Below are 252,446 nucleotides of genomic sequence, written 5' to 3'. Positions count from 1 at the left end.
TATGTGACTGTATAGTATGAATTATATGTAATAAAATATGCATATAAATACTACTTATTGACATAACATGATAGTGTCAATATGTAAATAATTTACCTCTGTATGTGATAAATGTCTTATATACATTGTGTGTATTCTATATTCATATGCGAATATATAATTAAGTACACATGTAAATACGTGTTGTATATATGTATGTGACAACTGCCAAGTGCTATGGAGAGAAATAGAACAAGATCAGGGGAAATCTGGGGGTTGTCTGTATTTTTAGTGTGGTCAAAGAAAGCCTTGCTGAGGTGGTGATGTTTGAGCAAAGGTGTTTAACAGAAAATATCTTTATCACCCTATCCCAAATTCTGCATCTCATATCCTGTCAATAACCACCAAATTTATTCATTTGAAAAAGATTTCTTGCATGCCTACTAAGTGCAGAACACTGGGAATGTAGCAAAAAACATGAAGGAGGGGATCCCTGGGTGGCTCAGCGGTTTTGCGCCTGCCTTAGGCCCAGGGCGTGATCCTGGAGTCCTGGGATCGAGTCCCACATCAGGCTCCCTGCATGGAGCCTGCTTCTCCCTCTGCCTGTGGCTCTCTGCCTGTGGCACTCTCATGCGCGTGCTCTCTCTCTGGTGTCTCTCATGAATAAATAAATAAAAATCTTAAAAAAAAAACATATGAAGGAGATTGCCCTTGCAACAGTCGAGAACACTCTTCAATCAGATCTTTTCCTTCCTATTTATCTTCTGCCACCCCTCAGAGAGACCTCCCCTGAAACTCCATGTAAAGTGGTCAGGGACCGCCTCTCTGAGGAAGTGGCATGTGAAAAGTGAGGAACCAGGCCATGTGTCACATGGGGGAAAACATTCCAGACCAAGGGATCATCAGGTGCAAAGCCCGAGGCTGTAGTTTTCTTGTCTGAGTAAGAGTGCAGAAGTCTGTGTAGTCAGAGAAGAGTGAGGAGCAAGGAAGGGAAAACACTGGTCATGAGATCTGAGGCCATGTGTGTCAAGGAGGGTATTATAAGCCTTAGAATAAACAGGCTGGCTGCTCTGTGTGGAGAGAGAACAAACTAAGGGGAAAGATGGGAGCAGAAAAACCAGCGGAAAGGCCACTGCAAGAGCCCAGAAGTGCAGAGAAAGGATCAGACCAAGATGGTAAAAGGTGAAAGTGGAAGTGGTGAGGAGGGATTTGATTTTGGATTGATTTTGAAAGCAGAGATGCCAGGACTTGCCAAGATATCAGAGGACATGAAAAGTAGAGAGGAATCCTGGCTGACCCCCAGAGTAATTAGCCAGAGCATCTGGGAGGATGGAGTTGTCTTCAACTGACATGGGAAATACTGTTACGATCAGGTGTGGGGTAAGATGAGGAGTTTGGTTTTGGATGTGACATTTGAGATGAATATTGGACATCCAAGTTGTGGTATGTGTTGGTCAAGTGAACAATTGGGGACCAGGTGTGAAATTCAGGGGATGGAGGGAGGTCTGGGGCTGGAGATACAGATTTGGGGACCATCAGAGGTGACAGCTGAAGCAATGAGTGTGGCCGAGTTCTTTGAAGAATTAATTGCCTTCAAATAAATCAGTGGGAGGAACTGAGGCAGGATTTGGACTTTCCTAAGTGAGAGGGAAGAGCATTCCAGCTGGAGGGAACAGCTTGAGCAGAAGCCCATGGAGGTAAGAAAACAGGAAAAGGAGAGAGAGGGGGAGATGGAGGTGAGAAAGAATTGTACCATTTCGCTTTGCCTCCAGCCACATATGAGAATGTCTGCTTGTTCACAGCCTGAGTGGATTGCCAAGTCTTTGGATGTTTGCCAATCTGTTGTAATTACAATTTGAATTTCTCATAGTAGGAGTGAGCTTGGGCATCTTTTCATAGATTTAAAAGTATTTGTGGTTCTTGTTTGGGGAAATTTTGTTTGTGTCCTTTGTTTATTTCTCTTGGGCTGCTGTACATCTTCATGGATTTTTAGGGACTCTATTAACCTTTTTTGTTTTTTTTAAAAGATCTTATTTAATGGGTGATGGGCACTGAGGGTGGCACTTGACAGGATGAGCACTGGTTATACTATATGTTGGCTAATTGAACTCCAATAAAAAATATAAGTAGGGCAGCCCCGGTGGCGCAGTGGTTTAGCGCCGCCTGCAGCCCGGGGTGTGATCCTGGAAACCCAGGATCGAGTCCCACATCGGGCTCCCTGCATGGAGCCTGCTTCTCCCTCTGCCTGTGTCTCTGCCTCTCTCTTCGCTCTCTCTGAATGAATAAATAAACAAATCTTTTTAAAAAATAAATAAATATTTAATTTATTTATTCATGAGGGACACACAGAGAGAAGCAGAGACACAGGCAGAGGGAGAAGCAGGCTCCATGCAGGGAGCCTGATGCGGGACTTGATCCTGGAACCCTGGGATCACGCCCTGAACCAAAGACAGACACTCAACCGCTGAGCCACCCACCCAGGCTTCCCATTAACCTTTTTTGGTTTTGTTTTTTTTTCTCCTAGCCTTTTTTTTAAAGTGAGAGTGATTTGAACAGTTGTGTGTGTCTTTATTCATGCTTTTGAGTCCTGGTATATGTCAAACCCTGTTTTAGGCATTAGGGACATGGTGGTGAGCAACACAAGACCAAAGTCTCTTCCCTCATGGAGCTTTTGTTCTGATGAAGGAGACAATATAGAAAAGGGGGAAAAATATATGGAGAGGATGTTAGAAGTTGAGAAGTGTTATGGAGAAAAGTAATGCAAGGAGCAGAGCCTAGGGATCCCTGGGTGGCACAGCGGTTTGGCGCCTGCCTTTGGCCCAGGGCGCGATCCTGGAGACCTGGGATCGAATACCACATCGGGCTCCCGGTGCATGGAGCCTGCTTCTCCCTCTGCCTGTGTCTCTGCTTCTCTCTCTCTCTCTGTGTGTGACTATCATAAATTAAAAAAAAAAAAAAAAGGGGAGCAGAGCCTAGGGAGTATGGTGGGGGAGGGTTTGGAATTTTAAATAGGGTAGCCAAGGCAGGCCTCATTAAGGAGGTGACATTTGAACTTTCAAATGGCATGTCTCCTTCAGTCTGAAACAGTTCTTCAGTCTTCCCTTGACCTTCATGACCTTGACATTTTTGAAGATGACAAGCCAGGAATTTTGTAGCATGTCCCTCAGTTTTTCTGTCGGATGCTTCCTTGTGGTTAGATTCAGGTTCTGCATTTGGGGTGGGAATATCACAGAAGTATCGCTGACTCCTCATTTCATTCTATCAGATGGCTCATTATTTTAGTACTGGTAAGGTTTGCATGTTCCCTTCATTAAGCTGCTATCTGCCAGGTTTCTCTACTGTAAAGATATTCTTGTTCCCTTTGGAATTAACTAATATATATTTCATAGGGAGATACTTTGAAATTGCAAACATCCTGTTCCTGATCAAAATGTGACCCACTGACTGCTACTATAACCACTAGCTTTAGCATCTATACATTTTTAAAAAAGATTTTTATTTATATATTTGTGAGAGTGAGAGAGCATGAACAGGGGGAGGGACAGAGGGAGAGGGAGAAGCAGACTCCCCACTGAGCAGGGAACCCAAGACCTGAGTCAAAGGCAGATGCTTAACTGAGCCACCCAGGCGCCCCACACCCATAAATTTTCTACCTCTATCATTGTTGACAATTATTAGTATTATTAGTTGACATTCTACTGTAAAGAATAATATTTCCCTTCCTTTCCAAGTATTTACTCTTTCACCCATTAATTTATGTAAGTATGGAAGTGCTTTTTCTGTGTTTCAGATGCTTATGTTTTGTTTACTTTGGGTCTGTTAACATAGAGAACTACATTCATAGCCTTTTCTGATGTTGACCCAATTTTGCATCCCTGGGATAAATCCTATTTGATCAAAACACGTTTGCTGGGACACCTGGGTGGCTCAGCAGTTGAGTGCCTCCCTTCGGCCCAGGGCATGATCCTGGAGTCCCCAGGATCGAATCCCACATCGGGCTCCCTGCATGGAGCCTGCTTCTCTCTCTGCCTGTGTCTCTGCCTCTCTCTCTGTGTCTCTCATGAATAAATAACATCTTTTAAAAAACAAAACATGTTTGCTAAATATACTACTGGATTCATTTAGCGAAGATTTTGTTAAAGATTTTTACATCTATAGATATAAGTGAAATGGGCTTGAAATTTTCTTGTATTATCTCACCTGCCTCAGGAATAGAGATTACACTAGCTTCATAAAATAGACATCTTTTCTTCTTTTTCTAATACCTGGAACAACTTTTATAAGGTAGCAGTTAACTAACTATTCCTTGGGAGTTGGGTAAATCACACCTATAAAAACCATTTGTCCCCCCCTTTTTTTTTGGTGGGAAGAGGAAAGCTTTTGACTACTGTTTCAATTTATTACTTTTTGCTCCATTCAACTAATCTGTTTCTTCATGGACCAGTTTTGGCATTTTATATTTTTCTAGAAACGTATTCATTCCACCTAGATTTTCAGATATGTTCCTTCTTTTTATTTATTTATAAAAGATTTCATTTATTTATGACAGAGAGAGAGAGAGAGAGGCAGAGCCACAAGCAGAGGGAGAAGCAGGCTCCATGCACTGGGAGCCCGATGTGGGACTCGATCCCAGGTCCCCAGAATCATGTCCTGGGCCGAAGGCAGGCGCTAAACCGCTGAGCCACCCGGGCATCCCCTGTTCATTCTTTTTAAATGCTCTGTTGCATTTGTAGTATGTTCTCCTTCTTAATTTTGTATTCGGTGCTTGCTTGCATTTTTGATCTTTAATTGATCAGTCTTGCCAGAGGTCTGTCTTTCCTCTTATTTTTGTTTCAAAGATTTTACCTTTGATTTTACTAATCTGTTGTTTCCCTATTTCATCTATTTCTACTCTTATTTCCTTGCTTCGTATTGGTTTGCTCTGGTGGTCTTTTTCCAATTTCATGTACATATGATAAAATGCTCAGATTTTAATTGTACAGCTTGAATTGTACATACACACCCATGTGACGAGTACCCTAGTCAATCAAGGTCTAGAACCTTCTCATTATTCCAGAAAGCTACCTTATGACCCTTTCTAGTGAAAGACACCCTCCCCACCTCCACTCGGCTCTATCACCAAGAAAATCTTTAAGATTTTATTTTTAAATAATCTCTACACCCAACTCGGGGTTCAAACTTACAACCTTGAGATCAGTCACATGCTCTGCTGACTGAGCCAGCCAGGCACCCCACCAAAATGTGTTTTGATGGAGACCTTCACATAAATGGAATTCTACAGTGTGTACCCTTTTCTGTCTTTTTTCACTCATGTTTGTTGAGATCCATTTATGTTGATATTTGTATTAGTATTTTGTTCTTTTTATTGCTGAGTTGTAGTCCATTGTATGAATGGACAATTTATCAATTCTCCCCCTCTTTTTAAAAATATTTATTCATGGGCAGCCCCGGTGGCACAGTGGTTTAGCGCCGCCTGCAGCCCGGGGTTTGATCCTGGGGACCCTGGATCGAGTCCCACGTCGGGCTCCCTGCATAGAGCCTGCTTCTCCCTGTGCCTCTGCCCCTCTCTCTCTGTGTCTCTATGAATAAATAAAATCTTTAAAAAATTTATTCATGACACACACACAGAGGCAGAGACACAGGCAGAGGAAGAAGCAGGCTCCATGCAGGGAGCCTGATGTAGGACTCCATCCCGGGTCTCTAGGATCATGCCCTGGGCTGAAGGTGGCACTAAACCGCTGAGCCACCCAGGCTACCCAATCCATTCCCCTCCTCTTGTTGGATGTTTGGGTTCCCAGTTTTTGGCTACTGTGAACACAGCTGCTACTTTCCATGTACATATAGCAAGTCTTTTTGGTGACATATGTTTACATTATTTGGGGTAAATAAGAATGAAATTGCTGGGTCATAGGGTAAGCATATATTTACTTTTATATGAAAGTTTTCCACAGTGGCCTCACCATTTACTACTTCCAAACACACAGAAGGGTTCCTTGTTGTGGGATTCTGAGAGCCCTGGGGTGTGGGAAGAGGGAACATGTGGGCATCTCCAGGCTAAAAGCCACCCATCCTGAGACAGGTGGCTTCCATTTCCTGTCCCTCTCCCCTCCCGGTGTCGGGAAATCACATCACCTCCAGGGGGCACCCTCTTTCTAACCTTGCCTCCTTCTGCTGGTGCAGGGAGGTGTCCCAATGCAGACCAGTTAATGGGGGGGAGGGGCTTTGTGCTGACTGCCTTTTCCCTTGGCACCTCCCCTTCCACTTTCTCGCCTCACAAGCGTTTGGAGGAGGGGCGGTTCCTGGCCCCATTTCCGGCCCAGCCATTCTCCGCCGGTAGAGGGCAGCCCAGCTTCAAGTTCCACTGCACCCAGACCCGTGCTGAGCATACACATAGTTAGGAATCACAGGGTACAGACTGGCCTGTTGTGACCGGAGGGCTGGGTCCTGTGCTAACAGTTGTGGAGAGGACAGGAATGAGTGTGGGCCCAATTGGTCCCGATGAAGCATCTCTGGGATGTGGGATTGGCAGGCTGAGCTGCTCTATCCCTACCCTTCTGGGGTCATCTGTCCACTGAGGAGGGCACAGGGGTGACTGGTGCCAGAGTGGCCACTGCTGTCCCTTTGGAGATGCCCGTAGGCAGTCCCCAGATTCAGGGAGGGCCAAGTGTGGTTCGGGGTTAGCCCTTCGATTGTACAGCTGGTACAGCTGCTGGGTGGAAAGGCCAGGGGGTGGGAGGTTCTCAGTGCTGACTGACTCAGGGGGACTTCAAGCCCTGGTGGTGTGGGATTTCCTGGTAGGTCAAGACCTGCTGGACTTGACAATGGTAAGATGGCTATGACTAGGATCTTGTGGGTTGGGGCACAGACCAGAACTTCCTGTTATATTTATCCCAAGTGGGTAGCCCCTATGCACCAGCCACTGTGAATGCTACCACTGCCACTCACCTTATCCACTCATGTTTATGTCCCTGTGTGTGAGCCACAAACCATGCTGGTGCATGAGAAAGAGACATGCAAGCTATTGACTTTTCAGCTTTTATTACAAAAAGAAGAGCATGATCCCAGCCCAGTTCTCCAACAAAAGTCACCAACTCAAAGTCTGACTTGGTCAGGGCCTCTCTGGCTGGGGAATAGGCTGGTAGACAGGTGCAGGGCCCCACTCAGACCACCCACCACTTCACCCTCCCCTGTCCCGGGCTGGACACCCGACATAAGTAGAAGCAGCTCCTGCAGCTGCTCACTGAGCCTCGTTGAAGCGGGTCACCATTGTCTTGTGCAGTGTCTCCTTGTAGGACTCAGTCGAAGTAACCCCATAGGAGCTGCCTCGGGCACCTAAGCCGGAACCCCGCACCCGTGTCTGGGCCTATGTGAGGGAGGCAGGCTGTTAGGTCGGCTGCAGGATGGGGGTGCAACAGAGAATGCTGGAGGATGGGGATGGGATCACAGGAGACTTACCTCAATAGGCGTCACAATGCCCTGCTTCTTGCGGCCCAGGCCACTACCCTCTTTCCAGCCCATGGCCTGAAGCATGCGACTGCCAATGTTGTCACTGCCCAGCCCATCCCTTGTGGGCTGCTCAAAGTCCCTGGAGGGGCCAGTGGTACAGTGTGAGTGACTGGCCCACTGACCCTAAGCCCCTCACCTTGACCCTGGGCACTTACACAGAAGCTGCAGACATGCCACCATACTTCCTCCTCTTGGGCTCTGGTGGCTCAGGGATGCCGTACTTCTCTCTGCGTTCAGCTGCACGGTCCCGGTACTTCATTTGCTGAAAACGTGTGTGTGAGAATAGGGTAGCTGGTCACTCTTTGCAGGAAACACCAGGGGCCCTGTGGGGACTGGATCTGGCTAACAGATGGATGTGAGCAGCCAGGCTACCTCCAGCTGAGGGACCTGAGCACCAGCTGCTTGAGGGGAGAGAGTCCAGGAATGGATCACCCCTCACCTCCATGTCGTTCTTCTCCAGTGCTTCCAGCTCGTTCTCTGATAGATGGGCTCGCCGGTGAATCTCAAGGTTTTGCTGCAAGGGGACAGACAAGAGGAGGTGTGATGCCGCCAGGCCACACAGGGCCGAGCTAAGGTTCCCTGCCAATCCTCTCTGTTACCTTGTGTAGCCCAGAAAGCTGCTGGTGGCGGATGAGCGCCTCCTTGCTGGGGAACTGGCGCCGACAGAGCAGACAGGCCAGCTTCTGCCAGTCAGTGAGCTTCTCCTCTCGCTCTGGACCCCCGCGTTCCTGCTCCTCCTCACTGTCGCTCTCCCCACTATAGGCTGCCACCAGGCCCCGAGGTGGGCTCTAGAGAATGTGAGAGTCGGGGAGAGAGGTCAGGCCTGGCTACACTGGAGCACCGCCCCCTCCTGCCCTGGCCACTCACTGGGCGGTCGTCGCTGGCCAGTTTCGGGAGGTCCATGCTGGTGTGCTGTCTCTCAGCTAATGCTCCCTGGGGTAGACGGACACACAAATTCAGGGACTTCACAGAGGGACCACTGCGATGACAAGACTAGGGGGGATAATGGAGGGGTGGCCACAACACACCTTCTTCTCAAGGATGGCATAGCCGGCATCCGCAGTGGCTGACTCCCGCCTCTCGTCATCTCGCAGAGAGCTGATGGGCTGGAAGCTGTTTTTGAAGTTTTCTTTTTGCTTGTTGAGGCTGCGGGCCCAGCGTTCCATGTCCTTGGCAATCTAGGGGTAAAGGTGGGAGTGAGGCTCTCAGGGACCCTCCAATGGCTGGGACGGCCAACTCCATCCATTGCACCTTCCTGCCCTGCAGTCTCAAGCAGGTGAGGAGGTGGTGATGAAAGTCATGGTTTCTCGCCATTCTGTCGTTGGTGCCTCTTGCCAAGCCCTCTGGGGCTGTGCCTGCTCTCCTCACAAGCACTCACACCACAATTATGCTTTCATCTTATCATTTTACAGTGCAGATGATGGCTTCCTCTAGGTAGGATTTTAATACGTGTGATTCCATGTATCCCATATTCCATCTGCTCCCCCCGCCCCTCCACTTTTAGAATTTACCAGGTTGCCAAGGGAACACTTAGTTCTTGCTTCTAAGTGCTACACTCAGACCGTCATACTCTTCCTCCACAGGAGGACACCGAAGTTCCTTCCAATTGCCCACTCCCATCAGACATGGCAGTGGCCATTTTCCACAGCCTGATGGGCCCATGAGAAGTTCTCTGGGTAGACAGACCCGGACACCTACCCAAGAGTCGGGTTCTGAGCCCAAAGGAGGTCTGCATGCCCATTTGCTTCCACAGGCAGGGTTAGCCTGGCTTCAGGCATGCAAGCAACGTGAAGGTTCCCACTGGGGGACAGAAAAGCTGACTGGTCTCACTCGGATGGATGGTACTGGCCACTCAGGAGGTGGGCAGCCCTACCGTGTACAGAGGCAACTGCCTTGGCTCAAGGTCATGCATCAAAGAGCAGAGCTGGGTCAGGAGCCTGGTCTCTCTTGAGCATGGTCACTCCCATGCTCACATCCACCCCTGTCCCTCAGCAGCAAAGGCTTAAAGATGATAGAAATGCATTCATCAGAAGACATTAAATAGCTAGCCAGTGACTGCTGGACCCCCAGTGTTCACCTGTTGGGCTGTCTTGGTCTTGTGCTTCTCCTTCTTCTCTTTACCCTCCTTTGAGGGGGCCCCCGTCTCCTTATGCCCGTCGGCCGACTGCTCCAGGGCAGGGACGTAGGTCCGCCTTTCCCCGTCCCAGTACAGGTACTGCTGGCTTTGAGCGTTGTAATAATACTGGGGGAGGGGTGAGGGAGGGGGGTGTGAGGGAAGACCTCCGAAGGGGAACTGCAGACCCCACCCACTCCCTGGGCTACCCTATCACCTGGGAGTTGGGGTCATAGTAGAGACCAGTCTGGGGGTCATAGTAGTAGCCAGATGTCTCATCATACTGGTAGGTAGAGACGTCAGGAACAGCTGGGGGGGGGTAGTGAGAAAGGAGGGGGGGGTCACACTCCTCTCTGCTTTGTTAAGGAACTCCCCGCCTCCCTACCACCCACAGGCCATGGCTACTCACGGTACTGGCTGTAGGACTCCTGGGCAGTGGGGCTGGTGGCCGGTGGCAAGGCAGAACTGGGATGAGTAGGGCTCTGGAGCTCAGATTTGAGCACAGCAGGTGACATGATGGTATATGACTGGTCATGGGGCCAGACAGGGTAACAGGACTCAATGTCTGCCAAAGCCTCCTGTACCCACGCCCCGCAACAACCCAAGATCCCCTGCCTGACACCCAGGAACCCCTCAAGCTCCCTCACCTGGCTGTTGGCAGCAGCGCCCTGGCTGCCACTCGCTTCAGCTGCTGATTGCTGATAGATGCCAGGGGCAGCACCAGGCTGGGCTCGAGAGAAAGCCTGCAGTGACACGGGGTCTGCCCCAGGCTCCAGGGAGGCCTCTGAACCTGTAATGAAGAACAGGGAAGGAAGGAGAATGCCTGTGAACAGGCAGGACCCAGGGCCTGCCACCCTCCCTAACCCCACAAAATGCTCAGAGACAGATGTTGGGCCTCACCTGCTCCAGATGGGTCCCCTTTAGTTCCAGTGATGCCGGGGCCCTTGGTGCCCTTGAGGTAGCCATGGGCATAGAGGGATGACTCTGTGCCCTGGCTGCCGCCATAGCCCTCATCCTGTTGGTAGTAGCTGTAGTCGACCGGTGGCTCCTCGGGGGTGGCCCAGGCACCCTCCCCACCCTGGGAGGCCTGAGGGGCAGTGGGAGGGGCTCATTAGCAGAGGAAGGGGCGCAGGGGGAGGGGAACCTGCTAAGAAGCATTTGCCCACAGGTGAGGCTAGTGTCTGTCTGCTGACAGAAAGCATGCAGGCCTCAGACAAGTGAAGTGTGAGGGCCACCCAGCCACAGCAAGGCAGGGCAGCGGCAAAAACAAGAATCCACCGAAGACATGTGCCAAAACACCCCCAGGGCTGACACTGGTATGTGTGTGGCATAGTTCAAGAGCTGGGTTGTCAGGTCAAGAAGACACTGTCCTCCCCTTCTTTATTCTCCTCTCCCAATTTTCTTTCAGCCATTTATAAATTCCATTTTATTAACAAAGTTGTAACAATGCAGGTCGATAAAATAACCACCAAATACAAGCGAAAAGCAGTCACGATGGTGTTGAAGTTGAAAGCCCGGGAGGAGGTGACTGGGAAGGGAGCTGCAGCAAGGCCCCCAAAGCCAATAGCAGCCACTGTGAAAGGGTTTGGGGTCCAGGGAAAGCCAGACAGCAAGCCAGCCCTCTTGGTTGCAGAGAGGGCACGAGAGGGTCGAGACCGTGGCCCCAGTATGGGGATGCTAGGGCAGAGGGGAGTCTTTGAGTACCTGTGAGATGGCCCACTGGGCCGCGGCAATGGCAGTACTGGCCACAGAGGCAGCATTGATGCGACTGCCTTCGTTGGAGGCCATGTCCCTGGGGAGGATGTCAGAGACTGGGAGTGAGATGGGAAGCCCCAGGCTGGGGGGCCAGCTAGGAAGGGGCATAGGTGGGGTCCTGACCTCTTAGAACCCTTGGCAAACTCAACGTTGATGGTCTTGCCGTCAATGGTGAGTGGTGGGTGCAGGGCCTGCAGGATCTGCAGGAGCTGGGCTGCCTCCTGGGGGAGTAAGGGAGGCAGGGGCAGAAGGGTCAGGCCCGGGGAGGCCCCCGGCTCCATTGCCCTGTCGCCAGGCTTGGAGCCGCGGTGGCGCGGGGTGAAATGGGGGGGTGTGGGTCAGGGTCCCTCCTCCCCACCCCGGGGGCCGGGACCCTGGCTGCCCGGCCCCCCCCTGTGCCGCCCTCACCACGATGGTGGAGAGCTGGATGAAGGCGAAGCCACGGTTCAGTTGGGTCTGCTTGTCCTTGATGACACGGACATTGGAGGAGGACAGCACCGCGTAGGGTGCCAGGGCCCCCAGGATGGAGTCCATGGTGCTGTGTGGGTTCAGGTTGCGCAAAATGATGGCTGTGGGAAGCGGCCCAGCATTAGGGGGCACCCCTGACACTCTGCTCCAGCCCTACCCCTCTGATGGCTCCCCACTGCCCCTCTCCTCTGGCCTCTGTGTCTTTGCCCTTGCTGCTTCCTCTCACCTCTTCCTCCTGGATAAACTCTGCTTGTTAGTCCAAGTCCCAGCTCAGTCGCTCACCTGCTGAGACCCTTCCCAACACACCCCCAAAGTCGAGTCGGGCAATGCTCCTCCTCTGCTCTCCCTACATCACTTCTGTCCCCCTGCCAGGCAGAGACCCTGGGAGGATTAAGTCCTGGTCACCACCATCTCTCTGGTCTTGGAGAGCCCGGCCCAGACACCCTAGGGCAGGGAGAAAGGAAGGAACAACTGACTCACTGTCATTGGCGTTCTCTGAGCTTGGCTCTGAGCCCTGTGACAGGGCTTGGGAGGCCAGCACTCCCTGGGCCTGGTAGGGCTGTGGCAGGGGGAGCAGGCCCTGGCTTAGCTCCCGTCCACCCAGTGGCAGCGTCTGCTGATCCAGCCTTGCGCCCAGGGGCAGCTTCTGCTCTGCCTCTGTCAGGGGTCGCAGAAGATAGGCCGATGACAAAGGGGGAGGCTCCAAGGCTGGTCACCCTCTTCCTCCCCTCTTCCACCAACACCCTGGGTGGGGGGGGAGGGAGGAGGCAGGAGGGCCTCACCTGACTTGGGCACACCACATTTGAAGCACTTCTCACGGCGTTTGAAGTTCTGGACACCACACTGTGAGGCACAGGCCAGGCTGTCAGAGTGGGTGGGGCTTTCCACCACACCCTGCAAACTTGGGTCCAGAGATCACCCAGGGAACCCCGCAACGCCCCCGGGAAGGAAGGTCCCAGGGTTGGGGTGGCGGGGAGCTCTGGCTGTCACTCTCAGTCAGAAATCTTCCCTTCACAGGGTCTCAAGTTTGTCCTCAGTGCCACCTCCTCAACTCAGGAATCAACAACTAACTCCCCTACCTCTGCCATAAGCGCCACCTCCTCCGAGGTTCCAACTCCCAGGATTGCCCCCCTGTTGTCCCTTTAGCAAGTTCTTCCTAAAACTTGCTTCCCTGTTCAGAAACCTGCAGTGTTTCTACCCCTAAAAGCCAGCAGCTCTTCTCTTGCTAGACTCCTATCCTTCCTTCATCTTGAAGACTAGGTTGGTATTCTTGAGAAACTAGCCTTGGGCATGACAACCTCCAGGAACCCCCAGCTTTCACCCCATTTTTATCTCTGTTCCACGTCGGGGACCGTGCACCGTTCCTGCACCAGGCTCTGCCCCATATGCCCAGGATGTGGCCTCTGCCACTCTTGTGTCCCCCTAACAGGGGGCAGGTTAGTCTGGGGACTCAGGAAGGGGAACAGTCCCAGAGGGGCCTGGCTCACTCAGCTGGGGACAGTTGGTGCAACATTGGATCTAGGAGGCCTAGAAGTTTGCTTTGGTTTGGTTTTGTTGGGAAGCTACTGCTGGTAAAGGGAACAAGAGATTTTCTGCAGCTGGTGTAGGAGGGTGAATGGAGAGGCAAAAGTGGAAGCTGGAGAAGGCAGGTGGTACCAGATTATGGAGGGTGGTCACACGTAGCTCAGAGTTGGGGAGGTGGTCTTCAGCAGAGGAGTGACTTGGCTAGAGGTAGTTTTGAGGAGTATTATAGGTGAGAAGGTGGGAGAAAGAGGCAAGGGGCCAGCACAGCGGAAGAGGGGCCCACTGTAACAGAGGGAGTGGGTGACGACTGGCCTAGCCAGTGGGAATTGCAAGGGAAGGAATTCTTGTGATGGAAGGGACAGGACCTGGTGATCAATGGGATGTGGGGAATAAAGGAGAGTAAAGGAGAGAATTCCCTAGTTTTGAAAAGTAGCTGAAAATACAAGGAGGGACAGAGTGCCACTGTCACTTCACAGTCTCTACCCCTACAGAGACAATGGACACCGGTGCTACTCCCCTTAGTAGACAGTTCTTCATGGGGAGAGGGTTGGGGGCTCCTCCCCTTAGGTCTCAACACTGCCAGCTGGCTGCAGGAGGAGGGGCTATGGAGCTGCAAGGCTGCTTCAGGGCTGCTTGGGAGGCTGGCCCCAAGAGAGACCTGAACCCAGGGTGGGGATCCATGGCCCCCGTGATCATGATGGTGAGCATATCGCTCAAGGCTAACTCAGGTTAGCACCTCTCTGAGCTTGCCTTCCTCGTAGGGAATATAACTGGAAATACCACAGCTTGAAGCCTTGACCTCAGATGGACATGGCTTTGTCAGAGTGACAGTCAAGGTTACTGACATAGGGTCCTAGAACAACCTGTGCTTTTCTTTGGGGGAATAGGCGGACATTCGAGGGTGCTAACTGTGGACCAGCTGTTGTTCCAACTGCTACACTGGAATCCTCCCAACCACATGGGAGAGAGGGGGTCATTACTATTCCTGTTTTGGAGATGAGGAACGTGAGGCAGAGACCAAGGAGGATGTAGGAGGCTCTAATTCCAGCCAGCCTGCTCAGAAGTCCACCTTTGACACACCACACGTTGTGCCTCCACTGTCATTAGGTAGTCACTTATGTTAAGTACTTGTGTAAAGTATACTGGGGCTTCAAGAAGGACTGTGCCTCCTGAGGGCAGAGCCTGGTGCTGAGTGAAAGCCCAGTATACATGGGTGGGTGGACAGGCGGCAAGGGACGGTGGCTACTTGAGCTGAGCCAGTCCTCAACACCTATGCCATTTCAGGCCCCAGGGAGATAGATGTTGCCGCTGCCGCCGCCGCCTCTGTCTCTATCCATGGCAACTGCTGCCCACCGCCCCTGTACCTTATTACACAGCCAGTCCTCATTGATCTTGGGCTTGGGGTCGCTGTAGTGCATGGACACCTTCTGGCCCAGGATGTTGAGGGAGTGCTGCGGGAAAAAGCAGAGCACAGTGAGGCCCAGGCAGCAGTGCCCCACGCACCGTTTCAGCACAGGAGAAGAGAGTGAGCGAGCCCTTCAGCTGGATGGATGAGGGACAGGGAACGGAGGGAGGTCGGAGAACGGACGAGGGAAGAAGGAAGGGAAGGAGGGAGGGAAAGCGCCACAGCCCTTGGGCGCAGCTCTTTGCTGCCTTCCGGGCACGCGCACGCACACGTGAACACACGCCACCAGGCACACAGTGCTCGGCTGACCGACGCTTGCCGGACAGTGGGGAAAACCCCCCACTCGGCCCTGACACTGCCAGGCCACACCCAGGGCCAGCACTACACAGGCTACACTCGGGATGAGGGGGACAGGGAGGGAAGGGAGAGGAGGGGAGAGAGAGAGAGAGAGAGCGCACGCGCGCTATTGCTGGAGAAGGGGAAAAAGAAAGAGCCATGTTTAAAAGATGGAAGTTCCTGCTGTGAGGCTGTCTTCCTGGGGCTGGCTGGGTCCTGGGCCCCGAGGCATTAGGGCAGAGATGGCCCCAGGGCTGCCCTGCTGAGCCCCACTTCCACCACACCTGCCCCTTCCTCCCCTGAGGCTTTTCTTCTGTGCCCAACACCAGTAAGCCGGGCTCTGGGTAGGTGAGCAGAGCAGGTCCTTGGGTCTCTGAAGGTCCCAAAGCTGCTGGGTGGGGAGACCGTGCCAGGTGGGGGAGCAGGCTCCCTTCCCTTCCTGACAGCAGGACTCCTTGCTGAAAAGGCAGGCCTGCCCCCAGTGGAGTGGGCATGTGGTGACTCCCGTAGTGGGTAGGTGCAGGGGGAGGGCTGGGGCACCCGAAGTGAGTTCTATCGCATTTGACTGGTGCTTTAGGTCAACAGAGCGGTGCTGGCCTCTCACATGGAAATCAAAAGGCCAAACTCACATGCAGGAAGAGAGCTGGCAAAACGGGACTTGCTAGTTAGTGTGCCAACAGCTAAGTTCCCCAGTGGCTAGACTTCCAGTGATGCCTGAAAGTGGAGAGAAATCCTGTCTCTGCCTAACCCCCAGAGCAGGGTGGTCCCCGAGGAGTGGGAGCCTCAGTGGAAGAAAACTTCCCCCTTGCAGCCCTTTCTCCAAAGGCTCAGCTGGGAGGTGGAGGGGCAGAGCTAGTGCCTGGTGGTGGGAATGGGCCAGTGTTGAGTGTGGGTTCTTGATGGGAAGCCCAGTGGGTAGCAAGAGATGGGAAGAGGAGATAGTGAGGGTCAGGAAGGGGGAGAGAGAGGGGGCGGGGGGGATGGGACACAGGGCCACAGGGCGGGGAACTGTGTCCATAAGAATCAGGCGATGGGGAGCGCTCGATTACAAAGTAGTATTTGTTTGGGGGGGGGTTCAAGTGCGGCAAAGCAACCTGATTGGCTTCCATCCATCGTGTAGCGTCCTGCAAGTGACTAAACTCGACGAAGGCGAAGCCCCGGCTCTGACCTGGAGACAGCATTCAGATACAGACGCAGTGGGTTAGTCAACAGCTTTGGACACACGGCGTTCCCGGGGGTGGGACCCGAGGGGAGAGGACCAGGGGGCAGAGAGGGAAGGGGGGAGAGGAGAGAAGAAGAAAGGGAGAAAGAGAAGTAATCAGAGAGAGAAAGACCAAGGGGTGGGAGGCAAGGTAGATGGCCAGGAGGGGCAGGAAAGAGGGATGAGGGAAGAAGGATAACTGAATGGGAGTGGGGGTTGGGGGGAGAGGGAGATACACACACGCCAGCTGGGAAAAAAGAGAGAGGGGCTCAGGCAGACCTGCCTGGGGTGATGGAGATGGAGAGGAGGAGGTGGGAGGGAAAGGGTACAAGTAGGGATCTCAGAGGAAGGAAGGAGGGCAGATGGGCAAACTATTGGCTCCACATGGGCCAGAATAAATAACTGAAGGGTTGGGCCCAGCATAAGGCTGGGGTGCCCAGGAAGGGTCTTGTGACAGGTGTTTCATCAAAAAAGCAAAAGAGAACCTGGGCCAGGCTGCTCAGTGAGGCTAGGAAGGCTCTAGGCCCATCAAGAACCAGGGGGACTTAGGGACACAATGTCACCTCAGCCTTAGCACAGTGCAGGGGAGGTGGGCCTTAGCAGGGAGCCACCTCAGGGCCAAGCCAGGAAGATTACGTCCACCCACAATGCAAGTCCTCCTAGACAGCAGGAGAATGGGGGCCAGATTGGCTAGGTAGACGTTAAAGAATCAGTGGGTACCTGGGAGAAGTGCTGGCGGGGGGGGGGCACACCTAGGACACTACCTTATGGAGAGAGAGAAAACAGAACCCTGTCAGTGTGTGGTTTGGCTGGGGTCAAACAGCAAGACCTACATGCAACCAAGAGAGACTCCAGGCCTGGCCAGGGCTGGGACAGGGATCCAGGGCTTGAAGCTGCAGGAAAGCAGCTCCTCTTCTGGAGGTACACACACAGGATGGGCTTAGACATGGCAGGGCTTTTCAGGGGGGCATGATTGATCTCCATAAGAATAATGGTTAGGATGCACAGGAAGATGAAATGGTATGATCTGGGGCGGGGGAGGGAAGGAGAGACAGAGGGGAAAAGAGAGAGGGGAGAGAAGGGAAGGAAAGGGAGAGGGGGAGGGAGAGGTAGAGAGAGATATAGAGAGAGATAGAGAGAGATATGGAGGTGTGGGGAGGAGAGAGACTGAGAGATGGAGAGAGAAGCCCAGGCAGTGAAGCCCCACTGTGCCTGCCTTGGGGAGCCTGGGCCAGAGGTCCTGCAGAGACAACTCCCCCCCACCACCCTGCTAACCTCAGGCCAGCTCCAAGCAGCCTGCAAGAGGGAGGGAGGGAACAAGCAGAGGCCAGAAATCCTGGCTGCTCCTTGGGATGCACCCTTGGATAAGAGCCATCCTCTGCCTCCCCTCTTGGGACACGTGGGTGCGACCATGTCAGACCTACTTTCTGGTCACAGGCTGTTACCAGAAAATGTGGGGGAGATTGAGGGGCAGGGGAAGGAGAAGAAGGGAGAGGGAAGGGAGTATATGGGGGGAGGGGTTACCACCTCAGATACTCAGAGTCCCAAAGAGGAGGTTCCCCGGAGCCTGGCCCTGGCCCTGCCCCCGGGGAGCACTCAGCTCAGTGCTGCACCCCCTCCCCGACAGCCCCAGAGCTGTGAGGAGGATGGGTCGAGGGGAAGAGAAGAAGAGAGGGTACCCCAAGCTGCCCATTCCCAGCTGTGGCAGGAAGGCAGGGCAGGGAGGGTGAGGGAAAAGGCAGAAGCAGGAGGGAGACTGGAGGCTGAGGCTGGCCAGCGGAAGGGGAGGCACTGGGAACAAAAGCTCACCTGAGGATTTGTTCCGCATCAGCCGGACCTCCCGAGCTTGCACTCCATGGGACTGCAGCTGGCCCCGGATCTGTACGGGGAGATACGGATTGGGGCAGGCTCAGCACATGAGGGTGGGTGGGGGGCACTGGAGGCCTCCAGGACCCTGAGCAGCTGCCGGGGATGTGCATGCACTGCCTTCTCTAGCTTTCTTGGGGCTTTTCCCCAAGTGGCTGTGGCCCCGGGCCCACACCAGCACCTGGTCTTGGCGCTCAGCCCCAGACGTGCAGAGAGTGAGTGAGATGAAAGGGGCATGGTGCGAGGGTGGGGGGCATGGCAGCGTGATGATCCTCAGAGGCGGAGAGCAATGAGAGAGCGAGCCAAGCCAGAGCTCAAGAATGGCCTGCCTGCTGGGGTGATCTGACAACAGGCTTGGTGTAGTTGTGGTGAGGAGAGCTGGGGCTTGCCTCAAGAGAACCGTGATGCAAATATCAAAATGGGAAGGACTGGGGTCTCAGCAGAGCCCAGCTGCATGTGGAGCAGTATCTTGGGGTGGAGACCAAAAGGTGTGGTCAGAAGGTTGGGAAAGCTTCCTGGATGAAGCCAGAGGGAAGCTGCAGAGGCAATTTGGGGTTTGGACCAGGTTAAGCAAGGTCTCTAGGCCAGTGGTGCCTCTTGCAGAAGCCCAGAAGCACATACTGGGCATTCTCAGGCGGCAATCTTATTGCCTCTGGGCTTAATTTTCCTCATCAGGTGAAAAAGAAAGGAGATCTCTATTTCTCACACGCACATGTGCACTCAAGGATAAAAAGAAACATACACAGAAGAGCTTGTTACTTGTTAGGACTACAAATATTCAGGGAGGGCTCAGGAAATGGCAAGAATGTGGGCTCTGGAATCCAGCTGCCTAGGGCCAGACCCCAACTCCACTGCCACTCACTGGCTGTGGGAGTGGGACCTGGGGCAAGCTGCTTCACTGCTGGGGGTCTGGCTTCCTGATCCGTAAGATGGAAACACGCAGAATACCTTCCCCACAGGGTGGCTGTGAGGATTAAATGAGACCTGGCCTGTGGCCCACCCTGTGATCAATCCTTAACACATGTCAGCATAGAGCTACTGTCTGACCCTGAACACAGCAGCTGGGCCAAACCTGAGAAGCTCCCAAATACACAGGTGGGATTCTCTCTGCAACAAAACGGGCAGCTGGTGGGTTTCAGAGGAGAGCTGGGCAGAGAATTCAGGGGAGGTAGAGAGGAGACTCAGGGAGGCTGGGGAGGAGGCTATTCTAGTGGCTCCCTGGGGTTTTACTGCGACTCATTAGGGGAAGCCTGTATGAGAAGAAAACAGAAGAAAAGGGAGGAATACGGAAGGAAATGTCACAGAGCATGGGGTGGGTGGGGAGGCTGTCAGTAGCAGCAAAGGAAGTCAAAGAATGTAGGACTCTGTGGCCAGGCCACTGAGATTTGATGCTGCTACCAAAATAGGGAGGGGGTGAGGCTATGGGGAGAGAATGTGAATAAAATCTCAGAAAATCTCATGGGGACCCTCCCTATCCCCAGGGCTGCAGGGCCCTACATCATCTCTGCCACCAGGAATACCCAGCTCTGGGCCTGGTGAGCATCTGGCCTTCAATCAACATATGCCGAATGGATGGATGACCAGTGGAATGTTTGGGAGGAATGCTCTGTTCCCTCCCACACCCACCACCGCAGCCCCTTGGCCAAGCCAGCCTATCCGACACTCCTCCCTTCCGGACCAGGAGAGTACAAGGGCCTGCCCAGAGGACGGATCAGTGCTGGGGGAGAGAAGGGATAAAAGGTGCTGAAGTCGGGGTGAGGGAGAAGCTGGGGGCCCTGGAGGAGACCCAGCCTGGCCTCCTGCTCTGTCGCCTGCCCGGAGCCATGGGGGGGGGGGGGCACGTACGTCATCCTCAGTGGCTGCCTGTGGCAGCATCCTCAGCATGACGATGTTACTGGCCTTCTCCTCCTCCTCCTCCTCCTCATCCTCCTCCTCCTCCTCCCCTTGCTCGGTCCGATAGTCCTGGTCCCGATAGTCGCCGTCTCGGGGGAAGCCTGGCGGGCCAGTGGGGCTGTGCCTGTGCCGCCGCCGCCGCCTACGCTGAGTCTCGGAGCCCGGGGAGGCCTCGTAGGAATCCTGGCCAACAGAATGAGACGAGAGACACCAGACGGGCAGTCAGTCTGGGGTGGGCCTAGGGGCTGGCCGCTGGCTCTCTGAGGCAGGCGGGCTCTGAAAGCCAGGGGTGGGCGGGCTCCGGCTAAAGACTCAGGGCAGGCAAAATGGGTCAGCCCTGGACTGCAACCCTTCTGGGGTGGGAAACTGTCCCCGGATGCCTTTTGGGGGCTGCCTTGGTGGGGAGTGGGGAGAGGCTGGTGGCAGTAGTATTACTGTAGGGGAGAAACTCCCACAGACAGGTGACCAGACTGCTTAAACTTCCTTGGGTCTGGGGTCAGCACCCTAAATCCTGCCCCCTGTTTCTCCCTCGTCCTCCCTTGCCAGCTCGGCTAGAATGTGCACGACTGTTCTTTATGCCTTATGATTTCTGGCATGGGCCAGGGTTCTAGGAGCCAGTCAGCAGGGACTAGCAAAGGTGTGAGGGCCACAGCACTGCCCCCAGCCCCTGATCCTCCTCTGCCTGGCCGGTGCTCTATCATCACTAGGCTCCCTCCTAACAGGGTGTGGTCACGGAGTTCTTGGATGTTGCCCAAGCCATCCTGCCAGGACTAAGCAGGCCAGGCCAGGGTCCACACCCCTTCTGCCCTCAGGGGGACGAGATAACTCAGGTCTCCACTCCCACTCTTCCCAGTGGGTCCACCCAGGGCCTCCTGGTGCCCTGGAGACATCCAGGCACAGATCACAGCTGCCACTGTGAAGCTTGGCTGCCCACTCTATACCCCGGGGCTGGGTTGCAAAAGTACCCTTCCCACCCTGCTGGATAGGAGAGCTGCTTGCTTGCTTGGACCCAGGGTCCTCTCAAACTGGGGTTCCCTTAAGGCAAGTCTGCTGCTTCTCCTCAGATGGTGAACGCCTCCCCTCCTCAGGCTAAGGCTAACTACCCAACGTGGAACTGGCTACCCTCTGAGCTCAAAGGGAGAGGCCCTAGAGGGTCTTTCCCTTTTGTATAGGGGCTCTGTTGCCCCTGTAAACGCCCATGGTTGGCCTCCCAGAGCTACTCTGCTTGGTGATATCCAGTGTCCCCACTGCCCTCCCAAGCCCCACATGCTGGGTCTCATGCAAAAGGCTCTTCAAGGACCCCAAACTGGCTGGGAGCAGGCAGTAAAATAAAGGGCTTGCAGTGAACCATGAGCCCAAATTAAAAAACAAGGAAGAAGGGAAAGAGGTGATGGCCAAGGGCCCTCAGAAGTACAGAGCCAAGCAGGTGGAAGTCAGGGAGACCCAGTTTGGGAGAGGAGCCCTCAGAGAGGAGCAGGGACAGACCCTCCAGGTGAGGCAAAGCCACTGAGCACAGTCTGAAGGCATGGGAACTGAGAGCTACCTGCACATGGTGCTACAACCAGAGGCCCTGCAGGAATTCTGTCCTCCTCGGCCCTCACCTCTGCACTCTGCTCCTCAGATGAGTCGTCGTAGTCATGCTTGCCCTCCTGGCTACCATACTCTCGGGGATATGAGCGGTAGTCCATGTCCCGGTAGTCGTGGTCTCTGCTGCGATTCTCCCCACCATCATCCTGCGAACGGTCAGTGGCCCCATAGCGGCCAGTCCTGTCCCCACGACCACCTCTGACGGAAGAAGAATGGGGAGGGATTAGAGGGCAGTCCTTTCTGAAAGGTGTAAGAGGTGGGGGGCTCCCACTCATTCCCTCTAGACCCTAGATCCCACTCCTGACAGGGGTCCCAAGATCCTGACTCCATGAGGCGAGCTGGTCCTTACCTCTCAAATCCAATCCATTTCTCTTTCCCCCTGCCACCTCTCTAGTCCATGTCTGTCTTCCTTCACAGGGCCATCGGGTGTGGCATCAGGGCCTGGCTCACCTCCACCAGGCCTCTCCTAGATCATTCTTTATGCCCCAAATGTGAGCCAGTGTTCGATCAGGCAAAGCCAATCAAGCCCAATCACTGCACTCTCTTCAACGGCTCCCTCTCATTCTCAAGATAAAATACCAAAATGCTCACCAAGGTCCTGCAATGTCTGCAGGGTATGTGTGGTGATGTCCAACCGACCTCTCCCTCTGCCTCACTGTGTGCTATGCTACCCTGCCCCTCTGTTTCACAGTTGCCCTGCTAAGCACTGGTAGTGTTTTGTTAAAATTTTTCCTATTGTGATTACTGTAAGATAATTATCTCTAACTTGACTTCATGGGCATTTCTTTTTTTTTTTAATTTTTTTTTATTATTTATTTTTATGATAGGCACACAGTGAGAGAGAGAGGCAGAGACACAGGCAGAGGGAGAAGCAGGCTCCATGCACCGGGAGCCCGACGTGGGATTCGATCCTGGGTCTCCAGGATCGCGCCCTGGGCCAAAGGCAGGCGCTAAACCGCTGCGCCACCCAGGGATCCCGCATTTCTTTTTTAAAAAAAAGATTTTATTTTTAAGTAATCTCTACACACAACATGGGGCTTGAAATTACAACCCTAATATCAAGAGTGGTGTGCTCTACTGAGCCACTAAGGCACCCCTCACTTAGATTTCTTTGATGATTTAAAAAAAGTACTTGACTGTGAGTTCTGGGAAAGAGGGGACCACACCCAGAGGGTCCATTGCCCTACTCCTCAAAGCTTAGCTTAGTACCTGGTACTTCAGTAGGTGCCCAATAATTTTTTTTTGGTGAAATAATGATTTAAAAAGTATTCTAAAATACATGTTAACTTCAAACAAGAAAAAAACAGACACCATAGTAGACTAGCAGGGTCCCATTCCTAGTCAGGAATGACACTTTTAGAGTATTTAGCATCAATACCACTATGAATGCTATTCTAAGATACTAGATGAAACAAATAAGAGAATAAAGAAAAGAAGATTAAAGGCTGGAAAGGAGAAGGCAAAATTACCATTATTTGTAAATGATATGAGAATATGCCTGCAAAGTCGAAGAGAATCAAATGAAAAATGGTTATAAACAATAAGAGTAAAGATGCTGAGTACAAAAGTAATAGGCAGAAATAAATACATTGCCTCTGTTCAGAGAGGCACCATTTAGAAATGGGAAGATCCCAATTATAACTGAACCAAAAAGGTTAAATACCTAGACAAGCGCAAGATCTCATGACTATGCTTCACACATGTAAACCAGGATATGGTTAAAATGGGTCAAAGATTTGCAATGACATGGATGGAGCTAGAGAGTACAATGCTAAGTGAAATAAATCAGTCAGGGAAAGGCAAATACCAGATGATTTCACTCCTATGTGGAATTTAAACAGAACAAATGAGCAAAGGGAAAAAAAGGGAGGCAAACCAAGAAACAGACTCTTAACTATAGAGAACAAACTGAAGGTCACCAGAGGGGGTTAGGTGGGGGTTAATGGGGGAGATAGGGGACAGGGGTTGAAGCATACACTTCTCATGAAAACAAACTTTAAAAATAAAACAAGAAAATGTGAAAAAAATAAAATGCATTGTTCAACAGTAAATAATAATAATAATAAAGCAGGTCAAAGATTTATTTAAATGACGAACTGAAACCATAAAAGTAGAATATATGAGATGATTTGAGAATCTTCAAATGGGGAAAACTATGACACAAATCCAGAAGCCACAGAAAAGATTATTAAAGTTGACTATATAAAAATAAAACACTTCTGCTTAGAAAAGAAAAAAACCATCACGAGCCCAGTCAGGACAAATCAACTGTGAAAAAGTATGGGAAGAGGAAGAGGAAGGGAATTCACAGAAAAGAAATACAAGCAATTTGTATTTTTAAAAAGATGCTTAGTCTCACAATGAAGGATGAAAATGAAAACTACCCTGGACAGGCCATTTAAAAATAAATGTCTAAAATGTATTTTTGTAAAGTTTTAAGTCGTTTTTATTGTGGTAAAACATATATCTCACAAAATTTACCACAAAGTATACTCCCAATGTTGAGCAACCATCAGCATCTATTTCCAGAAACTTTTTTCATCATCCCCAACAGAAACCCTATACTCACTGAACATTAACTTCACACCCCACCCCACTCCCTCTATTCTACCTTCTGTCTCTATGAATTTGCCTATTCTAGGGGCCTCATATAAATGGAATCATATGTTTGTCCCTTTGTGTCTGGCTTCTTTCACTTAGCATCATGTTTTGATGGTCCATCTATGGTGTAGCATGCATCAGGACTTCTTTCCTTTTTATGGCTGCACATGTATATAGGTATGGCATAGACTACACTTTATTTGGCCATGCATCTGTCAACGGACACCTAGGCTGTTTCCAGCACCGGTTGTTTGGGTGTTGTGACTAATGCTGCGATGAACACTGGTGTACAAATATCTGTTTGACTCCCTGCTTTCAATTCCTTTGGACAAATACCCAGGAGTAGAACTGCTGGACCATATGGCAGTTCTGGATTTAATTTTTGGAGGAGCCTCTGTGCGGTGTTCCACAGCAGCTGCACCATTTACACTCCCATAGGCAAAGCAGCAAGGTACTAATCTCTCCACATCCTCACTGACACTTGTTATTTTCTAGCTCTTCATGTGCTTAGTGGCCACTGTGTATCTTTTCCAGAGACACATCTATTCAAGTCTTTTGTCCATTTCTGAATTGTGTTTTTCTGTGCTGCTGGAGTTCTTTTTTCCATTCTGGGTGTTAATCCCTTATCAGATATATGATTTGCAAATACATTTTCGCATTCTGTGGGATGTCTTTATACTCTCTCGAACCATGTCCTTTGATATATTTAAGTTTCTAAATTTTTTTTAACATTTTATTTATTTGACAGAGAGACCATGAACAGGGGGGAAGGCCAGGGCAGAGGCAGAAGCAGACTCCCTGCTGAGCAGGAGCTGACTCAGGACTCGATCCCAGGACCCCAAGATCATGACCCGAGCTGAGGGCAGATGCTTAACTGACTGAGCCACCCAGGGGCCCCTTAAGTTTCTAATCTTGATGAAGTCAAACTTATTTTGAAATAATTTTAGATTTACAGAAAAGTTCAGAGATAACAGAATTCTTGTATACTCTTTACTCAGCTTCCCCTAATATTAACAAGGGACAAATATAACCACAGTACATTTGTCAAAACTAAGAAGTTAATTAAACGATAGACTTTAAGTAAGATTTCAACCATTTTTCTACCACTATCCACTTTCTGTTCCAGGACTGAATCCAGGATACCACACGGCTTTGAGTCATCACGCACCCTTAGTCTCCTCTGGCTCTGGAAGGTTTCTTAGTCTTGCCTTGCTTTTTTTTTATGACCTTGACAGTTTTGAAGAGCACTGGCCAGCTATTTTGTAGAATGTACCTCAACTTGAGTTTGTCCGTTGTGTTCTTGTGATTAGATTTGAGGTTATGGTTTTTTGGGGGGAGAATACAAGAGAGGTGATATGCCCCACCAATTGCATTGTATAAAGGGGCCCATGATATCAACATGACTTATCACTGGCGCTGCTGACCTTGACCGTATGGTTGTGGTGGGGTCTGCCAGGTTTCTCCACTGTAGTTTCTCTTTTTCCCTTTCTATACTCTGTTCTTTAGAAGTGAGTCACTAAGACTAGCCCGTATTCAAGAGGAAGAGAATTAAGCTCTACCTCCTGGAATGGAGAGTACCTACGTATATTATTTGGAATTCTTCTATAAGATTTGTGATAGAACATTTCTAATACAAGTATCTGTTTAAAAGCCAAATGTTTGGGGGCACCTGGGTGTCTCAGTGGTTGAGTGTCTGCCTTTGGCTCAGGTTGTGATCCCTGGGTCCTGGGATCGAGTCCCTCAACAGGCTCCTCACGGGAAGCCTGTTTCTCCCTCTGCCTGTGTCTCTGCCTCTCTCTCTCTCTCTCTCTCTGTGACTATCATAAATAAATAAAAATAAAAAAAAAGATTAACAAGGGGGAGAAGAGCTCCACCAAATATTAAAACATATAATATATAAAGGTGGAACAATTGAAACACAAATAGATCAGTGAAATTGAACAGAGTCCCTACTACACAAAAACACATGGAAATTTAGAGTAACCCAAAGGTTGTATCTCAAATGAACAGGGTGAAAATGGATTAGTCAATAAACACCAGCTGCAGTAATGGTCTGACCCAGAGATCAGCAACTACAGCCAGTGGATCCAATCCAGCCACCTGAATAAAGTTTTCTTGAACATGGCTATACCCATTCATTTATATACTGTTGTGGCTACTTTCAGACAAGTAGTTGTAACAGAGACTATGCCAAAAATATTTACTATCTGGTCCTTTACAGAAAAAGTTTAAGAAAATAAAGTTGTTTATCTACATTACTTCTTATACCACGTAAATTCTAGATAAATAAAAAATTTAAATCCCTGAATAGAAACCATAAAGACATTATAAAGAAAATATAAGAAAAAAATGAATCACCTCAAGAATGGGGAAGGCCTTTCTGAGGAAGATAAAACTCTGAAGTCATTAAAAAAACCCTGATAAATCTGACTTTGTAAAAACTTAAAAAAATGTATTAAAAATAACATAAACAAATACACGTCATAAAGCAAGCATGGTAAAATGTTAATGGTAGAATCCAGTAATGGGCATAGAAGTATTCACTGTAAAATTCTTTTTCTTAAAGATTTATTTATTTATTTATTCATGAGAGACACACAGAGAGAGGCAGAGACATAGGCAGAGGGAGAAGTGGGCTTCCTGCAGGGAGCCTGATACATAACTTGATCCTGGGACCTTGGAATCACAACCTGAGCCGAAGGCAGACGCTCAACCACTGAGCCACCCAGACATCCTTCACTGTAAAATTCTTTCAACTTTTCTGTGTTTTTGAAATTTCATAATAAAATATTGGAAAGGGACACCTGGGTGGCTCAGCAGTTGAGCATCTGCCTTTGGCTCAGGATGTGATCCCGGAGTTCTGGGATTGAGTCCCACATCGGACTTCTGCATGAAGCCTGCTTCTCCTCCCTCTGCCTGTGTCTCTGCCTTTGTGTCTCTCATGAATAAATAAAATCTTTTAAAAAATACTGAAAAAACACCATAAAGCTCAAAGTTAATTAACAAATAGGGAAAATAAAATGTTTTCAGACATCTGGTTGGTTTCCAATTTTTCATAATTGTTCTTTCATTTATTCATTCAACAAATATTACTAAAACATTTGCTAAGTGTCAAGCACTGTTCTAGGTGTGAGGGCTACTGCTGTGAATAAAATGAAGTCCCTGTCCTTGTAAGCTTGGCTTGAAACCCAAATTGTTTCTTTATGATAAATACCCAGACAAGAAGTGGCTGGTATGAGTGACACCACTCATTTTTAGGGGTTTTGTTTTGTTTTAGAGGAGGAGAGGGTGGGAAGGGGGAGATGGAGAGAATCTTTTTTTTTTTTTTTAAGATTTTATTTATTTATTCATGAAAGACACAGTGAGAGAAAGGCAGAGACGTAGGCAAAGGGAGAAGCAGGCTCCATGCAGGGAGCCAAAGCGGGACTCGATCCTGAGACCGCGGATCAATCACGCCCTGAGCCAGGGGCAGGTGCACAACCACTGAGCCTCTCGGGCGTCCCAGAGAGAGAGAGAGAATCTTTTTTTTTTTTTTTGGAGTTCAATTTGCCAACATATAGCATAACACCCAGTGCTCATCCCGCCAAGTGCCCTCCCCTCAGTGCCCATCACCCAGTCACCCCAACTACCTGCCTACCTCCCTTTCCACTACCCCTTGTTCGTTTCCCAGAGTTAGGTGTCTCTCATGTTTTGTCACCCTTATGGATATTTTCACTCATTTGAGAGAGAGAATCTTTAACAGGTTCCATGCCTAGCGCAGAGACAGACTTGGAGCTTGATCTCACAACTGAGATTATGACCTGAGCCAAAATCAGGAGTTGGATACTTAACCGCCACCCAGGCACCCCTAAACCAAATAAAAAATTTTTTAAAGATTTTATTTATTCATGGGAGACACACACAGAGAGAGGCAGGGACATAGGCAAAGGGAGAAGCAGGCTCCATGCAGGAAGTCTGATGTGGAACTCGATCCCAGGACTCCAGGACCACGCCCTGAACCAAAGACAGAAGCTCAACCACTGAGCCATCCAGGTGTCCCCCAAATAAATTTTAATATTGAACTCTTGCTATCTAAACTCGAGAAGAGAACAGATTTTGACAGTAAAGCATGCTGTCCAAATCTGTTCTCTTCCCAGTTCATATAATACATTTCCACAAAGCTGGACTGAATCCTACTATGTGAGGACCTCCACAAAATGAATATATTTCTGAAAAACATAAACTGCCAAACTTGGCAGAAGCAGTAGGCAGAATGATCATTAAAAACTCAGGCCCTTCTAAAGCTCAGTTTTACCAAGCTTTCAAGGGACAGATAATTCTTACATAAGTTTCTCCAATAAAGAGAGAAATGGCAAAAGCTGCCCAAATCACACCAAGGGGCTACAGTGACTGTCAGATGGATACTAGAAAAGGAAATCTCCTAGACTACTTTACTGAGGGACACAGACACACAGATACAACTGTCTGTTACAGTATCTAATCAAATATAACAGTGTTTTAAAAATATATGAATTAAGGGGCACCTGGGTGGCTTAGGGGTTGAGCATCTGCCTCTGGCTTAGGTCATGATCCCTGGAGTCCTGGGACTGAATCCTGCATCGGGCTCCCCACGACGAGCCTGCTTCTTCCTCTATGTCTCTGCCTCTCTCTCTGTGTCTCTCATAAATATACGTCTTTCGTAAATATATATACGTATTAAGTAATTTTTCTGCCAACAGTTCATGAATAAACATTAGGAAAACTCAATTTCAGAAGCATCTACAAAGCAAATGACCTGTGCTCTTAAAACATATCAAGGCCATGGAAGAAAAAGAAAAACTCAGTAATTGTTCCAGAGTAAAGGGAACCAAATATATAAAGTAGCTCCATGTAGTATATGATCTTAGACTGGATCCTAGATTAGGGAACTAATGCCATAAAGGACAAGGGATGACAATTGTATACACTTTTTAAGAGGACAAAAGTATTGTAATAATGTTAAATTTCCTGATATTCAGAAGTGTACTATGGTTAAGGAAGAGAAAGTCCTTGGTCTTAGGATATACATGCTATTGTACTTAGGTCACCTCCTTCACTAACTGAAATGATATAGAAAGAAAAGTTGCCTATATATAGATACATGGATATATATCTGTATCTCTACGTATACATAGAGAGAGATGGGGGAAAGAGAGAGATGGTGAGGCATGTAGGTAGGTAAAATAAATGTGGCAAATGTTTACAGTTAGTGGTTCCAGGGAGAAGATACATGGGAGTTTACTGTACTTGCAACTTTTCTGAAAACTGAAGTTTTTTCAAAATAAGAAGTTATAAACATACATATCTGTTCAAGGAAGGTGTATCTCAACAATGGCAATGATATAATTTACTGTAATTTGTGAAACTGATGGACAAAAGGAGAAAAATAATGTAATTATAAAGTTTGATTCTCATTTTTTTTAATGTTCTTTGAACCCAACATTGATTATTTTTTAAGATTTATTTATTTGAGAGAGCGTGCACATGTGCACTAGTAGGGGGGAGAGGGAGAGAGAATCTCAAGCAGACTCTGTGCTCAGTGTAGATCTGGTATGGGACTCAATCCTAGGACCCTGAGATCATGACCTGAGCTGAAATCAAGAGTCTGGTGCTTCACTGACCGAGCCACCCAGGTGCCTCCGATTCTCATTTCTTTTTTTTTTTTTTTTTTTAAGATTTTATTTATTTATTCATGAGAGAGAGAGAGAGAGAGAGAGAGAGAGAGAGGCAGAGACACAGGCAGAGGGAAAGGGAGAAGCAGGCTCCATGCAGGGACCCCGACATGGGATTCGATCCCAGGTCTCCAGGATCAGGCCCTGGGCTGAAGGCAGCGCTAAACCACTGAGCCACCCAGGCTGCCCTGATTCTCATTTCTGATCAATCTTGGCAAACTAAGATTAGAGAGCTTTCTTGGTTTATGAAAGGCTACATTCTAACAGCCTATAGCACACATTGAATTTGATGGCTAAGCAGAAGGGGCTGCCCATCAGGCCAGGACTGACTGCCTATCTGCAGATGTCCTTTATGAGAAAGAGAATAAACTACATTGTTAAGCCATTATTCTTCAGGTTTTCGGTTACAATCTACCAAAATGAATCTTAATTTGTACACCAAGCATCACTGACACCATTTAATATGGTACTAAAGTCTAGGACAACATTGTATGTGAGGAAAAAGTGACAGGACTGATTTGCATACAGCACGACCAACTACTGAGACTATTAGAACCAACAATGAATGATCAGAAATAACAAGAGAGTACAGCAGGGATAAGATAACTTACAAAAAAACCAACAGCTTTTCTCTACCCCAACAAACACAAGCTTGGAAAATATAAAAGAAATAAGATGTCAATGAAAACTACTGAAGCGTCTAGCAATGACAAAAGACTTGTATTTTCTGGGATCCCTGGGTGGCGCAGCGGTTTGGCGCCTGCCTTTGGCCCAGGGCGCGATCCTGGAGACCCGGGATCGAGTCCCACATTGGGCTCCCGGTGCATGGAGCCTGCTTCTCCCTCTGCCTGTGTCTCTGCCTCTTTCTCTCTCTCTCTGTGACTATCATAAATAAATAAAAATTAAAAAAAAAGACTTGTATTTTCATTTATTCAGGTTTGAATATTATTCATTCATTCATTCATCCATCCATTCATTTTTAAGTAGGCTCCATGCGCAGTGTGGAGCCTAATATGGGTCCTGAACTCACCACCCTGAGATCAAGACCTGACTGGAGATCAAGAGTCAGACACTTAACCGACTAAGCCACCCAGGCACCCCATGGATTTGTATGTCTTTTAAACGAATTTTAAAATATTTTCCATACAGGTCTTGGATGAGATCACTACTTAACAAAGATAATTCTCCCCAAATTACTATACAAATTTGATGGAGTCTCAATTAAAATTCTTGAATGTTTTTGAGGGACTTGATATATATATACATATATATATGTATATATATATATATTTAAAGATTGTATTTATTTATTCATGAGAGACACAGGCAGAGGGAAAAGTAGGCTCCTCTCAGGGAGCCTGATGTGGGACTCGATCCCCAGACCTCGTGATCACACTCTGAGCCGAAGGCAGACACTCAACCACTGAGCCACCCAGGCAACCCGATATATCTTCTATATAAGTCCTACACATGGCTAAAGTCAACTTTGATAAATAAGAGAGCAAAGTGGGAGCTAAGTTAAGAAATTCTACAAAGCCACAGTAACAAAAACAATAAGGTTCTGGTATGAGAATTAAGCAAATAGACCAACAAAACAAATCAGATTACTCAAGACAGATCCACATACATGAGGAGACTTGAAATGAGATGACATAGTACCAATCAATAAAGAAAGAAAGGACTATTTAAAAGGTGGTACTGGGAAAACTGTCCACTATATGGAGGAACACAAAACCAGAACCTAATTTATAACCATATTCAAAAGTGTACTCTACATGTTATTAAAGATCTGAATGTGAAAGGGAAAACTTCAGAGTGTAAAAATCTTTGTAATCCATAGGTAGGAACAGAGAAGGTTCTGAAAGCACAGATTATAAGAGAAAAAAGTGATGAATTTTACAGATATCCATCCTTCAGGGAATCATTAAGTAAAAGGCAACAGGCACACACCATGGTGTCCTTGGGACCAATTAGAAGCAAAGCACTCATATACACATGGCAAGGGAGACAGATCTTAAAAATGCAGTGCTGAGTAATACAAAGTTCAGGAAACAATGAAAACTGTAGCACTCTGCCATTTGTATAAATAGAAAACACAGACGCTCAAAGCAGGGCTACATATTTTAGAAGAGATAAATTTCAAACAGGAGAGAGCAGCTGCCTACAGCCATGGGCATTGGAAATAAAAAGGACTGGAGGGTATTATGCTGAGTGAAGTAAGTCAGTCGGAGAAGGACAAACATTATATGTTCTCATTCATTTGGGGAATATAAATAATAGTGAAAGGGAAAATAAGGGAAGGGAGAAGAAATGTGTGGGAAATATCAGAAAGGGAGACAGAACATAAAGACTGCTAACTCTGGGAAACGAACTAGGGGTGGTAGAAGGGGAGGAGGGCGGGGGGTGGGAGTGAATGGGTGACGGGCACTGGGTGTTATTCTGTATGTTAGTAAATTGAACACCAATAAAAAAAATAATAATAATAAAAAATAAAAAAAAAAAGAAGAAGATAAAAAAAAAAAAAAAAAAAAAAAAGGAAATAAAAAGGAAAAAAACAAATATGGCAAGAGAAGGCCCTATAGTGACCCATGATAGAAATCAACCTTGAACTGAAAAGGTAGGATTTAACTCAAACCTCTGCACTTGAGGTCCTCTGAAAGCCAAAAGAAAGTGGCTTTATTTGGTTATAAAGTCTGAAGCAAGTATGTCACCTACTCAAACTCAGAAACTGCCACAGAGCATTTCCAGAGAATACTACCCAAAATTGAATGCTTTCAAAAGATTTTTTTTTTTTTTTGAGAAGACTGATTAACACTAGATGATGACCACATCTCAAACTTAGGTTCGCTTTTCAGAAAACATTTTTAAAAAGGGTAGTAGAAGAAGAAACCTTTTGTAAGACATTTAAAAAAATTATTTCCTCCCTGACTTTTTATAAATCTACTGACTTGATAGAGGCTTTCTGGAAGATTAGGTCTACTTTCCTATGCACTTTTAAAATGTCAGGAATAGATCATCTGCATGATAATCAACTGGGGAGATCCACCAGGATGGTAAGGGTTGGCCCAAGATCTCTGTATTTTACCAAGTGTCCCGACTGTTTCCTGTTTGTACCAGTTTAAAAATAACCACATGGAAAAAAAATAAAAGTAACCATGAGAGTATCCCATTCGAAGACAAGTATCCCATCAGCTTTAGCCCACTTTGTCCCTGAAGTCTTCCACTATCTGACATGGTCTGCCCCATACTTGTCCTGTACAAATGCCTGACTGAAGGCACCACTCCCATCCATCCCTCCAACCCAAAGCCACAGTTCACACCTCTCCCGTTAGAATCCACAGGCGTTTACAACCCGCCACCCACCTGTCACCCACTTCTGCCTCTCCTCCTGCAGTGGCTGTACACACCTTGGTGAATGGCACCATAAGCCTATCTGAGTCACCCAAACTGGAAACTTGGGCCTCAGCTTCCATTCCTTCCTTTCTCTTGATTCTTTCCCAACTTCACAACCAACCATGTCACCTATCAAGTTGTTTCTTAATCACCTGTTTACTGTGTGGTCTCCCTTGTGAGACCCTGAGGGAAAAAGGTGAAGTCTCATCTGTCTCGCTCACCACTGCACTGCCAGAGCCTAGCACAGGTCCTGGCTCACAACAGGTGCCAAGTAAATGTCTGCTGAAAAGAAACCAATCATCTGCTGCACTGTTTCCTCCGCCCAGAAGTCCCCTCCTAGCACCTAACTGGATCAATTTTTACATGAGGATTAGCCTAGGATGCTTGGTAGGGGTGGGAGTGGGAAACTTACCGTCTTTCATACTCCATGTCCTGATAGGGCCTGCGGGGGCTGCTGGGGCCCCTCCTCAGCCGCTGGCTCCGTTTCACTTCCCAGCTACCCCCGCTGCTGCCACCATGATCTGCCAGCCTGGGTGATGCCTCCTGCAGGGACTCTGGGAAAGTAGAAGGAAGGGAGGTGTCAAGGCAGTTGGGGCCTCCTGGAGAATCCCTTGTCAAGGCTATCTGCTGTCCCTCAGCCCAGGGACGTTATTTCCCAACTTCCTGGTGCTCCTGGGGACTACAGTGGGAAGGCAGCCTCTACTGGGCCTGCTCCTTCCTTTCCTCACAAACGGGAGGCTATAGCCCATACCACTAAAACAGCAAGGACAGGGACACCTGGCTGGCTCAGTCAGTAAAATGTGCAGCTCTGGATCTTGGGGTCATGAGTTTAAGCCCCACACTAGGCATAGAGCTTACTTAAATAAAATAGAAACAGCAAGGCCTTCAGCAGAGAGGGATCATCCTGCAGAGAGACCTGGTAGTGCCACTTATTCTGTGATCAGGGCTCTGCCATCTGAGATCGGTAGACAAGTCCAAGCCTGGAGCTATCTGCCTAGGGGGCTCTTGGTGCTGGATGACTTGTCTACAATCAGGCATATCAGGCATGGAGGCAAGACTTTACAACAGGAGTTGTAGGCACCCACCAGGCTCCTTCCATGGGCCCCCAGGTGCTATTTCATCATTCTCCCAATAAGATGTTGGCTGTCTTCAGTGAGACAGTTGACGCCTCCCTGGGCTCCTGGCCAACACAGCTTTGGCCCTCACTCTGCAACTAGCTCAGCCTCCAGCCCTGTCTCTTATGTGAAGCCAGGTCCCAAGGTGGTTCTCTCCCTGGGGCTCTGGGCCCAACTTATTCAGAGGCAAAAGGAGCCCTTCTGAGGCTGCTCCCAACCATTGTGCTGTTCTGCTGGGATGGAAGGGCAGTCACTTCACCCAATCCGCAGGGCAGCCAGGAGAACTAAGTCCCAAAAGCCACGTGACCTGGCTGGGGGTCACCAAGAAGTATCCCAGAATCTTCAGGCCCCACCCTCTGAGCAGGAATCAGGCAAAGCAGGGCAGTAACACTTGCCCAACACTAGGTTGCCACCACACCTTTCCTCCATGTATACACACAACCAATTTTCTCTTCTTCCTTAAGCCACTGGGAACCAGAGCTCCTTGCTCCCAGATGGATAAGAGTTAGAATCACAACCAAGGGCCCCAGTGGATGAGAGCCAGATACAAAACCCTCAGTAGACTCTGGCAAAGAGGTCAGAGTCACACACTGGTATCCACAACAGATAGGGACCAAAGTCACAGACACGCACCCCGAATTAAAATGGACCAAAATCACAAGACAGGAACCCACAATAAATACGGGCCATAATCACACACTGAGGTCCTTTCAAAGGATGAGCGTCAGAGTCACAGATACGAACCCCTCCCCAAAGAAGGGGCAGTAAGTCATACACACATTCCTTGTGCTCCCTCCCCACCTAGCAAGTGGATTAGGGCCAGTTCCAAGAAGACTCCCTATGGATAAGGACCCTTCCCCATGGATAAGGACCTGAGTTACAGCAGAGACTGCAAGAATAAAGACCAGAGTCATACAGACGTTTTCCCTCCTCCTCCTCCTCCACCCAAGAATAAGAACCAGAGCCACGGAATACTTTCCCATGGACAGGTAAGTGCCCAAGTCACACAGAGAAGACAGCACACCCTCTCCCCTATGGATAAAGACCTCGACCTCTCCACGGATAAAGTTCCGTGTCGCAGACACAGTAAGCCACATTAGCCCACTCTCATCGGTCCCTCCCTTCCCCCAACCCGCGTGCACCCATCCTGTGCTCCAATCGCGCACGCGCCTCCGCTCTCTAAACCGAGGGGGGGGGGAAGACACCCCCCTCCCGGGCTCAGGCCATGCACCCATCTCCTGGTTCCGTGCGTAGCCCAGGCCCACATCCCGCAGTCCGCCCTCGAGCCTCCTCTCCGCCCCCGCCCGCCCCCGGCCCCTTACCTCCGCCCCCACGACCAGCGACGACGCTCACCTTCTCGGCCCGGGCTGTCAAGGGAGGGCTCCCGGACATCACCTCGGCGCGCCGCCACCTCCTCCAACTCTCCCAGCTCAGCCGGAGCCGGCCCGCACCACCGCCAAGTCCGAGGCTGGAGGCAGAAGGGTGGAGGAGCGGGGAGGGGAGAAGCGCCAAGCGCGCTACCCTCCCCAGGAAACCCACTGCCGCCTACTCCCAGCCGGCTGCAATCACCAGCACAAAATGGCGACGACGAGCAGAGAGCCGGCGCTTCGACCACCATCCACCTACTAAGGGAGCGCGCTCTGGCCGGCCTCGTCTATTGGTCGCTGGCCGCCGACGGCCAGCCCTGGCCAGCTCTGATTGGCAAGCGTATGCCACCTCCCCACTCTCCTTGCGAACGCTCGCAAGTCTGGAAAAGGAGTAGCTATTGGCTAATCCCGCGAGGCCCGCTTTTTAGAAGCTTGGCTTCCTTCGAAGATGAAAGACAAACGGAAACTCCGCCCCTTCCCCCAGAGGGCGAGGGAAATCTCCGTGCCATTGGCTGGGACTTGCACCCACCCAAATGTCAACGCTTTCTTATCAAGGAAAGGGGCAGAGTTATCCGCCAGAAACTCCTTAGCCTGACGGGGGGAGGGGGAGGTTAAGAAAATGGTCGCCCCCATGAGGTCATGACAGAGGGCTACTCAGCGCCTCATCTCATTTGAGAAGCAAATCCAATCTCGGGACCTATTTAGTGCGGCGGGGCGGAGCGACAATTGTCGCGCTCGGGTCAACTGCAGCTGCGCACAATCGCATTTCCGTCCCCGCCCCTGAGAGCCTGCAGAACCATTGTCATGGCGGCGGGGCTGTTAGGTCTGGGCGCTCGCCGCCTTTTGGCAGTAGCGGCGACGCGAGGGCTCCCGGTCGCCCATGTTCGCTGGGAATCCAGCTCGTCCAGGGCCGTGATCGCCCCGTCGGCTGTGGCAGGAAAGCGGACGCCGGAACCGACTGTACGCTGGCAGGAGGACCCAGATCCGGAGGACGAAAACCTCTATGAGAAGGTGAGAGGGAGGGGAAACGGGTCGCCAGAAGGGTCAATCGGGGGCCGGTGGACGGGGCGCTGTAGAGGACGTTCTTAGGCGGCTGTGGATTGCGCTGCTGGTGAAATCCTCGAAGACTTGGGAACTTTCCCTAGCTTGATTTCCTTCTTTGTCCTCTGGTAATCTCAGGTCAGGGCCAGAGGCGAGACTGCCTTTATTTTGCAGACATATATCAAACCTGAAGTGAGCAATGCTCAAAACACATTAGAAACAGTACAGTATGACAATGATACTCACATGGTGCTTGCTCAGTGCCCGTGCTCTAAACGCTTGACTTACGTTATCTAATCCTCAAAACAACCCTGTTTAGAAGTAGGTACTATTAGCATACCCATTCTACAGCTGAGGAAACTGAAAAATAAAGATGTTAAGTGACTTGCCCAGACTCGCACAACTGAACGTGTGATCCAACCAGGTCTGCTGGGCTGTGGTGATAGCAGAGACTCAAATCAGAATGCCGGAGTTGGAATACAGGCATTGACAGTTACTCATCTTGGTGACCTTGGGCAAGTAGCTTATCTCCTTGGTGCCTCTTTGTAAAATGGGGAAAGTATTAGGACACCTTCTAGAAAATAAAATACTACATCTGCCTGATGTAATCAAATGGATCAAAATGCTCAGAACAGCAGTTGGTATTTAGTATCCAGCATTAGAAGGTGTTAATTATTGTTGCTACTTTCTGCCTTACTGGGATATTGTGATGTTTGTGTGTGGCACACAGTAGGTTATTCATCAGTACTGTCCTCTGGCTTGGGTATATAGAATGTTTATTCACTTATTCATTCATTTTTGTGAATAAGGAGCCAGGGCCTGTTGTATGCCAGGGGCAGTTCAGGGCTCTAGAGGTTCAGCAATGTGGAAATCAAATAAAGCTCATGCTTTTGTAGAGCTCATATGATAATGGAGAACACAGAAGATAAACATGTAAAATATTTGGAAACAGTAACATTGAGTATGTAATATATAAGACAATGTGTTAGGATCTAGGGAGATGCTACCTTGGTAAACTAGTAACTGCTAGAAAGGAAGTTCAGTAAGATAAATAGATGGAGAGTGACTTAGGGGTAGAGGGTAATTTTATTAGATGAAACTATAGGAAATTGGCTATATTCAACCATTTTTAACCTATAAAAGTGGCAATTTCCTGTAGTTTGGATAAAGTGACTAGGGAATGCTCTCTAAGGGAAGTGATTATGAAGCCAACACTTTGAATGAGGAGACAGATCTAGCTATGACGAGATCTGGAGGAAAGGCTTTCCAGGCAGAGGGAATAGCAAAGGCCCTGTGGTAGAAAGGAGTTTACAACTCCTAAGACTAGAAGGAGGAATTAAATGAGAGAGAGGAGATTGGTCTGAGGTGAAATCGGAGACCAACTGATGTAGGGCCAGCATAAGGCTTTTTGTGGAGCCACAGGAAGCCCTCATTGTCCTCTTCTTCTTGCCATAGAACCCAGACTCCCATGGTTACGACAAGGATCCTGTTGTGGACCTCTGGAACATGCGGGTCGTCTTTTTCTTTGGCTTCTCCATTGTCTTGGTCTTTGGCAGCACCTTTGTAGCTTATCTGCCTGATTACAGGTGCATGGGAATGTCCAAGAGAGTGGAATGGGTGGGGGTGGGGGCGGAGGTTGAAGGGGACTGTGCCAGGAATCCCATTCTTTGTGCCAGTGGGGAAGGGGGAGCTAAGATGGGGATTGGTGTCCAGTGAAGCTCCCTCACATCTTCCCCCATTCCACTGCCTCCAGAATGCAGGAGTGGGCCCGCCGGGAAGCTGAGAGGCTTGTGAAATACCGAGAGGCCAATGGCCTCCCCATCATGGAATCCAACTGCTTTGACCCCAGCAAGATCCAGCTGCCAGAGGATGAGGACTGATCTGTTACCAAGCGGGGCTCAAGAAGCATCACCTTCTCCACTGCCTGCCTGTCGTTCTGCCGTTTCTTTAGAGCACCTAATTAAAGGGACTGAAAGTCTGGCTGGCTGGTGTTGGTTTTGTTGTGTGTGGGGAGGGGGATGTGGGAACAGGGTGTCGGGTCTTAAAAGACCACTGCAGCCTTTTCCGGGTGTTCTGGTTATCTGTTGCTGGGTAACGAACACCATAAGACTCGATGGGTTAAGATGACAATTTAGTATTATCTTCCATGGTCCTGTGGTTGACTGGGCTTTAGCTAGGTGGCTCTTCCTGGGGCCTTAGGTGGTTGTAGTCAGATGGTGGCTGGGGGGCCCAGGGGTATCTGAAGGTTTAACTGGGATGGACGTCCAAGGTGGCTTCTTCACTCACATATCTGGCACTTTGGTGTCCTTCCATGTGGCATCTCTCTCCAGCAGAATAGTCTGAGCTTCTTATATGGTAGCTCAGGGCTCCTCTGGATGGAGGTGTAGCATATAGGAAGAAATCAGTGGCAACCATCCTAGAAGAAGGGCCTGGATGACTGGGGATTGAGGGTGGTGTGTCAGAGCAGGGCTTTTCTACTGCTGAGGATGAGTGTTTGTCTCCCTAGCTATCTTCTCAGTTTCTCTCTGTGCTTTGGAGTTTCTGCCTATCTTGCGTTTTGGTGAGTCTGGATGGGTCTCTACCTCAAGACGCACATCTCTGTATGCATGTGTGTCTTTGCCTGCTCCCCTTCTCTGTCTCTCTCTCTTTCTCTCACAGGAATTCTCCCCCTGCACATTCTTTCTCTGGGAATAGGCTGTCTCCTTGCATCAAGGGCTCATTCTGTCTCTCTGGTTTCTGGAAGATGGAGTAGGAGACTTGCTCTGGCTGTTTATTTCCAGGGAGTTTCTCCTAAATCCCTGTTAAGTCTGGACATCTAAGCTCCCTGTCATGCCCCTAGCATCTCTGCCCTCTCCCCGGTGGCCCCATTCCACAACTCATACCTCAAAACTCCACACCACATGCTCATTGCTACCATCTCCGTGCATTCTCTGCTTGGGACTTCAGAGAATGCAGGAACCCCCATTTACTGGCTACCAGAAGAAAATCTGGCCTGCTGGACCCACTGCTAGAAGGTGATGTCTCTACCCCTAGCTACTGAGTCTCAAGAGGAGCCCTAGTCCACTGGTACGTGGCCAAGGTGGGAGCACTGTCCATGTGAACAGTGACCACGTGAGCAGTTTCACTCCCTGAGTGCTTCCTTGTGAGCCTGTCTCCCAACCTGAGGATAGGCCCCAAAGCAGAGTATCCTAACATGTAAAGGGTACACTCTCCACCCTCCAGCCTGTAGTTACTGGGACTGGAAGTGAAAGGGACATGTCCCAGCCACCGAGTACCTGAGTACTCTGGGGTAATACTCCCTATAATAAACCTCAGCCTGTTGCCGTCATACCCTGCTGTTGGTCTGGAGAACCTATCCCCCCATGACCCCATCCAGGAGGTAAGCTCCATGAAGGCAAATTCTCAGGCATGCCTGTTCACTTACAGCAGGAGTTGGTACAGTGCTTGAGAAACATGGTATTGTTACCTCGGGTATAGGTGCCATCCCTTACCATCAATGCCCTTCAGGCTCACTGCCGCTGGGGATGAGCACTCCAATGCACCCCCCCGCCCCCTACCCCCGTTCTGCCTCCTCATCAAGCTCTCGGGATCTCAAGAAACTTCCATTCTGGGGCAGCCTGGGTGGCTCAGCGGTTTAGCTCTGCCTACAGCCCAGGGTGTAATCCTGGAGACCCGGGATTGAGTCAGGTTCGCTGCATGGAGCCTGTTTCTCCCTCTGCCTGTGTCTCTGCCTCTCTCTGTGTATGTCTCTATGAATAAATAAATAAAACCTTAAAAAAAAAAGAAACCTCCATTCTGGCCAAACTGGAGCCTGCACTTAAGACTAAATCCTGAAATCCATGCCTTTGCTTCCTTTCTGATGGCAACAATACCACCTACCCCCAACCTCCTTCACTGGGGCCCAGCCCCACTGGCCACCTCAAAACTCTTTTATTCTGACCATTGAATTAAAATGTACATACAGCTTTCAAAGCTCATTTACTTTTTACAAGCTGGACACTCTCATATAACCAGCACCCAGGTCAAGAAACAACATGAACACACTAGAAGCTCCCTTCAGCTCCACTGCCACCCCCCCCCCCCTTGCTCCAAGGGTGACCACTCCTGACCTCGAACAACCTAAGTTACTTTTGTCTGCTTTGGGACTTCCATATAAGTGCAAGTATACATTTTTCTGTCCAGCTTCTTTCATTCAGCATGATGTTTGTGAGATGGATCCATGTTGTTATGTAATTGGTAGTTTGTCCATTCTTGTTGCTGTAATCTCTTCCATTGTGTGAATAAATCACACTCCATCCATTCCAGTGTTGATGGGCATTTGGGTAGTTTTCTGTGTGGGGCTATTAAGAATAATTCTGTGAACATTCTTGTACCTATCTTTTTGTTGCTCGGATAGATGCCCTCATTTCTCTCAGGCATATACCTAGAATACAAGTCATGGAGTAAAACGTGATCAGCTTGGATAGATGACACCAATTTTCCAATCTCCACGATCCCCAGTGGCGAACGCCACATCCCCACCATCACTCAGCGCCCTCCATCATTCTCACTGTAGCCATTCTGGGTGAGCCACTGACCTTTTAAGGACCACAGTGAGATGAAGAGGTGGAAGTTTGTTGCCTACTGTGTGCTAAGTCCTGACTGTATGCCAGGCCCTGATACATACCAGGATCCTTGTCCTCAGGAATTTCCCAGGCTGGGGGTGAGGGTGGGGGCCGGTGTGAGTGGTCAGAGCACCTATGCCCTGCCATTTGACCCCAGGGATATTTGAACCTTGATATGCAGGGCCCTGCTCTGCTCTAGCAACATAACAGATACCAACCTCCTTCACCCTTCAATCTAAAAGAGCATCTACTATGTGCAAGGCTGAGGGAACAAGACAGTCACAGACCCTGTAACAGATACTGTCAGTTCCCTGCCCGTATCCCTGTGTCCTTACAGCTCCAGTGTGCACTGGCCAACCGCCAACTGCTAGTGTCTGGATGTCTGTGCTGGAGGGCTTCTGCTCAAGCTGCTTGTTTGTTTGTTTGTCTGTTGGGAGAGGGTAAGCATGCATTAAATTTGAGGGGGATGGGGTGGGCAGGCTGGCTCAGTCCATGGAGCATCTGACTCTTGATCTCCAGGTAGTGAGTTTGAGCCCTACATTGAGTGCAGAGATCACTTAAAAACAAGCAAACAAAAAAACAAAAACAAAACAAAACAACAACAAAAAAAACAAGCAAACAAATTCAAGGGGGATCAGGAGTGCAAGGTGACAGAGGCTAGTATGTAAATAGGGTAGTCACTTGATTTTGGCTCAGGTCATGATCTCAGGGTGGTGAGATTGAACCCCATGTTGGGCTCTGTGCTCAGCAGGGAGTCTGCTTGAGAGTCTCTCTCTTTCCCTCTCCCTCTGCAACCCTCTACCCCTGCATACTCTCTCTAAAATAAATAAATAAATCTTTAAAATAATAGGTGATTAGCTTAGGCCTTGTTGAAAAAGGATTTAAAAAAAAGAAAAGAAAGATGAGGGCACCTGGGTGGCTCAGTCGGTTAAATGCCTTTGGCTTGGCTCATGGTCTCAGGGCCCTGAGATTGAGCCCTGCATCAGACTCCCTGTTCAGTGGGGAGCCTGCTCCTCCCTCTCCCTCTCCCCCTCCCCCTTGCTCATGCTTTCTCTCTTTCTCACACTCTCCCAAATAAATAAAATCTTTAAAAGTAAGTATATAAAAAAAGAAAGATGATTTTTTCTTGAGGGAAAAAATGAAGAAAACAAGAGACAAGCTATGCAGATGCAAAAACATTTCTGGCGAAGGGAACAACTAGTACTGTCCCTGAAGCAAGATGTGCCTGAGCTGTTCAAGGAGCAGCTTGAGGCTAAGGAGATATCTGGGGCAAACCTATTATTGCTGAAACATGACACAGATAAGAAAATTGATGCATGAATCAAATCGTTACTGTAAAAATTAACCCCCCTAAAAAATGAATCACTGTAAGTAATTTCAGAAAAATGAAAATCGCCAAAACCAGCTTTGGGTTAAGTGTGCCAGTGTATGGCATTGAACAAGGAACTAAACTGGCTTATAATTCACTCCAGGGAAAACTCTTAATAGAAATTGATCAGAGAGGTATGATTCCAATTTTTAAATGTTAATGTTTGTAAGCAGAGCCAATATATCAGAGGTTCAGTTGTGTATGAGACAGAGGAGTGAATCCAGGGCCAGCCAGGATTCCGACAAGGCACCTTGGAATCAACCATCATTGGAAGAGTTCCTTCCTTCCTTCCTTCCTTCCTTCCTTCCTTCCTTCCTTCCTTCCTTCCTTCCTTCCTTCCTTCCTTCCTTCCTTCCTTCCTTCATCCCACAAATATTTACTGGGTTCCTACTGTGTGACAGGGGAGAGAGACAGTAGTGAATAAAACAGGCAAAAATCTCTGCCTTCTTGGAGCTGACTTCTATAAAATACAGATAATAAATGGAAAAAACAAATACCAATTTTGTTTTTTTAAAGATTTACTTATTCATTTATGATAGGCATAGAGAGAGAGAGTCGCAGAGACACAGGAGGAGGGAGAAGCAGGCTCCATGCCGGAAGCCCGACGTGGGACTCGATTCCGGGACTCTAGGATCGTGCCCTGGGCCAAAGACAGGTGCCAAACTGCTGAGCCACCCAGGGAATCCCCCAAATACCAATTTTTAATAATGCTTATTGCTAGATCAATAAGTAAAATGTATAATATAGTGATAAATGTAAAGGAGAAAAATGAAGCAGGAAAGGGTAAAGCGAGTGAATGTGTGTGTGTGTGAATGTGTGAATGTGTGAATTTTAACTATTGTGGCCAGGAAAAAGGCCTCACTGAGATGAGACATTTGAGAAAGACCTAAAGGAAGTGTCTGAAGAGAGAGCTTTGAAACAAGAGCCATGATTGCAAGACAATCATGGTGGTTAAGGGCACAGATTCTTTTTTTTTTTTTTTGTATTTTTTTATTGGAGTTCGATTTGTCAAAATACAGCATATCACCCAGTGCTCATCGTCTCAAGAGCCCCCCTCAGTGCCCATCACCCAGTCACTCCAACCCCTGCCCACCTCCCCTTCCACCACCCCTTGTTTGTTTCCCAGAGTTAGGAGTCTCTCATGTTCTGTCTCCTTCTCTGATATTTCCCACTCATTTTCTCTCCTTTCCCCTTTATTCCCTTTCACTATTTTTTATATTCCCCGGATGAATGAGACCATATAATGTTTGTCCTTCTCTGATTGACTTATTTCACGCAGGATAATACCCTCCAGTTCCATCCACGTTGAAGCAAATGGTGGGTATTCATCGTTTCTAATGGCTGAGGAATATTCCATTGTATACATAGACCACATATTATTCATCCATTCATCTTTCGATGGACACCGAGGCTCCTTCCACAGTTTGGCTATTGTGGACATTGCTGCTATAAACATTGGGGTGCAGGTGTCCCGGCGTTTCACTGCATCTGTATTTTGGGGTAAATCCCCAGCAGTGCAATTGCTGGGTCATAGGGTAGCTCTATTTTTAACTCTTTGAGGAACCTCCACACAGTTTTCCAGAGTGGCTGTACCAGTTCACATTCCCACCAACAGTGCAAGAGGGTTTCCCTTTCCCACATCCTCTCCAAAATTTGTTGTTTCCTGTCTTGTTAATTTTCCCCATTCTCACTGGTGTGAGGTGGTATCTCATTGTCTTTTTGATTTGTATTTCCCTGATGGCCAGTGATGCAGAGCATTTTCTCATGCACTTGTTGGCTATGTCTATGTCTTCCTCTGTGAAATTTCTGTTCATGTCTTTTGCCCACTTCCTGATTGGATTTTTTGTTTCTTTGCTGTTGAGTTTAATAAGTTCTTTATAGATCTTGGACACTAGCCCTTTATCTGATAGGTCATTTGCAAATATCTTCTCCCATTCTGTAGGTTGTCTTTTAGTTTTGTTGACTGTTTCTTTTCTTTTCTTTTCCTTTTTTTTCAGTGTTCAGACTTCTATTTAAGATTCTGTCTCCCTTGGGTCAAATGTCCAACCTACATGCATCTTCTGGATCACTCTCCCGGTGGGGTGGGCTGTGTTCTGGTGGCTGAGCAGGGCACAGAGGAGGGGTATGGCATCCTTCCATCTGAGAAAGGACCTTGGTGAGGTTAGTGGCAGTGGCAGTGGCTGGGAAAGAGCTGTCATGCCCTGCATGGGGTGCATGCGAAGTTGCTTCCAACAGGACAGAGGGCCTGTCCTGCGGGGAGCAGCCCTGAGGCCCAGCTCCCTAGAAGACAGTTCTCTCTTGGGGTGGGGGAGGTCATGGTGGAACACCTGCTTCATGTTGGCTGTGGGCCCCTTGCCTGGCACTGTGTGTGCTCAGCCTGTTCCTCCACAAGGAGCTGGGCCCCTAGCCCCTCAGAGGGAGGATCCCCTGAGAGGGTCCTGTGGAATCACGGGCATGGAGCTGATACACAGTGAGAGGGGGGAACAGGAGTGGGACAGGGGCCTGGGCATGGGCATCCGGAGTGGCCTAGTCGTCCTTGTCCTTGGCACCATGCTTGAGAATGCAAGTGAACTCCACGTAGTTGAAGTTGCCTTTCTTATCAATGGGTGCCTCTCGGTACATCTCGTCCACTTCCTCGTCCGTGAAGTGGTCACCCATGGTGGTGAGCAGCTCCCGAAGGTGGTCCTCATGGATAAAACCTGAAGCCTCCTTATCGAAGCAGGCAAAGGCATTTCGGATCACATCTTTAGGGTCTGTGCCATTCAGCTTCTCCCCAAACATGGTGAGAAACATGGTGAAGTTGATGGGCCCTGGGGCCTCACTCATCATGCCCTCGAGGTACTCATTGGTGGGGTTCTTTCCCAGTGAGGCCAGCATGTCATGCAAGTCCTCCTTGTCAATGAAGCCATCTCGGTTCTGGTCAATCATGTTGAAGGCCTCCTTAAACTCCTGGATCTGGGACTGGTCAAACATCGTGAAGACATTGGAAGTGCCCGCTGTGGCTGCTTCCTGGTGGTTTTGGCCTTGGTCCACTTACTGGACATCTTGGCTTCAGGTGGGTGGGGCTTCCCTGGTGCGGAGAAGGTGCTCGCTCGCTGCGTGGGGCTGGTCTTGTTGACTGTTTCTTTTGCTGTGCAGAAGCTTCTTATCTTGATGAAGTCCCAATAATTCATTTTTGCTTTTTGTTTCCCTTGCCTTCATAGATATATCTTGCAAGAAGTTGCTGTGGCCAGGTTCAAAAAGGGTGTTGCCTGTGTTCTCCTCTAGGATTTTGATGGATTCTTGTCTCACATTTAGATCTTTCATCCATTTTGAGTTTATCTTTGTGTATGGTGCAAGAGAATGGTCTAGTTTCGTTCTTCTGCGCGTGGCTGTCCAATTTTCCCAGCACCATTTATTGAAGAGACTGTCTTTTTTCCAGGGGATAGTCTTTCCTGCTTTGTCGAATATTAGTTGACCATAGAGTTGAGGGCCCATTTCTGGATTCTCTATTCTGTTCCATTGATCTATGTATGTTTTTGTGCCCGTACCACACTGTCTGGATTTTCACAGCTTTGTAGTACAACTTGAAATCTGGCATTGTGATGCCCCCGGCTCTGGTTTTCTTTTTTTTTTTATTTTTATTTTTATTTTATTTATTTATTTTTTTTTTTAAGAGAGAGGGAGAGAGAGAGAGGCAGAGACACAGGCAGAGGGAGAAGTAGGCTCCATGCACCAGGAGCCCAACATGGGATTCGATCCCAGGTCTCCAGGATCGCGCCCTGGGCCAAAGGCAGGCGCTAAACCGCTGCGCCACCCAGGGATCCCTGGTTTTCTTTTTTAATATTCCCCTGGCTATTCGGGGTCTTTTCTGATTCCACACAAATCTTAAGATGATTTGTTCCCACTCTCTGAAGAAAGTCCATGGTATTTTGATAGGGATTGCCTTAAATGTGTAAATTGCCCTGGGTAGCATTGACATTTTCACAATGTTAATTCTTCCAATCCATGAGCATGGAATATTTCTCCATCTCTTTGTGTCTTCCTCAATTTCTTTCAGAAGTGTTGTGTAGTTTTTAGGGTATAGATCCTTTACCTCTTTGGTTAGGTTTATTCCTAGGTATCTTATGCTTTTGGGTGCAATTGTCAATGGGATTGACTCCTTAATTTCTCTTTCTTCAGTTTCATTGTTAGTGTATAGAAATGCCACTGATTTCTGGACATTGATTTTGTATCCTGCCACACTGCCGAGTTGCTGTATGAGTTCTAGCATTCTTGGGGTGGAGTCTTTTGGGTTTTTCTACTACAGGATCATGTCATCTGCAAAGAGGGAGAGTTTGACTTCCTCTTTGCCAATTTGAATGCCTTTTATCTCTTTTTGTTGCCTGATTGCTGAGGCTAGGACTTCTAGTACTATGTTGAATAGCAGTGATGAGAGTGGATATCCCTGTTGTGTTCCTGATCTTAGGGGGAAGACTCCCAGTGTTTCCCCATTGAGAATGATATTTGCTGTGGGCTTTTTGTAGATGGCTTTGAAGATGCTGAGGAATGTTCCCTCTGTCCCTACACTCTGAAGAGTTTTGATCAGGAATGGATGCTGTCTTTTGTCAAATGCTTTCTCTACATTTATTGAGAGGATCATATGGTTCTTCATATGTTCATATGTTTTTTCTCTTGTTGATGTGATGTATCACGTTGATTGCTTTACAAGTGTTGAACCAGCCTTGCATCCCAGGGATAAATCCCACTTGGTCATGGTGAATAATCTTCTTAATGTACTGTTGGATCTTATTGGCTAGTATCTTGTTGAGAGTTTTTGCATCTGTGTTCATCAAGGATATTGGTCTATAATTCTCCTTTTTGGTGGGGTCTTTGTCTGGTTTTGGAATTAAGGTGATGCTGGAAGGGCACAGATTCTTGAGCCAGACTGGCTGGGTTCAAATCACAGCCTCTTCCCCAGATTGTGACCTTATGTACCCATTTTACTCTTTTTTTTTTGAATGCTTTATTTATTTATTTGAGAGACAGGGAGGGAGCAAGAGAAGGAGTTAGCATGGGAGGGGGAGTGGCAGAGGGGGGAAGGATAAGCAGACTCCCCACTGAGCAGGGAGCTGACCCAGGGCTTGGCTCCATCCCAGGACCCTGGAATCATCATGACTTGAGCCAAGGCAGACACTCAAATGGCTAAGCTGCCCAGGTGCCCCTCCCCATTTTACTCTTCTATCAGCAGGGGCTAATGACAGTAAGAGAGGATTAATTTGTGGGTGCTTCTAACAATGCCCGACACAGATTAGCCACTTGTAAATATTGGGTGAATGGTTGAATCCTTATTAACATCAATCTAGTGACCATGGAAGTTTTTTTTTACTAAGTGCCTTAAAAAATGAAATTGTGGTAATTATGGTTTGGGGAATGTTTAGATTGTGGACTCAAAATAGAAGGTGGTTTGGGAATCCCTAGGGATCACTTATGGGAGATTTGGGGTCTGGTATGGAAAGTGGTGGTGGCTTCTGGAGACAAGGTTTGGAAAATGACTTAGGTCAGTCAGGGCCATTAGCAATAGCACTCAGAAGAGTGGCAGGATTCTTGGAGTTAGTCATCTCAAAGGTAGAGAGCATCAGGGGAACTCTGCCAGGGTCAGAATGAAGATCCAGGGTTTCAGCTGAAGTTTGGAAAAAGAGCAGCCATGGATGGAGGCCATGGGGTGTCAAGTACAGGTACCCTCTGGGGGCCTAGAAATGCTGTAGTCTTCTTTTTTGTTCTCTTTCCAACTCCCTCTCCTCATTCAAGACTTTGCTAAATATCAGCTTCTCAGAGATGACTCCCCTTATTTAAAATCTGCATCCCCCTTGCTGTTTATTCTCTACGTTTATTGTTGAGCACCCCCCCCAACCCGCCTCTACTGCACACACAAACTGCATTGGGTGTGTTGTCCTTTTAACCGTGGTCATGCTACCAAAAATTAAACAAAAATAAATGAGGTTATTTCAAAGAGAGAGAGAGAGAGAGAGAGAGAGAAGGAGAGGAGGAGGTAGAAAGAGGAGGGAGGGGGGATGGAAGGGAGGGGAGGAGGAAGGAAATCTTCAAAAACCCTAAACCCATCAAGAGGAGGCAGAACTGATGGTTTGGGTCTGGATCACACAGGGCTCTGAATGTCACACTGAGGCTTGGTGCACATGCGGGTGTGGATTTGAACGGATTCCATCCAAATGAAAAACACTCTGCACACACTTTTCAGCCTCTGCTTCTGCCAAGATTCTAAGTCATATTGACTTCTGGGCCATCATTCTTCTTATCTGGAATCTGCTTTCTCCCTTTTCCAGAAAAATTCCACTTGCCCACAGACATGGCCTCTCTGGGGGAAGCTTTAGGGTTTTAAAAAAACAAAAAACAAAACAACCAAACAAGTTCAGAGAGGTCAGTTTGGGATCTGAAAAAGACTTTTGATTAATAAAACTTACCATCTTTAAATTTAATTTTTAAAAAAGATTTTATTTATTTATTCGTAAGAGACACACGGAGAGAGGCAGAGACATAGGCACAGGGAGAAGCAGGCTCCCTGTGGGGAGCCTGGTGTGGGACTCCATCCCAGGACTCTGGGATCACAACGTAAGCCAAAGGCAGACACTTAACCGACTGAGCCTCCCAGGTGCCCCAAACTCAACATTTTTAGTTTAAAGTCTATTTTGTCTGATATAAATATAGCTACACCTGCTTTTTATGGGTCACTACTTGCTTGAAATACCTTTTAGCGTGTCTTCACCTTCAGTCTGTGTCCTTAAGGCAAAAATGAGTCTCTTATAGAGAGTGCATTTTTAGGTCTTGTTTGTTTTTTTTAAATCAATTCAGACATTTTATGTCTTTGGATTGGAGAATTTAATTTATTTATATTTAAGGTAATTATTGATAGGTAAGGATTTATAATTACCATTCTGTTCATTGTTTTCTGGCTCTTTTGTAGGTCTGTTATGCCTTGTTTCTTATCCTACAGTCTTTTTTGGTGCTTTGATGTCTTGGTATCAGTATGCTTTGACTTCTTTATCATGTTCTTTCATGTAAGATTTTTCCCTTGTGGTTACCACGAGGCTTACATAAAGTATCTTAAAATTATAACAATACCCTATTATAAGCTGGTAGAAAGCTAACTTCAATAGCAGTCCTAAACTTGACACTTTTTACTTCTCCCCAGCATAATTTAGGTTATCAATGTTACAGTTTATGTATTTTACATATTGTGTAATCAATAACAGATTGTGATAGTTGTGATTTCTCACGTTTGTTTTTTAACCTTTGTAAAAAAGATTTTACTTATTCATGAGAGACACAGAGAAAGGCAGAGACATAGGCAGGAGCAGGCTCCTCAGTGGGACTCAACCCCCAAACTAGGATCACGCCCTGAGCTGAAGGCAGATGCTCAACCGCTAAGCCACCAGGCATCCCTGTTTTTTAACTTTTAAATTTAGGAATATATTTTTTAAAGATTTGATTCATTCGTGAAAGACACAGAGAAAGAAAGAGAGAGAGGTAGGCAGAAGCAGGTTCCATGCCAGGAGCCTGACGTGGGACTCGGTCTCAGGTCTCCAGGATCACGCCCTCGGCCAACGGCAGGCCCTAAACCGCTGAGCCACCCAGGGATCCCCTGCTTCCTAACTTTTAAACTAGAGTTGTAAGCTAATTACAGTACCACCATTGCCATATTACACAACCATACAGAAAACACAATTACAAAGTGTAAACATATTTTTTAAAAAGTCACACATGTGCACACACGCCGGAAAAATTTCCCAGACTAGGATGAAGCTCCAGAGTTTTGAATACAAGTCAGTCCCTGTGCGCTAGATGAGAGACAAAATAGCAGCCGTCTGGAGTTACTCTTCAAAAGTGTTTAGGACCTGCCCCCAGGTCTCTGCGTTCCTTAGTGCCGCCGCTGCGCAGACTCCTCGCTCCACTGCGTGCGTACAACACTGGCTCCGTCTCTCTTCCCGAGCACCGAACCCGACACCTTAGGGGACCAGCTGAGAGCAGCTGGGCTGAGCTCACCACCTCTTTGCAGGCCCACCCGTCTCGGCGCCATTAGGTGTTCGGGAAGGGGCGGAGCCAGTTGTGACCGATCTGTGGGCCCCTAACCGCCCTAGGGTTAATCAGCTGTTCCTCAGAGCCGCTCTGACACCTTTAGATGGTGGGCTCCAGGCTGAAAGGGCTGAAAGGGCGGCGGGCAGCCAATCAAGAGTTCCGGTTCCTGAGTCGCTGGGTGTGCTGAGGCAGAGGGTAGAAAACTGACCAGTCCGCCTGTCCAGGAGCGCGGAAGCTCGATCCGCGGCTCTTTCGCGGCCAGGGGGCGGGAGTGGGGACTTGATTGATAGCCTTTTCAGTGAGAACGTCCGAGCCCGGCCTCCCTTAAGTAGCACGTGTCTTTTGGCCGTCAAGGGGCGGGTCTTACTTTGACTGACACTCTTATCACCCAATAGGTGTGCCTTATTGGGCTGGGGGCGGGGCGACTGCAGAAAAGGCGGAGTCTTGTTCTTGCGTGACCTGGTTTTGCTTAAAGAGGAAACCCCAATTCCACGTGGATCCTCCTCCCTTTGTCTGGTTTTGAAAAGACTTACGATACTTTTAAAAAATTTGAAAAGTTGGGATCCCTGGGTGGTGCAGCGGTTTAGCGCCTGCCTTTGGCCCAGGGCGCGATCCTGGAGACCCGGGATCGAGTCCCACGTCGGGCTCCCGGTGCATGGAGCCTGCTTCTCCCTCTGCCTGTGTCTCTGCCTCTCTCTCTCTCTCTGTGAGACTATCATAAATAAATAAAAATTTTTAAAAAAAATTTGAAAAGCACAGCTTTAGAGCAATTTGGTTTTCTCATGCTGGATAGAATCAGCGGTCTCACTGCACCTGTGAAAAAGAGCAGCTGTTAGGGAAGGTGGGCTTAGGGGTGGGGACAGGAAATAGAAGTGGTTCTCAGAAGCCACTTAACAGCAATTGGCATAAAATTGGAACTTGATTTGAGGTTTTAGGGCCTGAGAGACTGGGGGGGGGGCGGGTCTTGTCTGATAAAGGGTCTCCGTCTGGTGTGAGCAATGGGGGCTTGGGGGCAATGATGGGGGCCTGTGGGGATCAGTAATGGATGGTTAGTGGTTGAGGTCAGTCTGGATCACCCATGTAGACGCCCACAGTAAGGGCCTGTTCTCTGGTGAGACCAAATGGAATCAAGCGGCTTATGGGGCCGGCGCTGCCCAAAACGCTGCCGTTGCCCCCTGGACATGACAATGTACCCATTATTAGAGACTGGACACAAAGTATAAGACTATTTCTGATGCAGAACATTTGCAGTTTAAAAAATATATATTTTATTTATCTATTCATGAGAGACACAGAAAGAGAGAGAGGCAGAGACATAGGCAGAGGGAGAAGCAGGCTCCATGTAGGGAGCCCGATGGGGGACTCGATTCCAGGACCCCGGGATCATAACCTGAGCTGAAGGCAGACGCCTAACCACGGAGTCACTCAGGTGCTCCAGAACATTTGCAGTCTTGACAGTATTGTACCTTTTCTTGCAAAGGCCACCCAATAATGTGTCAGGAGTCAAGGTATTTGATAGACATCCCCTGCTCCTACCATTGGCAGATAGCTGATGAACATTGAGCAGCCTCCTTAAAAATGGACTCAGAAGAATCTCAGACTCTACCTCTGCCACGTTCTCCTGGCCCAGACACTTTAGTAAGGCACTTTGATCACTGAATGTGGCTGTCAGCAAAAAGGAATCATCTCCTAATGGATACCTCCTAGATAATGATCAGAACAAAAGGGGTGAGTCTTAGAGACCTAGTTTGAAAATCAGGGATTCTGCTCTGCCATTCCTGAGCACTAGGTAATCATCTGGGTGGCAGCTTAGCCTAAAAGAGGCCTAGGAGATTCAGATTTCTGTTTCAGTCACCTGGATTCTTTTGATGGATGAACTTGGTGCTACATCATAAGGATAGAACCACTTTATTGAGTAGTGCTTGCTGAATTCCCCCACAATGGCCCCCAGTGGCCAAGATGGAAGAAGTAAAAAAAAAAAAACCTGTAAATTTTACAAAAATGCCTTTGGTCTTTTTGCACCTGACCCTCCTGGATGAAAGATCTAGGTGCAAGTAGGAGATGATTGGATAAAAGTGAAGTGAAGTGAAGGCACTGGGATAGGACACACTGAATTCCTGGCTGTGGAAAGAGAGTATTTGGGGAGCACATGAGTTAGCCTCTTAGAGCTGTGAGGTGAGGAGACAATTCTTTTTTTTTTTTTGAGGAGACGATTAAATACTCTCTTTGTCCCCTAGATCAAGCATCGAAGTCTGGAAAAATAATCACACAGTCTCTTGGAGTCAAGCAGCAGATGCAGCCGGCAATCTGACCTCCTGCCAGGTTTGTCATCACTTCCTTGGGATGACAAAAAAAAAGGAAAGAAAGGAAGAGGAAAGAAGAAAGAAAGAAAGAAAGAAAGAAAGAAAGAAAGAAAGAAAGAAAGAAAGAAAGAAAGAAAGAAAGAAAGAAAGAAAAAGAAAGAAAGAAAGAAAGAAAGAAAGAAAGAAAGAAAGAAAGAAAAAGAAAAAGAAAAGAAAGACAGACTTATGTGAACATGGCCAGTCCTAAACTATTCTGCTGTGCCTGATACATCAATGTCAGCTCCTGAACCTCCCTCATACCTACACACACACACATACACACGGGCCAGCATGGCCTTGTTTAGATCTGACTGATACAAATTCATCTGCTTCTCCTGACACCTGAGTGGCCTCGGATGATCAGTGCTCAGCAAATTGGCAACAGGCCGTTGATGCCACCACCACCCGTGGGACTTAACCAAACCAACACAACAGTGTTTTCAATCAAGTTTAACAAAAAATTCTGAACTGGAATAAACCGTGCCCTTTTGGTTATGTATTTGTATATGGTGGGGCAGGGGAAGAATGGGGAACAGAATATCTTTTAGACCATTCAGTGCTCCCTCTAGTTAGTGACACCAAACACCAACAAATCAGTCTAAACACCTTTGCGTGGGTTGCAGTATAACAGCCTGGCCATAGACTACTTCCTGGCTGTCTAAGAATACAAGGCCCTGACCACTCATTACCTTGGCTATTTCTCAGGATTGTGTTGACAGCAAGCAACCCTGAGGGATGAGGTAATATCTCCCTCCAGTACACAGAGCAAGCTGGATTCTCCAAGCTCAGCATTTTTTTGGCTGTACTGGAAACCTGCTGCATGTGTAGCATCCACGAGGGCCCTCTGTGTCACCTTTTCGAGATTTGGAGGACACAGAGTGCCAACACCATATGTATGCTGCCTGCTGTGCCCTGAGCAGAAAATCCTCCATCAAATCCCCACGAGTCTCATGTCTTCTGTCAGCAGCCATACAACTTGTTAGCTTCCAAGAGGGTAAAAATCTCAGGCCCTGACAGTCAAGACTTGAGGGATCTTTTTTTCCCCCTGTGTGTCCTGACATTCCCTATAGTTTGGCCATTGGCAGTTTTCAAAGGTCAGTGATCAGCTAGCTGCCAGTGGTGCCAGGGATGTGGCTCGAAGGATCTGAGTCCTGAGGTGATTAGTGGCTGGAGGCCTGTGAGGCTGCTGTTGAGGATCTGTGGTTGTCAGTCACTGGGAGAAGGGATGTGGTGCCAGTGTTGATGGGGACCTGAGTTGGGGTTTGTTTTCTTAATTGGATTCTTTGAGGATTAGTGATTGGCACTTTATGTGATTAGTGGGGGTTTGGGAGGACCCTGTGGGAAGTAGGACTGCCCCATGCCCCAAGGGAGAATGGGTCGGGAAGATACGGAATTGGATTTTCCTTAGGTAATAGGCATCCTTTAGATTCAGACCTATCTGCATTTGGTGGTTAGCTCCACAACTTACAAACAGGTTTGAAAAAAAAAAAAGAAACCTCTCCCAGTCTTTCTTCTATATAGGGAAAAATACAGCCCACTTCTTCCTATGCTTCTCCTTTACTTTTACACAAAACACTTCACTTCTGACACTTCTGGTCACTAAATGTGTAGAGAATTTTCCCCACACCAAGCAATTCTCTGTGACACCAGGTAGATGGCCTACAACCTAACTTGATTCTGACACCATCTACCTTGAGACGGCGTCAGATCCCACAGGTTAAGGGCTCAGTCCCTCAAGACTGACCCCTTCCTCACCTTAGATGCCTACTACCTGCAAGTAGTAGGTCCCCAGGTTACCCACGGAAGTTGTGGCTACAAATTAAAGGTTTCTATGACCCCTTCCTTAGGTTCAAATAAGTTGTCAGAGCAGCTCATAGAACTCAGGGAAGCACTTGCTTGCATTTTTCAGTTTATTAAAGGACATGACAGGGATCCCTGGGTGGCGCAGCGGTTTGGCGCCTGCCTTTGGCCCAGGGCGCGATCCTGGAGACCCGGGATCGAATCCCACATCAGGCTCCCGGTGCATTGGAGCCTGCTTCTCCCTCTGCCTATGTCTCTGCCTCTCTCTCTCTCTCTCTGTGACTATCATAAATAAAAATAGAAAAAAAATTAAAAAAAAAATAAAGGACATGACAAAGGATACAGTTCAATAGTCAAAGAGATACATGGGGCAAGGTCTGGGAGGGTCTCGAGCACAGGAGTTTCTGTCTCTGTGGAGTTGGGTGCATCATTCTCCTAGTATGTGGATGTGTTCACCCACCTGCAAGCTCCCTGAACCCCATGCTACTGGGATTTTTATGGAGGCTTCCTCATGTAGGCATGATTGATCATTAAGTCTGTTTCTAGCCCTCTTCCTTCTCTGGAGAAATGGGAGAGGGCAAGGCTGAAAATCCCAGACTTCCAATCGTGCGTGGCTTGGTCTTTCTGATCACCAGCCCCCACCCAGGAGCTCACCTAGAGTCACCTCATTAGAACAAAAGATGGTTCTAGTGCTCTTTTTTTTAACATTTTATTTATTTAAGTAATCTCTACACCCAACGTTGAGCTCGAATTCACGACCCCAAGATCAAGAGTCACATGCTCTTCTGACTGAGCCAGCTAGTTGTGTTCTTATCACTTAGGAATTTGCAAGGATTTCAGGAGCCCTGTGTCAGGAACCAGGGTCAAAGGCAGATATTAGGATAAAAGATGCTCCTGGTGCTTTTATCGCTTAGGAAATTAAAGGGTTTTCAGAGCTCTGTGCCAGGAACCAGGGGACAGAGGCCAATCTGTAGATTTTCTGTTATCTCATGCCAGCATAGTTTGACTTTGGTCAAATTTCTTATTCCTTCTGAGGCTCAGTTTCCTTATATATAAAATGGAGGTAATATATCATATAATATATATAGTATATAATATGTATAATATCTTAATATTATTGTGAAAAATCCTCAGCATGTCCATAGCGTAAGATCATGCACAATTTTGGGGAAGAACGATGGCAATATACTGGGGTATGTGCCTCTGAATTCAGGACCTGGAGGATAGGGTAGGAGGAGGAACAATGTGGATAGGGAGTGGCTTTTGGTGAAGCCGGTCTGTAGCAAACTGCACACTCACTCACTCTCTGGTAAATCTGATCTCCACGCGTCTTAACAGGTTCTGCGGTATGGCTCAGAGAAAAGCCAGCATGGTCATAGTCTAGATACAGATCTTTGGTTGTTAGCCCAGGTAGGTATCTGGGAAGTTTTAAATTTTGTTAGCTTAGAAAGTAGGCTGTGTAGATTCCCTAGGGTGTACAGTGAACTATCCAGGAGCTCTGTTTTAAGTATCCCTAACATTGTCACCCTGCAGCCTGAGCTCTTGACCTGAGCCTCACAGGCCTGTTTTTCTACAATCACTGACTCAGAAGACCATGGGTCCTTATATTCTTTTTTCCCCGTTCTTACTAAATTGGCTAGAGTTTTCAGTACAATGATGGAGAGAAACATTGAGAGTAGAACCCTTGTGTTTTGTTTTTGTTTTTTAAAGGGAAATCTTTCAACACTTCCCATTGAGAATAATGTGTATTTGTTTTTTTGTAGAGATCCTTACCGGGTTATAGAAGTTACCATTTCTTCCTACTTTACTAAATTAAAAAAAAATTATAGGGCCCCCTGGGTGGCTCAGTCGGTTGCTCAGATGCTCAGGCTCAGGCTCACGGCTCAGGTCATGGTCCTGGAGTCCTGGGATTGAGCCCCCTGTCAGGCTCCCTGCTCAGCGGGGATTCTGCTTCTTCCTCTCCCTCCCTCCACTTGTGCTCTCTCTGGTCTTTCTCACTCATTATTTCTCCCTCTCAAATAAATAAAATCTTTTAAAAAAATCATAAATTATAAATGGCTGCTAAAATTTGGCAGATATTTTTTCTATGTCTTTCTTAGCAGTCACGAGGTTTCTCTCTCTTTTTTAAAAAATTTTATTTATTTATTCATGAGAGACAGAGAGAGAGAGAGAGAGAGAGGCAGAGAGACACAGGCAGAGGGAGAAGCAGGCTCCATGCAGGGAGCCTGATGTGGGACTGGATCCCGGGTCTCCGGGATCAGGCCCTGGGCTGAAGGCGGTGCTAAACCACTGAACCACAGGGCTGCCCATGAGGTTTCTCTTTTAACCTGTAAATATGGTAAGTTACATTATTCAATTTTCCAACAATAAACCAACATTGTATTCCAGGGATAAACCTGATTTTCATGATACCTTATCCTTTTTATATATTGCTAATATTTCATTTAGGATTTTTGCATCTATGTTCATGAATGAGACAAACCTGAAATTTTTGTTGTCGTTCATTATGCTGTTATGTGTTGAACTGTGCTTCTGCAAAAGAGATGTTGAAGTCCTAACCCCCAGGACCTCAGAATGTGACCTAATGTGGAAATAGGGTCATTGCACATGGGATTAGTTAGGATGAGGTCATCTTGCTCTAAGGTGGGTCCTTAATTCAATGTGACTTGTGTCCTTCTAAGAAGATGATCAGAGGTGCCTGGCTGGCTCACTTGGTAAAACTTACAACTCCTGATCTTGGGGGTGTGAGTCAAGCCCCACATTGAGTGAAGAATTTATATAATAAAAAAAAATTAAGGGGTGCCTGAATGACTCAGTTGGGTAAGCTGCCAACTCTTGATTTTGGCTCAGGTCATGATCTCGGGGTCCCTGGGATCGATCCCTATGGCAGGCTCTGTGCACAGTGGGAAGCTACTTGAGGATTCTCTCTCTCTTCCTCCCCTGCCCCTGCGCTCTCTCTCTCTCTCTCTAAAATAAATAAGTCTTTAAACAAATTTTTTAAAAATAAAGAAGGCACCCATGTGAAGACAGGGAGACACAGGGAAAATGCCATGTGGTAACAGGGCAGAGGGTGGAGTTATGCAGCTGCAAGCCAGGGAACACCAAAGATAGCTGGCAACTGCCAGAAACTAGGAAGAGACAAGGGAGGAGTCACTTTTAGGCTCCAGAGGGAATAGGGCCCTACACCTTGATTACAGACTTTTGGGCTTCAGAGCTGTGAACCCCCCCGCCCCCAAGTTTGTGGCACTCTGTTACAGCAGCCCTAGGAAACAAACACACTATCTTCATAAAATGAACTGAGGATTTTACCCTTTGTTTTTCTATTCTCTGTAAGAGTTTATATAGCCTCCAATGAACTGCTTCTTGAATGTATTGCACAGCTTGAACTTTAAGCCAGGTGGGCTTACTGTTTTCCTTGTGGGAAGATATTTGTTGAATATGAAATAAACTTCTAGTCACCTGCTATGTATCCTCAGCACTGAAGACAGGCAGAGCCCCTGCCCTTCCAGAGTTCCTAGAGAGAGAGAAAAATATTCCAGAGAAACATATTTGCATTTTTCATATTCCATTGAGAATAGCCACTAGGTAATTTGATATATGTAGTGAAATGACTACTATAGTCAAGCCAATTAACAGATCTATTTTCTCACATAGTTGTGCTTGTGTGTGTGTGTGTGTGTGTTAAGAACCTCTGAGACCTACTCTCAGCAAATTTCTAATATACAGTACAGTATTTTAACTATAATCACCACACTGTACATTAGATCTCTAGAACTTGTTCATCTTACATAACTGCAAATTTGGGAACATTGACCAACATCTTCCCATTACCCTACCTCCCCTACCTCCCCAGGCTCACCCCTGGTAACCACTGTTCAACTCTCTGTTTCTATGGATTCAATTTTTTGAGATTCTCATGACTCATTCTTCTTTCTGTCTTTGGCTTACTTTACCTACCATAATGTCCTCTAGGTTTATCCATATTGTCACAGATGACATGATCTTCTTTTTTAAGGCTGAATAATATTCCATTGTGTATATACCACATCTTTATCCATTTATCTATCAATGGACACTTGGGTTGCTTCCATATCTTGGCTATTGTAAATAATGCTACAATAAACATAGGGGTGAGGATATGTTTGAATTAGAGCTTTTGTCTTCTTTGCGTAAGTACTCAGTAGTGGAATTACTGGATCATATGGTAATTTTATTTTTAATTTTCTGAGTCACCTCCATACTGTTTTCCAGGGTTGCTGCTCCAATTTGCATTCCCACCAACAGTGCATGAGACTTCCTTTCCCTCCACATCCTTACCAACACTTGCTATTTCTTGTGCTTTTCACTTTAGCTATTCTGACAGGTGTAAAGTCTTGTGGTTTTAATTTGCATTTCTCTGATGATGAATGAGGTTGAGCATCTTTCCATGTACCTACATATAGGATCTCATCATCTGAAAACAGAGATAATTTTACTTCTTCCTTTCTGATTTGAGTGCCTTCTATTTCCTTTCCTTGTCTGATTGCTCTGGCTAGTGCTTCCAGTGGTATGTAGAATAGAAGTGGTGAGAGCATCCTTGTCTTGTACTGGATCTTAGAGGAAGATCTCTGAGATTTCCTCCCATTAATTATAATGTTAGTTGTGGGATTTTCATAAATGTGCTTTATTGTGTTGAGGCAAGTTTCTGCTATACCTATTTGGTTGAGAGTTGTTGTTGTTGTTTTAATCATAAGTGGATATGGATCTTTGTCAAATGCTTTTTCTGCATCTATTGGGAGGATCATGTGTTTTTTTATCTTTAATTCTGCTAAAGTGGTGTATCACATTGATTGGCATATTTTAATCATAAACTTGCGCCCCAGAGATAAATCCCACATGGTTGTATTGTATTATCTTCTTGAACTTTGTTTTGGGATCCAGTTAAGTTTCTTGGAAATCTTTTTATTCTTTCAGGTCTTGCCTTTATGATTTGTTAGATGGGGTCCTGGAGCAGTCCCAGTGTAGGGCTAATTATTCTCTGCAACCAGGACAAGACCTTCTTGAAGACTCTACTTACTGCCTCATGAATTATGTGATTTTTCCAGCCTGGTTGGTAGGAGGAGTTACTATTCTTCTGCCTGTACAAGTGCCAGCCACTGTTCCTTCTAATCCTTTCAGACGGTTCTCTCCTTGGCCTCAGGCATTTTCTTCAGATGCATGCACTAATCTGCATTCTTCTGCATAATACACCCTGTGTGGAGGCCCCTATAGGCTAAGCCAATCTGGCTTCCAGAGTCAAGCGGAGCAAGTCAATCAACCTTCCAGACCATGGCATCAGAGAATGACCAGGACAATGTCGGGTGGCTAAGTGGCTGTAAAGGGTGGAGCTTAGATTAGGTTTCAAACAGTCCCTGTTCCACAGAAGTTTCCTCTGGAAGATTTCTTTACCCTTCATATTGGTTTCTGGGGTCATCTCATGGGATTTCACTGTTCTTCAACCTCCCCCACATGATAAACTGGGCCATAAATCCCTGGTAGTTGCTGAAATACCAGCTGGATATGGAGCGTGGGGGGCAGTGTGCTGCTTGGGATTCCAGATCCCTCCAGTTTCTGTAGTGCCCCTCCTCAAAGGCCAGTGCACTCATCCTGGAGAACCCCAATGTTGACTTGTGCCATTCTCATCAACTATTTCCTGACCTGCACAAGAGATGGGGACCTTAAATACCCAGGTTCAGGTGCATATCCAGGCAACTCTGGTGGAGGAGCATGTGCTGGTATTTGGGTTTACCCCCTTTCCCCAGTGGACCCTTCCTAAAAGGCCTCTGCACCCTTGATATTGGGACCTGGGATTGTTCTATATTGGTCTTACTGCTATCCAACCTTCTCTACCCAAGAAATGGGACTTCCAGCTGCCTGGGTCATCATCTAAAGACCAACCATCCATAGAGGGCAGGAAGGCCCTGGGGTATCTTACTGTTCCTGGATTTCCTAAGGTCAGTTCTAAAAGGACTCTGCAGGGATCCCTGGGTGGCGCAGCGGTTTGGCGCCTGCCTTTGGCCCGGGGCGTGATCCTGGAGACCTGGGATCGAGTCCTGCGTCGGGCTCCCGGTGCATGGAGCCTGCTTCTCCCTCTGCCTGTGTCTCTGCCTCTCTGTCTCTCTCTGTGTGACTATCATGAATAAATAAATAAAATCTTTAAAAAAAAAAAGGACTCTGCACCCTCTGTGGAAGACTCCAACATCTATGTCTACCAGTCCTTTCCACTCCTTTCTCCTCTGCATGAGTAATGGTGTCATGAAATGCCCTCTTTAATGTCAGGCCTTTAGACAGCTTTAGTGACCCCTCGTGAAAGTTGAGACTTCACCTCTGCAGTGCAAATTGGAAATTTCATCGCAGGACTAAAAGTAGAGACGTTGATTCTGAACCTGACATAAAGACTTACCATTTGGAGGAGGAGTAGAGATTTGGTATCTGGAGGGAGAACTGGGGAACCTAGCTTCTGATGTCAGAGGTGGGGACTTATCCTCTGGAGGCAGAGTTTTGACTTGATTCCTGGCAGGAGAGGTCAGGACTCAGTCTCTGGAGAGGGAGGTTGGCACTCAGTATCTGAAGCAAAAAGTAGGAATTAAGTTCTGGTGCTATTAGTGTGGAGTTAGCCTTTGCAGGGGCAGTTGAGGAAGGAATTGTTGGCAGCATAGATTGGAAGTTGGTATCTGGCAGGAGGAAGACAGAATTTAGTGCCTCGTATGAGGAGTCTGGTGTGGGTGCCAGGCCTGAGGACCTTGAACTCAGTGTCTGATGGGTGCAGGTCAATGTCTAGCATTGTAAAAGGTCTGAGATTTTATTCTACTTGCAAGCTAACAAGCTATCCTGTTTCATGGATGCAAGTAGAAATCATGAGACTCCTGGGTCAGGGATAAAGAACTTTACTTTTCTTTTTTTTTTTTTAAGATTTTATTTATTTATGACACACACACACACACACACACACACAGGCAGAGACACAGGCAGAGGGAGAAGCCGGCTCCACACAGGGAGCCCAACGTGGGACCCGATCTCAGGTCTCCAGGATCACGCCTAGAGCTGAAGGCAGCACTAAACCGCTGAGCCACCCAGGCTGCCCAGAACTTTACTTTTCATACCAAAAGTAGTAGCCAGAGTGTCAGATGTTAGAGCTGATTACTCCAAGGGAGTAATACAGATGGGCCTAGATGCATGTCTGCATGCATTGTGAGTTGTATTATAGGAGGGGAATACTGAGTGTGGAAGATTAATCGCTCCTATGATGAGCAGCAACAAGCCTGCTTTTTGTCTGTAAGGAAATCTTATTTCACTTATCAAGGGAACTTGCTACAAACAGTTCTGAGAAAAGACTTGTGTTAAAGAGCGGTCACAACCTTGCATTTTTGGCATGCCCAGCAAGAAATGTGTGTGAATCCTCAGGGATGATGGCAGATTGCCTTTGGTAAGTCAGGATGGCCAGATATCACAATTCCCCGTCAAGCAGATGCCCTTTTTAGAAGTTTGGTTGACTAGATGGCTATTTGTGCAATTGGCCAGAAAAGACTCAGTGCAAGGGTTTAATGTTTGTCATAGGGGAGGCTTCCACCACCAGGGAAGGGAGCTAGAGTGGGGGTCCCACAAGGCTGAGTTTCCAGGTTCAGGGGTCTTGCAGAGAGGATAGCCACTCTGGGGGCTTGGGATCACCTGCAATTCTAGGGGTTTCCTTCTTCAAAGTCCTCAGAGCACTCTACCTTGGCCCCTGGAGCACCTCAGCAATTCCATTACTCTCTGACTTACCTTGAATGAGAAATGGACTGGAAGTGACTGAGTTAGGAGGCTAGCCAGCTGTAACATGGAAGGTGGGGAGGAAGGTCTCCAGTTTTGTGCTTCTGATCATCTCATTTTTATTAGATATTTTTAAAAAATATTTTATTTATTTATTCATGAGAGACACACAGAGAGAGGCAGAGACATAGGTGGAGGGAGAAGCAGGCTCCCCATGGGGAGCCTGATTCGGGACTCAATCTGGAACACGGGATCACATCTTAAGAAGAAGGCAGATGCTCAACTACTGAGCCACTCAGGCATCCCTTAAAAAATAAAATCTTTAAAAAAACTTGATGAGTTTTCAATGGATTTTCAAGGGATAAAGAGAGGATATTACATATTGAATTCAATTCATCGAAAAGAGATTCAGTTTTATTTTTTAAAAGATTTTATTTATTTATTTATTTATTCGAGAGAGAGAGAGAGAGAGAGAGAGAGAGAGAGAGAGAGAGAGAGAGACACAGGCAGAGGGAGAAACAGGCTCCATGCAGGGAGCCCAACGTGGGACTCAATCCCTGGTCTCCAGGATCACACCCTGGGCTGAAGGCAGCGCTAAACCGCTGAGCCACCCAGGCTGCCCCAAGACATTCAGTTTTAAATGCACCTAACAACAGAGTTCCAAAACTGTCAGAAATGAATAGAGAAACAGACAAATCCAAAATGATAGAAATTTCAACACTCCTTCCTCATTTATGGATAAAACTAGAAGACAGAAGCTCAGGAAAGATATAGAACTGAACACTACCACCACTCAACTGAATCTAACTGCCATTTATAAAACACTCCATTCATAATAGAAGAATGCACATTATTCTCAAATATAAATCTAACAAAACATTTACAATACCTATATGCTGCAAAATGCTGATGAAAAAAGTCATAGAAGACCATATAGTTGAAAGACGCACCATGCTCATGGGTTGGAAGACTCAAAATAGTAAAGATGCTGATTCTCTCCAAATTGTTCTGCTGATTTTTTAAAGATTTATTTATTTATTAGAGAGAGAGAGAGAGAGAGAGAGAGAGAGAAACCCTTGACTGAGAAATGAGAATGGGAAAGGACCAAGCAGAGATCAGACAACTAGTGGACTGTAGTGAGGGTTGGAGAAGAAGCTGTCCTGGGGCTTCAGATCCACCATGCTCCCTGGAGATCCTCAATGAAAAGGCCTTTGCATGTTGGGTTTGAGCCCAGGCATTCATAAACAACTTTACGGAGTTGCTTTTCCCAGCTCCCGACCTGCATGTACATGAATTGGATCTTGATTAACATATCAAAGACTCAGAGAAGTGAGCTAATGCTAGACCTTTTCCCAGGTCCCAGACTGACCACCAGGTAATACACATGTGGAACAGTCCCAAATAACACTGCAAAGCCTGTAAAAACAACTGACATTGGAACCACACCCGCAGAAGATAGGATGGAACTTTTTGACCAAACCTATCATCTGCTAAAACAAATATACCAACATTCTTCATAGGATTTATTTATTTTTTAAAGATTATTTATTTATTCGAGAGAGAGAGAGAGAGAGAGAGAGGCAGAGACACAGGTAGAGGGAGAAGCAGGCTCCATGCAGGGAACCCAGTGCAGGACTTGATCCCGGGTCTCCAGGATCATGCCCTGGGCTGAAGGCGGCGCTAAACCGCTGAGCCACGAGGGCTGCCCTCTTCATAGGATTTAAACAAGACCTAGAGTTCCATAATATAGTATTCAAAACATCCTGGATACAATCTAAAATTACTCATCATACAAAGAACAATGAAATGCTCAATTCGAATGGAAAAAGACAATAACAGGTGCCAGGAGTGAGATAATGCAGCTGTTGGAATTAGTCTGACAAGCACTTTGAAACGACCATCATATAAAAATGATTGAGCAATCATGAAAATTCTCCAAACAAATGTTAAAATGGAAAGTATTGGAATAGAAATGGAAATTTTAGAACTGGAAATGGACATTTTAGAACTGAAAAATAAAATAATAACAGTAAAAATAACCAGATGGACTCACTAGCAGAGAAAACAGAGAAAAGAGCCAGTGAACTTGAAGATCAATCGATAGAACAGAGAGAAAAAAACATTGAAACAATTTAACAGAAATTCAGGAACTTGTGGGACAAGAACAAAAAGTCTGATGTTCAAGTTTTTGGAGTCCCAGAAAGAGAAATATGAGGCAGACAAAATATTTGAAGAAATAATTTCCCAAACTTCCCAAGTTATGTGTGATATATATATGATGTATATATTCAAGAAGCAGAGCAAACCCTAAACAGGATAAACCCAAAGAAATACATATCCAGACACATCATAATCAAATTGCAGAAAACTAAAGACAAAAACAGTCTTGAAATCGCCCAGAAAAAAATTACTCATTACCTGTAGGGAAATAATGATTTTGAAGACTAGGTTTCTCATCAGAAACCATGAAGGCCAGAAGAAAATAGCACAAATTTAAAGTGCCAAGAGGCTGGAAGTACAGAACTATCAACCATGAATTCCATATCCAGTGAAAATAGCCTTCGGGGATGAAGGTGAAATAAAGACACTATCATATGAAGTAAAAATGAGAGAATTCATAGCAGCAGACCTACTCTAAAAGAACTGTTAATGGAAGTTCTTCAGACAATAAAATGGAGAGCAAAAGAAACTTAGAATATCAGAAATGAAGAAAGAACAACAGAAATGGTAAATATTTTGTTAAAGATAATAAACTATTATTTTCCTCGTGAATTCTTCAAAACACGCTTGATGGTTGAAAGCAAAAAAATTAACATTAATGAGGCACCTGGCTGGCTCAGTCAGTAGAACATGGGACTCTTGACCTCAGGGTTGTTAAGTTTGAGCCCCACGTTGGGTGTAGAGATTACTTCTTTAAAAAATCTTTTTTTAAAAGATTGTATTTATTCATAAGAGACACACAGAGAGAGGCAGAGACATAGGTGGAGGGAAAAGCAGGCTCCCCATGGGGAGCCTGATTCAGGACTCAATCCTGGAACACGGGATCACGTCCTGAGCAGAAGGCAGATGCTCAACCACTGAGCCACTCAGGTGTCCCTTAAAAAATAAAATCTTTGGGCAGCCCCGGTGGCGCAGCGGTTTGGCGCCGCCTGCAGCCTGGGGTGTGATCCTGGAGACCTGGGATCGAGTCCCACATCAGGCTCCCTGCATGGAGCCTGCTTCTCCCTCTCCCTCTGCCTGTGTCTCTGCCTCTCTCTGTGTCTATAAATAAATAAAATCTTAAAAAAGAGACCCATCTTAAAAAAAAAATCTTTAGGGATCCCTGGGTGGCGCAGCGGTTTGGCGCCTGCCTTTGGCCCAGGGCGCGATCCTGGAGACCCGGGATCGAATCCCACATCAGGCTCCCGGTGCATGGAGCCTGCTTCTCCCTCTGCCTATGTCTCTGCCTCTCTCTTTCTCTCTCTGTGACTATCATAAATAAATAAAAATTTAAAAAAATTAAAAAAAAATCTTTAAAAAACCTTGATGAATTTTCAATGGATTTCAATGGATTTTCAAGGGATAAAGAGAGGACATTACATATTGAAAAAAAGTGAATTCATTGAAAAGATATTCAGTTTTATTTTTATTTATTTATTTATTTTTAAAAAGATTTTATTTATTTATTCATGAGAGACCAGAGAGAGAGAGGCAGAGACACAGACAGAGGGAGAAGTAGGCTCCATGCAGGGACCCTGACGTGGGACTCAATCCCGGGTCTGAAGGCGACGCTAAACCACCGAGCCACCTGCGCTTCCCTGATACTCAGTTTTAAATGCACCTAACAACAGAGTTCCAAAACTGTCAGAACTGAATAGAGAACAGAAAAATCCAAAATGATAGAGATTTCAACACTCCTTCCTCATTTATGGATAAAACTAGAAGACAGAAGCTCAGGAAAGATATAGAAGAACTGAACACCACCACCACCCAACTGAATCTAACTGCCATTTATAAAACACTCCATTCATAATAGCAGAATGCACATTATTCTCAAATATAAATCTAACAAAACATGTACAAGACCTATATGCTGCAAAATGCTGATGAAAAAAGTCATAGAAAAAAAAGAAAAAAGTCATAGAAGACCTATATAGCTGAAAGATGCACCATGCTCATGGGTTGGAAAACTCAAAATAGTAAAGATGCTAATTCTCTCCAAATTGTTCTACTGATTTTTAAAAAAGATTTATTTATTTATTTATTTATTTATTTATTTATTTATTTATTTATGAGAGAGAGAGAGAACATGCATAAGCAGGGGGAGGGGAAAAGGAAGGGCTAGAGGGAAGCAGACTCCCCACTGAGCAGGAAGCCTGACATGGGGCTCAATCCCAGGACTCCTGAGATCATGACCTGAGCTGAAGGCAGATGCTCAACCAGAGCCACCCAGGTGCCCAGTTAAGCTGATTCTAAAATTTATATGGAAGGCCAAAGGAACTAGAAGAACTAAGACAATTTTGAAAAAGAACAAAGCTGGAGAAATAACACCATCCAATTTTAAAACTAATTAATAGTGACAGACATCAGATCAATGTTTTCCTGGGGATGAGGGCAGACATACAGAGGGACCAAAGCAAAGGATTACCAAAGAACACAGGCAAAGTCTTGGGGGTGGTAAATAGATTCATTACCTTGCTTGTGGTGTTGGTTTCATTAGTGAGTATATATGTAAAATTTATCAAATTGTAGACTTGAAATATGTATAGGTCAATTATAATTCAATAAAGCTATTTTTTTTAAAGTATTCTCTAAAGTGATATATTGCTTTTACATTTATTAGGTGGCAGTTGGAGCCATGGATTTTGCCAGAGTTTCATTCTCATCCTCCAGTTATATTTTAACTTGCAAAAAGTAATATGTAGGAAAAATAATATGAAGGCAGGTTAGCACTGCAGTATATTTTATAAGATTATGACGAAAATAAAAAGGAACATAATCATAAGTCATTATAAGGTAATTATTTATTAGTTTTTTTAAGCTTTAGGTATAATAAGTATGGAATGCATAAAAGATATAGTACCCCCAGTCCCCTTCTAGCAATTTGCAAAGAGTAGAGGCTGATTGACAGTTGAACAATTCTTTATATTTCTGTAATACCTTTGTAGAAGGCCTCTTAGTGTGTTATCAAAACTACCTGTCACCCCTTATTAAAATGCTCTACCTCTTAAAAATGAAAAAAAAAAAACGTTAATTTTGCCTGTTAATAGTACCATTTCTTTAATTTGTTTTGTAACTAGATTGAAATTTCAGCTCTAGAATTTTCTACGTGTCTTCAAATTTCTCCCAGTAGGAAAGAAGACCTGCCATTCATCCTGCATAGGGATAGGGAGGAATTCCTTTGACCCCAAGGCCAGTTATCTGTTAAAAAGAAAAACGAGAGAAATTTTGCTTAAAGGTAATTCTCAAGTATTCTTCAAAAGCATTTTTTATGATTCATATTAATATATTTAGCTACCAATTATACTTGTTTTATTTCCTATCATAAAAAGGAATTACTTGATTAAGTCGAGTTCACATTGATAATAGTCCAACTAGCAACCATCTGCAATTAACTTGGATTTAAAACTGAATTTATTTATACCATCTTCCTATTTCTTTTCAGTTTGAGAGGTCCATAATTTTTTTAAAGATTCATTTATTTATTCATGAGAGACACAGAGAGAGGCAGAGACACAGGCAGAGCGAGAAGCAGGCTCCATGCAGGGAGCCCGATGTGGGACTCGATCCCGGGACCATGGGATCACGCCCCAAGCCAAAGGCATATGCTCAACCACTGAGCCACCCAGCCTTCCTAGTCCATAATTTTTAAAAAATATTTTATTTATGTATTTGAGATATATATAGAGAGATAGCAAGAGCAAGGAGGAGGGGCAGAGGGAGAGGGAGAAGCAGACTCCCCGCTGAACAGGGAGCCTGACTTGGGGCTTGATCCCAGGACTCTGAGATCGTGATCTGAGCCGAAGGCAGATGCTTAACTGACTAAGCACCCAGGTGTCCCTAGAGGTCCATAGTTTTTATCAGTGTTTGTTTTGTTGCAAAAAGGAAGAAGCCCAAAGATATTCTTTTGACACCAAAACAATCAACTGATCTCATAAACATGTTTCAAACACTGATTTTTCAAGCTCGTTCTATTGATTTACAGAATTTTGGCAAACACTACTGAAGCACAACAATATTTTGAAATGCTGCACAAAGTGGGCTAAACACATGATCTTGTACTTACAGTCTATAAAGTCTAAATAAAATGTTTTAAAAAGTCTAGCATAAAAAAAAAGTCTAGCATGATGAGCTTAAAATTGCTAAATAGAGAAATGCCTGGGTGGCTCAGTTGGTTGGGCACCACACTCTTGATTTTGGCTCAGGTCATGATCTGAGGGTCGTAAGATCAAACCCCTGGTTGTGCTCTACACTGGGTGTGGAGCCTACTTAAGATTTTCTCTCCCTCTCCCATTGCCCTCCTTGTCCCAACTCGAGTGTGTGTGTGTGTGTGTGTGTGTGTGTGTGTGCGCGCGCACATATACCTGCTTTCTCTTGCTAAAAAAAATACTAAGTAGAATTATGTTTTGGAAGTATGGAAAAGCACTAATCAGAGCACATGGGTGGCTCAGTCAGTTGGGTGTCTGCCTTTGGCTCAGGCCATAATCTTGGGGTCCTGGGATCCAGCCCTGTGCCTGGCTCCCTGCTGAGCAGGGAGCCTGCTTCTCCCTCTCCCTCTGCCCCTCTCCCTGTTCGTGCTCTTTCTCTCTTGCTCTCTCTCTCTCTCTCAAATAAATAAAAATGAAATATAAATAAATAAATAATAAAAAGAAAAAGCACTAATCACTCAGTTACTTAGCCAAGGATCTCCCATCTCACCCTCAAATTAAAATAAATAGCTGGATCACCTTGAAAATCCCACCAGCTTCAGGCTGCTTCAGAAGACTCTCAGGGTCCATTCCATCCCGGGCACAGGTCACATACATTTCAGAGTAGTCCTTCCCTCCAAAGCAGCATGAAGTTGTTTTATCAACAGGTAACTTCACAGTTTGGAGTCTTTTCCCTAGATCACCAAATATTTTTTTGAGAGTCCAGCTCTAGCAAATTTTCAACCTGCACTACTGTTCGGGACCCCTTGTAGAGAATTAGGGATAATCAAAAAGGATTGTGGAGGTCAGACTTCAGCCATGTATTTAACCTACCTTCCCTGACAATTTGTTTTGGGCAAAAAGACTTAACCTCCTCAGGAAAAGAAGTTCTGCCTGTAAGTTTTGTGCTCTATCTTTGGCCTTTATTTCCAAGCCGTCCTACTGAGACCTCTGAATATAGCTCCATATAACTTAATTAGTAATGAAGTTTCTTTGGTTGCTAGTGTCGTGTTTTTTTCTAGACATGGCAGGGATTTTTTTCTTTTGCTGTGAGCCTACCTGTCTCAGGATCCAAACGAATCACTCTTCCTCCATTGTAACAGGCCACCCAGAGCTTCCCCTCAGTATCGATACACATTCCATCTGGAATTTGTTCTTCTTTCTCCAGCTTGTAAACACTTCTGCGGTTGGCTAGAGTTAAAACAAACAAACATACACACATGACAAAGCAATAGGCCACTCAATGCTGGGCATCAGACAAGGAACTCGCAAGTTGACTGTAAATCCTGATGACTTTTGCTTATCCGGGTCTGGCATGTGGGATGGTTCAGAAGAATTCCTAACTAAACAAAAATGTCCAGAAACACGAGTGGGCACTCCTCAACTAAGGATTTTTGCCACATGATTTGGGGGTGATTGCACTCTCTTTAGTTTGTGTACAGTCATATCCATCTAAGCTTTTGGAGAAGGAGAGCCAAAAGGGAGTTGAATTCTTTTTTTTTTTTTGGAAGTAGAATTATTAATAAAATACCAATAGTTCTTTTTGAGGTTGACCTGAACTGAAGCTCTGAGCACCCACCTCGGATACAGTTCAGTCTGCGGTTAGACCTTTGCTGTTTTGCTTATAAAAATGCTGACTTTGATTAACTCCAAGATCTAGAAGGCAACTTAATGGTGGCCTTACCATGTGAATGGCCCATATGCAAAAAATAGTAAGATGTGAGAGTTCTGTTTCTGCCCAGCTGAATGCTCCAAAATCATCTTATCAAAACTCAATATTGAAGAGCTTATTTCTGAGAGGAGGGGTAATCTGGAGCCAACCAGCTGGCATTAAAGGAGGGGGAATCACAGGATACAAAGAACCCCCCCATCAAGCTCCAGAGGAAATTTATACTACAAAATCCAGGTCATCATGGTAACTGCATTGTGGTATAGTGGAAAAAAAGATGTTAAAACCACGTGTCAGTAAAAATGGGTAAAAACAGTTGTAACAAAGAGCCTTATATATTTCAAAGCAAAACATCTGTACTGAAATAACTGGCCTCTCGTTAAATCTACACGAGAGCCTTGTGATATTTTTTTTGAGTTGCTTTTATGATTGGTTTTGCTCTTGTGGTTTGGCACCTTCCACAAAACAGTTTCAAGAACTCCCTCCTGATTTTTCCTCAAGAATTCTTTCCTTCCCAGTTTCCAACTGTGGCTCATGCAGAACTCACTGATGGAACTGAACAATCTGCAGCTACGTTTTAGACTTTCCCACTTTGGAAGATTGTTAATTTGTCTCTGAGTATTGCCTACCATTAACTAAAGGACAAATGAGAAATGCCAACCCCAACCCTAACTTTCTGTTCTTTTATCTAATTCTGCTGTGTATTATTTGCCTGTAGGCACCTCCCGGTAGAACAGCATCCATTGCACAGTGAGCCTCTTTCTAGAGATGGTGGCGAGAGAGGGGATTAAGGATCTATTCATATTATGTCCGAGGTGGCCACAGTTAGTTGTGTTGAGGGCCATGGCTTGATTGGCCGCACAGTTGAGTCTGGGCAATTATGACTATGTTGGAATAGTCACATCAGACAGTTCTTTATTTGACAAGTAAGGGCCTTTTCATATAAGTTGAGGAAGAGGCAGCTTACTAGTTACACACATATGAAAAAAAATACCAGCAGTATTAAGAAGAATAATGAAAAAGTACATACAGATCTTCCCCGTCTGCAGGTCATAGTCAAAGGCATCCACAGAGTAGGACAGACTATCAATGTAATAGAAGATCTTGTGATCCAGGGACCAATCCAAACCATTGGAGATGTCCACCTGGTCAAAATACTTTTCCACATGGCCATCAGGAAAGAGGGAGTACAGGGACCCCTGGTGCCGTTCCAGAACTGCTGGGGCCGTTTCCTCAGCCATGGTGCCTACAAAACCCCAAAAGCACTGGGTTTAGCATCACAGGACCTTGCTCCATGCCCTACACCATCTTTTATCAAAAGGGTTCCTTTCCCAGCATTAAATCAAGGAAACTAGGGGCACCTGGGTGGCTCAGTGGTTGAGCTTCTGCCTTCAGCTCAGGTTGTGATCCTGGGGTCCTGGGATTGAGTCCTGCATCCGGCCCCCCACAGGGAGCCTGCTTCTTCCTCTGCCCATGTCTCTGTCTCTCTCTTTGTGTCTCTCATGAATAAGTAAATAAAATCTTAAAGAAAAAAAATCAAGGAAACTATTTTTTTTAAATTTTATTTATGATAGTCACAGAGAGAGAGAGAGAGAGAGAGAGAGAGAGAGAGAGGCAGAGACATAGGCAGAGGGAGAAGCAGGCTCCATGCACCGGGAGCCCGATGTGGGATTCGATCCCGGGCCTCCAGGATCGCGCCCTGGGCCAAAGGCAGGCACCAAACCGCTGCGCCACCCAGGGATCCCATCAAGGAAACTATTATATGATCCCCATCTGGGTCCTATATTAGAAAAAAAGAAATGACAACTACCTTGCTTATGATGCGAATGGGAATCACACCGACAGGTCTGGTTCCAAATAAGGAGAACATCTCTACCAACCCCACTTTCTCCCACTGAGCGCAACTCTACAATCTAGACCAAACCTATGGTAGAGCTATTTGAGAACTCTGAAAAGTCAATATCAGGCAGCTCTGGGAAGAACAACGGAATTTTCAGTGCCACCTAATGGGTGGTTAGTTCTCCATTTTATTTTCCAGATGTCCCAGCCTGAACTCAACACAGCTGAAACTTGGAAGTGAGCACCGTGGTGAAGAGAGATCCAAGAGAAACCCTCTCAGTCTGACTCAAGGAGCAGAAAGGAAACTCCTGAGGCTCAAAGAGTGGAAGAAATCTCTGTTTCTTTTCTTTGCATTTGCTTTCTCAAATAGCTCCATCGTAGGTTTGTTCCAGATTGTAGGGTTGCTCTCAGTGGGAGAAAGTCGGGTTGGGAGAGATGTTCTCCTTCTTATTGGGAACCAGACCTGTCGGTGTGATTTCCATTCGCATCATAAGCAAGGTAGTTGTCATTTTTTTTTTCTAATATAGGACCCAGATGGGGATCATATAATAGTTTCCTTGATTTTTTAATTTAAGATTTTATTTATTTATTTGTGAGAGACACAGAGAAAGGCAGAGACATAGGCAGAGGGGGAGGCAGGCTCCCCGTGGGGGGATGTAGGACTCCATCCCAGGACCCCAGGATCATGCCCTTAGCCAAAGGCATATGCTCGACCACTGAGCCACCCATGTGCCCCACCCTACTTCTTTTCTACTCCTTTCTCCAGTCTACCAGCTATTTGAAGCAAGGGTAGTTAACAGCAGAGAGTGGCCCACAACAGGAAACTGCAGGAATCAAGACTTAGGGAAGGGGACATTCCTCTCCAGCTGGTTGAAGACAGAGTTCCAAAAGGGGAGAGCCAAACACTGCTGCTTTTACATCCCTCTCCTCCTCTGTCTGGCTGCTGCGTAGCCCCAGAGACAGCATCGTTCTAGAAATGGGTAGTTTCTGGCTGGAGGAATGACAAAGACAGCTCCAGGAAAATGGGAAGTACTTGGAGATAGTGAAGAGGGATGTTGCTCAGGAATGCAATTCCATAAAGCTGTTTATGATCGCCCGGGGCTCATCTTCTACTTGTACGGGGCTCATCTTCTACTTGTACGTGCACGAATCTGGTTCTAATTAGCATACCAAAGACTGAGAATGCAGCTGTGGTTAGAACTCACCAGTCTCAGGCTGACCACTGAGTAGCCTACATGTGAGCCAGATCCTAATGGCACCTCACAGACAGCAGGCTCAAGCTTTTCGGTTAAATGTTCTGAACCTATAGATCACTAACTAGGACAAATATATCAACATTCTCCATAGGATTGAACCAAGATCCAGGGTCTCAAAATAATATTTAAAATTTCTAGGAAACTTGGCAATGCAAGGAAGGAGAAGGGAGTAGAGGACACAACGAATAGCCAAATAAACATTTTAGAACTGGGGCATCTGGGTGGCTCAGGGGTTGAGCATCTATCTGCCTTTGGCTCAGGTTGTGATCCTGGAATCCAGGGATCCAGTCTTGCATCGGGCTCCCCGCAAGGAGCCTGCTTCTCTCTTTGCCTATGTATCTGCCTCTCTCTCTGTGTCTCTCATGAATAAATAAAATCTTAAAAAGATTTTTTAGAACTGAAAAAGAAAATAATAATAATAATAATAATAATAATAATAATAATAATAATAATAAAATAATCTAGAAACTGACTGGATGGATTTGCTAGCAGGATAGAGATGACAAAGGAAAGAGTTAGTGTAGGGAATGATAGGTCAATAGAAATTATCCAGGAGCACTTGGCTGGCTCAGTCAGTAGAGGGCACGCGAGATTCTTGATCTTGGGGTTGTGAGTTTGAGCTCCACGTTGGGCCTAGAGATTACTTAAAAAAATTAAAAATCTTAAAATATATTTAAAAAGAAATTATCCAATGTGAACGACAAAAATAATATTGAAAAAAAATGAACAGAGCTTTAGAGATCTGTGGAACAACAAAAGAGCTAACATATGTGTCATTGGATTCCTAGAGGAGGAAAATACAGGGTGGAAACACATTTGAAGAAGCAATGGTTCAAAACTCAAGTCTGGTGAAAAGCAGAAAACTATAGATTCAAATTGAGCAAACCCAAAACAGGAGACAATCCCAAGGAAATCTATACCCAGACACATCATAATCAAAATTCCGAAAACTAAAGTCAAATAGAAAGAAAGCAAAATGACATATGATATACCTAAGAATAATGATTTCAATGACTGTCAATTTTTCATGAGGAACTATGGAGGTCAGAAGGAGGTGACGCAGTTTTTTTCTTTTTCTTTTTCTAAAGTAGGCTCCTTCCCAGAGTGGAGCCCAGCATGGGAGCTTGAACTCATAATCCTGAGATCAAGACCACAGCCAAGATCAAGAGTTGAATCCTTGACTAAGCTACCCAGGCGCCCCAGAAGGGACACATTTTTCATTTGCTGAAAGAAAAAAAAAAAAGGTGTCAGCCTAGAATTCTATATTCAGTGAAAGTATCTTTCAAGAATGGAGGTGAAATAAAGATATTCTCATACAAAGTAAAACTGGGGGGATCCCTGGGTGGCGCAGTGGTTTGGCGCCTGCCTTTGGCCCAGGGCGCGATCCTGGAGACCCGGGATCAAATCCCACATCGGGCTCCCGGTGCATGGAGCCTGCTTCTCCCTCTGCCTATGTCTCTGCCTCTCTCTCTCTTTCTCTCTCTCTCTCTGTGACTATCATAAATAAATTAAAAAAAAATCAAAGTAAAACTGGGAGAATTCATAGCCAGCAGACCTGTTCTAACAGAATTGCTAAAGCAAGTTCCTTAGAAGGGAAATGACATCAAAATGCAGCTTGAAACAACAAAATGAAGAGCAATGGAAATAGTAAATTTAATAGACAGTTCTTCTTTTTAGTGCTTTAAAATATTTCTTTTTTTGTTAAAGATTTTATTTTTTAAAAGATTTTTTTATTTTAAAGTAATCTCTATATCCAACCTAGGGCTTGAACTCACAACCCCGAGATCAAGAGTTGCATGCTCCACCAACTGAACCAGCCAGGCACCCCTTTAAAATATTTTTGATGGTTAAAGCAAAAATTACATTTTCCAACAGGATTTATATGTATGTATATAAAGACAACTATAGGGATGCTTGGCTCAGGGCGTGAGCCAGGAGTTCCAGGGTCAAGTCCCACATTGGGCTCCCTGCGGGGATCCTGCTTCTCCCTCTGCCTGTCTCTGCCTGTCTCTGTGTCTCTCATGAATAAATAAATAAAATCTTTAAAAAAAGACAACTATAGTATAAAGAAGTGATAATCAATTGAAGCGGTAAAATCTTGATTATAGATAGACTGCAAAAAGTTAACTGTAGGGCAGCCCGGGTGGCTCAGCGGTTTAGCGCCGCCTTCAACCCAGGGCGTGATCCTGGAGACCCGGGATCGAGTCCCACTTCGGGCTCCCTGTATGGAGCCTGCTTCTCTGTTTGCCTGTGTCTCTGCCTCTCTCTCTGTGCCTCTCATGAATAAAAAAAATAAAATCTTAAAAAAAGTTAACTGTATATTTTACAATCCTTTCAGAAGCCCTTAAAAAACTATACAGAGAGATACAGCAAAATATCATTATAAATAAATTAAAATTGAATTCTAAAGAAGGTTGAAGTAACCCAAAAGAAGGCAGGAAAGGGGAAACAGGAACAAAAATATACAGAGGGAAAGAAGAGAAAACAAATAACAAAATGGTAGATCTACATCAAAGCATATCAATAATTAAAACACATCAATTAATACATTGTTGAGATGAATTTCTAAAAAATCCAATTATTTGCTTGCTGCAAGAAACTCACTTCTGGGACGCCTGGGTGGCTCAGTGGTTGAGTGCCTGCCTTTGGCCCAGGGCGTGATCCTGGAGTCCCGGGATCGAGTCCCACGTCAGGCTCCCTGCATGGAGCCTGCTTCTCCCTCTGCCTGTGTCTTTGCCTCTCTCTCTCTCTCTCTCTCTGTGTCTTTCATGAATAAAAACAAAACAAAGCAAAACAACAACAAAAAAACCCTAGCACTTAAAAAAAAAGAAAAAGAAACTCACTTCAGATATAATGATAGAGATTGTGTACAAGTGAAAGGATGGGAAAAGCCATGCAAGTATTGATTAAAATATTAGCTGGAGGGGCTGTATTAATATCAGACAAAACAATTAGAGCAAAGGGGGATCCCTGGGTGGCTCAGCAGTTTGGCGCCTCCCTTCAGCCCAGGGTGTGGTCTTGGAGTCCCAGGATCGAGTCCTGAATCGGGCTCCCCGCACGGAGCCTGCTTCTCCCTCTACCTGAGTTGTGTCTCTGCCTCTCTCTCTCTCTCTCTCTCTCTCTCTCTCTCTCTCTCTCTCTGCGTCTCTCATGAATAAATAAATAAGATCTTAAAAAAATAATTAGAGCAAAGAAAATTACCAGGGATACATAGGGGTGCTACGTATCGTGAAAATGGTCAATTCACTAAGGAGACATAGCAACCTTAAATTTGTATGTGCTTAACAACAGAGCTTCAAAATACACAAAGCAAAAGTCAGAGCTGAAAAGAAATAGACAAATCCATAATTACAATTGGAGATGTCAGCATTCCTCTCTCGGTAATAGATACAAGTAGATAGAAAAATCAGCAAAGACATAGAACTGAACAGCATCAACCAATCTAAGTGGCATTTACAGAACACTGTACACTCAACAGCAGCAGAGTAAGAATGGGTTAAAGGAAAATAAACAAAAGTTTGGAAGCTTGAATAGCAAGCAAGACAGGGTAAATCCTCCCTCCCAGGGGACAAGGATGTTCACACAGCAGTTTCGGGCTATAGGGTAGTTGGATTTGTTTCACTAATATTCCTCCCCACTGTCTGCCCCACAGAAAGAGATACCTGGAACGTGAATGTGAATTCCCCACTGCTCGGAAAGGGTTCTACCTTTGTGGGAAAGAACAAGCTGGAGCCCTGGCTTATACCTCACTGTCTAGGAGTGAGCACACACAGGTCAGACCTTGGATGTAGTGACACCCTCACCTCCTGACTATCAAATGACTCTACCCTTTCCTGGTCCAGAAATATCTCCTAGTACCTGCTGAAAGCTATGAACTCTCTAGAAAAAGGTTCTCAGGTGCTTCTGACAGATGCGCATGATCAGTTTGTACACCTACAATGATGCCTACAATTTTAAGAGGTCTCCTCCAGGCACAGTTTAAAAACTGGGGACTCCAGGCTAAGGACTCAGGCTTCCGAGGATGTCTTCGTTTTGTCTCACAAAGAGCCACAGAACCGTATACTATAGCCATAAGGGAGAGAGAAAATCAATTTTGACAGCAGGTAGGGTATCCAATCCTATTTCCTTATCCTGCAGAAATCAGTGGCAGAGGGCTTCCAATCGATTCTCATCTTTAATCTTTCAACCTGACCTGGACTAGATCTGTGGTTGTGTAAAGTCCAGGGATATGGGAAGCGAGCCATGGCCAGTCGTTCGGATCTCACGTACCTTCCATGCTGAAAGTGAATGGAGCCACGGCAGCATGGCTGATACCGTGAGGAGGCGGGGTGGGGAGGTGGAAACAGCAGGGTTTTGAAATCAACTTTGGCTAATTTGTTATGACGAGAAGGAAATAAGAATGTATGTGAAATGTATTATTTAACTGGAAACTATAGTTACATTTCACTGAAAGCTGAACATAAGCCATTCTACAGCCATCACAGTCAACATTGGTTCAAGAAAGATTCATCAACAAATGTAAAACCCAAGAGAGATGTTTTGCTGAGGACTAGGATATTTGGTTGGTCTTCAGGTATCTCCCTCCGTGTGGCAGCTAGCCTCCAAGATGGCCCCAAGGGATCCCTGCCTCCCTATCCCCCTAAGGGATATTCACACCCTTTGTATGTAGTCTCTTCTATCATTGTGTGACCAATAGCACATGACAGAAGTGATGGTTTATCACTTCCAAAATTAGTTATAGTATGACTGTAGCCTCTGTTTTGGGTGTCCTCATTTTCTCTCCCCCCCCCCCCCCCCCCCCCCGTCTCTCACCTCACTGGCCCCGGGAGAAGCCATGTCCAGAGCAGCCCTATGGAGAGGCCCACTTGGTAAGGAACTGAAGCCTCCTGCCGACCCCTTGTGAGTGAGCTTGGACATGAATCCTCCAGGTCCCTTGAGAGACTCCAGCCCCTTCTGAGGCTACAGCCCCCGCCAACAGCTTGACTGCAACTTCATGATACAGCTTTGAACTAGAACCATCGGGCTAAACCACATCCAGATTCTTAACCTTCAGAAACTATGTGATGTAAGAAATATTTCTTATTTTAAGCTGCTAAATTTCAGGGTAGTTTGTTACACAGCAATAGATGACTAATAAACCCCACAAAATGTTTATAAATCACAATTAAAAATAATAACCATGGGGGTGCCTGGGTGGCTCAGTCGGTTAAGTCTCCGACTCTTGATTTCAGCTCAGGTCATGATCTCAGGGTTGTGAGATGGAGCCCTGCGCTGGGCTCATGCTCAAGGCAGAGTCTGCTTGTCCTTCTTCCTGCCCCTCTGCCCCTCTGTTCTCTTTCTATCTGAAATAAGTAAATGAAATCTTTTAAAAAATTAGTAATTATGCAGTAGAGAAATCTGAGAAGACCTAAACCAGGTGATCAAAACGAACATCACCCACGAGGGACATGGTATCCAGGTGGGATACCTGGACAAAGACAGTATCACCTCTGTAGTATTCTAGCGACAAATGTACGGCATCGATCTAATCACAAGGAAACATTAGACAAACACAAGGACAAGAGGAACATGAGGAATGTTCTATTAAAAACAGGAGGAATTGCTTCCCTCTGCCTATGTCTCTGCCTCTCTCTGTGTCTCTCAGGAATAAATAAATAAAATCTTAAAAAAGGGCACCTGGGTGGCTCAGTGGTTGAGTGTCTGCCTTTGGCTCAGGCCGTGATCCCAGGGTTCTGGGATCGAGTCTCGCATTGGGCTTCCGCAGGGAGCCTGCTTCTCCCTCTGCCTGTGTTTCTGCCTCTCTCTGTGTCTCTTATGAATAAATAAATAAAATCTTAAAAAAGGGGGGGGGTAGTTGTATGTATTCTTCAAACATGGCAGGGTCATAAAAAACAAGAAAGGCTATGTTCTGTCCCAGACTACAGAGGTTTAAAGAGACATGTCAACTAAATGCAATACATAATCCTAGACTGGATCCTGTGGTGGAGGGGGAAAAATACTATAAAGGACATTATTTGGTTAATAGACAAAACTGGAGTATAGATAGTATGTCAGATATAACTGTTAACAATGGGGATCCCTGGGTGGCGCAGCGGTTTAGCGCCTGCCTTTGGCCCAGGGCGCGATCCTGGAGACCCAGGATCGAATCCCACATCGGGCTCCCGGTGCATGGAGCCTGCTTCTCCCTCTGCCTGTGTCTCTGCCCCTCTCTCTCTCTCTCTCCCTGTGACTATCATAAATAAATAAAAATTTTAAAAAACCTGTTAACAATGTTAAACTTTTTTTAAGTTGATAACTATACTGAGGTAGTGCAAGAATGTCATTTTCTTGGGAAAATCACATGGAAGTATTTTCCAGGGTTGTGATATATGCAACTTACTTTCAAATGATTCTGGAGGAAAGTATGTTGATATACATAGAGAGCGAGCAAATGGGACAAAACGTTGACAATAGGTGAATCTAGGTAAAGGGTGGACAGGTGTTGTTTGTACTATTTTTACTTCTTTTTTCTGTCAATTTGAAATTATTTCCAATTTAAACATCATCAGCAACCACAAAACCTCTATTTTAAAACTCATTTAAACTATAATAGGACCACGTACATTTTAGTCTCCGCTAGAGACAGATATTGAAAGATTTTCTCATGGCATTCTTTTTTTTTAATTTTTATTTATTTATGATAGTCACAGAGAGAGAGAGAGAGAGGCAGAGACATAGGCCGAGGGAGAAGCAGGCTCCATGCACCGGGAGCCTGATGTGGGATTCGATCCCGGGTCTCCAGGATCGCGCCCTGGGCCAAAGGCAGGCGCCAAACCGCTGCGCCACCCAGGGATCCCTCTCATGGCATTCTTAAAATTAAAAAATGAGCCTTTGGCTCAGGTCATGACCCCAGGGTCCTGGGATTGAGCCCCACAAGGGGGTCCTGGCTCAGCGGGGAGCGTGCTTCTCTCTCTCTCCCCTGCTAATGCTGTCTCTCTCATATAAATAAAATCTTTTAAAAAATTATCATTTTTAACAGTTGATTTTTAAAAAAGATTTTATTTATTTATTCATAGACACAGAGAGAGAGAGGCAGAGACACAGGCAGAGGGAGAAGCAGGCTCCATGCAGGGAGCCTGTGGGACTCGATCCCGGGTCTCCAGGATCACACCCCAGGCTGCAGGCGGCGCCAAACCGCTGCGCCAGCAGGGCTGCCCTTAACAGTTGATTTTTAATTGGCTTTCTCTTATGTATGTATGTATGTACTTTTACACTTCTGTTAAGTAAACTCTACCCCCGGGACGCCAGGGTGGCTCAGCTGTTGGGCACCTGTTAGGCAGGGATCCGGGATCTAGTTCCACATTGGGATCCCTGAGAGGAGCCTGGTTCTTCCTCTGGTTATGTCTCTGCCTCTCTCTCTCTCTGGGTCTCTCATGAATAAATAAATAAATCTTAAAAGAAACCCAAAACTCTACCCCCAGTGTGGGACTCGAACTCATGATCCCAAGATCAAGAGTCATATGCTCTACCAACTGAGCCAGCCATGCGTCCCTTGGGATATATTTTTTAAGGAAAAGCTATTCAAGTAATAATAAAAGAAGAACCCAAGACCCGTTATGAATAACATTTTACCACTACCAATTCGAGACTTTTCTAAGTCCTGCTTCTCTCCCACGCTCAGTCAATAGGTGCTAGAGATAAACCGTACCAGCAAAGTATCTTCCAGCGGGATCCACCTTTCCATCATTGAACCGATTGTTTTTCTTGTCTTTATCTACTGTGGCCAGGGCAACTGCTGACTGATCTTCCCAGTTCAAAGCACAGAACTTTGTTCCAATGGTGGCGACATAGCCTCTTCCCTGGCGAAGGGCCACAGAGCTAATGGGGGCATCTGCAGAAGCAAAAGCAGCAGTCAGAAGGCAGTAAGTGGGCCAGTGGCGGTCATCCCGCCACCTGGCATCTCTAAGAGGATTCTAGCTCTTTTGACAATGGGAGTGCCCTCTCCCTTCTGTTGAGTGGTGAAGACTACAGAACCAAGTATATTTGTTGAGCAGTATCCTGGGCAGCAGAGATAGAAAGGTGAAGGAAACCCAACTCTTCTGGAAACTTCCAGTTGAGTGGGAGAAGCAGAGAAATCACATAGGGGCAGCCACCATACATTGGAGCAGGTGCCACATCAAGTTCAAAGGGAGGGGATGTCTTTAACTGGGGTGGAATGGGGGAACGGGGAGCACCAAAGTAGCTGTCACAGAGCAAGTGATGCTTGATTCACCCGATCTCCAGGAAACTCAGAGACACAAACTGTGTTAGTTCCGGCAACTAGGTTTTGTGACATCTCTCTCTGATTCGGGACTTGTCTTTTCTAAGGGGTCCTGTTTTATGTATGTAATTGAAAATTGTTTCTCAAATTCTTTTTTGGAAGGAAGCATGATAAAAATAATAGAAACATAGATGTGGTGATAAAACAATCGTATGTGACTAGATTGCTATATTTTGTATTTTTAAATTTTAGGTTTTCTGGGCTTAACATTTTTCCACGTATAAGGAAACTTCTTTGTCTAGAGAGATTGATTACCATGGTGAACAGTCAGAGGAAACAAATTTATCAGAGTTTATTTTGAAGACATTTTCTTTTTTGTAAAAAATATTTGAGAGAGAGAGAGAGAGAGAATGGGAGGAGGAGCAGAGGGAGAAGGACAAGCAGACTCCCAGCTGAGCACGGAGCCCAATGCGGGGCTTGATCCCAGGACCCCTGAGATCATGATCTGAGCCAAAACCAAAAGTCGGTCCCTTAACCAACTCAGCCATTTAGCACCCCTTGAAAACATTTTCTAAGCATCTATTCAGTAAGTGCAAAGCCCCATTCAGAAGTTGATTCCAGCCATTGAGAGGCCCAAGGAACGTGCAGCACAGTATTGGGAGGGCCACATTCTCATCATGCATCCCAACCTGTGGCCTGAGGCTTCTGTAACTTCCTAAATTAACTGATACCATAATGCCTTTCTGTGGTTTGGGGGTGGTTGCAGATTAGGGATGGGAACATACCTCTACTGTGTGCACACTGGCGAAGAGAGACTAGGGTAACGGGTCCTTGCCTCTATGCTGGCCACTGGCCACAGTCACTTTGCCTCTAGCCACACTCATATCCCTGGGTGAGTTAAAAAGCTGTTCCCGGGGGGCAGGGGGCACCTGGGTGGCTCAGTGGTTGAGCGTCTGCCTTTGGCTCAGGCCATGATCCCGGGGTCCTGGGATTGAGTTCCACGTCGGGCTCCCTGCGTGGAGCCTGCTTCTCCCTCTGCCTATGTCTCTGCCTCTCTCTCCATGTTTCTCATGAATAAATAAATAAAATCTTTACAAAAAAATAAAAGCTATTCCCTCTCATTAAAAAAAAAAAAAGTTTGAGATCACCAGTTCTGGGATGAGACTGTCCCAAGGTCACAGGAATTCATTGTATCTCTTCCCATTAACAAAGAACAAGAAGCTTCCTTATCTCATATCAAACTCCTACAATGAGAAACCCCTCCTCTGGGAGTCACACGGCCATAAACAGAATCACATTCCAATGCCCTTGAAATTTGTCATGAATCTTATCTTGTACAGTGAACAGATAGTCCTGGTTGATACTTTGTAAGTCTGAAAGCCCTTCTTGGTACATTCAAAGAAGGAATATACCTGGGTTTTTTTTTTGGGGGGGTTGTTTGTTTCTGTTTTGCAAATAAAGGGCTTGGCCCGACCCAAGGTAGACAACCTTTGCTGTGCCACAAACGGGCCTCCAACTTCTAAAGCTGTTATCCAAAGATGTTAAGGAAAGATCCTCCAGTGCCTGGTCAGCAACACAAAATGGGGACTGTTGCCCCTCGCCCGCAGGGAAGAGGAAGTATTGAGCATCCAGAATTTGCTCTTGGATCGAAGCGGGAGTGCACAGGTGTGGACGGACAGAGAGAGCACGACCAAGCAGCAGTTTTAAAGCATGTCCAGGATGCTTTAACAAGAAGTTCCCTGGGGAATGACACATCAGGTGACCGCCCCTCCCCGGGGAGAGGACGATGTGTGGGCGGATCTGAGCCCGGCCTTCATCCTTACCCACGGTCACGTGCTGCACGCTCTTGCTGAGCGAATCCCACCGGCAAACCTTTTTCGCAGGAATATCTACGAAGAGCAGAGAGTTGGCCGCCTCCTCCCACACCGGAGACTCTCCGCACCTGCAGTTCTCCCGCAAAACACACTCAATCTTAATGGAAGACATTGTCAAGGGGGTGCTCTGCGGAAGGTAACGGAGATAACACGGGATGTAATCGCATGGGGCGAATTCAGTCAAACTCCGGGCTTAAGGCCCTGGTAAGATGACGATGCAGAACTGAGTTTTATCGGAACTGGAAAAATTTCTCTAAAATCAGAACAAAATAGGCAATGCGGCAGGAAGAGACATATATGAAGACAGGGCTGATCGTCCATAACATGAGGCATCTTCAATCCACTTACCAGTGCTTGTTTTCAACTATCTTTAAAAGAGAGAGAGAGGAAAAACCCCAAGCCCCCCCACATCCGTACCTTGGTGCCGATGACCCTTGGAGAGCTGGCTGCTGGCTGCTCCTGCACCCAAAGGCTGCCCTTTATGCCTGCGCCCTAGCCCCCGACTGAAGATGGGTCTGGTCAGGGGCGGGCAGCTCCCTCATTGGTGGCCCCTCCCCGCCCGCAGGTCACCAGCTCCTGCTACCCTCCCCACCCACTGATGGTGCGGACTCCCTTCTCCCACCTCACCAAGGCCAGGGCCTTCCCGCTCTGCATTTTTCGGACCTGCATTTTTAGAAGTTAGATTCACCGGTGATAATAAACTAAATTGGAGCTGACACCCGTTTCCAACTTGGTGCAGTGGAAGGGGTGGAGAAGGGGACATACATGATCTGGGGATCTCTTGTAGGAATGGACAGTCCCTCGGCTACTTCTCGCTCCGGGGAAGGCACTGTGCCAGTTTGGCAAGGAGTCTTGAACTTTACTGACAGGAACATTCTATGCTGGGACTTGAGGCCAGAGTGTGACCAGCGAACAGGGAGAAGACAAAAATTATCAGAGAAGAAACATTACCTAAGACACCCCGTGGGAGAGGAAAACCAGGCAACTTTTCAGAGCCTCCTTTCTTTCCCAAACTCGTCCCAGCTGCTGACCCAAATTGTCTGCATTGTCATTCTTCCCCCTGGCATGTTTCTGCTTAGAAGTAAGTGGCCTCACCCACGCATGGGCGAATTAATGACAGCTGAGGGAAAAGGCAAAAATAATCTTTGATTTCATATTTCCTTCTATACATTGGTTTTTTTTTTTTTTAAAGAAACGACTCAAATCTTATTATTATTATTTTTTCGACTCAAATCTTAAATGCTGATGGCCAGCGTCGTAGCATTTGGAATCCTTGCTGGCTGTTAAAATTTGGCACAGGCTCCAAAGGCCTTCGTGTTATCGACCCGAGATAAGGCCCAGGATCAGACGAGGACCTTTTGCAATGTTGACTTAATGGGGCGCTCCGGCGTGCAAGCTGAGGGTGGGAGGGCTGGGCCTCGCAACTGTCATTCCGCCGGGGCTTCCTGGGAGCGGGCGGCGGGGCGGCGGGGCGGCGGGGAGCGGGCGCGCGCCGGCAGGTGTCCCCGCTGCACCTGAGCTGCGCGAGCGGCGAGGGGCCTCCGCACCCTCCGGCGGCGCCGCCGCAGCCTCGGGCGACCGTGAGGCCCCGTGAAGCTGAAGGTCGAGCCCGCCTCGCCTCCGGCCGGGCCGAGGGGGCGCACGGGGCCCGGGTCCCCGGGGGGCAGGGGCAGTCGGCCTCTTTTCAGCCGGCCCCGGCGACTCTGTACCGGCCGTGGCCGGACCTTTGCATCCCCGGGGAGCCGGGCGGAGAGGCCAGCGCGACCCCGGCACTCACCGGGCTGGCGCCTTCCAGTGGCTCAAGGTCGGGCCGCGGAGAGAGGCCTGGGCGGGGGCAGGGCGGCTCAGCAGGTGGGTGGCAGCAGCTGGGGGTGCGGGCCGGGGAGTGCACCCCCCGACGCTGTCCCTCTCCTCCGTGGCTCCTGGAAGAATCGTACGAAGCCACCCGCGACGGGCGGGGCGGGGCAGACGCTTGGAGGCCGGAGCCAACCCTCGGAGTTTGGCCGGGGAGCTAAAGTTTCTCTCTTACCTAAACAAGAAAAGTTGTTAAAATACCTAACAGAGATTGGGGTCGAGGGTCCGGTTAAACACAAGCAGGTTCAAAGAGGAAAGAACAAAGCGGTTAAACAAATCCACCCTTTTCCTAGCGGGAGAAGAACGACTGTTGGCTGGAGTCCAGCTCTTGCAAAGCTTTTTTGGGGAGGGGGGGAAGGAAAGGCCTTATTTGATTGGATTTAAAAAATCAAATGGAAGAAACGACCCTAAGCAGTGCTCAGCTTCGCACTCTCCTTTGAGAGGCTACGTCACCACCCATATTTTTCTCGAAATAACTTGCAAGTTTCAAACATTTTTAAAAAATTAAGGGAGACATGGGATCCCTGGGTGGCGCAGCGGTTTGGCGCCTGCCTTTGGCCCAGGGCGCGATCCTGGAGACCCGGGATCGAATCCCACGTCGGGCTCCCGGTGCATGGAGCCTGCTTCTCCCTCTGCCTGTGTCTCTGCCTCTCTCTCTCTCTCTGTGACTATCATAAATAAATAAAAATTAAAAAAAAATTAAGGGAGACAGGTAAACAGAACGGTGGTTCCCGCTGGCGGATGAGAGCTGAGGAGTAACTGTGAAGGGGTTAAGGGAACTTTCTGGGGGGTAATGGAAACTATGTGAGTGAAGGTTTGAGTTGCATAGAAGTAGGTACTGTCCCTATTCGTCTGGTGGGACTCTTGAGATTTGTGGATTTTATTGTATATGTTGAATCCCAGGTCAGGGCTACCTTATTATCATTATTATTTTAATTTTTAAAGTAGGCTCCATGCCCAGCGTGGGGCTTGAACTCAGTCACGACCCTGAGATCAAGAGTCACTGGCTCTACCAACTGAGTCAGCCAGAGCCCGGTGCCATCTCATTGATCTGTCTCAATCTCTTCTCGCATTCCTGGCCATCTGCACTATCCTAAGAGCCCTTAGTGCACTCAAATCATGATCACTGTGGCATTCCAGTTCCCTTTAATTCACTGAGGAGGAAAGGCCAGAGATCAAGCTCCAAAGACACAGGGCTCTAGGCAGCCTGGAGATGTTTGGAGCAATCTCAGCTCAAAGTCTCAGGGTAGTAACAGAGTAACTGGCACTTAGGGCCTCAATGATTTTGCCTTCCCCCTGGGAGATGTTTAAGACAACTACTCTCCCATGGGACACCTGGGTGGCTCAGTGGTTGAGTGTCTGCCTTCAGCTGGGGGTGTGATCCTGGGGTCTTGGGATCGAGTACCACAACAGGCTCTCTGCAGGAAGCCTGGCTCTCCCTCTGCTTATGTCTCTGCCTCTCTTTCTGTGTCTCTCATGAATAAATAAATAAAATCTTTAAAAAAGAAGAGAAAAGACAACTACTCTCCCATGTCTCCATTTACAGATGGGAAAACAGTCTACAGAGTGAGGAGGCTCCCAAAGTCTTGTGTTAAGCTGGGAGAAATCTGGCAAATAGGCCAAACCTGCAGCAGAGAAATAAGACCTTGGGGCCTCCTGGTGGGGGGGGGTCAGTCAGCTGAGCCTTGATTCTTGTTTCAGCTCAGGTCATGATCTCAGGGTTGTGAGATTGATCATCGTGGAGTCTGCTTCTCCGTCTCCCTCTCCTTTTGCTCCTCTCCCCCACCCCCCCTCAAATAATAACATAACATAATGTAAAATAAGAAAAATAAGAACTTGAAGGGTACATTCTTGAGTGGGGCAGAGAATGGGACTTTGATCTCCAGAGGCTTCTCTGGAGTTCTGTTTTTGCCCTCTTCCCATCACACAGCTTCTTCCACCACCTTAATGCTGACGATGCCCCAAGCTATCTCAGCCCAGAGCTCTCCCCAAAAATGACAGGCCTGGGGTTCAGATGCTCTACTCACTCGCACCACTGAGCTGTCCAAAACCAATCACATTATTCTCCATGAGCCTGGGAATGTGACCCTGGTCCCTCCAACAGACTTTGTGAGAAGCCCAGACACCCTGCTAGACTTCTCTTGGTCCCGACCTCAAGTCCAGCTAGCCACCAGGCCATAGAAATTGTCCCTCCAATGCCCTTCTGACTACGTTGGCACTTCCTTCATTGATTCAGGCCTCCCCGCTTCTTGCGCAGATTGTTGATTGTTGTCAGCAACCTAGAGGGCTTGCCTCACCCCTTTGGATCTGCTGCCAAAATGACCCACTAGATCATGAGTCCTGAAGGGCAGGGATGATTCGCATTCATCCTCACCTCCACAGGGCCCACCGTAGTACTGACACATAGAGGCTCTTCAATTACATGCCCCCCCTTTTTTTTGTAGGGAGGAGATAACTTTATTTTGAAAAAATGTCAGTGTTACAGAAGAGTTGCAAAAATACTGTAAAGGATTCCCGAGTATTCTTTACCTAGATTTCTCAAATGTTAACAGTCTACTGTTGCTTTGTCTTTCTCGTTTACATATAAATGTAAATATATTTTTATTTTTCTTGATTTTTAATTTTTTAAAGTAATCTCTACATCCTACACATGGCTTGAACTCCCAGCGCTCTACTGACCGAACCAGCCAGGCACCCATATGGCTATATTTATTTAATGGTTTGAGAGTAAGGTGCAGACATGATGCTCTGTTACCTCTAAACCTTTTGGTATGCATGTCCTGAAAAAAGGGACATTCTTTTATATAACCACAGCATAATTATCAAGATTGAGTGATTAACACTGATACAATATTATCTAGCTGAGTTTCATTGATTGTCCCACCGATGTCTCTTATAACAAAAGGAAAGAAAGTATTCCGTTCTCAAATGCAACCCAGGAGAAAGCTTTGCATTTAGCTGTGCTTATTCTCCTTTAATCTGGAGTAGCTCCTTAGCCTTTGTTTCATGACATTGACAGTTTTGGAGTTTAAAACGTAGAATGTGGGCAGCCCCGGTGGCTCAGCGGTTTAGCGCCACCTTCAGCCCAGGGCCTGATCCTGGAGACCTGAGATCAAGTCCCATGTCGGGCTCCCTGCATGGAGCCTGCTTCTCCCTCTGCCTGTGTCTCTGCCTCTCTCTCTCTCTCTCTCTCTCTCTCTCTCTCTCTGTGTGTGTGTGTGTCTCTCATGAATAAATAAACAAAATCTTTTAAAAAATAAATAAAACGTAGAATGTTCCTTAATTTGGGATTATTTGATTTTTCCTCATGGTTAATTCAGGTTATGCCTTTTTTGGCAATACTGTAAAAGTGATGCTGTATCCTCCATAGCATCTGGAGGCAAATGATGTTGATTTGTTAACTTTGGTCACCGTATGTGCTCATTGAATCTTTATAATAAAATATAATTTATTCATACCCAAGAGCATAGAAAGCCCCTTAAACCTGCTGGAGGTTCCTTCTTGACCTCAGTGATGGTCTAGCCATGTACTCTTTCTGCTTCTTTCATCTGAATTTGCTACTCCTTCCGCCTACAACACTTTACTCCTCCCACTAATCCAACCCCTACCTCTGCACTGGGCTTGCTCCTACCTGAGAGTTAGCCTAGTGTCCTGTCCACCAGGAAGCTTTCACTGATTGCCCTGGCTCTGACCTGTGGCTCTTACAGCATCCTGTCTTTATGTTTTATTATGATATTCACCACATTGACTTAAAATTGTTGGTTTGTCTGTCTCTCCTGCTACATCAGGAACTCTCAGAGTAAGTCTTGGACCTTTTATTATGATATAAACCCCTTCATTCAAAGATCACCTCCAGGGACACCTGGGTCGCTCGGTTGGTTAAGCGTCTGCCTTTGGCTTAGGTCATGATCATGATCTCAGGGTCCTGGGATCGAGCCCCACATGGGGCTCCCTGCTCAGCAGGGGAGTCTGCTTCTTCCTCTCCCTGCTCATGTTCGCTTTCTCTCTGTCTCCCTCTCAAAAAAACAAAACAAAATCTTTAAAACAAAACAAAAACAACCCTCCCCCAAAGATCACCTCTAGTCCAACAAATCTGGGTTCACTGATTCCTCAAAAGAAGAGAGAACTCACAGCATGGGGGAACTGTGGGATGTCTTGGTTAGAAGGTGTTAGACAGAACCTATTATAGGACTTGGCTTTGTGTTAGGTCATTTTGGGGTGAGTACAAGGACTGAAGGCTGTCAGGGAGTGGGGTAGTTTTATGATTGGATATCTTAATTCTTATTAAGAAGGTGAGGAGGATGGAGTGATTGATAAAGAAGCAACACCCATTCATAGGAGCTAGGAGAGGGCGATGTTTGGTCATTTTGGGGATTTTTTTAAAGATTTTATTTTATTTATTCATGAGAGACACACACACAGAGAGGCAGAGACACAGGCAGAGGGAGAAGCAGGCTCCATGCAGGGAGCCCAACATGGGACTTGATCCCGGGACTCTGGGATCATGCCCTGGGCCGAAGGCAGATGCTCAACCACTAAGCCACCCAGGCGTCCCCATTTTGGCGATTTGGACTGATGTTTGTTAGTCTTGTTTTTGTCTTGCTCCGTGATGGACACAGAGAAGTCTTGTCTGTTGTTGGAGATCTGTGAAATTGTTCATGTTCAATGAGAGAATACCAAAGCCTTGCTGTGAGTTCCAGGCCAGCTCTTGTATGTCAGGGGCTGCGTTTCTTTCTCACTCCCCTCTTTCATCCAAGATCAGATGAAGTCAGGCCACAGGACGCAAGTCTATATTCTGATCATCACCACTGCCAGGATTTTGCTGACCTGGAGTTGGCTCAGAGGAAGTTGTCTGTAGTAGGGTTAGGGCTCGTCTCTCCTCTCCATTGCAGAATGAGTTGTTATTGAATCCCCTGAGGTGACAAGGGCTGTACAGTGGCATTTAAGACTCTGGACAGGATGCATCGGCCAAATGCACCACAGGCAGTTACCAGAAACAAGATGATGATTAGTCCTTGTAATAGACCCTGGAGACAGACCAAACTCAGGCCAGGGAAATATGTCCCAAAGCCCAGCTGGTCTCTTGTAGAGAATCAGATGGCCTTTTCTTTTAGCCTGATCAGAAATTGTTCTACTTGGGGGCTCCTGACTGGCTCATTTGGTGGAGTGTGCATCTCTTGATCTTGGGGTGGTGAGTTCAAGCCCCACGTTGGGTGCAGAGACTACTTAAATAAATAAAAACTTAAAAAATAAATTATTCTCCTTGAGCCTTAGTATTTATATGAGTGCAGCAAGAAGTGTTTGCAGAAGCATAAACTCCCCCTTGGCTAGCTAACAGGAAATTGAAGGTTATGAGTTTCCTCATGACAACTCTGGCTAATGAATGTAAACTGGTTTTGGCAGCGGGCAGGGGGTGGGGGACTTCTGAGTAGAAACCGTGTCATTTCTGGCATCTGATAAGGTCAGAGACAGGTTTTGAACCACCTTTTCACTATTTTGCAGACTCCAGCTCACAGAGCATGCATGAAGAGTCAGCAGCTACTTCTCCCGGGATTTATCCAGACTCACCCGTGCCTGCCTCTTCTTTTCAGGGAAAAATGTTCCACAGGAGGGCTGGTACCTTCAAAAGTTGTTTGAAAGTTTCTAAGAATTATCCCAAATATGCAGTTAAGTTCACTTGTAGCAGGTGGATGTACATCTGATGGCCACATAGGCGATGGTATCGTAATGGGGCACAGACTCTATTGGGCTTATGAGTATCATTTGGCATGAGCTAATTGTATGTCCCTTGAAATGTCCCCTCCAATAACGTGAGTGGTGGGGTTAAGCGGTTCCTGAGACAAGGGTTTCTGATGAGAACAGAGTACTGTGGCCCTGGCACAGACCCCACCTGAGTCCCCACTCCTGGTGGCTAGCTTTTGCTGACAGCACCGTGATGACCTTGGAAGAAGCATTCTGCTGATGTGAGGTCACTTGTTATGTGACCAAAGTTTGGGATGGATGAACCTTTTTTAGAGGTACATCTTTTCTAAAGATTTTATTTATTTATTCGTGAGAGACACAGACAGAGAGCCAGAGACATAGGCAGAGGGAGAAGCAGGCTCCCCACAGGGATCCCAGGACCTGGGATTATGACCTGAGCTGAAGGCAGACGCTCAACCACTGAGCCACCAGATGTCTCTTAGAGGTACATTTAAAGGAAGAATGATTAAATTTTTGTCCACAGTTAAATTCAGAGCGGCAGCTCTGGTCTGAGAAAAACTTATCAGGTTTTTCTTTCCTTTTTAAAGATTCTATTTATTTATTCATGAGAGACACAGAGAGAGGCAGAGACATAAACAGAGGGAGCAGCAGACTCCCTGCAGGGAACCCAATGTGAGACTCGATCCCAGTACTCCAGGATCACGCCCTGGGCTGAAGGCAGACGCTCAACCACTGAGCCACCCAGGTGTCCCAGGTTCCTTTTTTCTTAAGCAGGAGATCACTGAAGGACAAAAGGCACAGGACGAAGATAAGGAAGAACCTGCAAAGGAGCCTTTTAGTAGGTTACGGGGGAGTGTCAAGTACAAGAATAGCAAGACGACTGTGGTAGGGTCGAGGGAAGGAAGAGGCTGCTGACAAATCAGAAAATGAACCTTGGGGCATAAGCTGTCTTCTTCTGTAGTCAATGGTTTCTGGAAGGTTCCTAAGAGTCGCATTTAGAGTCCCAGTGGAATGGCCATCTAGTAGTCAGGATCCAGTGATGTGTATCTTTTAAGTTGGGAAACACGAACCGAAGTGTCAGTGCCTTGGAGTTTTATTGCTGTCGGTTGCTAACAGCGCCCGATAAAGTCTTTTCCATTGAGGCTCAAGGGCAGTTTTGAGAGAAAACCTTTCAGGTTTGAGTCATGCAGAGGCTGCTGGGTGGGTGTTTTGAAAACGCAGCTTGGACCTGTTGGTGATAAAGCTGGAGGTGTACGAGGCCCTCGTGGTAATTAGTCACTTCAGCTTGGAATAAGCTAGAGCCTAGGATTGGAAGTACTTTCTTTTCCTTTTTTAAAGATTTATTTATTTATTCATGAGAGACACACACACAGAGAGGCAGAGACACAGGCAGAGGGAGAAGCAGGCTCCATGCAGGGGTCCTGACGTGGGACTCGATCCCGGGTCTCCAGGATCACACCCTGGGCTGAAGGTGGCGCTAAACTGCTGAGCCACCCGGGCTGCCTTTAGACCCATTTTAAAATTAGTTTTATATATGAGGGGAGGTATGGATTGAAGGTCTATTTTTTACTATATGGATATCCAGTCATTCCAGTACACTTTGTGGGAAGAGGATTGTTAAAGACAATCTACTTTGCACTAAATTGCTGTGTGCTTTTGTTGAAAATCAGTTGGCATGTATGTGTGGGTCTATTTTTGAATTCATTCTATTCCACTGATCTATATGTCTATCTCTACACCAGTACCACACTTTTTTGATTACCACTTCAAGAATGAAATCAGGTAGTGTCAGTCTTTTAGCTTCATTCTTTTTGTTCTAAGTGTTTCGCCAACCCTGGGTCCTTTGCACTTTCATATGATTTTAAAATTTGGTTTGTCAATTCCCACCCCAAGAAGGTATGATTTTGATTGGAATTGCATTGACCAATTGGGGATAACTGACCTCTTAATATTGAGCCTTCTGATCCATGAACATGGTATATCTCTCCATTTATTTAGGTCTTCTATTTCTCTTGGAAATGTTTTATTGATGCCATTGAACAGGTCTTTCATATCTTTTGTCAGATTTATACCTATGAATTTCACATTTTTTGGCACTAACTTAAATGGTATTATTTTTAAAATTTCAATTTCTGATTGTTCCTTGCCAGTATATAAAATACAATAGATTTTTGTAAATTAACCTCTTATCCTGCAGCCTTGCTCTACTCAGTTATTAGTTCTGGTAGGTTTATTTATGTATTTATTAAATATTTTATTTATTTATGAGACAGAGAGACAGAGAGAAAGAGGGAGGCAGAGACAGAGGGAGAAGTAGACTCCCCACTGAGCAGGAGCCCAATGTAGGACTCAATCCCAGGACTCTGGGATCAGTACCTGAGCCGAAGGCAGATGCTTAGCCACCTAGCCACCCAGCTGCCTGTTTTTTTTTTTTCTACATGGGCAATCATGTCATCTGAAAACAAAGAGAGTTATATTTCTTCATTTTTAATCAGGATGCCTTTCATGTCTTGCTTTATTGTACTGGCTAGAAATTCTAGTATAATGTTGATGAGAAGTAGTAACATTCTTGTCTTATTCCTGATTGTAGAGGGAAAACATTATTTTTCACCATTAAATACAATGTTAGCTTCTTGCTTTATTGTACTGGCTAGAAATTCTAGTATAATGTTGATGAGAAGTAGTAACATTCTTGTCTTATTCCTGATTGTAGAGGGAAAACATTATTTTTCACCATTAAATACAATGTTAGCTTCTTGCTTTATTGTACTGGCTAGAAATTCTAGTATAATGTTGATGAGAAGTAGTAACATTCTTGTCTTATTCCTGATTGTAGAGGGAAAACATTATTTTTCACCATTAAATACAATGTTAGCTGTGGGTTTTTCATAGTTATCTTTTATCTGGTTCAGGAAGTTCCCTTCTATGTTTAGTTTGCTAAGCATTATTATCAGGAATAGATACTGGATTTTGTCAAATGCTTTTTATGTATCCTGGAGATATGATGAATTATATTGATTGTTTATTGAATATTAAATAAACCTTTCACTTCTGGGATAAATCCCACTTGGTTATTGCTATGGACTGAATGTTTACGTTCCCCCAAGTTCATATGTTGAAGTCCTAGCCTCCAATGTTATGGTATTTGGAGGTGGGACCTTTGGGAGATAATTAGGTTTAGATTAGGCCATGATGGTGGGACCCTCATCATGGGGTTCATGCCCTTATTTGAGGAAAAGAGAACTTTCTCTTTCTCTAACTATGCACCAAAGAAAAGCTATGTGAGAACACATTGAGAAGGCAGCTGTCTACAAACGAGGAAATGAGCCCTCACCAGACAGGAGTCTAATGGCACCTCTATCTTGGACTTTTCAGCTTCCAGACTGTGAGAAACAAATTTCTCTTGTTCTAGCTAGCCAGTCTATAGTTTTTTGTTGAAGCAGCCCAAGCTAAGATGGTCTCGATGTATTATCTTTTTGATATGTTATTGGATTCAATTTGTTAAAGTTCTAAGAATTTTTGCATCTATTTTTATGAAGGATATTGGCCTATAGTTTTCTTATTATGTCTGTGTGGTTTTGGCATCAGGGAAGAGTTTGTGTAGAATTGGTATTATTCTTTATTTTTTTAAAGATTTTATTTATTTATTCATGAGAGACACAGAGAGAGAGAGGCAGAGACACAGGCAGAGGGAGAAGCAGGCTCCACGCAGGGAGTCCAATGTGGGACTCGATCCCGGGTCTCCAGGATCACGCCCTGGGACGAGGGCAGTGCTAAACGGCTGAGCCACCCAGGTTGCCCTGGTATTATTCTTTAAATGTCTGTTAGGATTTTCCAGTAGAGCCATTTGGGCTCAGAGTTTTCTTCATAAGAAAACTTTTAACCCTAATGTATTTAAGAATAAAAAGGTTTTCAGGTTATCTATTTTTTTTCTAGAATGTGCACTGGTAGTTTGTGTCTTTGAGGGACTGTGTCCATTTCATTTTTGTTGTTGAATTTACTGGCATAAGTTTTTTAAAAAAGATTTATTTATTCATTCATGAGAGACAGAGAGGAGAGAGGTAGAGATCTGGGCAGAGGGAGGAGCAGGCTCCTTGCAGGGAGCCTGATGCAGGACTCGATCCCGGATCCCAGGATCACGTCCTGAGCCGAAGGCAGATGCTCAACCGCTGAGCCACCCAGGTGTTCCATGGCATAAGTTTGTTAATAATATTCCCTTATTGGGGTTCCTGGGTGGCTCAGTGGTTCTCTAATCTTTGACCTGAATCTTTTTAAATTTACTAAGACTTGTTTGATGGCCTATCTTGGTAAATATACCATTTACATTTGAAGAAAGGATGTGTACTGTGCTCTTGCGGGATGGAGTAGTAAATGTCAATTAAATCTGGATGGTTGATAGTTTTGTTCAAATCTTCTATGTTCTTTTTAAAAAGATTTTATTTGTTTGAGAGAGAGTGAGCGAGGGAGAGAGAGAGAGCATGAGCGGGAGGGAGGGAGGGGCCGAGGGACAGGGACAAGCAGACTCTTTGCTGAGCAGCAAGATTTGATTCCAGGACCCTGAGATCATGACCTGAGCTGAAGGCAGATGTTTAACTGACTGAGCCACCCAGGTGCCCCTCAAATCTTCTGTGTTCTTACTTATTTTGTGTGTACTCGTTCTATTAGTTATAAACTATAATTGTTGGTTTGTGCATTTTTCCTTGCAGTTCTCTCATTTTCTCCTTAATGTATTTTGAAGCTGTTAATAGGTGCATAAACACCTAGGATTTTTATGTTCTCTTGAAGAATTTGCCCTTGCGTGGTGGTGATATAGCCATCCTAGCTTTCTATTGGTTAATGTTACCAGGTATCTTTTACCATTCCCTTAGTTTTAACCTATATTTAAAAGTGAGTTTCTTATAGGCAGCAGAGAGTTTCATTCTTTAATCCCCAAGCTCTGCTCAGGGGTCTGGGATCTTCAAGAACTCTCTAACTCTCCAAGCTACCCACTTCCTTCTAGGAAGTTCTGATAATTAGAGCATCATTCCTCATGATGAGCCCCCCACCTGCCTTCTATCACCTCCCCACCAGGGTGACATTCAGAGATTTCCACTTCCTCACAACAGCTTTTCAGACAACAGGGACAGTCAAACCTATGGCAGCTACTCAGGCAGTGCCAGATTCAGCCACAGTGGATCAATCAGGCCCATGGAAGATTACCTCAAGGCTACCTGAGAAGTACAAAAGGCTCCCTTGGAAAAAGTATGGGGAAGCAGAGAATATAAAACTAATTTCTACAGGGGAGGATCTTATTGGTAGAAAAAACCCACTTATTTTCCATTTTCAGAAAGCATCTCTTTTTTAAAATATTATTTTTAAAATTTTTTTATTTATTTGAGAGAGAGAGAGAGAGAGAGAGAGAGAGAGAGAATGAGCAGGGGGAAAGACAGAGGGAGAAGCAGGTCCCCCGCTAAGCAGGGACCCCGACGTGGGACTCGATCCCAGGACTCCTGGATCATGACCTGAGCCGAAGGCAGGCACTTAACCAACTGAGCCACCCAGGTGCCCCCAGAAAGTGTTTCAACTAGGGAAGAAAGCATAGGAGCAACCTATAATGGTCAGCCATAGCCCAGGTGGGCCCTTTGGGAAAGAGAGATGCTCCTCTGAAAGAGTGAGGAGCACTTGCTCTATTCCTAGTGTATTTGTTTATTTCTACTGTCACAAATTAAATTTGGTGGGTTAAAGCAACACAGATTTATACTCTTATAGTTCTGTTTGTCAGAAGTCTATAATTATGGTGTAGGCAGGGCTAGGTTCTTTCTGGAGACCTTAGGAGGGGATTCCTTTCCTTTCTTAGTTTCTAGGGGGCTACCTGTGTTCTTTGGCTCATGGCCTTTCTCAGCATCACCGCAACCACTTGCTTCCACTGTCACATCCCCTACTACTGCTGATCCTGCTGCCTCCCTCTTATAATTACCCTTGTGATGATACTGGTTGGTCCCATTTGGATCATCAAGGACAATCTCTCCATCTCAGTTCCCTTACCTTTATTATATCTGCAAAGTTCCTTTTACCATGCAAAGTAACACAGCAGCAGGTTTTAGGGATGCAGCTGTGGGCATCGTTGGGGAGCCATTGTTTAGCCTACCACATTTAGTTACAGGCTAGAACAGCCATGTGGACCAGGTCCTAGCTCTACCGCGAGACCTGTCCTGTCCAGATGTGTGTGAATTATCTTGGTCTCTGGACATGAACCTCTGAACCATTTGCTTCTGTGTCAGATGACTAATTCTGGTCCAGTCATCTCTGTCCAGGATGGCAGGGATCAGTGAGTGGTACAGGACTCATGGGATTAAACCCTAACTCGGGTTGCTTTCTTCAGGGAGAAGCTGAGCAGGAACTCTTAGAGAAGGGGCTTGGGGCACAGAGTCCAGCAAAGTGACCAAGAGTAAGAGCTGTAGAGGTGACCTCACAGGTTTTCATCTCAATCCTGCTATTTACTAGCTGTGGAACCTTGAGTAACGGTCTTAACCACTTGACCTGTTTTGAAATGCATCAAATAGAGCTAGTAGTATCACTTTCATATGGTTGTCATGAGAACTAAATAAAAGGTTGTTCACATTCATGTAAAAGGCTTAATCAGCAGAGGGCCTGACACAGAGGAAGGGCTCAATGAATATTGCCATTCTTATTATTTGAAGGCTTGACTGGCCCCCCAAAAGTTTCCTGGACTGTCCTACCAAGGGTATTGGTCTCGGTTGGCTTCCCTAAGGGATTTAAGTAGTTGTGTTAAAACTGTCTTTTAGCCTGGTCTTTGCCAGTGTACTTCCCAGTCCATCTTGGAGGGCGGGAGGACAGGGACACTGGCACAAAGTCTGCCCCTGAGATGTAGGCGGCCCTGTTTGGTCTTGCTCATGGTTATCCCTGTGGGAAAATATAACAGAAAAAACTGGCAAGTGGCCACAGGACTGCAGACAGCCAAGAGCATTGTGAACACCACTGGTTTTACCCTCTATGGCCACCAGTCTGCAGGGCTGGAGGAAGGAGGGGGCAGAATTACCCAGAGATCCTGTCTTAGAGAGTCAAGAAGGGAGAGTTAGAGTGGAAAGAAGTCTGTCCCCAGAACTCTGGTACATGTGCCAGGCCTATCTGGAGCAGGACTAAGTACCTAACGTGTTCTCCCCTAAGCAGGCAAAAGGTCTGAAATGCTAACTGTCCCTTCCGAAGTGTCTTTCTTGAAGCTGACGTGATTAATTCGATGAGGTTATTCATTTTCAAAATGTCAGCAATTCTTAGCTTGAGGTTTTTTCATCATGTGAGAAAGGACTATAAAATAACGAGACCCGTTTCCCGGTGTGATCTATGGAAGCGGCTTCATTACCGCACGGCAAGACTTTGGAAGGTAAAGTAATGTGGGCTGAAAGGTGGTTCTGCAAATGGTTTCCGCGCTCAGGTAACTCGGCTGTACGGAGCACAGCTTAGTCAGCCCAGCGGTGCCTTTCCAGCTGATTCACCACCTGACATCCCCTCTAGCGGCAATGGGCAATGACACTGACAAGGTGGGCCGGGAGGCACAGTGCGTGGACTGGAAGGGAAGGAAGCCCGGGGTGTGCAGGCCTCAGGGCTGGAATGCTCACACCCAAACCCACCCTGACAAGGTGAGAAATGCTCCGTTTATCTAGACAACTTATCTCTTTAGGGACCTACAGGTGGAAGAACTCACCAGTGGCGAACAGGGCAGGGGACACCAGTCTGGGTCTTGAGCCTTCCCCACCTCCATTCACTTCAAGGACAACTATCCCCAAAGCTTCTGGCCGTACAGTTTGTTCCAGTCCACGAGGTTACATTAACTGAGTTCACAGAAACAGGGCTGAGTGTTACAGAGCCCTGTGTAGGAGAGACAGCCTCAGGGTGGGGCTTTATCAACTCAAAAGTTATTTTGTAAAAACATCAACCCATGGTTGTGGCTTTCCATAAAACCTGAAAAACAGTTGAATTAATGCTGTGAAAATCTAATAATGCTTATCATAAATAAGATACATTTTTGGAAAATATCACATGGAAGTTGCTCAGTGGTAAGGTTTTACTCCTGTCAAGTGCTTTTCCTCAATTCTCAAGGGTCAGCAAACATGCTGAAGATTGTAAAGCCCAGGAGGGGGAAAAAAAAAAAAAAACCAACAACCCAGGACTATGTGTCGTCTGGTTTATTCTCTGAATTTAAAAGTTTCTTCAACACAAAGATTTCATCTTCCATTGGCAATATAGACATTGGTATAAAGCCAGCTTTTCTTGGCTACAACAAAAGGGTACATTTGTGATTTTGGTTCTCCAAAATCTTACCTAACAATGTAGTGAATCAAGAGTTAGCCACTGGGGCACCTGAGTGGCTCAGTGGTTGTGTCTGCCTTCGGCTCACGGCGTGATCCCGGGGTGCTGGGATAGAGTCCTGCATCGGGCTCCCCACAGTGAGTCTGCTTCTCCCTCTGCCTATGTCTGTGTCTCTCATGAATGAATGAATGAATAAATAAATAAATAAATAAATAAATAAATAAATAAATACCTTAAAAAAGAGCCATTAATGAGAGGAAGGGTGAAAGGGAGAAAGAGAAAAGGCGGCCGAGGAGGAGGGGCAGGGAGAAGGGGGAGGAAACCACTGTAGCTATTAACTATCTTCACTACTGATTTACCCAATGACCCTTAGTAAGTACATTTCTCAACCATAATGAAAATGTTTATAATGCCCTCAGAGTCCTCCACCATGACACTATAAAACCCATATTACATTACTATGCTCACATCCTCCAAATAGAACGCATTCTGTAAAGAGTGTATATTTAAGTGATGCCTGATCTAATCCTTTTGGACTGTGTGACTTTAGATAGGATCCATTTCTATGGTGACTTTTAAATGATGATCCTAAGGTTTTGTCTTACTAGCCTGATGAAATCATGATTTTGGGGTAGAGTTCAAGGCCCCAGAATTCTCTTTGGTCCCTGGTAATTGACATGAATCATCAATCTGTGCCTCTAAACTTTCAATTCCTCCTCCTCCCGCTCTGTCCTTTCCCCCCACCATCTGTGTGGTTTAATGAGTAAGATTTTTAAATATAAAAGGAACAGATGTAAGATTTTCTAAAACCCACATGCCAAATTAAGAAATTACCACACTGACAGTTAGCAGTTTTCATAATTTAATGAAAAAGTATTGGTAAAAAGGTGACATTTGAAAAAAGACGGAGTTTTATCTTGGAAAACTGGACTATATAAGACAAAATGAAAAAAAATTAACAAAAGGTTAAGAGGTAATACTTCAAACAACAGCAAAATGTAGCAAATACATTTTGGGGCAATTGCAATTTACAGAACTGAAGGCTCCTTCATTTACTTAGGAAAATCTTGTAAAAATATTACAACTATATTTCCCTGACTGCAATTACTTTAGTCAATACTCTCCCAATGGCATTACATATGGAATTTGGCTGAAGCACTTTTTCAATGTTTGCTTTTCCTCCTACTCACTCTGAATCGAAAGGCATGAAGGGACACAGGCTATGGCACTGGCCTTGTGCAGAAGGAGTTTTTATCACACAGCTCTATTATAATTTTATTACTGGCAAGGTGTCAAATTTACTTCCCCCTGGGGCAGAACTCAAGAGAAAAAGCACAGAAACCTAGTGTATCCCCAGGAGAAACTGTTCTCCTCATTTGGAATAATCCATAGCCGTTTCCATCCGAACAAAACACAGGACACCTACCACACATGCGATGGCGTGTTCACACATGTACACAGGCAATAAAAGAAACATTTTCAAGGTGTGGGCCAAAGGGGAGGCAAAATACAAAGTTTTCCAAAGAGGAAGAACAAACAAAAGCCATGGAACCCACTAACAACGCTACAGGAACCAAAGCAGGGAAAGGAAAACTTGAGTTTCCCTTGTCGGTAGCGAGAGGAAGAGCCCTGGCCTGCCTCGCCTGACCCACGCCTACTGCAGCTGGGCTGTTTGTTCACCAGTAGGCAATGTTAAAACTCTAAAAGTGGCCTCTCTTGTCTGAAACTTCCCACTACACTTTCCCAAACTAGAAGAGAATATTAATTTAAGGCTAAGAAGAAAAGAGAGCAGAGAACTATAGTCGGCTTCACATTTTAAAAACTGCAACATTTTCCCCTTCTTTAAATGGGAAGCAGACATGTTTTATCCGCCCCCCCCAAATGTAATTATTCTCTTCCTCCCAGAAATCAATCAAGGCTGATAGTTTGGGAACAGGGTATAAGCAACTTCTGAAAAATGGCTCCAGCCTTTTTGTTTGGGAAATTGCCTTGGATTCAAAGTTGGTACAAAGCTAAATTATATCCATGTGTTAAACACATGCTTTCAAATTCTGTTTGACAATAAAAATCTGTTTCAAAATTAAAGCAGGTAAGAATACTTAACCTCTGTGCATTTTACTATATTTTAATTATACCTCAATAAAAATTTTTATAAACATTAAAGCAGGTATACAAAAACTGTCAGCCAAACTTATTTAAGTCAAACTGATTTGAAAACAATAACACAAAAACCCTGACCTGGTACAAATCCCCCAGAATTGGTCTCACTTTGGGAAAGGCTCTGGGATCTTTCACAAATGCTTAAATTGCGAGAATCAGAGCATTTTCCTTAGAAGTAGTACTTTTTTTGTACCTCTGTAAACACTATCCGCAAGTTAGCCTTTTATGCTTGTTAGATGGGTGAAGTGGTTACAAGTGCGTTCCTAACAAGCAAGTCTAGGAACAGGCCCTGGACACTCATAAGCATTAGGAGTATTGACTTGGTAAGGTAAGATACTGCGAAAGGAGCTCAACCTTATGCAGAGCAAAGGAAGAGGGTAGTGAGTCTCACAGTATCTGAGATGTGGTCTCTGGTCTCTCCCTGAAGTGGGGTTTCCAGATACCAATGGAGTTAGGAACTCCCTACAGACAGGAGCTCTGGGAGTCACATGCTGTAGCTTCAAAAGATAAGTAGTTTTAGTGTCTGATAATCATGGTCTCTTGCAAATCCATTAACAACGCAAGGACTCTGAATATGTATGTGCATCAATGTGTTAATGTGACTGGAGAGTTGTCCCAGAGTATTTACTGAGCAAGTACTCTAGGCCTAGCTGTTCTCAACAGCCTCTGGCAGAAAAACTTTCGGACAATCTGTAATTCTTTAATGTGCTTGTGAAAAGTAGACTTAAATGGTTTCAAAAACTGCAAGCCAATTTACTATGGAAACATTTTATTCTTTTCACTACAACTCTTCCTAACATATGCTAGAAATCCTTTTGGTGTGTGTGGCTTTCCCCAATGTATGGGGCAAAGGCAAAGATTAAGCTATTCTTGGAGGTTTCTGATCACCTTTGCATTGAACTGTGGGAAACAGGATGTGTCTTGCTTTTACCATGACAATCTCGTCGAGAGTCATGGGAAGGATTCTCCCTGTCAGAGCTAACTCTTCTTACCCTAACTTTCTCTTTATTCCCATCACTTTCTGCTTCTGAATCACTCAGCTCCAAATCTGGGCAATACCCATCATTTTCCTGATATGAAGCTCTCCCTGCAGACCGCTTGACAAGCTGCTTGCCCCAGAGCTGCTCCTTGGGGTTAATATTCTTGGTTGGTTTCATATAACACTGGAGGTCTTCCATGGTCCTCGGCCATCTGTTGGTGGTCTCCTTAAAGGACCTGCTAAACTGTTCCACGGTAGATTTTCTAAAGGTGCCCTGACTGGCCAAGTGGGAGCTGAGTATGGACTCCTGGTCACAGAACGTCTCACTTGAGCTGTCTTTTTGGGTGACATCTCCAGACCAGTTGCCCTCCAGGCCATTGGATTTGGCAAGCTTGGAGGTAGACTGACTTTTCCCATTCCCAATGGAAGACTGTCCATGCAGGGCAGCCTGAAGGACCAGAGGCTTTCCCAGTGATTGCCCGTGATAGAACTCCGGAGATGGAGTTCTCCATGCAGGACTGGGATCCTTTGTTTCACTCCGAGGATGGCTGAGACTGGCCAGCAGACGGTTACTCTTGCTCTCTAGTGAATGTCTTGGGTACGATTTCGTTCTCATTTCTAGTGGCTCCTGAGGCACCTGCATGCTCCTTACACCGTGAACAGGGGAGCTGCTGGCAGGAGATGGGGGTCCATGATCAGGCTCTGTGGAGCTGTTCTGGCAGTCTTCTGGAGCTGATTTGGGCATTTTTAACTTTAAGGTAATTCTTGGTGGTGGGTTAAACAATGAGTTTTCTAGTGCACTTGTCAAAGGAAGTCCTGTGATCAAAAGGAAAGATTCATCTTAACAACCGATTTAAATAACAGTGTACATGCTCATTATGGCACAGTGAGTTCACACACCCGCTCTTCCAAATGTCTAACAAGCCCCTGTCTTTGATATGCATGTACATCATGGTGGCATAGAAGCTGAAGGGAGCTGAGATAGAGGTTGGGTGGGGGGTACTACAGGTGGAAAACTCAACGATGCCACTGTTTTTTTTAATATTAAATCCAAAAAATTTTTTATTGGTGTTCAATTTGCCAACATACAGAATAACACCCAGTGCTCATCCCGTCAAGTGCCCCCCTCAGTCTGTTATGTGTCTCTCAGCCTCTTCACCTATACTCTCCCAGTCTGTAAAATGGTCACAAAGACTAGTGTGCCACCTCCTATATCCCCATCTCTGCCCCCTCCATTTCTGAAAAGAATGCCAATAGCAATGGCTTAGAACAGTCTCCCCTTCTGTGTGTGTGTCTGCGTGTGTGCATGTGTGGGTACTGTATAGCACTTAGGACATGCCTTAGACATTTCAGATCCTACCCTCTAATCTCTTCTGTCCTTCCTAAAGCAAGTCAAGAACACAGCATAGGTTTTGGTGGAGGAAGAGTATGTGAATGTATGTTTTAACCTGACAATAGTAGTAATGGTAGTGGGTGGTTCCCATGTGTTTTATGTCCTTAACCTAAAATAATTTCCTGACGGTGAATGACTATCATGGAGGTATGGAGAAGGTTATTTGCAGTGGCAAGGCCAGCAGAAAAGAATCACAACAGTCCTGCCCATGGCCTGCTATGGGGGTTGGCCTGGGGAGTACTGGCAATCAGTTACCTGGTTATATCATCCTACAATCGTATTTAGAACAGATCTTCCTTTCTCTATTATTTTGAGTGCTCTGAAATTTAAAAAGCACTGCCAAACAATTTCTTCTTGCATAGGGACTTGACCTTTGCCCACAAGAGGACAACTAGTAGGGGCCTGGGCACCACACATTCCCTAAGGGTACATGTTGAATACTCACATCTCCCATCTCTACCCGGGGCTGCCACCCACTGACACTACAAGCATTTATGGGGCTGGTTCCCACCAATCAGAAGCCACATCTGGGGCCAGTCTCCTCGGCAAGCAGGGGCCCTCCTCGCTATCCTTTGGTTTTCCTGGTCTTGTTTGTCACGGTGTCTTTGTGACTGAGCAGCCCTGCTCCTTCCTGCTATCCCATTCTGCTGTGACCCTTGATAATTGCAAACACCCCAGAGCCTTTGATGCCTACCTGACACCTCACTTCTGGGTGTCTCTCTTACTCTATGGCTGGCCCTTAGCTGGAGCTGGATTCTGTGAACCCTGCATAGTGACTCCTGGTTGCCCAGGCTTTGCCACCAACCTCTGTGTTAAATGAGGTACAGGGAGGTTACAAATGTCACTGAATACGACTGTCATTGCAGCCAAGCTCTCCATGTTTAGGGCACTGTAATTATGCTCACCTGTCTCTCTCACCAAGTGGGCAGCACACCTTATAGGCAGGGATTTTGTCTTGCTGACTGCTCTACTTCCTAGCTCGCTTCTTAGTCCACAGTAGGTCTTCAACAAATATTAGTAAAGAGACAGAACCTATATCTCCTAACTATTGGCTAAGGGTTTGTTTAACCTTGGAATTAAACGTTTTCTGGAAACTAGGATTAGGTCTTATCCTACTGATTTCTAAATGAATTTGATGATTACGGAATAATTTCATGGTTTTCACTAATGGCCCTTAATATCTGTCTGACACCTAGATTATCTGCCCTACACCTGCAAGTCCCCCAACTCTACCTTGGGATTTCTTGCCTCATGAGTCAACACTGAAATGGGCCATGTTGTATCAGGGTTGGACTTGAGCAAATGAGATATTTGACAAGAATGTTACAAGATTTTTAAGTAAAACAACTGCCATAAAATTAAAATTGTTAAAATAGGATATAACCAGTCTATATTAGGACATCTTTAATATAAAGTTACCTGCAGCCATTTCCTGGTTAGCAAGCTGGACTTGCAAACCGAAGATCTGTTCCTGTAGTTTGTTTTGTGATAATTTCAGTTTCTCTCGTCTGCTTATCATGTAACACAGATTTCGGACCTGAAAGCCCAACATACAGCAAATAGAGATTTTTGCCATGTTACAGAAACCTGACAATTGAAATTTTTTAGCTAAAATTAAGACAACTAAAATTAAGTGAGGTACAGGGGTGGCTGAAGAGAGAAGACAGAACACAAAAGACAGAGCCACTGTAAAGGAATTCATGTAGCACGATCAGTCGTGGGATCATGGTTCCCATATCAATCAGCAGCACAAGCAAAACGCTCCTAAGCCACTCCCTGAAACCTACTCTCCCTGCAGTGTGATGCGCTCAATGTTTATCTGCACAGCCAACTGAGGAAGACCGAGTGATGGTTTAACACTGTGGCCTTCCCTTTAGATCCCTGTATAAAACAATGGGGATGCTGGATCCAGTATAATTTTCTTTTTTTATTTTAAATATTTTATTTATTTATTTATGAGAGTACAGAGAGAGAGAGAGAGAGAGAGAGAGAGAGAGAGAGAGGTGGAAACACAGGCAGTGGGAGAAGCAGGCTCCATGCAGGGAGCCTGACGTGGGACTCGATCCCGGGACTCCAGGATTGCACCCTGGGCCAAAGGCAGGCGCTAAACCGCTGAGCCACCCAGGGATCCCCCCAGTACAATTTTCTAATGAGTACTGGACCAGCAGGATAAAAGTCTGCTGGAAAGACTGAAAGTGGCTTTTTTGTTTACACCTCTAGCTTGGCCAAATCTCAGCCACAAGGGTGCAATCCTCATGCTCCCATACTCCCCATCCCACCTCGACAAATCACCCCACCTTTCTGTGCCCCAGTTTATTGCTCTGTAAAAAGGGCTAAACAATAGTACTTTCTTCACAGACATGTTAGGATTAAATGAGTGAATATTTATGAAATGCTTAGAACAGTGCTGCCACATAGTAAGTGCTATAGATGTGTGAGTTAAATTTTACAAAGTGAGCCAAATCTATTCCCTTCCAAATTCTGGTAGCAGAGAGAAAAACAAGCCATCTCTATAATTATACTTGATTATAAAATTATCTAGGGTAAACACAGGGCCTAACTTATCTTTAAATAAGTGAGTTAAACGGACTTATCTGGTGTAGAGTCTTTTAACCAGAGGCGATTTTGACCTCCCAGGAGGCATTTGGTAATGTGGAACCATTTTTGGTTGTCACAGTGGGTATGTTGTATGTGTGTGTGTGGGTATTTGCTATTGGGTAGAGGCCAGGGATGCTGCTAAGCATCTAACAGTATCCCCCACAACAAAGGACAGTCCCCTACAACAAAGAACTATCCAGCCAGAATGTCAGCAGTGCCAAGTTTAAGAAACTCTGATCTAGTTCTTTCCTCAATGAAATTCATTCTTTCTTCAGCCCATAGTCTTATGTGTCAGTAAAATATAGCTGAGCCAATTTAGGCTCAACGGTGAATAAAAAGTAAGCCAAATGAAAATTTCTTTCAGATTTAAGGCTCATATAGCATATAAACGAGGGCCCTCCAAGTCCCTTGAAAGTGCCTGGCAAAGTTTGCCTGGGTGGCTCAGGGGTTGGGCATCTGCCTTCAGCTCGGGGTGTGATCCCGGAGTTCCAGGATCAAGTCCCACATCAGGTTTCCTGCATGGAGCCTGCTTTTCCCTCTGCCTGTGTCTCTGCCTCTCTCTTTCTGTGTCTCTCATGAATAAATAAATAAAATCTTAAAAAAAAAAGACAGAAAGTGCCTGCCAAAAATGTAAACAGAGTCTAACGTTTGGGGCCACGGTGTAATCAGAAGATAAGTAAGGACACAGAAGCCCACAGTATAAATGAGCTGACCTTTAGAAAATGACAAACTGGAAGCAGGGCCTCCATTTTTATGCAGACCTAGACCTAAACAGTAGCCAGAGCTGATCACCTTACCCTCTCTAGGTCTTGCCGTAGATGCATAAACATTCTCATGCGAGTGTGAATACTCTCTTCTTTTGGCTGCACCAGGCCATTTTCTTCATCCTGCTTTGGAGGAAATAATGGCTTGTTGAAGTTACTTTTCCGCTTCAGTTTCCAGTAGTTATAGATAAAGTCCACGGCTAGTGTTGGCAGCCCCAGCTCTGCAGCCACATCTTCAACGCGGACCAGGGAATAGAACTCCTCCTCCAGCTCCCGAAGCTTCTGTGCCCGCAGGCTGGTTTTCTCATTTTTGGCCTGACTCTGCTCTGCGGCCCTGTGTAGGGGGTACTCAGCCTCCCCGAGTTTCTGCCTATTTTGGCTGTGCTTGAGGCAGTATGACTTGAACTTCACTTCATCTCCCTCATCTAGGATGGTCTTCATCTCTAGGCTGTGCTCAAAGGCACAGGTGACATGGAAGGCAGTGATGCAGCTTTTCACAGAGCACTGTAGGAAGAAAAGAGGTGTTAAAGGCAGCAGGGCTGGAGGGTGGGGAGGAGGAGGGAAACCTTATATCCCTGGGCTTAAATTGAGAGGTCACAGGAAGCAAAGGAAAGCCAGGGAGAAAACTGGCCCTAAAATGACAACAGATACTTTACAAATAACCCAGAAATCTGTTTGTATAGAACACAGAAAGAACAGAGGCAAAAAAAAAATATATATATTTCAAACTTCTTTAAGATTTTAGCTCAAGCATTAAGTTTTTCTGGGAAATCTTCCCTGCCCTTTGTGAAGAGTCATGCTATACCTTGTGTCCCCCACATCACCTTATTATATGCTTCTATAGTGGTACTTTTCACACTGTACTTAACAGTATAGTAAATGTCAAATCCCTGGCTAGAGCTCTTAAAGACAGAAGCTGTGTCATTCAAATTTGCATTGGCATCAACTTTTGAATAAGCAGATGCTCAAGAAATGCTTTTTTAAAAAAATGCTTCTAAATAAACAAAAAACCCAACAAAGTCAATATTATTGCCAGAGCATCTAGTGGTTCTAAAAAGGCCACAGGATCTCCAATTATCTAGGTAACCTAACTTCTTGAAATTATTCTTATAGAGCCATGTTGTCCAACATAGTAGCCAACTAGCCACAAGTAGCAATTTAAACTTAAATCAATTAAAGTTATATATAATTAAAAATTCAAGTCCTCAGTCACACTAGCCACATTTCAACAGCTTAAATCTACACTGAACAGTATATATTTCTATCACTGCAGAAAGTTCTATGGGAAATTAAGGCTACAGACAATCTGAGATTAAGCTTACAATATTCTGCTGTTCATAGATGCAACACATTTGTTAAGTAGCATGTGCTGAGGATTCATTTACAGGGCAGCAGAGTAGGAAGAACCGGACCCAGGATTGCTGTCCTCCTGTGCTTCGACTGGTCTCAATTATCATTTGTTATGCTTGCGATGCTACAGCTTTCCTTCCAAAGATTTTAAATGCATGGGTGCATGTATATGTTTATACAGAGGAAGGAGAGAAAGCGATGGAGCATTTATTTCTAAAAATAGGGGGAATTCCTGTGGTGAAAGCCAAGTCTCAGCTCTTTTGGAAGCCTGCATCTGGATGGCAGACTGCTCAATTACCTATATGTTGGGTTTTTGATAACTACAAATAAGGAATGACCTTGGGTTTGAATAAAGACTAAACAGATGCAAACCCTGACAGGTCTCCCTTATAATAGATTGAGAAATTCAACACCTAAGATAAAACTGGCAACCATCAAAGCTTCAAAGGGGACAGATTCCATTTAAGCTAATTTTATAGGATAAAGAATTCCAGAGATGAAATTTAATTCTAAGATTATCTTATCCAGCACATTTATTACTATTTGTGCTTCCCTTTAGAGTACCTGATGTTCTACCTTCACTGCCCTGCCCCCTCCCAACTCCTTTCTCACTTTTCTTTTTTTTCTTCCAAAGACTTTATTTATTTATTTATTTATTTGAGAGAGAGAGAGAGAGAGAGAGAGAGCGCACGCGCCCATGTGTGCAAGCAAAAGTGGTGGTGGTGGCGAAAGCAGAGGGAGAAGCAGACTCCTCACTGACCAGGGAGCCTGGTGTGGTGCTCGATCCCAGGACTTCCTGCAACCATGACCTGAGCTGAAGGCAGACACTTAACTGATTGAGCCACCCATGCATCCCTCCTTCCACTTTTCAAGCGAGTGGTAATCTAACCACTTAAACAGCATTCCTGAGACAGCCCACCTCACCTTTGGACAGCTCTAATGGAAAAGTTTGTTACGTTACGCCGAAATCCGTATCCTTAAAACGTCCATGATGAAAGCCAAAAATGTCCTTTTATTTGGGCACCTTTTGTTAATCACTTGGCTAAGAAATTAGCCAGTCATTTAGAGAACACATAGCAAAAGGCATTTTTAAAAAAGATTTTATTTATTTATTCATGAGAGAGAGAGAGAGGGGGGAGGGCAGAGACCCTGGGCGAAGGCAAGTGCTCAACCACTGAGCATCCCAGTCGTCCCAATTTTTCTTTCTTTTTTTTTTTTTTTTTTTAAGATTTTGTTTATTTATTCATCAGAGAGAGAGAGAGAGAGGCAGAGACACAGGCAGAGGGAGAAGCAAGCTCCATGTAGGGAGCCCGACGTGGGACTCAATTCTGGGTCTCCAGGATCACACCCTGGTCCAAAGGCGGCGCTAAACCACTGAGCCACCGGGGCTGCCCAAAAGGCATTTGTTTTAAGCAAAAGATTAAAAAGTGTTGGGCATAGTACTCTTTCACTATTTAGTAGCTGATAAAAATATGGGAAGAGAAAGCAAAAGGACTGTTTCCTATTCAAGGGGATGAATGTGTGACATAAAACTACTACTGACAGGAAGCTAAAAATAGACCATCTCTCTCAGGTCAGATTTATAGCCATCTGTAGAGACATAACTATAAATTACTAAAAATAAAAGGAATAATACATGAATAAGTATTGGGTACTTAGATGAAAAATGGAATGCCGCTAGGAAACTCTGCCATAAAATCCATCTAGTCACAAAAAAAGGTCATTCTATGATATTTACAGCTGAAGATCTATAGATCTTGGTGGTAAAGGAGAAATGCCAATCCAGTTTTGGTGCCAATCAAATATCTATTTGCTTTTTCCAAAAACATATACTTGGAACATTCTATTAAACAAAGTGCCTTTATATATATCTCATTTGTTTCTACTGTAACCACTTAAAGTGACAGAGGAGGTATTATTATGCTCATTAAAATAACAGCTTTGGGATGCCTGGGTAGCTCAGTGGTTGAGCGCTTGCCTTTGGCCCAGGGTGTGATTCTGGAGTCCCACATCGGGCTCCCTGCATGGAGCCTGCTTCTCCCTCTGCCTGTCTCTCTGCCTCTCTCTCTGTGTCTCTGATGAATAAATAAAATAAATCTTAAAAAAATAACAGCTTTATTGAGATAGAGTTTATGTGCCATAAAAGTCACCAATTTTAAGTATACATTTCACTGATTTTAGTATATTTACATAGTTTGCAACCATCACCACTACATAATTCCAGTATTTCATCACCCCCCAAAAAAGAAATCTCATGCCTCCCTGTAGTCACTTCCTGTTTCTAATCCCAGCTCCAAGTAACCACTAATCTAACTTGGTGTTTCTTTAAAATATTTTTAAAAGATTTTATTTTTTTATTCATGAGAGACACACAGAGAGAGGCAGAGACATAGGCAGAGGGAGAGGCAGGCTTCCCATGGGGAGCCTGATGCAGGACTCGATCCCAGGACCCCAGGATCATGACCTGAGCCAAAGGCAGATGCTCAACCACTGAACCACCCAGGCATCCCTAACTTTGTGTTTCTGTAGATATGCTTATTCTGGACATTTCATATAGGAGGAATCATACAACATGTGGCATTTTTATCTTTTTCTTTTCACTTAGCATGTTCTTAAGGTCCATCCATGTTATAGCATGTTTCAGAATTTCATTCTTCTAAAAATGTGGCTAAACAATATTCCATTGTATGGACATACCACATTTGTTTATCCATTCATCACTTGATGGGCATTTGGGTTGTTTTCACTTTCTGGCTGTTATGAAATAATGCTGTGAGCACTGTGTAAGTTTTTGTGTGGACATATGTTTTCATTTCTCCTTGGTAAGGTGCATTAAAGGATTAACCTTGCCCAAAGAAAGGTTTGGCCCTGTGCCCCCAGCTCCTAAGATAACCTCTAAGCCTTTGGAATGTCTTGATTGAGAAGACGGTGCCTGTTTATCTGGGATCGTTGGGCCATGTCAGGTAGTCTATGCTACCTGATGTATGGTGGAGGCTTTGGGCCACTGGGATCAGCGCGATCTCTGGAGGAACTGGAGACTAAGGTCAGCCATGCAGGTGGTCAACTATGTCTACATCACCAACTCCTGATAAAATCTCTGAACGCTAAGACCTGGGTGAGCTTCCCTGGTTGGCAATACTGTGTATTATGACACATCATTAGTAGAGAAATCAAATCTGTCCCTAAGACTCCACTTGGGGAGGACAACTGGAAGCTCCACGCCTGGTGTCTCTTGGACCCTGCCCCATGCACCTCTTCCCTTTGCTTTTTTTTTAATCTGCATCCTTTTACTGTAATAAACCATAACCACAAGTACAATGGCTTTTCTGAGTTCTGTGAGTCCTTCTTGTGAATTACTGAACCTGAGGGTGGTCCTGGACACCTCTCAGACTGCAGGTATATACTTTGAAGTGGAATTGCTGGGTCATATGGTGATTCTACATCTAACTTTTCGAGGAACTGACAAACTGTTTTCCACAGTGGCTGCATGTTTTATATTTCCACCAGCAAAACACAGGGTTTCCAATTGCTCCACATTCTTGCCAATAATTGTTATTTGTCTGCCTTACTGATGATTATCACCCTAGTGAGGATGACGTAGTATTTCACTGTGGTTTATTTATTTTTAAAGGGGGGAGGAGGAATAATTTTCTATGTATTCTTCAGAAATTATAGAAAATAAATGAGTTACAAGATGAGATGCCTGGGTGGCTTAATGGATGAGCATCTGCCTTCAGGTCAGGGTGTGATCCCAGGATCCAGGATTGAGTCCCGCATCAGGCTCCCCTCAGGGAGCCTGCTTCTCCCTCTGCCTGTGTCTCTGCCTCTCTCTCTCTGTGTCTCTCATGAATAAATAAATCTTAACGAAAAAGAAATGAGTTAAGAGATATTTCGTCACCCCCCAAAAAGAAAACCATGTGTCCTTCTCAAAAGGGGATGACACCTGCCTGGAACACTAAGGGCCTGGTGCATATGTACTCAGGAGTTCCCATGCTGCTGCAGGACAGTGTCCGTTTGGTTGTCTTTAATCCCAAATGATCTGTGAACAGACAACTGGGTGGTATCACAGCAATTTTCTCAAAACTCTCACTGAAACAATGTCATAAATGGTTCAAGCCAGCCTATAAAACTTACTCCAGCCATTGTATACTTAAATTCTGGCACCAACAGTGGCCACCAGCCCTCCTGACCTCTCATCCCTAAGAGTCTGCAAGTCTGAGGGCAGATGTCACTTTAGTGTTATTTAACTTTTCCCATGTTCGTTTCTTTTAAAGATTTTATTTATTTATTCATGAGAGACACAGAGAGAGAGGCAGAGACATAGACAGAGAGAGAAGCAGGCTCCCTATAGGGAGCCCGATGCGGGACTTGATCCCAGAATCCAGGATCATGCCCTGAGCCGAAGGCAGACACTCAGCCACTGAGCCACCCAGGCATCCCTAACTTTTCCCATTTATATTCGGCCTCCCTTAATAGACTATAAACTCCTGAAGGCAGGGACAGGAAATGCCTTAGAACCAGAACAATTTGTACTGACGAAATTTGGAATATATGAAAAAAATACTAACTATAGTCATTGAGTAGGCATACTTGCATTTCCCTACTTGTTGAAGATTTTTACTTGTTTTTTAAAAAGTTCACTTTCCTCATAATCTAACTCATATTAGCCTAACAATAAACTCATGGCAGCGCACTGATTTATCCTGAATTCGATCCATTTGCATGTGATTTCAAACATGACCACATCCATCTACTGTCAAAAGAGACACTTATCTAGTACCAAATGTTTCATGATTCTACTAAGTTTGGCTGCATGAGTGCTTTCCATCAGCAAAGTCTGAACGACTCCTAGGAATAATAATATGAATAATTAAAAACAAGTACAACTAATATTACAACTGAGTATTTACTAAATGTTAAGCACTGTACTAAGCTCTTTATTAAGTAGGTATTATTATCATTTCCATTTAGAGATATGGAAACGAAGGCACAGATATGGTAGGTATCTTCCTTAAGATGGTGTAAGAAGCAAGGAGGTGGAACCAGAATTTGAACCCCAGGAATCTGGCTCCAAAGGTCATATTCTTTTTAAGTAAGTGTGTGTATATGTATATTTATTTATGTATTCAATCAATCAATCTTTCCACCCAACGTGGGGCTTGAACTCATGACCCTGAGATGAAGAGTTGTATGCCTTCCAACTGAGCCAGCACCCCAAATGTCATATTCTTAACCACTGTTCTTTCTTTCTTCTCAGAGAAAACTGAAAACATGTGGATCTAGGTTGAATGGGGCTTGAACAGAAGACATATAAGGATCCTACAGGAATTCTGGAAAGCTGGCAGTTAGAGGGACTACTGCTAAGGTCTAGGCAAAATCCAGAGCTGTCTGGGGTATCTCATTTGAACCTAGTCTTTATGATCTGGTTCAGGATTATCAGAAATACTTCATGTTCAGGAGAAAGTTTCTAGCTCCCAGATATGGAAGCTGTAGACATTGGCTAGTTTAGACCCCAAACCCACCAGTGCTGGATTCTATCCTTCCCCAGTGAGTGTTCCCAAATCAAAAGAGGACAGATACATGTGTTCCCACTGCTGAGAAACAGGAAGAATAAACATGATTCACAGCTAGTTAAAAAATCTATAAAGAGTTAAAATAAAATACCCCAAATATGTTACTAACCACAAAGGCTTAAAATAAACCTCCCAAGAACAATGATGCTATATGACCCCTACTGAATTACTGTATTTGTTTACTATATTTTTGATTCACATACAGGGAGCAAGATGTTAAATTACTAATGAGTTTGGAATTAACTTTACTTAGTGGTGGTTTAAAAGGAAGAAAAAGGTTTTGGTCTGTTTACCCACAGGAAAACTAGGTATCAACCATGGAAAACAAACACCACACCACTCTATATGTATAAGTAGAATGTAGGTGGGAAAAGATTACATACTTTAGAAGGTCACCTGAAGTTCATTCCCCCTCACTCCGGGGGGAGGGTCTTTAATACAGCCTGGCACTCACACTGCACTTCCCCAAACCATAAAATGATTTCACACCTCTCCTCAAACCCCTGGATCTCACTCTCAGCTGATGATCCTGCTTCCTACCTCATTGAGGAAATTAAAACCATCAAAAGAGTACGTCTCTAGGTTCCCATCAGCATGCATACTTAATACTGAACCTATATTCTGCCTTCAAGGCTGTTACCAGGGAAGAACTATCATGCTCCTGCTCAAGGCCACTCGTTCATCGTGCACTTTACCCCACCCTCTCTCACCTATGGAAAACCTCACCTTCAGCAGTTTTTCCTCTCCACTAGATCACTCCCTTTCATGCATTACTGCAATGCTCTCTGTGTTAACAAGTATACATACATATACTTGGTATTTCTACCATCTTAAGGAAAATACCTCTTTACCTCACCTTTTTGAACTGTTCCTACTCCCTCTCGTTGCCCTGACCCTCAGCAAATGTAGCTTTTGCCATTGCTGCTGCCCCTAAACGGTTCCTTCCAATTACCAATAATCACACTGCTAAATTCAGGGGTCCATCTGTAGCCCTCACCTTACTTCAGTCACATCTTTACACCACTGATCCTTTCCTTCTCTTTGAAATGCTTTCTTCTCTTGATTTTTAGGCTGCTATATACTCAGTTTTCCTCCTGTCTCCCTGCTGGCTTCTTCCCAGTCTCTGCCACTTCTTACTCTACTGGACTTTTTCATTCTGGAACGCTTCCAGGACTAGTGCTTGGTACTGTTCTATTTACACTCACTCACTCACTTGGTGATCTTACCCAGTCCAGGCTAAAGCCATCTCTAGGCCAATGTCCCCCAAATGAACGTTTGCAGTCCAGTATATTTCCCAAACTCCAAACTCACATGGAAAACTTCCAGTTGGACATTTCTACTAGGATGTCGAATAGATATCTCAAACTTAAGTGTCTAAACCTGAACTCATCATCTTTTCCTCCAAATCTGTTCTCCTGCAGATTTCTCTTTGGTTTATGGCAACTTCATCCTTCCCACCATTTGGGCCCCAAACCTGAAGGTATCCTCAACTCCTATCTTTCTCCTACACTTCATATCTGATTCACAGTCAATTCTGTTGGTTCTACCTTCAACATTCATCCAGAATCTAGTCACTTTTCATTACCTCCAGGGCGACTACTCCAGTCAAAGCCACCACCATCTCTCAAGGATTATTAGAATAGCCTTCTAAACTGCTTTTCCTATTTCCAATCTTCCTTCCCCAGTCTATTCTAAATATAGGAGTCAGAGCCTATTTTTGTTTTTAACCTTTTACCATGGAAATTTAAAAACCTATATAACAGCACAGAGAATAATAATGACCTCCATATACCCAATCGGCCAGCTTCAATAGTAATTAATGTATGACCAATCTTGTTTTATCTTTAACCCCCATAGTACCCTGCCCCCCAGGTTATTTTGAAGTAAATATTAGACATCATATCATTCTATAGAGTGATCCTTTAAAAACACAAGTCAAGTCATATCACTTGCCTACTCAAAGCCTGCCAACTGCTCACCCTTCAACTGAGAGTAAAAACAAAAGATCTCATAAGTGCCCTCGAAGCCCTACACCAGGGGCAAACTATGGCCCACAGACCAAATGCAGCAGCTGCTTTTGTGTGGCCCAAGAGCAAAGAATGGGAGCTAAGGATGTTTTTACATTTTTAAATGATGCAAAAAATAAAAAGAAGAATCCTTTATGACACGTGAACGTGAAATTTAAATTTTACAGTCCACCATAGGTTTTACTGGAATACAGCCACGTTCATTCGCTTAAAGTACGGTCTATAGCTGTCTTCATGCTCAAGGTAGAGTTGAATAGTTGTGTCACAGACTGTATAACCCGTAAAGCCTAAAATATTTACTCTGCTTACAGAAAAAAAACCCTGCCAATTTCTTCTGTAAACAGCCAAGTTCCCGTATGATCTCTCTGATATTCTCTTCTTACCCACTCCATTCTAGCCTCATTGGCCTCCTTCCTGTCACTCAAACAGGCCAGACACACTCCTATCATTGGCTGATCTCTCAGCTGGGAATTTTTTTTTTTTGGGGGCAGCCGAGGGGCGGGGGGGAGGGGCAGGGCCGCCGGGCCGGTTTCCCTTCCCTCCCCCCTCCTCCCTTCCCCTCCCGTTCCACCCCTGGGAGCAAGCTAGGGCCGGGCGGGCCGGCGTCCCTTCCGGGGAGCAGAGGCCTCCCTTGCTGGGAATATTTTTACCTGAAATATCTGCATTGTTTTCTCTCATCTTCAAGTCTTTTCTCAAATGTCATCTCTACGGCAGGTCCTACTCTGATCAGTCTATTTAAACCTGTAATACATGCCCACTGCGCACACTCTCCCCAACTTCTTAGTGTGCTCCACTTTTTCCTTTCTATAGCACTTCCCATTTTCTCATGCACTGTTCCTTATTCTCTATTTCTCTCAACTCAAACCTAAGTTGCAAGGCGCAAGGTTCTTTGTTGGTTCACTGATAAATCTCTAGTGCCTAGAACAGCGCCTGGCACACAATTAGGCACTCAAATATTTGCTGAATAAATGTAATCCCTTATAATAAAAAATTTAAGAGTCTTAATTTGGTAAGATCTTTACAAAATGCTGACTCTAAACTCTAAGCAATAAAAATAAGAATCATTGCCCTGCAGGTGAAAAACCTACTCCAGAATGCTTTATCTGTCCATCTGTTCATCTATCCATCAGTCTAATATTTACTGTCTGTCTGCCATGTCAGGGGTGTGGGGGACCTAAGGATGAAACAGTCTGAGCTTACAATCTACTAGGGAAGGTAAATCTAAGAATAAATAACTCAGTGTGGAAGAATGTGGTAACATGGGGCTGTAATGCAAACTTGGGTCTGCTAAGGTCTAGGCCAGTGTTTTCTCTCATAGCAGTCATGCTGCCAATTACTAACAATTCTAAAAAATCATCCTTTAAAACAGGAAAGATAGGGAGAAAAATGTAGGCACCACAATAATGAAAATAAGTTAACTAATGCATATAAGTTCAATGTGCTATTATAAAATGGCTAATAATGGGACACCTGGCTGGCTCAGTCAGTGGACTCTTGATCTCGGGGTTCTGAGTTTGAGTCCCACGCTGCGTGTTGAGATTACTTAAAAATTTTTTAAATGACTAATAATTGTAAAAACATGGAAACTATTTTATTTTTTAGTGGGGAGAATGAATATTATAACAAATTTATGACATAATTAAATATAGATATATTTATTCAATAAACACTAATTGAGCACTGACAATGGGCAGACATTCCCCTTTGTGCTAAGGGGAAATCCACGAAAGAATGATGCACAACTTTGGCCTCCCAAGGGCTCACATCTGAGGAGCAGCCAGGATAGAACTTAGGAAAATCTAATTAGGCAATCCAGTGGGATTAGTGTTCCCTTAAACTGTTTTCCTTTATAACTGCTATAGTTAAATAATATCAGCAGAAAAAAAAGTTTAAAAAAAGGCAGGACAAAGTATCCAATTCTATTAGATGTAAAAAATGAATTTTAAAAATTGAAAGGGCCTTTGGGGTCCAGGTTATGTTCATTTTTTAATACTTTTTTAAAAAGATTTTATTTATTTATTCATGAGAGACAGAGAGAGAGAGAGAGAGAGAGAGAGAAAGAAAGAGGCAGAGACACAGGCAGAGGGAGAGGGAGAAGCAGGCTCCATGCAGGGAGCCCGACATGGGACTCAATCCTGGGTCCCCAGGATCACACCCAGGGCTGAAGGCGGCGCTAAACCGCTGAGCCACCCAGGCTGCCTGCCCCAGATTATGTTCTTTAAATACCATTTCTCAGTAAAAGAACCAGGTTTACTTCAAGGAGTAGCTGATCCCAGGTCTACAGCAAGAAATCTACAAGATGAGCCAGACAGCAAGAAATCTCATGGAACACCTAGAGCCTTTGTCCCTAAGTGATGGCATCGTATATGGCTCCTTTTCTATTAAGGAACTCAGCAGGCAAATCTAATTTTAACCAACCTGCAGCTCCTTTGCAGGAGGCCTGGGGAGTAGAAGGGTCAACCCTTCTGCCTTTGTCGGAGGTAAATGGCCTCTCCCAGTCTCATCCACCATCCCCCAATTATTGCTGTTGGGTGCACCAGCTACTACTTCTACTTCATTCAGCTGAATTCTTGTATCCCAGACGTCTCAGAAAACTTTACTTGTACTCCATATATGAGAAATGTGTGTCTGTAAGAATGACTTTCAAACCTATCTACCAGAATTTATGCATTTAGATGCAGCTTTCCCTACCAAAAAATGAGTTGTATTTAGTCTAAGCAACAGTCACTGGTTGAATCATCTTGGAACCTGAGTCCATCCATAATTAGTGGGTGAGATGCACAGGAAGATGGGCCTGGTTGTTTTAGAGTTATGGCTTGTTTCCACCCAGGATGGTATCATCTAGCTTCAGAACTTACCTAATTCATCTGAGATCTGACAGCAAAGGATGAAAATTAACTACCACTATGGATGAAAAGAGTACACTGAAGTGTGTAGAGGCAATGTCTAAAAAAAATGGCTCCAGAATGGTCTGTACAATGGCAGAGCCCTAGGAGTGAGTGGGAGGCCTCCCGAGTAAACTTGCAGCTAAGAGGCTGCTCTCACTGGGAAGTTGAGGCTGGCTAATTCAGTGGTAGCCCACTTCACTATTTCTCTTGGGGACTTACCTGAATACAGGCTCCTGTCTTCAGCTTGCACAGGTTGCAGACTAAGGCCCATCGACTGGGCGGGATGTGGGAGACCTTTGTGATTGGTTCCATCCTCTCAGGACAAGCAATGCTGACCTACAAATAAAACATCACCATAAGGCAGAGGCACCAAGGCATTCTAGAAGTACCTCTTGCAAACCAAAAATGATATTACACGAAGCTCAGGACATCAAAACGATGAGGTGAACCACGTCTCTTACGGTTACTATGGAACAAAGAATAAATAAAACCTATCTCTAGCCACTGCTCAGATCTTTGATCATTTCTAGTAATGTAAAATTACTGATTCATATACAGAATGAGAGGGCAGGAGTAGAGATGGGCATGGTTACTTTAATGAATCCAAGATACCCACATTTTACTTAGGAACCAAAGAAAGCCACTAAGGAAAGGAATTAAAATTCACAAAATCTAGCATCTATTCTATGTAAGAGATGGTGCCACATGCCTTGTTTTGTCATTTAACTAACCAAGTATGAAAAATAGGCAGTGACAAGCCTTTCAGTTCAGTTTACAAAGAGGCATGATACTATTAGAAAGTAGCAGCAATCTGGGTAATGAAGAGGTTGCAGCACGTAAGTAGGAAGGATGAGGATGGTAACATTTTCAAACCACAGTCTTTTAAATCATGTAACTACCATCAGTCTGCTCTACTCTTTCAGCCAAAGTACCTTCAAAGTGAAATCAGTACTTTGGGAGAGTACTGAAAGGAAGGCATGCTTTAAAAAAATGGAAAATATTTTTTCCATATGAATGTGAGGGGTTAGGCAACTTCTGGTAAAAAAAAAAAAAGTGTTCTCACCCTCTCTTACAAATGTGTACATGAGTTTCTGAGAGCGCCACAACTTTAAAAAGTGAAAGACTGTCAAATAAGGCTAGTTAAACTAGCACCAGATCTACCCACATCAAGAAATCAATAGTAGGGGGATCCCTGGATGGCTCAGGGGTTTAGTGCCTGCCTGCCTTCGGCCCAGGGCTTGGTCCTGGAGTCCCGGGATCGAGTCCCGCATCAGGCTTCCTGTGTGGAGCCGGCTTCTCCCTCTGCCTGTGTCTCTGCCTCTCTCTCTCTCTGTCTCTCATGAATAAAATCTTAAAAAAAAAAGAAACCAACAGTAGAAAGATGACAGTGATCTTGGGCAACCCAAAAGGTACTAAAAACCAAAAGACAATAGATAAGAAAGCTTCTTTTATTTCTAGAGGACTCTTCAGGAGTCATGTTCTAAACTTACTATGCTGAGAGAGCTTGCTCTATTAGCTGGGGCATTTGCTGCTTGAAACCAGTCACTCTCAGGCCAGACACCTGAGAGCTCCTATCAGTTTGTAAGCTGGACATTCTTAGTAAGAAAAAGAAACCATTAGTCAAATATTTTTTAAAACGATTACTTCTCTATCCATCAGAATACCATAGTATTTATCATGGACAGTTTAACTCTGTGAGCTTGAGCTCGAACTGTTAACTCCCCTGGAACTGCCATTAACAAGATAAAGCCAGGGAAGTTTTTAAAGGACAATGAATTACTGATACAGTATTATGAGCTTTCCCATGAACAGAATTCTAAAGTCTCTCTTGCCCTGCAGTTAAACTGCTTAACAAATTTGCTGGGTTGGATAGTGACTGGGGAAAGATGATGTGAGTGGAATATTCAAACAGGTTTTAAAAAAAAATGGCAGCCAAAGAAGTAAGGACAAGTAATGTTTGGAAGCTCTTTTTAATCAATTTAGTACGCACATAGCTCCTTATCAGCAACTGAAGGACCAGATTAAATAACTAGGGATGGAGTTTTGAATAAAGAAGCTTTTAGACACACCTTGAGTCCAAGCTCTGAAAAGAGCTTCAAAAATCAAAGGACAACCATCGTAGTGGGCAAAAGTTATTGCTCACTTTATGTGGAATAGCCTAAAACTGGAAACAACTGAAATGCTCATCAAAGGAGAATGGATAAACAAATCCTGGTATATCCATACGACAGCATACTATTCAACAATAGAAACGAATGCGTGTTGATACAACCACAACATGGAGTGCTAGGTAGACAGAAAAAGAGTGTATGCTGTATGATTCTGTTTATATGAAATTCAAAAACAGATTAAACTAACCTACAGTGATAACAATCGAAATGGTAAATAGGGACCCAAATAAGGACTGGAAAGTGGGTATGAGGGATATTTCTGGGGTGCTTTTTGGCTACCTCTGCGGTGTTCCATGTCTTGGTCTGGGTTGTGGTTACAGATATGTGTAAAAATTCATGAAACTGGATACTTAGTATTTGTTTTTTTAAGCTAAGTTTCACCTTAAAAAATCTGTTCATATCTTTTGTGCCTCATGGTCTTTTGTGCCTCTCTTCTCATACAAATTTATCCAATACCACTGGTATCACTACCTATAAGGTTTTAAAAAATTCTTTCTTTTCTTTTCTTTCTTTTCCTTTTCTTTCTTTCTTTCTTTCTTTCTTTCTTTCTTTCTTTCTTTCTTCTTTCTTTTTCTCTCTCTCTTTTCTTTCTTCTTTCTCCCTTTCTCTCTCTCTTTCTTTCTCTCTCTCTCTCTCTCTTTCTCTTCTTTCTTTTCTTTCTCTCTTTCTCTCTTTCTTCCTCTCTCCTCTCTCTCTCTCTTTCTCTCTTTCTTTCTTTCTTTCTGACAGAGAGAGGCAGAGACATAGGCAGAGGGAGAAGCAGGCTCCATGCAGGGAGCCCGATGTGGAACTCAATCCTGGGACTCCAGGATCACACTTTGAGCTGAAGGCAGACACTTAACTGCTGAGCCACCCAGGCATCCCTCACCACTTATAAATTACTCAGCACAGGCTTATGTGCTCACTTGCATCAGAGGAGAATGTGAGGGAGCTCCAGTGGAGCTCAGAAACATGGGCAGGCATGAAGCATCTCTGTGAAGCCCGAGTCAGTCTGAATGCTGTGGGAAATAGGGGCACCCTAGTACATATGGGCTCAAAGACCTAGATGATTTCTTACCTCTGGAATCCACAGGGCACAGCTGACATGAGCCCATTTAGTCCCTGTCCTGGTAGTCTTCATGGCCCCACCTCTCTTTGGACATAACAGACACTGTGGATGAATGCCCAGGACACAGGAGCGACACAGCCAGCTGCCTTCTGGGACCTTGAGGATGCCGTAGCAGGCCTGGAGGCACGAGGAAGAGAGGGAGAATGATTAGCATCTTCTCACCAGGGCTGATGTGTACACTGGTACACAGTCACAAGAGTACCCTCCGCTTTTAGAAGAGGCAAATAAGGCCCAATAAGCTCATATCCAGGGTTTAGTAATTTTAAAACACTCAAAAAAAGGGCAACTTCCAGCACCTGTTCTGCAACTTCCAGCACCTGTTCTAAGATCAACATGTCTGTCTATGAGAACTGACTTTAGGACACAAGACTAGAAAGAAATATATACAAAGGCTGGTGCAACTGTTATGTGAGTTTGGGAATTACATCTTTTCTTTTTGCCTCTGTTTTCTGAAGCTTTGTCAATGATTATGTATTATACTTAGTCATATACTTATTGAATAACTTCTACATGTCATGCACTGTTGTAATAAAAAAAAAAGTGTTAAAAAGGAAACAATGAAACTTCCGAGGAGCAAACGAGCTAACGTTTAAAGAGCCTAACAGAGCCTGGCACATAAAAAGCACTCAGCAAATCACAGCAATTACTTGCTTGGGTTGAAGAAAAAGGGACTTGTGAATGAATCTTGAATTGAATAGAATATTAGACTAATCACAGTACTCCATAATGAATTCTGGAAGATGCTTCAAATCCTTTATGGAATGAAGTTGGACAAATAAATGAATTACCGGGGGAGGGGAGATTAGTTTGGAAAACATTCCAGATTTCCTCTTCACTACCTCCAATCTAGCCCATCTTTCCCCTCCTTACTGTTCTACTCTCACCATTCAAGACTAAACCTGGGGGCCACCTGGCTCCCCATGTGGCCTGGCATACTTTGCATCACTGACTGATTCACCATGGCAGCTTCAAAATCTGTGTTTACTCCAGGAGGTTCACCCACAGCTCAGATTCAGGTTCCAAAAGTTACTATCATGTTACTCCCCAACCGGGCTCTTTTCCAAGTTATTCATATCACCACCATGCTTCCCAGCTTCCAGGTCCAAGATTCCTATATGCATATTATCTACTTCCCTTCATCTACTGCCCCGGGGTATGCTAGTTGCCCCTACAGAGTGGCCCTTAGTCTCTGATCTTCCTCTCTATCCCCACCACAACTGCTCCATCTATCTAAATCCTTATCATGTTAGGTCTGGATTGATTTATTCCTAAATTCTCTTCCATCCCCTTCACACCTTCAATCCTTCTTCCATTTGGCTGTCATCTTCTTACTAAAACAAAGATTTCATTCCATTGCACGGCAACAAACCCTCTAGAAATTCCTTCTGTTCTCACCCCCACCCTCGTCTAAACCACAGGTTGGCAAACTACTACTTGAGGCCTGTTCTATAAGGCTAACAAGCTAAGAATGGTTTTCATATTTTTAGAGCTATGTTAAAAAAAGAGTATGTAATGGAGACTGTATGTGGCCCTCGGAGTCTAAAATATTTACTACCTGGCCCTTCAAAGAAAAAGTTTCTCTGTCTCTGATCTAAAGCCTGATGTTCCTCAACTCACTTATCAGTTCATATAGCCCCTTGTGTCTGCTCCACTTCTTAACCCTTGCCCTCTACTCAAAATGCCTTCCCTCACCAGGTATGTGGTTGGCATCATGTATTTTTCTTTATTTTAGCTGTTATGTTTCATCTCCGCAGCAAGACTCTAAGGTCACTGAAGGTAGGTCTTTTCTCATCAATTTTTTTTCTTTTATCATCAATTTATCTGATATGCTTTCTATGCTGAGATCAAATAGATGGTTTGGTAGAACAGACTAATTTAGGTCAAGAACTGAAGCTGAACTCCAACCAGGATGCTCTTACAACAGTAGGGCATCATTTTCTAAGGCTCAACCTTCAAAGCTTTTCTTTCTCTGAGGTCCAGAAAGTTTGCTAGGAAATGAAAGCAAGCTTCCTCCCTAAACCAGAGCCTCTTTCAGACCAACAGACTAGAGGTTCTAGGAATACCTCTTATCTCCTGGCTGTTCCACTGGGCAGAAAATCATTTACTAAGCCCTTGTATAGACTTATTCATGGTCATAGGACCATAGAAGCTTGTATTTCTTGGCAGGAGTTCTCATTTTTTTCTAGACCACAACATGATGAAGGCTGTGGACTTTCTTGAGAGAAGTGTACACATGCACAGACATATGTCTTACATATAATATCAGGGGGTGAATAAACTCAGTGCCAAACATATATATGACAGATGCAAAAAACTATCCTCAGACACTATTGAGAAACTATTGAGAAACTACTGAGCGTTCAATACCTTGGCTAAGAACCAAAAAGTGGAACATACAAAGGAACTTGGAATGCTCCCAATTTTCACATTTTAATGTTAAAATATCCAGTCTATTGATGTAAAACCTCTCTTCTACTTGTACTGACACAAGTGTATTATAGTCACAGAGGAACAAACATTGATGTGGTGGCAGTAAGGAAGAAAAATTATGTTTAATAAATACAGATGTCAACATTTCTCTGATTCTGTTAGGGAGTAAACCAAATCCTCCAAATCATTTTAAGTCAGTTTTCAGTCAACAGAGGGAGCTCTAAACTAAGCATCTCTTTAGAATTCAAGTGAATATACTCACTTTGGAAGAATTTCTTTTATATGAAACCTTACGTGGCACCAACATCCAGCTTTAATACATACCAGCTTATATTCTGCAAGGCCTGGTCAAGTGTTACTGTCATCACTTTCTACGTGAGGAAAGCGCATCATTTATAGTCATTACTGGATATGTTTTCAAAACAAATAAAATAATCTTTGAGGATAATAATTAAGCTACATTTCATTTTTTAGTAAGGAATCCGAAAACAATTCCTTAATATTTTGTCCCAACTGTGAAGGACAAATACAGAAAATACATACAGATGACCTTTGTACTATTTTCCCTTCAAGCCTACTAGAGATCCACAATCATTCATCTGAAAACCCTAGAGTGAGAAACATCAGGAAATTCAGAATTGCTCAGATGTTCGGAAAGTAATAAGTACATACATGATACATTACCAAAACCCAATGGGGCCAGGGGCAGTATCATATTATCAAATACATTAATATTTCTCTAGCAAACTATATGAGCATTTATACAAAATGAGATAAAGACTATAAACAGTCTCATATTGGGTGAGTTCTAGTATTGCCCCAAATCAGTTTTGGTGCAAAACTTAAGCAAAATCTGGTAGTTTTCGGAGCTTTTGAATTTCTGGAATTGTAAAGGGAGGACTGTGGACCTATATTATCAAATATATAAGTTCATATTTAATGATATTTCCTCTCCCACTAAAGGTGTGACGTAAATGCCAATAACTGGTAGAGTGAAGATAAATTTTTGAAGTTCACTCTTTTAAAGGAAACAAGTAAAATGAAGAAGATCCAATTGTCACAGAATAATTCTGAGTACCTTCTAATATAGAGAGATAGGTTAGATGGCCCAGGCAATTAAAATAAAGTCTTAAGTCCTGTTTTTTTCTCGCTCTCCTGTGTTACCTAATCATTGTTTTATTTATTTACTAAAATTTTTTTTTTAGAGTTCATAAATAAAATTTTATTGTAACAAAGTGCCACACATTTGTTGACTTACTATAACTGCTTTTGTACTACATCGCAGAGTTGAATTGCTACAATAAAGACCATATGGTCTTACAATTTTGTTTTTTTGTTTTTTTTTTTTTCCTTTTTTTTTTAATTTATTTTTTATTGGTGTTCAATTTACTAACATACAGAATAACACCCAGTGCCCGTCACCCATTCACTCCCACCCCCCGCCCTCCTCCCCTTCTACCACCCCTAGTTCGTTTATTTTAAGTAATCTCTATGTCAAATGTGGAGCTCAAACTCATGACCTCGAGATCGAGAGTCACACGGTTTACTGGCTGAGCCAGCCAGGCGCCCCACTGTATTATCTAATCATCTTAGTCATTTTGTAGCCAGAATGATCTTTCTAAAATACAACTATACAACTGATAGCTTTCAGGGTTGATGGGACAAAACCAAAGTTCCTCAGTTTGTCAGCAAAGGTCCATCACCTGTGGCTCTTGTATTCCTTTCTACCCTCACTCTCCATCCTCCCCACTCCACCCTGCTACCTTCTGCAGCTCTGAACAGCTCCAGATATACTTTGCCCACTCTCACTACTCTGCCTGAATGTGTTTTCCTCTCTGCCTGAGCACACACTGCTGTTTTATGTGGCATTTAGATTCAGCTTGGATGCCACTTCTTAGAAGCTGTCACTGATCCCCATCCCTTCCATGCACGCACTTTCATAGCAGCATGGACTTCTATCTACAAAAACATCTGACATATTGTGCTAAATGGACAGTATCCTTGTAGCCCTTATACCAGACTCTGATCACCCTGGGAGCAAAGACCATGTCTGCCTCTTCGTCACTGACTGTGTCTTCAGCATGTGGCACAGTCCTGGCACATGGGATGGTGTTGCATACCTATTTGCTAGATAAGTTAATGAGGTAAATGAAACACACAACAGGTTCAAAAAAGTGAAAAATTTCTTGGGGTAAGGGAATTAAAGGAAAGATTTAAACCAAATCTTGGAAGTCATGTGTGTAGATTGTTCATACATGGAGGTGGGAGAAAGCATTTTAAATTGGAGTGTGGCTGAAACATGGGACAGGACAGTGTCAGGAATAGTAATCACAGCCCCCTAAGGTGAACTTATTTCGCAGGAGCATAGGGCTTATGGGGGAAGGGAAGAGCTGAAAAAAAATGCAGATATCATTATCATCATCATCAATTAAAAAGGCATAGTGGAAAAAAATAAATAAAAAGGCATAGAGGTAGAATGGATGACAAATCATTAGCTGTAAGAACTTGGGTAAAATCACTTCATCTTTCCTGGTATTATTTGTAAAAAAAAAAAAACAAAAAACTGAGTGGGATGTTCTTTTACAGTCACAGTCCTAAAACTCTGATCTTTAAAAGTGTAGTGGACTCAGCTTCCTTGGGAGGACTGGAGAGGGCTCTGGGTGCTAGGATAAAGGGTCTAGATTTACACCTGTAGGAAGTATAATCTCATTAAGGTTACTGACTATGAGTGTAACGTAATGTAACAGGGATTCAAAGAGAGAGTAGCAGGCAGGCAACAAGGAGACACCCCAGGGGACTATAAAAGTCTTAAATAAGTCAAACTCAATGGCATGGGTATGAAGGGACACAATAAAGGTCTAGGTTTAGCTCCTGTGGTATAGTTAGTAAATCGGTCACCTTGGGGATCATAAGTACTGTTTCTAAAGGAATTACTGAAGAACAGCCAGGCCAAATCTTTATTTTCCCCCTTATTAAATGTAAATTGCTACCCAGATATGGGTGCTGGAGACCACTGCTGAGCTTCAGAAAGGCTGACCGCGGGGAGGTGGCGGTCTCCACTCTCACTAACCTGATGCACACAGATGTTACACTTATCACAGAACACCATATCATTCCCTTCTTCACTGTCTGGAGACCGGCACACATCACAGATCACATCTTCATCGTATTCTATGCCTAGCCCTTCCTCTGTCTCAATAGCATGGTTCATATTTTCATGGCAATGGCGTTCCAGGACTTCTACTGTCTTTTCCATAAGATTCTCATCAACTGGCCCATAACCTGCACAGAAATACAAACAATCAATCAACCCATCAGTCAGCTGTCATTTCCAAATCACCTACTGTGAGCCAGGTGCAGGGACGGAGGGATTCTGAAAGATAAGACCATCTCTTCCTTGACTTAAAACAACTGTATTTCAAAGAATCTTTTACTAGGAGCTATTCTAATATTTATCTATCATCACATATTAGCATTTGACACATGAAAGGAGAAATACACTTCACCACATTCCTTGTAAGATGTATTACTGATTTTTCAGTTTTCTGTCTATATCCTAACAAGTCTCCTCCTAAATTTGTTTTTTTTTTCTCTTATTCCCACTGAGGGCAAACTTCCACTGAGCTTTATAATTTTGAACACTTTAATTTATAGAATAAGATAATTAGGGTCACATAATTATGTGAACATAAATAATAATGCATTCTTAGCAAATCAGTCCCGATTGCACATATATCAGTTACAACATTAGGAATTTTTCATACAAAATGGTATTAAGTCACAAAAGTGAATTCTACATACTGTGTATATCATTCTACATCTAAAATATTTTGTTTTTCAAAGCTGACTTCTAAAAATATCCAATAATATTTTTCAATGGCAACTATATATAACATAAATCTATTACATTCATAAAAGTCTAACTGCAAATTTTGAAATTACCTTTTTTTGCCTGATTCCCTTTACTTCAATACTTTTAATTTTTCTTAGTCTTCTAATCTTAATAAACCTAACTAAAAGATTCATATGGTGGGTACTGGCAACAAGTAAACATATTTATTTTTAGGGGACTAATGTTTTTGTGAGAATACATATATACTGAACAGCTTGTAAACTCAGGAATAATTCCTAAAGTGATTCAAAACAAATTCACCCAAATATTCCACTCATTTGTTATATTAAGATATACTAGAAACTCTGGAATTCCATATAAACTACCTTTTTAGTGTTGTAGATACTTATGAAAGCAAAAACTACCCAAGTAGTATCTTTCATTTTCCCAGCCAAGACAAATTACACATTTCTGCACCCTGAATTGGAGGAGGACAGTGTCTGGTTATAGGAGCACTTAGATTCAAATTCCAACTTGACCCCATGTTGGTTATGTAAACTTTGACAAGTTATTTATCCTCTTTAGGGTTTAGTTTTCTTATCTATAAAATGAGGACCATAATACAGACTCACGGATTTCTTGTGACACGTTTAATTTAATGTTGTTTTTCAAAGTTTAAGCTCTTAGAAGTCTTACTACAATATCATTTACTCTAAAGAGTGAAACTTGAGATAAGGCAATCCTCTTTTAAAACTCGTCCAAGGGCAGCCCCGGTGGCACAGAGGTTTGGCGCTGCCTGCAGCCTGGGGTGTGATCCTGGAGACCCGGGATTGAGTCCCACATGGGGCTCCCTGCATGGAGCCTGCTTCTCCCTCTGTCTGTGTCTCTGCCTCTCTCTCTCTCTCTCTCTGTGTCTATGAATAAATAAATAAAATATTTAAAAAAAAAAACTCGTCCAAGCCTAAATGCAATGTGGTGTCCTGAATGGGATCCTGGAACAGAAAAAGGTCATTAGTGGAAAAACTGGTGAAATCCTGATCAAGTCTAGAAGTTAGTTAACAGTAATGTAGCTGTGCTGATTCCTTAGCTTGGACAAATGTACCATGTTCAAGTAAGGTGTTATTAATATTGGGGGGAATTGGAACCATGTGAGGGGTATACGGCAATTGTATAAAATGTACAACTTTGGGGCACCTGGGTGGCTCAGCGGTTGAACGTCTGCTTTCAGCTCAGGTTGTGATCCTGGGGTCCTGGAATTGAATCCCGCATCAGGCCCTCCACAGGGAGCCTGCTTCTCCCTCTGCCTCTCTCTGTGTCTTTCATGAATGAATAAATAAAATCTTAAAAAAATGTACAACTTTTCTCTAAATCTGTAACTATTCTAAAATAAAAGGTTCATTTAAAAAATCATCTGAAAAAAAAATCATCCGGAGGGGATTAACTGCAAAATACCAAAGGGTCCTCTTCATAAGGTAGTGTCATGTTGAGGACAGCCCTGTAATGATCATAATGTATATGGATGTCACATGGTTCATAAACACAACTGCACACTGAGCCATCAATCCATCTGACTATGGTCTCATACTCTGATTTTCCCCCTCTGCTAGTCTTTTATTCCCTTCCCTTTGTGGTTCTCACCCTACACTGACATCTCTTCTCTCCTCTTAGAAGGCAGAGTAAGAGAAGACATAAAGCAGAAAGTTTTAAAAAGCAAGAAGTACTGGTTACTGACAGAATAACTACCACTATCCCACCAAACTGGATTTAATACAATTTTAAGTTTTTATTCATAGGTATTCAGATAGCAACCTCAAAAGAAAGAAAAAAAGTGAGGAAAGAAGAAAAGTAAAACCACTGAGCTTTGTACTAACAATGTACAAAGGTGATTCAAACAAAGATGAAATCAAACTTATGCTTCACTGCATCTAATATGGAGACTTAAAAACCACCCACAGTTCCATAGGACCACTTGGACCTAAACGCTGCTGAGACTGAACACTGGTCAAAGAGCAGACCAATGTATGTAGGAATAAAGTGAGTTTCCTTCCAGCCCAGTATTTCCCAGCATCGCTGGTCTGGTACTGTAGTGCATGCATTTACTTTAAAACTATTATTATGTTTACTTCCAAGAATCTTTTGTAAACTGCTTTGGGGATGTTTTGCCCTAAGACTGCCATTCTTCTGGCAGGAAAATTTTAAGTCTTGCATTAAGGCATGCTGGTCACATCAACATGTCAGGTGAAGTGGTGCTGCCTCATGCTAAAGTTAGAGCTTCTCTTCATCTGGCAGAGATGGCAGAAGTGTTGCTGTCCCTGGCCCTGCCCACTGATCAGAGTGCTTTTCAGGGGTTAGCCAGGAACCAGCTTCAGAATCCTCTTTAACCAGAAGTCCAATCACCCATGACCACTCTCACAATCAGAATTGGAAAACAATCTTATGAAACCTACATGCCATCCCTGATCCATGCTTCACTATGAATAAGGAAATAAAAGGTCAGATTTAAATGTTATTGCTCCATTTCAGTATATTTATGCACTGCAAGAAATGCCTCATTAAGGTAATATCAAAGAGAAAAAATAAACGAAAAGGCCAGAAAAGAAAAGAAGCCACAAGATGAAAGCAAGTTATATGGTCCTGACAACTTAAAAAATAAATCACAAGTCAAGTTAAGGAACAACTTACTAGTGGGAAAACAACTCACCCATCTCTGCGAGATCTTCATTGAGTTCCTGGAGCCAGAAGATGTCCATGTCGTCTAGGTCATAGCGACACACAGATGCTGCCAATTCCATGATGTTGATGTAGCCAGGTTCTGTGGTTTCTGAGCTGGAGCAGTGGATGTATTTCCGGGGCCTCATAAACAGAACATCCTTTACCTTCTCGGCTACAACCCTAGAAAAGTGAAAGAAAGATACTGATAAGTCAACAAATGACAGATTCCAGGCACTGACTAGGTGGGACATAGTAGAGTTGAATGCTCTCTTTATCCATTGTGGGGGAGGTCCCTGCTCTGCCAACTGAGAGGTATGGCAGATCTCTTTCTAGAAAGTATATGGTTCTACAAATTCAGTTTTGTCATCTGCTGTGAACAGTCTGAGCTAATGTAATGTTTCATTTACCCTCATCACTCCACGGTCCCTATTGCCATTCATTCTAATAAAATATTGCAGTGTGTATTCTTGGTGCAAAAGTCACCACATTTGGTTAGAAAGGGAGACTGAGGAAGAGATGATACCTGCACATAGGCACAGCCAGATTCAATACTAAAGAATTATTTTAGCTAAACTCATGATTTTTTTGCCACGGAGGCAATACTGGATGGTAAAGAGTACAGGCTACAGTTCACACAAGCCTGTTTTTTCTGCCACTTACACAGTGATCTTGGGGAACTGCTTAATTTCTGTAAGGTTCAGTTTCCTAGCTAAAAAGTGAGGACAACAGTCATAATCTCAAACTTGTAGGGCCGTTACTATAATTACACAAAATAAAATATATAAGGTGCTCAGTATATAGTAAAAAACAGATGTTTAATAATATTATTGTTGTAATATTTCTTATTATTTTCACTATTTAGGTAGATGAGGTAAAGCCAAGATGCCATGGACTTATACAAACTCCAGGCATATTTCTTAGTCATAAATGATAGTGACCTTAAGTCCAAGCCAGGGTAACAGGACAGGATAAAAGATTCCTGTCCTTCCATCAACTTCTCCAACAGGCCTGAGCGCATCCATATTTCCCCTCACCCCTCCTGACACCGAGGAGCCTAAGGCAAGGAAACCAAGCAAGGGAAGAAATAGAAGTTTCTCATACCAAAATTTATTCTACAGTCAATGTTTTATTTTTATTTTATTTTTTAAAAGATTTTATTTATTCATGAGAGAGAGAGAGAGGCAGAGACATAGGCAGAGGGAGAAGCAGACTCCATGCAGGGAGCCCGACATGGGACTCGATCCTGGATATCCAGGATTAAGCCCTGGGCTGAAGGTGGCCCTAAACCACTGAGCCACCCAGGCTGCCTCTACAGTCAATGTTTTAGATACTGTACAAAGCACCAGAAAATATAAAGAAGAGGAAATCTGGATTCTTATTCCCTGGCAATTTTATTTTTTTTTATTTTTAAAGATTTTATTTATTTATTCATGACAGAGAGAGAGAGAGAGAGAGAGAGAGAGAGAGAGAGGCGCAGAGACACAGGCAGAGGGAGAAGCAGGCTCTATGCAGGGAGCCTGACGCGGGACTCGATCCTGGGTCTCCAGGATGGACTCGATCCTGGGTCTCCAGGATCATGCCCCAGGCTGAAGGCAGCGCCAAACTGCTGGGCCACCGGGGCTGTCCCTCCCTGGCAATTTTAAAGAACAGAGTGGGCCATCTAAAAAAAGAAAGAGAGAGAGAAAGAAACAGATATATGTATCATGGATAATGAAAATTGTTTCTCTAGAAGGCTTCTGGAGCCAGTTTCTTTACTAGAGAGTCACTACATATGTAGAAGGATTCATAAACATGAATGTTTATGAATTTGAATTCATATGAATACATATAAGTATACAGAAGCACAGTCCATCTTGTAAATATACAGTAAATATTTCTTCCTAAGCATTCTTCCAAAAGGTTATGATTCTGCATAGCGTATGTTGAATAAAGTTAATAAAGTTAATAACTACAAGCACATTTTAATTTTTCTACCATTTGGAGTTTTTAAAGCCAAAGGCAACAAATATTTGAGAAAAAAAAAACAGAACCCTAAAATATCAATTGAAGCTAAAAATTTGGGAACTGCTGACAGAGGCCTGCTTCCAACTGAAATGAACCCAACTTAAAATGACAGGACATGCATATGAATTCTCCAGAGACAATGAGATTAAATATGCTATGCTTATTTGGTGCATGGCCTAGGAGGTAATTATAGAATATTTAATTTTTTTTCAAGATTCATCTTGTTCTAAAAGGAGGAATATTTTGCCAACTATTCATATCAATTGTCTCAAATCCTCTGTGGAACAAGGTAGACTATAAATGTTCTTGAATTAAACCAATGTTTATTAAACTTCTGGAAGAAACTTCAGGATAGGCAAACACACACACACACACACACACACACACACACTTATTTATTTAAGTAATCTCTACACCCAACGTGGGGTTTGAACTCATAACCCCAAGATCAAGATTCACATGCTCCTCTGACTGAGCCAGCCAAGTGCCCTGAAGGCAAATATATTTTAAGTAAGACATAAAAGCCATCAGCCATAATGGAAGAGATTTTAAAACTTCTATTTATCACCAATATTATATAATAAACTCTTACAAATCAATTAGAAAAAGACCGACAATCCAATTAAATAGTGGGCAAGAAACTTGGATACTTCACAGATAAGGCTATCCAGATGGTGAGAAAACTTTTTAAAGGTTTTCAATCTCATTAACACAGAAATGCAAATCAAAATAAAAATTACTATTACCTACCAGAATGGCTAAAGTTGGAAAGACTGACCAAAAACTGACATTAACTTAAGTGTTTATAAGGAAGTGGAGCAAACAGATCTCTCCTACACTGCTGGTGGGAGTGCTGAATTGGTATAACCACTTTGGCAAGCTACTTGGCAGTAGGTATCACAGCTGAATATCACATATCCTAGGACCTAGTAAACCCAATCTGGGGAATATACCTAACAAAACAGTATATGTATACTAAAAAATTGAAAATGTCTATATTAGCTGAAAAAGGGAAACAATCCAAATACCTATCAAGATCAGAATGGATAAATAAAATGTGGTATATTCACACAATGGAATATGACATAGAAATGAAACTTAATGAACAACATGGATAAATCTCACCACCATAATGATGAACAAAACAATCTAATCTCAGTACGAAGTTCAAGACTGATAAAACTATCACCTATGGAGAGGGAGGTCAATTTGGGTATAAACAGGAGGGCTTCTGCAGTGTTGGTAACATTCTATTTCTCCATCTAGGTGGCAGGTAAACAAGTGTATTCAATTCATGAAAATTCGCTGAGTTATAGAGTTATGCTCTGGTTACTTTTCTGTGTGTGTATATTACACTTCAACGCAAAATTCATAATGATAATGAGGACAATTATGTCACTCATCTTTTCATGTGTATCTTGAAATAAAGGTTTGAATCTAAGGACTGAATCTATGACAGTAAAAATATTATAGACTTAACCAGTAATACTAAAGGCAAGGAAATGCATGAGTAAAAGGTGAAGTTAATTCAAATCTCACAAGGAGAGAGGAGGGTCTATGAGAATTAGTGAGAAATATTACTTTGGGATTTTAAAAAACGCAGCTTTAACATCTTCAAGGACGTATAACACTGCTATAGCTGGGGGAAATTCCAGGATTATCCTGGGGTCATTTTCTTCTCTGGCCAATATATCCTAGGTATACAGGCATTCTTTAAATGGTCACCAGACCAAGTGATCAAATCAGCAAAAGCTCACAAGCCCAGAAGTATGAGCAATTTTGCTAGCATGATGTTTAGTAAGTACAGTTTTTAATTTGGATGCGTTAATGAATGCTGTCATAACCTTCTGGGTGACTGACCTTCGGTAAAAGGACCCACAATCACATCTGCTTAGCTCCATGGGAAAAAAGGCCTATCCACCTGCTCCCAGGGTAGGCCAGCTACCTCTGGCCCATGTGAACACTGCTGTGACACTGAGGAGGCAAGGCAAGGAAGCTGTAACCACTCTAACTTGACCTGTGGCCTCCTACTGTATCTTACGCACAGTGAGTCTTCAGTATGTCTTTGGTTGATCTAAATATCTGGCAGGGAGAGACTACGTTTCATTTCCTAATGAGTAGATTAGGATCATTTGTGAACGGCACAGAAAATGCACAAATATCATATCATTATGAATTTTTTAAAGGATTGAAATAAATATCTTAAAATCGATCTAAATAGGAAGCCCCTGTAATAATGTCTCTAGGAGTAGTTTCTCAAGTTTCCCCTTGTTAGTCTTGCCATCCGGGCTGACTGCCTTCTCTACAAAACTCCATGTCTCATCTATGAAACAAAGGACAATTATAATTTTGGTGACGGCTGGTATTTTCAAAATCTCACATGCTCTTCCACAATGTGACTATGCTACTCTCTTATCAAGTGGTGAAATATATTTCTCCTCTTGAATCAGGAAAGGCTTGTGACTGCTTCCACCAACTGAATATGGCAGAAGTGATGATATGAGAAGTGCGAGGCTGGGTCATAAAAGGGAATACAGGGATCCCTGGGTGGCGCAGCGGTTTGGCGCCTGCCTTTGGCCCAGGGCGCGATCCTGGAGACCCAGGATCGAATCCCACATTGGGCTCCCAGTGCATGGAGCCTGCTTCTCCCTCTGCCTGTGTCTCTGCCTCTCTCTCTCTCTCTCTCTGTGACCATCATAAATAAATAAATAAATAAATAAATAAAAAGGGAATACAGCTTTCACCTCCTTGGCTGGAACATGTGTATATGCCTGAGGTCTATAAGAAAGTCCGCCTAAAAAAAAAAAAAAAAGTCTGCCTGTGCTGAGATTTTTATGCTGTCAGGAGATCAAAACACATGGTGAAGTCAAGTACAGTCTATGCCATCCCAGCCCAGGTGACAGACATGTTAGTGAATTAGCCTTTGGACGACTCTAGCCCCCAGCCACTGAGTTACCCCCAAATTTCAAGTCTTCCTGGATGAGGCCCTAGGTATCATACAGCAGAGACAAGCCACTCCCACTCTGCCCCATGTTAATTACTAACCCACAGAATCCATGAGTATGATAACATAGTTGCTTGAACTGCTAGGTATGGAGGCAGTAGTAAATGGGAAAACCATCAAAGGAATGCTTTGAATTTTAAGATATGTGTATGAAAGTGGTTCTTACTGATTCTCATAATTGAAAGCAAGGATGGGAGGCTGCTGCAGCATGGAACAGAACAGGAAAGGAGCTGTGAGGAGAATGGGGCAAGATGAGCAGGGGAGGTGAGGAAGACATGATGAAATGGCGCAATGCAGTGGGAAGTGGGCTTGGGCTCCCATTTATCATCAGGGCCATTCTTCCTTTGACTTACTATATGGAATCTGATTATCTTTTGAAAGTGGGCCCAAGAAGCTCTCCTTTAAGACTGAATATGGGGTATGAGGCAATGAAGAATCAAAGATGACTTAAAGAATTTTGGCCTGAAAGACTGAAAAGACAGTTACAGCAGGAAGAATGGATTTGCCATCAGTTAAACGTGGGAAACTACAGGTGGGACCAGTTTGGGCCGATCAATAGTTCAGTTTGGGGCATTTGAAGTCTGAGATGCCTACTGGACAGCCAAATGGAAGTGCTGAATTGGTAGTTATATATTTGAGTCTGGAGGTTAGTGAACAAATAGTCCAGTTAGTTCGATGTTTACATTCCAAGGATAACTAGGGGCCTGTCTGAATATCTAGTTACTCCCTCTTTCAGTATCATTAGTGATTGATGATATACTATTAAGTGAAAAAAGCAAGTTATAGAACATTCCCACTTATTTATATATACATAAATACATGTGCATGTGTATAAGCATATATACACTATGTGGTTAATGTTTCACATTCTGATTCCTTTTTGTTTTTACAATAAGTCAACAATTCACCTATAATGTTAAAAATATACACATACACACAGTAAATACATCAACTACTTTCCCATCATACAAATTATAATGCATACTTCCTTTCAACCAAACATGAAGCACTGTTTGGAACCTTACTGCAACAGAAACTAATTTAAATATACAAATGAAAACCTAAAACAAACAAAAATTGATCCACGCTTGTTTATTATTGACTAGTGTAAGAAAAACTACCCATAGTTTACCTAAAAACATGTAATGAAGTTAACACCATCTTTATTTGTTGAACTTGCTTTCAAAAAATTCCTTGTGGTAGTCAACAGACTTACCTAAACAGCTGTAGCTTACAGTGCAAGCTGGCTCTGTCATTGTCTATCCCTCCCCTCAATCACCACACACACACACACACACACACACACACACACACACAACTACACTATAGAGACAAGATAACTGCAGAAAGGACAATGCAGGAGAGGGGAAAATCTGGAGAAAATCCTAGCACTCCACCCCCTCCCGCCAATCTACCTCTATAACCCTCCACGCTGTCTGTCTTCCCTTGCAGACTGGATTTAGAATTTTGTGGGGAGAGAAGGGAGTGGAAATGGACCTAGTCGATAGAGGAGCCACTCATAAAAAGAGCCCAAGTCCCTGAAGGACCACATGGGGCAGAGGGGACTCACATCCCGACCTACACTAGATGGGTAAGAAACAGGAAGGACCTTCACTGTGTTAAGATGCTGAGACTTTGGGGGATGTTTGTTATAGTAAATGGCCTATCTTGACTAACGCAAAGAAGGATTTGTAAAGTTATTTCCCAATATTTTCACGTATGTTTTAACATAAATAACTACAGTAGTCCCCCTTTATCTGTGGTTTCCCTTTCTGTGGTTTCGGCTACCCACAGTCAACCATGGCCTGGAGGCAGATGCTCTTCTTATGTATCAATAGCAGCCAAGTCAATAGCAGCTGCATGTTATGTCACAGTGCCCAGGTCATTCACCTCACTTTGTTTCATCACATACGCATTTTATCATTTCATATCATCACGAGGAGTACAGTACAGTAAGATATTTTGAGAGAGAGAGAAAGAGCACATTCACATAACTTGTATTATAGTATACTGTTATAATTGTTACATTTTATTAGTAATTATTGTTCATCTTTTATTGTACCTAATTTATAAAGTAAACTTTATCATAGTGTGTATGTATAGGAAAAAACATAGTATACACAGGGGTTGGCACTATCCACAGTTTCAGGTATCCACCAGGGATCTTGGAACATATCCCCTGTGGAATGGGGGGTGGGAGAGTACTATACTGTAATGCATTAGATTTAGTCTTAAATTTCTCTAACAGATTTATATTTTAGAATATTTTCTCTAGAGAAGAGATTTCTACCAGTAGAAAAGAAAGTAACTAAGCAATTAGGTTTTAATTTTGCCAAAACTAACATGGAAGAGCCAATTCAAAATAATGTATTAGAACATTTTTGACATTCTGGTATTGTTTATATCCTATTGTGAACTGCTGTTTAAGAGTCTTTTTCTTAAATTATTTATTCATGAGAGACCACAGAGAGAGGCAGAGACACAGACAGGGAGAAGCAAGCTCCTCACAGGAAGCCTGATGCAGGACTCGATTCCTGGACCCAGGATCATGCCCTAAGCCAAAGGCAGATGTTCGACCACTGAGCCACCCACTCTTTGGTGTCCCAAAGAGTCTTTATTAAAAATCTTTAGCATAGAATTAAGGAATATCATCATGCTCTTGATGTTCAGTGATTTATGATTTTTAAAATTTGGAAGGTGGGAAGAATCTTTACAACTGAATAATAACATTTCTTCTTTATATGAAAGTAATACATGATCACTGAAGATATTAGCTTTAAATTTAAAAATGATTATTGTAAGGTCTGGTTATAAAACATTTACATTTGCTTAGATTTGGCAGTTATGTCAGAAGAAAGCACTTCAGGGGCAGCCCAGGTGGCTCAGTGGTTTAGCGCCACCTTCAGCCCAGGGAATGATCCTGTAGACCTGGGATCGAGTCCCACATCAGGCTCCCTGCACGGAGCCTGCTTCTCCCTCTGCCTGCGTCTCTGCATCTCTCTCTCTCTCTCTCTCTGTCTCTCATGAATAAATAAATAAAATCTTAAAAAAAGAAGAAAGCACTTCAAAAAAAAGGAACACAGTGTTCTGTCATACAGTGTGGGGGGAAAATGAACATATTTAGACAGAGTGAAGTGTAAGTAGAGAAATCAACATCTCAGTTCAAAGTAGGAAAAAATCCCTAAAAATTCACTTTGGTAGATTTGTGAAAGTGGGGATTTTAAAAAAATACAACTGGGATGTCTTGGTGATTCGAGAACTGTTTTCTTCCACAGCAGCCAGGCTTGTAAGGGACTCATGGAACCAAGGGTGGGGTTGGGGTTTAGTGTCCATCACTTTCAAAAAGGAAGCTGTCAACAAATAAGCAGGGACACATGGATATCCACATGTAAAAGGATAAAGTTGGACCCTAACACCTCACACCACATACAAAAATTAACTCAAATGGATCAAAGACCCAAGTGTAAGAGATAAAACTATAAAATTATTGGGAGAAAACAGGTGTAAAACTTCAAGATCTTGGATTAGGCAATGATTCCCTAGGTATGACACCAAAAGGATAAGCAACCAAAGAAAAAAAGTAAATCGAACTTCATCAAAATTAAAAACTTTTGTGCTTCAGAGGACACCACCAAGAAAGTGAAAAGACAGCTCACAGAAGGAGAGATAATATTTGTAAATCATATATCTTGTAAGTGACTTGTATCCAGAACGTGTAAGAAACTTTTAGAACTTGGATCCCTGGGTGGCTCAGCGGTTTGGCGCCTGCCTTCAGCCCAGGGCATGATCCCGGAGACCCAGGATCGAGTCCCATGTCGGGTTTCTTACATGGAGCCTGCTTCTCCCTCTGCCTGTGTCTCTGCCTCTCTCTCTATCTCTCTCTGTGTCTCTCATGAATAAATAAATAAAATCTTAAAAAAGAAACTTTTAGAACCCAATAATAAAAAAACAAATAACCCAATTTTTAAAATGGAGGAAATATCTGAATAATTTCTCCAAAGAAAATATATACAGGGGGTATGCATGGATGCATTACATAAAAATGGAACATTCCAAAACTGCTGGTCAGGGGACTTTGTTGCCTTGTTTACCAACAGGTCAGATTTGCAGCAGCTGAGGGTATCTATTCCAAAGTGAATGTGATGGAACATAAAGAAGTAAACTGAGATGATTCACTTTGGCTCTTTGAACAGTAGTGTTTCATAGGAAGAGAAAAAAGTCACATAAAGTCTTCTTCTCTTTGTAATAAAGTAGAAAAGTTCTCTTTCAAAAAGAATATACAAATGGCTACTAAGCTCATGAAAAAAAGATACTCAACATCATTAGCCATTAGGCAAATGCAAATTAAAACTACAGTGAGAGGGATCCCTGGGTGGCGCAGCGGTTTAGTGCCTGCCTTTGGCCCAGGGTGCGATCCTGGAGAGCCGGGATCGAATCCCACGTCGGGCTCCCAGTGCATGGAGCCTGCTTCTCCCTCTGCCTGTGTCTCTGCCTCTCTCTCTCTCTCTCTCTCTCTCTGTGTGTGACTATCATAAATAAATAAAAAAAAATTAAAAAAATAAAACTACAATGAGATATACTTCAGACCTGCTAGGATGACTATAATAAAAAGACAAACAATAACAAGTATTGGTGAAGACATGGAGAAAATGGAAGCCTCATACATTGCTGGTAGGAATGTAAAACAATGCAGATGTTCTGGAAAACAGTTTGACAGCTCCTCATATGACTCAGTAATTCTATTCCTAGGTATATACCCAAGAGAAATGAAAACATAAATCCAGTCAAAAAATTGTACAAGAATGTTCACAGCAGCATTATTCATAATAGCTAAAACATGGAAACAATCCAAATATCTATCAACTGATGAGCAAATTAAGAAAATACAGTATATCCATACAATGGAATATGATTTGGTCATAAAAAGTTAACAAAATACTGATACATACAACATGGATAAACTCTGAAAATATTATGCTGTGTAAAAGAAGTCAGGCTCAGGGGCCACACATTGTATGATTCCGTTTATGTGAAATATACAGAATAGGCAAGTCCACAGAGAAAGAAAGTAGATTTGTGGTTGTTATAGACTGAATTGTGTTCTCCCAATATTTTTATGTTGAAGTTCTAACTCCTAGTGTGATTATATTTGAAGATGGGGCCTATAAGGAGATAACAGCGGTTAAATGAAGTCATAGAGTGGGGGCCTAATCTGATAGGGTTGGTGTCCTTGTAAGAGGAGGAAGAAACACCAGATCTCCACCTCTTCCTCCCTCTCCCTCTGTCTCATTATCTCTCCCCCTACATGCACACAGAGGAAAGGCCATGTGAGAACACAGTGAGAAGGTAGCTAGCTGTCTACAAGCCAGGAAGAAAGGCTTCACTGGACACCAACCCTAATGGCAACTTGATCTTAGACTTCTAGCCTTCAGACTGTGAGAAAATACATTTCAGTTGTTTGAGCCACCCAGTTTGTGGTATTTTGTTATGACAGCCTTAGCAGACTAATACAGTGATTGCCAGGAGCCAGAGCAAGGGGAAAATGAGGAGTAACTGTTAACAGATGTGGGGTTTCTTTCTGGGGTAATGAAAATGTTCTGGCTTTACATAGTGGTGATAGCTGCATAAGTGTGAATACACTAAAAACCACCATGCAATTTAAAAGGGTGAATTATATGGCATGTGAATTCTATCTTGATAAAAAATTGTATCAATTATATCTCAATTTTAAAAATCTTAAAAGAAAATGCAACCTGCACATTTATAAAAGTCCATGCTGATCATGTGACAAACTTGGAACTTGACTAAGGAACTTAGTGAAATTCCCCTACCTCCCATTTTCCTAGTTTGACTTAAAAGACACTTTTAAGTCTGTTAGTTGTAATGTATGTTTACTTACAATACACTCATTCAATCACATGGCTGAGAAAGTGAAAAAATCTTTTTTAGAATAGGAAAGGCGAGTGGTTAAAATAGAAGACACTGTTATTACGGTTATTCCCTAATCTTGTTTTTATGCCCTTCCCTTCCTATCTTCATCTTTGTTTTTCTTATCTATAAAGAACCCCTGGCTTTTGGTTCTTCATTTATTTTCTTTCCTAACATCCACTCATTTTCCTCTTTGCTTCCTTTGCCCTAGTCTCCTTATATCAGTAAGTGTGTATTGAAAATCTCCTGCTTGACAGTCCCTCTGCTTTTAGGGCAGCTTATAGCCACATCTTGTTGTCTTTCTTTCTTTTCTCTCCTAATCACACAGTATTTGCCTTCATTGTGCCCACTATCACATTTTCTTACCTTACCCATTTTTACACTCCTCTACTTGTGATGATTGTGTGTGTGCATATGTGTGTGTGTCCAATGTTAATGCTATGGTATATAAAAATCCTGACAAGAAGGACATGAAAATGTCTGACTCTTGTGTCCATTCGTGATGCTGTTCTGATTTTTAGGAGTAGGAGACAGTGTTGATGATGATGGGGGTAGTGAGACTCAGGAAGTGTGTGGAGCAGGACTGGAACTTTCCTTAACAGCATTGGTCTCTCGTAGACAGCCTGAGCTCAGTTTCTAGAAGTGATCTGACAAGTATTTCTGGGGCATGACTAGGACCTAAGAACCCAATGCCAGAGGCATACAATTCAAAGATGTGATCTTTGCCCTTTAAGAATCTAACATGTACTAGAAAAAGACAGATGTACAGTGAGGTATTTCTCATAGTAAGCAGCAGGTCCCACCAGCCCCCTCATCTGGTGCTGTTCCTTCTATTCCTTCCTTCCTTCACTCAAACTTATACTGAGCATTTTATTTCATGCCAGCCTTTGTGCAAAGCACGGGAACACAAAGATCAGTCAGGAAAAATGGCTTCCAAACCAATCATTACTCTTGAGGAGCTGAACTTATTACTTCCTCTGGCAGAAAAGTCCTCTCCTACTTAAATTTTCTTCTCAAGTCTTTGTAAATGAAGGTTATGTGCTTACAGTCAACCTGATGTTCTAGTCATCTCCTTTCATTTGGATTTATGCATTTTACAAACTGAAAGTTTTGGCCCTTTATTTACAGATGCTATCACTATGATGTCCCTCTTATAACAAAGCAACTTCTCATGGGGTTATATATTACTAGGATTATTACGAGGTTATGTAATTAATGCTCTGTTTCTCTTCAAAGACTAGTAAATGCTATTGATTGTTGAGTCAGACTTGGAAATTTTACTCTCCAAAACCTATCACAATTTCGGATTGGACCTCAAATAGTTTGACCCTGTGAATGACCACATATTAGATCCCTAAATACATGAGCTTGACTACAGACCCATCCTAGCCTGGTATCACCTGCCACTGATCTATGTCAAGTGGTGAACATGGTATGTGACTTTATATTATGAATGTATAATTTAGCCTTGCAATCTCTCCCCAACCAGCACACAGATAACTGTAAGAGCATTTGGGCCCTGAGTCAAAGGTGCAAACATGCAAATACCTGAGGGAAGGCTGTGGAACAGTGTCTGGACTGACTGGTACTTGGACTCCTTTTTCCCATTCTTCCTTCCATGTGTCCGCAAAGACGTAATAGCTGTCAGGACTAATATGGTGAGAATCTGGAAGTTTCATGGCACTGATGAGGTCCTTCCGGAACACCTGAGAAGACATTGTACACATCTTGAGAAGACCATCACTATGCAACTAACACCATTTCATGTCCTCTTTTTATTTTTTAAATTTTAAAAAAAGATTTTATTTATACAGTTTGTATAAAACAATTATTTAACTCTCAAATTAAGCAGTTTAAACACCCTCTGATAACTTCTAATTACTTATTTAGGCATCACTATATTTTTTATTTACTTATAAATTATTTTAATATCTTCATTTTTTTCTTTCTGAGATTTTGATAGGAATTATGGTTTTTTTTTTTTTTTTGGCGGGGGGTAGGGAGAGAGAGGAACTTAAGCAGGATCTCTGCCTAGCATGAAGCCTGACGGGCTCAATCTCACAACCCTGAGATCACCACCTACACTGAAATCAAGAGTGGGATGTTTAACCAACTGAGCCACCCAGCTGCCCCTACTTAGAAATTATTTTAGACATATGGAAGAGTTACAAAAATAGGACAGAGCTCCTATATACCCTCCATATAGTTTCTTCTAATGTTAACATCTTACATAACCAGAGTACAATGACCTAAACCAGAAAATTAACATTACTACAATACTATGAATTAATCTACAGACCCTATTAAAATGTTACTAATTTTCTGGTAATATCCTTCTGTTCCAGAATTCAATCCAGGATCCCACATTGCAATATAGTTGTCATGTGTTCTTAGTATTCTCTAGTTTGTGACAGTTTCTCAGTCTCTCCTTGTCTTTGAAGACCTTGACACTTTTGAAGAATACTGGTCATGTATTTTAGAGATTATCCCTACAATTTGGGTTTGTCTGATGTTTTCTCATGATTAAAGTTAGTCATTTTTGGCAAGAATACCCTAGAAATGATGCTGTGTCCTTCTCATTCCATTGTATCAGGACGTATAATGCCAATGTCCTATCAGTGGTGATGTTAAACTTGATTGCTTGGTTAAGGTAGTGTGTTTCGCTGGTTTTCTCCCCTGCGGGTTTCTGTATTTCCCTTTGTAATTAATAAACATCTTTGAGGAGATACTTTGAGATTATTAAAAAAATCCTGTTTTGCCTCAAACTGTCATGAGCTAATTTTAGCATCCACTGGTGGATATCTTGCCTGAAAGAATTATTACTGTGGTATTCTAATGGTGATTTTCTATTTCCCTCAGTCCTTCTACACTTATTAATTGGAATTCCTCTGAAAGAAAGATCTGTCCTTCTTCCCTCTTACTTGTTTTATTCAACTATTTAGTTATATCCTTATAGACTCATGGATATATAGCTTATTCTTTGGGTTAAAATCCAGTATTATTTTTTTTGTTGTTGCTGTTGTTGCTCAAATTGTTCCACCTTTGATCGTTGGGAGCTCTTTTGGGTTGGCTAGCGCCTGTGGTCTTTGAACACATCCCATCTGTTTTTGAATATTTCCTGAATTTCCTACATCACAACATGCCCCAGGCATGTTTATATCCTCTAACTGCTTATAAAAACTATTGATTTTATACGTTAACTTCATATCCTGCTACGTTACTGAATTCTTTTATTGCTTGAGTTAGTTTTATCATTGCTTTTCCTATGGTTTTCTAGATATATTATCATATCATCTGCATACAGTTTCATATCTTCTTTACCTAGTCTTAGGTCTCTAATTGGTTCCTCTTATTTAACTGCATTGGCAAAATACTGTACTAATATTTGTAATAGTAATGGGGATAGTGGATCTTTCTGCTTTCTTCCTAAAATCTGGGGAAATGACTCCAGTGTTCATTAAGATACTAGGTTGAGGACTATGGTATATATATAGTATCTATGTTAAATTATCTCACAGTTCCTCTTTATTCTTGAATGTTTTTGAATGCCTGGGTACTGAATTTTGTTAAAGATTTCTTCTGCATATATGAGAATAATTATATAATTATTTTCCTTAGATATAATATGCTGTATGATTATACCGTGTTTCTTTTTTTTATTGGAGTTCAATTTGCCAACATATAGCATAATATACTGTATTTCTTAACATCAAAACAAACTTGCAATTCTGGAATTAATGTCATTTGGTCATGATACATTTTTAAAATATGGTATTATATTCTGTCTTCTAATATTTTATTTAGTATTTTTATATCATATTCATGAGTGATATTTATCTTAACTTTCTTTCCTTTTTTTTTATAAATTGTCTTTGCCTTTTAGGTTTAGGTTATCAGAGTTATGCATGCCTCACAAAAAGAATTAGAACATTTTCCTTCTGTTACAATGCTGTAGAAAAACCTGAGAATTATTGGGACTTTCTGGTCCCTAGGAAACCATCCGGATTTGGTGCTTTCATCGTGGGGTAGTTGCTTTATTTTCTCTACTTCTTTGGAAATTGATCACTTTAAGCATTCTACCTCTAATGGAGTCAATTTTGGTAACCTGTATTTCCATAGGAAGTTATCTATGTTATCCAGTATTTCAAATTTATTTCTGCAGAGGCTTACAAAGTGTAGGCAGTTCTACTTTGCACAGAAGTGTGAGACCACAGAAATGATAGTGCATATGGAAACTGTGAAAAGCAATCCTAATAATTAATGGGGAAAATTATGACTTCTATGACCTTTAAACATTTTGGTCAAAATACTAGAAATTCTTATTGTTGGCTCTAAGTGTATAAAAATGAAAAATATAATATTTTAATATACTATAAACATTAGAAACATTGAGACTTAAAGTAATTTTTATAAGAAAATTTATTAAGAGTAGGTGGAACGAACAATGCTTGCCTCCTTTTTCTTATCACATAATTTAAGATATAGAGCAAACATCTGAGATGGGTTGTTTTAAACTGTCATTGGTTTAAAAAATCTATGATTTCAGTTTGTATTTTTCTCCTTTCACCCAAGAGTTAATACAAGGTTTTAAAATTTCCATAGGAAAGGACCTTTTTGTTTTTATTAGCAATTTCTGGTTTTACTGCATTGTGATCAGAGTATTGTTTATATTATGTCCATGTAATAATGGAAATTACTGTTTTCCTTGTGACTTAATATTTGATATTTTGTGTACCATAGACCCTGAGAAGATATATCCTCTATTATTTCCAATATCAAGGTTTCAAGTTAGATATATATTCATCATCTGTACCTTACTGCTTAAGTTATATCTTCTACCTCCTCACTTTTTTGTTCACTTAATCTGTATGAAAGCCTACTATGATTAGTGTGTTTCTATCTACTTCTCCTTGACTCTTCCACAGTTTTTGCTCCATAAAGGTGGTTGCTGTGTTATTCAGTGTATAATTACTCCTAAGTATTACAACTTCACAGTGAATTGTAGCGTTTAGCATTAAAAAGGCTTTTTGGGGTACCTGGGTGGCTCAGGTTGATCATCTGTCTTCAGTTCAGGTCATGATCCTGGGATCGATTCCCGTATCCGGCTCCCCAGAGGGAGCCTGCTTCTCCCTCTGCCTGTGTCTCTGGGCCTCTCTCTCTTTCTCATGAAAAAATAAAATCTTTAAAAAAATTAAAAAGGCTTCTTTGTTTTGGGGGGGCTTGATTTCTACTTTGTCTGAGATCAGGCTCACTCCTCCTCCTACCATTTACCTGGCATACCTTTGTCCATCTCTATTTTTAGCCTTTCTGAACAGGCGTTTTAGGTATATTCTTGTATACAGCATACAGTTGTGTTTTGTTTTGTGAACCATAAAATTTTTTTCTTTAAAAAGACATACTAGGGCAGTCCTGGTGGCTCAGTGGTTTAGCGCCGCCTTCCACCCGGGGCATGATCCTGGAGACCTGGGATGAGTCCCACGTCTGGCTCCCTGCATGGAGCCTGCTTCTTCCTCTGCCTCCCTCTCTATGTCTCTCATGCATAAATACATAAAATACTTTAAAAAATAAAATAAAGACATACTAATATGTCTCAGATATATGGGCTCAACTGTCATATTTGATAATTATATGTATTATGTTATAAATCCTTATGCATCTTTATTAGTGTATTCTTTGCTCTTTTAATTACATTTTTTGTATTTAAGAAGGTTTATAGTTTTATTCTATTTGTCATCTTTGTACTTAGATCTTTAAAAAATGTCCTTTATTTTCTTTTTTAACCTCTTATGATCTAATCTGGTTTATCAGTTTTTATTGCTCTCAGTGAATTCCTCGGGGGTGAGAAGGATAGAAATGAAATGTCTACTGTGGCAGCCAAGAGGACCCCAGTGCAAGCTTTAACCCTACCCCTAGCAAGGAAGCCCTAGCTGTGTGAAAAGTTCGAAGGCCAGAGGTAGAGGATGATGATAGGAGTACAGCTACAACTTGGACTTGGGGAAACAAAGAGATTCCCATAGTTCATTTTCTGCATCCTAAGCACAATTAGGCACTGACAATATGGGAACTAGGATCCATCTAAAGTTTGCTGTACTATTTTTGTTCTTTTTTTTTTTTGAAGATTTTACTTATTTAACAGAGAGAGAAAGAGAGAGCACGTGCATGCATAAGTAGGGAGAGTGGCAGGCAGAGGGAGAGGGAGAAGTGGACTCCCTGTTGAGCGAGGAGCCCGATGTGGGACTCAATCCCAGAACCCCAGGATGATGACCAGAGCCCAAGGTAGACACTTGACCGACTGAGCCACCCAGGTGTGCCAAGTTTGATGTATTGTTATCCTCTGGCTGAAAATGTCCCTGCGTGACTAAGGGGCACAGAAATATGCTCCACCAGCCTGGATACATGATTTAAATGACTATGGAAGTCTAAGCTTTATGATTCTGCATTTTTTCAGCAACAGAAAAAAGTATGCCATGAGGTCTTAAGCTAACCCAGCAACGATGTCAGTGATGAAGGCCCAGGTGAAGTCTAAGCAATGAGGGAATACACTTTCACATAGAAGTATACATACACTGGTCTATACCTCATCTACTAATTTCTAGTTTGGAAAAAAATCAACCATCCACTGGCAAGCTGAAGATAAACACTTCCACATTTCTGGAAGATCAAAGGAAAAAATGCTATCAATCAAACATTTTAGGCTTTAATGCTAATAAAGGTTCTCTGAGGAGAAACATGTTCAAATTATGTGTAACATGAAAGTAGAGGCACAAAGCGTGATCCAATAAAGCAGTTAATTCTCCACTGGTGCCGTTCTGTTTAAACTGACAACATTTCAGAGCATAGGACTGAACTATCACATAATCAAATGATGCCACTTAAATGAATAAAGACTCATTCCATTTGCTACTTTGCAGGGACAACTCTGCAAATGCCTGATGCTTTCACTTAGGGAAGATTAAGAATTAATATGATCTGAGCAAAGTAGAGAAGGAAACCAACCTTAAACATGCTGGTGGCCAGGTGGCAACAAAATGACTTCCTTACCAAGAATCCTAGCCAATTAAAGTTAATTGGGCACTGTGCAGGGAGAAAGCAGTCTATGGAAAAAAAACCTGGTGGTTTATTACATAATGCTTTGTACAAGGAGAGGAAGAGAAGATCAGTCATATCCATTTAACATGTTTTGCATAGAACTCAGTGTTCTGGATGGCTAGGGGGAGAAAACTCAGTCACCATTTTCCTGAACACTGATCCATTTCTTTTTTTTTTTTTTAAGATTTTATTTATTTATTCATGAGAGACACAGAGAAAGAGAGAGGGGCAGAGACATAGGCAGAGGGAGGAGCAGGCTTCATGCAGGGAGCCCGACGCGGGACTCGATCCCGGGTCTCCAGGATCATGGCCTGGGCCAAAGGCAGGCGCTAAACCACTGAGCCACCCAGGGATCCCCGGGAAATCCTAACTTAGATCTGGAAAGAATATTAGAGCTAAGTATTTTCAACCTCCTAAAATATTTCATTATCTTCCATGTGATACACTTCATAAAATAAATGACTGCAAACCATGCTTAGGGCTTAATAATCTCACACCATCTCATATAGCTCAAGCCATGTCTTTTTTTTTTTCCAAGTCATGTCTTTATATTTGATGTAACTGCTTATGAAAATCTGTTCTGTATAGTTTCCTAAGTAGCCTGGAAACATATTGTAGTAGGTTGAATGGTGCCGCCCCGCCCCAAGATATGTCTGCATCCTAATTTCTGGAATCTGTGACTGTTACTTGATTTGGAAAAGGGATCTTTGCAGATATAAATAATTTAAGGATTCTGAGATGAAGAGACCTTCCTAGAACACCTGGGTGGTCCCTAAATCCAATGACAAGTATCCTTATAAGAGAAAGGCAGAGAGAGATTTAAGACAGAAAAGGAGGCAATGTGACCATGGAGTTAAGAGATTGGAGTGATTTATTGATCCACAAATCAATAAATGCTGAAAGTTATCAGAACCTGGAAGTGGAAAAGGATGGAATCTCCCTTAAAGTCTCTGGAGGGAGCACAGCCTGGCCAATTGCGGACTTCTGGCCTCCAGAACTGTGAGAAAATAAATTCCGGTTGTTTTAAGCCACCCAGTTTGTGGTAATTTGTTACAGCAGCCCTAGGAAACTAATACACATGTTTACCAAACAGAAAAGTAACTTGAAGACTCTAGACAAAGAGATACAAAAGCAGAAGCCAGTGAAATCTGGCCCTTGTCCATGGCTTCAGAAATACCAAACCTCCAGGGAACAGACATTCTGTGAAGTCTGGGAAACCTCAGGCTTCAAGAACACCAATCAGTTCAGATCTATTTTTCTTAAGCAAATGAAGGCTAAATCTAATGACTATTATAATTTTTCTTCCATCTTTAGAAAAAATAGCAGACTTATAGGATAAGCCTGATTTCAATTTTACCAGCTAGTCAGATTAAATAGCATCAGATCCAAGGTTTCTAGAGAAGCATTTTTACTCAAGGCAGAGTGCAAGAGTCTGCTTTATCTTGCTGTAGAAACATCCCAAGCATGAGGCAGAACATAAAATGCTGAAGAAGGGATAGGAATGTAAGTTCAGTACTTAGGCAGATATCTGCAAAGTGATATGAAATATATTTACCAAAATGGTCTCATGGATCTGCTTTTGATAAGAAAAGGAATTTGTTTTTTTTTTTAAATGAATACAGGCAAACAAACTAGTTTTAGTGTACCCTGGGTAGAGAGATGTGAGTTGTATACACATACGACAGCATACACATATGCACGTATTTGTATATATTTTCATAAAGAAACAATAAAAGTATAAACCAAAAGCTTTTAAAAAAAATGGCTATCTCTGGGAGTGAGGGAGAAAAAGACCAAAGCTAGAACTTTCTGAATGTATTTTGTCTCATAGTTGGATGTTTGAAGCAGGCAAATATTTATACAGTCAAAAATGAAATTAAAAATCTTTAAAGAGGGGCACCTGGGTGGCTCAGTTGGTTAAGCATCTGCCTTCAGCTCAGGTCATGATCTTGGGGTTCTGGGATCAAGGCCTGCATTGGGCTACTTGCTCAGTGGGGGAGTCTGCTTCTCCCTCTTCCTGTCCCCTTGCTTGTGAGTCACTCTCTCTCTCTTGCTCACTCTCTCAAATAAATAAATAAAATCTTTTTAAAAAATCCTTAAAAAAAGAATATGGGCTCAGGGACAGACTACCTGAATTGGTCTACTGATTTCACCAACTAATTTGGGACAAATTATTTAAATTGTGTCTCAGTTTACTCATCCATAAAATGGAGATAATAATCACACCTCACATGGGTTGTTATAAGAATTATATGGCTGAATTTATGTAAAGGGCTTAGAGTGGTATTAGGCTCATGGTAATTGCTAAATAAATTTTAGCTGTGGTTATTATTTTATTATCATCATCATAGTCTAGTTTACTTCTAAAAGCAGAAAGAAGTATACAGCCGAGTTCTCTTATTTATCTAGTCCATAAAAGTAATTGTTGATGGGATAAAGGAGATGTGAGTTCATGGCTCAACTAAAACATGCATGGTTATGCTCCCAAAGATAGGATTCCCAAGCAACAGGCCCATCAAAAACTCTACCCAACACTCTATAGGCCACAAGGTAACAAAGAAACTTCATAAAGTAAAACATAGCATTTGATGCTAAATTAAAGATTATGAATGAAGGAAGGATCTAGATGTTGACATTGACCTAGCTAATGAAGTTGAGAAGTTTTACAAGTTCTTAGTTGTCTGCCTATTTTATATGCACTAGTAGTTTCCCCAAAAGTTCCTGAAACAAAAAAGCTTTGTACTTACCAGATATCTGCTCGTTTATGGTCAAAGAAGGGATTCACAGGCTAACATACTGCCCAGAAGCTATGCCAAGTCCAACATTGCATGTACATCTTGGCCCTCAGATGCATGCAGAAACAAAGGAGGCCTCACTATGAATATACTTAGAATATCAATGTTTAACCTGCCAGAGCCACAGAATGAAAATGTCCTTCATGGACAGCTCTGGCTTTTACTGCTCTTATTAACATTTCTCAGTGGGCAGTTTCTTAAAGCAAGGCTAGTCTGAACACTTCTGTGACATTTTTTAGAGGAAAAGTCAAAACATTTACTTCCTATATGATACAAAGGGGGAAACTGTCTGGTCCATGTGAATGTAGCAGAGAAACGGGTTAGTTTTGAATCATAGTCACTTAACTATGAAACTATACATAAATGACCACATATATGTCACTCCAACAGCACAAAAAACAGCTGCAAATATGGTAACTATATTTAATTAAAAGGAATTAAGTGTGATTTTCTTAGAATTATACAATCTTAAGGTAAAAAAAAGGATGTTCAGGTTATCTAAAAGAATCAACCACTTAGGCAAAGAAAACCTAACAAAGAATACAAGTTTGTTCTTATATGATGACAAAGGTACCCAGTATTATTAAAAGACACTGTGTCCCAGGTTAATTTTCCAATGGAGCAAAGCTTATTCATTTTTTAAGTTTAAAACTTTAAAGTCATGTAAATATTTTTTTCACAGAAATATTTTTCAAATAGCTTAAAATAATTCTCAGTTTTCTTACAAAGAACAAACAGGGCATTTTTGATGGCTTTGGGTTGACATCAACTGAAACATTAATTACCACAAAGCAATGTACTTCTGGGTAGCTTAGGCAGGTTTGATTACTCCGCTTCCCTACTACCCAACAGAGTATACATCCCTGGTGATGGAGGAGGGTGAGCAATTGAGTCTGAGTTGGGAGATCTGGGCAATTTTCACACAAGAGATGACATCTGAGGTTTACTTTGCAAATTTTTCTCCCATCCCTCACTATTCCCTTTTTTTTCTTTCTTTTTTTCCTCACTATCCCTTTTTTGTACAGTAAGTGTGCACTTGCAAGCTTGGTAGTTTTTATCTCCTGTAGGTCAGAAAACCAAATAATCAAGCATGTTGGAAATACAGGTAAAGTGACATAAACAGGCTCTATGTGAAGGTATTGCAGTGTTCTCTGCTGAGTTAAAATATGTGAGCTTTCACTCTGTTGCTAAGAAAGTCTTGGACGTAATAAATGAAACTATGGAACTACAGATGATATGCCATCAATCCTTTAAGATAGGTTATGTTTTATAGACCAGTTGGACTAATATATGTGATAACATCCTGGCTTTTGAGAAAGAATAGAAGACTTTTTAATACATTCAAATTAGTCATCTAGTACCATGTGCTTTTCCTAGGGTAACTGACTTTATAGAAACATCTTTAAGAGTATGGGCCCTTTTGAGAATCAGATGAAGGCTACTAACATACACATACACACAAAAACACATTAAAGACAAACCCTTAAAAGCCTGTATACAGGGACACCTGAGTGGCTCAGTGGTTGAGCATCTGTCTTCAGCTCAGGGCATGATCCCAGGTCTAGGGATTGAGTCCCACATCAGGCTCCCCAAGAGGAGCCTGCTTCTCCCTCTGCCTATGTCTCTGCCTCCCTCTCTCTCTGTGTCTCATGAATAAATAAATAAAATCTTCATTAAAAAAGTCTGTATAGGGCAGCCCGGGTGGCTGAGCGGGTTAGTGCTGCCTTCAGCCTAGGGCCTGATTCTGGAGACCTGGGATCGAGTCCCACGTCAGGCTCCCTGCATGGAGCCTGCTTCTCCCTCTGCCTGTGTCTCTGCCTCTCTCTCTCTCTCTCTCTGTCTCTCATGAATAAATAAATAAATAATAAATAAATAAATAAAATCTTAAAAAAAAGCCTGTATACAATTTGCAGAAGCTACCAGAGCCCTTGAAACATACGTGGAATTCACACACCCCTAGGAAACTCTTCTCTAGAGGATAAATCAGGGGTAGGCATGCACAGGAATCCCACTGAAGCACTAAACATCAAAGAAAATATGTATCTATTAATGCAGCGGATTAAGCCCCAGTGAAAACAATCATTTATACTGCATTTCAATGACAAACTCTCATTACAAACATAAGGCTTCAGTCAGAAAAAAGAAACTCCCATCTTTACAGGAAGAAAAAGGAAAGACAGGCAGCAAATTAACAATTTTTTCATAAACCCATTAGAGAAATGAGTTGCAGGACAAATGGCCAATATAAGGAAGGACAAACATGCCTGCAGGGAGACATAAGACAGGAACATTTGCTTACCTGGGACAGAAGCCACAGCAGGAACATTTAACCCAGAAAATTTGACAAATTGCTGGGGGCAAAGTGAGGACAACCAAGAGAGAATGAAGTTCCTGGGGGCTATAGTAATAGGGGTTCCAACCCTCTTGTAAGCTTTTCCTCTAGAGACTCAACTAGGCTCTCATAGGAAAGATGGTGGAAAACCTGGAGAAAGCTCTCCCAGTGGTGGGTGCTGTCTGGGTCACTGGTGCTTTGTGTCCTGGCTCCCTTACTGAACAAAAAGTTTCACCTACAGGGGAAGGCTATCAGGTGAGGGCACTGGTGTAATTTCACTAGTGCTGGGGAAAAAGGCAAAGCACCCAAGCTCAGCCTCTCCATGTTACACAGGGGAAAAAAAGCCTTAATCTAGAGAAGGGAGAACCTTAAGGACAGAGACTGAGAATATTGGAAGATATCAGCTACAGGCAGATAGTGGAATAGGAGGCAAGGGCAGAAAAAGCTCTACCCCTCAAGTTCACTTCCCCCATCTCACCCCCACAAACAGGACCACTACACATTTCAGAGACTGAGATGTAATTGGAAGGTTAGAGAACAATGTCTTTCCCCAATACTCTACTACATGCTAAAGCCTCCAGTGATAACAGTGGCTTATACTGGGAGAGCTGCAAAGGACAGTCTCTCTCTCCAAGGACAAGCACAAAGGGAAGACTCTAATCCAAGATAGGAGACAAAAACAAGGTCACCAGAAGAATTAGAAGGAAGTCTTTGGTGTCCACAGCAGTAACACATTTTAAACACTCTCTGACACTGGTGGTGGCAGTGTAAACTGTTGAAGTCCCTTTGGAAAACAGTCTGGCATTTCCTCAGATGGTTAACTAGAATTACTACAGACTCAGCAATTCCCCATCTAGGTGTAAACTCAAAACTGAAAACATATGTCCACATAAAAACTTGTAAATGAATGTTCATAGTAGCATTATTCATAATACTCCAAAGATGGAGACAACCCAAATGTCCATTAATTAATGAATGGATAAACAAAATGTGAAATATCCATACAATGGAGTATCATTCAGTCATTAAAAGAAATGAACTACTGGTACATGCCACAACATGGATGAACCCTGAAAACATTATGCTAAGTTTAAGAAGCCAGACACAAAAGGCTGCATATTGTATGATTCCATTTATATGAACTGTCCAGAACAGGCAAATCCATAGAGACAGAAATTAGATTAGTAGTTGCCAGGGGCTGGGAGTAGGGGAATTAGGGAATAACTGCTAATGGGTAAGGAGTTTCTTTCTGGGGTGATGAAAATGTTCTAAATTTAGACTGTGGTAATGGTCATACAACTCTTATGACTAGACTAAAACCTACTGAATTATACATTTTAAATAGATGAACTATAGAGTGTAAGAAATATAATTCATAAAAGGTGTATAAAATGTTTTCTTTTTTTGAAAAGGGCAATTGTTGTGGCATCAGTGGACATCACTGTAGAGGCCCTGACATCCACTCCCACCCAACAATAACAAAGTACCCCTCCTCTTTAATGTGGTATCATCAGAGACTGGGTAGGAGCCTGGACTGTCACCATCAGCCATCAGTAATGCAGTACCCCTTACCTCTACCACTCTGCTATCAGTAGAGGTAATAGGGTGGGGATTTCCTCTAAAGTAGTAGGGAAACACTCCTCCCTTGTCCCAGAGAGATCACAGAACCACTTTCCTAGAAACTAACAGAAGTAAGATGGGAAGCCTAGGAATTCTGCAAATGTTGGTATGGAGTCAGCATCCTACTTCCCCCACTGGCCTAGCTACAACAGAGGCCTGCTAAAATAGATTTAAATAAGACTTACTGTCTGATAATAATAATACCAAATACAACAGAAAATCACTCATCATACTAAGAACTGGGAATGAGAAGAGACAATCAATAACACCAACACTGAGATGACACAGATATTGGAATCGTCTTGATAAGAAATTTAAAGCAGCCATCATAAAAATGCTTCAATAAGAAATTACAAATTGAAAGTTTCATCAGAGAATAGAGGATGTAAAAAAATAACCAAATAAAAAATTTGAAATGGAATACAATAACTGAAATAACAAACTCATGGCGGGGATAGATTCAATAGAAGAATGGAATTAATAGAATAAAAAGAATCTGAACAAGAGAGATTACCCAATCTGATCAAAAGAAACATTATATACTGAAAAAAGAGAAGAGTCTGAGGAACCTGGGGGAAATAACAAAAGATCTAACATTTATGCAATTTAAGTCCCAAAAGAAGAGGAGAAAGAAGGTAGAGTTGAAAAAATAGATGAAGAAATAGTGGCTGAAAATTTCCCTAAATTGGTAGAAGATATAAACCTAGATTCAAGAACAATAGGATGAACCAAAAGAAATCCATGCCCAGGCACATCATAATCAAACTTTGGGAATAAAGACAAAGAAAAATCTTTAAAGCAAATGGAAAACAAATGACTGATTACCTACAGGGGAGCAACTATTTGAATGAGAGCAGATTTCTCACCAGAAACTTGTGGAGGCCAGAAGAAAGTAGCACATTTGCCAAGTACAGAAAGAAAAGTACTGTTAAACCAGAATTCTGTATCAGGTAAAAATATCCTTCAGGAATGAAGGTGAAACCAAGATATTCTCAAATGAAAGAAGACTAAGAGAACTGGTCACCAGCAGACTTACCCTAAAATAATGGCTAAAAGAAGTTCTTCAAACAGAAAGGAAATGAACAAAAGGAAAGTTGGGACATCAGGAATAAAGGAAGAACAAGAGTGAAAAATATGGGTAAATATAATAAACTATCTTCTTGAATTTAAAAATAATGTTTATTGGTTAAAGCAAAAATTATAACATTGTCTAGTACAGTTCTCAAAGTGTGTAGAGAGAATATTTAAGAAAATTATATTATAAAGGTGGTGGTGGGGGAACGGATAAATGAACCTAGATGGTAAGGTTTCTTTCCTTTTCTTTTTTCTTTTATTTTTAAGTAGGCTTCACACACAACATGGGACTTGAACACACATGACCCTGAGATTAAGAGTCACAGGCTCTACTGACTGAGCCAGCCAGGTGCCCCAGTGGTTAAGGTTTCTATATTTCACTTGAAGTGATAAAATGTAGAGACCACACTAAAAAAGTCCTCCTTTCTTAAGGTTGCTTCCCAAGAGCAACCACTAAAAATCTACACAAAGATATACACTCAAAGCACTACAGAAAAGTCAATATGGGATTCAAAAAAATGTTCGAGTAATCTACAGGAAGACAGAAAATAAAACACAGAAACAAAAAACCAGAGAGAACAAATAGAAAACAAACAGCAAAATGGCAGACTTAAACGAAATCATACCAAAAGTTACATTAACTATAAGTGGCTTAAATATTTCAATTAAAAGAGACTGAAAGAGTGGATTTAAAAAAATGACCCAACTAGGGGTGCCCAGGGGGCTCAGTGAGTTAAGCTTCCAACTCTTGATTTAAGCTTAGGTCATGATTTCAGGGTCATGAGATTGAGCCCCGCATTGGGCTCTGTGCTGAGCAGGGAGTCTGCTTAAGATTCTTTCTCTCCCTCTCCTTTAGCCCATCCCCCAGCTTGTGCTTTCTTTCTTTCTCTCTCTCTCAAATAAACAAATAAATATTTTTAAGAAAATGACCTATGTATCATCTATAAGAAACTCACTTCAAATATAATCATATATATAAGTAAAAGGATGGAAAAATATACACTTTCAAAAGAAAGCCAGGAACTATATTTATATTAGATAGTTGCAGACTCCAGAGCAAACAAAATTATCAAAGACAAAAAGGGACATTAAATGATGCTAAATTCACCAACATATAGCAATCCTAAATATATATGCACCTAACAAGAGTTTCAAAATATATAAAGCAAAACTGACAGAACTGAGAGGAGAAATACACAAATCCATAATCACAGCTGAAGACTTCTATAGCCCTCTCTAAACAACTGATAAAACTACTAGGCAAAATATATGTGAGGATACAAAAGAGTATTGTCAACCAGTAGGAGCCAACAACAGTACAATATACAGTCTTTGCAAGTACCCATGAAATGAAACATTTACCATGATAAATAATATCCTTAGTCATAAAACAAACCTTGACAAATGTAAAATAAGTGAAATCGTGCAGATTATGTTCTTCATCAAAACTGGACTCAAACTAGAAATCAATAACAGAAAGATGGCAGGCAAGTCTCCAAATGTTTGGAAACTAAACAACTTACTTCTAAATAAGCCACGGGCAAAGAGGAAGTCTTAAGAAAAATAAAAAATACACTGAACTAGGTAAAAATGAAAACAACAGACTTACCCTTACCTAGACTAATCCCAAAATTAATGGGATGCAGCTAAAGAAGTGTTTAAAGGGAAATTTATAGGAGTGCCTGGGTGGCTCAGTTGGTTAAGCATCTGCCTTTGGCTCAGGCCATGATCTCGGGGTCCTGAGATCACGCTCCACATCAGTCTCCCTGCTGAGCAGGGAGTCTGCTTCTCCCTTTCCCTCTGTCCCTCCCCACTGCTTGCGCTCTTTCTCTCTCTCAAGCAAATAAATACTTTTAAAAAATAAAGGGAAATTTATAGAACTAAAATTCTTACATTACAAAAGGGGGGGGGAGGTAAAGTCTCAAATAGCCTAAGCATCTACCTCAAGAATCTAGAAAAAGAACAAAGTAAACCTAAAGCAAGAAAAAAGAAAATGAGAACAAAAATCAATGGAATTGAAGAGAAAATAAGAGATGATTTCACTGATTTATGAAACAATTTGAGCCATACATTAAATTAACTTGAGCAGGGAGTCTGCTCAAGTATATAATAAATGTACATGAGTGCAACTGACAGTATTAAAAATTTTTCTATTAAAAATTTTTTTAATGAAAGAAGCACCCAAGGAGATTCTTGGAATTGCTAAATTTGGGAAGTGATCAGTTTATCTAGCATAAAGCTCTTGGCACATAAATTTCAATAAATGGTAGCTATGAGAGGTAGTTGTGATAATGTCCATGTTATAATGACAAAATAAATTATTTCAGAGATGAAATAAACCAGCAAGGCAAACATGGAATCATTCTCTTCTAATGTCAAAGCTAGTTTTTCCCTACAATATCAGGTTCTCTCTTTTATAACAGAAAGTGAAATATAAATTAATAAATTTGCTTCCAGTAGCCCAGATCCCCTATCCCCTGCAACAAAAGACTGCATTCTCACTGAACTGGAGGCATCAGGACTTAAGATCCAAAACTACCGAGTTACTTTGTGCTCTAGGACTGGCTGTCCTAAATGGAAAAGCAGCAAAGTTTCTTTCTCACCATTCTATGGTCAAAACCTCCTCTGGATAGATGGGGAATCTGTTCTGTTCCTGTTTATGTGCATTTTATTCCCTAAGTTTTTCTGCATGAAACAGAGACATATAAACATACTCTGATATTTTACTGTGCCCAGAAAGATCTCAAGCAAAAGATGGAAATGAAAAGTGACCTCTGAGAAAGGGAGAAATGCTCTCTCTGGCGGACACCCTAAAGCAATGCACCCTGTCCCACCTTGTGTGTGAGGGCAGGTGGAACCTGTGCCTTGCTAACAGAATATGTCAAATATGATGGGATGTCATTTCCTTAATTAGGTTATGTTATGTGGCAAATGGGATGGGATGTCATTTCACTGCTGATGTTATGCTGTACAAGATTCAGTCTTAAAAAAAAAAGATTCAGTCTTAGCAGGTTGGAACAAAAGATTTTCCCCTTGTTCGCTTTGACGAAGTAGGCTGCCATGTTTTGAGAGGATCTACGGAGAAGGCCATATGGCAAAAATTATGAGCAGTCTCTAGAAGAAGAGGGTAGCCTTACACCAAAAGCCAGGAAAAAACCAAGGGTCTCAGTCCTCTAGCTGCAAGGAGATGAATTCTGCCAACATCCTGAACGAGTGTGGAAGTGAATTCTTCCCTAGCAAAACCTGCAGAACATACAGCCTTGAAAGATCTGAAACAGAGAATCTAGGGATGCTTTGCCTAAACTCCTGACTCACAGAAACTGAGATAATAAATGTTTGCTGCTTTAAGCCACTAGTTTTGTGATAATTTGTAATGTAGTTAACTAATATACTCCTTTTCCTTTGCAGCTAAGGAAGTCTACTAATAGAAGTAAAGACACACAATGTTAGTTTCTCATCATTTAACTATCACAGAGGAAAGTCTGTAGGATTTGCTAAACCGTTACTAAGTTCATGTACAACCCTGGCACTTTGCTGCCCTTGGAGCAGATGATGACCAGCCTCAGGGCACCTGGGTGGCTCAGTTGGTTAACCATCTGCCTTCAGCTCAGGTCATGATCCCAGGGTCAAGTCCCACACTGGGCTTCTTGCTTAGGGGGGAGTCTGCTTCTCCCTCTCCCTGTCCCCCACTCTCATGCTCTCTCTCAAATAAGTAAATACTTTTTTTTTTTTTAAAAAAGGATGACCAAGGACAGCTCTGGTGGCTCAGTGGTTTAGTGCCACCTTCAGCCCAGGGCATGATCCTGGAGACCTGGGATTGAGTCCCATGTCGGGCTCCCTGCGTGGTGCCTGCTTCTCCCTCTGCCTGTGTCTCTGCCTCTCTCTCTCTCTGTCTCTCATGAATAAATAAAATCTTAAAAAAAGGGATGACCAACCTCACAAGGAGTGATCCATTTTCTTTGGGTTGGCAGTGCCCTGGAGTCTGTAAAGACCCATAAAAACCCATAGCTTCTATCTTCATCCTAATCTTTCCCTTCTCCATCCATAACCTCTTCATCAATTCCTACTTGCACTGCCTTCCACTTGCCAACTTACATCTTTCCAATCAAGGCCAGATCTTTGGGTCTTTCCCAATTCCCCAGGTCTGGCTCCCTTTGACTTCTTGGCTAGGGAAAGCCTTATATTCTAAAGCCAGGCACTTAAATGTCATCACCAAAATGATATCAGTGTGATGACTACTGTTTTCCCAAAGGGAAAAGAAAATGGAATCTTTCTTAAAAACCAAAAAAGTTCCTAAGAAAACAAGTCTATCCCTTGGCACATAGTTTAATCCTCACCTCTCTAAGATCTGGGCATTGTAGGCAGAATGTAGCTATTTCTTTTTTTTTAATTTCTTTATTTTTAAGTCTAAAAATTGAATAATTGATCTCACCTCAGCAGGCTTCTTGTGTTCATGTGGAATTTTTGACTTGCTCCTATACATCGAGCTAGAAGTAAAGGAAGTAGAAGGACCTGCAAAAGATAATTAGACAAAAAATACTGAGAGTTAAATATTACTAAATGTCATATAACTAAATGTCATCCAAGAGAGAAAGGTATGATGGAGAAGAGCACAGTGATCTCACAGCACTGAAGAAAACAGTTAAATTGCAATCAAGGAAGATTCAGAATGGAGTTTAACGCCATTTATAGATGACCTCCTAGAGTGTAAAAGGTTCAACAGTGCTAATGCTGAGGAGATCTGATTTGGTGTAATCATACTTCACAACATTTTGGAATAACATGATTCACATTCCACCTGGAAAAAAATTATCTGCAAAAGCAACTGGAAAAACTAAAAATGTGAGGCAAATAATCTGTGTATCCTTCAGCCCTCCCGCAAATGCTACAAATGATGATTCATCCAGTCAAACATTTAATACCTGAGTTACAACTGGAATTGCAGGGCCTACAATTTATGCTCTTGTACTTTCTGTCCTTTCTAGAAAAGCACTGTTAAATCATTATTAGATTTGGCTTTTGTTGTTTTGGTAAATGAAAAGTAAAGAACAAAATGCTATATGCCACAAAAACCCAATTTTTCCACTTATTTATTTCTAATGAAATTTAAATGAGTAAGAAAAATAGTACCCTAAGCTTTCCTTCCTCGAAATATTATTTTTTTAACCGTTGAAAGAAACATGAAACAGCATGTCCTCAAGTCAAAGAATAAATCCTCAAAGGGTATAGATACAGAGGTTACCAGCTGTTGGCCAGTTCTACTCACACTCGTCTGAACTGTCACTGCTGCTGAGTGTTCTATGGCGTTTCATCCTGGAGCATCCTGGGAAAGAGAACAACACTGAATAAAACAGTCAACACACACACATCCATTTCAGAGGGCAGTTATCACTGCCCAATAGATCCCAAGAAGCAACAGCAGGCAAATCACACAAATCAAATGGTTTCTGTCAAAAATATTCTTAAATGATCTACAGTGATGGGAGAAGAGTACTACCAAATTCTCCAATACAGAGGGTAACAAAGACTGAGAATATGAGCCTCAGGAGCACACCCAAGCAGCATTGGCTCAATGGTCCAGAATTGGCTGCCCTCAGACATGGCCATATGACCATTGTCCACCCAAACAAAAGTGGGTAGCCATGTGGCCATCACCAGCCAGGGGACCACAGTAGGGGAGGAGCAGAAAAGGAAAAAGCATTTTTAAGGCAGAGCTGTCAAGGTCAAAAGGCATGAGACACAGTTGGCTAAAGAAAGAACAGGTGAGGCATGTCCCACCTTTAAGAGTACAACCATCCTGTTTTTCTGTCTGCTCTTTTTTGCTTTTTCCCTGTCCCTATCTCCCAAACAACTAGCCTAATTTAAAATTGTATCTATATATACAACACAAGGAATGTTATAAGAAAGCTCCTGTAGGGGCACTAGGGTGGCTTAGTTGGTGAAGCATCCAACTCTTGGCTTTAGCTCAGGTCATGATTTCAGGGTCATGAGATTGAGCCTGCATAGGGCTCCACACTCAGTGTGGAGTCTGCTTGGGATTCTTTTCCTCTTCCTCTTTCTTCTCCTTCTCCCTCTGCCCCTCCCTCCTGCTCTCTCTTGCTCTCTCAAATCGTTTTTTAAAAGCGGGGAGGCTTGGGGGCGCCTGGGTGGCTCAGTCGACTGAGTGTCTGCCTTTGGCTCCTATCGTGATCTCCAGGTCCTGGGATGGAGCCCTGAGTCAGGCTCCCTGCTCAGTGGGGAGTCTGCTTCTCCCTCTGGTCCTGTGCTCTGTGCTCTCTTGCTTGCTCTCTCTCACAAATAAATAAAATCTTAAAAAAAGAATTATCATTAGCATTTAAAAAAGCTCCTAATATTGTGAAAAATGCAAAATGGGTTTGACTGAAACTGAAATGCCCTTCCTTGCGTGTGTGGCCAATGGAAGATAAAAAAGAGGCACAACTCCACACAAATTTTAGGATTATTTCTTCCAACTCCGTGAAATAAGTTGATGGTATTTTGATAGGCATTGCAAAGATACAAATGTAGTGATCCGAAGGGGCATCTGCACCCCAATGTTTATAGCAGCAATGTCCACCAATAGCCAAACTATGCAAAGAGCCCAGATATCCACTGATTGATGAATGGATAAAGATGTGAGATAGATATCTCTCTATAGTGTGTATCACACTCAGCCATCAAAAACATGAAATCTTGCTATTTGCAATGATGTGGATGGGACTAGAGGATATTATGCTTAGCAAAATAAGTTAATCAGAGAAAGACAATTATCCTATGATGTCACTCCTATGTGGAATTTAAGAAACAAGACAAAGGATCATAGGGGAAGAGAGGAAAAAAATAAAACAAGATGAAATCAGAGAGGGAGAAAAACCATAAGAGACTCTTAATCACAGGAAATAATTACATTATATGTTAATGTAAAATACATTATATGTTAATTGAATTTAAATAAAAAAAGAAACATCCATGGGTTCAGAAGTAGGCAGGAAAGTACTAATTATTACATATTAACTAGTATTTAAGGTAATTAATGACTGAAAACAAAGTCATAGGTGTTTAGAATACTTGATTCCAGACAGTCTCTGGAAAAAAAATTCCACGGTCAAGTATCTTTGGGAAATGTAATTAAATTCTGCGCTTAAACATTCACAATGAATATTAGCATATTAAAACTGCTGACAAGAGCCATATTTTACATAATTTAACTGGTGTTCCCATATTTTATTTAGAAAATAAATATTTTTACTCTTTTACTCTCTTTTAAGATTTATTTATTTATTTTAGCGGGGGAGAGAGGAGCAGAGAGAGAGAGAGAGAAAGGCACAACGTTTTTGGGAACACACCAGCACTACAGTATAAATTTTTTAAAATTTTTATTTATTTATGATAGTCACAGAGAGAGAAAGAGAGAGAGGCAGAGACATAGGCAGAGGGAGAAGCAGGCTCCATGCACTGGGAGCCCGATGTGGGATTCGATCCCGGGTCTCCAGGATCGCGCCCTGGGCCAAAGGCAGGCGCCAAACTGCTGCGCCACCCAGGGATCCCAGCACTATAGTATAAGAAAAACAGAAGATACTGCAAGTTACAAAAAGAAGTACTGAAGAAATGAACTAGAAAAGAGTGACACAAAAGTGACATTCCTTTATGTGCCACACTATACAAAATGCTATTAGAAGCAATCATTATTCCAGAAGGCATAAAGGTCAGGGCTACTGCTACTGCCTTGGAGCCACTCACAATCTACCAAGGAGATAGAAACCCCAGTAAAAGGCCTTTGTGAACAATTAGAAGTAACAAACAAAACTATGTTAAAAAGCTAATAGAGTTCCACTTCTGGAATGACTATATGAAGAGGTTTACCAATTCACTCCCCAATGAAACTGGTAAAAATTACTTTAAAAAGAAACAAAAACCTATTTACTTAAGATCGATCTCTAGAAATGGCTGTAAGGACACACAGCAAATAGAAGCAGCATTTATTAAAGAAAATCTACTAAAACTCAGTAAGAAAGAATTTGTAGTATTTGCACCTAGAACCACTTCCTTCACCCTCTCTCCCAGCACAGATCTCATACTAGACTGGAGCAGCCAAGAACAGAGAGCTCCCTCTCTCCCAGTTCCCACTTGTAAGGCTTTCTTCCTGGGAGGAGCAAGATGTCAGCATTTTTCATCCTGCCCCATCTACCTGTTGCTGAGGTTAAGTTCCAGACAAGAATAGCTGAGGACTGTGCCTTCCTTCTTCCAAGTGGTCCCCACTGCTGGGATAAAGGCTATACCTTGGGTGTGAAGCCACCAAAAATAATGAGGTTCCAATTCCCCTGACTCCAATTCATCAAGTGAGGGTTCTACATCATGAGAGGCAAACCTAGGAGACCTGAAGGCTACCACTCAGAGGGAAGTATATCATTGTCCCCACCCTCTACATTAGAGCTGTGGCTCAGAGACTAGTCCAGGAGGAAAAGCAGACCATAGAATAGAGGGCTTGAAAGCTCTTCCCAATAGGAGTTGACTTCATTTGCAACCAAGCATGGAGAGGTTCAAGCCTAGGCTAGCTAGCATGTTGGAGAATCAGGGAAATAGACAGCTGGGAGGAACAATCCTGTTGTCAGAAAAAAAAATCAAATACTGATCTCAGGAACTATCCCTTCAAAGAAGCTCTAATTCAACTGGATCAGTTTGTGGAGCAATTTATGTCCCAGGGTATTATTAAAAACAACAGAGCAAACAGCTAGTTCAGCTTAACAGCGTGGTGTGAGGACACCTGGGTGGCTCAGTCAGTTAAGTGTCTGCCTTCAGCTCAGGTCATGATCTTGGAGTCCTGGGATAGAGCCTGCATCTATCTATCCCTGCTCAGTGGGAGCCCTATCTCTCTGCCTGTCACCTCTCCTCCCCCTCCCCCAGCCCCCCAGCTCATGCCCTCTCTCAAGCAAAAACAACAACAACAACAACAACAACAACAACAACAACAAAAACCCAATAGCATGGTGTGGTGAGGAAAAAGTCATAAAGAGCCCTGCCAAAGCCAATGTCATCCCAGCGTGACTGGGGCATACCAAAGGCTGCACCCCTAAGAAACAACATCAAGACTTACACTGCAGGGCAAAGGTGAGGAGTAAATAGGGGTGCCTGGGTGGCTCAGTCAGTTAAGTGTCTGATTCTTGATTTCAGCTCAGGTCATGATCTCAGGGTAGTAAAATTGAGCCCCATATCAGGGCTCTGTGTTGGGCATGGAGTCTGCTTAAGATTCAATCACTCTCCCTCTGCCCCCACCAACTTCCCCTCAAAAAAAAAAAGGTGGTGTGTAAATAGACTTTAGTAAAATAATCCAGTCATTAAAGAAATGAACAAGCAAATAACAATAAAGTGCCCTGGGTGAGGGGGGCCCAGTACCCAATGTTGCTACATCATATTATCTAAAATGTCCAGTTTCCAACAAAAAGTTATGAGACATGTAAAGAAACAGGAAAGTATGATCTATACACCAGAAAAAAAAAAACAAGCAACAGAAACTGTGAGAGCAACCAGATATCAGACTGGACAAGTAAAGATTTCAAATTAGCCATGTAAATATGTAACTAAGAAAAAACTAAGAAAAAACATGATTAAGGAAATAAAGGAAGGTAAGAGAATCAATAAAGAAGTAGAAAGTATAAAAAGAACCATCCGGTAATTCTGGCATCGAAAAGTACAATAACTGAAATGAAAAATTCACTAATGGGGCCCAACAGTTGATTTGAACTGGAAAAATAATTAGTGAACTTGAAATAGATCAATAGAGACTATGCAAGTCAAAGAACAGAAGAGACAAAAAGATGAAGAAAAATGAACAAAGCCTCAGAGAAATGAGGGACACCATTAAGTGCACCAACATATATGGGAGTACCAGAAGGAAAGGAGACACAAAGGAACAGAAAAAATATTCAAAAAAATTACAGCTGGGGCACCTGGGTGGCTGGTTAAGTGTCCAACTTCGGCTCAGGTCATGATCTCAGGGTCATGAGATCGAGCCCTGCATCAGGCTCCAAGCTCAGCGTGGAATCTGCTTGAGCTTCTCTCCATCTCTCTGCCCCTCTCCCCAACTCTCTCTTTAAAATAAATCTTAAAAAAGATTATGGCTGAAAAATCCCCAAATTACTGAAAAAAAAATTAATTTGCATATTCAGGAAGCTCAACAAACTCCAAGTAATTTATATTACCACCACTACCACTACCATCTGCAAAGAGATCCACAAGAAGGTACATAATAGTACAAGTGCTGAAAGCCAGACAAGGAGAAAATACTGCAAGTAGCAAAGTGACTCCTCACTGTTAAGGTAACTCCAATAAGGTTAACAGTTGACTTCTCATCAGAAACAGTCAAGTCAGAAGATAATGAGGTAAGTAAGATATTCAAAGTACTCTATAGTGATGGTTGCACATATCAGTGAATATTTTAAAAATCATTAAAAGTTGTACATTTTAAATGGTTGAACTGTATGGTATGTAAATTATATCTCAATAAAAGCTATTCTTAAAAAAAACTAACAGGATTAGTATAAGTATCAAAATCATTGATCAAAATTCTATTTGTCCTAATGTTAAAGTCAACTGAATTTTTTAAAAATTGAGATATAACTGACATTTAACACTATGTGTTTCAAGTATACAACATAATGATTCAATATGTGAAAGTTGAAGACTATTTTTTATAAACTAGTTTTATTATTTTTTTTTAGAGGGAGGGAGTGGGGGAGAGGCAGAGGGAGAGAGAAAATCTTAAGCAGGCTCCATGCCCAGTGCAGAGCCTGACATAGGGCTTGATCTCCCAACCCTGAGATATGACCTGAGCCGAAATCAAGAGTTGGATGCTTAAATGACTCAGTCACTCAGGTACCTTGAAGACTATTCCTTTAAATAGAATGTTATCCTATTATCATATAAATTTATGGGGCTACATCTGGCTCCTTGGCACAAGACTTAAGACATTCAAACGCTCTTCTGAAATGCAAACAAGATCAACAGTAACAAAATATATCCCATCAAAAAGTAATGTGGGGGCACCTGAGTGGCTCAGTCAGTTAACTGTCTGCCTTCGGCTCAGGTCATAATCCCAGGGTCCTGGAATCAAGCCCCACGTCAGGCTCCTTGCTGAGCAGGGAGCCTATTTCTCCCTCTCCTCCCCACTGTGCTTTCTCTCGCTAGCTCTGTCGCTGTTTCTCTCTCTCAAATAAATAAAATCTTTAAAAAAAAGTAATATGTAATTTAAAGCCACAATGAATGCAGGAATTAAAAATAAAAGTAATGTATTTTTCTAACTATTCCCTATTGGATGCACTTATTCTCTATTGAGTAGCACGTCATTTGACTGATACGATTGGGATGTTCCATGTATATAAACTTTCCAGATAAGTGGTATGCCCAAACATTTAAAATCCTATTACCAATGGGAGCTTTTCTAAAATATAGATTAGTATTTTACTGTTGCAGTAACAAGTTACCAGATACTCAGTGGCTTAAAACGACTTAAATTTATTATCTTATAGTTCAGTGGGTCAGAAGCCTGATAACAGGTATCACTGGGCTAAAATCAAGATATCAGCAAGGTTGCATTCTTTTCTGGAGGCTCAAGCAGAGAATCCATGTCCTTGCCTTTTCCATCCTCTAGAAGCCACTCATATTCCTCAGATCTTGGCCATCTTCTTCAATCTTCAAAGCCAGCAACTGCATGTCTCTGACCCTGCCTGCTTCTGTCACACCTCTTTCTCTGACCCTCTCTTTTGCCTCTCTTCCACTTTTAAGGACCCTTGTGATTACTTCAGGCTCACCCAGAAAATTCAGGATAATGTCCCTATCTTAAAGTCATCTGATTAGCAACCCTAATTGTCCTTTGCCATGTAACCTAATATATTCATAGGTTCCAGGGATTAGGGCATAGACGTTATTCTACCACAACCTAATATATTTTTGCATTATTAAAAGTAAATATACTCCACAAATATGTCCAACAGATTTCTGATAAAGGTAGAAAAGTAATTTAACAGAGGAAAGATAGCCTTTTCAACAAATGGTACTGGCACAATAGTAAAAAAAAAAAAAAAAAAAAAAAAAAAAAAAGAACCTCAACCTAACTCTCATACCTTATACAAAAGCTAACTCAATTCAAAATAGACCATGGGGGGATCCCTGGGTGGCTCAGCGGTTTAGCGCCTGCCTGCCTTTGGCCCAGGGCGCGATCCTGGAGTCCCGGGATCGAGTCCCACGTCGAGCTCCTGGCATGGAGCCTGCTTCTCCCTCCTCCTGTGTCTCTGCCTCTCTCTCTCTCTCTCTCTCTGTCTATCATAAATAAATAAATCTTAAAAAAAACATAGATCATGGACTTAAATGTAAAACTATAAGACTTTCAGAAAAACTGGAGAAAATCTTCAGAATCGAGGGCTAAGTAAAGAGTTCTTTGACCTAACACCAAAAACATGATCTGTCAATGAAAAATTCACCTCCGTCAAAATGAAAAAATACTAGCTCTGCAAAAGACTGTTGAGAAGATACAAAAACAAGCTACAGAACAGGAAAATTTTTTTTTATAAAACACATATCCAACAATGGACTTGTATCCAGAATACGTAAAGAATTCTCAAAAAAAACCTCAACAGTAAGGAAATAAATGATTCAGTTAAAAATGGGCGCCTGGATGGCTCAGTTGTTTAAGTGTCTGCCTTCAGGTCAGGTCATTATCCTGAGGTACTGGGCTTAAACCCTGCATCCTGGCTCCCTGATCAACGAGGAGTCTGCTTCTCCTTCTCTCTCTTATCCTTCCCCCTGCTGTGATCTCTGTCTCTCTCAAATGAATAAAAAGAATATTTATGAAGACGGCTGGAGAATATCCAAATGTCCAAAAGACTTGAACAGACATTTCATCAAAAAGTAATAGGAATGGTAAATAAACACATGAAAAAATACTCAGGGGATGCCTGGACGGCTCAGTGGTTAAGCATCTGCCTTTGGCTCAGGGCGTGATCCTGGAGTCCCGGAATCAAGTCCCACATCGGGCTCCCTGCATGGAGCCTGCTTCTCCCTCTGACTCTCTGTGTCTCTCATGAATAAATAAAATCTTTAAAAAAAGAAAAAGATACTCAGCCATTAGGGAAATGCAAATTAAAATCACTATCGCTGAACTAAGAAATAGTGATACTTCAAATGGTAAAGATGTGAAGAAACTATAATCACTCATACATTGCTGGTGGGAATGTAAAATGGTACAGCTACTCTAGAAAACAATTTAGCTATTTCTTTAAATATTAAACATGCCTCTACATAGGAACCAGTAATTGCACTCGTGGGCATTTAGTCCAGAGAAATGAAAATTTATGTTCACACTAAAACCTGTACACAAATATTTATAGCAGTTTTATTCATAATAGCCCCAAACGGAAAACAACCCAGATGTCTTTCAATAGGTGAACAGTTAAACAATTTGTGGTACATCCATAGCATGGAATACTACTCAGCAATAAAAAGGAACAAAGTATTGATACATGCTATAACGTGAAAAACATATATAAGATATGTAAAAAAAAGCCTAGCAAAACATTATGCACAGTGGAAAAAGTTATAAACATAAGATTGCTTATTTTGTGATTCCATTTATACAAAATGTACAGAGCAGTGGTTGCCTAGGGTTGGGAGTGGGAATGCAGATTGACTATAAATGAGCACAAAGCTTTTCTTTTTTGGGGGTGTGTGTGACAGAAATGTTCTAAAACTGGACAGTAGTGATGGTTGCAAAACCCTATAAACATACTAAAACTCACTGAACTATATACTTAAAATGCATGAATGTTACAGAATTACATAACTTATAGTATGTAAATTATACTTCAATAAAGCTTAAAAAACCTTTAAAAGTTATTGTAATATTTACCAATGAGAATTTTTAGGCAGAGGCAGGAAGAGTTAGCAATAGAAAAATTCTGTGTCTATTGAACATTACCCCTAGATGGATAATTCATACTGAGACTGAAGTAGCATATTCCATAAAAGAAATAGTTATATTCTCCAAAAACTCTCAGTGAAGAAAGCCAACTGAGCACAGAACCTACCCTCTCTCTCCTCACTTCCTGGAGTTTCAGGAGACCCATGACTTCTTGTGAGATAGATACTCCTCTCATCTGAAGTTCTGGTCTTAGGAACTTTGGCTAAAACAGTTATCTCCATTTTCTCCTCACTAATTAATTAATGTTCTTGTTTATATTTTTATGTATGTAGAATTTGTTTTTATTTTAATTCCAGTTTAACATACAATGTTATATTAGTTTCAGGTGTACAATATAGTAATTTCCATTATCTATAACATTCTGTTCTTTAGAAGTTGGTTATCAAACTGTTCATGACTGAGGGAGGTACAAATTTTTAAGAATCTGCAAAATTTTGTGTTTTTAAAAACTATTACAGTAACAATCACTTTTTTATGAAAGATGGACACAAAGCAATCTTGCCTTATCAGTGAAGAGTCTTGGAAACAGATTAACACCAATAACATCAGTCCTGGGAATAAGAAAGTGGGTTTGTTAATGATTTTTAGAAAAGAAAACAAACAAAATTTTGGGTTTGGGCTTTTATAGTGCATTGATCTGTCTGTCCATTTCTCTGATGCCACTGCTGTTCTAATCACTGTAGGAAAATTACAAAGAACAGTAAATGTAGCACAATGATAGTAAATCTTTAGCTCTGTCTTTATTATTTCTTTGTGTGTGTGTGTGTGTGTGTGTGTGTGTGTGTGTGTCTGATCTTATTTATTTTGTCACTCTGAGAAAATCTCATTTTTGACTGGACTCAGACTTAGAGGTAGAAGCTCTCAGAGAGGACAGCCTCCGTCTCTAGGCAATCTGTTCCTGGCGTTTTTCTTTGGCCTCCTTCATTCTCTTGGCCAAAGGTTTAGCATATTCTGCATCCTCTTCCTTATTTTTCTTAGTACGCTGTTTCTTCAAAGCAATACGCCGACATTTGTGTTGGAGGACACGTGGAGTAACAAGACGCTGAATCTTGGGTGCTTTGGTTCTAGGTTTCTTACCTTCTTTGTTTAGGGGCTTTCTAACAACATACTGGCGGACATCGTCTTCTTTTGACAGATTAAAAAGCTTTCGGATTCTGCTGGCTCTTTTGGGCCCCAGGCGACGAGGCACAGTAGTATCCGTGACTCCAGAAATATCCTTCTCCCCTTTTTTCACAATAACCAAATTGAGAACACTGAGATTGGCATACACAATGCAACCCCGAACAGATTTGCGCTTCCTCTCTCCAGTCCTCCTGGGTCAGTAGCAGGAATGCCCCTTACTCAGCAGCAGGCGGACACGGCCATGGGTCAAGACACCCTGCTTCATGGGGAAGCCTTGTTTGTCATTGCCACCACTGATTCGCACCACGTAACCCTTCCATTCCTTGCCCAGAGCATCGGCAGCAACTTCTGTGGCCATACGCTTCTCATAAAAGGTACGCAGTTTGCGCTCATCATCCACTTCAATGAGTTTCTGGCAGCCAGCAGCTGGGAAAGAGATGTTCGGCTTCATCCTGAAGCGGCCTGTCTTTATTATTTCTAATCACAACAGTACTATAAATATCACCATCAACCAGCTGTTTTACAGATGAGGAAATTGGGGTTCAGAAATGTTTAATGGAAATGCTTGCAGCCACACGGCCACCAGAGGGCAGAACTGGCAGGTATATCAGGACTGGGCACTCCAAGTTGACCCCGAGACCTGAGGCAGGCAGGGGTGGGGGGGAGGAATGACAGCAGAAATGCTGGCCTTCTAAGCCCAGCCTCCTAGGCGTGACCTTGGAGGCCCACAGTATTGTGGTTTCTATCTGTCAGGCCTCATCACCTGCTGTTCCCCTACCTCCAGCACAAGCTAGGCCCAATGAGATTCCAGGAACGCATCTTATTTCATACTTGCCGACCTTTGCATGGAGCTCATCCCTCTGTCTATAGTTCCTTCTTTGTTAACCCTGACCACCCCATTTTCCTCTCACCTGGTCCTACCTACCCATTTGTTGGATCCCTTCAATGAAGCTCTTCAGATAGCACCCTCCCACAATTATTCATTCCTTTGCTTTCTATCCAAGTCTCTGTGCATGCTTTTGTTGGTGTAAAAAGCACCTCGCTTATGCTGTAAATATTCTTTACATGGTCAGCCCTGCCACTAGACCACACCCATCTTAAATGCGTGGACTATATCACATTCATCTTTTATTCCCAAGTCTTAGCACAGGGTCCTGCAAAAAGTAAACATTCAAAAGAGTAACAGATGCTCTGGTGCCCTACCCAGATTCCCTTTACCTAGCAAACATGCCCATCTCCCAGTTACTGCCTGTTGTTGGCTGCTAATGGTTCCCAGAGGTCCCCCTCACTAAGCATAGGGGTCTTGTCCGGGAGATTATACTCTCCCAGTCTCCCTGGGGGCAGCTAGCAGCCAGTTCTACAACCTGCCTCACTCTAACCACAACATGGTAAGACTATAAGACTTTCCTAAGACCATATTCTTCCTTTAGCTCCTTCTTCCCTACCCTCTTATCCTCACTCCCTTATCAGTTTCCCCTGAGAATACTCCCTCAAGAAATCATATACTTTCAAATACCATCTCAGGTTCTGCTTCTAGGCACCCATACTACTCAAGACAACAAGTAAATCTTCATTAAGTGGTATACTTTTAAAAGTATTTCAGAATAAAATTTTTTGTTAAGCAAAACCATAAATAAGTACAGTGCAATCTTGGAGTAACTTCATGATGCACCTCAGTGTCTTATATTTGGATATACTATTCAGCTGTTTATTTTCTAGTCCTCTATTCAATGTAGAGACTTTATAAAGGCATCCTTTCCTTCCTTACCTCCCACAATGAGAATACCTTTGTTTTGGCAGAAAGGAAATGTGCACCAGCCCTCACCTTGCACCCCTGGGAACAGTAATTTGATGGCAGTTTTCAGATCTTATTCCTACTATAATCTCAACCAAAATGATTAACAGCATGCTGACTTATTTTAACAGTGACTGTGAGCCAGGCAAAATACAAATGTATAAAGTAAATGCCTTCCCTGGGTGAAACTCTCTTTTAAAGGAGCACTGTCTGGAAGTCAACCCAACTGGGATTATTTGGGACTGGAATCTAAGTCTGTGGTTTGGTGGCTACTTGACTTCCCATTAATATTACCACAGAAGGGTAGGCAGGCAGGCAAGGAAAAGTGATTAACTTAAACACAGCCCTTTCCTTCTATATGCCCAGGAGACAGACTTATGAAATGCATGGTCAGTGCAAGAAGCTCCTTTTCACTGCCCTCTGTGGGGCCATGCAGCAGTTTACAAAATAATCTAAGGCTCTGCTTTAAACGTGTTCACACCCTTTGACCCAGAAATTCTACTTCCAACACTCATTTTTGAAAAATAATACAAAACACAGAAAATAATTATGGACAAAAATGTCCATTAAAACTCCGTAATAAAAATAACTGAAACCTAGCTATCAAACAAAATAGGAATAATTAAAAAGTATTATCATATCTCATTCAATCAGGTAAAGATGGTATAAGGGGAAATTTTTATGTTAAAATGTTAAGCGGAAAAAACAGTATAAAAACTGGTTTTATAGTGAAATTACATGAAATAAAATATGTAGAAAACAGGTGAAGGCTGTAAGTAAATTTACAAACATTAGTTACATTAGTAACACTAAAGTGATGGATTTGGGGGTAATAAAAACATTCTTTCCAGGGCACCTGGGTGGCTCAGTGGTTGAGTGTCTGCCTTTGGCTCAGGTCATGATCCTGGGGTCCTGGGATCAAGTCCCACATCAGGCTCCCCGTAGGGAGCCTGCTTCTCCTTCTGCCTATATCTGTATCTCTTATGAATAAATAAATAAAATCTTTTTAAAAACCCCATTCTTTCCAATTTTTTTCCACTGTCCACATTTTTATAGTACACATACAGGGCATTTATAATTAGAAAAAAATACTTCGAGGATTTCAAGATACCTGTCCCTCATGTCACCCACAAATGATGCAGCTGACCTGAAACACTGAGGCTATAAAAATAGCTGTCACTGCCATTCAACATGGACATTAACCAGAGTTGGAAAAAAATCCAGAAAAGCACAATACAATTAATTACATTGAGAAGCCTCCATATTATAAACATAGCCCCCAAAGCACAAAACTTTGTAGTTTGGTTAAAGACAAATATCTAAAGCAATGGTTCCCAACTGAAGGCAACTTTATCCTCCAAGGGACATGTGGTGACATTTAGAGACATTTTTGGTTGTCACAACTGGGAAGGGGGGTGTTACTGGTATCTGTGGGGTTAGAGTCCAGAAAAGCTGCTAACCATTCTATACAACCCACGGGATAGTCTCTTACAATGCACAGATGTATCTGGTCCGAATTGTCAATACTGCCAAGGTTGAGAAATCTTGCTCTAAAAGGATGAAGCAGAAATAGATAAGACTCAAGAAGAGTGCAGAAATGATTGACTTGAGTTTATTCACCCAATCACAGAGTAAAAGTAACAAAGGGGCACTCCCTGAAACCTAAAGGCAATTTTATCAAAAAGAAAGCAGGACTTTGAGCAATGCTTAGAGAACTTAGAGAACTCATTAGCTCAAGAAGTGGAACAGAATGAAAATGTAAACAGGTTCAAGAAGGGCTGAGATAAAATCAGGGTGGATAAATCCATGACGGTATTTGGAAGTAATCCTTAAGTAAAGAAACATCTGAAAAGTCCAGCTCCCTTAGGCTTTCAGGAAAATATCCTTTAGAGCCATTAACAGAGATGGACGTTTGAGTTAGGTCACTGATCAGACCAGAGAACACTTCTTATATCCTTAAGGGTCAATTCCCGCCCATGTGGGCAAAGAATCTCCTAAACTATTCCTTAAACAGAAATCATGAATACTATGAATATGTTTCTTGAACTGGTTAGCTTTGCTTTGTGGTAAACAATACTAGCCTCCACGTTGAGGCCATTTGAGTCTACTGCCTATGGTTTAATTCAGAATTCATCCCTCTCTACACAATAATTCAATCCATCACTACTTCAATGCAATGTTGTGGAAACATAACTTCCCTTTAAGCCTGTTCACCTCACATATCTTTCTTCTCTACCACATTTCAGTAGTCAGTGACTATAGCCATAAATATCTATCTAGAAACTGAGTAAACAAAAAATAAGAAAAAGAACATAGCCTATATATTTTACTGCTCCTCCTCATCCCCAACAAAATCTTTGTCTTTAAAAAAGAGATACCAGAAGTTGGAGTAGATGAACTTTTCTGTATTTTCTAAAAGAAGACTACCTTCATCTCATTCTGTATGTATTTGTCATTTTAAAAGCTTATTTTAAGAAATTAAGACACGTCATCTGTCTTATGAGTTCCCTGTGACCAGATGAGGAATCTGGAGGTCAACTTTTTTCCAAAGCCCTCAAGACACATTAAAGAAAAAAGAAGAAAATACAAATTTACCTAGACAGGTTCCTGCCACTCAGAGTAGTATTTCCATGTCAACCACAGTTATCTCTATTGCCAGGAAGCAGGCTTACCCTCTTTAAACCAACTTGTTAACTTATTTGGGCATTTCAAACCTCCTGAGTAGAAATCACTTTGCATAGAAAGGCCGGCCTGGGAAGTGAGTTTAAATCAAGGTTCAGTCAACTTTTTCTGGAAAGGACCAGCTAGAAAATATTTTTGGCTTTATGGACCATATGGTCTCTGTTCCAACTACTCAAATCTGCTATTGTAGCATGAAAGCAGTCACAGACAGTACATAAACAAATGAGCATGGCTCGGTTCCAATAAAACTTTATTATACTGAAATTTGAATCTCATATAATTTTCATGTCATGAAATATTATTCTTCATTTTCAACCATTTAAAAATGTAAAAATCATTTCTAGCTCACAGGCCACAGAGAAATAGGTGGCAGGCTAGATTTGACTTATAGGCCATAGCTTGTCAACCTGTGGTCTAAACTACAAGAAACAAACCTACCTACCTACCTACCTACATTCATTCATATAAATTTTTTTTTCATTCATATAAATTTTTATTATTATTTTTAAGTAGGCTCCATGACCAGCATGGAGCTCAGGCAGGGCTTGAACTCATGACCCTGAGATTAAGACCTGAGCTGATATCAAGAGTTGGATGCTCACTGACTGAGCCACCCAGGTGCCCCAGGAGACCTTTATTTTAATGAAAGAAAGAATATTGAAAAGTGGAAGCCTACAACTGAATTATCACTCTCCTAACGTCACCTCCCTCCTTCTTAATCTCTCAGCCCACTGTTTGGCTGATACAGACCTCACTGAAAGGTTTCAGCCTGGGTGGTCTATTCTGTGATATTATCTTGACAGATTTTAATGGTCGTAGGCCTTTCTAAATTAAAATCTGTTTTATGCCTTTTAAGGGGAAAAAAGTCCCAGTTCTAGTAAGTTTTTAAAAATTAGCAGTACATGTTCTTCTTAAATTATGCACATATATTTAACAATTTCAACTACACATATAAGTAGGCTTAATTTTAAGAATAAAAAGAGATATACGTACAAAACATGAACCCTCTTAAGATAAAATACCATTTGCAAATAAGACCTCTTAAGAATAAACTAAGTCAATAAGAATAGCTTTTACTATGATATACGCAATTCTCCAGATAGAAACACAAACAGTTTTTAAAAATAGTTTCCAATATGCCTCATCTGCTGCTGTGAGTTGCTTCCACATTGGGATTTTTGCTCACAGGTACCCCCTAGTACATTTATAACATCTACTCAATTTAAAGTGATCATCATAGTTTATTAGGAGGAAAAATAACCTTTATCTCAGGTTTTAGTAACAATAAAAGGCAGGTAAGCCTTACATATAGGTCAAAAAAACAGAAACAATCCCAAACTTACTGAGCAAGTTCAAATCCACTGCACACCAACCGTTAATACTGTGCTACTAGAGGGCTGGCACTGCACTGGCCACCAGAACTGAGAAACCAACTCCTCTGGCTCCCTCAGGGCCAGGGTCACAGGACCAGGTGCACTAGACACATTTTCATGGCTTGGGTGATCACAGCCTCAAACTGGTAACCAATGATGTGTGACAAACCAATCAGAAAGGGGTTTCGGTGTTAATCCCAAAATCAATCAAATTGGTTGGGGGTGAAGTGGAGGGGGATTGAGGTTAAACCCTCACCTCCGGTTAGAGCAATGCCTAAGGCAAAGGAGCAGTCAGACATGCAAATTGACATACAAGGGAAAGAGTCAGTACTGACTTTGAGGGCAACAAAAAGTGAGGGAAAATGAAATAGCCACAAATCTTCCTCAGAAGAAATTAAAGGGACTGGGGCACAGATGCCAACACAAGTTAAGCCCCCAAGAAAATATATCTAGCCTCTCCAGCACAGGTTCTCAATCCCCATTTCTCACTGGAATCATCTGGGGAGCTTGTAAAAACCCCAATGCCCAAACCACACCCATTACCAATTAAATCAGAATCTCTCTTTTCAAAGGACCAGCTTTTGGATTCACTGTTTCTCTCAACTGTTTTTGTTTTCAATTACATTAACTTCTCTTTTTCTTTATTGTTTCCTTCCTCCAGCTTGCTCTGAGTTTCTTTTGCTCTTTTTCCCTATTTTCTTGAGGTTAAAGCTTAGATTTTTCATTTGAGATCTTTCATCTATCCCTCATATAATCATTCAGTGTCATAAATTTCCCATTGGGCACTGATTTTGCAACATCCTACAAATTTTGATGCACTGTATTTTCATTTACATTCAGGTCAATGTATTTTTTTAAATTTCCCTAGAGACTTTCTCCTTTACCTGTGGATTAATGAGAAGTGTGTTATTTAGTTTCCAAGTGTTTAGAAACTTTTTAGTAGTCTTCCTGTTTTTGATTTCTAGTTTGATTGCATTATGGTCAGTGAATATACTCTGCATGATTTTAATTATTTAATTTTTGTTGAGGTTAGTTTTTTGGATTGGGATATAGTCTATTTTGGTGAATGTTAGTTACCAACTTGAAACTAACTTGAAAAGAAAGAATATTATGCTGTTGTGGAGCATTCTATGTCAATTATATCCAGTTGACTGGTAGTGTATTTCTTCTACATCCTTGCTGATTTTCTTCTGCCTGGTGGTTCTATCAGTTACTGAAAGGGGCACTGAAGTTCCCAACTTTAATTATGGATTTGTCTATTTCTCAATTCAGTTATGTTGAGTTTTGCCTCAAGTACTTTGAATCTCTGTTATTTGGTGGATACACATTTAAGACTGCTGTGCCTTCTGGATGGATTTACCCTTTGAATCATGTAGTGCTACTCTTGTCCCTGGTAATTTTCTTTGCTTTGATGTCTAATCTATCTGATATTAGTATAGCCACTCCAGCTTTCTTTTGATTGGTGTTGGCATACTATACCTTTTTGCATCCACTTATAAACTACTTGTATCATATTTAAATAGAATAGAGTGAAATGTGTCTATTCCATCTTGTTTGGAACAGCAAGTTTAGTATTTTTGCAACATTACTCTAAAATTAGACATAATATCTCAAAATCTTACTTCAAACAAAAAATTAACTATTAAAAAAGGAAATATATGATACAAAGAGCATCTTATTCATGTTCCTACCATATCTGAAGAGTATCAAATTTAAAAGGAAATGAATCAACCTGAGGATGTGTGAGATTTTCACTTATTGCACTCTCCCAGAAGAAGGAAAGAAACAGGTTAAGAAAATAGGTAAAACTGACAGGCATGAGGGTAACTGGGAGACTGACTCCCTATCTGTGGGCTAATTGGTAACAAGTAAAATCAGTTGGTAACAAGATGTAACTATTTTTCCTTAAAAGATAAATATTCCCCACACCTGGTGCTCCTGGTTTTTCTTTGGGAGTAGGAACTCTTTCTCCAGTACTTGCACTTTCTAGTTTCCCATTCTGGATTTTAGTTATTTTACCACTTACTGGCATTTTCAAAAGGTTAACAGAGAGAATTTAAAATGTATAACTTGAGAAGGAATAAAATTCTAATTAATTAGTTCTGCCACTTGTTAGTTCTGTGAAAGAAATGATGAGTGAGAAAGCTGGAAAGTACTGACTAAAATGTGGCTTTCTGAGAATTAGTTGTGTTCAGTCATTTACGCTGTTCATGCTTCAGTGCCCCAGGAAGCCAGATCTGGATACAGGTAAGTAGTCATTTGAGACAAAACTGCAAAAGGTTACCCCTGAACTGTTTTAAATGCTAACCATAAGGGATCACTAAGCAATCTAAGATAAGGACTAGAGAGCATAGATAGAAACTAATTATCTCCTCTTGGCCCTAGGAAATCAAACTTCATGTAAACTAAAAGCATTCGTATAGGAATATGAATCACAGAGGAAAGGAAACAGGTTTTTCTTTTCTATCCATTTCTCCTATCATCTCAGTGCTATTTTGATCATTCTGAGTAACAGTGTTTTTAAAAAATGGACAGATAAAAAATTAAACTCAAAAATTTGAAATAAAACTCATTGTTGCTGTGTGTGGTAAGTGACTATCCTTTTGAAAAATACCTGTTATGTCTAGACCATAGTTGATTGTCATAGTGATGAAACTGTCCTGGACACTAAGCCTCAATATTTTCTTATCTGAGAATCTGCAGTTTAATTTCATCCTTCAAGATCAAAGGCACATAAATTAACTTGGCACATTGATCTGATGAATCTATGGAAAGTTGCCAGGCAAGTCCACAGATTAACTCATTAGTTTATAATGCTTAAAACAGCTTTGGGCAAACTGTTGAGAACTGAACAGAGGCTAAAACACTCAAAGTCATTCACCAATATATCTTTCTACACAGTTCACTGAAAAACATCTAACCTCTACTTGACCACTCAGTGAGGGAGCACACTATCTATAACAAGGCAGTCCATTCCAATTTTTAGACAGCTCTAAATGAAGAAATAACTTTCTATGAACGGAAAAAAATCTGTCTTTTAACTTCCTAATTCTGCCTTTATACTAGATTTACACTGGTTAACAGGTTCAAATCTCTCCCTACCTTTATCCCCAAACTCTCTTGACCCTACATCATTTTTCTCTATCTAATACCTAATTTCTTTCCCTTCTCTTGCAAACTCCTCAAAAAGTAATCTATGGTTTCTCTTCTCCTCCTTGTTTTTAGTCACTCTACAGACTTCTATCATACCAGAGTCCTTGAAAAAGTCACCAGTTTGGGCATATTTCCCAACCCTCATCTCTAAGTACTTGCATGCAGCATTTGACATGCTGATCACTCTCTCCTCCTTCCCACCAATGCTCCTGAAACAACTACTTTGGTTTCCAAAGGCTTTCTCTGGGTTCCCTCCCTGTGTTGCTCTCTAATATCCTTTTCTTCCTTTAACCATGTCATAAGTGATGGTGTTTCCTCAAAGTGCTCTATGCTACACACATGCTTATGGCTCTAAGAAAGGAAACAAAGGAAAGAAAGAGGGAGGGGAAGAGGAAAAAGATAAAAAAAGAACAAATCCAAAACCCTCTACCAACCATACATATCAACCTGGAAGGTGATTAACACCACGGCCACTGGCTCTTTCTCCCTTCTAGTGGTCTCTCCACTGGCACCTTCCTTTATGCAGGCACAGAACCTAGAAGAATCTCTAAATTCTTCCCCTTCTCTCACCTTGGATCAGTCATCAAATTCTACCAAGTTAACCTCTGAAATTATCTTCTAAATCACTAGTCCCATTTTAACCTTCATTTTCCTAGTTTGGGACCTAACCATCACCTAAAACCAGGACTATGATAGCAACTTCTTAACTAACTGATCTTAGGACTTCTGGTCTTGTCCTCAAATTTATCTTCCACCCAACTGCCAGAGACTTAGTTGAAACACAAATTGGGCTATGTCCTTTCATTGCTCAGACTTTAATGGCTTCCCTTTGTCCTTAGATCTTTATTAAGGTCCTCATGAGAGCCAACAAGGTCCTCCACAATTAAGCTGCACCTCATTCTGCAGCTTTATCTTTCACCACACTGCCCTGGGTTTTATGCTCTAGCAACAATGAACCTCTGTAGTTCCCAACCCCCATACTGTTTCTCACCCATATGCTTTGTATAATCATACCATCCTTTCTGTCTGGAAGGTCCTCTTCTCACTTCCTCACTTAGAAATACATAAACTCATCCTTATAAGGCTTAGAAAACATGTCACCTCTTCTAGAATGCCTTCCATGTCTGACTCACTCTTAGCCTGACAATCGCAACAGCAATATGCCCTAGGAATGGCCTGGGTATAGTACCATCATTAACTTAAACTGTTCTGTACCCGGCAATATGTATTTTTAAAAATCTCCAACTAGAATATGAGTTCCCACCAGGCATGGGCTAGAGTTTTTGAAAAATTTGTAATGGATATTATTCTTCCTTTATTTCTTTGAAAATCCTAAACTTCAAAGTCATTCTAAAATGGTTCTCATTGGGAGTGGGAGTAAAATTATCATTTGCTGGGCTCTAATTTGGACAACTGTTCTTACTTTGAAGTTTTAGTTTGCAGGCTAACCTTGGAGAAAGTTCATTTCCCTTCTTCTTTATTTACCCTCTCCATTGAGAGGTACTTCCTCTCAGGATTCTCAGTCTTATCCTACCAAGAGGGAAAAAGGAACAGATTTAGACAGTAAGCCAATAATACATTTGTCTCTGGCCCTGAGTCTCTCTCAGCTCTCTTGCCTGTCACTCTGAATAGAAATAACATCTTTTCCTCTCTGTTCATGGGCAATCCTTGACTTCACAGTCAGGGATCATTTCCTCCATTCACTGAATGTTTTGATCTCCATTATCTACAGAAATACAATCCTCAGACATCTCTACCTTTTTCTGGATCTAGAGTCCAACATGTCAGTAACTAGAGGCCCATGACTAACAGTCTCCACTGGCTGTTTGATCGGTTTCTGGTCCAGAGGTTTACTTTTCTTGATCACAGATATGTCTTTCTAATTTTTATTTTATTATAACTTTGTTTAGAAAGGAGATATGAGTTTGAAGTATGAAGTCAGAGTCATCTTGACCAGAAGCCCTTAGGTTTAAATTTTACAAGTACTACATAATCTGGGTTCAACAAGCTATATAGCCCTTAGGCCAAATCTAGCTCATTGCTTGTTTTTGGTATAGCCTATAAGCTAAGAATGGCATTTATATTTCTAAATGGTTGAAAAAAATCAAAGGAAGAGTAACATTTTGTGACATATAAAGATTATGTAAAATTCTTATTTCAGTGTCCTTAAATATTTATTGGAATACAGTTATATCCATTCATTTATGCTGTTCTAGTTATCAATTGCTGTGTAACAAACAACTGCAAAACAGAATGGCATTAAGAAACCACCATTTTATCACCTCACGGAATTCTATGGGTCAGGAATTCAGATAAGGCATGGCAGGAATGGCTTTTTTCCTACTCTAAGATGTCTGGAACCTCAGCTGGGAAGACAAACAGCTGGAATCATCTGGAGGCTTCTTCACTTATCTGGCACCTTTGACAGGGATAATTTAGCTTAGCAAACACCATCTCCAGCATGCCCACATAAGACCTCTCCAGCTGACATAGCTTTGGGATAGTCAGACTACTTACATGGCAATTTAGGGGTCCCAGCATGAATATTCTAATGAACAAGGCAGAAGCTGAATTCCCTTTTATGACTTAGCCTCAGAAGTCATATACTCCACTGTACTGGTTGATGTCATCACAAGTCAATCTGGATCTAACTGGAAGGACACATAGGCCCTGCCTCCGATGAAAGTAGTGTCAAAAAATCTGCAGCTCTGTTTTAAACCTGCATTTATGGTCTTCACATCATTTAGTACCAAGGATCCAGAATTAACGACTCTGACTTAAAATGTGAGGCACAATCAGGTATTGGAGCACTGGAGTTTCAAAAGAAAAAATCAGCTTCACAAAAGGACTGATATCAAGGCCCTGACTTATAAACAATTTTAATACTTTCCAATTTGTTTCTTATCAGCCTTTAACTCTGAACAGTCAGAACACATGACTTTTTAAATGTTACAGAAGTAACTGAAGCCTTTAAAAAGAAGAATCTGTATTTGTGTGATAAACAGCAAAAAAAAATGGCCCCAATTTTCTATCCTTGTCTTTATTTATGACCTTTCAAGGTGACTTTGAAGCTTCTTCCCATTCCTTGAATCTAGACTGGCTTTATGACTTGCTTAGGGCAAGAGAATAAGGAGAATAAAAGTGGGCCAATTCTGAGCTTTGGGCTCAAGAGGCCTTGCTGCTTCTACTCAGCTTTAGAAATCTGCCCAGTTACCATGAAAACAAGTCTGGGCTAGCCTGCTGCAGGAGAAGATATGTAGGAGCCCAGAGCTCCTGCCCACTACCACTGCTCTGGCGGATCAACCAACCTCAAGTGTAGAGCTCCCTGGTGACCTGTAGTTGACACAGGCATCAAGGGAGACCACCTAAGAACAGCAGAACCACTCAGCTGAACCCAGCCCAAATAGCCAACTCCTAGAATAATAAACTAAGTAATTACTATTTTGAGCCACTAGCTTTTGAAGTGGTTAGATATATAGCAATAGTTAACTGATAGAATTTAGAAGGCAGTTTTTAATGATTAACTATAGAATGGAAATTTCATCACACACTTCAGACCTACTACACTGAGTCACTTCAGACACTGAATGATTCTCCAAAGCAGGAACTACTGCTGGGCTCTACTGAGAAGGGCACTCAAGCTAATGCCGCTATCACAGAGGGGTCAAACACCTGACCCCCCCAAAAAAAGAGGCCTGTAATAGCACCCATACAAATAACAAACATCACTCCATGCAAGTCTCTCATCTTACCTGATGCCAAATGCAGCCAAAAAGTACCTCCTCATGCCAGAGGTAAGTGGCATCTGCAATTAGCAGTTAACTAGTTAACTAGAATGTCAGAGTAACACATCCCACAACCGTAATGAGAGAACTTAACATTGCTATTAGAATGCCTATTTTTTAAGCTATAATCCCCATCCTCTTTTAAAATAAATTTATTAAAATAATTCTGTAAAATAAATCTACAGAAAAAGTTCAAGCAGGGGAGGGGCAGACGGAGAGGGAGACAAGAAGACTCTCCACTGATCAGGGAGCCTGACACTGGGTGATCCCTAGGACCCTGAGATCATGACCTGAGTTGAAATCAAGAGCTGGACACCTAACCGACTGAGCCACCCAGGTGCTCCAATCTCCAACCTCTTTATTTGCCCCAGTGTTACCCTTTGGTGCACTCCCATAAAGGCAGGGCAGATACCAATTCAAAAAATTACTTACACACATGTAGCCACATACACACATACACACACAATCAGAATTCACACATCCAATTATAAGTTGACTTCTGAGAGACCTTCTGAGACAGCAAATGTTTGTTCCAAAAGTGCAATTTCGGGCAGCCTGGGTGGCTCAGCGGTTTAGCGCCGCTTTCAGCCCAGGGCCTGATCCTGGAGACCCGGAATCAAGTCCCACGTCAGGCTCCCTGCATGGAGCCTGCTTCTCCCTCTGCCTGTGTCTGTGCCTCTCTCTCTGTGTCTCTCATGAATAAATAAACTCTTTAAAAAAAAGATACACTCTTATCTTTAAAAAAGTGCAATTTCTCAAAATACTTAGGACATTTTTTTTGCTTGGATTTGCTTTCTGTTCTTTTGCCATCCTATTCCTTTGAATAAAGTCAATGGAAGCAATTTTTTTCCTTTGAGAACGAATTTAATTTTTGGAAACAATCAAATGTCATTCAAAGTCCATTCAAGTGGATATGCAATTGAGGTGTGTAAAACCAGTTTTATCAGTAACAAGCTGGGAAAAGAAACTGCAAGGCTGATTTATAATTCCAGTTATACAGTTATTAGCTGGCAGGTTAAAACCCTAAAAGCACAAAAATCTTCAATGGCTTCCTACTGTTCACAGAGCAGATTTCAAACTCCTAGGCCTAGTATTCAAGGCACTCCTGTGGCCATATTTTCCTTGCACAGTCTCTTCACTAGGGAAGCTAAGCCCCTCACTGGTCCCCATTCACATGTCCTGGTGCTTTCTCGCATCCTGCATCTGTTCATTCTCCTCTCCTGGACCGCCCTCTATGCCCATGTCATATGTCACTATATCGGATACACTACCCACCACTGTACATGACTCAAATAAATATTTATTGAATGAATCAAGGGGTGTCTGGTGGCTCAGTCAGTTAGGCATCTGCCTTCCCCTTGTCATGATCCCAGGACCCTGCTCAGTGGGGAGCCTGCTTCTCCTTCTGCTGCTCCTCCTGCTTGTGCTCTGTCAAATAAGTAAATAAAATCTTTAAAAAATGAATGAATCAATTCCTTGGGTGGCTTATGAAATGCTCTAAAGGTAATTCCAAAAAGGAGAGCTCCAAAAACATTCTAAGCAAGGGAATAAGTAGCTAACCTTCAACATGCATTTTGAGGATGAAGTCACAAAACACTGGAATAGCAATTGATTTGCAGTCATGCCTACTGACTGCCTAAGAAGGACTAGTCAATTAGGTACTGAGAGGATCCCTGGGTGGCGCAGCGGTTTAGCACCTGCCTTTGGCCCAGGGCACGATCCTGGAGACCCGGGATCGAATCCCATGTCAGGCTCCCGGTGCATGGAGCCTGCTTCTCCCTCTGCCTATGTCTCTGCCTCTCTCTCTCTCTCTCTCTCTCTGTGACTATCATAAATAAATAAAATTTAAAAAATAAAAATAAAATCTTAAAAAAAAATTAGGTACTGAGCTAGAAATGAACTAAAAATTCCAGGTTACTCTAGTCTACCCAGACCATGGATCACTGTGTCATTGTATTTAAGATTGCAGGCCTTGGAGTTCTGGATTTCTCTGGGTTTCTCTCAAAATATCCAAATTAAAAACAAACACTACTTTTAGATATATACATAGAAGTGAGATTACTGGATCATTCAGTAGTTCTATTTCCAATTTTTTTAAATGATCTTCATACTGTTTTCCATAGTGGCTGCATCATTTTACATTCCTACCAACAGTGTGTCCAAGGATTTTAATTTCACCACATCTTCACTAACACTTATCTTTTAAAAATACATATAATAGTCATCCTAACAGGTGTGAGGTGATATCCCATTATGGCTTTGATTTTTCACTACCCTGATGATTAGTGATGTTGAGAACCTTTTCATATACCTGCTGGCCATATATATCCAAAAGAACTGAAGTCAGAAACTTGGAGAGGTATCTGCACACCAATACAGCATTATGCATAAGAGTCAAAATATGGCAACAACCCAAATGTCCATCGACAGATGAATGGATACAGAAAATGTGGTATATACATACAATGGAATATTATTTAGCTTTTAAAAAGGGAATTCTACCATTTGTGACAACAAGGATGACCCTGGAGGACATTATGCTAAGTGAAATAAGCCAGTCACAGAAGGACAAATACTGAATGATTCCACTTACATAGGGGTATCTACAGTAGTCAAAGTCATAGAGAGTAGTAAGGTGGTTGCCAGAGGCTGGGAAGAAGGGGAAATGGGGAATTATTGTTCGATGAGTATAAATTTTCAGTTATGTAAGATTAATAAATTCTAGAGATCTGTACAACATAGTACCTATTAATACTATATCATACCCTTAAAAATTTAAGAGGATAGATCTCATGTTACGTGTTGTAACACAAAAGAGAACAAAGAATCTTTTGTGTTTTTTAAAATATTTTTTAATTTATTCATTCATGAAAGACAGAGAGAGAGAGAGAGAGAGAGAGGCAGAGACACAGGCAGTGGGAGAAGCAGGCTCCATGCAGGGAGCCTGATGTGGGACTCGATCTCGGGTCTCCAAGATCATGCCCTGGGCCAAAGGCAGGCGCTAAAACCGCTGAGCCACCCCAGGATCCCCACAAAGAAACTTTTGGAGGTGATGGATAGGTCTATTACCTTGATTGTGGTGATGGTTTCACAGATACATGTATATAACTAAACTCATCATCAAGTTGTATAACACTGAATATATGCAGTTTCTGTGTATCAGTTATATCTTAGAATTGTTTAAAAAAATCCACTAGTTTTGATAGGTGATAGATATGTCACAAATTATTATAAACAATAAAGACTCTCTAAGAATGTATGATATCCTTGCCCCTCTGATAAAGTTAAGACTAATACAATAATAAACTGGGAATGTTTTCAGAGCATTTGTGTGATGAAATCAGTTTATATTTAGTTGAACCACATGAAATTGCCATTGTTGTAGGTCAAAATGTTTTGAGTATTAGCAATTTCATATCATTTGACCGAATACTCCAGAATTTTGCTCATGAACAAAAAATAAGTAAAAAAAGAAAAGACCCCTTCCTTTGCCTTCAAGGCCCTTACACACTCTGGAGAATCTCAATTCTTATGAACTTTTGAGGATTTATAATAAACAAAGAAAAAACACACAAAGCCTTGCCTATACATACATAATTTCTTAGTTCAAAACACCTAGTTTCCTTTAGGAGTTGTATTCCACTTACCAGACTCAAGGTAATTGGCCTGTGAGTCCCCAGTGGAGTATTAGGTCTCTCCAGCTACATCTCAAATTTCTAGGTCAGATCTGAGCACCCTCTTCCCGTGTTCCATTTGCACACTGCAAATAGGCCATCACACCCAGGATTCCTGAATGTTGTTTAATGCAAGGGAAGGTTGTTGATGAAAAGGCATCTAATCATTATCACACGTGGGCTGGTGGTGGTGGGGCTTGATTTTACCCTCATTTCTTCTGCTTTTCCTGCCCCAGAGTTGCAGCCAGCAACTAGCTAGCAGCCAGCTGGCTAGACTCTCTAGGTCTCTTTTTGGTCAGAGCAGGAGAAGCCTAATAAGCAGTATTCCTAACCCTGGATGTGTGGCTGAAGTGGTGAGGCAATTACCCTCCATCTTCCTGGGCAGCCTAACAGGACCCTGCAAGGAGGCGCAGGTGCTGCGACTAACTGGCACACTCCCAGGCTACAGTCAACACCACGTGCTCAGAACAGAGGCTCAATTTTAATCCTTCTGAGACACCATTTCAGGAATCAGCCAATACACAGACATGTAATCAATGTAGTGCTTTTGTGTGCTTGTGTGGGTCTTGAGCTGGTGAATTTTCCATATTAAAATTTTTAGAATTTTCTGCACAGAAATTTTTAGAATCACCCAAGACAAGTATAAATGCAATCTTCTTTTAATGGTAAATGTTATTTCATGAGAAACACTGAATACATAATTTCAGCTCCAATGGTCAGAAGATCCTGTGCTTTCAAGTTTTACTGTTAGAAATGCAAAACAGGGACAGCAAAACTCCATCATCCCACCTCTGTTCCCTCAGTACAGGATGTTTTCCTCTTTCAAAGGTCTTTTTTTAATAAGATCTTTCATCCAGTGTATTTTAAATAAATGATTTTCTCTATTTCCCCAAGCAGATTATTGCATGGTCTAATTAAGTTGTCCCTTAGGAAACATTATCCCTGACATGCAAAGAGAGACAAAACAATAGTGGCAGATTGTGGAAATAGGAATATTTCATTTCTACCAATTGAAAAACTATAAAAATCAAAAGTGCCAAAATTACTCCTAAGCTATTCATACGTACTGATTTGAAACATCAGTAATTTGCAAGAGACTGGTAAAAAGTTCTTAGTTTCTTTACTGTTCTTCCCAGGTTCTGAATTCAGAACCCCACATTCCTACATTGACAGTTGACAAGCATTACAACCACCTAAAAACAGGTTCAGAAGGTTCTGTTGCAGCAGTGTAAGTGATGCCTATTTTTGCAGGGACCTGTCTCAGAAGTAAAGCTGAGAGGGAACGGAGTCTCACATGTTCACTCTTACAGGACTCATTAAATAATTCAATAAAGATATGATGAAAGACCTTGGGCTGGAATTTGGGAAACCTGGGTGTTAGCTCAAATTTCTAGTCCATTACCACATTATTTTTTTTTATTATAGGGGCTTTGTACTAAATTTTAATCTGATAGAACAAACTCTCCTCACAAAATTTCCTGATGATTCTTGGGCATTTACTCTTTTCAAAATGCAAATTTGATAGTGATACTCCTTAGTGTAAAACCCTTCCACTGCTCCTTAGTGTTCACAGATTTCCTTATAGGCCCTTGTAGGGCTATAATTTACTAAGTGGGGAGTACAAGTTTAGGGCCAAAGCTGACGGCTCAAAAGAAGAGGAGAGTCAGTGATACCACACCGGAGAGTCCCTTTCTCTCCCCTGGTTCCTCATCAGGTTCACTCTCTCCTTTGAGTAAGTATTGAACAAATATTTAACAATGATTTGCATGGGTGCTATGTCGGGGTCCTCAAGACCACCTCCAACTTCTGTGATTCACTAGGAGGACCCACAGAACCCAGCACATAATCATACTCTAGGCTATAATTTACTACAGTCAAAGGACACAAAGCAAAATCAGCAAAGGGAAAATGCACACTAAATGGAATACAGGGAAGATCAGGCACAAGCTACCCAGAGTCCTCTCCCAGTGGAGTTACACAAGGATGCACTTAATCTCCCTAGCAACGAGTTGTGACAACACATGTGAAACGCTGTCTACTAGGGAAGCTCATTAGGGACTCAGTGCCCAGAGTTTTGATTGGAGGCTGGTTACATAGGCACCCTCTGACTGGCAAATACCCAAATTCCAGACTCCCAAGAAGGAAAGCAGGTGTTCAGCAGAAACCACATTGTTTGTATAAACAGTTTAGGCACAGTGAGCCACCTTTATCAATCAGTTCTGGGAATGGTGGGAACCCTCCTGAAAATCAAGTTCCCAGATGCCCACCAAGGGACAACCTCGTAAGCAGGGCTTTCAAAGTCAGGTCTGCTATGATTCTCTTTTGCACAGATGCCAATCATTAGCCTGGGCAGGCACCAACAAATCCTGTCCAGACGTGGATGAAGGAAACAAAATCATGAGAGTTCTCTGAGCAAGATACTAAGGGAACAGGAATGGAGAAACACCTATCCTTTCTCAGTGGCAAAAAGGAAGGGGCAATGAGGACTTCCTGGGAGAGGCAATTCCTGAGCCAGGTCCAGACACATGACAGATGTTGTGGCATGTCTAGATTTAAATCCCAACCAGGTGGGTGATCTTGGCTAATTACCTAGACTAAGCTCTATCTCAGGAAATGAGTTACCCGCATGGACCAGAGCTATTAATCACTTTGATTCCCTACTTAAACTTTGTATGGCTTCCAAACCTCTTGCATGCCATGTGGCCTTGTTAGAGGCGGTGCCAACCTACTTCAGCCTCCTCACCTGTGCCTCTCTGCCCCTTCACTCTCTGTGATCCAGCCATTCTGATCTCATTTCAGTACCTGGAATATGCTTCTTTCTATTCCAAGGCTCTAGACATACTATTTACCCCCCTACCCACCCAATGTTTGTCATCACCCTACTTATTTCACACATCTAATTCCTACTCATGTTAGATTTCAATCCAAACAACACGTCCTCAGGGCAGCCTTTGGTCACCTGCTCCAGAGTACATTGGAAACCCTGTCATTTGCTTTTCAGCACCAGTAACTTCTCCTCTATCACTGTGAGTACATTAAAGTCCATTAAAAAAATAAAAAAAAAAGTCCATTTTATTTTACACTTACACACTTCAAGAGGGCAAAAATTATGCCTGTGTTATTCACAGTGATAACCTCTGAGCCTAACATGATACCTATCACATAGTAGGCACTCAGTAAATGTATGAAAGAGGAATGAATGAGGGTTCTATGGTCCATATGGTCTGGGTGAGGACAATTCTGTCCTTCCCTAACAAATATATACCTTCTGGGTCTAAGGCACATGACCCAGGCGATATCAACAGTTCATCTGAGGGTTTCAACATCAGTATTGGGAAAGAAGCACTGCATCTGCTGCAGACTGAGAGTGAAACTAACTCAGAGGAGAGTAAAGCTGAGAGAAGGAGATTCTGGGCTGTGATGAGGATATAGCCATTCCTAAGAGCAGCAGTCCATGGGCTATTCATTTGCCAGTAAACTTTCTGTTTATTATTGAGTTGGGATTCTGACACATATAACTAAGAATCCAAATACAAAAATAGTACCTGGAATTAGACATGTAGTTGGTCCCAAAGAACAACAGAAAGACCATCAGCAAGCCTAACTTGTAATGACCTGAGCTACTTGCCTAGAGAATCCTCATAGTTCCTTAAACTATGAACAGGTTTGGTTCTGGTGGTGCAGGGGAAAAAAGATACTCTGGCTGGTGAGTAGGGCACAGGCATCCTGACTACTCATAATCCTAAAAACCACCTTGTTCCTCTCCACAGGGCTAAAAAAAACTATTTGCAGCTATGACAGCAGAATCACTTCCTCTCATCTATGAAAACTCAGAAATCAGACCTCCCAACAGACTGGAGAGAGACAAAAATCTCCCTTATTTTCAAAGGTGTGGAATAAAATTGTTACAAATACAAAGTGTGAATCTCACTCCAAACTAAATTCTAGACCAAATTAAGAAAGCACTGGCTGGATAAGCATTTGAAAAAGAAAGAAGAAATAGTAGCAGCTAGCACGGGTTCTTCAAAATCATGACACACTCAACTTACCCTAGACTCCTTTCTGTTCCAACCACTTGATTCATTTATTGAGATAAATCTTTGTAAGCACAGTATACATGGAGGTAGCTGGCAAAGGCCATTAGGATCTTCCAGTTGATAAGATGAAAAACTGAGGCTGCAGACAGGTAAACCTGAAAGGTGTCTTGTGGGAGGACACAGAGCTACACCCTTGGCCCTGTGCTGATCAAAACTCTGATCAGTAATGTAGATGAACCTACTACTTACCAACCTAGGAGGAGTAACATTCATCAGAGGAAAAAGGAGAATTAAAAAGCTAATATAATTAGAAGGATGAAATTTAACTAGAATGTACGTAGAGCTGCTGCAATTTAAAAACTCTATTTCCTGAGTGCAGGATGATAGCAGTTCAGTTTTTGATGCCAGCAAATACCACACAGGGTGATGCAGCTACTCAAATTGGGCTGAATTCAGAAACATACCATCTACCTCAGCTGGATAACAAGTGAGCAACCAAGTTCCAGTCTGGGTATTACAGAGAAACAATGACTAACAAAAGTAAATCCAGAGATGGGAACCAAGATTACAAAAAGGTTTGGGACTCATGTCACACAAACGACAGCTGAAAGGGTGAGAATGTAAATTGGTATGGTCATTTTTGGATAACAAAGATAGAATCCTATAAAACTCAAAACATCTATACCTTGTGACCCAGAAATCTTATTTCTTTTTTTTTAATTTATTTATTTATGATAGTCACACACAGAGAGAAAGAGAGAGGCAGAGACACAGGCAGAGGGAGGAGCAGGCTCCATGCACCGGGAGCCCAATGTGGGATTCGATCCCAGGTCTCCAGGATCGTGCCCTGGGCCAAAGACAGGTGCTAAACCGCTGCGCCACCCAGGGATCCCCAGAAATATTATTTCTAGATGCATATCCTGGAGAAACTCTCACAAGCTTACATAATTACCAATACAGAATTTTTTATAAAAGCAAATTCAGGAATTACTTAGGCTTTTGTCAATAGGAGAGTGGCTAGACAGACTAAGGTCAATTCACACTCTGTGATACTTTACAGCCGCTAAAAACAATATATAGGTCTACTTATCAATCAGGATGGGCTACATTTGCCAAAGTATAAAAGGAACCTAAAATCTGAGCTTAACACAATTAAAGTCTATTTATTCCTTATGCTACATATTTAAAATGAGTTGGCAGAAAAGCTAAATGTTATTCTCAGACCCAAGCTGGACAGAGGCCCCATCTCTATTTGCCAGGGACATGAAATGTAGTAAATTTCATATTGGCTCTTAAAATTTCCATTTGGAAGTGTACCCATTACATTGTTGACATTTCATTGACTAAAGTAAGTCGCATGGCCACACCTAACTTCCAAAGGGGCAAGAACTACAATCCTACCATATGCTGAAAGCACACAGCCAAAAATATTAGGTTATAGATAATGACTAATACAATATGCAGTATGGAAAGATTAATGCAAGATATATGAAAAGGTCTAAGACATTTTGCTGTGTGTACAAAACACACAGACACATTCATAATTAAAACAGAGATCCAAAACAAATCTAAACATTGTTTATACATACCTATATATGCACAAAACTGAGGAAGGAGGAGCATGACACTGGAAGAAGTGATCAAAGGGAAATAATTTCTGTAATGGTTTAATTTCTTTAAGAAAAAAATATGAAAAATCTTAATTATTGATAATTCTGGCTGGTGGAGAGTTGAGTGTTCATTATATTACTGTATGAATTTTTCCATTGTGTTAAAATCCTTGAAATAAGCTGTTGAAAGCACCAGGAATTTTTTTTTAATTTTTATTTATTTATGATAGTCACACAGAGAGAGAGAGAGAGAGAGAGAGAGAGAGAGGCAGAGACACAGGCAGAGGGAGAAGCAGGCTCCATGCACCGGGAGCCCGACGTGGGATTCGATCCCCGGTCTCCAGGATCGCGCCCTGGGCCAAAGGCAGGCGCCAAACCACTGTGCCACCCAGGGATCCCATCACCAGGAATTTTTTAGCCTGAGAAGATCACAGGTGTGAGAAAGGGGGATGGTGAGTAGGAAAATAGATGACTTTAACTGTTTTGGACAAAGGAGAACTGCTCTGTGTGGTAATAAAGGGGAGATCTGGGCACAATGGCGAAAGTTCCTTAGGAGCTAGATCTTGGCTTGGGAATAAAGAATGACCTATCATAGAAAGATGAGTGAGTAGCTTCAAGAATATATGGAGGAAAAATATGTATTCTTTGTGGGGAAAACTTGATCAAGAGTCAGACAACTGCCTGTCTGACAGAATATTGTGAAGAAGACTGCTACACTGGGAAGGTATCTGGATTTGGTGATCTCCAAGGTCCTTCCAATTCTCAGATTCCATCAACCTTGGACCAGAACTTCTCAGTTTAGAGCTCAAAGACTCTGGGAAGTGTAGCACAATTATCCCAAGACAAGCTTTAAAAAAATAATGCAACAATCTGAATTCAGTAAAGCCTTTAATGGTACTACCCAGGAATATTTCACAATCAGTAAGGAATAATCCATTTAATTGGGCCTGAAAATTAATATAGGCAGGGGTTTACAAAAATTATTCTGGCCTTGAATAAAGCTAGCTTTAATTCTCATGCCTGGTCAACCTTATGCACATAATTAAATCAGTATTATTTGTAGAACTGTAGCCTATTTAATCACTGCCTCTGTGGCTTATCAGTTGTTCTCCCAGTACCAAAGTCAAACTGCTCCCACAGCTAAAGAGATCGCCACAGAAACATCCCACTGAAATGAACATTACTTGGTAAAATCAAAGAGTAAGAATAACAAGTGTGTTTTCTTTTTAACTAGTTGCTTTGGCTATTGCCAAAAGAAAAAATAAGTCTTAGCAGTGGAAAACAAGTATCCTTGACCTGTCCTTGTGTGAGGTGGGTCAGTATGGCATAAAAACAGTGGAGTCAGAACTCAGGCAGCTCCCTGTAGCTGCCCTGCTCCCAGGCCAAGAAGAAATTTCAGTGGTAGTAAATGAGACATGCTTACCTGAGGATTTTCTTTCAAAAAGGTACTATATCTTTTGTACCAACAAGTTTTTATCTGTACATAGTAAATATATGCCCAGAAGGTTATGAGTTGAGCAGACTTTACATGCCTGGAACCTGATTGATTTGAATAGACACCTGAGAAGCCCATTGTGGTTTTTAAGGAATGTGTTTCCACCATAAAAATATTAAAAGCATGCTGCAACTTAAAAACATGTGCTTTTTGTCCATGTATTTTTGCCTATTTAGGATTTCCTACCTGCAGGGATTCTGTACCACATAACTAACAAGGGGAAATACTTGCATAAAGGTAATTATTTAGTAGTTCTTTCCTATTAAATTTCAAGATTAACAACAAACCAAACCAAACCAAATGAAAACCAGCTCAAAAGGCTCTGATATATTCCCAAGTTAATGAGGTTAGTGTGATTTGAATATTACCTTCTTTCTAGACTCATAGTCTAGGCTGTGCTGGAGCTTCTTGTGGCCTGGCCCCACAATCCCCCAGAAATGCCATATGAAAGAAAAATCCCTAATATGCTGGAAAAGCAGCTGGCTAGATAGACCACCACAATGCCTTGCAGAGACTCAGGTCTGGCCCTAATCTATGAGCAAAAACTGATTACTCACCCCCCACATCCCCTGCCTAGCCTCTCCATCCGTCAAGTGCAAGCACTTACATCCTAGGATGTCAGAGGGAAGTGTATTTATCCTTGGAAGACAGTGGTGATAAAATGCTAGACTGTAATGTTAGGAAGCAGTGTGGGGGGAAACCAGAGACAAACAGGGGAGGAAGGAGAAAGAGCTTGATGAATGAAGTCCTGGGGGCAAAGGTTACTGGAAAACAGCAGGACAGAAGTAAGAGAATGTGACAGAGAGGCAGGGCCAAGGCAAACAACGAGGTCAATGATATGCTGCATGAGGACAAAGAACTGTGCTTCCGGGTGAGATTACCACATATGCCTTCAAAAGAGTGGCTTTGTTTTTCAGTAGGTCCTTATGTATTCTGCCCAATAATGCAGCTCCTCTGCTTACCCTTCGAAACTTGTCCACTTAACTACACCAAAAGCTGCATCTCTAGAACAATTATTTCAGAGATATATATAAATACTTTGGGGAAAAAGAAGGGAACTAATCCCAAACATCACTTAAAATATCAGTTAAGACTTCTGGTTCCAGATAAGATGGAATAAACATATCCAATTTTCTGTCCACTGAATGTGACTATAAAATTTGTACAGAATGTGGCAGCTATTAGAGAACTCTTTAAAGTATATATCAGCAGGTAGACCAGGGAAGAATACCGGAATGCCAAGTACAACTTAAACTGGTGATGACTTTACCACTTTTTTACCTCCAGTATTCTCTCATCTGAACCCAACACAACAAAACCTGAAAGTGAGTGAACACTGTGGTTAAAGCACATGTTCTGGCTCAGGTACTTTTTTTTGGAAACAGGAACTACTATAACTCAGAGAAACTTGGGGGAAATCCCCTGGGTTTTTCCTCTCTTTTTCCTCCCTTCTCCATGCCCAGAAAATCCCATGGTGGAGGCTACAGCAATGAAATTAACTGGCAAAGGAAGACTGTAGGACTTAAAACTCTCAAGAGAAAGGAAACTTACATTCCATTTGGTGGAATTACAGCTCCAAAAGGGCAAAACCAAATCCCATTGTTTTTTTCTTACTTTCTCTGCCTGCCTGTCCCTTGTGTTCCAGAGGCAGTGCATCATGAAAGTGGGTGGTTTCTGACTGGAGAACCGAAAAGGAAAGCTCTAAGGAAACAAGAAAGTACCATGAAAATAACAGGGAGAAGAGCTCAGGAAAGCAAACCCATAAAGTTGCTTATGAACAATTCAGATCACCCCCCACCCACACATATGTGGGCTTGATCCTAATTATCATGTCAAAGACTTTGAGAACTGAGCTAACAGAAGAACACTCAGGTCCCAAATTGACCAGTGGGTGTCACACATGGGACAGATCTGAATAGCACTGCAAAGGACCTGAATACTAGCCCTGGAGCTACAGTCCACAGAAAGTGAACTGGAACTTGCACTCTGAACCTAACCAGGTCAACTGACTGTTAAATAGATCAACATTCTCCATTGGACTGAAATAATATCTGGAGCCTAATAACTTAATATTCAAAATGTCCAGAATAAAACCCCAAGTTACTTGCTATACAAAGAACCACAAAAAATGCCAATTCACGTGGGAAAATACAATCAACAGATGCCAACAATGAGATGACACAAATATTGAAATTATCCAACAAGTATGTTAAAGCAGCTATTATAAAAAAATGCTTAAATAAGCAATTGCCAAACTTGAACACTCTTGAAAGAAAGCTAAAATACAAAATATTGGCAAGGTAAAGAGAAGATACAAAGGATAATCAAACTGAAAGTTTAGAACTGAAAAATAAAATAACCAAAAGTAAAAAAAAATTCACCTGGAGAACACAATAGCAGAATGGAGGAGGCAGTGAACTTGTAATAGGTAAACAAACCAGCCAATCTAAATAACAGAAAGAAAACGATGGTGGGGAAGGGGAACAAAGTCTCAAGGACTTGCAGGATAACAATAAAGGATCTAACATTTGTGTAACTGGAATCCAATACAGAGGAGAAAAAGAGTGTGATGCTAAAAAATATTTGAAGAAAAAATAGCTGAGAATTGTCAAGAAACTGAGAAAGGTTGGAGTGGTGGCAAATAGGCACAAAGAATTTTACTGGAGTGATGGAAATACTCCAAAACTGAATTACGGAGATGGTTACAGAACTTGGTAAATTTACTAAAAAGCATTTAATTATATATTTAAACGTGAATTTTGGGGTATGTAAATTATACCTTAATAAAGTTGTCATTTTAAGAATATTATACAAATGAAATCACGTGGTATATAAACTTTTGAGATTGGCTTTTTAAAATTCAGCATAATGCTCCTGAGATCCATGTAAATTGTTCCATGTAACAGTAGTTCATTCTTTTTATTCCATTTTATGCGTGTACCACAGTGTGTTTAACCATTCACCCACTGAAAGACATTTGAGTTGTTTCCAGTTTTGGATTATTACAAATAAAGCTGCTATGAATGTTCCTGTATAGGTTTTTGTGTGAAAAGATACTCTTTAAGAGAGTGAAAAGATAAAAAAAAAAAGAGAGAGAGTAAAAAGATTCTCTCAGACTAGAATAGACTCATATCCTAATATAAACAACTCCAATGATTTAATCAGAAGACAGACAACCCAACAGAAAAAATGGCAGAAGTCTTGAACAGGCTCTTGACAAGAGGATATTCAAATAGAAATAAACATAAAAAGATGTTTAACTGTATTAGTTATTAGGGAAATACAAATTAAAACCACAATAAGACTTCTAAAAAAAAAACCAAAACGGGGGATCCCTGGGTGGTTCAGTGGTTTAGCGTCTGCCTTCGGCTCAGGGCGTGATCCTGGAGTCCCATGATCGAGTCCTTCATCAGGCTCCCTGCATGCAGCCTGCTTCTCCCTCTGGCAGTGTCTCTGCCTCTCTCTTTCTGTGTCTCTCATGAATAAATAAATAAAATCTTTTTAAAAAAAACAAAATGTCCATCAACAGAAGAATAGATAAACAAATTCTGGTACACTCATACAATGAAATATTCAGCAATAAAACAGGATGGACTACTGATATATAGGATATCAGGGATGGATCTCAAAAACATTATATTGAACAAAAGAAGCCAAAAATAATACAGACACCAGAATACATACTATATAATTTTATTTCCATGAAGTTCAATAACAGGCAAAACTAACCTATGGTGACAGAAATCTGAATAATGGTTGCCTTTGGTTGGAAAATACTATCTGAAAAGAAACACGATGGTATATTCTGGTGTGACAGAAATCATCTAGATCTTTACTGGGGTGTGGGTTACATGGGTATATATACAATTGTCAAAACTCAAACTGTACTCTTAAAAATCTTTTCATTTTACTGTATGTAAATTATACTCAATAAAAAAGAAATAGGAAAGCCACAATAAAACATCACTAGTGTTCATTAGGATGGCTAAAATTCAAAATCTCAACAATCTAAGCACTGGCAAAGATGTGACCAAATGGTACCTTCTGAATATTGCTGGTGAGACTATAAATTAGTCTAAATGCTTTGGAAAGCTGTTGACAATATCTACTGAGGCTCAACATGTGCATACCTTATGACTCAGCTCTTAGTTATACCGAACAGAAATGTACAGATTTGTTTCTCAAAAGATACGCAAGAATGTTCAGATGAGTACTATATGTAGTGGCCCCAAATTGGAAACAACCCTGATATGTTCATCACAGTATAACAGAATTCTTTAGACTGTGAGATGTGTGTGTGTGTGTATGTATTCTTCACCTACGCAAAGTGTCAAAATAGGATTAATCTATAGTAACAGAATTAAAGATAATGATAATTTGCTAACCTCTGGGGTATAAGAAAGAGGTAGTCCTTGCTAGGAAGTAGGAAATGGACTTCTGCAGTGCTGGCAATGCAATGCTCTTTTTCTTGACCTGGACACTGGTTAAATAGGTATGTTCCCTTATCAATAGAGTTGTACACTTATGCCTTGTTCACTTTTTCTTCAGGTACATTACACTTCCACTTATATGTTAGATTCCGTCCCTAGGCTATATGCATGCAAACTAAGTTTTTCTCCTTTGTTCACTACCACCACCACTACACCCCTTTTCCTTCTTTAGCATGTGCACTTCCCTTACTCTCTGCATTCTTGTCTGCTGAACTATCAATAATACTTGGTACTTAACTCGAATCTTCATTGCCAGTGATGGGATCACATAAAGTCAAAATCACAGTGAAAAAAGAGACCCCACAAAATAACTACAGGAAGAACACAGGCATCCTTTCTTTACACAGGCAGGACTTTATGAGTCAGCATCAAAGAACTGGACCTTGTCTATCCACAGAGGGAAAACCATCCTTTAAATAGAAGGATTAGTTCATTTGCCCACATAATTCCAGGACAAAGCTATAATCCCAGAGTGACATTCTTTATGTGCTCCTTCCAGTAGAGGAAATCTTTCCAAAGGCACTTTGAGATACTCTGGCAATTATCAAAGCTGAAGAATATTATAAAGGGGGCAAAAAGGCTGTCCAGGAATTGATTCTTAACAGTGTAAAATCCGGACTCGGGGCAGCCCCGGTGGCCCAGTGGTTTAGCACCACCTTCAGCCCGGGGTGTGATCCTGGAGACCCTGGATCGAGTCCCACGTCAGGCTCCCTGCATGGAGCTTGCTTCTCCCTCTACCTGTGTCTCTGCCCCTCTCTCTCTGTGTCTGTCGTGAATAAATAAATAAAATCTTTAAAAAACTGATTGAATTGTACACTTAAATGAGTGTACTTCACTGTATACAAATTGTGCCTCAATAAAGTTGCTTTTAAAAAAAATCTGGGGGGATCCCTGGGTGGCTCAGTGGTTTAGTGCCTGCCTTTGGCCCAGGGCACAGTCCTGGAGTCCTGGGATTGAGTCCCACGTCAGGCTCCCAGCATTGAGCCTGCTTCTCCCTCCTCTTGTGTCTCTGCCTCTCTCTCTCCCTCTATGTCTATCATAAATAAATAAATAAATCTTAAAAAAATGCTACCATAAAGCTTTAAAAAAAAATAAATAAATAAAAAATAAAAAGAATAAAAAAAATCTGGACTCAGGCATGTTAATCTTAAAAATTTCCCACAAGCTAACTTAATTTTTACATTACCTTTAATTTCACAGAATGTTATTCATTAATTTATACACACTCCAAATTTATGTACAGGATACTGTAGGCTAACATCACATTTGTTATTGCAGATATAGGGACAGATAACTGTAAGGCCTATAATTTTGACATAACTGAGGGCTCTAGTAGATGGATAAGGAGAGGAAAACAAATAACTACAGCCAAGGATGACAAGTTTTATAAGAGAAGAAGGGAAGGCTCCAAGTTTCCTAGGGGCATGGAAGGACAGTGACTAAATCTGTCCAGAGAAGGTATGAAGGCTCCATGTCAGAAGTAACATTATCAGGATGTGTACCAACCAAACAACATGGTACCTCTTGAGATCTTAGAGATGAATGAAATTCACATGTTTGCATTTCCTATTTCCTGTATCTGGAAGTGACTGGACACCCACGGGGGGCAAATTCTGATACTGCCTATACAGGGGACCAAAAAACTCAAACATCCAAAACCCCAAACTAATATGGGGGTTGCATGGATGTAAAAAAAGAAGTGACTTTGACTTTATTTTGGGGAAGCAGGGTTGGAATATGATCACAAGTTATCAAAAACAAACAATTTTGACATTTTACTTAAGATGGACTGTGAGAATAAAAGGTGAATCAGTCTGAAGGATGGAAAAAAGGAGAGTGCAATAATCTGAAGTTCCTATCCAAGCATGGCCCAGAGGGAGATGGAACTCAGGTCCAAATACCCAACCTTCTTGGCTGGGGGACAGGAATACCACAGTTTTCAGAAAAGGACCAAAAGGAACGCTCATGCTGATGACATCAAACATGAGAATCACATCACTAAAGTCCAAGTCCACACTTGAGAAGATGACTTGGCCTCCCACACAACTTATCCAAAGAGACAGAGATAGTATCAGCAGTATAGTAATAAATGTTTAACATCAGCCTGAGGGATGCTGTGATTTGTAGTTTACTGATTTCTGTGATGTAGATATTCCCACCATGGTCAATTTCAAACTGTTAAGATGATGTCATTGGGCACCTGGGTGGCTCAGTGGTTGAGCATCAGCCTTCATTCAGCTCAGGTCATGATCCCAGGGTCCTGGGATCAAGTCCTGCATTGGGCTCCCCACATGGAGCCTGCTTTTCCCTTTCTGCCTGTGTCTCTGCCTCTCTCTGTGTCTCTAATGAATAAATAAATAAAATCTTTAAAAAATAAAAAATTTTTTAAAAAGATGATGTTATTTGCCATGGAATTTGAGAGTGATACATACAACCAGCTCTTGCAATCTGGTGTAAGGTGGCTACATCACCTGAAAATGCAGTCAGTTGAATTTTTACTATCAGTAAATTGCTATCTTGACTTATACAGATCAGATCTCAAGAGCTAGGTGACCTGAAGTCCATCCTTAAGTAAGAGGTCCATCCTCGGTAAGAACAAGATTGGGTTTTGGAGCACACCAAATATAAGGCCAATCCTGGACTATGGTAAATTCTCCAAGGTGAAAGGTAAAACACACATGATAGCATGGAAAGGCACATATACGTATTAAAATAAAAGGAATGAACATACCCCCCCAAAAAAACACCCGTGCAAGTAATTCTGTGTATTAGACTACCGAGTGGTATGAAAGACTGATGAGCAGTGAGTTTGGGGAGCCAAGCTAGGAATAGACTATAAAGAGAGGTATGGGGGGGAGCACCTGGGTGGCTCAGTCAGTTAAGCATCTGCATTTGTTCAGCTCAGGTCATTATCCCAGGACCTTGAGATGGAGCCCAGCATCAGGCTCCCTGCTCAGTGGGAAATCTATTTCTCCCTCTCTTCCCTGCTCATGCTCTCTTGCTCTCTCTCTCTCTTAAGAAAGAAAGAAAGAGAAAGAAGAAAGAAAGAAAGAAAGAAAGAAAGAAAGAAAGAAAGAAAGAAAGAAAGAAAGAAAGAAAGAAAAAAGGAAGGAAGAAAAAAGCAAGCATTTAAAAAGAGAGAGATGGCATGGAGAACTATACTTATGGGCACCCTTTGCCCTCATTAGTTATACCTATTCACATATTATCCATTTATACAAAAGTGCCTCAGTGAGAGATCAGGGAGCTGATATTTGAACCCATGGACTGATTGCCACAGCATATTACCCCACTACATCATGCTACTTCCATGGGAGGGCTAGGTGATGATGTAAGAACACTCCCTCCCCAATGCTGTCCACCGCCCCTTAAGTCCTCTACATTATCTGAACCCCCAAAAGGGAGACTATGGAATTTTTCTTTCAGGTCCAGCTAGAAAATTCTACTACATCCCTTTGGGATCCATTTCAATAGTTTAGAAACACTTCCATCATTTCTTAATAAACCCATCAGACAAATATAGTCCTTATTTTTAGTACTCATAATTATAACTAGCTACTATCAAAAAATTTTTTAAATGTCCTAAGTAATGAAGGGGCACCCTCTTAATCTTTTCTTTTGCAGAGCTAGTGATCATAATCTTTTATCTGCTATTCTGAAGTCTTGTTTTCCAGCTCTTTATCATTCTTCATGTTTTCCCAAGCCAGACACTCTTTTAAAAGGCATGGCCACTGGTGAATACCATGAAGTTACCCAGTAGCTCTTGTATTCCATACATCCATGTATCTATCCAATTATTAGAAAAACTGTAGACAGTGGAAAAGGAGTTCTCAAAAAAGGAGTAAGAATGATTAAGATGGTTAAAATAACTTTTAAAAAACTTTAAAAATGTAATCCTTACTAATAAATACAAACATGGTTTGAGAAAGAATGAAACAAATATAAAACTTACTGACAGGCAAAAGACACCATTAAGGTGAATACAGGAATTAGAAATGTAACAAAAATCAAGTGTAAATTTAATAGTTTTTTGAAGCCTATGACTGATTCTGTCCCCTTCACTACTGCCTACCCTAGTAAGCTTTCCATTATATAATGTACTCAAAGAGTCACTCATGAAGAAGTCAGACATGATTCCAAAAAATGTATCCTATGGACATTTTATTGATCTCTGAAGGACCAGCAAATGTAAATGGTTTAAATAAACCAATCAAAAGGCAGAGATTGGCATAGTGGGTTAAAGAAAATTATTCATTTATATGCTATCTACCACAACTCACTTCAAATATAAGGAATTAAGTAGGTTGGAAGTAAAAAAAATGGAGAAAAAATAAGATGCAAACATTACTCAAAAGAAAGCAGGGGTGGCTATATTAGTATCAATAAAAAGAAAATTACCACAGGTGAAGAACACTGAATAATGATAGAAAGGCTGGTATACCAAGATATAGCAATCTTAAATGTATATGCATCAAAAAAAAAAACACCCCCAAAATATCAGCTGCAAAATATGTGAAGCAAAAACTGATTGAACTGAAAGAAAAACCAAAAAATCTAGTTATAGTTGGAGACTTCAACGTTCTTTTCTCAACAATTGATAGAACCAATAGACAAATCAGCAAGGATAAGGAACTCAAGAAACACAATCAACCAACAGGATTTAACTGACATTGGCAGAATACTGCATCCAACAACAGCAGACTATTCTTTTCAAGCACCCACAGAAAATATACAAAGATAAACTACAGCTTGGGCCACAAAATGAACTTGAACAAATTTAATAGGAGTGATATCATATGGAGTACATTCTCTGACCACAATGGAATCAAGGCAGAAATCAATAGCAAAAAGATAACAGGAAAACCTCCACACATCTGGAAACTAAGTTATATAATTCTAAATAAGCCATGGGTCAAGAGAGGAGGTCTCAAGGGAAATTTTTAAAATACATTCTGAACTGAATGAAAATGAAAATGAAAATACCATAACATACTCAAATTTGTGAGGCAGAGCTAAAGCAGTACTGAGAGGGAAATTTATAACACTAAGTGCTTATGCGGACTCCTGGGTGGTTCAGCGGTTAAATGTCTGCCTTTGGCTCAGGAAGTGATCCTGGGGTTCCCGGGGATCAAGTCCCACATCAGGCTCCCTGCATGGAGCCAGCTTTTCCCTCTGCCTATGTCTTTGCCTCTCTCTCGGTGTCTCTCATGAATAAATAAATAAAATCTTTTAAAAGAAAGAAAAAAAATAACACTAAATGCTTGTGTTAAAAAAGAAGAAAATCTCAAATCAATAATCTAAGCTCCTACCACCTCAAGAAACTAGAAAAAGGAGTATAATAATCCTTGATATAGGATACAAAAGTAGATGAAGGTTTGAGAAGAAAAGAGATGCCTGGGTGGCTCAGTGGTTGGGCGTCTGCCTTTGGCTCAGGGTGTGATCCCAGACTCCTGGGATTGAGTCCCACATGGGGCTCCTTGCATGGAGCCTGCTTCTCCTCCCTCTGCCTGTGTCTCTGCCTGTCTTTATGTGTCTCTCATGAATAAATAAATAAAATCTTAAAAAAAAGGTTTGAGAAGAATGAACTTCTATGAGGTAGTAACATTGGATAGGTAGGTCAACCTGAAGTGGCCTGAAGTGGGCAGAGTATCTGGGCAGGAAAACAACCAAACTAATGGCCTTGTTTAGGTAAAGGTAGAAATTAAGCTCTGGGCTTCCTACAGCAGCTGACCAGCATAAAAAAACCTCAAGGAGACAGAGGAATAGGGATGTACACACCACAGGGCACATATTATCAACACATACATATAATCCCATAGAGGGCCCCACTTGAGCAGGTGATTAGCACACCAGTGGGATTCTTATCTGTCAGGACATGCCTAGGAGCAGCCTATTTTACCAAGAATCTAGGTTCTTGAGGGAACAAGGCATCTCCAAGTAAAGAATGTTGTCCTAAGGGAAGACAACAGTTCACCAACATGACCTAGTGGTCCCCCCAAGGTCTGAGGGAGTCATGATTCAGAAAGTGGGTGTGAAGCATGTTACTCAGGTTTATCTAAAAGCTCAGCTTTCAAGGACTTGATTCAGAATTCCAGTCAGAGAGGGCCCTTCCACAGAAACCTAAACAAGCTGACTTGTAGTCCCTACAGCCCCAGGAGCTCCAGCTACAGCAGGAGGATGAAAGAGTCCAGAGCCTCAGCACAGACATCAATCAGTGCCCTTAACTCATCCAGTGGGTTCTGGATGAGTGGGTCACTCTTATGTGCAGAGTCAGGCATGTCAGTGGTATTAGCAAAAATGGGAGCTGTGCAAACACAGAACAACCTCGATGGGCTAAAAGCACTAGCAGCCCAGCAAGGACTCTGCCCCAGAGGTCACCAAAAGTGCTAGAAGGAAAGAGAAGAGGAGGTAGATGACATTTCAAGCTCTAGAACACCTAGTCAGGAAAACACAGCAGATAACCTCCAGGATAAACTGGTTCTATCTGAAAACTGTCCTATAAGCTGAAAAACTTTAACAGAACTAGCAAAAGTCTACAGAGTGACTGTTATTTAGACTTTTTCCTGTCACCTAAAATGTAAATTTCCAAATCAAGAGAATATATTTTTACCCTAAAAATTAATGTGTATTGTACATTTAATATTGGTTGTTTCTAGGAACACTCTATGATAGGCAACTCACTTAAGAAGCTTAAATTTCAATGGGTAACAGAAGTTAACTTGGGCCTAAAAACATCCTTAAGTGTATGCATAGTACAGATATGGCTCACTTGGTCCTTGAGATGGAGGGAAGCAGTTAGGAGACACAGGCCATGGACATCTCAGTAGACTTCTGATGCCAGCTGGCAAGGCTGGTCTGTAGGCAAGAGGAAAGGCCAACTACAGGGGTAGGGGTGAGGGGCAATGTCAGGGTTCCTGGTTAGAGTTGGGATTTCCTCTTCATTTAAAAGTGATCAGCCATTTCCTCTCACTAGTCTCAGAGAAACAGCCTCACAAAAGAAGTCTACAGAAAGTCAACTAGGTAATTAGACTTGTAAAAAGCCCAACTCAGAAGCAGGAAAACAAAATTTAAATAACGGCCTTTATCTCTTCTAGCCAAGAAAACCTCCCTAAGGCCCTCACAATTGCCTGTCAAGTGACTCCAAATAAAAATCTTCTTTAAATAACTAGATAGAAACAGTTCTGGCTTTTCTTCCAATCAATTTCTCCTGCTTTAAAGGGCTAATCTGATTGATTGATAGACCTTTATTTTTTTCCCTCAGCTTTACTGAGGTACAACTCACAAATTTGTATAAAATGTGATGATTTTATATACATATACATTGTAAAAGGATTTCCACCAAATTAACACATCCATTATTTCACATACTTTTTTTTCCTTTTGTGGTGAAAAACATTTAAGTTCTACTCTTAGCATCTTTAAGTATGTAATGCAGTATTGTTAACTATAGTCATCATGCTGTTTATTAGATCCCCAGAGCTTATTCATCTTATAACTGAAAGTTTATACCCTTTTACCAACCTCTGCCCATTTCTCCCACTCCTCAGTCCCTGGAAACCACTATTCTACTCTGTTTCTATGAGTTCAACTTAAAAAAAATTACATACATAAGTGATACACCATGCAGTATTTGTCTTTTTCTCTCTAGTTTATTTCACATAGCACAATACCCTCCAGGTTGATCTATGTTGTCACAAATGGCAGGATTTCCTGAAGAGCTAACTTTAAAAGTACAATGTGAAATATTGTTCTAGAACTGAGAATATTTAATATATGTTAATAAACCAGTACTGTAATCAGCTAATAACTCTTCTACTTATACTTAAGACACTTATTCAAAGAGCAAAGTTTGAAGTCTAGCTAACCTTTTCACACAGCTCAGATCACTGACATTCTAACTCAACTCACTAGGCATTATTCTAAAAAAGTTAGCAAACTTTTTCTGTAAAGGGCCAGAGAGTAAATATTTTTTGCTTGGTAGGCCACTCGGTCTGTGTCTTAACTATTCAACCCTGTCACTGCAGCAAAAAGAAACATAAATAATATGTGAACAAACAGACAGGGCTGTGTTCCAATTAAACTTCACTTATGGATGCTAAAATCTGAACTTCATACAATTTTCACATATCATGAAATATTCTTCTTTCAATTTTTTCCAACCATTTAAAAACAGAAAAATTCATTTTTAGCTTGTGGGCTGTATGAAAATAGGTAGCAGGCCAGATCTGGCTGGCAGGCTACATAGTGTACCAATTCCTGCTCAAACCAAGACTTGATGCCTCCCAGAAAGAATTTAAAATTTCAGGCTTTCTCTGATTTAAAAAAGTACACATTTCAAACCAACATTTCACCATAAACTTCTGTTATTAAAATTTCAGCTTGAGGAGCAGGGGCAAACTCTGTAAATGTGTAGCAACATATTATAGTGGAAAGAGAACTAGAAAACTTACAGACCTGTAATTTACTAGGTATATAAAACTACAAAACTTATTCTTTCTGGAGCTCAATTCCCCCTCATTCTAGTCCCTTTGCAACAACCTTCCACATTCCATAGTTACAACTATAATTTACTAAGCTAATGTTAATTTCTGTCTGGGATATATAGCAAATATTTCTATTTCTATTGTGTGCAGGTCCCTATGAAGCAAAGACACTTTTAAAAGAAGTCTTTTATCATTGTTATTCCAGTCTATTCCAGAATCTAGAGCCAACTTATGATGCCCTGAATAGCCTGAGCAGTGAAAAACCTCAAACAGGATAAACCTGAAGAAATACTGTCCAGACATAATCCAAATCAAACTGCTAAACAAAAATACAAAGGAAAAAATATTGAAAGCAGTCAGACAGAGGCACCTGGGCGGCTCAGTGGTTGAGCATCTGCCTTTGCCTCAGGTTTTGATCCTGGGGTCCTGGGATCAAGTCCCACATTGGGTTCCCTACAGGCCTGCTTCTCCCTCTGCCTATGTCTCTGGCTCTCTGTGTCTCTCATGAATGAATAAATAAAATCTTAAAAAAAGAAAGCAATCAGACAAAAACCTTATATTACAGGAATACTAGTTACCTTTTATAGGGGTACAATAATTTGACATTACAGTGGATTTTTTTTTAATCAGAAACCATGAAGGTCAAGGAAATGGCATGACATGTTTGAAGTGTGGGGAACAAAGAACATGTAATTCTATATCCAGCAAAAATATCCTTCAGAAATGAGAATTTATAGCCAGCAAACTAAAAGAATTGCTATAGGAAGTCTTCAGACAGTTGGAAAATTATAGCAGACAGAAATTTAGAACATTGGGGACAAAGGAACAGCAATATAAATGGAAAGTATTTGGGTAAATATAACTGACTATTCTCTTGAGTTTTTAAAAACATCTTTGACTACTGACAGCAAAAATGATAATGTGTGAAGGGATTTTCAATAGGTGTAGATGTAATATAAGACAACTATAACAAAAAGGGTGGAGGGTAAAGGGTAAAGTTTCTGCATTCCTCTTGAAGTGATAAAGTATTGATACTAAGCAAACTGTGCAAAGCTAAATGTGTATAATTCCTAGTGTAACCACAAAAATATCCAGAGATAAACTAAAAAATCAGAGTAGATAAATTAAAATAGAGCACTAAAAGTGTTCAAATAACCCAAAAGAAGGCAAGGGAGTGGGAAAAAGGAAATAACAACAGAGGTTAACACAAGAAGTAATTAAATGGTAGGCTAAAATCAAGCATAAATAGTTACATTAAGTGTAATGGTCTAAACATACAATTAAAAGATAAAGAATGTCAGAACAGATTTTAAAAATATGACTAAACTACACACTGTCTATAAGAAATTCACTTCAAATATAAATGATACAGGTAGGTGAAAAGCAAAAGGATGAAAAAAGATACATAATGCAAACAATGATCAAAAGAAAGAATTCAGAGGAAGGAAAATGACAAGGATAAAGTGGGATATAGAGGGACATAACATAATGCTGAAAGGTTATTAACTCACTCAAAAGAATTAACAATCCTAAATCTGTACATACCTAACAACAGTGCTTCAAAATATGTGAAGCAAAACTGTCAGACCTAAAATTAGTAAAAAAATTCACAATTATAGTTGGAGGCTTCAATACTCCTCTCTAATTAATACACAGAACCACTAGACAGAAAAATCAGCAAGAATATATGAGAACTTAACATCATTATCAACCAAGTGGCATTAGCTGCATAATAAGGAACACTCTACCTGACAATAGCAGCATATATATTTTTTCAACAAGACAGACCATATCCTAGGTCATAAAACAAACCTCAAACATAAACGCATTGAAATTATAAAAGAATATGCTCCATGACCATAAAGAAATTAAACTAGAAATCAACAATACAAAGAGGAAAAGCTCCAAACACTTGGATATTAGACAGCTACATCTAAATAATCCATGAATCAAAGAGAAACTTCCAAGAGAAATTAGAAAATGTTCTGAATTAAAGAAAAATGAAAATACAAATAATCCAATCTATGGGCTACCGCTGAAGCAGAATTTAGAGGGAAATTAACAGCATTAAACGCACTTTTAGGGGGGAAAAAAGGTCTCAATAAACAATCTAAACTTCCACCTTAGAAACTGCAAAAAGAAGAGCAAAATAAATCCAAAGTAAGCAGAACAAGGAAATAATCTACATAAAGCAGAAATCAATGAAGCTGAAAAACAACAGAGAAACAAAAACAGACAAAAATCAATGATAATAAAAGTTGGTTCTTTGAAAAAATCAATAAAATTGATAAACTTCTAGCAAGACTGAGAGAGAAAAGAAGAGAGAACACTCAAAATAGCCATATCAAGAATGAAAGAGGGGATTATTACCATACACCCTGCAAATACTGAAAGGATAATAAACCAATCTGATGAATAACTCTATGCACACAGACAACTCAAATGAAATGGGACAGATTTCTCAAAAACCATGAGCTACCAAAATTCATTGAAGATGAAATAGATAACCCAAATAATGCCATATATATTAAGGAAATTAAATGCACAGCTAAAAATCTTTTTAAAGAGAAAATCCCAGGCCCAGATGTTTCACCAGCAAATTTCAACAAACATTTAAAGAAAAAACAACACCAATTCTGCAAGATCTCTTCCAGGAAACAGGAGAGGATGGAATCCCTCCCAACTCTTATTTTATGAAGCCCTGCTATCAAATCCAGACAAATGCAGTACAAAAAAGAAAACTATAGACCAATATCCCTCATGAATATAGAAGCAAACATCCCCAACAAGATATCAGCAAATCTAATTGTAATATATAAAACCTACAAACAAGTGGGCTTTACCCCAGGAATGCAAGGCAGGTTCAATGTCTGAAAACCAATCAATGTAATCAACCACATCAAATTTAAAAAAGAAAATCCACATGATCATATCAGTTGATGATTACATAAGCATTTGTCAAACTTCATTATCCACTCATGATAGAAATTCTCAGCAAACTAGGAATACAGGGCAACTTCATCAACCAGATAAAAGAACTTCAAAAAAGGAATGCCTGGGTGGCTCAGGGGTTAAGCATCTGCCTTTGGCTCAGGTCATGATCCCAGGGTCCTGGGATCGAGTCCCACATCAGGCTCCTCACAGGGAGCCTGCTTCTCCTTCTGCCTATGTCTCTGCCTCTCTCTCTGTATCTCTGATGAACAAATAAAATCTTAAAAAATGAACTTCAAGATGAAAGACCTGAAGGTGAAACAGGAAAAAGGTATCCTTTTTCACCACTTCTTTTTTAAAAAAAATGTTTTGAGTATAACTGACAGTGTTATCTCACCACTATTAAACATCATACTGGAAGTCCTGGTCTGTGCAATAAGGGATGAGTGGATGGATGGATGGATGGATGGACAGATGGATAAACAGATAAATAAATGGCATACAGGGGTGCCTGGCTGGTTCAGTGGGTAGAGCATGAGACTCTTGATTTGGGGGTTGTAAGTCTGAGCCCCCCCCACAGTGGGTGTAGAGATTACTTAAAACCAAATGGCACTATCTCTACTGCTAAACATGATTGTTTGCTTAAAATATATCAGGGAAAAAAATAAAATAAAATATATCAGGGAATATATTCTATTTTTTTTAAAGTCCTATAACAACCAGTTAGCTTAGCAAGGGAGCAGGATATAAGGTCAATACAAAAATAAATCATATTTCTATGTGGTGGCAATAAACAATTAGAAACTGATTATTTAAAAAATATATTACTTACAGTAGCTCCAAAGAAATAGAATATTTAGGCGTAAATCTAACAAAACATGTACAGGACCTATATGCTGAAAACTAAAAACACTGACAAAAGAAAGAAGTGAAAATCTAAATAGATGGCGAAATATACTATATTCATGTGGTAGAATGTTCAGCATATTAAAGATGTCAATTATCTCCACATTCATCAAATTCATCATTAGATTTAATCTGATTCCAGTAAAAATCGAAGCAGTTTTTGTAAGTATAGACAACTTGATTCTAAAATTTATGAAAAAAAAATAAGATTTATGAACAAAAGGTATAGAATAGCTAAAACAAATTTTAAAAAGGTTAGAGAGGGACACCTGGGTGCCTCAGTGGTTGAGCGTCTGCCGTCAGCTCAGGGCGTGATCCCAGTTCCAGGACTGAGTTCACATCGGGCTCCTTGTGTGGAGCCTGCTTTTCTCTCTGCCTGTGTCTCTGCCTCTCTCTCTGTGTCTCTCATGAATACATAAATAAAATCTTTAAAAATAATAAAAAGGTTAGAGAATTCACACTAACTGATTTTAAGGCTTACAGTAAAGCTACAGTAATGAAGACAGTGGTATTGGTGAAGTGATAAAAACTGACCAATGGAACAAGAGAGTTCAGATATCAACTCACATAAATATAGGCAACTGATGTTTGACAAAGGTACAAACAACTTAAAGGAGGAAGGATAGTCTTTTGGGCAAATGGTGCTGAAACAATAAGATATCCACATGTAAAAAAGAGACCTCCACCTAAACTTCACATCACATACAAATATTAACTGGAAATGGGCATAAACCTAAATGTAGAATATAGAACTATAAAACTTTTAGAAGAAAACACAGGAGAAAAATCTTCATGACCTAGAGTTAATAAAATGGTCCTTTTAAAAAAATGATAAACTGGATTTCATCAAAATTAAAATCTTGCTTGGTGACTGACACTGTTAAGAAAATGAAAAGCCAAGCCACAGATGTAGAGAAAATATTGATAAATTATGTAACCAATAAGGGATTTTTATCCAGAATATTAAAAAAATACCTCTCAAAACTTAACAGTTAAAAGGGCACCTGGCTGGCTCAGTCAGAAGAGCATGTGACTCGATCTCAGGTGGAGTTCAAGGCCTACACTGGGTATAGAAATACTTAAAACAAATAAATACATATGGGATGCCTCGCTGGCCCAGTTGGTAGTGTATGTGACTCTTGATCTCAGAGTTGAGTTCGAACCCCGTGTTGAGAGTAGAAATTATGTAAAAAAAAAAATCTTTATTTTTAAAGATTTTCTTTTCTTTCTTTGAGAGAGAGCGAGACAGAGAATGTGCACAAGCAGGGGGAGCAGCAGAGAGAGAGGGAGAAGCAGGCTCCCCACCGAGCAGGGAGCTCTATGTAGGGCTCGATCCCAGGACCCTGGGATCATGACCTCTGCTGAAGGCATTCGCTTAACTGACTGAGCCACCCAGGTGCCCCCAAAATAAAATCTTTAAAATAATAATAAACTTAAAAAAAATCTTAATAGCAAGAAAACTACCAAATTTTAAAATGACCAAATTTTTGAACAAATACTCCTCTGAACAAATACTTGAGCAAACTACTTCTGATAGGTTCAATAATGGATCATGAATTTGAAATCAGTCTGTTTTTTTTTTTTTTAAATTTTACGGGTGGGAGCAATGCTCCTTCTAGCTCTCTACATCCCAATGCAGAAGCTGGCCCAATTGATTATTTTTTCAAAAACATTTTATGATGAAATATTAAAGAACTTTGTTTTAATAATCACCAGGAAAAAAAGGAGTTGAAAAATTTCCCCCTACTTATGTCCCATATTCTTACCCCACTCCACCCCCTCCTCCCTGGTGTTTTAGAATTCTGGTTCAAAATTTCTCTGCAGAGGATTCCCTATGCTGCATGGGAAGTTGGCCCTTTGGTCTCTGTATAAATGGGCACCATACCTGGATTATTCTGAATTTGAGTTTTTATTGCAAGGTATTTGTTTATACCTCTTTCAATAAAGTCATCAAGCCAATTCAGAATATTTATAAATACCAGGTGTTAATGAACCATGTTTTAACCTACCCTTCCTGTTTCACAGGATGTTTCAAATTTGTATGTATTTAATATTCAGTGGCCTTGTAGCTTTTATTAATGTGAAAAAGACCCACTCTTTTCCTTGACTCTGTGGGTGCTAACAGGGTAGACTGCAACCCTCCATCTGGGCTTGCTCTGTTCTCCACTTTCATCCTGGATAACTGCAAATCAATGACTGACACTGAGTACCAGTGAAGCCTGCTTGAGGCAGAGGGTGAGCAGGGGTGGTCAGGACTGAGCAGTGCCTAGTGCCTGAAACACACTGGGCATTTGCTGAATTGTTGATTTGATTATGCTGTTCAGTAGTGTGAAAAAGAAAGTGTTAAAATAAAACCTGTTAGGGAAAAAGAGGCTCTATCACAGCAAGCTACAGTATATTTTGCCAAAGCTATTAGATTTTTGAGGCAGCTGGTAGTTTATCAATTTTTATTGCTCCAATATAGTTATTTTATGGCCATTACTAGCAAAAGTGGATTATAAGGAATAGTGTTTGACAGGAAAGAAGGGCCCAGTGTGAGTCTGTTTGCTCTGGATCTCCTAAAACAAAGGTTCTTAATGTCATCCTCTTGGCTTATAAATAGAACAATAACATGATAGGAAGGAACATCAGTTTCTCATTTTGTGAGAATAGTTCCAGAAAGTCTTTCTGCAGTGTTCTGCAGAGGTATCTAGTTTTTTTTTTTTTTTTTCTTTTGTGTGTGTGTGTGTGTGTGTGTGTGTGTGTGTGTGTGTGAAGAGCTCTTCAGGTACCAGCATGATCACAAAGGTATTTCAAGGTGCTGGTACAGCATTAAAATCAGCAATCAGTAGTGGATTTCAGGGACTTTGTACGGGATAGGGCATGATCCTTAGGCAATGTTGTAGGATGTTTCAGGTATCAAAGTATAATTTTCAAAATTAAAAAAATGACTCCTACAAATACAGAGTGAACACATGTGAAAGACTACTTTATTAGTGAGGGACTCAGGCTGATTCAAAGAATATTGGAGAGATCTGGTAAATATAGGTACTAAAATTAAAAATGCTACAATAAGATAGATAAGGTACAGAGAAAAGTGGTTAATGTCCTATAGGACAGTTAATCTATACTCTCTGGGATTATTTTTTCTACAAACAGAATTTTTACATCTCTGCCCAACAAAAATCTTTGAGTTAACATGTTACTTCCAAAGACGCAATCCCCCAGAGAACTAAATAATCCTTGGGTGGGCCTGTTAGTCAATGTTCCAGTATGACAATGAAAGAACATTTGGCCACCTTTCTGTATTATTTTTAATTTTAAAATAATTTATATTAACAGAGGGTTAATAGTTTATTTTATACCCGAGTCTTTGTAAGGACAATTAAGGTTCTAGGGGACCAGCTTCAGAATAGTGTGGTGGTACTTATATATTTTACCTTATACAAGCGTTCCAAAATAGTCATTTATTTACCTTTCAAACCAATCACAGGATCTTAGAGGTCATCTGAGATCTAGCCATCTCCTAGGGTATATATGCTTTCTTTAGCAGTCTTGATAGATGATCCTGAAGCATTTGTGTGCAGGGAGGAAAGAAACTAACATGAGTACTTATCATGTGCAAATTTATTTTCAAAGGGCCAAATTCCTTTTCTCACAATAACATATAACCTGTATATTTAGCCACATTTATAAAAAAAATGGACTTATTCAGCATAATTGCCTTGAATTATACCTTAATTCTAAAAATTTATACACAGTATAACCTATCCTTAATGTACAATTCAAGTTCTGAAAAACGAATACAGTTGTAATTACCACCACAAACAAGATACAGAACAGTTCCTTACAATGAGATAACACATCACACCAGTCAGAATGGCTAGTATCAAAAAGGCAAGAAATAACAAGTGTTGGCAAAGATGTGGGTGAAAAGGAACCCTTGTGCACTACTGGTAGGAATATAAATTGGTGCAGCCACTGTGGAAAACATTATGGAGGTTCCTCAAAAAATTAAAAATAGAAATACTGTAAATGATCCAGTAATTCCACACTTGGGTATTTAACCAAAGAAAACAAAAGCACTACTTTGAAAACATAAATGCACCCCTACGTCTACAGCAGAATTATTTATGGCCAAGAAATGGAAGCAACTCAAGTGTTCATCCACAGATATATGGACAAAGGTGTGGTGTGTATACACAGACACACAGAGACACACACACACGCTGGAATATTTCACAGCCAAAAAAAGGATGAAATTCTGCCACATGCAACAACACGGATGGACCTAGAAGGTATAATGCTATGTGAAATAAATCAGAGAAAGACAAATATCATATGATCTCACTCATATGTGAAATTTAAGAAACAAAACAAATGAGCAAACAGAAAAAAAAAAAAAACAGAGACAAAAAACCCCAGACTCTTAAATACAGAGAATAAACCAGTGGTTGCCAAAGGGGAGGTGGGCGCACGTATTAGTGAAACAGATAAAAGGGATTATGAGGTAAAAGCTTCCAGTTATAAAATAAATAAGTCATGTAAATGATAAGTACAGCTTAGAGAATGTAGTCAATAATACTATAATAACATTGTATGGTGACAGATGGTGACTACATTTATCGTGGTTAGCACTGAATACATAGAATTGTTGAATTACTATGTTGTATACCTAAAATTAATATAGCATTTATGTCAATTATACTTCAGTAATTTTTTCAAAAACTTGGCAACCTTACAAAAAAGAGTAATTCCAGCATAATTGCTTTTCAAATGTCAATTAATCGACAAGTATTCATTGACTGCTTACATGTTCAGTGGTCACTGGCTAGTCTTTGAGGATAGCAGGAAAGTATGAAGAGATATACTCCCTTTTCAAAGAACTTCTATGGTCTAATTAGTGAGGCACAGTTTTACACACATGAACCAAGTACAAATAAGCAATCTACTAGGTAATAATCTATATTTTAGGTATTTTAAAAAAGATTTTATTTATTTATTCATGAAAGACAGAGAGAGAGAGAGAGGCAGAGACACAGGCAGAGGGAGAAGCAGGCTCCATGCAAGGAGCCCGACATGGGACTCGATCCCGGGACTCCAGGATCACACCCTGGGCCGAAGGCAGGCGCTAAACCGCTGAGCCACCCAGGGATCCCCAGGTAATAATCTGCATGAGATGTGGGTTCTGGTATTGATACTGCCAACATATGACCTGAAAAAGCCATTTCTATGGCTATTTCTTATCTGGGCATTCCTTTCCTCACTCATAACTCAAAGGAGTTGTCTGAGACAATCTCTAAGGTCCCCCCTAGTTATAAGCACATGTGAATCAGGTAATGGGAGTTCAAAGTCACAGTGGAGGGCTGGGAAGTTAAAAACAGCTTTATGGCATTCAGGTAGTCCATGGGTTGACCCTACAGTTAGTGAACAAGGTTAAGTAATAAGGGATGCGACATGGAGTTGAGGGGTACAACCTGTAATGGGGCTGCAAAGAGAGAAAATGGATGGATGTTGGTCCAATAGAGCACAGAAAAACTGAAAGGTGCTATTCTTGAAGACGGTGTTAATCCAAGCTTTGAACTGTTTGAAAACTAGGAAAAGACATGAAGATTTGAAAGCTTATTTGTCTATTAAATAGAGAGGAGTGACACCATGATGAAAGTGATCCACAATAATCACTTAAAGAAAACCTGCCATAGGCATGTCCTCTAGGCCCTAGGAATACAATACTACAAACCATGCCCTTTCAGTTATGTATTACTGCATAGCAAATCATCCCAAAACTTTTTTTTAAGATTTTATTTATTTATGAGAGAGAGAGAGAGAGAGGCAGAGACAAAGGCAGAGGGAGAAGCAGGCTCCATGCAGGGAGCCCGATGCGGGACTCGATCCCGGGACTCCAGAATAACGCCCTGAGCCAAAGGCAGGCACTGAACCGCGGAGCCACCCAGGGATCCCAATCATCCCAAAACTTAGTGGCTTATAATAACAATCATTTTATGTGCTTACAATTCTGTGGGTCAGCAATTTGGGATAGAATCAGCTAGGTTATTCTTTAATTAGTCTTTCCTGAGTCCCTCATATGGTTAGTCATCTGGCAATGTGACTGGGGCTCAATGTTCTAATATGGCCTCACTCACATGTTTGATGGTTGGCTGCTGACTGACCTCTTCCCACAGCATCTCTTCCTCCTCTTCCTCTAGCATACTAGCTGGTCTTCTTCACAAGGTTCCTTCAGGATTCCTAAGGAGCAAGGGGAAAGCTACAAAACTTCTTGAGACCTAGGCGCCGAAGTCACACAGTTACTCACACTGCATTTTATTGGCCAAAGCAAGTTACAAGGGCAGCCCAGATTCAGGGAGTAGAGAAACAGACTCTTATCTTGATGGGAGGTGCTGCAAAGTCACATACATACAGAAATGAAAGGACTTTGTGGCCATTAACCAATCTATACTACCATCCCATTTGGGAAAATGAGTGCTGAACACAGTCCTGTGTGCCATCAAAGATTAAAGGAACCATTGAGGTAAAAAAGATAAGCTTTTGAGTGGGTCCTGCGGAATGTACAGGATGAAACAAACCCAGAGGAATGTGGAGAACTTCAGGCAAAGGCAGTACACACAGAAGTGGCAGGATGACTCATAGTATGTTTAGATTCTAGTGAATGCACACTTGGGCAGAACGAGTAAAGGATTTGAAAAGTAAGAGGTAAGGATGGTGGGAAAGGTTAGGACTGGATGTGGGGAACTTTAACTGCTAGGCTCTCAGGAAGTTAGACACTGTCCACCATGCAGTGAGCAGTGAGGGGTCAGTGGTGGCCTCATGGTGAGAGTGGGAATGGGGGTATAAGGAAGAAGAGACCTTTACAGCCTGCATCTTTAAGGATAGTAGTCTGGAAGGAAGTTGAATTTGGGCCTGGAGTACAGAGGCATAGAGATCATGGCAAGAAAACAGCCTAGAAATTATTTCCCTAAAGAGAAGTGTCTACATGAATTCTCTTCAAGGGGTTAAAGGGCATAACTGGAGCTTTTACAGCCAGGTTTATTTACAAGTATAAAAAATGCTTTCTTTAAAAAAAAAGATTGTATGTATGTATGTATGTATGTATGTATGTATGTATTTATTTGACAGACCAAGCAAGAGAGCACAAGCAGGAAGAGCAGTACAGGGAGAGGGAGAAGCAGGCTCCCCGCTGAGCAGGGAGCCCAACACAGGGCTCCATCCCAGGACTCTGGGATTACGACCTCGGCAGAAGGCAGATGCTTAACCAACTGAGCCACCCAGGTATTCCCAAAGTATAAAAAATGTTTATCCTGGACCTAAGTTGGTTATCCTGGGGAGATCTAAACTGAGGCTCAACACACACCCACTCCCCTCTCCTATATATAAGATGCAGGTTTCATATGAGACAAGTAGGATACAACTGTTTGCAATGTTTTGCCTATATTTTTTTAATAATTTTTTTAAAATTTTTATTTATTTATGATAGTCACACACAGAGAGAGAGAGAGGCAGAGACATAGGCAGAGGGAGAAGCAGGCTCCATGCACCGGGAGCCCAACGTGGGATTTGATCCCGGGTCTCCAGGATGCCCCGGGCCAAAGGCAGGCGCTAAACCACTGCGCCACCCAGGGATCCCTGTTTTGTCTATATATTTTTTTTAATTTTAAAATTCCCAGTGCTCTTTAACATTTTAAGTGGGCAAAGAATTATGGGGAAAGCTAGAATGCATGATGGAACCAGAAAAAAGCTGCTTGAAGTTTTGACTGTAATCTATACTGTGAAGCCATGCTATATCCAGGTAAATGGTATGGACACACTTTTCACTGTGGCAGCATGGCAAAACATCAGCTTTCTCCTGACAGTCCACAAAATGCATATTTATTTCCCAAACTATCACTTTTCACGGGACTTATGTAGCCATTAGAACATGTTATATGTAATTTTTAAACACAAAATGAGAATCGCTGTTTGGCTTAATTAAATAGCAGGCAACAATTCTCTTTCAGGTATTTGTGGAGATAGGATATAGAGAATTTGAGGGTTTCCTACCACTCTGGGAAAGACAGTCTAGTTGTAAACCTTCAGATCGTGTATATATGAAATAGGTCACAGAGTAAGGAAGTATGGCATTAGGTGACAAAGTGAATAGGAAAGACATGATTGGGGCACCCGGGTGGCTCAGTCAGTTAAGCATCTGACTCTTAATCTCAGCTCGGGTCTTAATCTCAGGATTGTGAGTTCAAGGCCTGTGTTGGGCTCCACACTAGGCATGGAGCCTACTGAAAAGAAAAACAAGACATGATGTAATGAAGAAATATGGAGTAGAGAACGGTGTCCAAACAAGTGGTTTTGAGGCAAGGGGGAGTGTCTTGCTGGGCTAGAATTTGCGAGAAATGGCCCAGGCAGGATTGGCAGGGCAAAGAGGGAAGAATGTTCCAACTGTGAGGAAAGGTTCCAGGTAAACTCGAGTGTTGTGCTGGTGGTACTTGGGGAGGTGAGGCAGTGAGGACAGTTTAGAGATGACATCCCAGACTATGTGCTCTAACTTCTTGTTTCACCCACTTCCCTTGAAATTCCAGGTGAAGAATTGTCCTCAGTTGATAGACTGTGGCATGTGAATACATTACAAAACAACTGAACAGACAAGAGAAGGAAGGTTCCTCTTTGCACCTCCTGGCTTTCACCCACTCTCTAGTAGGTGAATGGGTAGCCCTTTGTGTGTACCTCATAGGACAGGGAAAGTTCTCCGGGGAAAACACATCTCTTCTGCCTTGGCATTCTCTCAGACTGAGCCAGACCATACTCTATAACAGTTATGCAAGAAAGGAGCCTCTGTTACATTCTAATGACATAGTGCTCTAGGGAGAGATTTGAGTAGACATGTTGAGGTTTTACAATTCTCTCCTCAATGTGCTCCTCAAAACTGGGGAGGTTTCCTGTTTCAAGATAGGATCTGAGATATCATAGGTGGTTCACATCATGGGCACTTCAAGAAATCATGCCTCATCAGTGTCTTCAACAGTTACCTTTAAAAAAGTATAAAAATATCACTCAGTGATTATCCAAATTACTTATTTTGTGGGGACATACTAAGGTTTATACACTTGAGTCCCTATCCTGGAGACTGGTATATAGCAAGCACTAAATGAGTGTTAGCTGATCCTGAAGTAGTTTTTGCAGCTTCTCTATTAAATATAGCAATGGATTAAATTCTTAGTGAACATGATTCTTTTAATGTTGAGAGGGCAAGTAAAACCATCAAAATTGGTCATCTAGTCCAACCTTTGGATGTTACATAGGACTCCTGTACATCTATGTTCCTAAATTTTTTCACCACTGAGAATAACTTTTAAAATTTCTCCTAGAGACAGCATGCTTTGAAGGCTTGCCTTCCTAAACACATCACACTTATGGATTACTTAATTTCCTATTTTAATTAAAGACAAATGTTTCTGACAAGGTTCAGTTAAGCATGAAATAATAATAATATTTGGTTTGCCAAACATTGATCAGCATTTTATCCTTAATATGCCATTAATTCCACACAGCAATCCCAATGGTTATTATTATTAACTTCGTTTTACAAAACATAAAACTGGGGCACAAAGAGGTTAAATTCACTCAAGGTTGCATAACTAAGAAGCAAAAGAAGAATTCAAACAACTTGAGCCTCTACTACTCTATCCATTCTACCATTCAAACTCTAGGCAACTAAGTTTTACCATGAATGTTAGTATAATTCTAGCAATCTCACTCTCAGGTTATTTGCCCTAGGAAACTGAAACTGTATGTGCACATAAACACTTGCATATGAATTCTTATAGCAACTCTACTTATAATTACCAAAACTGCTAGAAACCCGAATGTGGTACATTTCTACAATGGAACACTACTCAACAATAAAAAAGGAATAAACTATTAATATGCACAACTTGGATGAATCTCAAAAGCATTATGCTGAGTGAAAAAAAGCAAGACTCAAAAGATTACATTCAGTCTGACTCCATTTATGTGACATCCTCAAAGTGATAAAACTAGTGATGGAGCACAGATCAGTCAGTGGCTGTCATGGGTTGGGGGTGGGAAAAGTGTGACTGAAAAGGTAACACAGAGTTTTTTCAGGTGATGGGACTATTTTGTACCTTGATTATGATGGTGGTTATACTGATCTATACATGTATCAAAATCCACAGGACTATGCATGCCCCCAAAAGTCAGTTTTACTATATGATAATTAAAGAAAAAGGTCATCTTCTTTTTGGTCAGTACTAATTTATGTAAAAAGAAAACACAGTTCTACCTACCATTAACGATAGTTTTCAGATTTAAAAATTAAAAGAGTTAACTATAATGTGAAGCAAAAAAGACATTATTAGGCTACACAACCAAACTGAATGATGAGTTATCCCATTAAACAAAAGTTAACAGAATTTGTGTGCTTAGTCCCTTAAAAATACATGATACTTGATATAGCAACTTGCATAGTAAATAAAAAATAAGTAATAAAAATTAACCCTGAGAAGAATGTAATGAAATGAGGCTGTTATAAGGATGTCATGGACAACCATGGCTCTCTTTCTACACCTTTTCAATTTTTACTAGAATGCAACTCTAGTATATCTCTAGTATAACTAAAAACAGAATTAAAAACAATTTTAATCCTTCTAGATCAAAATGGAGATATTTCCCAAATGGCAATATCCTTACATCCAAAGGGTCTCATCTCCATTGCCTTTGAGAACCTCTTGGTTACTCCACTTACCAGGCCATGCTTGTATTCTACTCAACACCTAATGCCTTACAGCACGGTGGGCACTCAAATATTTGCTGAACTAAACTGCACCTGGAAATGTGGGGAATAAAAATGACAAATACATGGTCACTAACAAAACCTATACTGTGGAAAGACTAAATCACACTCTAATTTTGAATGAGGCAAATTATTACTGAGTGCTAATAATGTTCTCAATAATTATAAAGGCATATATAGAATTCTGGAAGATAGCAAGACACAGAACAACATACTGCCAGCAGTGTAGAGGCTTTTAAAGCCTAAAACAGGCAGAACCCAAACCAGAATCAATTATTCCTAGCTCCCTAGCCATAAAACCATAAAATTCAAGGAGGTGAGAAAAAGAAAAAGGAAAAGCTAATCTGTACTGAGTTTCTATGGGCCACGCACTGCATTAGACATTTATACAGATGAAAACTTATTTCTCAGGACACAGGTTTCAGCTGGTAAAGGATTGGTAAGCCATCATTCTCACCTTTACAAAAAAGAAGGTACTAGACAAACTGAAAAACCAACGACTCTTCTTGGACCTATCAAAGAACTGAGTACAGGGCAAACCACCATCTGGATATCTGAAGAGACAGATGCCTGCAGGTAGGCATAGGATCCAAGCATGTAATCTGATAGGAAGATCAAACTAGAAATTCTAACAAATTACTGAAGACCAGAGTATGGGATGTCATGACAGTATGAAGCTTCTAGGCTCCACATGGGGTGGAGGAATTCCCATTCTCTTACAAGTTTTTCCTACAGGAATCCCACCAAGCTCTTACAGAAAGAATCAGGGAAAATCCCAGAGAAAGCTTCCATCCTGGTGCTGGTTGGTTGAGGAAAACAACACCCACTGTGAAATCCACCCAGACCCCTTTCCTTTACCGCCAGTACAGAACAAAAGGCTTATTAATCTGCAGGGGGAAGGGCTTAAAACCCTTGGTTTAAGGACACTGGTGGATACTCACTGCAGCTGGGGAAAAGGAAGACAAGAAAAAAGGAAAAGAAGCTTCACCCCCTGGAGAAGGGGCAGGATCTTGTAAAGGACATAATCAAGACCCAGGTTCCAATGCGTGTCTAAGTCTGAGGCTTAATCAAATCATCAGAGAACTCCCTCCTCCTCCACCATCCACCACCTGGCAAACCAGCTATGTAGTTAGTAACAATGGAATCCAACTGGGAGGGCTATAACAGCTCTTGGGAAACAGCACAAAGGAAAAACCCAAAGCCAAGCAGGAGTCAAAAAGAAGGTATCACTAGAGGAATCAGAAATCTCTGGTGCCCTACCAAAAAGAAACATCAAACACAAGCCAACTCCTGACTAGATTAACTCAAATCCCCACACTAAAGGCCTAGCAGAAGGACATCTGTGTTCTTACCCAAATATATCAAATATTTAACTCAGCATCTCCTGATGTTCAGTTTCAACTTTTCAGCCATGTTCAGCTTTTTATTATGAGGCATAATGAAGGGCAAGAAAATATTCCAAGTGACAAAGCAATAATCAGATTGAGATTCAGTATGACATAGATGTTGGTACTATCAAATGAAATTTAGAATTATGATTAATATATTAAAGACTCTAATGGAAAAAGTAGACAACATGCAAGACTAGATAGATGAATAATTTCAGCAAGAAGATAGCATAACAATCAAATGGAAATGCTAGAACTTAAAAAAAAAAAAAAAACCAAACCAACATGTTCAACAGTAGAATTGACACAGCCAAGGAAAGATCAGTGAGTTTAACAATTGAGTTTATTGGCCAAATCAATAAAAATTAAAACAAAAAGTGACAAAAGAGTGAAAAAAAAAGAACACAGCATACAAGAACTATGGGAAAATATCAAAAGGTATAACATACTTGTAATTGGAATCCCGGGGGAATTAAAAAAAAGAGAATGGAATACAAGAATTATTTTTTAAAAAGATTTTATTTATTCACGACAGAGAGGCAGAGACACAGGCAGAGGGAGAAGCAGGCTCCATGCAGGAAGCCTGACGTGGGACTCAATCCCGGGTCTCCACGATCACACCCCAGGCCGAAGGCGGTGCTAAACCCCTGGGCCACCAGGGCTACCCAAAGAATTATTTGAAAAAATAATGACTGAGAACTCTCCAAAATTAGTGACAGGCAACAATCCACAGATACAAGAAGCTCAGAAGAACACCAAGCAGGACAAATATGACAAAATTAAAAAGCCACATCTAGGCAAAGACAAAGAGCTCAAAGGCAGTCAGAGGAAAAAAACACATTAACTACTAAAACTATATCTCTATCTATATCTATATAGAGAGAGAAAGAAGAATAAAAGTTACAGCAGACTTAGCAGAAACCATGCAAACAAGGCAACAGTGGGGTAATATGTTGAAGAGGATAAAAATTGTCAACTCAGAATTCCATATCCCACGAAAATGTCCTTCAGAAGCGAAGGAAAAAAAAAGACTTTCTCAAACAAAAGCAAAGAATTTACTGTCAGCAGACCTTGCACAAAAGAATTGTTAATTAAGGAAAATTTTTTCAGGCTGAAAGATTATGATTAAGGTGGAAGCTTGGATTAACATAAAGAAATGAACACTGGAAAAGGAATAAATGAAGGTTGAATATTTTATTTTCAAAATGTTTGAAGAGCCAATTTTCAAGACAGCAGCCAAGGGCCAATCTTGCAAGACCTTCTAAAGATAGCAAACAGTGTCAGGACTGCTATGGTAACTCTTTTCAGTGCAATAGGGTATATATATTTTAAAAACCTACAGCTAGGGAAGCCTGGGTAGCTCAGTTGGTTAAGTGTCTGCCTTCAGCTCAGGTCAAGATCTCAGGGTCCTGGGATTAAGCCCCATGTCAGGCATCCTGCTTGGTCAGGAGTCTGCTTCTCCCTCTCCCTCTGCCCCTCCCCTGCCTGTGCTTTCTCTCCCTCAAATAAATAAAATCTAAAAAAAAAACCCTATAGCTAACATCATACTTAATGGTGAGAGACTGGAACAAGAATGTCCTCTCTTATGATTACAATTCTGGTAGAGAAGAAAAAAAGTAAAAGTACTCATATTAACTAATTTCAAGACTTACTATAAAGCTATAGTAATCAAGACAGTGTTTAATAGCAAAATGATGGACACACAGATCAATGCAACAGATTACAGAGCCCAGAAGTAGACCCACACAGGCATAGTCACATTTTTGACACAGGTGCAAAACCAATAATAATGAAGAAAGGACAGTCTTTTCAACAAATGGTTCTGGAACTCCTGGATATCCATATGCAGCAAAAGGAAACTTGACACACACCTCATATTCATGGCTAGTGGGAATGCAAAATGGCAGAGCCACTTTGGAAGACTGTTTGGCAATTTCTTATAAAAACTCAGCAAACCCACCCCTATATATCTACCCAAATGAACTGAAAACTTACGTTTAAAAAAAAATCTGTATGCTAATATTTACTGCAGCTTTATTTATAATCACCAAGAAACTGGAAGCAGCTAAGTTGTCCTTCAAGAGGTAAATGTACAAATTGTGGTACACCCATACAATGGAATACTATTCAGTGATAAAAAGGAACAGGCTATTAATTCACATAACATGGATGAATCAAATAAAAGAAGCCAGACCAAAAAAGGCTAAATAGGGTATGATTCCATTCATATGACATTCTGGAAAAGGCAGGACTTCTAAAAATTCAGAAGTACGCTATTCTGAAGCACTTCTAGGAAACAAAAAACTGTATATCTGTATCTATATCTATATATTTTTTTCTTACCAGGGATAGCTCTGACCAGATCAACTTAGGTGGGAGTCCATGCAGTTCACATCATCATCACCATATACCGTATCTTTTTAAATAATTTTATTTGGGGCAGCCCAGGTGGCTCAGCGGTTTAGCGCCGCCTTCAGCCCAGGGCCTGATCCTGGGGCCGCGGGATCAAGTCCCATGTCAGGCTCCCTGCATGGAGCCTGCTTCTCCCTCTGCCTGTGTCTCTGCCTCTCTCTCTGTCTCTGTGTCTCTCATGAATAAATAAATAAAATCTTTAAAAAAATAAATAAATCTATTTGATTTTTAAAATAGGGTAATGTATTCACATGGCTTAAAATTCAAAAGGTACTTTTGACTTTCAGCTTGGAGGTGGTAAAGGTGCAACTGTCTTGGGTCCTCCTGAATCTGGGCTGATCTAACACCACTGCCTCCACCATACTGCCTATGTTCAACTCCAACAAGATCAAAGTTTTATACCTAAGGTGAACTGGTGGGGAAGTCAGTGCCATGTATGGCTTGGCCCCAAAGATCACACTCTCCCCCCTGTGTCTATCTTTAAAAAACACTGATGACATTGCCAAGGCAACCAGTGATTAGAAGGGTCTGAGGAACAGTGAAACTGACCATTCAGCCCAGACTGAAGTGGTACCTTCTGCTTCTGCCCTGATTATCAAAGCCCTCAAGGAACCACCAAGAGACAGAAAGAAGCAGAAAAACATTAAGCACAGTGGAAATAGCACTTTTGATGATACTGTCAACATTGCCTGACAGATGCAGCACTGATGTTTAGCCAGAGAACTCTCTGGAACCATTAAAGAGATCCTGGGGACTGCCCCATCTGTGGGCTGCAATGTTGATGACCACCACCCTCATGACATCATAGATGACATCAATAGTAGTGCAGTGGAATGCCCACCTACTTAAGAACTGCAAAGTAAAAAACAAAACAAAACAAAACAAAACAAAAACTAACAAAGTAAAATATTTCAATGGAGGATCACTTGACAACCAAAAAAAATTTTTTAAAGGTATATACAGAAGTTTATGCAGTAAAAAGATCTTTCAACCCTCTACCCTCACTATATATGTTCTAAAGCTATCAGTGTCTTGAACATCCTTCTAGAAATATTTTATGTCTATGTAAGCAAAATGTATATATTATACAGTACATATTACTGCCCCAGTAGCTGTCACAAATGGTAGCATACAATACACACTGTTCTGTTTCTTATTTTTCTTCATTTTGTACACCTTAGAAATCATGTGGTATCTTTTATTTTTAAAAAATATTTTATTTATTTATTCATGAGCAACAGAAAGAGAGAGAGAGAGAGAGAGAGGCAGAGACACAGGCAAAGGGAGAAGCAGGCTCCACGCAGGGAGCCCGACGCGGGACTCAATCCTGGGTCTCCAGGATCACACCCTGGGCTGCAGGCGCGATAAACCACTGCACCACTGAGGCTGCCCTCATGCGGTATCTTTTAATATTCTACTGTACAACCAAGCCTTGACTGATACTTAGAACATTAACCAATCTTTTGCTATTATAAATATTCCAAATAATATGCAAATATTTGTTGAATAAATTCCTGGAAGTGTTTGCTGGGTCAAATGATATATACATTTATGATTTTGATGGCTATTTTCAAGACACTGACTTTTAAAATGTCAGGGATTTTCCATTTTTAATTTTTATCCTAGGAGGAAAAGAAAGAAAGCTGAGATTCTATCACCAGGCAATTTTCTGGAGGAATGTGCATCTCTAAAATGAACAAAGTGAGCCTTCTCCTCAGTTTCCCACACATGCTTCCTAGGGTCCAGCTGCATTTTTATGTAATATATTTCAGGCCATAGCTGGTTGAAAAATCCTATTTCAGTTTATGAGAAAAGGGTTACCTCTGAAAACTTCACAAATAAAGGTCAAAGGCTGATGCCCCGAACTGCTGATCACTGACCACTCACTTCACAATACACTACTGGATTCTTCACTGCAACCACAGGGAGACTTTAAAATCTCGACCAGGGGATCCCTGGGTGGCGCAGCGGTTTAGCGCCTGCCTTTGGCCCAGGGCGCGATCCTGGAGACCCGGGATCGAATCCCATGTCGGGCTCCCGGTGCATGGAGCCTGCTTCTCCCTCTGCCTGTGTCTCTGCCTCTCTCTCTCTCTCTCTGTGTGTGACTATCATAAATAAAAAAAAAAAAAGAAGGAGTTCACTGAATTAGAACTTCTTTGTAAAAAAAAAATAAAATAAAAAAAAAATAAAATCTCGACCAAATAAAATATATACCTACAGAGAATCCTTTGTCTTTATCATAATGCCCATATAAGGATTTCTTCTCAGGTAAAAACTATAAAGGTTATGTAGAGGCAGCCCGGGTGCCTCAGCAGTTTAGCACCGCATTCGGCCCACGGCCTGATCCTGGAGACCCGGGATCGAGTCCCACGTTGGGCTCCCTGCATGGAGCTTGCTTCTCCCTCTGCCTGTGTCTCTGCCTCTCTCTCTCTGTGTGTCTCTCATGAATAAATAAATAAAATATTTTTTTTTAAAAAAAAAGGTTATGTAGAAAAGCTGCAAATGTTTCTCTCATCTTTCAGGTAGTGATGGGTTTCCAATTCCAATTAACCATTTTCTGCTTGACTACAAAGCACAGTATAGTCTAGCACAATAAGTTTTAGGGCATAAAGCTTGAAAGGAGGTTGAGGAAATGCAGGAACTCCTTTGATAACAGCCACAAAGATCAGTGAGCATTCAAGCCATTTGCAAGAGTACCTACATCCAGAGCCACACTATCTCCCCTTCTGGTTTCCTTCTAGAAAAACCATCACTCAGCTCCACACTGAGTAGAAGTAATGGCGCATACTACTTAGTTTGAAGAATATACTACATTTAGTGGCACCTGGGTGGCTTAGTCAGTTAAGGGTTTGACTCTTGACTTCAGCTCAGGTCATGATCTCAGGGTTGTGAGATTGAACCTCATGTTGAACTCCACACTGGATGTGAAGCCTTCTTAAAATTCTCTCTCCCTCTGCTTCTCCTCTCCCCTTTCTTTCTCTCTCTCTTTTCTTAAATACACTACATTTAGAAATGAGTGCTTAAAAAAATAAAAAAATAAAAAAAAAAGAAATGAGTGCTTAATAAGATTTATCAAAAGAAAAGAGGTTACATTCATTAATAATTATTATGCATTACTGCAGTAATGGTCCTCAGTTAAAAAAACACCTCCTTGCATTTGTACCTTTAGATGGTTCCCTCCCACAATGACTCTGGGCTTGGCCAAGGAAGCACTCCCCAACTTTGGCTAATAGGACAATACCAAATGTGATACGAGCAGACACCTGAGAAATGCTTGTGCACTGCCACTTGCTCTTGTTTGTTTCTTTGTGCCTTTGAGACCATGTCAACAGATCCAAACCAGTCAGCTAAAGGAGAGACCACTTCGGAGTGGAGATGAGCTGTCCTCACTTAGGGCCTCCTAGACCAACTGGCCTGACAGCCACCAGATATGTGAGCAAGGCCATCCTAGATCATCCAACCACCAGCTAACAACCATCCCTGCCAAAAAGAGAAAAAAAAAACTAACAGACAAAGACTACTTCAAAGTAAATATGTTTATGGTCTGCTACATATGGAAAGGGGAAGAGAACACTGGTTTTCTCCCTGTGCAGTTGATTCTGCACATAAGAAATAGTTTCAAACAGAAAAACCTGCAGTACCTGGATGAGAATAAATAAATATATAAGTACTGAAAAAATGCCTAAGTCTTCCCAGATTCTCACAAATGTGCTGTCTGCCATCACAGATGGCACACACCAAAAAAACAAAAAACATTAAAAATTTCCATTTAGTCACTGAAGAATCCTTATCATGATATATTTAAACTGAAGTCTTATACTCAACAGTTCCATTTCTACCACTGAACAATAACTCAGGTTTCCAGGAATTAGTTTTCCTAATTTTTCCCCCCATTTGACAGGGCTCAGTGAAAGCTGAAAGAGCTCCCTTAATGCAGCCTAAAAAGCATCAGATATATAAGCCTAATTAAACCTTCTAGAAGCATTCTGCAGGACCAGCTTCTTCCAGCATCACAGCAACTCTTTTTAGCTGTGTTAATGGTGGGCCATAGAAACTGTTTAAGATCTACACATTTGGGCCAGAAACACTGCCTCCATTGGATCACAAAGTGGGATACTGAAGGGGAAATGACTTTAAAACTACTTTTGTTGGGATCCCTGGGTGGCGCAGCGGTTTGGCGCCTGCCTTTGGCCCAGGGCGCGATCCTGGAGACCCGGGATCGAATCCCACGTCGGGCTCCCGGTGCATGGAGCCTGCTTCTCCCTCTGCCTATGTCTCTGCCTCTCTCTCTCTCTCTCTCTCTCTCTCTCTCTCTCTATGTGACTATCATAAATAAATTTTAAAAAATTAAAAAAAAAAACTACTTTTGTTTAGGTCTCACTAGATGCTTTTCAGGATTACACACACTGCACCACACCCACCCACCCACACATACCCCTTATGGTTTAAGGTGAAAAACACCTTCCAGCAGCCTCCCACTGCCCTTGGAATAAAACACAAGCTTCTTAATGAGATCCCATAAGGCCCTGTCAATCTCCCCCTGCCTACCTCATCTCTCTTTCCCCGGGTCCTAGCCAAACCTCTATGGATCCTTTCCACATCTCTCTTTCACCTCTGTCCTCACAACACCTGGTGTGTTCCCTCTGCCTGACAATCCTTTCTTTTACCTTGCTTATTCCTTCTCATTATTCAGGGTCCAGGGCACTTTGCTTGTCTCCCTTATAAAAGCATTCTACCTTTTATTTGCTGTGTGACCACAGGCAAGTCACCTTTGCCTTACACCTCAGAGTGATACTCTATGTTAAATATTTAGCACAGTGCTCAGTGTACAAAAAATGGTTAACAAGTCATAGCTGCTGTTATTATCCCTTACAGTGATCTCCATCATAGCTCTCAATACAATTAGCAATTACATATTTGTAGGAAAAATAGAAACACCTCCTTGGATCCCACCTTAACACTTAATACTGCTCACCTTATTTCCCCACATACTGCATTTGGAGGGAGGGAGATAAAAATGAATGTTTACAGAGCAATTATTACCTCAATTAATTATTACTTTGGACATGTCAAATTAGGCAGATGAAGAAACTGAGGCATAGAGAAGTCAAGTACCAGCCCAGATCAAGTGGTAGATTCAAATCCAAGTTGTCCTGACCCCATAGCTTGTGCTGGCTATAGGAAACCAAAGGCTTCCCTAACTCATGAACCTTGTCACCTAAGAGCAGCAAGTCTCAGAGAAAATGGATCTTCACATTCGACTCCCATGTATCTATTCTTCAGATCCTTAACCAGTTTGTGGTGTTCTAAGCACCTCCTGTAAACTCCTTCAACAGAAATGCTCTTCCCCATGACTGTGACGGTAGATTTCTTTCTTCCTTTACACTGGATGTTGAACTCTTAATAGGATGAAGTGAGTTATCTTTCACTTCTTATACTCCCAGCAAATAAGAGGCACTCAACAGATGTTTGCTGAATGAATTAAATGAAAATGTTGGAGAATACATTACAGCTGCAAAGCTGCGGAGTGGTGAGGTGGATTTTCCTAACAATATTGAAGTTTGGCATAGTTGGGAACAAATTTAACCACTTTTACAATTGATACTGATTTCTATATCTAGCACCAGAGATTCCATATGACTCACATGTGCTTTACAGCTATAGGTAGACTTGACTCTCCCTCTGGGGCCCTGCATCACCACCAAAATTCTGCTATACCCCAAGGATACACCTGAGCCACTCTTTAGGACAGGATGCCCTTGACAATGTCAATCTCTCAATGGTTACTTTCAAATGGCTCAGAAAAAGAAACAGAAAGAACAGATGATAAAGCACAGTATAGTCTTTGCTTTGGGAGCAAACTATTGATAATTAGTGACCTTGGGTAAAGGGAATACAGGAGGTTCTTTGTACTATTCTTGCAACTTTTTGCAATTATAATCAAAATAAGTTTTTAAAATCTAAAAATGGAAGAAGAATTTTCCCAGGAGACTCCAAAACACAAGGTCTGGTGTACTGGCCATGCTGGTACCATATTCTCTTGTCAGCATTTCAAAAAGCACATTCCGCGCTCAGATATCCTTGCCTATCAGCTCGTATCAAGGGACAAGGAGCTCCTTGGATAGTAGGCTCAGCTATGGTCTCTGGGTTGTGACAGAGATTATTTACTGCTTAAAGAGTATCAATCAGGGATCCCTGGGTGGCGCAGCAGTTTGGTGCCTGCCTTTGGCCCAGGGCGCGATCCTGGAGACCCGGGATCGAATCCCACATCGGGCTCCCGGTGCATGGAGCCTGCTTCTCCCTCTGCCTGTGTCTCTGCCTCTCTCTCTCTCTCTCTGTGACTATCATGAATAAATAAATAAAATCTTAAAAAAAAAAGTATCAATCAACGCATAGGCATCTCCTATTAGTCAAAAACACCAGTACCATTTTCCCACACCAGGCCCCCCACCTACTTTCCTCAGTTGACTGCCCTCTGAGTTACTTTTCCGAAGCTTAGCTGTGGGTTTAGGTAAACTCTCCCCAGGACCCTTCTTTCTGTCCCCCAGAGAAGCAGAAGCAGTTCTGATGGTAAGAGCTTTGCTACTATTGTCTAAGGAGAGACCTACTACAGGGAGGAGGCAAAAATAACCATGGGGGAGTCACAAATATTTCAGAAAACAGAAAGTCAAAAAGGTAGTTACTTGGTCTGTAATGACCATTTGCTAGCACCTTTTTATTCGCTCATCATTTTTACCCATTCACCCTAAATTCTCCCCACAAACCAGAATGCTTCAGCTTTCCCAGCCACACTATAACTGAACAACAGGGAGAAACTGCTAAACCACTCCAGTGTCCCCATATAAGCCACTTCAGGAAAGTGCCAGATGGGTGTCACCTATAAAGTGAGGTAAGTGAGGTAAGTTATTCCCTGATGAGAGATTTTTTTTTAAATGTAAGCCAGCATATGATCTCTACCTTTCTCAGCTCCTGTTTCATGTAACCTTCATGAGGAAGTAGGTGCATTATGTCCTATGATAATATTCAACCTCTGTATCCCTCCCTGATCAAGGCTTATAAAAGCCCTCTGTAATGCCATGTCTTCACAAAGACCCAATGCCTCCTGCCTTCCCCTACATTCCCCCAAATACTTGCCTAGTTCTACTCAGACCTCAAAGTAGTGGGCAAAAAGAAAAAATAGATTTGTATAGCTTAGGGGAAACATGGATTGTTACTGTTGAAACACAAGGGAGGGAAAAGAGAAGAATTATCAAAGGAGAGGATCATAACCAACCTACTAGTCTAACATCCTTGGTTCTTTATTTTTACTTTCACTAATCCATTTGTCTCAACTATGATGAAAGCCCTGCATCATCATGTGTCCTACTTATGGAAACTTCATCTACAGGCTAGAAGGTGGGTCATGGGCACCCCTAAGGTTATTTCTGAGTCCCCCCTGGCTTCCAGTTGATCACAAACACTTCAGGAAGGAGTAGAAGGCCCTTCTCCACTTTCTCCCACCCGTGACCAAGATTCACAGGATACTAAAAGCGAGAAGGCACTTAGCACACTGCCAAAGCACAGCAATGTGACTCAGAAAGGTGGGAGACGGAATGTGTGGGTTCTAGAACCAGACCTGTATCCCTGACTATTCCAGAACTGATTGGATGAAAAATGCAAGGAACTGTTTTAAGGCAAAGATATTGGGTTAAGAACTCTTCTTTCTAAATAAAAACAAAAAACATCAAACTGTAGAGAAGACCACAGTTAAAGAAAAGGTGGTAATGATGGTAGCTAATACTGAGAAGCGTGTCCCAAAGACCTCATGTAATCCCTTCACCCCTTGAAGCGAGGTATTATCTTTTACACTTCAAGTATTTCAGCTCAGAGCTCACTTTAAATGAAAAAGAAAATGATATGTTATGGAGGTAGAATACTCCTTGGCTAAACAAAAAAGAAAAAATATATTTTCAGTTATCAAGAGAGTAATCACATGACACTATAAAAGCATGAAAACTACGATATTCAATTCAAAGGGTACAGAGGTAGGAATCCATTCCCATTGTTTACAGATGTTATGAAAATATTAAATTAAATAAAATACAATGCTTTGTTCAGACCGACTTCTTTCTCCCCCTCACCCCCAGGCTGACAAGAAGTGGCTTCAGGGAAGGTATTTAAGAGAACTACTCTGGGAAAGTGGATTCTGGGTTGCTTAAACTGAGCCAAGATGTTGTGCAACCAGTCTTTACCTAAATTATTTTCCATTACTTTGAGAGTTTAGAGAGAAGCAGACAGTTATCTTTATCAGACTGAATACCGGGAATGAGGTCGCCTTTCCCTTCAGGCCACTGAAATCACCATCAACACGGTTTTGATTTCTTATACAATCAGATGGCGTGGGGGGGGGGTTCCCATCCTCAGCTTCACAGATAAACGGTTCTCACATCAAAAAACCTTGCGCACATCTGAGGCCATGGATTTCCTAGCAACTCAGAAAGTCAGAGAAGCGGCCAAACAAGTTTCTTGCCAAATGCCTGGGAACTACATATGTCCCAGGGCTACACAATGATACCAACTTTTAAACATGCCTTCACATACCACCATTATGGTCACTCACTCCAGATCCCGCCCCCCCTCACAAATAATAAACGCAGGTTGCCCTGTGCAATTTGAAGCCAGACTTCACCAAAGCAGTAGCTCTGAAAAGCGAGAAGAAAAGATTGCAAGGAGGCTCTCTCTCTCTCTCTTTTTTTTTTAAATCGATCGCCCCACGGCCGAGGGAATAAAACCAACTCGTTCACTGGAGAAAAGTTAACTTTGCCGTGCCCAGCGGTGGGAAATTTTCCCCGCAAGATTCGCAAAGCCCTCCCGGTTTTCCCACCCCCCGGACCGCCAGGCGCTCGGCGGTGGCGGCGGCCCCGGACTGGCAGCGCCCGAACAATGACGGGAGGGGGAGGGAAAGTTAGCCAGCCCGCGGGGAGCTCGCGCTCCTGCTCCGGGGGTACCCGGGCTCACCGGGAGCCTCGCCACTCCCTGAGCCGCCCGGCCCCCCCTCTCCAAACACTCGGTTCTTCATGCCCCCCAACATCGAAACAGCCAGGGGCGCGCCCTCGCTCCCTGGAGCATCCGGCCCAGGCGGCCCCGCAGAGCAGGTCCCCCCACCGCGGGTCTGACCCCGGGAGCCCCGAGACCAGGCAGAGCGCAGAGAGGGAGGGGGCGCCGGGAGGGGGCACCGGAGTGAACGGCCGCAACAGTTATGGCGCTCAATTCCTGCCCGAGCGAAGCTGCAGCCGAGCCCGAGCTCGGGCGTCCGCCCCCGCCCCCCGCGGCGGCCACCCCAGCACTGTCCGGGCCGACCGAGGGGCCAGCGGGCACTTTACCTCAGCCCACACACGCTCTCGGCCCGAAGACGCCGGGGACGCCGGAGCGACCGCGATGTGGGGCCGGAGCGTCCCGGAACGCTGCGAGGCTGGGCCGGGACGTTGCGCGCCGCGGCACCCGTTTCCACTCCCCGAGGCCGCCACTCCCGCTACCCACCCGGCGCGACGCCTCCAGCGCCGCTCGCGCCGCGTCCAGCTTCTGTGGCGCCTACCTTTGCGCAGCTAGGTCGCCGCTCCCTCCTTCCCGGCTCCACACTCGGGCCCGGCAATGTGCCGGGCGAGTCCAGTAGGGGTGGTAACCGCCCCCCAACCGCTCGCTTTCTTCTCTCCCCTCCCTCGCACCTGCCCCCTAATCTCCTCCCCACCCCCGCCCCCCGCCCCGCCGCCTGATCCGCCGGGGCCGCCCCCTGCGCCTCAGCTCCCGCCCTCGGCCCTCGCCCGCCCGGCCCGTCAGGCCTCAGCGTTGGGCAGGCGGTTGGGCGGCGGCGGCGGCGGCGGTGGCGGTGGTGGCGGCGGCGGCGGCGGCGGCCGCGGCGGCTGAAGCGGCGCGGAGCACTATTGTATTCCTGACACTGTGCGCTCCCACGCTCCGCCTCTTCCCCTTCCTTCCAGCCCCCCCTCAACGGCCCCCCCACACCAACCGCCGGCCGCGCTCGCCCTACCCGACTGGCTCCCCGCCGTCCGCCCGCCGCGCGCTCTTCTGGCGGGCTGGGCGCCTTCGCCACCGCCGCGCGCCTCGAGGCTCCGCCCACTTGGTGCTCCCGCACCCGCGGCGTCGTGCTCCAGGTGGGTTCCTCTCTGCTCCTGCTGGGCGCGCTGCTGCCGGGAGGAGCCTCGGCCCGGATAAGTGCCCAGAGGACGACGGGGAGGTGCCTTGACCGTGGTGAAATATAAACTAAGCTTTTCATGGCCCCTTTCAACTCTAAAGTTCTGTAAGTGGTCCCTCCTGTATAAAACTCATTGTCGGCCACTATTGATTTAAGTTGTTTGCTCTTGAATTACCTATAATAATAAAGCCAGGGTGCCTATTAACAGAATAAATTTATTCAATTGCCAGCACAAATGGTCTGTGATGTCTGGCTTTTTGAGGTGTCGACTTGGTCAGGCTGCCGCCCCTCTTATTCAATCAAACATTAATCTACGCGTTGCTGTGAAGATATTTTGCTGATGGATCTAAAGCTCCTGATCAGTTGATTTAAAGTAAGGGAGATTATCCTGGATAATCTGGGTGGGCCCAATCGTTCCTTTCTGACAGTGTGCCCTACAGATTTTGGATTTGCTTACCCAGCCCCACAATTGTGTAAGCCAATATCTTAATGAATGAATGAATAAATAATGTGTGTGTGTGCGGGTGTGTATAGAATGTCCTATTGGTTGGCTCCTCTGGTGGAATCCTAACTCATACAGATGTTTAAGCAACAAACCCTTTTCGGTTTACTTCTCTGGGTTTGGAAATAGACCATGTGCAATTACCATGAACTCATATTGTCATTTTCATTTACATTTCTTGGCTAAACAAAAATGTAGGCTCTTCTGTATTTTGTCTAATTTACATAAGAAAGATGTTGTTCGGTTTTATAATAGGCAAATGTGTGAGTTCTAAAACATTCATAGTCCTTCGGATTTACCTTGTTTTATTATAGATTCATAGGATCTGTAAAAAATATTATGCAACAGATCCATGTACTCTTTACTCAGTCTCCCCCAATGCTAATATCTTACATAACCAAGATACTGCCATTGGTACAATCCACAGACCTTATTCAGATCTCACCAGTTTTACATGCCCTCATTTCAGCGTCTGCACATCTAGTACTACACAATTTTATCATCGGTAGATTGATGTAACCACCACAATCAACTGTTCCTCCACAGTAAAGATTCTTCCTTCTACCCAATATAGTCACAGTCACCTCCTTCGGTTACTCTAACCCCTGGCAACCTCAAACATGTTCTCCATCCAATAATAATTTTATTATTTCAAGAATATCATGTAAATGGAATCATGCCGTTTGAAATTGGCTTTTCTTCATTTAGCATAATTTCCTTGAGATCCACCCAAGTTCATTCCTTTTTACTGCTGAGTAGTATTATTGTTAAGCTTTGGTGTTCTACAGTGTATTTATTCACCCATTGAAGGACGGTTGGGTTGCTTCCAATTTTTGCCTGTTAAAAACAAGACTGCTATGAACAGTCATATAGAAAACATCAGTTTTCCTTTTGCTGTGATAAATGCCCAAGAGTGCAACTGCTAGGTCGGATGGTAAGTGTAAGTTCAGTGTTACAAGAAACTGCCAGAATTTTCCAGACTGTACCAATTTACATTCCCACCAGCAATGTATGAAAGATCCAGTTTTTTTTACCTCTCTGCCAGCATTTGGTATTGTCACTATAATTTTGTTAGCCATTCTAATAGGTGTATAGTGATATCTCTTTATTTTCAGTTGCATTTCCCTAACGATGTTGACATATTTTCATGTGCTTACTTGCCATCTGTATATCCTCTTTGGTGAAATGTCTGTGCATGTCTTTTATCCATTTTCTAATTGTAGTGTTTGCTTCTGTTAAATTTTGAGAATTCTTGGTATATTCTAGGTACAAGTTCTCTGTCAGATACCTGGTCCGCCGTTTATTCCCCCAGTCCGTAGCTGGTCTTTTCATCTTAAGAGAGTTTGCGGACCAAAATTTTTCATTTTAACGAAGTCTCACTTCTCAAAGTCTGCATCTATGTGTTGTCCTTTTCGTGTTATGTCTAAGAAACATTTTTGCCTAGTGCCAGGTTCCACAAATTTTCTCTTACATTTCCTTCTAAAAGTGTTATAGTTGCATATTTTACATTTAAATCCATGATTCATTTTGAATTAATTCTTGTATAAAATGTGAACTTAATGAGGTCGAGATTCATATTTTTGTCTATAGAAGTCTGATGGCTCAAACACAATTTGTTAAAATGACTATCTTTCCTCCATTGAATTGCTTTTGCACCTTTGTCAAAAACAGTTGGGCATGGTTGTGTTGGACTAATTGTGTGGGGCTATTTTTTGATTTCCTGTTGTGTTCTGTTCTGTTGTTCTTTGTCTATCCCTCTGTGAATCCTGGAGTCCTGATTATTATAGCTATATAGTAAGATTTAACATTGGGTAGAGTGATTCTTCCCACTTTATTCTTCAAAATTGCTTCAGTCATTCAAAGTTATTTGCCTCTCTCTATATGAATTTTGGAATAAACTTGTTTATATCTTTAGAAACTTTGCTGAGGGGTGCCTGGGTGGCTCAGTGGTTGAGCATCTGCCTTAGGCTCAGGTCATGATCCCAAGGTCCTGGGATCAAGTTCTGCATCAGGCTCCCCATGGGGAGCCTGCTTCTCCCTTTGCCTGTGTGTCTGCTTCTCGCTGTGTGTCTCTCATAAATAAATAAAATATTCTTAAAAAGAGAGAGACTTTGCTGGGATTTTGTTAGGGATTGTGCTAAACTTATAGATCAATTTGGGGAAAATTGACATCCATACTATACTGAGTCTTCCAATCCATGAAGAGGATTTGTGTGCCTCTCCACTTGTTTATTTTATTTTATTTTTTTCAAGAGTGTGGATTGTATTCTTTTTTTTTTTAATTTTTTTTTTATTTATTTATGATAGTCACAGAGAGAGAGAGAGAGGCAGAGACACAGGCAGAGGGAGAAGCAGGCCCCATGCACCGGGAGCCCGATGTGGGATTCGATCCCGGGTCTCCAGGATCGCGCCCTGGGCCAAAGGCAGGCGCCAAACCGCTGCGCCACCCAGGGATCCCTGTTTATTTTTTTTCTAAAGATTCCATTTATTTATTTGTTCATGAGAGACACAGAGCGAGAGAGACAGAGACACAGGCAGAAGGAGAAGCAGGCTCCATGCAGGGAGCCCGACGTGGGACTTGATCCCGGGTCTCCAGGATCAATCACACTCTGGGCCAAAGTCAGGCACCAAACCGCTGAGCCACCCAGGCTGCCCTCTCCACTTGTTTAGACCTTCTTTGATGTCTTTCATCAGCATTTTGGAATTTTCAGCATATAGATCCTGTACATGTTTTGTTAAGCATATATTGTATTTTGTTTTCTTTGGAGTGATTATAAATAGTATTGTATTTTTATTTTCAGCTTTCTCATTCATTGTTTATTAGTACATAGAAATGCAATTAATTTTTGCGGGTTGATCTTCTATCCTTTGACTTAGCTGGACCCACTTATTAGTTCTAAAAGTTTTCTGGTAGACTCTTTGGGACTTTCTACGTAGACAATCAACTTGTCTGTGAGCATACCGTTTTATTTCTTCCCTTCCAATCTGTGTGCTTTTTATTTCCTTTTCTAACCTCATTGTGCAGGCTAGAACTTTCAGGCCTATGTTGAGTCAGAGTGATATGAGTGGACATACTTCCCTTGTTCTCTATCGTAAGGGGGAGACATTCCATATTTCACCATAAAGAAAACTATTAGCCGCTCTTTATCAAGTTGAGAAAGTACCCCCCTCTTCCTAGTTTGCCGAGAGTTTTTTGTTTGCTTGTTTGTTTTTAAAGATTTTATTTATTTGTTTATGAGACACGCAGAGAGAGAGAGACAGAGACACAGGCAGAGGGAGAAGCAGGCTCCATGCAGGGAGCCTGATGTGGGACTTGATCCCAGAACCCCGGGATCACGACCTGGCCAAAGGCAGATGCTCAACCACTAAGCCGTCTCTGCTGAGAGTTTTTTTTTTTTTTATCAGCAATGCATGCTGAATTTTTTCAAATGCTGATTCTGCACCAATTGATAGATTGTATGATTTTTCTTTTCTTTTTTTTAAAGGATTTTATTTATTTATTCATGAGAGACACAGAGAGAGAGGCAGAGACACAGGCAGAGAAAGAAGCAGGCTCCATGCAGGGAGCCCGATGTGGGACTACATCCCAGGTCTCCAGGATCAGGCCCTGGGCTGAAGGCAGGTGCTAAACCGCTGAGCCACCGGGGCTGCCCGATCTTATGATTTTTCTTCCTTAGTCTGTGGATATGGTAGATTACATTGATTGGAGATTGATTTTTGAACTGACCCCGCATCCCTGGAATAAGCCCCATTTGGCCAGTGTATAATTCTTTTTATACATTTCTGGACTCTGTATCACTAATATTTTGTTGTAGATTTTTCTATCAGAGTTCATGAGAGAAGTTTTGAGGGTTTTATCCCCCCCTCACTGCCTTTGTCTGGTTATGGGATTAGGCTAATACTTGCCTCAGAAGTGGAGTTGGGAAGTTGTACAGAAAAGAGTTAACACACAAGCTCTTTGGGGGTAACTGGGAACTTGGATTTTCGGAGGGTTCCCACCATTCCCATAATTGATAAGTGCCTAAACTGTTTGTACATATGTGACTTATGCTGGAACTAAATTTTGAGTCTCCTGATTTCCAAGCTGTGCAGAAAAGAGTTAATACAGCAGGCCTGAATGCTATCCTTTGAAAGGCCTGCTTGCAAGGTTAGTCCCGGGTTGGCATCTGAGGAGGGTTCCCGTTATTACTGGGACTGATAAGAGTGGCTCACTGTGCCTAAACTGTTTATACAAACAATATGGTTTATGTGGAACATCTGCTTTCCTTCTGGGAGTCTGGAATTTTGGTAAGTGCTAGAGACAGAGGGTGCCTATATGACCAACCCCTGATAAATGCCCTGGGAACTGAGTTTCTCATGAGCTTCCCTGATAGATGGCATTTCACATGTGTTGTCACAATGCTTTGCTGGTGGACGTTGGGTTCATCCTGTGTGACTCCACTGGGAAAGGACTCTTGGAAGCTTGTTCCTGGTTTTCTCTGGATGTTACCCCATGTGCCTTTTCCCTTTGCTAATTTTGCTCTACATCCTCTCATTGTGATAATCATAGCCACGAGTCTGACTGTATGCTGAGTTTCTAGTGCATTATTGAGCCTGGGCATGGTCTTGGAGACCCCCGACACAAAAGTGTTCCCTTCTCTTTGGTATTCTAGAAAAGACTGTAAATTTGGTGTTAGTTCTTTAAATGTTTGGTAGAATTCTCCAGGGAAACCATGTGGATCTGGAGCTTTCTTTTTTCAAGACTATTTAAATTACTAATCTAATTTCTTTAATAGTTTTTGGACTATTCATATTATAAATTCCATATTGGCTGAATTTTGGTAGTTTGTGGTTTTCAAGGAATTAGTCCATTTTATCTAAGTTGTCATTTTAAATGCCTAGGAATTCTCATAGTTTTCCTTTATTTAAAGACACAGCCATCATTTCACATATTTACTCTTTTTGTTGGTAAGAACATTTAAGTTCTACTCTTTTAGCAAATTTTAATTATAAAATACAGTTATCGGGACACCTGGGTGGCTCAGCGGTTAAGAGCCTGCCTTTGGCTCAGGGCGTGATCCTGGAGTCCCGGGATTGAGTCCCACATTGGGCTTCCTGTATGGGGCCTGCTTCTCCCTCTGCCTATGTCTCTGCCTCTCTCTTTCTCTCTCTCTCTCTCTCTCTCTCTCTCTCTGTCTCTCATGAATAAATAAATAAAATCTTTAAAAAATATACAGTGATCGAACTCCAATAAAAAATACAAAAAATAAAAAATAAAAAAATATACAGTTATCAACTACAGTCACTAAGGTATACATTAGATACTCAGACCTTATCCATCTTATAGCTGAATCTTCATACGTTTTTACCAACCTCTATTTCCCCCACCCCCAGCCTCTGATAACCACTATTTTACTCTCTGGTTCAATGACTTTGACCTTTTTTTTTTTTTAAGATTTTATTTACTTATTTGAGAGAGAGAGAGAGAGAGAGCGAGCATGCTAGAGAGAGCATAAGAGAGAGCATGGGGGCGGGGAGGGAGGGGCAGAGGGAGAGGGAGAAGCAGACTCTCCCCTGAGCAGAGAACTGGACCTGGGGCTAGATAGCAGGACCCTGAGATCATGACCTGAGCTGAAGGCAGATGCTTAACCCACTGAGCCACCCAGTCATCCTTTTAACTTTGACCTTTTATTTTTATTTTCTATTTTTAATTTATTTGACTTTTAATTATTTTTATGTTTTATTTAAATTCAATTTGCCAACGTATAGTATAATATCCAGTGCTCATCTCATCAATTTTTTTAAAAAAAATCTTTTAAGATCCCTCATATAAGTGATACCATATAGTATTTGTCTTTCTCAGTCTGGCTTATTTCACTTAGTATAATGCCCTCCAGGGTCATCCTTGTTGTCATAAATGACAGGATTTTCTTCTTTTGTAAGGCTGAATGATATTCTGTTGTGTATACATATATACCACATTTACTTGATACATTCATTTGCTGAAAGGGATTTAGGCTATTTCCAAACCTTGGCTATTGTGAATAATGCTGCAGTGAACATGGGAGTACAGATATCTCTTTGAGGCAATGGCTTTATTCCTGTTGAACATATACCCAGAAGTGGGATTGCTGAATCATACAGTGGTTCTTTCTGGGGAAGGAGGGGAGGAGGAGTGTCAAAGAAATTTAATAGTCTGCAAGTTTTTTTCTGAATAGTGACAGATTTTATAAACATTTTTGTTCATGGATTGACTATATATTTGCTATGGACAGATATTCACATACCATCTTTCTTCCGAAGAATGTGGGTACTGGATTGAGGACTTTATTTTCCTTTTAATGGCTACAGGGTCTGTAGCAAGATTCCTCTGTCTCATTTGTGATATTAGTGATTTATGTCTTCTTTCTTGCTATAGGTTTATCAATTTGATTGATCTTTTCAGAGAAACAGCTTTTATATAATTTATTTTCTCTATTGTTTTCCTATCTTCAATTTAATTGATTTCTGCTCTTTAGTATGTTTCTCCTTCTGCTTATTTTGAGTTCATTTTATTTTGTTCTTTTTCTAGTGTCTTGATGTGGGAGCTTACGTGATTGATTTGAGACTTTTCCTCTTTTCTAATGTAAGGGAGCATTTAGTGCTCTAGATTCCCATGTCAGTCCTGCTTTAGCTACATTCCACAAATTATGGTATGTTATATTTTCATTTTCGTTCAGTTCATTGTATTTTTTACAATTTCTCTTGAAATTCCCTTTTTGACCTATAGATTAGTGAGAAATGTGTTGTTTAGTTTCCAAATGTTTGGAGATTTTACTTTGTTCTTAATTTCTAGTTTGATTCCACTATGGTCAGAGAACATATTCTGTATGATTTCAGTTCTTTTATTGAAGTTTGTTTTATGACCCAGAATATGAGCTATCTTTCTTGGTGAATGTTCCATGGGTATTTGAAAAGAATGTGAATTATGCTGTTATCGGGTGGAGTGTCCTATAAATTAGATCCTGTTGCTTTATGGTTTTGAGTTGTATAGTCTTGCTGATTTTATGTTTAGTAGTTAGGGAGTATTGAAGTTTTTTACTATAATTGTGGATTTGTTGATTTCTCCTTTCACTTCTGTTTTGCTTCATGTATTTTGAAGCTCTGTTTGGTGCATACACATTTTGGATTGCTGTGTCTTCTTGGTGGAGTGGCCCTTTCATCATTATGCAGTATCCCTCTTTGTTCCTGGTAATTTTGTTTGCTCTGAAGTCTACTTTATTTGATATTAATATAAGCGCTCCTTTTACAAATTTAGGTAGTATATCTTTTTCCATCCTTTTACTTTCTACCTACCTAGGTTGTTATATTTGAAGTGAGTTTCTTTTTTTTTTAAAGATTTTATTTATTCAGAGAGAGAGAGAGAGAGAGAGAGAACAAGCGGGGGAGTGGGAGGCAGAGGGAGAGGCAGATGCCCCCAGAGCAGGAATCCGGATGCCAGCCGATCCCACAACCTGGAGATCTAGACCTGAGCTGAAGTCAGACGCCCAACATCTGAGCCACGCAGGCGCCCTTGAAGTGATTTTCTAGTAGACACCATACAGTTAGGTTGTGTTTTAAAACCATTCTGTGACATGTTTTAACTCATGTATTTAGACTGTTCATTTTTAACATAATTACTGGTATTTTACGGCTAAAGTCTAATGTTTATTGTTCCCTTTTTAAAAAAGATTTTATTTATTCATTCATGATACACACAGAGAGAGAGGGAGGGAGGCAGAGACACAGGCAGAGGGAGAAGCAGGCTCCATGCAGGGAGCCCGATGTGGGACTCGATCCTGGGAGGACTCGATGCTGGGATTCCAGGATCACACCCTGGGCTCTTAAACCACTGAGCCACCCAGGCTGCCCTATTATTCCCTTTATTTCTCATTCTTCTGTTTTCCTTTCTTGCCTTACAGTGGGTTACTTGAATATATTTTAGAATTCCATTTTGACTTACATGGTGTTTTTAAAGTATATCACTTTATATAGTTTTCTTAATGCTTTCTCTAGGTATTAAAATATGCATACATAACTGATCACAGTCTACTGGGTGTAGAAAACTTATTTTCATTTAGTCCCCTTTACTCTCCTACTTTTTAAAAGATTTTTAAAATTTATTCATTTGAGAGAGCAAGGAAGAGAGCGAGTTAGAGCATGAGGAGGGGGAAGGGTCAGAGGGAGAGGAATAAGCAAATTCCTCGCTGAGCAGGGACCCCAATGTAGGGCTCAATCCCAGGACCCTGGGATCAGGACCTGAGCCAAAGACAGATACCCAGCCAATTGAGCCACCCAGGCGCCCCTCTCCTACTTTTATTTTTTTTCCCCTCTCCTACTTTTAAAATATAATTTTCTTTTTAAAAAAAAGATGTCATGGGATCCTTGGGTGGCGCAGCGGTTTGGCGCCTGCCTTTGGCCCAGGGCGCGATCCTGGAGACTCGGGATCGAATCCCACGTCGGGCTCCCGGTACATGGAGCCTGCTTCTCCTGCCTGTGTCTCTGCCTCTCTCTCTCTGTGTGTGACTATCACAAATAAATAAATAAAAATTTAAAAAAAAGATGTCATTTATTTATTCATGAGAGATACAGAGAGAGATGCAGAGACATAGGCAGAAGGAGACACAGGCTCCCCGCAGGGAGCCTGACAAGGAACTCGATCCCAGGATGCCCTGAGCCAAATAAAATCTTTAAAAAAATTTTAATTCCAGTACAGTTAACATACAGTATCATATTAGTTTCAGGTGTACAATATACTGATTCTACACTTCCATATAATACCCAGTGCTCATCATGACAGTGCTCATGCACTCCTTAATCCCCGTCACCTATTTCACCCATTCCCCCGCCCACCTCCCTTTTTCTTACCAGCAGTTTATTGTCTGTAGTTAAGAGCCATTATTTCTTTGAATTCATTTTCAGGCCCATTCTCTCTTCTCCATTAGGGACTTTAATGATATGAATATTAGTACCTTTATTATTGTCCAACTGGCTTTGGAGACTGGGATATTTTTCCCTCAACTATTTTTTCTCTTTTATTCAGATTGGAGAAATTCTGTTGTTCTGTCCTCAAGTTCAGATTCCATCCTGTCATCCTCATGCTACTATGAGCCCATCCAGTCTGCTTTTTTAAAAAAGATTTTATGTATTCATTTGAGAGAGAGAGCAAGAGTGAGCACAGGCAGGGGGAGGGGCAGAGGAAGAAGCAGGCTGGATGCGGGGCTCAATCCCAGGACCCAGAGATCATGACCTGAGCTGAAGGCAGACTCTTAACGGACTGAGGCACCTAGGTGCCCCCCCCCCCGTTCGCTTTTAATTCTGATTATTTTTCACTTCTATAATTTCCATTTGGTTGTTTTTTTTAACTCCTGTTTCTTTGCTGAAATTTTATATTTTTTCTCCATTTGTTTCAAGAGAATATGTAATTGTTAATCGAAGCATTTTTTTTAAAGATTTTATTTATTTATTCATGATAGTCACACAGAGAGAGAGAGGCAGAGACACAGGCAGAGGGAGAAGCAGGCTCCATGCACCGGGAGCCCGACGTGGGATTCGATCCCGGGTCTCCAGGATCACGCCCTGGGCCAAAGGCAGGCGCCAAACCGCTGCGCCACCCAGGGATCCCTCGAAGCATTTTTTTAATGATGGTTGCTCTAAAGTCCTTGTAAGGTAACTCTGATACTGATTTATCTCAGTGTTGTGTCTTTTTAAGCATATTTATTTATTTATTTATTTGAGAGAGAGAAAGAGAGAGAGAGAGAGAGCACAAGCAGGGGGAGGGGCAGAGGCAGAGGCAGAGAATCCTCAAGCAGACTCCCCACTGAGTGCGGAGCGTGACTGGGGGCTCGATCCCAGGACCCTGATATTATCACCTGAGCTGAAACCAAGAGTTTGCCACCCAGGCGCCCCCTCAGTGTTTTGTCTGTTAATTGACTTTTCCCATTCAAGTTGTGATTATACTAGTTCTGGGCATGATGAGCGATTTGCCATGGTCTGGCATTTTGGATGTTAGGAGACTGGATCCTACATAAATATTCTATGCTAGCAGGCGGTTACTCTAGGTTTAGCACACGGATCGTGGCCTACTTTTGTGAACCGTGGTTGCAATGACAGTTTAATTTTTCGAACCCTTGCAAGGGCTATTCTGGTCTGCTTTGTTTGTGTGCTACTTAAAGCCACCTTCAAAACTTAGGTGGTATTCCACACTGTGGTTCTGTTCTCAGACTTTTAGGCATGTTGATTTTTACCTTTGGGTCCATCAGGTGTGTTTCAGAACTTCCCATGCAGATTTAAATAATCCTTTCTCCAGCTCCCTCCTCTCTAAGATCCTTCTTCCACTTTATAATTGGAAGTCTCAGGGGCGCCAGCTGCCACTGGCAGACAAGGGTGAAAGTCCAGATTCCTCACTCTGTCTCCACTGACACGGCAACACCCAGTAGGGGAAGCATCACTCTGGATCCTCTGCTGATGCCAGGTGGGAGGGAAGCAGCAGATGTCCACACTCCCCCACAATCTCTCGTCCGACACCACTAGCGGGAGAGGAAAGTGCCTTCCCAGCCACCTGCCACTTGGTGGGGGTCAGGAGATCACCAGATGGGGGATTGGGAGATGCCAGGCCTGCAGGGGCTGAAAGTGCTCACCCTGGTTACCTGCTGCTGCTGGGGGGGAGGCATGGTAGTATGGATTCTTTGCTGGGTACCCGCTGATGCTGCTGGCAGGGGCAGAGCATGCCTCCCCCCAGGGCTGCCTGGTGTGGTTGGGGCCCCAGCTCACTCTGGATGGGTGCCAGGGGCGGGGGGAGGAGAGTGCTTCCCTAGGCTGCCTGGTGCTGCTGACACTCCCACTGCCTTGGCTGGTGTTCCCAGAGGGAGAGGACAGCATTCCCCCTAGCCGCCTGAGGCTACTGGATGGGCCTCTATAGTTAGAGTCTGAGCCTACTCAGTCTCTACTCAGTCTCTTCTGACACCTTTGGCTGGATTAGAGTGGGCGTTGTCAAAGGTTTCTCTCCTACTAGACTGGCTTCCTCCCTTTTCCTGGTCCTTTGGCCAGAAAGAAAAAGATTTTCTTTGGTTTTGTTGGTCTTCGTTTGTTAGTTTTTTGTCTGCTCTGGAGATTCTAGGTTATTCATGAGAGACACAGAGAGAGGCAGAGACACAGGTAGAGAGAGAAGCAGGCTCCCTGTGGGGAGCCCAATCCAGGACTTGATCCCGGGACCCTGGGATTATGACCTGAGCTGAAGGCAGATGCTCAACCACTGAGCCACCCAGGTGTCCCCCACTCTTTTTTTTTAAAGTCATCTCTATACTCAATGTGGGGTTCGAACTCACCACCCAGAATCAAGAGTGGCATGCTCTCCTGACTAAGGCAGCTGGGTGCCCCTGTTTTGCACTCGAAAGCCAAAGCCATATTTCTTTTTTTTTTTTTTTAATTTGTCAAATGGAACTGATGATGGACTTCGGTGGACTTTCAGAAGGCATAGGGGGCTGCATATCTGTCTCGAGTCCACCCATTGACGAAACTGGTTGTCAGATCCTTAAACTGCTTCTGCATGTGCACAGCAGACACTATGGTGGTATAACTTGCCAGAAATAGGCTCAGAAGAGCAAAGTGTAAGGGCCAACGAAATAGAAGTAATTGATCACGCTTGGCAAGCCGTCTCTTCCTTTTCTCTTCCTTCTGTCCTTTCTCCAATCTCTCTTACCCATCACACCAAACTGTACACGATAAAAATCAATAATGGGCCCCATTTTCCTTAGGTAAGTAAAATAGCTACTGTCATATAAATTCATCTGCCTGTACATGTAACATATGTGTCCATAGACAAATGGTCTGGAAGGATACAGGCCAAATTGATCCCTGTGGTTACCCACAAGCAGCGGGGATCAAAATGATTTTAGATTTATTTTCATTTTTTAGGGAAAACAAAGTGATATTGTCTAATTAACAGTTAATAATAAAACAAAACAACATGTGCATCTGCCAACCTGCGGATCAGACCTGAGAAAGTCTGATATGGAAAACTGAGGAATGCTCCCTTTTTTCCTGAGTCAAAAACGATTTCAAACCTGTGAAATCTGGTGGCATCTAACATTTGTTCAGAACGTCACCATTATGACTCACAGGAACATCTGCAGATGAAATTTGGGAAAATGCTGAATTTTTCAAACAAAAAAGCAATTGTAAATACCTGGCAAATTTATCTGCATTCATGTTTGAAATGATAACTTGTAAAAATGGTCTTTATGTGCACGTAAGTAAATACAAAGGAAACTACAGTGAGAGTGTATATGGCCAGTGTGACAAGTTCATGGGCACTGGTAACCTCACTTGATTCTTTGCTATTTATTGATATCCAAAATAATGCTGTCAAATTGAGACTATATTCATGGAAGGAGGCAGAAAATCAGTATTTGTAGAGCATTTGCTGTGTTCCAAGTGTTTGATATTTTCTCATCTAATCCTCCTCCAAACCCTCAAGATAGTAATCATTATTTCCATTTTACAGGTAAGCAAACTGAGGCCCAGAAAGAAAATAGTTTGCCCCACATCATTATTACGCTTCAAGACAAAATGCTTTCGTGTAGGTTTGAGTATCTAAAGCATCCACCAGTTTTAATGGTCATTTATTTAGGTTTTATTATTTTCAAAAATATTTTTTTAGGGGGGGGCAGAGGGAGAGAGAATCCTGAAGCAGACTCCCCACTGATCGGGGAACCCAACACAGGGGTGGGACTCCATCCCAGGACCCCCAGATCATGACCTGAGAGGAAATCAAGAATCAGACACTTAACCAAGTGAGCCAACCAGGTGCTCTTGTTTATTTAGGTCTTAAAAAAATGTATCCTTAAGTCAGTCTTGGTAAGTAATATTTTTCTACAAGTGTAATGGCAGCCACCATTTTTATCCTAAGGGAGAGTGCAGATAGCCAGCTAACCTAGCCCAATACTCATTAAACATTCGTGGCATGAGGAAATGATGTACAAATGAAGAAATACACACCTACTCCTTGAAATACTTCCTCCTTTTTTAGGTGTTGAACTTCAATTGAGCTGGAGAACTAATTTTCCTATCAATAAACTGAAAACAGTTTAGTGGAATCAGGCAACAGCAGATACCCAAAGGATGTGTTGTAATCAATGAAGCTTCCTTTTACCAGATGGTTAATGACCTTCATAGACCAAATATGTATTAATGCCAATGCCACAGATTGATGATATTGACTCTCTCTCTTCTTGGAAGCCTGTCTGGGCTTGTGATTTATTTTCACAAAGAATAAAGTGTTCACTGATGGAAACTGAAAACAAAATGAAACACCGACCATCACTGTAATGGTCAGTTTTATGTGTCAACATGGCTAGGCCGCAGTCCTCAGTTTTTTAATCAAACACTAATCTGGGCAGCCCTGGTGGCTCAGCGGTTTAGCACCACCTTCAGCCTGGGGCGTGATCCTGGAGACCGGGGATCGAGTCCCTTGTCAGGTTCCCTGCATGGAGCCTGCTTCTCCCTCTGCCTGTGTCTCTGCGCCTCTGCCTCTCTCTCTCTCTCTCTCTCTCTCTGTGTGTGTGTGTGTGTGTGTGTCTCATGAATAAATAAATAAATAAAATCTTTAAAAAATACTAATCTAAGTTAGGGGTATTTTGTAAATGTGATTCACGTCTATAATCAGTTGACTTTAGGTAAGGAAGATTATCCTGGAGAATCTGGGTGGGCTTGACTCAATCAGTTGAAGGCCTTAAGAGCAGAATTGAAGCTTCTCTGAAGAAGTAATTCCACCTGTGGATAGCTGCATCAACTTGTGCCTGAGTTCCATCCTGCCCTTCTTGATGCCCTGCCCTACAGACTTAGCATTTTGGACTTCACCTAGTCAGCCCCCATAATCATCTAAGACAATTCATTGCAGTAAAATTCTTAATATGTGGCGCCAGG

At 42.4% G+C, this 252,446-nt stretch overlaps 5 protein-coding genes and 2 pseudogenes across 18 annotated transcripts; 2 read left to right on the top strand and 5 right to left on the bottom strand.

Moving 5' to 3' along the window:
• Window positions 1-7,000: 7,000 nt before the first annotated feature.
• RBM10 (RNA binding motif protein 10) lies at window positions 7,001-36,243 on the bottom strand. Of its 7 annotated transcripts, none has more exons than XM_025468869.3 (24): window positions 35,786-36,242; window positions 33,730-33,871; window positions 21,648-21,831; window positions 19,999-20,229; window positions 18,097-18,166; window positions 16,181-16,254; window positions 14,710-14,796; window positions 12,604-12,664; window positions 12,302-12,478; window positions 11,762-11,922; window positions 11,477-11,574; window positions 11,303-11,390; window positions 10,499-10,613; window positions 10,246-10,388; window positions 10,008-10,125; window positions 9,816-9,907; window positions 9,563-9,727; window positions 8,514-8,663; window positions 8,353-8,418; window positions 8,085-8,273; window positions 7,925-7,999; window positions 7,641-7,747; window positions 7,435-7,564; window positions 7,001-7,342 (listed from the first exon to the last, which is right to left on the bottom strand). In XM_025468869.3, the coding sequence occupies exons 1-24, from the start codon at window positions 36,048-36,050 to the stop codon at window positions 7,217-7,219; spliced, it is 3,114 nt and encodes a 1,037-aa protein (XP_025324654.1). In that variant the 5' UTR covers window positions 36,051-36,242; the 3' UTR covers window positions 7,001-7,216. The 7 variants fall into 7 exon arrangements, with proteins under 7 accessions (XP_025324654.1, XP_025324652.1, XP_025324653.1 ...); XM_025468867.3 differs by having other exon boundaries at window positions 10,499-10,685; window positions 35,786-36,240; XM_025468868.3 differs by having other exon boundaries at window positions 10,499-10,685; window positions 11,765-11,922; window positions 35,786-36,240.
• A 52-nt stretch (window positions 36,244-36,295) lies between these two features.
• On the top strand, window positions 36,296-38,820 carry NDUFB11 (NADH:ubiquinone oxidoreductase subunit B11). The gene is made up of 3 exons (XM_025468957.3): window positions 36,296-36,810; window positions 38,296-38,426; window positions 38,594-38,820. The coding sequence occupies exons 1-3, from the start codon at window positions 36,604-36,606 to the stop codon at window positions 38,718-38,720; spliced, it is 465 nt and encodes a 154-aa protein (XP_025324742.1). The 5' UTR covers window positions 36,296-36,603; the 3' UTR covers window positions 38,721-38,820.
• A 6,477-nt stretch (window positions 38,821-45,297) lies between these two features.
• On the bottom strand, window positions 45,298-45,892 carry LOC112673261 (myosin regulatory light polypeptide 9-like; annotated as a pseudogene).
• A 21,867-nt stretch (window positions 45,893-67,759) lies between these two features.
• Window positions 67,760-99,412, bottom strand: RGN (regucalcin). Of its 4 annotated transcripts, XM_035711740.2 has the most exons (9): window positions 99,297-99,412; window positions 85,815-86,066; window positions 84,989-85,157; window positions 83,987-84,164; window positions 81,612-81,794; window positions 71,860-72,075; window positions 70,220-70,351; window positions 69,701-69,855; window positions 67,760-68,174 (listed from the first exon to the last, which is right to left on the bottom strand). In XM_035711740.2, the coding sequence occupies exons 4-9, from the start codon at window positions 84,147-84,149 to the stop codon at window positions 68,124-68,126; spliced, it is 900 nt and encodes a 299-aa protein (XP_035567633.1). In that variant the 5' UTR covers window positions 84,150-84,164; window positions 84,989-85,157; window positions 85,815-86,066; window positions 99,297-99,412; the 3' UTR covers window positions 67,760-68,123. The 4 variants fall into 4 exon arrangements, with proteins under 4 accessions (XP_035567633.1, XP_025324731.1, XP_025324730.1 ...); XM_025468946.3 differs by lacking the exon at window positions 84,989-85,157; XM_025468945.3 differs by lacking the exons at window positions 84,989-85,157; window positions 85,815-86,066; window positions 99,297-99,412 and adding an exon at window positions 84,455-84,610.
• A 1,334-nt stretch (window positions 99,413-100,746) lies between these two features.
• On the bottom strand, window positions 100,747-237,920 carry JADE3 (jade family PHD finger 3). 5 transcript variants are annotated; one of them, XM_025468880.2, is made up of 11 exons: window positions 237,857-237,920; window positions 162,999-163,055; window positions 162,165-162,244; window positions 144,371-144,528; window positions 131,876-132,066; window positions 128,413-128,624; window positions 122,862-123,029; window positions 119,853-119,969; window positions 107,829-108,299; window positions 105,853-105,970; window positions 100,747-103,856 (listed from the first exon to the last, which is right to left on the bottom strand). In XM_025468880.2, exons 2-11 carry the CDS (start codon window positions 163,042-163,044, stop codon window positions 102,946-102,948), a joined length of 2,472 nt encoding a protein of 823 aa, XP_025324665.1. In that variant the 5' UTR covers window positions 163,045-163,055; window positions 237,857-237,920; the 3' UTR covers window positions 100,747-102,945. The 5 variants fall into 5 exon arrangements, with proteins under 5 accessions (XP_025324665.1, XP_025324664.1, XP_025324666.1 ...); XM_025468879.3 differs by lacking the exon at window positions 237,857-237,920 and adding an exon at window positions 237,407-237,545; XM_025468881.3 differs by lacking the exon at window positions 237,857-237,920 and adding an exon at window positions 216,692-216,784.
• Window positions 172,488-173,318, bottom strand: LOC112673258 (40S ribosomal protein S6-like). The gene has a single exon (XM_035711741.2). The coding sequence runs from the start codon at window positions 173,272-173,274 to the stop codon at window positions 173,020-173,022; it is 255 nt and encodes an 84-aa protein (XP_035567634.1). The 5' UTR covers window positions 173,275-173,318; the 3' UTR covers window positions 172,488-173,019.
• LOC112673213 (60S ribosomal protein L12-like) lies at window positions 228,172-228,681 on the top strand (annotated as a pseudogene).
• Window positions 237,921-252,446: the final 14,526 nt, after the last annotated feature.

This window comes from Canis lupus, chromosome X (assembly GCF_003254725.2).
Source record: "Canis lupus dingo isolate Sandy chromosome X, ASM325472v2, whole genome shotgun sequence".
Taxonomy (NCBI): Eukaryota; Metazoa; Chordata; class Mammalia; order Carnivora; family Canidae; genus Canis; species Canis lupus.
Note: the sequence above shows the minus strand (reverse complement) of the source record. Positions and strands in the feature narration are given on the sequence as shown.

Excerpts from the sequence above, each read along its gene's own strand:
- RBM10 (XM_025468867.3), bottom strand. The coding sequence starts at position 36,050 with ATGGTGGTCGAAGCGCCGGCTCTCTGCTCGTCGTCGCCATTTTGTGCT. Across the intron at positions 12,665-14,709 it reads AGGACTGGCTGTGTAATAAG|TGTGGTGTCCAGAACTTCAA; the intron begins GTACAGGGGCGG and ends TGTGCCTCACAG. Across the intron at positions 7,565-7,640 it reads GGCATGTCTGCAGCTTCTGT|GGACTTTGAGCAGCCCACAA; the intron begins GTAAGTGCCCAG and ends TGGCCCCTCCAG.
- NDUFB11 (XM_025468957.3), top strand. The coding sequence starts at position 36,604 with ATGGCGGCGGGGCTGTTAGGTCTGGGCGCTCGCCGCCTTTTGGCAGTA. Across the intron at positions 36,811-38,295 it reads ACGAAAACCTCTATGAGAAG|AACCCAGACTCCCATGGTTA; the intron begins GTGAGAGGGAGG and ends TTCTTGCCATAG. Across the intron at positions 38,427-38,593 it reads GCTTATCTGCCTGATTACAG|AATGCAGGAGTGGGCCCGCC; the intron begins GTGCATGGGAAT and ends CACTGCCTCCAG.
- RGN (XM_035711740.2), bottom strand. The coding sequence starts at position 84,149 with ATGTCTTCCATTAAGATTGAGTGTGTTTTGCGGGAGAACTGCAGGTGC. Across the intron at positions 72,076-81,611 it reads CGCTGGAAGATACTTTGCTG|GCACCATGGCTGAGGAAACG; the intron begins GTACGGTTTATC and ends GGGGTTTTGTAG. Across the intron at positions 68,175-69,700 it reads AAGCTGGTGGGATTTTCAAG|ATAACTGGCCTTGGGGTCAA; the intron begins GTGATCCAGCTA and ends TCTTTTTAACAG.
- JADE3 (XM_025468880.2), bottom strand. The coding sequence starts at position 163,044 with ATGAAACGCCATAGAACACTCAGCAGCAGTGACAGTTCAGACGAGT. Across the intron at positions 162,245-162,998 it reads CAGTGACAGTTCAGACGAGT|GTCCTTCTACTTCCTTTACT; the intron begins GTGAGTAGAACT and ends TATCTTTTGCAG. Across the intron at positions 144,529-162,164 it reads AACACAAGAAGCCTGCTGAG|GTGTTCCGGAAGGACCTCAT; the intron begins GTGAGATCAATT and ends ATGTCTTCTCAG.
- LOC112673258 (XM_035711741.2), bottom strand. The coding sequence starts at position 173,274 with ATGAAGCCGAACATCTCTTTCCCAGCTGCTGGCTGCCAGAAACTCATT.